At 43.0% G+C, this 288,358-nt stretch overlaps 17 protein-coding genes across 24 annotated transcripts; 7 read left to right on the forward strand and 10 right to left on the reverse strand.

Annotated features, from left to right (window-relative positions):
• Nucleotides 1-8,509: 8,509 nt before the first annotated feature.
• On the reverse strand, nucleotides 8,510-9,841 carry LOC310868543 (E3 ubiquitin-protein ligase TRIM39-like; the record flags this gene model as incomplete). Its single annotated transcript, XM_083779003.1, has 1 exon — nucleotides 8,510-9,841. One exon carries the CDS (start codon nucleotides 9,839-9,841, stop codon nucleotides 8,510-8,512), a length of 1,332 nt encoding a protein of 443 aa, XP_083635129.1.
• Nucleotides 9,842-18,452: 8,611 nt separating this feature from the next.
• On the forward strand, nucleotides 18,453-29,083 carry unm_sa1261 (un-named sa1261). Its single transcript, XM_083780063.1, has 4 exons — nucleotides 18,453-18,813; nucleotides 21,524-21,726; nucleotides 25,961-27,380; nucleotides 28,784-29,083. The coding sequence occupies exons 1-3, from the start codon at nucleotides 18,639-18,641 to the stop codon at nucleotides 26,777-26,779; spliced, it is 1,197 nt and encodes a 398-aa protein (XP_083636189.1). The 5' UTR covers nucleotides 18,453-18,638; the 3' UTR covers nucleotides 26,780-27,380; nucleotides 28,784-29,083.
• A 5,511-nt stretch (nucleotides 29,084-34,594) lies between these two features.
• Nucleotides 34,595-42,412, reverse strand: LOC310869360 (uncharacterized protein). 3 transcript variants are annotated; one of them, XM_083780061.1, is made up of 6 exons: nucleotides 42,095-42,412; nucleotides 37,057-39,233; nucleotides 36,840-36,933; nucleotides 36,550-36,599; nucleotides 34,863-34,943; nucleotides 34,595-34,733 (listed from the first exon to the last, which is right to left on the reverse strand). In XM_083780061.1, exons 2-5 carry the CDS (start codon nucleotides 39,229-39,231, stop codon nucleotides 34,899-34,901), a joined length of 2,364 nt encoding a protein of 787 aa, XP_083636187.1. In that variant the 5' UTR covers nucleotides 39,232-39,233; nucleotides 42,095-42,412; the 3' UTR covers nucleotides 34,595-34,733; nucleotides 34,863-34,898. The 3 variants fall into 3 exon arrangements, with proteins under 3 accessions (XP_083636187.1, XP_083636185.1, XP_083636186.1); XM_083780059.1 differs by having other exon boundaries at nucleotides 34,863-34,946; XM_083780060.1 differs by having other exon boundaries at nucleotides 34,863-34,946; nucleotides 42,091-42,412.
• Nucleotides 42,413-44,877: 2,465 nt separating this feature from the next.
• Nucleotides 44,878-67,715, reverse strand: LOC310869358 (uncharacterized protein). Of its 2 annotated transcripts, none has more exons than XM_083780055.1 (22): nucleotides 67,429-67,715; nucleotides 66,458-66,535; nucleotides 65,128-65,193; nucleotides 64,253-64,404; nucleotides 64,066-64,150; nucleotides 63,549-63,729; nucleotides 61,186-61,390; nucleotides 60,001-60,118; nucleotides 56,623-56,733; nucleotides 56,126-56,182; nucleotides 55,934-56,002; nucleotides 55,726-55,815; nucleotides 55,517-55,626; nucleotides 54,779-55,295; nucleotides 51,771-51,875; nucleotides 49,102-51,636; nucleotides 48,684-48,831; nucleotides 48,330-48,447; nucleotides 47,580-47,739; nucleotides 47,170-47,271; nucleotides 46,425-46,511; nucleotides 44,878-46,323 (listed from the first exon to the last, which is right to left on the reverse strand). In XM_083780055.1, the coding sequence occupies exons 1-22, from the start codon at nucleotides 67,558-67,560 to the stop codon at nucleotides 46,183-46,185; spliced, it is 5,367 nt and encodes a 1,788-aa protein (XP_083636181.1). In that variant the 5' UTR covers nucleotides 67,561-67,715; the 3' UTR covers nucleotides 44,878-46,182. The 2 variants fall into 2 exon arrangements, with proteins under 2 accessions (XP_083636181.1, XP_083636180.1); XM_083780054.1 differs by having other exon boundaries at nucleotides 54,779-55,325.
• Nucleotides 67,716-68,227: 512 nt separating this feature from the next.
• On the reverse strand, nucleotides 68,228-83,060 carry LOC310869366 (splicing factor U2AF 65 kDa subunit-like). The gene is given in 14 exon segments (XM_083780069.1): nucleotides 68,228-69,891; nucleotides 75,262-75,504; nucleotides 76,456-76,542; nucleotides 76,641-76,763; nucleotides 77,964-77,986; nucleotides 77,989-78,030; nucleotides 78,033-78,054; nucleotides 79,261-79,340; nucleotides 80,186-80,324; nucleotides 80,454-80,570; nucleotides 80,689-80,840; nucleotides 81,199-81,302; nucleotides 81,400-81,616; nucleotides 82,870-83,060. Coding segments are annotated over 14 exon segments (1,530 nt in total). The 5' UTR covers nucleotides 82,919-83,060; the 3' UTR covers nucleotides 68,228-69,759.
• A 1,107-nt stretch (nucleotides 83,061-84,167) lies between these two features.
• On the forward strand, nucleotides 84,168-88,033 carry dhrs7ca (dehydrogenase/reductase (SDR family) member 7Ca). Its single transcript, XM_083780067.1, has 7 exons — nucleotides 84,168-84,295; nucleotides 85,850-86,033; nucleotides 86,177-86,289; nucleotides 86,478-86,688; nucleotides 86,848-86,940; nucleotides 87,051-87,203; nucleotides 87,522-88,033. Exons 2-7 carry the CDS (start codon nucleotides 85,868-85,870, stop codon nucleotides 87,722-87,724), a joined length of 939 nt encoding a protein of 312 aa, XP_083636193.1. The 5' UTR covers nucleotides 84,168-84,295; nucleotides 85,850-85,867; the 3' UTR covers nucleotides 87,725-88,033.
• A 2,190-nt stretch (nucleotides 88,034-90,223) lies between these two features.
• LOC310869367 (protein NATD1-like) lies at nucleotides 90,224-92,121 on the forward strand. The gene is made up of 3 exons (XM_083780070.1): nucleotides 90,224-90,504; nucleotides 90,679-90,800; nucleotides 91,008-92,121. Exons 1-3 carry the CDS (start codon nucleotides 90,336-90,338, stop codon nucleotides 91,134-91,136), a joined length of 420 nt encoding a protein of 139 aa, XP_083636196.1. The 5' UTR covers nucleotides 90,224-90,335; the 3' UTR covers nucleotides 91,137-92,121.
• Nucleotides 92,122-93,412: 1,291 nt separating this feature from the next.
• LOC310868544 (germ cell-specific gene 1-like protein) lies at nucleotides 93,413-100,023 on the reverse strand (the record flags this gene model as incomplete). The annotated part of the gene is made up of 5 exons (XM_083779004.1): nucleotides 93,413-93,674; nucleotides 93,763-93,874; nucleotides 95,857-96,009; nucleotides 97,692-97,739; nucleotides 99,720-100,023. 5 exons carry the CDS (start codon nucleotides 100,021-100,023, stop codon nucleotides 93,413-93,415), a joined length of 879 nt encoding a protein of 292 aa, XP_083635130.1.
• Nucleotides 100,024-104,924: 4,901 nt separating this feature from the next.
• rcvrna (recoverin a) lies at nucleotides 104,925-108,932 on the forward strand (the record flags this gene model as incomplete). Its single annotated transcript, XM_083780068.1, has 3 exons — nucleotides 104,925-105,305; nucleotides 106,570-106,681; nucleotides 108,814-108,932. The coding sequence occupies 3 exons, from the start codon at nucleotides 104,925-104,927 to the stop codon at nucleotides 108,930-108,932; spliced, it is 612 nt and encodes a 203-aa protein (XP_083636194.1).
• Nucleotides 108,933-112,744: 3,812 nt separating this feature from the next.
• On the reverse strand, nucleotides 112,745-116,905 carry LOC310869361 (dynein regulatory complex protein 1-like). The gene is made up of 2 exons (XM_083780062.1): nucleotides 113,507-116,905; nucleotides 112,745-113,433 (listed from the first exon to the last, which is right to left on the reverse strand). Exon 1 carries the CDS (start codon nucleotides 116,479-116,481, stop codon nucleotides 114,430-114,432), a length of 2,052 nt encoding a protein of 683 aa, XP_083636188.1. The 5' UTR covers nucleotides 116,482-116,905; the 3' UTR covers nucleotides 112,745-113,433; nucleotides 113,507-114,429.
• Nucleotides 116,906-117,414: 509 nt separating this feature from the next.
• LOC310869363 (growth arrest-specific protein 7-like) lies at nucleotides 117,415-164,843 on the reverse strand. Of its 3 annotated transcripts, XM_083780064.1 has the most exons (13): nucleotides 164,798-164,843; nucleotides 160,849-160,926; nucleotides 149,445-149,488; nucleotides 147,260-147,322; nucleotides 140,426-140,515; nucleotides 136,575-136,690; nucleotides 135,047-135,121; nucleotides 134,291-134,369; nucleotides 132,999-133,130; nucleotides 131,098-131,221; nucleotides 126,309-126,388; nucleotides 126,124-126,222; nucleotides 117,415-118,318 (listed from the first exon to the last, which is right to left on the reverse strand). In XM_083780064.1, exons 2-13 carry the CDS (start codon nucleotides 160,892-160,894, stop codon nucleotides 118,205-118,207), a joined length of 1,062 nt encoding a protein of 353 aa, XP_083636190.1. In that variant the 5' UTR covers nucleotides 160,895-160,926; nucleotides 164,798-164,843; the 3' UTR covers nucleotides 117,415-118,204. The 3 variants fall into 3 exon arrangements, with proteins under 3 accessions (XP_083636190.1, XP_083636192.1, XP_083636191.1); XM_083780066.1 differs by lacking the exons at nucleotides 149,445-149,488; nucleotides 160,849-160,926; nucleotides 164,798-164,843 and adding an exon at nucleotides 148,862-149,088; XM_083780065.1 differs by lacking the exons at nucleotides 149,445-149,488; nucleotides 160,849-160,926; nucleotides 164,798-164,843 and having other exon boundaries at nucleotides 147,260-147,469.
• A 10,450-nt stretch (nucleotides 164,844-175,293) lies between these two features.
• LOC310868545 (myosin-4-like) lies at nucleotides 175,294-207,697 on the forward strand (the record flags this gene model as incomplete). The annotated part of the gene is made up of 39 exons (XM_083779005.1): nucleotides 175,294-175,497; nucleotides 175,897-176,040; nucleotides 176,990-177,146; nucleotides 177,227-177,254; nucleotides 178,391-178,502; nucleotides 178,627-178,719; nucleotides 179,217-179,280; nucleotides 179,389-179,487; nucleotides 186,637-186,740; nucleotides 186,829-186,967; nucleotides 187,721-187,839; nucleotides 188,533-188,682; nucleotides 188,778-188,948; nucleotides 189,510-189,816; nucleotides 191,441-191,514; nucleotides 191,656-191,743; nucleotides 191,836-191,953; nucleotides 193,069-193,192; nucleotides 193,527-193,663; nucleotides 193,944-194,199; nucleotides 195,788-196,030; nucleotides 196,168-196,344; nucleotides 196,640-196,785; nucleotides 196,945-197,035; nucleotides 197,155-197,544; nucleotides 197,678-197,804; nucleotides 198,404-198,522; nucleotides 198,627-198,823; nucleotides 199,790-199,973; nucleotides 200,134-200,299; nucleotides 200,391-200,515; nucleotides 200,607-200,915; nucleotides 201,350-201,553; nucleotides 202,992-203,117; nucleotides 203,248-203,418; nucleotides 203,900-204,004; nucleotides 204,139-204,234; nucleotides 207,013-207,144; nucleotides 207,683-207,697. 39 exons carry the CDS (start codon nucleotides 175,294-175,296, stop codon nucleotides 207,695-207,697), a joined length of 5,811 nt encoding a protein of 1,936 aa, XP_083635131.1.
• On the reverse strand, nucleotides 207,308-227,413 carry LOC310869357 (myosin-4-like; the record flags this gene model as incomplete). The annotated part of the gene is made up of 40 exons (XM_083780053.1): nucleotides 207,308-208,850; nucleotides 209,366-209,500; nucleotides 209,581-209,676; nucleotides 210,026-210,130; nucleotides 210,222-210,392; nucleotides 211,235-211,360; nucleotides 212,159-212,362; nucleotides 213,340-213,648; nucleotides 213,912-214,036; nucleotides 214,145-214,310; nucleotides 214,391-214,574; nucleotides 215,074-215,270; nucleotides 216,652-216,770; nucleotides 216,862-216,988; nucleotides 217,086-217,475; nucleotides 217,563-217,653; nucleotides 217,731-217,876; nucleotides 218,584-218,760; nucleotides 219,907-220,149; nucleotides 220,279-220,534; nucleotides 220,648-220,784; nucleotides 220,869-220,992; nucleotides 221,133-221,250; nucleotides 221,384-221,471; nucleotides 221,584-221,675; nucleotides 221,915-222,008; nucleotides 222,163-222,378; nucleotides 223,246-223,416; nucleotides 223,567-223,716; nucleotides 223,835-223,953; nucleotides 224,050-224,188; nucleotides 224,503-224,606; nucleotides 224,705-224,803; nucleotides 224,899-224,962; nucleotides 225,121-225,213; nucleotides 225,300-225,414; nucleotides 225,692-225,719; nucleotides 225,861-226,017; nucleotides 226,494-226,637; nucleotides 227,210-227,413. 40 exons carry the CDS (start codon nucleotides 227,411-227,413, stop codon nucleotides 208,827-208,829), a joined length of 5,847 nt encoding a protein of 1,948 aa, XP_083636179.1. The 3' UTR covers nucleotides 207,308-208,826.
• A 7,989-nt stretch (nucleotides 227,414-235,402) lies between these two features.
• Nucleotides 235,403-240,508, reverse strand: LOC310868546 (tripartite motif-containing protein 16-like; the record flags this gene model as incomplete). Its single annotated transcript, XM_083779006.1, has 7 exons — nucleotides 235,403-236,171; nucleotides 236,800-236,859; nucleotides 237,445-237,604; nucleotides 237,913-238,161; nucleotides 238,652-238,747; nucleotides 238,965-239,345; nucleotides 240,269-240,508. The coding sequence occupies 7 exons, from the start codon at nucleotides 240,506-240,508 to the stop codon at nucleotides 235,654-235,656; spliced, it is 1,704 nt and encodes a 567-aa protein (XP_083635132.1). The 3' UTR covers nucleotides 235,403-235,653.
• Nucleotides 240,509-244,666: 4,158 nt separating this feature from the next.
• On the reverse strand, nucleotides 244,667-259,126 carry LOC310869359 (myosin-1B-like; the record flags this gene model as incomplete). Of its 3 annotated transcripts, none has more annotated exons than XM_083780058.1 (39): nucleotides 244,667-244,813; nucleotides 244,907-245,002; nucleotides 245,113-245,217; nucleotides 245,632-245,802; nucleotides 245,975-246,100; nucleotides 246,322-246,525; nucleotides 246,616-246,924; nucleotides 247,059-247,183; nucleotides 247,273-247,438; nucleotides 247,535-247,718; nucleotides 247,861-248,057; nucleotides 248,157-248,275; nucleotides 248,365-248,491; nucleotides 248,974-249,363; nucleotides 249,504-249,594; nucleotides 249,738-249,883; nucleotides 249,997-250,173; nucleotides 250,438-250,680; nucleotides 250,901-251,156; nucleotides 251,271-251,407; nucleotides 251,532-251,655; nucleotides 251,848-251,965; nucleotides 252,240-252,327; nucleotides 252,583-252,647; nucleotides 252,915-253,027; nucleotides 253,517-253,710; nucleotides 253,876-254,046; nucleotides 254,146-254,295; nucleotides 254,398-254,516; nucleotides 256,080-256,218; nucleotides 256,558-256,661; nucleotides 256,802-256,900; nucleotides 256,992-257,055; nucleotides 257,161-257,253; nucleotides 257,393-257,498; nucleotides 257,943-257,970; nucleotides 258,123-258,279; nucleotides 258,516-258,659; nucleotides 258,926-259,126. In XM_083780058.1, 39 exons carry the CDS (start codon nucleotides 259,124-259,126, stop codon nucleotides 244,667-244,669), a joined length of 5,793 nt encoding a protein of 1,930 aa, XP_083636184.1. The 3 variants fall into 3 exon arrangements, with proteins under 3 accessions (XP_083636184.1, XP_083636182.1, XP_083636183.1); XM_083780056.1 differs by having other exon boundaries at nucleotides 257,387-257,498; XM_083780057.1 differs by having other exon boundaries at nucleotides 252,583-252,640; nucleotides 252,911-253,027; nucleotides 257,387-257,498.
• An 8,154-nt stretch (nucleotides 259,127-267,280) lies between these two features.
• On the forward strand, nucleotides 267,281-270,670 carry tmem205 (transmembrane protein 205). Its single transcript, XM_083779952.1, has 4 exons — nucleotides 267,281-267,404; nucleotides 267,908-268,019; nucleotides 268,146-268,309; nucleotides 268,951-270,670. Exons 2-4 carry the CDS (start codon nucleotides 267,920-267,922, stop codon nucleotides 269,251-269,253), a joined length of 567 nt encoding a protein of 188 aa, XP_083636078.1. The 5' UTR covers nucleotides 267,281-267,404; nucleotides 267,908-267,919; the 3' UTR covers nucleotides 269,254-270,670.
• A 4,798-nt stretch (nucleotides 270,671-275,468) lies between these two features.
• Nucleotides 275,469-284,814, forward strand: rab3db (RAB3D, member RAS oncogene family, b). The gene is made up of 5 exons (XM_083779991.1): nucleotides 275,469-275,477; nucleotides 276,711-276,947; nucleotides 283,202-283,320; nucleotides 283,729-283,853; nucleotides 284,095-284,814. The coding sequence occupies exons 2-5, from the start codon at nucleotides 276,711-276,713 to the stop codon at nucleotides 284,283-284,285; spliced, it is 672 nt and encodes a 223-aa protein (XP_083636117.1). The 5' UTR covers nucleotides 275,469-275,477; the 3' UTR covers nucleotides 284,286-284,814.
• Nucleotides 284,815-288,358: the final 3,544 nt, after the last annotated feature.

A 288,358-nucleotide genomic window follows, 5' to 3' on the forward strand; every position in this document is an offset into this window, starting at 1 on the left:
GAATTACTGAAATTTAAGTCAAATAATTTAGATAAGATGTAATTGTTGTACACTATGAAGCGATATTGTGTCATCACTGCAGGTTGTCTTCGTACCTGCAGCACCCAGGGATCTCATTATTCTCCTCTTTAGGGGAAATGATCAGACAATGCTGTCAAACACACCACTGTAAATTGTAAATTGGATGTATCATGTACCTATGATGGTTTATAGGATGTTGTGTACTGTTGTTTTGTCTGTTTTTGTCTGCCTTTTATTTTTCAACTTTTACTGATCCTGTATTTAAGGTTTGTTTGTCTTGTTTTTCTGTTGTCCTTTTTCTTTGGGGTGAAAATTCAATGTGTTTACTCTTTTATGTCATACTTGTGGGGTTTATTTAAGAGAAGCTGTTAATGCCACCATTTATTATTTTTCAAACTCAGTATTTAAATAATGCTTCTGTGAAAAAAACACCAATAAACAAAGTTATATATAAAAAATTAAAAAAACACACCACTGTAATAATCAACAGCTCACTAATGAACTACCCTCAAACCCCCATCAGGAAAACTGACATCTGATGCAGCCCTATAGACAAGGGGTTTAAAGCGGAGCGTCCTGTATGTGTTTACTGTATCATGTTCTGCTATCAAACAATTATGCATTTAATTGCTGCTTGCTTGAGTGGATGCTGTTCTGCTCACTCAAACCCCTTTAAAATTGGTGGCACACCTGCCTTTAGTGTCACAGAATTGCCACACGTCCCACTTTTGTGTTCCCTTCCCTAGCTTTGGTTGCATCACATTGGTTGGTCATGCCCACGAGGCACTCATGATCCACAGTGCACACACCCCTTATACTGCTCACTCAGACAGTGAACAGATCTGTCTGTTCATCCCTAGCAATAGCATAACACCCGTGGCAGTTCAGACGTAGAATCTTGTCCCTGTTGGGTAGCTGTGGAATGCATTCCACAGGTACCCCCCAAAAAAATGTGAAGTGAGTTTGCTCAGCAAATCAAATCATCACAAATGTCATTCCAACCAATCACTTTTGGCGTCTTCACTTTTATCCTCAATATGTAAGCCAATGTTTGTTTTTCAAACGGGTTCCCAGATTGCTACCATGCAAAACTTTGACAAATTAGGATTTAAATGACACACACACACACACACACACACACACACACACACACACACACACACACACACACACACACACACACACACACACACACACACACACACACACACACACACACACACACACACACACACACACACACACACACACACACACACACACACACACACACACACACACACACACAATCCCTAACCTGAACAAGGCTGTCCCCAAGGAATACACAGATGCACACTTCATCTGTCCCTCTCTGTCTCCTACAGGGATGGCCTCCAATCTCATTTCAAGTGTTGTCAGCTACTCCACTTTTAAATAACTGCTGTTGCCAGGTAGTGAGAGGACAGGGTTGGCGAACTGCCAGTTTCAGTCTATAATTAAATCTCTGGGTTGTTGCAATAATATTATGTTTATATGCAGAGATGTCATGGATGATGGCCCAGGCTCAAATATGTGCACGTGTGAATTAATTCTGCAGTAATTGCATTGACGAATCGATGTAATTCTCCCTCTGCTGTCCATTTCCCTAGCCTTGAATTTGGCCCTGAAGTCGTCTCCTCTGTGACAAACTCCTTTGCCTGCAGAATACCAATGCATTGTGGTGACGCAGGTCCTGTGCAGCCTGTGACTCAGGATCAGACGAATCAGAAGAAATACCATACACTGACATTGTATTGAAGCTTGGTTTACACTTATAGTTGTGCAGGTGTCGCGTGCCCAGAATAGCTGATCTACAAGCTTGTATAGTTCGGGACAGATTTGACCATGCATCAGACATTTGCCTGTCGCATGTGGCATGATGATTTACAATTCTCTGCCTATAGATCGGTGTGCAACTTGAATGCCGCTGAGTTGGCAGAAGTGGACTTTGCACAGCCTGCATGGCACATTGGCACAGCCATTCGCTCACCTAATGGAGTGCCTGCCTCACATCTGTTCAGGTCTGCTTCTGACGTCATGCCTGCCTTTTTTTTTTTTTTTTTTTTAAGATATTTTTTGCGGCTTACGCCTTTTATTGATTTTTTTGAAGGGACAGACAGTAGGCTGACAGGAAACGGGAGAGAGATGGGGGGATGACATGCAGTAAAGGCCGTGTCGGGTCCGGGAGTCGAACCCGCGGCACACTGCGACTGGATTACCAGTCCGGTGCCCAGACCGTTACGCTACGGCCTGGGCCCGTCATGCCTGCCTTGTTAAAGTGTTTCTATAGTGGACTCCAATTTACCTGTTGGGACTGGAGTGAGAATGGCACGTCCATATTCCAGTGTGGGCAGGACCATATAGACATAAAAAGGTAGACGCCTCCTTTGGCTCTGGGGCATGTCTCTCTTGCAGGCAACATGGCGGCAAGCTTTCCCGAGGTTCCTTGCAAAGCATAACGGAAGCATGAGCGGAAGCTTGCCAAGCTTCCACGTGCGTCACAGAAGCGGACCAATCAGAAGCAAGTTTGTTTTCTCCAACACTCCCTGCTGACAGGTGCCGCCCCAGCCTGTAGGATTACACGCAATGACAATTATCACCCTGCGAGGCCCGACTTCCCTCCTGCCATGGTGGATTCGAACCCACAACCTCTGTGGTGGTGAGCAAGCTAAAATGTCGCAATGGCCCATGGGAAATCATGTTGTGTCACTACAGTCAGACAAGTGACCCATGGTCAGATGTTGCCCCACTATATAGGACTTGAGTGTGAGAATGTGTAGAATATAAATAAACATCAGGACACTTTCAGAATGATCCAGTGATCAAAATCACTAACAACCTCTGCATCTCAACATACTGTGTGGCACATGCATGTTCCCATATGGAGAAGCTCTTTGGATAATCAGAGATAGGCATAAAATATATGTTTTATGTAATTTTATTCTCATATTGACACATTTTAAACATTTATACGTGGAATAAATAAATAACCCAAGATTATAAGAATGCCTCTCTTAGTTGGTCAACAAGAATGTACATGAAGAAAAGCAGATACGATATAATCTATCGAGATTCGCTCCATATCAGTCCATTAGGGGCGCCCAGCAGGCAGCCGCCCCTCGAAGCGCAGGTCAGCACTCAGATGTCTGTCCTGGTCCTGGAGAGCTCTCAGCTCTGACGACTCTCTACTTTTTCAGACACTATATAGAAGTCCCTGCCTGTTTGTGACCTTGATAGGCCGCACAACCTAATGGTTAATGCTCTTAAAGGTCTACTTTAGCCTATATCATCACATATAGCAATATATAATATCAAGAATATTATTTATTATATAATTTACTTGATAGCGCACATTCTGTTCTGTTTCTCTATTCTTAAACTCACACCAGCAATGTTAATTTACTTACAGTAGGCCTACCTGACTAAAACAGATCTTTTTTGGACTGTCATTCCAATTTTAATCATATGAGGGAGAGGGAAAATATACCTTTTTGTGACCCAATCAACATTGCACTTTCACACCTCAATTCACACCTTGGAAAGCCTGGTGACGCGAGGTTAATTCACACCTGCCTGGCAGAGTGCCTGCAGCATGCCATAAATCTACAACATTACATTACACGCTGTTTGATTAAAACACAGTGAAACAGCTGCGCGTTTCCTCCAGCATCATCTTTTGCTTTGTGTTTATCATTGAGCGCGCAGGATTGATCATGGATGGGATTGGGATGGGGAGGGATGGGAGGGACTCGGGAGTGAATTGTGTGCAGAGAGAGAGACCAGACCAAAGGAACACATACATAGGAGGGAGCAGGATGCTGCCTTTTCGTCGAAGCCTTCATCTATGCTCCGTCTCTCGGTGGTGTCGCGCGTCTAAATAAATAGCCGACCTACAAGCTCACAACGCGTCGCGCATGGAACGCGCTGTGAGTTTATACGCTGCTGCTGTTTTCAACGCGCGACGCCGTCGTGCGACGAAATCTAGACGGGGCTCCGTGTGTGCGTTCTGACTGGCCGCGACATACTCGGTGGGTGTGTCTTGTTGCAGCCTCGCTCGCTGCCTCTAGCAGCGGAGTGCGGAGACAATAGGAGGACAACACACTGTAGTGTAGTGTAGCAGCACCGACACACACAGGCAAGCATCACCTCTACAACACACAGCCGCCACCGCAGGAATTGAAGGTGCCGCCGTCTCTCCCAGGTATCCAGTCTGTGCCTCGGCTTTTGTTTTGTTTAAGTGCAGTAGTAGTTTCCAAAAACTAGAGCGAAAAAAAAAACAAAAAACTAGAATAAATGATAGGCTATCACCTTTGTGACGTTTTCTCCCCAGTTAAGATGGTAGTATAGTAGTGGCTCCTTAATGGATTGACACTTGCAAACCTTGTGTATCATAATTTCAAAGGTAAGCCCTCCAGTTTTTTCGTTTATTAAAAAAATGTGGCTGGACCACAATAGCTAAGGAAGATTCCATTGTATTTTAAATTGTTAAAATGTAGACATATTCTTTTGTGTTAAAATGTATAATTGTTTTTGTGTGTCCATGACCATTTTGTCTTTTGTGCTGGACTGTGTGGCTCCAGTGTTTTTGCAATGCACTTACATAGGCTACATGTCATGTGTTGGCCTTGATGCTATAACATTTCAAAGCATATTTTTAAATGTGCTAAATTGATTCTAATTAACCATATATAACCTTCACAATTAAAAGTTATACATCCACCATAGATATAGATAACAATAACCTGAACAATGGGGTCATAGCTATGTCTTCCCATGGTTTAGTTAGGTTGGTTACCGGTACACAATGTGCATTAATTGCCTATCACATTATCATGTTAGTTTTCTGTCTTGCATATATTTGTAAATTTACTAGTTCAAAATGCAATGTTTATTGAAGCACATCATGCGTACAGTATACACGCATGGCTTGCATGCGCACGCGCACCGCACACACACTCATAAAACATACACGCATGTACCCATGGTCCCGTGCACACACACACACACACACACACACTCAGCACATATATGCACAGACGCATACAGTACAGTATAGCCTACACGTGCAGTCACATGCGCACATATCACGTGCACAGATATTGAAACATCAATACTGCTTGATAAAATGCTGCGATAGATATAGCTAACTGAACCGCTTAGGTTCTTTATGTATATGACCACATCACATATACATATAGCATCCTCTGATGTACACTGCATATAATATTACAGGGCTTATGGCGTTGTCATCTGCCTATTTCTTTGAGTCTGTTTGAGGGGGGTGAGACTTGGCCTTTCATGTGACTTTTGAGTTTAACCAGAGAGAGGATCATAGTTGTCATGAGAATGCACACACATTTATAAAGAAAATGACTCAATATCATGGTGAAACAATAGGCTAATGGCCTGCCTATTAATAATAACCAAGTATAAAAACAGAGACTTTTGAATTATATATATACATTTTAACACAAAAGAATATATGTCTACATTTTGTAGTGTAGAGTGTAGATACAGGAGCAACATGCAGCTTTTTGTCTTTGACACCGAGCTGTCTGTGTGAGATGTCAAGATATCTCTCCCAGCCAGGCTGGATTTGTTGTTTTTGAAGCATATAATTTGCTGCATACTGTTACTCTACTTGTAGACCAGCTAGCTGACAGTGGATCTCACACTTGTACCACTGGATAGAGAGAGACAGAGGGAACATTACCGTGCTTTCACATACAGTAGTTGACAGCAATGTGGTACAAAACAGCAGCTCGTGGCCAGCCAGTGATGTGCCACTGACAGAGTGTACAGGCACAAAGGGACGTACTGTATTTACGCCAGTGCATGCTATGCAAACTACTTTGCCTTTTTGTTTATAGTTCAAATATCCAATCTACAAGCTCACAAGTCGCAACGTGTCGATGTAGATCGGCTTGTTGAACAATTTAGTAGTTTAATAGTTAAAAAAGGGGGGGGGGGGGGTCCAGGCGCATGCCACATTTGGCCTGACAGCTAGCGTGTCGTGTGTTCGAGTCCCATTCGAGTCAGATCACCTTTGCTGCATGCCTTCATTTGCTTCTCTCTCTCCCTCTTTCCTGTCTATCTTCACTTGATACTATCAATAAAGGCAGAAAAGCAGAAAAGGGAAGAAGTTTAGAGATAAGGATGAGATTTTTGCGTCCGGATACCCCGTCCAGGACAGACTTCAGACGTTCCTCCCCAGGAGACTTGGCTCAGATCTGAACCCATTAGACTTTTGCCGTTATAGGAACCCGTTGCGACCGCATGCCCTTGCTGACGTAACGTTGACCCCCAGGCAGGGTTCGAACCCACAACCTTCCGCATGAAAGGCATATGCTGTAACCACTACACTAGGGCGGCCCTAGGGATAAGGGATAAGGCCTTTGTGTTTGTAGCTTTGAAGTGCTTCACAGCTCCGTGAACAGTGTGAGGAGGAGTGGATCAGGGCACAAAGTGAACAGCGGGTCGGCGGCTAGCAGACTGGCACTAAAAATCTGCAGAGAAGGGTCTGGGTGGGCAGCCTCACGCCCTTTAAAGCACTGGTTTCCCAACACTGGGTCAGGACCCATTTGTGGGTTGCGGACACATTTTTATGGGTTCCTATATTTTTGGTTGTTTTTATTTATTTTTAATTTTTTTACATTTTCAAACAATATTCCATGTTTTCAGTAAGAAAAATCAAAGAAATTCTATAAATTAGAAAACAAATGTTTAAGAAGTATAGTTAAAATAGCCGATATACAAGCTCTCAACGCGGCGCAAACTCTGCGAAGCAACGCGTTGTAAGCATGTAGATTTGCTATATTTTCACTAGCTTGGGTCCCCCCCAGGCAAACGTTTTATTTCTTTTTTGGTTCCTGAGCTAAAAGGTTTGGGAACAACTGCTTTAAAAAGACTCGGTCCACACAGTGAAATCCTGAGTGTTCATTTAACTCAGAGTTATACACCCATAATGGTCCATTTGGTTCCTTTTGTGCACTCTGGGTTGGTTGTCACTCAGGCTCTACTTTCATAGATACATTAGACTTTGTTATTGAGTTTTGCTTGTGACTAAAGAAATAGACTAGAAATTGTATACATTTCTTTGATTACAACAAAATAATGTCATGACATGATGATGTATCCAAACAGGTTTTCTGAATTTCAGTTGTCAACGATTTCAGAAATAGACAATTTCTAATCAACGGTCTTTGTGCTGCTGGAGCCTCAATGTTGTTCCCCGGGAAGTGTTTCCAACAAATGTTCAGCTGTTAAAAATTTCAAGCAATCGATAACTAATTTGTCATTTGTGCTTCTGAAAAATGTACAGGTATATTGTAAATGAAATGACCCCTGCTCAACAGAAATGGAAGCACTATTGTTTGGTTGTTCTGTTTCTTTGAGCACAGAACGAGTTTCACTGACCCACACGGTCAATAGTCCAGGTGGACTACCTGCTGGACCAGTAAAACTCAAATTGCAATTCCATTGAACCAGTGGTCGGCAGCTGCCTCTATATTGAGTCAAACTCTGTAAATAATGCAGAAGCAGCATTTGCTGTCCTTCAATGAAAGACCATAGAATAGGGTTTTTCTGCTATAAACTAAAGGCTGCAGTGTTGCATTGGCATCAATTCAACCCATGGCACAATTCACCTTATGCTACCCAACACCATGCCACAATTCACCTTATGCTACCTATAACACCATGCCACAATTCACCTTATGATACCTATAACACCATGCCACAATTCACCTTATGATACCTATAACACCATGCCACAATTCACCTTATGATACCTATAACACCATGCCACAATTCAAAAACTAGTTACCAAGTGAATCATTTTTACACAATACATCCCAATATGCATGCCATTTAGTAGCTCCCGGCAGCCATCATGGACGCCATCTTGAAAATCATCCGTTTCCCCCTTCCACTAACACAATCGGTGCCGGGATTCCTTCAAAATAGGAGCTCTGGGGTGCCGGAAAGACATGGCCGCTTTTACTCTGAAACCCACGACCCGGAAACAATCCGCTAAATAAGTGTGCTTTACATTGCTAGCTTACATTGCTATCGTTTTAATTTATACGATATATAATCCAAAAAGCGTTCATATTTTGCGGGGGAGACGGATGAGGAGCAGAAATGAAGCGCTAGTATATCGATCAGTTCAAAACCACGGAGAGCGCCCTGGATTAGGAAAGACGAGTCATTCTTTCTGCCGCGCTAACAGCTAAGTCAACGGTAAGCTAACATGGGCTCAGAGCGTAGCATACGGTAGCCGAAAGGCGAACTGACATCCGGTATGATTGAGGATGCGCTAGGACGTGTACAGACGTCGTATGGACGCGTCGATTGGGACCCCTAGGACGTGTGGCGACAGAAACAGTTAAGCGGATTTTAATATTGGACGTGCATTTATTCATGAATAATTTACTGCAGGGACAACTTCATGTTTTTCTTCTTTTTGAAGTTAGAGGGACACGTTCCCTCCGTGCTCACCGAGAGCAGCGCCCATGTTGACAGGAGAGATAATCAGAGGAGCAGAGTTCATATCACCCTCATTACGACATGGACTGAAGAGTGGAAAGAGTTTCTCAGTGAAGGAGCAGCCAGTGAAAGAGTAGAGATTAACTCTGGTATCCACGTCATAAAAGGAGACCAGACCCTCCTCATAATCCACAAACACTCCCACTTTCTGGACCTTCTCTCTTACAGGGAGGAGGACAGCACGGCCACAATGAGCCTTGTACTTTCCATTCCTCAACCCTATAGTCCTGTAACCATTGTTGGGGGTCACTGTGATTTGTCCCTTCCTGTTGATGGACTCTCTGGCCACTCCTAGATCCCAGCCAGTCTTCCCTTTAACCTGAACCTCATAGTAAAACCTTCCTGAGGAGAAGCTTTGTTTTCCTAAGACATTAATACATGGAAAGAATCTATCTGTGTTGTCTGGGACATTCTTCTCTATGTCTTCATCATGACTCACTTGTTTTCCATCCTCAGACAGGATGAGGTTGGGATGTGCTGTATCAGGGTCCAGAGTGACATCCACTGCATATTTCTGGATCCTCCTCAGCTCAGCATCACCCATCTTCTCACCTATCTCTTCACTGAGTGCCTCCTCCAGCTGAGCCACAGCTGTCCTCACAGTCCTCACATATGAAGACTGAAGGACATTGACCGTTGTCCAGTCCTTGGTGGGTGGAGGGGTGTTGATGGATGTGACGTTCTGGAGGTGGTCTTCAGTGTGTGTGTTCTGCTTCAGCTCAGAGATTCTCTCCTCTAACTGAGTAATTTCCTTTTGCAGATCTTCGATGAAGCCTTCAGCCTGTTTCTCTGTTGTTTTCTTCTTATCTTCAATCGCATCAATGAGGTCAGCCTGGCTTCTCTGAATACAGCTAATCAGAGCAGTGAAGACCTGCACACTGTCTGCTAGGACTGCGTCTGCATCTTTCTTGCTGAGCACTTCCAAGCGTTTGACCTCCTGGATCTTCACTCGTCTCTCCCGGATCATCTGCTGGATTTCAGCCTCTGACTTTGATTCATATTCTTCTTTCCACTTGTGACTCCTGAATCGATGAACCATGTCAGAAACGAAGATATCGACGGATACTTCTGGCCTCTCGTCGAAGACCTTTGCACACAGCGGACACCTGCACACGTGGTTGGTGTCCCAGTAGCGTGTGATACAGGTTCTGCAGTAGTTGTGTCCACATGGAGTTCTGATTGGATCGGTGAACACACACAGACAGATAGCGCAACGTAAGTCCTCTTCAGTAAGGAGAATGCAGACAGAAGCCATCTCTACACACTCAGAATAAAAGTGTACAAACTAAATAACTTCCTTCATGAGAGAGAGAGAACCCAACCCGGTGATCACTATCGTTGACTCTTCCGGTGAATATGTTCGATGACGCTACAAATCCAACGTTAAGTTAAGATATTGTGAAGGTTGTATAGGATTCTTCTGGCAGGTGGTGAAGAGCCCAGCAGGAGGCGATGTCACGTAGGCAGGAGGTCTACTTTTCTACCAGGCGCTGTGACATCATCACTGTGATGTCACTATGACAAGCCTTGCCCAAATAAGGAGTCCCGTGATGTCACACTGGCCTCCTAAGCTCACTGATCGGTAACGCTAGGTAGCCAACGCAACCCCAAATCAACAAACTGATTTCTTAGGGGAAACTATAAGATGGAATCTCCATATATGGGCATACAGAGAACACATAGACACAGACACTGATATCTCCATATATGGGCTGCCATCAGGTACCCACACAGACACAGATGAGATAACTCCGTATATCCTAACACCATGCAAAATTCACCTTATGATACCTAACAGCATGCAAAATTCACCTTATGATACCTAACAGCATGCAAAATTCACCTTATGATACCTAACACCATGCAAAATTCACCTTATGATACCTAACAGCATGCAAAATTCACCTTATGATACCTAACAGCATGCAAAATTCACCTTATGATACCTAACACCATGCAAAATTCACCTTATGATACCTAACACCATGCAAAATTCACCTTATGATACCTAACACCATGCAAAATTCACCTTATGATACCTAACACCATGCAAAATTCACCTTATGATACCTAACACCATGCAAAATTCACCTTATGATACCTAACACCATGCAAAATTCACCTTATGATACCTAACACCATGCAAAATTCACCTTATGATACCTAACAGCATGCCAAAATTCACCTTATGATACCTAACAGCATGCCAAAATTCATCTTATATCCATACCTAACACCATGCCACAATTCATCTTATGTCCATACCTAACACCATGCCACAATTCACCTTATGTCCACACCTAACACCATGCCACAATCAGAAACAATCTATTTTCGCGCGAATTTGGAACAGACCAGCCCACCACAACCAGCACGCAGATAGCAGAAACTATACCGATCAAATTGCATTATAGGCTACTGTACTTGTATTTGTAAGGAGGTGCTTTTGAGATTCTCCTTGTGTCCTCTACACAAGCAAAGTACATCATAGTGCTGCCTTCATAAAGCGTTAGCTGGCTATTATCCATGTTGTAACCATAGGAGACACATACTGTCAGAAGTTGTCAATTATACTGTAAACCTGATTTATTTATGGTGTAAGGAAAGGACAGGCTGTGTCCCTTGGCACAATCAGAGTGATGAGAGAGAACGATACATAAGCAGTTTTAAGAAGCAAGTACATTAGTTCTCGATACCAAAACAGCTCTCAAGATATAGTTGAGAATTGCAGAAGATAAGATTTTGATGATTCTTTGTACTGTATAATGTACACTGGTACATCCAAATGTAGGCTACCGGTGCTACAGTAGCCTACCTGTTATACCGATTAATATGGTAAACATACTTCCCGCTATTTACTAGCATGGGTGATATATTGATTTGGCAAGTCCCAGATATTATTATTATTAATGCGCCCATTGCGCCGTCGGAATTACGAGCAGATCCCCCACTCGCTGCGCCAGTGCGTAACGTTCTCCCCTCTTGTTGAGGATCCAGACTACAGCCCCTAACATTTACAATTTACAATTTAGGCATTTGGCAGATGCTCCACAGCGATTTACAGTAAGCAAGAACAAAAACATGGTAATACATCATGAATCATAGTAAGCTAAGAACCTAACAGTGGAATATTATCTATATAATTAAACTATACGTATACAAGCCTATATGTCTACATAAAATGCAATCTAAGTTACTTAAGTTTCACCTTTGCATACGCCTGTAAGGTTGCTGAGGCTATAGGGCAAGTGCGACATTAAGTTAGGAAATAGTTAGGTGTTAGGCGTGTTTTGGGGTGACAGTTCCGAGGTAGCTGGATTTGTGGGAATTGAGAATTGGGAATTGGGGCGACCATTCTACCCAGCACCAGGGTTTATATTTCTCAGTGGAAGAGTAGAGAGACCACCTCCAGATGTCCTAGTATAGTTAATACTCTACCATGTGTATGGGTACATACTACCATAATGGCTTAACGACAACATTTAAAGGACCACTTCACCACTTTTCAACCTATCTTCATATAATAGGTCCTCACTAATAATCATGATAAAATGGCACGATTTTTTTCTACTCAGCCTGTGTCTCATAGGAGGGCTGTGGGCAGTTTAGAAACCGTCTTCCAGTGACATCATCATTAGGCAGATTTTTTTTTAAACAAGGTTACTTAAAAATGTTTCGATTTTCATTATTGTGAGAACGATGGCTTCCATTTTCGCATTGCAACTTTTCAGGACTAGAAAGCCTGCAGTTTCTATTAGCTTGGATTCCCCATCGATGATGTCACTGGAAGACGGTTTCTGAACTGCCCACAGCCCTCCTATGAGACAAAGACTGAGTAGATTTTAGTGAGCACTAACTATGAGACCCTGCAGCTCATGTCTGTCTGTCTGTGTGTGTGTCTGTCCCGCTGTGACACCACCCGCCCGCCACCAGAGGGCGCAGCTGTAGCACACACACACACACACACACACACACACACACACACACACACACACACACACACACACACACACACACACACACACACACACACACACACACACAGCTGCGTTCGCTTCCCGCGTTTGCGCGTCTTACTTGTTATTAGTGAGGACCTATTATCAGACCAGCCTCTCCTCTTTAGTGGAAATCTCACAAACGTTTGACCTACTCACCAATACAAACACGGGTTGTGTCAATAGAAAGCCTACTTTCCTTAGTGGACGCACTCTGAGCCCCCCACCACACGTATAAACTGTACTTTTTGGCCAAAAGGGGATTTTGTTTCCACCGAAAAAAAAAAAAATGTAGTTACTCCGCTGCGCCCTCTACTGATATTGCCCAGAGAACTGCCTCATAGAGAATATTTTTCCTCCGGTGGAAAAAAATCCCTTTCTGGCCAAAAAGTAGGCCTAACGTTTATACGTGTGGTGGGGGGCTCAGAGTGCTTCCACTAAGGAAAGTAGGCTTTCTATTGACACAACCCGTGTTTGTATTGGTGAGTAGGTCAAACGTTCGTGAGATTTCCACTAAAGAGGAGAGGCTGGTCTGATTTCGATTTGAGATTTAAACCGGTAAGTCGCATAGCCTTACTGCAGGGCAGAAATTTGCAGAATCGAAGCAGGAAGGCTATGGAACAGAGCTAGGGAGAGACATGCAGCAAAGGTCGTCATGAACGGGACTCGAACAAGTGACACGCTGTCAGACCAGAGCCTATATGTGGCATGCGCCTGAATCACTAGGCCAGCGGGCGCCCCCTGGAACATGTTTTTTTATTTGTATCTGCCTTTTGTTGTTATGCAAGCTAATGCTGTACGAGGTGAGTTTGGCAGGTAACGCAAGTTGACACTGACAGGATATGTGTTTTACTGTGCCTTACTGTGTGTGTGTGTGTGTGTGTGTGTGCGCATTATACATGCACACGCACACACGCACCCACGCATTATACTGTATACGAGTGTACAGTTATATACAGTGCCTGCAGGAAACAGGAGAAAAAAAGCATCTATTGCTCAGCACTTTTGGCAGTCATCACATTTACCTATTGTCACAAACTGACATTCCATCCTGTAGCCAACTATACATCGCTGCAGGGAAACAAGACAACAGTCCTCATTCCTGTCTCAGTGTTCCACTGCTCTGGCCATTTTTAAATAGCTAAAACACCAAAAGGGGTTCCCGTCCAGAATGGGCCCCTGCAGCGATCCCACCTAGGGTCCTTCCCAGTGCCAGATCTCAACACAGTCACCTCTTTTCCTGTGCAACCCTCATGCTGTGTTAGGTGGTCAGATGGTCGAGAAACATTTTGTACATAATATCTTTTCATTAAAATAGTGTTTTACGAATTTGAGTAAAACACTAATATTGAATCCTCACGGCCCACCAGTGGGTCCTGGCCCACAGGTTGGGAATCGCTGCATATCAGCCCAGAGGGGGATACGGACCGGGGGGGGGGGGGGGGGGGGCAAAGCAGCTATGATGACGCAAGGCAGATTGGCTGTTGAACACAGTTTCGTCTGTACTTTGAATACACATGAATTAAACCCCATTGAGAAGCAAAGAAAACCCATTGCATGGCAATCTCAGCCCCCTTTGCCTAGGAGGCAAAATAGGACTCGGTGATCCCAGCAGCCCCTCTCTCTCAGGAGTATAGCCATGGCAGGATTAGCCTACCCTAAAAAGGGTCTGGAGGAGGGGCAGGGGGGGGGTGGCGGGATTGCAGGGCTGCAGCAGAGGAGGAGAAGCTCTTAATTGGCAGCATTTGCTTCTTTCTTTTCCCAGTCTCTTTGATATTAAAGCGACCACTCTGGTAACTGTGTCAATGCGTCATGCATGTATGCTCACTGCACATGTTATATAGTGTTAGTTACACATCAGTTATGTGTATCGATACACGCCACAGGCACATTCAGCAGAGGTGTGTTTAACCCATTAGAAAATGTTTTCAGAAAAAGCTGTTTCTATGTCATTTAAAAAAAAATAGACCTACAAGCTCGTAGCGCGCACTATGAGCTTGTAGATCTGCTATTTTTCAATAGCTAAAGCATAACATAACACCAAAAGGTGTTGGGGGGTTCCCGCCCCCAAAATGGGTTAAATGCCAAGTAGATGATGCAATTTTTTTTTTTAAACCAATAGCAAAATAATACAAAGCTTTAATGTCTGTGTGTTGGATGCAGCACGTGTCACACATGTTTTTGTCTTCAACCGTGAGTATGCATTTCTCTGCTTGCAGTGTCAGCTGGTCTTGTTCCTATGTGCTGGTGTTGTCCACCATGGGGTTTATTGACCTTGTCACAGTGCTCTGCATGCATGCTGAGTAAACTGGAGCCATGTCTCACAGGCTGACAGCTAGCCAGTAACATTCTCATTGTTCATTTATCATTTCATTTCAGAGTTAAATTAGCACTGAGGAATGCATACATTGTGATATTTTCATGACATATTCATCTACAGGAAATGCATACATTTAAATGTATACTAACTAAACCATTTGAAGAAACAAGAAATTTGTTTGCTAGTTGTAGTACTTTGATTTATTAAAATCATTATGATTATCATCAGTATACCTATATCTTTGGCCATGTTATTATAGCTGAAAATGTCAAAACAACTTAAAATATTTTGAAAAACTATTTGTACAAAATTCACAAGGCTAAGTTGAGACCACAGGTCCGTCTGTCCATCATCCAGCCCATGCTATATGGTCATGCCTCGTGACATCACGTGACATCATGGATCTTGTGCATGTTTTGGTCAAAGACACTGACCTCATCTAACCCTGTGTAACCAAGTGTAGCAAAGGATTTACTTTTATAGTTATGACTACACCACCTTGAGATAGTTCAAGGAATTAGTTCAAGGAATTACATGAATAGACCAGTAAACTGGGTTCCCCAACAAATGCAAGTTAGGACTTGAGACAAAGTTCCAAAACGCAGGAATGTATTAACTTTTAAGAACAGTATGGAATAACAAATATTTATTAGACCAATGTCCAATTTCATATATATAATGCAGTAAAATGCGAATAATATCTTAAAAAAACTAAGAACAAAACTAAACACACGCACTGAACCACACAGCATGCAGGAAAACAACAAGAGGAAATGGCTCAATTAAATAAAACCAAACACTAAAATCAGTCTAAACAAACAAAACAGGTAGTATAGTAAAAAATAATTAAAATACTTATTTAGAAAACACTTATTTAGTACAATCTAAATAACATCTATCCATCATGTTACTCACCAAGGCAGGGACAGATAAACAAGTAAGACGCGCAAACGCGGGAAGCGAACGCAGCTCGTAAATTGCAATAACAATTAGAATAAATTACGTACTTTTTTTTCTTTTTAGTTAGTATTTTTTTTAAGTTTTCTACTGTGTGTGTGTGTGTGTGTGTGTGCTACAGCTGCGCCCTCTGGTGGCGGGCGGGTGGTGTCACAGCGGGACAGACAGACACACAGACAGACAGACATGATCTGCAGGGTCTCATAGTTAGTGCTCATTGCATTCGCAAACACAATTAAGACATGATCTCAGGACCCACAGGCTGCCAACACCAAGAAACCTGTGTTTGTTAAGACTGCAGGGCCTTTAAATAGTCAACACTGATTGACAAGGACGTGGCAGGGCAGCCAGTCTACGGTGGCCCCAAAGGCTCAATTCCAGCCGGCTACACCTGGATAACCATACATGGAGAAGTCTGTATCATCACCTACTGTAGATCTGCATATATATGGAGCCGGCCAGCAACTCGCTCCATATTATGGCCAATACAGAATTAATTCCATATGTTGATCTGACCTTATCTGACCTCATCAAACCCTGTACACTCAAGACACTGCCCCCGCTGCCACCCTTAGATATATACCCTATATATGCCATAATGCCACCCATATAGCTCCATATATGGATATACTGACATCATGATGCAGCCCATGATGCTGACATCATCACAGTATCGTGTGAGTATTCTAAGACAGGCACAGATGGACGTCATTCACAGGATGTAGCTATAGCGTTCTTCATCATACCATCAGGGCTGTGAAGTCTATTCAGTCATAGTTGATAACTTGGCCGCCGCGGGTGATGAAATACAGGATATTGCAAATGAGTGTTGCTTGACTTGTCTCGTGGCAGAAGGCAGGCTGAGAGGCATATTTACTGAGAATGAAGCTGAGCAGAGCGAGAATGATCAGATTAGAGGCAGGCATTCATTCATATTGGAAGCTCATTAATACGGTTTATCTTCCCGATCTGAATCTGCAAATAGCAATGTTTTGCTGTCAAGACAGTAATGCTTCTTTTGTTGAGCACACAGTAGATACAGGATTGCACTGGATAATAATACACGGAGTGTACTTTAGTTGCTAACATTTACATAAACATGACTACATGTTGAGTTAGTGACCTGACCTACATTGAGACTTGTAAGAACCTATTCAACTTCAGGAACTAGAACAAAAGAACAAAGGACTTGAATTGTGGATGTGTGTGTTCATGTTGTCTCTTCTGCTGTTTGAACTACTGGTTCAGTGTTCTCCTGTCAGGGGAAACGGCGGCTTGTGATCTTGGACACTTGAAAGTGGTTCCGCTGAACAGGGAGGGGATACATGTTGTTTACTGCATGATATTTGAAGATTACATAAGAGCTCATTTGGCCAGGATACAAAACACAGATGTCTCCACTTTGATGTTTGTAACAGAAAGAAAAAAAACGTGGTGTGTATATACAGTACTGTATATTGTACAGTATGTGCATTGTATACTGCACAATTGTGTGGGAATGAATGCATGGATGAATGCTGGTTCAAATTCCACCTTAAACACTTTCACCCAGGCATCCCAAAAACTTAAATCTTCTTTCTTTTTTTTAAAGCCGATCTACAAGCTCATAACCTGTTGTGGCACATTGTGAGCTTGTAGATCGGCAATTTTTCGAATAGAGGAAGTATGTTTTATTTAACCCATTTAGACATGAGGACGCATCAGTGTCACCTTATAGCTTTTAACCACTTTTTTTTTTTTTAAGATATTTTTTTGCGGCTTACGCCTTTTATTGATTTTTTGAAGGGACAGACAGTAGGCTGACAGGAAACGGGAGAGAGATGGGGGGATGACATGCAGTAAAGGCCGTGTCGGGTCCGGGAGTCGAACCCGCGGCACACTGCGACTGGATTACCAGTCCGGTGCCCAGACCGTTACGCTATACGGCCTGGGCCGCTTTTAACCACTTTAACCATTATTTTAACCTTTAGCTGTTGAAAAATAGCAGATCTACAAGCTTGTAGAGCTGATTTTCTTTTTTTTTCGTGAAAATGTGGCACAAATCTTGAACGTGAACATTTAACTTTATTTTTACTCAAAAGTTGCTCCTGGGGGGGTCCCTGACGCCCTGGAACAACATATTTTCAGATGGCGGTCTGCGGCCAAATACAGAAAATTCTGTGGGTCTTTGACATGAAAGGGTTTGAGCACCAGTGTACCACTGATACGTTTTTCAGAAAACTGTCAGGATTTGGAAGACATTTGTAGAATCTGGTCGCATCAATGGGTTATGTGGTTAACCTTCCTGCTCCTCCCATTCTCCCTTGCAGGAACAGAAGTCTCCAGAGCAGCCTTCCTCTGCCCCCGGCCTCTCCCTCGCAGGAACAGAAGTCTCCAGAACAGCCTTCCTCTGCCCCCGGCCTCTCCCTCGCAGGAACAGAAGTCTCCAGAACAGCCTTCCTCTGCCCCCGGCCTCTCCCTCGCAAGGACAGAAGTCTCCAGAACAGCCTTCCTCTGCCCCCGGCCTCTCCCTCGCAGGGACAGAAGTCTCCAGAGCAGCCTTCCTCTGCCCCCGGCCTCTCCAGAGCAGGAACAGAAGTCTCCAGAGCAGCCTTCCTCTGCCCCCGGCCTCTCCAGAGCAGGAACAGAAGTCTCCAGAGCAGCCTTCCTCTGCCCCCGGTCTCTCCAGAGCAGGAACAGAAGTCTCCAGAGCAGCCTTCCTCTGCCCCCGGCCTCTCCCTCGCAGGGACAGAAGTCTCCAGAGCAGCCTTCCTCTGCCCCCGGCCTCTCCCTCTGGAAGAATGAGCTCTTCACCCCATGGCTCCTCCCGTGCCTCCATGGACATCCTGGAGGAGCTCCAGGTCATCGCTGCCCAGAACCTCGAGAAGCTGGACATCAACAAGTACTATGAGGTCATCCGAGAACTGGGAAAGGGCACATATGGAAAAGTGGACCTGGTCGTCCACAAGATCAGAGGTAACTCTATGAAGGATGTTTGGTTACCCACTGCAAAAAGTCTGAAAGGCTTTAGCCTGATTGATGCTTAGTCGAAAATAGTTGACAAGCTCACTGAGCTGGTAAATTAGCTATTTTCAGTGCAGGAGTATTAATTAGGCATTTCTGCTAGTCATGCACTCATACATGTATCGCAGCAATGGTAGATGAGCATCCAAGGTGATTATCATATGCAAATGATACTCTCTTTTAGAGTTAGTAACATTCAGTTCATTATCTTATCATCCTGATTTTAAGATTTCAGAGAGTCTTGTTATTTGGCTTGCAAGTGTTCATTTCAGCTGAAAAAATATTTCTGCATCCTAAATCCTAAGAAATAGATCAGATTATTTCAGTAATTGAGCACAGATCAAAATTCTAAACTCAGAATTCACAATGAATAAATATCTTCTGAATTTAAATCTAAAGCATTCTGCACCTGCTCCATTAATCATAGCTTTTATAGAAACACAAAGAACCCATCTACAGTGTAGTACAGTGGTTTCTGTCACCAATTGAGGCACTGAACTGAATTGATCACTTAAATGGGTAGTGTGTTTCTTTTTTTACATAATAGTACTTTAATATAATAATACTTTTTTGTCAAAACATGGTTACATAACAAACAGCTGAAAATACATGGTACACAGCATTAAATTAGACAGTACAGTGTAGAGAATGGTATTACTTTAAGTATTCGCTTATGGAAATCGCCAGTGTGAATTCACAGGAGTCTATACAGGTTCATAGACTCCAGAGAGATAACCAGTATATATACTGTAGCTTTATTGTTGTACATTACAATTCCAATTTGGCAGTGAACATACTGTAACTGGGCAAAAGGTTTAGAATTTTAAGGGAATTTATGATCTCTGAATTTGAGATCTGTTAATTTTAGGGTGGTTGGATATTTAGATTAATCTACAATATTCATAGGAAAGAGCTATTCATAAAAAGCGAAGCATCAAATCTCTTTTTACTATTGTCAAGAAACGCCTCTGGGGCCATTGCATAAGTTCATCAAACGTTGGGGCCAGATAGATGGTTCATAAATATATAACATCATTATGTTGGTTGCTGCTGAACAGTTCTTTGAGAAGAAAACAACCATTGCAAGTAGGGATGCTCCGATCAGGTTTTTTGGGACCGATACGGATAGTTTTTCTCATGATCGGCCGATTCCGAAATGTTGCAAATTTAATTTCTATGTTTCCAAAATTATTATATGTCAAAACTGTTCCTGTGTGTGGGGGGGAGGAAGGGGATAATGTTTAGGCCGGTCACAAAATTGCAAAATGATATTATGCTCTATATCTGATTGACATTTATACCACTTAAATGGTGTAAAAGATCAGTTTCTCCAGATAAGGTAAATTGCTGATCACAGATCAGAGTGAATCGGTCGGTCCATATGACCGATCACCGATCGCTGGCTGATTATCGGAGCATCTCTAATTGCAAGGCTATTATTCAGTTCTCTGTTGAAATTTAGTTTCAACTTTCAACTCTGCTGCAATAGGGTTGTATTATTTATTTTACATTATGGAATTGATTTCAAGATTACTTCAGAGATGACGTTAATGGAAAACCGTCCTATGGCAAATGGATCTTTCATGCAAGTCTAGCTGTGCCTGCTCAATGCTTTCTTGGTGCAATAAGTAGAGCTGAGCCAGTGGTATTGGAGAAGCATCCCTCCTCACCTTCGCTGACACACCAGCCATTACAGTAGCTACAGTCAGACAACGTGGCATTTGAAGCTGGCATCTCTCCAACTTATTGTGTGGGTATTTCTCCTCCTCTCAAATTAGTGGTGGTAATGTGTCTGTTTCCACGCCTATACTCACTGCTGTGCTGTAGTTTTGGGGGAGTGTGTCGGATGAGTGGAGATGAAGTGAACCAAGGCTCTGGACTTATTGCTCTTCCCTCAAGACAGTGAAATGGATTTTAGGTTTCCAGTGGCTTCACATTACTGTGTACATGAGTGGTTTCCAAATGGTGTGTAGAGGCACACTGCATGCTGTAAGACAAGTCCAGATCGTGCCTTGGGATATTGGGACAACCTGTATGCAACTATACAAATAACATTTTAATTACTATATTAATACTTTGTGCACCATCATTTCCAAATACAAATTAAATAAATTATATATCCTAAACAAATATTTGTGCTAAAAATATTTGGGCACGACATTATAGGCAAATAAAAAAAGGAACTTTGAATTGTCCAAAATTCTAAGTTTGGTATTTTCTCATGGCCTGAGGCAAAATACACTTTTTTTGCCTAGTCTAATCTTCTAATTGTATTCCTGGCTGGATATGTTGACACCGCTGAATACATTCATAATTCCTGTTCAATTCCCTGCCAAATCCTGTACATCAAAGCAGATGAGGCCCTGCCTGCTACAGAGGCAACACTGTATGGAAACACAAATCCGACAGAGGATTTGGGATATTTACTAAATATACAAACCCAAAACCCAAATGGATTTAATTGAGTAATCCCACTCCCTTTAATTATTCATCACATTTTAAAATGAAAAAAGCATATTAATTGTGTTTCATTCCCACAATTAAGTAGCCATTAATTATAATCCCCCATGGCACTGAAATGGAGCTAAAAAATAGCATGAGAGGGGAACAGGTTTGTATACTGCATGCCAGTTATGTAAACTGGCTTGCTTTCCTGTTTCAGGCACAAAAATGGCCTTGAAGTTCTTGCGGAAGAAGACAACCAAGCTGAAGAGTTTTCTGAGGGAATACAGCATCTCTCTGTACCTGTCGCCCTGTCCCTTCATCATCAACATGTTTGGCATCGCCTTTGAGACCGACGACTTTTACATCTTCGCCCAAGAGTACGCCCTGGCTGGAGATCTCTTTGACATTATCCCCCCGCAGGTGAGAAAGAGCGGGGTACTGTACTAGGGCTGCCAGCCGCTGAACTATCGACTATTTTCTTACGACTATTTGGATTACTATATAGAGCGTTGCAGTCCCGCCCCCGACGAGGGGCCCGGAAGAGAATTTCCCATTCATTTTTGCTATAGACGTCTCAGAAGTTATTTATTTAAAGACCGTTAAGCCTCGGACAAGGCCAACTCGGCTCCTGACAAATCATGACAATAAACATTTGTTTTGGGCCAAACAAATAACTAGGAAGAAGAAAAAAGGGCAGGATACAACACCTTTTTTAGAGTTTTTCTTCATTATATATATTTGTTCGGCCCAACATTTTTTGTTTATTGTTGGCTTTGTCAGAGGCTTAAATGTATTTCAATAAATACTTCCTGATACTTTCAGCTTCCATTTGTTAGCTTCCAATATAGTGTTCAAGTTTCGATTTTGCCTGCTCATTTCTTTGTGTCATCACATACAGTTTCACTTGTTTATCCTGTACGAGTTCTCTTCTCTTTCCCGATTGGATCAAATTGGTATCCCGACCTGAAAATGCATTTTCTCTTCACTAAAAAGTTGGAGAGATGGGAGCCGGGAGACCCCCATTAAATAGAATTCTATTTATATTCTTATAAGAGTTAAATCACGGTATGTTTCATCACATGGATGTTACTGACTTGAAAGGAATGCAAAATGAATATGTGGTGCACCTGTGTAATAATGTGGTGGTTATGTGATCAAATGATCTGTAATATTAGTTTCCTCAGCCTAGGAAAGGTTGTAACATATATAACGGTTACAATAATAACAATTAAATAAACCTATTATAGCAAAAAATGAGGGAGGTGGTGGGTCAGTTCAGAATAAAAATCACTACAGAAATCAGTAAATAAGCTTAACAGTGATTTATTAAATCAAAAGAAAAATCAAGTTCTCGATCACAAAATGTTCACTTAACCAAATCAACATAAAATAAAACTCTCAAAAGGTAGGGGTGTGAAGTGTCCTAGCACTGTCCAAACTAAACTCAGTGGTCCTAATTCATTAAAAAGAAATACGCCACCGTTACACTGTGGCGGAAACAGATATCGTATTTATCCGTCCGATCAAGCTGCGTTGAGATGACGTGTTATTCAGAGAGTGGTGTGTACCACAGGTACGCAGGCGTATCGCAGGTGTATGTCATACTGAATTCAGCGGGTGCAAAGTGATCGGAAAAGCACCCGACAACCTCATCTGCATTGATCCACGCCCCATATCGCACCATAAAAGGCTTCAAGCATGACTCAGCAGACAGCAGTTTGTCTGAGATCCGTCTGTCAAAAAAAGATAAAAGGCTTTGCAGCCGCAGACTGCACCATTGTATATTACCACTTAGGCTACTATATATATGTACAAACTGACATCAATCCATCAAAGGACACCAAAGGAAATAAAAAGATTTCCAAGCTTACAACGGTGCGTGCTCCGCTGAAGCAATATAATAATTTATTTAATTAAGTTCGGACCAAGGCGGGTGCTCACTCACACCTTTGCAGAGGTAAAACATATCCGATATTTAAAATATCGGATATATGTCAATGCAAAAGTCGTCTTTTGAGAGAGAGCTAGAGAGAGAGAGAGAGAGGGAGGGGGGCATGGGCCCTCAACACTGTTTGCGCGATAAAGAACAGTAGCCTATACATTCATAAGTGAATAATTATAGGCCTATATAGGCCTGGGATCCTCTTGTCTGAAGAAATTATAATCCAGTGAGTTTATCCAGTGAGTTAAACTATTCTGTGTGTGGCATCCATGCATGTGATCAATATCAATATACATTATTATAAAGTCTGTCCGTCATGTTTGTGAACAAGAGCGAGTGGAGGTGAGCTGGCTTTCAAACACTCTGATGCCATTCATTAGGCTAATGTGGTCTTCTATTTTTTATATAGGGCTATATAGCCCTATTCATTTTCCAATGTGAATCGGATCGGCAGCACGCTGCACACACACACACCGACCGACAGTCAACTGACTCAAGGAGCTCCGTAACAAAACAATTTCAATAGGCCTGCCGCCTACTGCAGGCATTACTACACTAAACAATGTTGGATTCGTACAGTGCAGAATGCAGATAAGCCTATGTTCTTATTATAATTGTGAGTTTGTTTTTTAACATGCAGCGCGAGTCCGCGAGAGCCGATCTACAAGCTCACAACCGTTGCACTTCGAGTAGAATTCTGCCGAGTGAGCAGCCCCAATCGCGCATGATAGAAATATCCTAATGCATGCATTTAGGCATACAAGTGCACTCGGCTTTTTTATATATATATATATATATATGCTATCATTTTTTTATGTGCTGATCGACCAATATGTTGGGGACACATGCCTACATATTTTATCTGAGATTTGGGAACAATTTATTGATTCAGCATGAAGACTAAAGCCTATAAATCTATACGCAAGTGTATGCTTGCGTAGATTTCTCCGCCACCTAAAGAGGTCCCGTAGGATTTGACGGAGTTTCCGACAAACCTACGTGAGCGTCAAGTTCACGGTAATTTCCATGAATTCCAAATTAATGTGGGAAATCCACGTAAATGCCTTTCCACAATCGTCACGTCATTATATCAGCGGAAACGCGTTGAAGAATCAGGCCCAATGTGTCCAAAACTAAACTCAGGTGTCCAAAAAATAAAGCAAATCCAAACCAGTCTGTAGAGTGTGGCCAGTCTCCTCTGGCCGCCCTTAAACTCCTTTGTAAAAACTGGTCGAATATCCAAACTCCAGGAATGGGAAGAAGGTCTCTAAATCCAAAGGTATAATCCAATATTAAGGGAATGATCCAAAAAGGAAAGAATGGCAAGACTTGGGAAATATTCCTCTTGCTCACGTCAGTAGCCTGTTAGCCCCTTTCGGGACCCTACGTAAAACTTTTTTGATATTTTGTTGAGTTTTACGTTGGGTCCCTGCTCGCTACTGTACTTTCGTATGGAAATTCCTATATGCGGATATGGAGATTCTCTCTAAAATAGGACCCGCGGCATGTGACGCCATTATTTTCCTTGAGTTATTCTGAATTCGGTAACTTTAAGTAGCTATACATCCAGCTGCGAATATCTCCTGTGGCGCGGAAGCCGTTAAGTATTTTTAATCTTTGTTTGACCGATTTGGTCGCTTTATTTCTTCTTGTTTGTTTACCGTTTATTGTACCGCCTCCCGGTGTGCGGTTGGCTTGTGAGGCTACGTCCCTGCCTCTGATCTGCTGTGTCATAGCTATAGCGCCACTAGCTAGCCAGATAGGCGGTACAATGAGGTGTCAATAAACAAGGAAGGAAAAGAAGAATCCAAGCTTCCAAATCGGGCAAACATATATTAAAAATACTTAACGGCTTCCGCGCCACAGGAGATATTCGCAAAGGTATGTATGTGTACTTATACTTTACATATTCAGAAAGCCTCATACTGAAGAATATCGTCAAAGAGCGCGGGGAGGCGTTTTAACATGTAAACATGAGCCAGTAAATGTTTTAATCAGGTGGCATGGACGACGTGGAACAGGACCCAATGCACTGGGTCGAACAAATGTCAGAAACTTCAGTAGCATTTGGGTTCTGCTTGGAGGGCTAGTAGCCTGTCTGTCTCTCTGCACCTCCACTCTGGACTGACAGAGTCAATCTCTCCAGGTGGCTCAAACAATGTAATTGCCCCTCACTCCATCAGCCAGGTGAGCTGTGGGCGGGGCTTCCCAATCATGCCTGTTGCCATAGCAACACATGTATCCAACTGGATTCTCATGGCATATAGTCCAGCAGATAACTAGAAACATTTCATAGCGCAGCGGATTGGTAGAAAATAATAAAATACATGAAAAATGGTGCATAGCAAACAAAAAATGCATGGAACCAATGTGACTCTGGGCACAGATGTTACACATAATCCAGTTCTTTATTTCTCACCCCGCTCCCTGAAACAATTAGATCTAAGAATTAGAATTAGGCTCTCATTTCCAGCTCACTCACTGCTCACTCACTCACACTCATATCTATGTGAATTACAAGTTGATATCGTTGCTGTGTAAAGGTATTTCTGCAGTATGGAAGCATTCTTTGACATTCTCACCATTTCTAATGATATGGATCGAGGGGTTTGGAATTTGCCACAGATCTTAACTTGGTGTTGTCCTGCGTGTGTGACTTCATCATTCTTTTATCTGCCTTATTATTTTATTTTCTCCCTTTCCTTTGTCAAGGTGGGGCTCCCCGAGACGGTGGCCAAACGATGTATCCACCAGGTTGCGATCGCCCTGGACTACATGCACTGTAAAAAGCTGGTCCACCGAGACATCAAGCCAGAGAACATCCTCATCTTTGACAAAGAGTGCCGCAAAATCAAGCTGTCCGACTTCGGCATGACGCGCCGCGCCGGCTCACCGGTGAAACGCGTGAGTGGAACCATCCCGTACACTGCCCCAGAGCTCTGCGACCCCATGCGCCACGAGGGCTTCTGTGTGGACTACAGCACGGATGTGTGGGCATTCGGCGTGCTGCTCTTCTGCATGCTGACGGGGAACTTCCCTTGGGAGAAAGCTATGCAGTGCGACGGCTTCTACGATGAGTTTGTCCGCTGGCAGCGCCGCAGGACGGGCACGGTGCCGTCACAGTGGCGCCGCTTCACTGACGACGCACTGCGCATGTTTCGGAGGCTTCTCTCCGTCGAGCAGGAGCGCCGCTGCTCTGTCAAGGAGGTCTTCAGCTATTTCAATCACTGCTGGATGCTGGACACAGAAAATGGGAACGCCGTTGGCGGCGGGGGGCTCGGGGGCAGCGGGCCCACGGTGGACATCAGCTCGTCGTCATCGGAGGAGGACGTGCTAGTGGACAGACTGAAGCAGCAGTCCTTGTCGCCTGGCTGCACGGTGGCGAAGGGGAGCATTCTGATGGACAACCATTACTCGTCCATGTCCACCAATAGCTCCCCCTCGTCCACGGGAAGCTACGAGCGGGTCAACCGAGAAAACAACGGAGGTGGCCGCATCCTGCATCCCACAGCGATTGAGATCTGCGTGTAGAGGCCGGCTGTTCCATCCTGGGCTACATCAACGTGAGGGGGTGTTGCACCCGCACACCCAAGTAACACAAAGGTTGTCTGAGCTAAAGCGAGAGATCTTTCCAGGGAAGAGGAAGGAGAAATGAGAGAAAAGTGCGAAAAGACACAAGGCAGCTGCTACAGTACTTTGTATAGTGGCGTGTCCTAGCTGGTCTGAGATAGGATATAGCTTCACTGTGGATTTCTGAATAATTTCTAATGACGATGCACTCTGAGGGAATGACTAGCAAGTCCCAATGTGTAGCCTACTTAACATTCTTGTATGGCTGTACTTCAGTTGCTGAAATACACTGGAAATACTGACTTAAAAAATAAAAGAACTGAAGGAAGACAACTTTACAGATAAAAACAAAACACTATTTAGAAGCAATATGAAAACGAATAATTTAAAACAACCCAGTCATCGATTTGTGAAGCAAAAGTGCAAGAAATACTCTGCTTTAAGTGCATAAATTTGTGCATAAAAAGTCTGTAATATGATTGTGATGGAAGATACTTAATGGGCCTGTATTATATTGAACCATGTTTAATAGTTAACATTTTGGTATTTTTTTCTGTAAACTGTTTTTTTGTTATTTTGTTTTCGTTTCATTATTTATTACTAGTCCTTACCCGTTCTGAATATATGCAAACAGCAAATCATGTTCAGTGTGTGATGTAATAGATCACATTACTGATAGGGGGGGGAATTGTTTACAGATGGTCTTGGGAAGTTGGGTTGGGCACTAAAGTATAGGCTAATTAAATGCTGTAGTACAATCATAAGTACACCATTGATGTGTGATGTAAATATGGTGGTGATATTCTGCCTATAAATGGAAGTTATTGAATATTTTCAAGGTCGGTGTTGCACTTTGTAGACGGTCCCTAACCGCTCACCGTCTGCTGCCCGTGGAGATATAAGCTATTAAACGGTGAACGCGGAGGTTGGCTTTTTGGGCTTCAAAGCAAGTTGTAGTTTGTTCTTTATATAATCAGGATAAGAATTAGATGTTTTGTGTGATTTAGGAACGTGTCGTTGTCATTGCATCTGTCTGTATGTATTTTGTCATTGTGTTGTTCCGACGGCACGGGATCTGTCTTCTCCAAACGTCTCCATTTGGCCACCCCGAGACCCCGACAGATAAGCATTCCGTTGTGATCGTGCTGTTCAGTGTGTCACGCAGCCACGCTGGGTGCGCGCAGGGCTGTAAGCTGTCGTTGTCAGTGTCCAGGCTTTGAGCGTGCATGTAGCCCATGTGTAATGCACGGCGAAGGAGGTGGTTGAGGAGGGGGCGGACAGTGTAAATGGTGCATTTATATATAGCGGCGGAGCGGCTGCAGTTCTGGCTGTGTGTCGTTGATCATAAGCCCAGAAACAGTGTCCTCGGAGCGGCTGCAGTCCTGGCTGTGTGTCACTGATCATAAGCCCAGAAACAGTGTCCTCGGAGCGGCTGCAGTCCTGGCTGTGTGTCGCTGGTCATTCACATCCAACACGGACACAGAACAGATGCTCCGACGGGGCTGGGTTTCGCTTCCTACGTCACACTACAAACGGTGACCTATCGAATTATGCGTCCCACACCCCCTCCACAGGCACACAATTCTTCAAGTTACAATTCTCCATGATCGTGTGGTGATGTAAAAACAATATCTGTACAGTAAATATGACAGTTGCGTCGGTAAAAAAGTAGCCTAGCTGGATTGTGGGAGCGTGCAGATTTATTTTGGCATGGAGAGATGTGTGCTAATAGTGTGGCTCGGTCGGAGATAGAGCACGGACAAATAAACTGGTTTTTATTCACTAATAAATTCATTATTAATCTTATTGGAAAAATGGCTTCGTTAAGACCTCCATATTATTATGGTCAATGCCTGTGTGAAAAGTGGGAGCGATTGGTGCAGGCAATGAGGAGATAAGTGTTTGTTTCTGACAGACAGACAGACAGACAGACAGACATTCAGACATTCGCTCTATTATTATTAGGATGTCGTAATATTTGTACTATAAATTAGAACCTTGTTTTGATACATTTTCTCCCCAAGTTTAGGTGAACTGCTACGACATGCCATTTCGGCAGATGCTTAGAGCGCTTTACAATTCCCAGAAAATATACATTCTTTGCAGTGTTGGCTACAGTGAGAGACTCTGACAATGCTGTCCCTGTTAATGCCATAACTTGAACTTGACAGGATGACTACTATCATGCAGCTATGGAACATTTTACTCACCAAGCGTGAGTAAAAATGTTGTTGATGTACTGTAAGCCTCCCAAATATTTGTAGAGGTCAATGTTTTGTTTGTCAGAAATGTCTGTTCATCATGTCGGCGTGCAAGGTCTAAACCTACTGTAGTGTACAGTAGTATACAAGATCATTAATGCCAAGGAAAAGGCTGTATACTGGCATGTTGCTCAACATAGATTTAGGATTTTTCGTAACATAATTTAAGCTTAAGAACACCTAGCTCTTGGAATCTAGTTTCCAATTAAGAAGTTGGAATGGAAGTATACGGGGACCTCTACTCATCCATTGATTACAAGCTGCTATTATCATTTTGACAGCATTAGGAAGGATTAATGTAACTAAGCAAAGAATACCCTAATGTGTTTTTCAGTTTAGGGACGACCGTGCCACTCGTGCAATACATATTTCGCTATTTGGCAAGATGATTTATTTGCAAAGGAGGCATAGCATTCCTGTAGCTCGTCAACTATGGTTAAACATAATTTTGTAATTGCATGGTTAAAAAAAACGTAGAAGATTTTGAGAAATTGCAGAATTGGCATCTGATAATGAGTAAAAGAAAATATGTTTCGTATCCAGTGTGCTGCTGTTTGAGTAGTTTCAACATGGAGAAGATAAAACGCTTTTGGGGATATGTTCTACTTAACCTGACCAGGAAGTGACGTTAAGTCCTTTCTATTCAGTCATTTTACTCATGAATTTCTTTCTGTGAATAGAGGTAAACATTTTGGTTACTAAAGGATGGACAAACTTGAAAAACAGTACATTGTGAAATATTTTCTGTCTGTTGTGTTTTTCCAAAATAATTGCATGAATTCACAATGCTCTGGTGGAATATTGTTGAAATAAACAGTCCGCAGAGTCAAACATTGCTGTAGTTTCTTTTCTCTGAATTAAGAAAAGTAGTTGGACTGCTTCTTTTTTTTCTTTTCGTCTACACTAGTATAGGCTATAGCCTATCCTTGCCAAAAATAGCCAATCTACAAACTGACAACATGAGCTTGTAGTTGTGCTATTTTTGGCTAATGTTCCCAGCAGAATGTAGCCTGACGTCCATAAAAATTACAATAATGAAGTGAAACGAAAGGCTGTCAGGCTACCTGAATATTGATGCTGGGGTTCAATTTCTCCATACACTCACTCATTGGGCTTTATGTTAGTGTCCCCATTGCTGCCGGGTGGAAATTAAGTGGAAACCTTGTAAAAACTATATTACCTTTCTGAAAATAAAACAATTAAATAACCTGTTCCAATAGATTCCAATGTAGTTATTTCTTGGACACAAACTTGTACTCAATATTTATAAAACCCACAGAATGACAGAACACCTGTACCTGATCGAATGAATATCAAATATCTAAATAAATACTGAATCAAGCAACTTAAAAAGTAGGGTGCTCACAAAAGCCTGAGCTGACGTTACAATGACCCCAAACATGTTTTAAATTGAAATATCCCTTTACACTGTAAAATCCTCAGTGATTTATTTAACTCTGCAGAGTGTGCAAACCAAATGGACTGTCCATTTTGTTCCTTTGTACACCCCCATTTTAATCTATACATGGCCCCATGGGACAGTCCGATATTGTGAATTATTTTCTAAATAATTTGGCCGGCCACATACCACTAGAGCTGAGCTTGATCAACATGGACTGAATGTTCACAAGCCAATGCATGCTATGTGTCTGCTATCTTTTTGTGTGAGTCCTTTGAGAGGGACAGTGACTAACAGCGCCTGGCTGTCAGTCATGGAAGCACAGCTACAAGGCTTTGCTATTTTTTGTTGTTGCTATGGATGGAGCATGTTAAAAGAGACTAAACAAGACAGATTCAGACATGAGAACGAGGAAACGAGAGAGATGGAGAAAGGAACTCTCACAGAAATTAAGAGATTTTTCACCCCGTTTTGGAGAGAGAATACAGAGGGTATAATCAGCAAGCAAAAAACTAAACTAGACCAACACAGGAGATGAGGAATAGAGAACAAAAGAGAGGTGAGGGTATAGGGAAGGGTTTGGCTGAGGCTGCAGGCATCAACAACATAAAGGGACAATCTCACAGACACATGACAAAGCTGCTCATCTGAAAAACGGGGGAAATTATAAATCTGAACATCACAGCCAGTCAGTGTGGTGACCTGGAAAACAGTCTTTAATCACAGCCAACTGAGTAGCACAACCATAGTTTGCATTCTCACTACAAACTGGCCTGTGGGGAGGCAAATACGCAGCTGAGTGTCCTTATGTGACACAGGCATACAGCTCTCCCAAACAGCATTGCTCCCATATGCTCATTCTTTACTTGAATGTGGTATTTGATACTGCAATAATTCATTCCAGTTTGAGTTGTTTTCTTTTGATTAAGTGAATGTGCATGATGTGAATGACCTGAAAAACCTGAGGAATGAATTGCACTTTAGCGATCATTTTGAGGCCTTTCAGTGAGTCCTTTGAGAAAATCTACTTCCCAAATGCTCTTCTTCAAACGCCCGTGGATCTGATTGAGCCTTCATGTTTGTAACCTTGCAGTGAAATTCAATATAATTGGCTTCCTCTTAAAGCTTAAATTTGGAATTATATATCTGCAGTGGTTGGACTGGTGCAGGTCTCTGCCGGTCATCAAATTATTGCGACAAACAAAAAAATGTCCATGAATTCAAAACTTCATGGGGTGTAATTGATAGAAAATAAGTAATTATTTTGGGTGAACTACTCCTTTAAAGCGAGCATTAAAACCGGGAAAACATGTTTGTCAGTTTTTATTTTAATGTTAATGTTAATTCTAAAATAGCAGATGTACAAACTCGCAGCACGGCACGACGTGCTGGGTTTTTGATGAATCTGAAAAGTGTGAGAACTACTGATTTAGAAGGCATTTGTAAAAATCGGTCTCAGGTCTTCTGGTTTAACTGTGAGGAAATGCAACCGCTACCATGACTATGTTAAAACAACTGTGCTGGAAAGTGGGAAGATGATGCTTTGCCATAGTAAGAAAACATGCTCTCACGTATTTTGGCTGTAGTGGGTCTATTCTGAAATTGACAAGTGTAACAAGAATGTAAGAAAAGCTTACAGGTTATAGACAGGTTATGCTGACAGCCTGCTAATTGCCTGGTAGATAGACACTTCCAAAAGTAATCCGAGTAGAAATGAAACCGATACGATATGGTGTCGAGGGAACACCGCTAATCTGAGATTGTGCAAGTGTGCGTAATGTTAATAATTAAACTTCAATTGCTTTCTACACAAATGAGCTAGCATTGTGGGCAAGGATTTTTAAAGACAAGAATGGCATACATACTGTACTTGTGTACTGCATATGACATAGATATTCTCTAGCCTCAAAATCCCAGAAACAATTCATATAAAAAAATAGTACCTACCCTTATAACCTTAGTGCAAACAGAATTGTTGTTTAACTAGGGCAGGTTTGGTTGATATTTGAGAAACTGGAAATATTGGAAGAACATGATCGCATCTCAGCCTTGTTTATACTTTGTCGTGATGGTGCAACTCTTTGGCAATAACAGATTTTAAAGTGAAAAATATGTGATGTCACATTTCTCTCTCGGAAATTAGTTTACAAGTACAAATTACAATAATAAGCACAGTACAATAACTAACAAAGGGCATAATAACATTTTTTTTATTGATCGGACTTACTGCATAACTGTACAGTCAAAATATAGATAGATGCCAAAACACATAAATAGTAATTTATGTGATGCATTTTAGTAAACAGACATTAAACATCAATGCTGCATATTGATCAGAAAAAGGTAACCGAATCTATACAATACCTCAATGAAGCTCAATTTAACTTTAGTTCCAAAATGACGTCATAAAGTAAATGATGCTGTTATTGTAGTTAGTCCAAGAGTGTATCACACACACACACACACACACACTCACACACGCACGTATGCACGCAAGCACAAATATCCCATTATTTTTTTGTTTTTTAAATCTCCGAAAGATTTTCTTTTCTGCATTTTTCTAAAGGGTTTCATACATAAATATAATAAATTCCATAAATTAAAATAAATTAAAAAAAGAAGATAAAAAGAAAATAGCAGATCTACAAGCTTAAATTCATCGAGTCGAGCTTGTAGAGCAGCTACTTTGACTAGTTTGGAACCCCAGGGATTTTGTGAAGCCTGAAACTCCTGAAAGTTCATATAATGGCCTGTTGTGGCGCTGTCATTGGACCCAGAAAAACCCATAGCCCCATAGAAGTCCATGTATTTGGGCCCAACTTCACCTAGACTGTATTACCTTAATAAACATGGTCATGAATACTTTCTGCTTCCAGTCACTAGTTTAAAGTCTCATTTCTAATGTCATAATATTCTTTTTGGAAAATTATGGTCCCATTTATTAAAACAATGACCATAAAGTCGCGCATGTTCTGAGGGGCGTGGCTACCGTTACAGTCTATGATCGGGATTCCCCTCCCACTCGAGTCAAAATAAAAACCAACGGAGAAGAAGGGGGGAAGTCCCGCCTCGTGTCTGGGCCAGCCAATGGCCAGCTGGGCCAAAACGGAGCCAGCCAATGGCCAGCTGGGCCCAAACGGATCTAGAAAGATGGCGACTTACAGTGCAGGAATAACAGGCTTCATTTTACGTCCATGTTAGACCCGGGGAACGCTTTGTCCATATTTCTTTACAGTCTATGGTCTCAAGCTAAAAGGTTTGGGAACAGCTGCCTCAGTCTAACTGTAAACCGAACCATAACCACAGCCAGTCTAATCATAATCCTTACCCGAACAGACCAGGGACGGATTAACCCCCACGAGGGCCCCTGGGCCAGTATTATTTTGCATGCGGCCATGCATGTGAAATCTTGGTATTTAATTTTATTTTTATCATCTTTCTGACCTAAATTTAACACAATCAACAGCCAATGAAGGTCCCCATGAGCCCTTTTCAGGGCCGCAAACCCTGTTTGTTTCCCTGAAGGGTCCCAAAAATGGAAAACTTGGCCCTGGAACAGACACGTCCAACATAAACCCTTAACCTTATCATATCTATAACAGATAGATGTCTAACGTAAACCCTTAACCTTACCATGGCCTAACAGATAGATGCATAACCTAACCTGTTACCTAATGTAACTGCAGTCAAATCTAATTGGTAATACCAATTAGATATGCTGTCCAAAATCAGCTAGTCACAAATTTTCCCCAAAACATGGCCTGTGTCAAGAACAGACACACAGACGCCCACAAATACACCTATGTCTATATCTTGCGCCACCCCTTACCCCTAAGCTTATTTGCCATTCTTTACTTTTTTTAAACATTTTTAAATAGTTCAAATAGCTGATCTACAAGCTTTACAACTTTTAAAATGTTTTAAAATACAAAAAAATGGCAAATAAGTTTAGGGATAAGGGTTAAGGGGTGGTGCAAGATAGGGCCCCTAGTCCCACACATACAGTACGGTACATGCAGTTGTACATCCTGTGTCATTTTGGCAGTAAAATTGGTGTCGGCAAAACAGAAAAGTGAAAACTTAATGGACGTCTCACATTTCAAACTGACCCCTATATTGTTCTCACTTCTCTTCCATGAAGAGTGGATCCTTACCAGAAGCTTAGCTTTCTGCTTATTCAAACAAATACTGGACTAGTGTTAGTGAAGAAATAAGCAAATCAAATGTTGGACCCTGAGGACACCTGTGGACCATCCTGTAACAAACACAAAATAGAGGAGACACATGTGAAAACAGTATCATCCAGCATAGTGTGTGTTTCTATTTATAAGGCCTAGTCGTCCTGTACTGGTTCAAATGAAGTGAAGTGAGGGCTAGTACATACCTCCCGTGCATGGCCTCCAGTGTACTGCATTTCCTGTCATCTCTTGTGTTGTGTGCGCACACTGAGTGTAAGTGGTGCACTCTGCTGGACACAAACAAATGATTACAAATGTGAATTAAAATAATGTGCTTCTTAATTTCTTACTTTCAAAGACCCCCAGTTTGATATACATTAAGGCCACGGACCCCCATTTGACAGGACTTTTATATATGGGACCCCAAACGACATTATAATGGAATAAACTACCATGTATAGTGCCTAATAAAACATTAATCCAAGGTCGCGCTAAGAATAAACATCGTCCGCGCGTTAGTACACTAGACTAGACTACAGCAGAGTAATCTAGTAACTAGTAAGAAAGTGGCAACACTAGCGTTGACTCCCATTGTAACAATGGAATGTGGAAGTGCTCATTCTATCTCAATGGGATAGTTCCAATGTTTGAAACTATAGCCCATAGGCCACTGCTTTGTGTGTCGCCACTCTCTTACTAGATTAGTCTGGACTACAGATATGGAGGGCTATCACTTGTGGGTCGGGCGCAAGGAAGCTTACAGAAGGAAAGGAAATGTTCATAGACAGACATATAAAGGTCTTATATGACATATAAAGCCCTTTCCGGCTCTGGAGCGTACGTATGTGCTCAAGGGAGGGCAAAACTTTCCCGAGATTCCTTGCAAAGCACAGCGGAAGCATGAGCGTGCGTCACAGAGCGCATGTTCGGGTCTGATAAGTCCCAGAAAAGATGAAATGTGATTGGCCAGTAATCTCTTGAGTGGCAGTGTGACGTAACGTGCCTTCCACACTTCCGGTGTACTTCCTCCCCCAGTGTAAATTCTTCCGCCCCTTTTATATCTATGATGTGACTGGGCTGCGCCATGACACTGTCATGGACCCTTTCATGGGAGCCAAACTCACACCGGAAGTTCAATTAATACATGACAGTAAATGCAGCCGGCTGGGCCAGCTCATAACAAACATTATTTCTGAACAATTGAGACCTTTGTCATATAATTGGTTCAGGAATATAAATGAAGACATATCACAGGTTGTTTTCTAATCACTTGCTTTTCGATGTGCAAAACTGCAGCAGGTATCGTTTCTGGCTCGGAGGTATCGCAAGATTTGGCTGCCAGACAGGAAACGGTGGGAAGTCTCACGATACTTGGTACGTTCAGAAAGGTACTTTGTGCTCTTTAGATACCATACCTCTACAAAAATTACACAGTGTACACATCGAAAAGCAACATAGCAGACAATAATGCGTTATATGTCTTCTGTTGTTTTCCCTTTACAAAAGGTCTCAGTCATTCAGAAAAAGTGTTTGTTCATGAGCTGTTGAACTGAGCTCTCGACTCCAGTGCATTCTGCCGAACTTCCGGGTGTAGTTTGGCTCCCATGAAAGTGTCATGGTGCAGCCCAGTCACGTGACGATTTCCTTTCCTTCTCAAAGCTTCCTTGGTAAGGCGGATCTTCTTTGCTTATTTAGCACATTTCTCTGGCACTGGCCTCCCGATCCCGCCTAGAGGGCTGGACGGGATTGTGTTAACTCAGAGAGTGTATAAATGGTTCTTAACTATCAATAATTTACCACTGGAATCCCCTCCTTTATACATAATTATAAAGAGAAAGTTCAAGCACTGGATGAGATTCAAGCCAATGGAGATTTAGAATCAAATATGATTACCTTGTGCTTTGGACATCTCATTGAGAAGTTTTCTTCATTTAGCACACAACCTGCAAGACAGCAGCATAAAATAATAAATAATACAACAAATACATCTCTTGATAATTGATATTCATCGATTTGAAGAGGCTGATCATTTTAACCTTTTAAAATAGTGAAAATAGCCAATCTACACGGTGGGTTTGTAGATCTGCTATTTTCATATGAATTTATGAAAAAAACACAAGTATAGAGATACTGTACGAGGTTTCTGCCTGACAGCAGTGATAATGTTGTATGCTGTACAGTACCTGACTCAATGGCACATCTGTAGTGATAACTTTGGAGGCATCCCTTCTGGAAACAACCCATTACTGCACCTGTTTCATTGCATATGGAACAAACCTGAGAACAAGAATACAAACAAGCAGAATATGTAAAAGAGGACAATATGATTGTTATTGAGGACAGTTATGATTAAAGTAATGTGGGGGGGGGGGGGGGGGGGGGGGGAGTAGTGTCACTCACTGTTCTTTGTGCAAGACTAGAGGCCTCACATAAGCCATACAGCTTCCCTTTAACTAGGAAAATACCAGTAGACCAGATACCACAGTCTTCATGTATCCAGCACTCATCTGAATGAAATGCCACTGTTGTGACATTTTGACCGTCAAGAACCACAGAAGGCTTTCTATCAGAGGGCGCGATGGAGCACTCGCCATCACAGTCTTTGTCCACCATTTTCACAGCGTGGCCATTAGCAAGGTTGTGTAACCTTTCGTCCACTTCTCGCCGCCTACTCACGTCACCTAGACATGGCTCTGTGCCGCTCTGCTGGTGTCTCGGGCAACCTTGAGACGACCCAATGGGATAATAAGGCCCATGAAGATCCCCCAGGCCCCTGGCGTTGGCTGAGCGACCGCACAAGCAGCAGAACTGCGTGGGCTGACACCTGCTTTCTGCACCGAGTCGGCCGAGCTGGAAGCAAGACGTGTTGGGAACAAGTCCAGTCAGCCCAGTGTTGCCTGTGCGTTGCTGTCTTGTATTGCACTTCACCTTTGTTTCCTGCTCTTCATAGTTGACAACGGTGCATACCTTCTGTTCTACGTGAACAAAGGGGAAAAAGCCATCTGATTTGTTCTGCCGTTTCTCCTTTTTGTATTTGTTTGCATATTTAAGCTCAATTTCCAGCTCTCCAGGGGGGAAAAAGCAGGACGGCCCAGTTTCTGTGTGCCTTTTTCTCTTTTTTCGTCGCGTGGATGCAGTTTTTTTGACGGGTGCCGTGGATGCAGTTTTTTTGACGGGTGCTTTACTGTCTGTCGAGACCTTTATATGTTGCTTTTCAGGGGTACCATGGTGGGGTTCTGGTTTGGTACTGAACCTTTTGCACTCACGGATGGGAAGGGACCTTCTTTTGTTTTGTTTTGTTTTTGGCAAATGGTCAGAATGTTGAGTATCCCTGTCGGAGTCATCCCTGTCAGAGTCATCTGACTTTGTCTCTGCCCGGTCAGAGTCATCTGACTTTGCGTCTGCCCGGTCAGAGTCATTTGACTTTGCGGCTGCTCCAGGCTTCGGAGTGGACAGCACAGGCTCTTCCTCTGAACTCGATAACCTCTCCAGAGACTCAATCACATCATCTGAATCATAACATTCAGTATAAAAACCTCTTTTAGCGCTTTGGGTTCTTAAATTGTGACGTCGCTGAGGAGGAGGAGAGACACTGAAGTGTGTGAACTGAAGCGTTGTCGGCGGCGCGACCTTAATTCTGGCACTGCGGCGTAAACGTCTCGGCTCGCGTTCGGTCAGAGGTTTTAATGTTTCTTCTGCCGCACTACTGTGGCCACTAGGAACACCGTCTGGAAACACAATCACCTTTTTCCTTCCATTGGTGACCGAGACTTCGATGACATCGCTGTCGTCACTCGAAACGTCTACGGGAGAGTCGATAGGGTGCATCTTGGCGCAGACGGCTCTTATGTCCGGTAGGAGGACCACAGGCCTGGCATGGAATATGGGTATGTCTGTCGAGCTGTCTGAAGAGACTTGGGAGTACGTGCTGTCTGGACTGGGGGAGCTCAGAGGCTGCGGCAGGAGGTAACAGCCTCTCCCCTCGTCCATCGAGAGAGCTGCTGCTGGTGACAGCAGGGGTTCCGCAACAGGACTGACACTTTCTCTGCTCAAAGAGCTACACACGAGTGTGTCCTTAGTTGTGGAAACGAGGAAGATAACATCAGACCCGCTGTCGCTCTCCTCTCCACCACTGCTTTCAGGAACCGGGCTCTCCGCCGGATCGCACTCGTAAAATCTTTGATGCCACAGGTGGCCGTGGGCTCCGTTGTGATATAGACCCAGGCCCTGGGCTAATGTCGTGTCCATGTAGCTTCCTATGGCCTCAGGGCCCGGCTCCATCTCTCTGCGGCGAACACCTCCGCCCATGTCAGGATGCAACTGGATGACGCCAGTGTCTCCTATACCCCTGTCCATTATACGAGTGGAGTAGGAGGACGAAGGCCTCGATCCGTTCCAGTAAGCGGAGCCGACTTCTGTGCTGCAGCTGGGTGGAGGTCTGTGGTACCATTCTGGCTTCTTTGCTAGCAGGGGGTCCCTGGCCTCAGCGTGGCCATTGTAGTTCAGGGAGTTGACAGTGTATCCTTTAGACAGATCCATGGCTATGAGAGATGGATCCTTAGAAGAAACTTCCATCGCTGTCGGAAAAAAAAGGATGAAACTGTAACCCACTGCTTGGAAGATATGAAATCTGCCACATGCATGATGGCATATGCCTGGCCATCACAGCACATCATCAACATTATGTGTGTAACTAGCCCTCCAAGCAGAACCCAATGCTACTGAAGTTTCTGACATTTGTTCGACCCAGTGCATTGGGTCCTGTTGCATCACTATCATGCCACCTGGTACGCGGCCATTCATAAAACATAAACAATATGTTTAGCGCCTGTCTGCGCTCTTTGACGGCATTTTTTCGTGTGAGCGTTTCTGAATATGTGAAGTATAAGTACCCATACATGCCGCTGCGAATATCTCCTGTGGCGCGGAAGCCGTTAAGTATTTTGAATCTTTGTTTGACCGATTTGGTCGCTTTGATTCTTCCTTCCTTCCTTGTTTATTGACACCTCATTGTACCGCCTATCTGGCTAGCTAGTGGCGCTATAGCTATGACAGAGCAGATCAGAGGCAGGGACGTAGCCGCACAAGCCAACCGCACACCGGGAGGCGGTACAATAAACGGTAAACAAACAAGAAGAAATAAAGCGACCAAATCGGTCAAACAAAGATTAAAAATACTTAACGGCTTCCGTGCCACAGGAGATATTCGCAGCGGGATGTATAGGTACTTAAAGTTCCCGAATTCAGAATAACTCAAGCTAAAAAAGGCCGTCAAACGGCGCAGATTCAATCTTAGAGAGCATGTTTACTTCCGCGTTCCGGAATTCCCATACGAAAATATAGTCATGACCAGGGACCCAACATAAAACTCATCAAAATTTCAGATAAGCTTTATGTAGGGTCCCGAAAGGGGCTAGTGTGTAACCACTAGCCACTGCAGTAGTTCTCCTTCTCAACCAGTGGTCCTTGAAATGATGGAGTTGGTAACCAAAAGGACCCTTATAGATCTTTAGTGCAAAATTCAAGAGTTAAATCATTTTTCAAGATGTCGAGAGTCTACAATAATAGAGAATGTAGATAGAATAATTGTTATGTTGATCAACGTTTGCCTGTTATCTCTCCTATGGCATCACATCAATACTTGTGGACAAAATCTCATCCAACGACAACAAAATAAATTATAAGTCTTGGGTGTGAGAGGTAAATTCGCATCAAATGGTGGTCCGTGGCTCAAATGCTGAATAAATAATGGACCTTGATACAAGTGTTGAAAACCACTGCTACTATTAGCCGCAATTTGCAACTCTAGATTTTTTTACAATGGGTTGAATCTAGAGTTGCAACAAGCTCCATCCACTTCCTATTCATCTTTTTTGGTTTGTGATCTGCTTGTCTTAAATCACATTGCAGCTGCAGTCCAAGCTGCAGTCCAAGCTTGAATTATCCTCTTTCAATCTGCCGAGCTTGTTTTTCATAAAAATCCCCCGTAGACATGTTATGAGTTACTTTCTGTCCAAAATATTCCAAGAGTTCACATTCCGAGCTGCCATTTTGTATTTTTGCAACGTGCCGTAAAACAAGACGTGAGGGGGAGCGCTTGTTTAATAGAAGGCTGTGCCTGATGGGGCGTCACACTGCGTCGGCCTCTTCTTTGGGTGTCTTACCTGCGCAGGTAAGATTCTATTAAACAAGCGCTCCCCCTCACGTCTTGTTTTACGGCACGTTGCAAAAATACAAAATGGCAGCTCGGAATGTGAACTCTTGGAATATTTTGGACAGAAAGTAACTCATAACATGTGGGATTTTTATGAAAAACAAGCTCGGCAGATTGAAAGAGGATAATTCAAGCTTGGACTGCAGCTGCAATGTTGGTGAGTTTAACGTCATTTAAGACAAGCAGATCACAAACCAAAAAAGATGAATAGGAAGTGGATGGAGCTTGTTGCAACTCTAGATTCAACCTAGCCCCTCTCGGGACCCTACATAAAGCTTTTCTGAAATTTTGATGAGTTTTATGTTGGGTCCCTGGTCAGAACTATATTTTCGTATGGAAATTCCAGAACGCGGAAGTAATCATTCTCTCTAAAATAGAAGCTGCGCCATGTGACGGCATTTTTTTGCCTTTGTTATTCTGAATTTGGTAACTTTAAGTACCTATACATCCCGCTGCGAATATCTCCTGTGGCGCGGAAGCCGTTAAGTATTTTTAATCTTTGTTTGACCGATTTGGTCGCTTTATTTCTTCTTGTTTGTTTACCGTTTATTGTACCGCCTCCCGGTGTGCGGTTGGCTTGTGCGGCTATGTCCCTGCCTCTGATCTGCTGTGTCATAGCTATAGCGCCACTAGCTAGCCAGATAGGCGGTACAATGAGGTGTCAATAAACAAGGAAGGAAGAGAAGAATCCAAGCTTCCAAATCGGGCAAACATATATTAAAAATACTTAACGGCTTCCGCGCCACAGGAGATATTCGCAGCGGGATGTATGGGTACTTATACTTTACATATTCAGAAAGCCTCACACTGAAATATGTCGTCACCGAGCGCGGAGAGGCGCTAAACATGTTGTTTATGTTTAAGAATGGGTGTGTACCAGGTGGCATGGTAGTAGTGCAACAGGACCCAATGCTATCTGGGTCGTCAAAATGTCAGAAACTTCAGTAGCATTTGGGTTCTGCTTGGAGGGCTAGATTCAACCCATTGTAAAAAAAAATCTAGAGTTGCAAATTGCGGCTATGCTACTATATAGCAGGCACCTCTGGTCCATAGCTCTAATGCTTAATGCAGGAAGACTCATGGAAGCATTAGAGCTATAGTATGGACCAGAGCTACATTTCAGGTATTAATCAAAGTCGCATAATTATATGATATGGTATATAAACTTAAAATGTGACTACTATAAATTATATCACTGCTATATATTTAATGATAAGTACCTACACACAACAGCTGCTGTTGGTCTTTTCTCCGGTGCCGAGTGATTATGACACTTGAACTCCTGTATGGTAGCTGGTGTAGGTGAGCTACCTATAGGCTACTATTACCTATCCATCCAGGCCCATCAAGTCATGATGTAAACAAAAGCAGCAACACTCCCGACTTCATCGTAGCAAGCTAGCTAGGAAGCTAATACTCTTGCTTCTGCCGATGAACGGAACGTCCACGGCGGACATATTTATTTTCCCGACTGTACCTCAGATGTTAAATATTCGGTTAGCTGTCAAAGAGGCTCTTTCTTTTAATCGTTGTGGTTGACAAGCTGTGCCACTGTACCAAGCAGAGGGGAGGGCGGAACAGACCTGCAACTGAACACACTAGGGTTGCCAGAATATTTCCCAACCACCCATCAAGGACTCAACAAAAACAACTTGGATTATGGACGATCGATGCCGTTCATAACTTCTCATTGGATGTATTGACTACTACCCTAATGAGAGGTTAACATGGTTACTTTGTGGTATCTTTACAAGCTTTACAGGCTATCTTTCAGGCACCACACAATACGCTACATCATGGCGTGAATGGCTCCCCCCTCAAAACCCTTTTTTAATCAAACCTGGCAACACTTCAGATACGTACAATGCATTAAATACATGCTTTAAAGGAGAATTCCATACCAAAAGGCTTTCTTACCTTTCTTTATAGTTGTTACGTCCCCACCAAAGAGGTCCAGGTGTTATTTTGTGCAAAAGCTCCTTATTAGCTATTTCCCCTACCATAAGCCCTAAATTAATTGCATTGAATTGAATGGGAATTGAATGGGGCTATGGGGTGTTGTGCTAATTCGCTTATTTCCATTGCTCAAAATTATAATTTCTTTGTATATATCCTCTCTTCATAATGTAAATAATATCCCAAACGGCACACTTTACTACTTCTTTCGATGGAAATAAGCGAACTAGCATAACACCCCATAGCCCCATTCAATTCCCATTCAATGCAATGCAATTCATTGAGGGCTTATGGTAGGGGAAATAGCCAATAGAGCACCGAAGTCCTGACGTAACTCGCTCATCCCTTCGATTCCCCTGGTTCGCGGAAGTAATACATGAACCTGGGGACTGACGCCCTCTACTGAAAGTGACGTCAGACTTCGGTGCTCTATAAGGAGTTTTTGCACAAAAAAACACCTGGACCTCTTTGGTGGGGACGTAACAACTACAAAGAAAGGTAAGAAAGATAAGAAAGCATTCTAGCATGGAATTCTCCTTTAATATTAATAATAATAATAATAATAATATAATAATAATATTATTATATTTAATATTAAATAAAGGTTACTTGTCTGTGTCTCCCAATGTTACATTTGCTTTTACATATATATATATATATATATATATATAGTCTTGCAAGCTTCAGAAAACAAGTCAATAGCCTAATGAAAATTAGATAATCCAATGAACATGTTAGTTAAATGTCTAAACTAAAAGTTCATGATAAACAAAATTATGAATAAAATGATAAAGAAAATCCAGGACATTTGAATACTCACCACTGTCACCAGTCACCACTCAGTGTCTAATATTTAGTACAATATCTAAGTGTAGAAAAAGTACTAGTACTTACTAGTAGTAAATACTACTACTACTACTACTAATAATAATAATAATAAAGAATACTGAAAAAAGGAATTTGTGTTATAAAGCAATGTTTATTATAATATACATGAATAGCCTATAATTGAAAAGTACAGATAGAGCTGGCAAGGAAAGATTTATCTCATGTTTAAAACATGCTCATTAAACATGAATGATGCCATAAATATAAAATAAAAAAACAAATTACAGTGATAATTGCATGTGGAATATATATTCAAACTAATTTATTATTTGTTTTCTTAGAAAAATATATTGTCTTGCTTTCTCACAGTAGTCCATCCTACATGTAGATTATTTTGACCACTCAGTCACTATTAGCTGAAGTTTAGTAGTAGCCCTATTAGGTATTTTGAGGATCATTTTAGCAGTGGCAGTTAATCATTTCTTTTTTTGTTTTCCATCGAATACTACCAGTGAGACGCCTGAGGGCAACAACATATGGAATGTCATAACAGGTCAGCTTGGTCGGCTGCACAAGTAACTTTGGGGCAGGCCCATCTAGAGTTTAAAGATATATTAATTATTTAGTGATTTCACTTAATTCAAATATCACTTAATTTTTTGTTTTGTTGTGATAATCCTCCCTACTATAGAGTGTGCTGACCATAAGGAGTTCCTCCCTGTCCCCAGGTAACCCCTGGGGGTCAAAAAACCATAGGTTTTATTTTTGGCTAGGTGGCCCAGCCTTCACCCAGCCTTGGTGTGTGTGCTGTTGGCCTGTTGCACGTCCCCCCCACTGTCTGTAGTGCATGCATGTGCACATCTTGTTACCGGGGCGGAACGGGGGGGTTTCCAAATAAGCCAAATCACTGAATGCTCCTTTAAATGGACAGGTATCAGTCAAAAGGGAGAAATCGAAGAGGAAGGATGGATGGGGAAGGATCAACTAGGAATGTCAGCACAGGTTCTGACATATATCCATATACTAATATTGATGACATCAGGCTTAATTGTGACAGCAGGTCGCAGAAATGAATGAAAAGTCTGCACACCAATTTCAGCTCCCAATAATTCTTTACTTAAAGGTGGTACCCTTATAAAGGTTGTACCACGCTGAAATTGGTGTGCAGACTTTTCTATTCTTACTCTATATCTGTCTTTGATCCGGCACCCAGCCTAGTCTTTTCGGCTGTTTGTTCAGCCTCATTTGCTACGCATTTACTATGATTTACTATCATCCTGATGATGTCATAGTGATGTAAGTAGCATAGTAATTTTATCCACAAAACTGATTTTGTGCAATGACTGACGTCTGTATCCAGATTTTTCAATCCAACAGAAGGAAAAATCGGACATGAAATATATCTACCGGTATGTGAAACTGTTGGTTGATCTTGAGCATTGAGAGATCAAAACTAGGAACATGAAGAGAAATGTGGCATGGGATCACTGATCACATTTCTTGGATGTATTATATAGGCCAATGGCAGGTCACGGAAGGTTTATAATAAAATGTCTTGCTAACTGAATGCAATTGGGTTGACATTAAAGGAAACAGTGAGTAGAGGAGTTTGTCATGTAAGTGCAGGCCTCATTTAATTATGGAATTATTGGACTTTATGTCCGGATCCCCCATCCAGACCAGAACAGGCTTCAGACGTGCCTCCTCAGGAGACTTGGCTCAGATCTGAACCCATTTGAATTGGCGTTAGGAACCCGTTGCGACCGCATGCCCCTCTCTGACGTCGACCCCAGGCAGGTTTTGAACCCACAACCTTCCGCATGAAAGGCATACTCCAACTACTACACTAGGCCCTATTGCATAATAATTCTGCACAAACCAAGTTTATTACCAAAAATAAGACATTTGTAATTAAAAAAAAGTGCTGGAATGATAAATAAAGCAGCATAGTGATTCTCCTAATCAAATGTGAAATTGTGCTTTAACCCATTAAAACCGGGAAAGCATCTGTCATTTTAGATTTTAGGCCTATATCTTGTCCCTAAAATTAGTTGCCATTTTTTACTATTTTGAAAAAAAGGTATAAAAAATAGCCAATCTACTGTACATCGACACGTTGTGAGCTTGTAGATCGGCTATTTTTTAAATGTTTTTAAAAATAGTACACAATAAATAAACAAGATATAGCCCAAAAGCTATAGCACGCACGCACGCACAGCACATTGGTTGGCGATAAAAAAATAGCAGATATACAAACTCACAGCGTGTCAATTCATCTATTATAATTTTTTTATCGTGAAAATCTGTGCAAATCTTCAAATAGATTTTTTTAAGCGATCATTTCCAAATATTTGCTTCAGGGGGGTCCCTGTGGAACAAAACATTTTGAGATGGGGGTCCGCAGCCAAATACATAATTGAGAGGGTCCGCCTTGACATGAAATAGTTTGAAATTGAGAACCACTGATATAGAAAAGTTTTTCGGAAATTTGTTAGGATTTAGAAGACATTTTGTAGAGTCTTAATGGGTTAAGATAAGATATCCCCCAGGGCCCTGTGGGCAAGCTGCAGGTTCTCTCTGAGTTGTTCTATGTCTCTCTCTGCTTTGGCTCTTAGGATGCTCATCTCCGTGTAGATGTCCTTATACTTCTTTGTTGCAGTTCGTTTGTCCTGCGAGGTCACAGAAGGAGTTTGCTTATTGTTTTTGTTCAATGTGACAACATTGCTGCTTAACAGTCTATTATTATTATGGCTATGTATGTGTTCCTCACCCTCTGTGTAGACTGGAGCTCATCCTTGAGGGAGATAATCTCCTGCTTCAGACATTGAACCTCTGACTCCTTCACGCGCAAAGTAATCTGAAAATGTGATTATTTTCGTTTATTTGGAAGGCATAAAATCCACAAATCATGCAATATGTTGGTTAAAAACAATCCAGCATAAACATATCATGGACATATTTCCATTGTAGCATTAATTATAAAATGTGTCTTTTCTGGCTTATTTTAGTTAGTTTGTTTGTTTGTTTCTTTTACTTTTTTGAGGGCACAAAAAACCCACTTGCACAATCAATCTTCCAACCAAGGGCTCTTATTGTATTATACTCCACTTCCTCAACAAAACCAACAGTGATAATTAAAATCTAACTTACAAATTTAGCTTCTCATCTTTCTGTGTTCTATTTTTCAATTATATATTTGTATTGACAAGCTTGATGTTTAATCAAACATATTTACAGAACAAATAAATAATACAAGTAGCACAAGAGGAACGTACTGCAAGGTGGGACATTATTCTATACTGGCCTTGGATGACATCTAGTGGTCCAAAACAATATAAACACTTGTAATGTGTAATGTAATTAATTATATGAAGGTTCCCTTGACTGATTAATAATATGGACAGTGGACACACAACCGACCATAACACCCACCCATGTCCTCTCGCCACCTCCACACAACGTTAGTTATCAAGCTGTACTGTCCAGAGGAATAAGAGTGAAGAACAGAGACCCACCTCTAGTTCATAGGCATCCATTCCTTGGATAAGTGGGAGTGTGTCCTCCTTGGCCACAGAGCACAGTCTGGTGATTTCTGCTGCTAGATGACCACTCAGCTCCTAGATTATGTCAATGACAGTATATGATCAGTATATGAAATATGCTCGCATTTGAGTGTGGATCTTTGAATTAATTTCTTATTAAAACAAAGACAAAAGATTCCCTATCATTTCTTGTCTTTGGTTTCATATCAAACAAGCAAAAGAGTCTAGAGTAGAGCTGATTTGAAGATTGTGCATCTATGAACATGAATGCATCTACTCACTGTATGTGAATGAATTTGCACTACTGGATAAAAACATTCATAACAGAAAACCACTAGTGTATCGCATTCTCAACTGAACTTCAACGTTCTTGTCATTGTCACCTGGTTTCGAGTCCTCAGGTCTTGGTTTTCCTGCTGGCACTGACATAAGGCCTTCCTCTCTGCCTCCAACGCCTGGGAAAGGTGTCCATTCTCTAGATACTTCAGAGAGAACTGCTGGGATAGCACCTCCAGCTCTCGCTGACTAGAAGCCAATTCTTCACTGTGCACACAAATACAGCCACATACAGTCACACACAGAAACACAGCCACATACAGTACAGTCGCATACAGGCCCCCTTTTCACCAAAATAACTTTGGTTCTAGAACTGGTTCCATTCTAGATTCTCTGAACCTTGGTGCTTTTCACGGCCATCTTTTGGTTTCAGTTCCGAACAAACCTTTAGGGTTCTGAATATTGGTTCAGAACCAATGGAAACGCTCTGAACTGGTTCAATATTAGATGGGAAAAAAGAACCAAACTGGTTCAACACAGGTGGAAAAGGGGACACAGAAACACAGGATGTAAGCTATTTACTGTTTAACAACATACTGTGTTGCTCAGCTGGCATGACCAGGAAGACGTGGAGCCAAGTAAAACCACAAAATGTGCCACACAGTTTGTTCTTGCCAGCAATAATTCAATTATCTCCTACAAACTGCACCATACTGTACAAATGCCAGGCATCCAATTCCCATATCTGTACAATTAAGTGTCAACAACACACCATATGGTATGAAGCTGGCTACACTTTGCCTTGGACGGTGGAAGCCGGGAGCATTTAAAAAGCTGTAAAAGCTCAGATTACGCACCTGTATTGTCGACATAATTCCTCAACATCAATGTCTCCTGTGTCCTTTCCTAATTGGCGCATCCTCTGTACTTCCCTCTCCAGCTCCATACGATGGGCGTTCTTTATGGCTACAATTGCTGAGATTGGAGAAATGTGTGATACAGGCCCGGGTGAGATTAATGCAATATCATATTTACAGAATATGATATATTCCATTTCATGAGCATAAAAAACCTCACAATTTACTTGATCTGTCCATCTGAACTTGATGCCGCACGCACGCGCGCGCACACACACACACACACACACACACACACACACACACACACACACACACACACACACACACACACAGACACACACACTTCCTCACCAGTTGCTGTAGCAGCCGTCTCTTCGTCCAGCAGTCTGTCCTTGTCCTTCAGAAGACGTTCCACTTCCAGCTGGTGTCTGTGCTGCAGGTCCTCAAGGGCTCTCTGATGGGACGCCTCCATGGTGGTTAATCCATGATCACATGTGGCCTGAAGGAGCATACATGATGTGGCATTCATACATCGTTGCTGTCGGGCAGAAACTTATTATCTCCATATTCTAACTTTTGCGCTTTTTCGTAAATGAATGCCCCTACTTAATCATACTACAGCGTCACACAAAAGTATCAAAAGCAGAAGATCCACAAGTTCATAGATCTGCTATTTTTTGCAAATATCAAGGAATATAAATCATATTATGACAAAAGCAAATAAATAATGTACCACTGTGGAGTAAAATGGATGACAGAAGCCACCAACCTTAAGCTTTTCCATATCTTTCATATGTTGCGACTGGAGAGATGCCATTCTGCCTTGGAACTCTGTCTCCATCTCCTCTGTTATGACCAACAACTGTTCCTCCAGAGAGTCCACTCTTCTTCTCAGCAGTACAACTTCCTCCGATGCAGACCTCTTCGTTTCGTTAAGGGCTGCATCCACCGTCTCAGGTTCTTCGAGGGAGATCTCGTCCTGGATCCCACTCACGCTTAAATGAGTGATTCCCACGCCGTTCAGCAAGTCCTCTCCTTTAAGTATCTCTTCTGTTGTTAGACGTTTGCGCACATTCTCTTCTGTGATCTCACCATCCTCTGTGTCCTCCTCCTCCTCCTCCTGCTTTCCACTTACAACACTTAGATCTGTGGTTTCTGCTTCCAGTTCATCTGCACTGTTCTGCAGCTCTGTGTCTCTGTCTTGCGGGTCATTTGTCTCTACATGTTTAACTGTGGTCATTTCACCTCCCCCGGAGGGACTCTGACGGCTATCCAGGTTTGACAATCTGGCTCGCAGCTCCTCATTTTCCTTCATCAGCACAGCACAATTGCTGCACATGACAGAAGAGGTGAGTGGTCCATGTTTGGCTTCCACAAGCTGTTTGCGGCATGCTGAATAAAGTCTACTGATTTCACAGGAAAGAAATGCTTCTGTGGCTGCAGAGTGAATGCAATCTACCCATGGATGCTCTGAGTTGTGGAAGTCATAAAGCCTGTGTGCCAGCATCCGGAGTTTGTCGTTGGCCGGGATATTGACAGAGGTGGCAAGGTAGTTTAGCAAAGCAACTTTCATCTGTGTCATCTCCACAAAGTTCTCACTAATGTTCTTATTGATGTCATGGTGCTGGTAATTTAAGTCCACTATACCCCTGTTATCATCCTCCTCAGACACACTTACACTTACAATGTTCTCAACGATGTCTAGCTCTATCAAAGGCCTGCTCTCCAGACATCCCAGCTCAACATCTGTCTTTGAGAACAGATCTCGGGCTAGAAGGAGCATCTGCTTCTCCGCGACCATACACTCTACTGCTTCTCTGAGAAGCATGTCCATATCGCTCTCCTCACTCAGCTGGGAAGGTTTGGCTTTCAATCTGCTCAAGAGTGCTTCCCAAAACTCTTCTTCCCACATTAGCTGGTTAACCACCGGTGACTGCCTTTCACCCATATGCTTACCATCTACTGACATTTTTATCACATTCAAATTGGACCAGTCAATCACCTCCAGTAACTTCCCAAGGGCTTTCAGCCTCAGTACCATATTGGCTATCATTTTCTGGGTCCTTTCTTCACCGGACACTGCTGTGACTCGACCCACCAACGCCTTTGACTCTTTCACTTTCTCAGTTTCTAAGTCTTCATTCAGCCTCCTGATGTCAGCCTCTGCCTCTTTAGCTCTCTGGCTGTAAAGCCTCTCCGCCTCACTCAACTCAGCATTGCGGGCCTGAAGCTCCATACAAGTCAGCTCTGACTGCTCAAGCTGCCTCTCCAGCGCCATAAGCTTAGCCTCAGTGACCTCGAAACACCGGAGTAGATATCCGTCTGCCTCATTTTCACAGTGCAATGTGTATTTTCTTTCCTCACCGGTTTCCTCTGATTCGGCCGGGACCGCCAGGCCTTGGAGAGTGGCCTCCTTCAGCCGCTGCTGCTCCTCTGTGTCCCGCAAACTTGTCTCCAGGGTGTTGGCCAATGACTGTGCCTCCAAGAGTTCTTGGTTCCGCTTGCTGAGCTCCCTCTCCAGACACTCTACCCTGGTCTGACTGAGTTGCTCCGCTTCAGGAATGAGACAGGGCTCACTGTGGCTAGCGAGCTCCGCTTTTAGCCTATCGATTTCTCTGTCTGCCTCAGTCAACTGGTTCAGCATCTCCTGGTTGCGTTGGTTGAGTGCCTCGTTCTGTCCGGTGAGATATTCCACCTCTTGGGACAGCCTCCTCATCAAAACCTGATCTGGAACCATGTAGTCCTCTACACAGCTTGGTGTCTCACAGCAGTTCACTTCAGAATTAGCAGTGTTCTTCAGCACAGTCCCCTCCATGATCAGTGTATCTGTGCTCCATTCACTGCTATTTACTTGCGTTTCTGAGCTGGAGACCTGGCCATGGACGTGTCCTTCCAGCTGGGTCTGGTAAGGATTTGCTGTGCTATGGAAGCTCAACTCTCTGCTTTCCCCCTCCGTCTGAAGAGAGTGTTGACCGTCAGAGACAGGTGACAGTGAAGGTGTGCCTGTCGTCACGGGGCAGTCAGAGAGCGAGTCGCTGAGCTCTTGCAGGTTGCCGTCGGTATCATGAAGCCAGACGGTTGGTGTTTGAATCCCAGAGGTGGAGTCCTGATTAGGGGATGAGGTGGTAGACGGTCCTAGGCCAAGCTCTTCTTGCATGTTCTGTCTGATCATGTTCTGCTGGTGTAGGAGCTCTTGGGTCTCTCTGTACAGATCTCTCAAGCACTGAGTGTGACTGATGACTGAGTGTGCTTCACCCGGCCTCTGTGGTAAAGCATCCACTTCTGAACTTAATGCAGGTTCAAGCTGAGGAAAGGGAGAGGAGACAAGAGATGAGCACAGTCTATCACAGAATGACTTGTTGTTTATAGTAGTAGTAGTAGTAGTATTAGTTCTTAGACATTCTGTAACAAAAACTAAATATTGTTTCTTTGCTTTACCTGTGGGTGAACTTGTTGTTGAGAACGTTCTGCTGTCCTCAGCCGTGCTTCCAGCTCCTGTCTGTGTTGATCAGCTTCTGCCAATTGAGCTTTTAAATCATCAACCTTCAACCAAAACATAAATCCATGAAAGAAAAAAAATATATTAGTTATAACTAAAGCTTGTGTGACTATTTTGATTGAAGGGCTTTAGAATGAAAAGCAGTACACCAAAATGACATTCTTCTATCCAGAAATCGCACTTCAGTAGGCTTAGCTTATTTGCTTATTTGTCTGTACAGTATGTATACGTATGTTCGTACGTAGTAAGTACAGTATGTATAACTCAATATTATATACATATAATCAAATCCCAGCACAAGGCCATAAAACCTCATAATATCAATCTGACATAATAGGGCACAGTTTGGTGCTCAAGGTCCACCACGTGATTCAACTGTGCACTGCACACTTCTAGGTTGCTCTTGTTAGTTCTGAGGATAGGAATGGTTTTAAATGTTTTTTAACTCACACATAACGTATCTATACTTTTATTTTTGTCTTGTAAAGCGTCCTTGGGTTTCTTGAAAGGCGCTATATAAAAAAGTTATTATTTTTATTTATTATTATTATACTTGTATTTCACGATTGTTTTCAAAGTAAGAATACAAGTGTTCATTTATCAATTTGTAACTCTGACACAGTGACCCCTTTTCCACCGGTTGGGAACCGGTTCAGTTAAGTTGGAACGTTAATTATGAATTGAGTGGGCAAAACCATACCTATATTAAATTGTTTATAGGACCAATATAAGTAAATTTATATATGATAACCCTTCCACAGTATAGTAGCTTTTTCATATTTTCCTATATGATGCCTAATTTGCATATTTACATTTTTAAGATTTGTAATAGAATAAATCATTGTCTTTGTGTAAGTAATCAACTGGGGAAGTTTCATGGTGATAACAATTTAATATAGGTATGGTTTTGCACACTCAATTCATAATTAACATTCCAATTTTGAGCTCCACAGTCAATTACACACATTCTTAAGATTTTTGATCAGTTCAGTGCCATCTCAGGCTACAAAATCAATTGGACAAAGTCAGCCCTTTTGCCGCTAAATGAGGAGATGAGATCTGTTGTTCTGCCTCCCATAATCCCAGTAGTGAACAAATTTAAATATCTTGGCATAGATGTGTTCCCGTCTCTTCAAGCTACTGTTAAAAACAATTATAGTGACACTGAACAAAATTTGTCTTGATTTAGACAGATGGTCGTCATTGCCCAACTCTCTTCGAGCTCGAGTATCAATCATAAAGATGAATGTCCTCCCTAGGGTTAATTTTGTGAGTTCTATGCTTCCACTGCCACCGCCAGCACAGTATTGGACTAAGATTCATTCTGCTATATCTAAATTTGTGTGGAATAGGAAACGCCCACGTCTCAAACTTTCCTTGTTACAGCGGGCCAGAGCTGATGGCGGTCTCTCATTGCCTAACTTCAAATTATATTATTGGGCTTTCACTCTTCGCCCCCTTTTAAGATATTTCGACTCAACTATAAAGGTTTGTTGGCGAGAGCTTGAGGAGAGTTTGGTTCATCCTGTTGAATTGAGAGATCTGATCTATTCAAACATAACGAATAATCAATGCAAAGTTCGCTTTGGGCCAATCATTTCTCAGTTAGTAACAGTGTGGAGAGCGGCTGAAAATTGCGCAAGATTGATTTGAAATGGAATTCGTTTTCCCCAGTGTTCAACAATGATGGTTTGCTTTTGGACAATCGTCCTATTCGTTTTCCCAGATGGAGTTCCAAGGGGATTCATACTTTGGGTGATTTATTTGATGTTAATGGTTCTTTCCAGAATTTATGTGATATTTTTAACTTGCCTGGTAACTCTTTTTTTTTCTATTTACAATTGAGAACTGCCATGAGGACATATGGGGTGCCATGGCAGACCCCCCTTGCAATGCACCCTTTGCATAGACTTATCTGTGATGTTAGGTCAAGAGGTTTTGTTTCCGTATTGTATGATTATTTATTAGAATCTAGTTATGGGACCTTGCTTGTCGATACTGTATGGAGGAATGACATACCAAATCTAGATCCAGATTGGAGCTGGGATACAGTGTGGTCTAATGTTGTCCTGTCTTCTAGGAATCCTGATCATCAACAAATTCATCTAAATTTTGTTCATAGGACATACTTAACCCCCCGTAGATTGTGTGCTATGCGGATTTTAAATAATCACAACTGCACTTTCTGCACGTCAAACGCCATAGGTACATTCTTTCATATGGTGTGGGAGTGTCCGAGTGTCCTCACATTTTGGAATTTGGTTGCTAGTTGCTACTAACCTTTCGACTATTCTACAAGTTAACATCACACCCTCCCCATCTCTATTCTTATTAAATGATGTATCCCAGTTGCCATTAAATAACACCCGTATTCGTGTCTTCTTTGCTGGCGTAACGGCCGCAAAGAAGATGGTTGCTTCGCACTGGAAACCGCCTCATACATTGTCATTTCGCCAATGGGCTTTGACCTTTCTAGACATCATTTATCTAGAAATGTCTACAGCAAGATTGCATGGTGCAAAAGAGGAAAACATTGAGATTTGGTCTGGTATTGCAGATTTGGTTAAGGGCATGGTTTAATCATTATTATTATTATCATTATTTATTATTTTTTTGTCTCCATTGCACAGTAGTAGGAGTAATGACATCTTGTGGCATCTTTGGTCTCGGGGGGGAGGGGTGGGTGGGATTGTTTGTTTTTGTGTTCCTTGCTTTTGCTGTTATGTGTTGTTTTATATGTGTTTTGTTTTCTTTAAGTCATTCATGTTGTTAACGTGTATTATTGTGATTTTTGTCTTAAAATAAAAAACATTTGATAACAAAAAAACATTCCAATTTTGGAGGTCTGGCTCAAGAACTGAACCGGTTCCCAACCGGTGAAAAAAGGGGCCAGTGTGCACCCATAAGGTCAATTTAAATTAACACACCATATTGCTATTTTACTCACCCCCTTCCTGTAGCTGTCCAGCAGCTTCTCAATCTCCACGGGTTCATTGGCCGGGGCCTCGATATACAGCAGCACTGTTTTCTCAGGCCTGAACACACACCTCTCCACCTGCAGCCAGCACTGCTCAATCTCTTCCTGCATCTTCCGCTGTGACCGTGGGCTGAGCGCTCTGACACTGTCCTCCCCCAGCAGGTCGCCAGACGCTGCCCCCTGCACCACTTCCACACCCAGAGAGAATCCCAGCATGCTTTCGTAACGCTTCCGCCTCTCCTCTCGCCGCTTCTGTCTCTCCAGGTCGACCAGCTCAAATGAACAGGGGGGGCCATTGGTCCTCAGAGCGGCGCCTGGCTCCGCGGCGGGCTTGGTCGGTAGTCTAAACTCTGCCCAGTCGAAGGTCCTGTAGCGCCCTTCTCTCCGTCTGTTGAGCGCGCTCCTGGGTCTGGGCTCTCTTTCTGTGGGGACTTCACTGCAGGAGGAGTCCTGAGTCACGTCTGGCTTGGGGAGGGCTTCTGGCACGCTGCAGGCAATAATAAGCTGTCCTGGCAAGCTGCAGTATGTCACAGCAAAATAACGATACGTGACATAACACTGTATTGTAATGCTGTGCTACAGTAGCAGTTGTCAACTGCTTATTATCTATTCTATCCCTGGTATAAATTTGCCTTGAGTAGACAGATACAATAGAAAAACCAAGTAGTACTCCCCAGTCCCCAGTAATGTTGTAAAACAAAAGTGTACCTGGCTACATCAGGAGCATTAGAAGGATGCACATTTTTCATTAGGGCCTGGATCCAGTTTCGGCGTATTCCTGCAGTCATGGCCGACAATGTGAATACACCCCTCTGAGTCTGTTGAAAGACAAGAACATTACATGGACCGTAGACCAAAGACATGAAGAGACTACATGTATTTTGTGTATGATATTTTTGGTCAATTTGAACTCTTACGTGAATCTGAAAGCCATAGTTCCTCTGAACCTGACACTCGGAGACATTGTAACATGTGCTCAGGTCAATTTCCCCTTCCAGATCTGTAGCCTGGTAGCAAAAAGAATGTTGGGTATTCATTTGACAGCACAAAGGCATTAAATCAAAATGCTCTGTCAAAAGAAAATCATGTCCTGAGTGAGTTCACAGTACAGTGGAATCAAAGTACCTCCTCAGCCATTGAGTCCTTGTAATACCGCAGATTGTCAGTTGACAGCACAAACCAGTATTTCTTCCACTAGAGGGGGGCAAAATCATTTGGAAAGTAAATTAGAAGCAGTGTTCAAAGAAAGCAATGTATAGAGTTGTTTACGATAAATGACTAAGGTAATTTGCAATTGTGTTTAGATATATTCTTTACCCGATCCTCCTTCTCCAATTTGACCATCCATCCTTTCTTGAAGTTCAGTAAATCTGGCTGAAAGGAAGATTAAGTACATAACTACATATTTGTCACAAACACAGTGGTCAACTATGGTACAAGCCATCAGGAAGGGGTTAACGATTTTCAATGCAAACACATTTTCAATTAAATTGACAGGACTTTGTCAAGCAATGAATTTCCCTCGAGATTTCATTCAGTAGAACAGACATTCCGAAATAATGAGAAGTAAACATTTAAAGAAAACATGAATCACTTCGGCATTTATCTTTGATTATAGTGCACAAATAAAGGCTGAACAGGGGTGTGTTTAAATATGTTTCCATATTAAATGAAACTTGAGTCGCCAATGTTTCCTCATTCTTTTGTCAGATTACTTACTACTTATTATTATTATTAACTTTATTACTATATTACTTATTATTGGTGACAAGACATGATTTCAATGTTTTTTTATCATCTGTTCAGTCACTCACAGTCATGACAGAGTCTGAGGTTCTCCGGTCCAGAGACTTGGCTCTTCGTTGCGGAGGGGGTGCGGTGAGTTGGTCCTGTCCCAGCGGTATGTCCCCACATGACTGAAGTTTCTGTTCAAGACAACAGAAAGAAAATCATATAATTTGAAAACAGTTTGATTGATATTGTGATAATGCCTTTCATGGACATAATGTGTACATTAATAATACTGCAGCTTGGCCCAGGCCGTAGCGTAACGGTCTGGGCACCGGACTGGTGATCCAGTCGCGGTGTGCCGCGGGTTCGACTCCCGGACCCGACACGGCCTTTACCGCATGTCATCCCCCCATCTCTCTCCCGTTTCCTGTCAGCCTACTTTCTATCCCTTAAAAAATCAATAAAGGCGTAAGCCACAAAAAAATATCTTAAAAAAAAAAAAAGATAATACTGCAGCTCTTGTCCTGTTTCTTTTTTTCCTACTGGATCTACTGGACTCAAGATTCAAGATTCAAGATTATTTATTTTGCCATGTCAACAAGTTGATAGGAATTTGTCATTGTGTATACACTTATTGCAGTTACAACAATCAGAGTTACACAGCTAGTAATGTTGTCTGGGCAGTGGGCACTATGATGTCTCTGACATACAATATACAGTACGTACATAAACTACTGGTTGCGTCTAATACTACAGTTGTACTTGTTTTAAAGTATCATACCAGTAGTCTCAGTCTGTCATGTTTAGTTCAATGACTCACCCACAGCATACGTGACATTACCGCCCGGCACCTGCTTGTTTGATGTTCAAGGACGTGATTGGATTTTAATCCTGATTTAGATTTTGTTATGTTTTTGTCAAAGTTAGTTATAGGTGTTTTGATCCATTTTAAAACATAGATTGATCTGAAAAGTACTATACTAGCCAAAACCAGTCGCAGGACATGACATGGGACAATGATGATTACTAGCCAACACAACACAGGTATAGCATTGTATTGACTTTTGAGGAACAATCTTGGGATTAACGGTAATATCAACCAATGGCCTGCTAAAATATGAAAAGTAACCAAATCAAGACTATAGGCTAGTTTGCTTGTTATATTCCACTGAGTGTAGTAACCATGTAGTCACTAGTCATAATCCCTGGCAGACATGTCCACTGTAGGGTTTATAGGGCCTGGCTGCTGTAGAACCCCAGCGCCAGCGGGCATCTAATACAGTGTGTGTTAAACTCTCGCTCACATCAGCAGTGAGCAGTGAGTTACACATGGGTCACTGGATTTGGCCATCTATGGCATGCAATAGGCTTTGGAGGCGCAGCATAATCCCTGGTGTTCCTCATCTCACATTTCCCGAAAATGCTAGAAGTCTGAAATCTTTGTCTGAACATGATTCCTGTATCCTTCTTGGTTATTCAATCACCCTCTCACTTACCCATCTTTATAGGTATCTCCACCCCGGCTAGTATAGCATTACTTAACAGCACATTATGAAGGATTCGTCTTTCATGTCTAGATTACGCACAACTCATTGAAACCGTGAGTACTTTTTACTTTATTTATCTATTTACTTGAGCTACTTGCTCTGGTGTATTTTAAAAAGATTTATTCTTCCCTCTTATATAACTCCCTTAATGGAAAAATGAGGAGTTTAATGGATACAGAGCATTCTTTGTCTCCTCTCAGGCATTTACATTGAAAACCATCCAAGGACACAAAGCAACAGAGGGGGAACACTGTGCTGTGGCTCCAGTAAGAACTGCCCCGACCGTTTGTCATCCCAAACAAACGTTGCGACCGTTCCAGACAGTGGCTGTTTGGTGAAGGATCCTGCTGTCCTCGGGACATGACAGGGAGGAGGGAGAAGGGAAGTGGGACTGCTGGCTTATCTGGGGAATCTGAAGCCCAGGGGGGGCCGCGGGAACTCTGGAAAGAGCCTTTTGACCTTCTCCTCTCTATCAAAACAGACGAAACCCAAAAGACACACAGATCATCACATGGGATGGAAATGTGCTGTGGCAATATTTAAAAAAAGGCAAATCCTTTGAGAATGTGTGTTTTATGAAAGATTAACAGCTGACCTTTTTCCCCACAGTAATGGCCATCTGTGTTATATCCAAATTAAGCATTATTAGTAGACAGACAGCATGCCCTGGTACTGTATTGTACAGTAAAGTGCACATTTGTACTCATTGTATTCATTTATAGTTTAGGGCACGAGCCTTGCATATTGAACCATTTATGCTTCATGTACTTGTTTGTGTCATGGATGTCGTACAGACGTACACAGACGCTTGTTAAGTGTTAGTCACCTCTTTAATTGCTGAGGGCTTGCCTGACAACACAGTGTGACTATCATTCACAAACAGACTCTACTCCTGTATGATGAGGACCCCCATAGTTTACAGAGCTCCGTTTAATGTACAGTATATTATGTGCTCAGTGCTTACAGCCATCCTTTGATTCGAACCCGGAGAATTGAGATCCAAGTAATAATGAGATAGTCAAATGCTACAGTTGTTCCATCGTTGCCATTGCGTCCTTTGTGTAAGTCATGTGGAATCATTGGAAAATGTCTGTCAGAGGAATGCCCTTCCCAGATTACAACATGCGACAGGAGGCAGAATGAACAACCTTCGGGGCATTAAAACCAGTTTTGTTAGAGAGCTAAACACAGCGCCGGATGAATCACTGCTCTTTTCCCACCTGCTGGCACATGCACACACACACACACACACACACACACACACACACACACACACACGCACATTCAGGAATACAGTACATGCCTTGACAAGGCAGACCAACAGGAGGATTGACTTATCCACGCGTTTCATGCCAAACTCCAAACTGAACGCTGACTGAAGTCTTAACACTTAACACTGACACACACACAACGGCACCTGTTTAGTTTGGGGTACAAAGGAATTAAACTGTTCAATATATGCCCCCCTCTGCAGTCCGCACTGACAAACGCACACAGATTGACAGACGTATGCATGCATGTATGCAGGCAGGCACGCAAGCTTGCGTGCACATGCACGTGATCACTCCTGACGTCTGACGGTGAGGAATGTATACGACTAGCAAGTAACGTCCCTGGCTATTTGTGATCCTCATGCACTACTATGCAATCAGGGCTGAGCTGTATGATGGAGGTGACGTCTCTCTGTACAACACCTGGTCTTGTTCTGAGTCATGTTCAGACCAGTCCAGCTCAGAGGCAGGGGAACCAGCTGTGCAGTGAGACTGCTTTTAATAACGGCCAATCAATCTGCGGATTAAACAAATGCTCCATGCAAATCCAACTAATGGAAGCACTGCTTGTGTGTGCAGCACCACAGCTGGAAATATGTAACCCTTTTCAAATAAACTTGTGTGGTCAATTTGTGCATTTTACCTCTCGCGGGTTGGTGCGTGCTTCACTTCTTCCCTTCCTTGAAATGGCATGATCACCTTCCTGCCCCGTGTCAGGTGAACTGGAATCGTTGGTCACCAAACTTGTTTGGTTGTAATGGCTGTAAAGCAGGACAACAAATCATCGTGTCTGTCATTCAGCACCATAAACACCTCTTCCCCTCCTCCTTGACCCCCTCTCTCTCACAGCTGGGCCGTGACATCATTTCCGCCCCTGCAGAACATTGAAAACGACAGCCTAATAATGGATTGCCCCACACCACCTGTTTGGATTTGGTCACTCACGCTTGCTGTCCAAATCCTTCTCTGACTGTCAGTGAGCTATTGTTACTGTTGAAAGACAAAATAAGACGTGACATCCGTCCTACTGGTGACAGAGACGACTGGTTTGTTTTGTGTTGAAAGAGAGCAAGTATTGTGGAATGCTGCAAAAAGAATCTGGTATTATGTACACAAACTATACATACAGTACTGCAGCGGTAAAACGTTGCATGAAAAGTGCAGTGAACAAAGGTGGAGGGATACCTGTTGAGACGCGTTTACTAATACTACCGTATGTGTATGTGTAAGAACGTGATTGAAACACACTATCTCTTCAATGCCAAACTTTGAGATTGCTTGGGCTCACTTTCTCTACTTCAGGCAGGCAGACACTCAGCATTAATGTTCTGTGAAACAATGGTGCAGAAATATCTAATTACGACAGCCTTTAGGAATTCCTGTCCTTTTCCCCCGAAAAAGGCAGTGAGTGAAGATTATCACATGACCCAAATATTGTATTCACTTTTGAGGCACAAAATGGGAGTACTTGTTCAAGCTAAATTTAAAAGGCAGTAGTTACTGTTGATCTCTAATGGAGGGGTAGAGCACGGGCCTTTGATCCGCTGTTTAGCTGCATGATGACTGTACAACTTTATACCGAGGAGAATCAGGGAGGCTTCAGATGCCCTTAGCTTCTAATTGCTTACACATTGCTACTTTACTTTGCCCAGCCATTTAAAATGGCTGTTAGCGTTACCAACAGGTTACACACGCACGCACGTACACACACACACATACGCAAGGATAATGTGAGCACATCATTAGGCATGGTCTATAGCGAAGCCATTATAATACAATGTGTAACCAAATATGGCCTGGAAATTGCAATACATTCCACAACTCTAACCTTCTGTCTGCCCTCTGAGTCTTGTTGCTCGTTGATGTTTGGATGTCATTTGGCCGGGGCTCCGCAGGCTGTCCGTCGCCACCGGGGTGCAGAGTGTCACCACTGGCCACCGAATCCACTGACCTCACTGGGCAACTAATGCTGCTGGCGGGCCAGCTGCCGTTCAACGGCTCCCTGGAGACCGGGCACAGGTTTTTGGAAACATCTGCAAAATATGAAAGGGAATATAGAGAGGTTTGTGGAATTCCGGTAATGCTATACTACTGTACATCCGCCACTCTATAGTCACACTGTTGTTTGTTATGTATACCATTATCTGTCAACCTATAGTGACCGCTCATCTTTCTGGCGTGCTCAACAGAGATAGCCTACAAATACAAAATGTCTTTTTGTCCCATAAAAATTAATCTCAAGACAGTCACATACAGTAGCCAGCTTCTTCAATTCAACAGTAATATCAAGGATGGTAATAGGAAATACATGAGTAAAAACAAAAACAAAAAAAAACAATAATCAGTCTCATAGTCAGTTTCATCAATTCATTAATAATAACAGGGATGGTATCAGTCAGCTCCACCAATTGTATTGTATTGTATTGTATTGTATTGTATTGTATTGTATTGTATTGTATTGTATTGTATTGTATTGTATTGTATTGTATTGTATTGTATTGTATTGTATTGTATTGTATTGTACAAACTATAGTCCTGACTCCTGATTATATACATACATCCTGTTTGTTGTTCATTGCCTCATCAGGTCTCATCTCAGGGACCTGTGTCTGTAATCTCCATAGCTTTAATGAAACAGCCTATAGGCACAGTCAGCAGCGGTTAACCCATAAAGACCTGAGACCAGATTATACAAAATGTCTCCTAAATCCTGAGAGTTTTCTGAAAAACATCAATGGTACTCAAACTTTTTCAACTCAGACACTTCAATAAGACTGGCGCCAGATGCACGCTTGCGTCCATTTTTGTCACACGGCTCCAACATGGAGCAATATTGTAGGCCTGCGCTAATCCTCTGGCCTCTTGTTAAAGAGGTATTTTATAGCCTATTTGTCAGGTTTTGTTTTTTATGACGACTGAAGATTAGCAAAGCAGGCTGTCCAGAACCCACTAGGAAAAACAGAAGAAGTACTTCTTCCCTCCCCTCGCTGAATAACAACTGTTGAATTGCCCCCGAGCAAGGCTCTCACCCCCAACTGCTATGGTGGAGCTGCTTAGTGGTATAAATATGGGGTTGTACTGAGAACACGTGTGTGTGTGTGTGTGTGTGTGTGTGTGTGTGTGTGTGTGTGTGTGTGTGTGTGTGTGTGTGTGTGTGTGTGTGTGTGCGCGTGCGTGCGTGCATGTGTGCGTGCGTGCGTGCGTGCGTGCCACAACAAGTAAATAATCATGTATTCTTCTCTTAGTAAACATGGCTGGGTAAACAAGGGTTAAATTAAATGTATAAATACAAGTGATGTGCTGCTGAACATCTGCAGGAAGTCAGGGTGCAGTGTAAGGGGACAGGAAATGAGGCAGACGAACACGAAAACTTGATGTTCCGTGTGTGTGTGTGTGTGTGTGTGTGTGTGTGTGTGTGTGTGTGTGTGTGTGTGTGTGTGTGTGTGTGTGTGTGTGTGCGTGTGCGTGCGTGCGTGCTGCCTCTCTGTCACACCTGCATGGGGCCAGTGTTGGAAAGTAACTAAAGTAACTTATTACTTAAAGTAACATGATTACTTTTTTCTAGTAATATAACTAATAACTTTACAATATTAAGTAATATTACTAATATGTTACTAACTTTACAATTTAAGTAATATTACTAATATGTTACTATTTTCCAAAAGCAACTTGTTACTATTTTCACGAGCCTTGGTGGTACTGTGGGCTTGATTAATGGTAGACTGGGTTGGGATGGAGTTGCTTTAGACTAGAGGCTGCTGATCCGGTCTAGATCTAGACCCTAGAGTCGATACGGAAACGATGCGCACTCGTCTGTACGTGTGAATTATCGGATGCAGAAGGGCAGGCCTTAAACCCATTTTGGGCGGGAACCCCTTTTTATGATATAAATTAGCTATTGAAAAATCGAAGAACCACTGACATAGAAACAGCTTTTTCAGAAAACTGTCAGGATGCAGAAGACATTTTTAGAATCTGATCTCAGGTCAGAATGGGTTAAAGTTTAACCCATTCTAAACCATCCGGGAACAAACTGGGTATAGTGTGACACTTTTTGGGACAAAAGATGCAATTACTGGGGTCGAGAAGAAAAATAAAGTCAAGTAATAAGTAACTAAGTTAGTTTTGGCAGAGAGTAATATGTAAAGTAATAATACTTTTTTCTAGTAACTGTAATAGGTAATATATTACCGTTTTTGAGTAACTTTTCCAACACTGCATGGGTCTGCTCTGGGCCCAGGGGATGTGTGTCTGTGACAGTCCAGACAGAATCCGCTCCATCCGGTCCCCTGCCCTGTCCTTCCTGCCACAGACTGGATCCAGACCCTGGGGCACTCTCCTCAGTGGCAGCCATCTTTTCTGGACTGGGTTCCTGATGTATGAAAAATATATATTATATAATAATAATAATAGGCCTGACCTCGAAATTTAAAAAGAATCTTCTAAATCTTCCAGTTTTCTGAAATAAATATTTTCAAGATTTTTCAAAAATAGCAGACCTATACAAGCTCATAGCACGCCACTCGGTGGCGTGCTATGAGCTATTTTTCAATAGCTAAATTATAACATAATGTTTACACCAAAAGGGGTTCCCGCCCAAAATGGGTAAATAAAATCAATAAAGAAATGAAAACAACAACTTCATTTCATGATAAGAAAACAGTGATGCAAATGGTTAGTTCATAGATGAACCATTTCTTCGGTATACCTGGGAGGCAACTGGTTCTACTTCGCGCTTTTTCTTCGGATTTAGTTTTTTGGTCCTTGGGTAGACGGCAAGCTGTTCACTCCAACTGGTGAAGAAAACAACAGCAAACGACAACACGCACCATCATTTACCCTGACACCTTTATGTGTGTCAGATGTGAGAACTATACAAAACTATCACCACTGACCCATTGATGATCTCTTTGTTCTCCCCACGGATGAAGAGCGTGTGTGCGGCCGTGAAAATGCAGAGTGAGTTTCTCTGCCCGGTCCTGGGCTCTGCATCAACCACCTCTGTACATAGATTCATGTTCGCTGTTCCTTGTGGCAAAGTGCTTGACTGGAGGAGAATCAAGTCATCAGAAATGAGAAGTCGGCGATGCTAATTATAAAATTGGGGGAATTGTATGATTGAGATGTTTGGGACAGAATCTAGAGTGCGGATTAAAACATGACGAGAGAGAGAGAGAGAGAGAGCGAGAGAGAGAGCGAGAGAGAGAGAGAGAGAGAGAGAGAGAGAGAGAGAGAGAGAGTGGGATGACAGATCAGAGAGAGGGGGAAGTGCGCATTAGAAGAGATGCTAAGCTGAACTCATCTGCTGTGGTTCTACACACAACATCTGGCCCAAAGATGCCTGGTGAAGCCAAATGTACTGTAAACCAGGACACAGAATAGACCTTATGCCTGATTTATATTTGGTCACGCATCATGTCGCACACCTAAAATAGATGATCTACAAGCTCATAATGTGACACACCGTAATGTGTTGTGAGCTCATAGATCAGATATTTTAGATGTGCACGTAAACCAGACTTACACACTGCTTGCTGATGTTTTTTGTTGATGTTTGTGTGCGCGTGCGTGTGCGTGTGTGTGTGTGTGTGTGTGTGTGTGTGTGTGTGTGTGTGTGTGTGTGTGTGTGTGTGTGTGTGTGTGTGTGTGTGTGTGTGTGTGTGTGTGTGTGTGTGTGTGTGCGTGCATGCTTGAATTGCATGAATGTTTGTATGTTGACCTGGGTGGGAATACGCTAGTTTTAAACTGTTATAAAGAGCATTGTCCTTACCAGCTCATCCAGGGCAAAGCTCAGGCTTCCATCTTCATAAAGGATAAAGAACCGCCGTTGCCATTTCTGCAGTTTACAAACAGGAGAGCAATCACTACAAGTCTGCTTCTCTTGCAGACAAGAGTCACATTTGAGATATAGAATAAAGCTGTGGTTCTCAAAGTGGAGGTTCCAGTGGGTCACTTTACATTGGCTATTTGAAAATAGACGATCTACAAAATCACAGCACATGCATGGCATTGCGCTGTGCGCTTCTAGATCTGCTATTGTCAAACCATCTGAAAAATTTGAATATTTTTGAAAACATTTTTACATTTGGGGTCCCTGCCTGGCACAAAATATTTCAATCAATTAATGAATTAATTCATTTGGGGGTCCTTGACATGAAAAGGTTTGAGAACCATGCACTGGAGTCCTGTCTTCTAGGAATCCAACAAATTCATTTACATTTTGTTCAAAGGACATACTTAACCCCCCGTAGATTGTGTGCTATGCGGATTTTAAATAATCACAACTGCACTTTCTGCACTTCACCATAGGTACATTCTTTCATATGGTGTGGGAGTGTCCGAGTGTCCTCACATTTTGGAATTTGGTTGCTACTAACCTTTCGACTTCACACCCTCCCCATCTCTATTCTTATTAAATGATGTATCCCAGTTTCCATTAAATAACACCCGTATTCGTGTCTTCTTTGCTGGCGTAACGGCCGCAAAGAAGATGGTTGCTTCGCACTGGAAACCGCCTCATACATTGTCATTTCGCCAATGGGCTTTGACCTTTCTAGATATCATTTATCTAGAGATGTCTACAGCAAGATTGCATGGTGCAAAAGAGGAAAACATTGAGATTTGGTCTGGTATTGCAGATTTGGTTAAGGGCATGGTTTAATCATTATTATTATCATTATTTATTTATTTTTTGTCTCCATTGCACAGTAGTAGGAGTAATGACATTTTGTGGCATCTTTGGTCTCGGGGGGGGGGGGGAGGGGGGGGGGATTGTTTGTTTTTGTGTTCCTTGCTTTTGCTGTTATGTGTTGTTTTATATGTGTTTTCTTTTCTTTAAGTCATTCATGTTGTTAACGTGTCTTATTGTGATTTTTGTCTTAAAATAAAAAACATTTGATAACAAAAAAGAGAACCATGCACTGGAATAAATAATTGACAAATGTGATGGTAAACAATAGTGCTATATGCAAACACAGTTATAGCAAAGTCCTGAGTGATAATCTCAGTATAACTCTAACACTCTGGATCTTGCTGTGTAGTTCTAATAAAATGTTTTGTGTCGTGTGGAGGTGTACTGATGTTGTCTTGCATGTTCATACCCTCGACCTCTGGACAGGGTTGTCAAAATCTGTCCCCTCTGGAGCCAAGCACAGCCAGCCTCCATAGATAGGTTTAGCCTGGAAATCAGTCAATAATAGGGGACATCAGTTAATAATATTCACCTTCTGGTTGTGTTCAATGGACAGCACAAGTATAGACTGATCAAATGTGATCAAATAAGCTCAAGCATATAATATTGGCTCTACATGAGTGCATGGCACTATGTGGCATTTAGCCCAAATCTGCCCCCAAAAATACAATAACGCCTTGTTCATACACCCGAGGTAGACAGTTTCTTATGAGGTAGAGAAAAAGAATGAACTGCTCTTTGTCCACTGTGTGTTTGGGATGTCCCCAAAGAAACTGGAATGTGCTGATTCTCATGCCAATGCTGACATCGTACAGGACAAAATAGGCACAATAAAATAGTAACTCAATAAAATAAAATATAATACATTAACATTGAACATAAGCTAATCTGAAGCAAAGGCTTTAGTGTGAGACTTTAGACAATGTTTGTGCAGTAGAGACTATCCGAGACTAATGCTTTGCATATTAGTCAGCTTTAGTGTTTACTGGTTGTCTGGTTGAGCAACGCCATAAAGGTAAATTACAGGGCGCACTGAAGCAAGGCCGGGGGACGGAGGAGAGACCAGACACATTTCTGGCCAAAGTAATGGCATATTTGTACAATGAGCAGCCTGCATGCACAAAGCTGTCATGAGCTGTCTGTCATTGTTATCTGTCTGTCTACACACAAATCAAATCAGCACAAGTCTATAAGACAAATGATATGATGATGATGATAAATCGATATAGTGTCAGTGGCAGTGCCATTAGCCAAATTTCCCGTTTATATATATTTTAATAGTAGACATAGGCATAGTATAGGCTACTAATTAATACTATGCCAGCTGCTACTAGTACTAAATAATCAAAAAAGTTCCAAATCAAAAGAAACTTAACCTACCTGTGCCATGTCATGATCAGTCACGAGGTGCAGTTCCCGGGCCTTGAAGCAGTTTTGACATTTGCTTTTATTGAAAATGTTCGCTTGGAATTTATTGCACGGGCTTGCCGCCTTCTCCCCTGACATTTTCATTCAGTGTTGTTGAGTCCCTCTGCTCTGTCGTAGCCTAGTCTTAAATCCACAAAACAAACTGCTCCTCCACCTCACTCCGCTTTGAATGGAGCGGCTTATCCCGAACGAACATCTGTCAAATCTGGGTTGGGATCTCATGCTCATCTCACCCAACCGAAAACCCTCTGGAACTGGAAGGGAATTAAGGGATGTGTCCCACCGATGACAACACACAACTCCTCGGGTTATTTAACAAGCTAAATAAGCGTTTTGCTTCCCTCTACTGGTCAATAAGAGCAATTATAGCCTCATTGAACCTCATTTTATGGAAATAATTCAGCCTTAAACTTCTACTGTCTACTACCAAGTAGCCTATGCTATAACAATGTAGTATTTACATGCATGCATCAACATGTTTGTTTTCTTTGTCCTACATTGTATTGTATATTGATACTATCAATGTAGCCTACTTATATTGTATCGAGTTGATACAATAATACAATGGCCCCATCCTCCTTTTCTGTTCAGGATCAGGTTTTCCAAGACATTTATTTAATTTCGAATTTGGAAAATGTCCCATATTTCCCTTTTTCCTACATTTACAGTGACAGCAATTGTGTCTGAAAAAATAAATACATAGAATGACATTTGGAGGCAAGCATTTATTCAAGGCATGGCAGTGGCAGGGATTGTACAGGTAAAAATGTTTTAAATATTTAGCCATCCAAAATGTATAAAATACTGTAATTGATTAATATAATTAATTTGATATGTTGCACTTGTTACATTTAAAGCAAATTATTTGTTGTGACTGCAAACTTCGTAACAGGCTATCCAAATGCATGTGTACATCAATTGTTTTGGATATATTTATGGTCATGCCCGTACTGTTTAGAAAGCTTAAAATAAATGTAAAAAGAAAAAGAAAAGAAAAAAAGAAAAGCTTAATATCTACAGAACTAAAGGTGCAATTTTTTCAATGTGCATATCACATTTAACCTCTTCCATTATGATGCGAGGACAGATTTCTGTTTCTGAAAACTACAGTATAAATTTTGTAATTAAATATCTTATCTATTGCTGGTAGTTCCAGTGTCATGTCTTGTCACCTTCAACACTTCCTGCCCTTCTTTACCTTTACATGGTGGAAGCTCAACACCTTAAAGGGATAGTTCAGATTTTTTGAACTTAAGTTGTATGAAATACTTGCCATTAATATAGTGGTTGCAACTGTAATAATTTATTGCCCAAGTCCCATGGTGGGAGTTCTGCTCTGGTTTTGGTCAATATTAAGTAGTTCCGGTCATTTTGTGGGGGCACTGGGGCCACGCAGTAAAAGTAAATTAATCCACAAAACGAACGTAATTTGTATTGTTGACCTTTTTCTAAAATATTAGCGCGACTTTCGTTCAACTTTGACCCCTCTATCACATGGAACTATTTTTTGGGCGTAGTGATATGGACACAAAAAACATGGTTCCGTGTGATAGAGGGGTAAAAAAAGAACGAAAGTTGCACTAATATTTTAGAAATAGGTCAACAATACAAATAACGTTAGTTTTGTGGATTCATTTCCCTTTACTGCGTGGCCCCAGTGCCCCCCACAAAATGACCGGAACTACTTCATATTTCACCAAAACCTGAGCAGAACTCCCACCACGGGACTCTGGCAATCAATTAATACAGTTGCAACCACTATATTAATGGCAAGTATTTCATACAGCTTAAGTAAAAAAAAATCTGAACTATCCCTTTAAGGAGTTTATATGCCAATTGAAGGTAATTTTCAATAAGAGTACATGATCGTAATAATATTATTAATCTTCAGACATAACTTTCTATTTACAACTTTGCAAGAAGTACATTGGATGTCTTCTAATGAAATGTTTTGGGGTTAATTTGTATCCACAAAACAACTAGACATTTGCTATCCTATACAGTAAGCAGTACAACTTGTTTGACTTAATCATTGTTTTTAAGGTTAAGGAATAATTTGAACGTGTGACTGGAGGAAAGACTACTGGTAATACAGAATATAGTACACATAATATAGTACACACTCTTAAGAGTACAGCAGGTAAAACATGTGTATGTCTTCTTCAAACAAGTATTTTCCAGCTCTAGTTAATAGGGAACGGTTCACGGTTCACTTTGTGGGAACAAAAAGGTAGTGGACACAACCTTCCAAGATGTGCCCAGCCATGAGACCAGTCTGTCCACTCAGAACTCATGTCTATGGTACATATCAGGATCATAGTATTTGGTGACCACCACTCTGTTAGCAAACTTGCGGCCAGTGAGGGCCTGCATGGCTTTCTGACATTCTGCAGCGGACACGTACTCCACAAAGATCTGGAAAAAAATAGGAGGAGGAGGAGGGGAAGTGAAGTATGAAAATAAAAAGCAGTACAGTAGTAGGCTACTGTACCTACACCTATTTTGTATTATCCATTATTGAGATGCAAGAAAAGGTGCACGATTTACACACACACGCGCACGCGCACACGCACACACACACACACACACACACACACACACACACACACACACACACACATTTTTAATTAAGAAAAAGTTTGAGAACTAATGAGCATTTGCGCCTGTCGTAGACATGCGCAGAGCAAGTTCAGTCAGGGAACCTCAGTCAGCGCGCCGGCGCTCTCATCCACATGATTCACTCAGCCAATCACACGCTCACCCAATCTCTTATACCGGCTACTTTAACTGAAGGTTTTGCATTCATCCTCCTGCTTGCTTGCTTGCTGCTGCTTTTTGTATACTGTGCGCTGCTGTATACAAAGTGCTCAATTCTACGACTGCTGCTAATGTCACCAGTCTCGCCATTGCTGTGGCGTCTGGGCGATTAGGCTATGCACTAAACGTTGCTTTCATACAATTCTGGTAAGTCAGTGAGTTTAATTGGTTGGAAGAACGTGCACTGCTTTTGTTCACCGACGGAAATAACCTAGATTAAGTTGAAGCTGCTGCTTAAATGTCCTCCTCTGTTGCCATTTGTATCGTTGTGCCTCGATCACACCGAGATCGCTTTTTTTTGTTAGCCAATGAATTTCACGTCGGGTCCTGTCCTGCTCACAGCACTAGTCAAGGAAGCAGCTTACTTGCCGTCTGCTCTGCTTTCCGCCGTTCTTCACATGTAAATCCAGGCCAAAGTTTATAATCCGTTTTATGACTGGTCACGCTTGGTGCGCATTCTTGTCTTGGCTGCTACTAGTCAATATGTGGACGTAATATAGATTCAAGGCAACGGGATTAAAAGCATGCATTTGTCCACAGTGTAGAGTAGGAGAGTGGCAACACGCTTTGTATAGTTCCAACATTGTTCCTTGGCTGGAACTATCCCTTGAGATAGAACGAGCACTTCCGCATTCCATTGTTGCCAAGTGAGTCAACACTAATGTCGCCACTATTACTAGTTTACTCGGAGTATGTCCGCATCGCGTCTGTCAGGTATGTTGCCACGTCTGCACATTAAAAGCGTCTTGGGCTTGTTTTATTTAAGTCACTTGCCGGGTCTGTTGTTGTTTAAACCCGCGGTTCATTCAAGGCACCCTCAATTTTATATGATGATAAACTTATTTGACGTCGTTGGATTGTTTTCATAATGATTCAAGATAGTTTTGTGGCTTGTTTTCGTTGACCCAGCTGCTTGTCTCTTCCAATATGGCAACACAAGTTCTCTGATCAGAATGAAACGTCCAATGCAGCATCAGTTAGAAGTAAATGGAGTTGACCAGAGCAACTGAGAGAGCATTGAGGTTGCTCTTGGTTGCATAGGCCCACATGGCACTTGGGTCCCAAGGAATATTTCAGTGTGAATTGTACCGTATCATGCACCTAGTGTTGGGCAGAGCCATGCTGGATATTATTATTTTTATTTTTTGGCTGGAGGAATCAATATCATGCCATTGATTCATGCTAACTACCTATAAACTAATTGATCCTGCTGTTCAAATAAATGATTTACCTGGCTATAAGGTGGATGCTTGCACATTCAGGAATCTCAATTTTTTTTTTAGTAGGCCTATTATGAGGTATTTAGGATGCGAATTGATAGTGATAGTGGGTGCCCCCCCGCCCCACTGGCCCCAGTGCGGGAGCGCACTCGTCCATTTGTTTGCATTGCACAGTGCGCTATTTCCGAACGCGCCCATTGTGTCAGTGGGTGCTTCAGGCCTCAAGCACCCCGACTCGATGCCTATGCCTACTCTTGGAGAAATAGGCGGCAAGGGTTACAGCAGAGCCATCTAATAGAAGAGTTACGATGAGCGGGCAGAAACCGAGCACTGTTCATGCAGCCTGAAAGGCGGACAAGTGGAGTTTCAAATACATTGTTTTCAACGACGGCAGTGCAAATAAGAAGCTATTTAGGCATGTGTGCAACATGACATGTTTTAAAAGTATTATTCAGGACGACTAAAGTCTCTGTAATGTGTTTGTCATACGATTACTACAAACAATCTAAAATAATGGATTTAAGAATACTAAAGCTGGGCTGTTGCCTGGGTCAGGCATTTCTGCCTACTTCTGTCCTTCTACCCATTTGTAGAAGAAGAGCCGCGCCATTGAACTGGCCCCATGAAGTGAACTGAGTTTCGTAACTCCGTCTTACTCTATGGGTCTGTTTTACAGGTAAGTACTTATGGTGCTCCAGGGAAGTGTTTAACATTAAATAAAACGCACAGTCTGTCTTTAAAGACAGGAATTGGCTCATTGCTAACATTTCTGCTATGCTTAGCCCAGGAACAGAGGCGTCGTGTTTCCTATGCTCAGCCAGGAAAAGAGGTATGGCGTTACCACGCTGCTAACACTGCTGCTAAATGATTGATTTGAATTCTATCAGTGTTACGGCTTAGATGATACTACACTGTGACTGAAGCTAATTTGCCTTAACGTCAACTTTAGCTATATCCATGTCTTTTTAAAGCGATTCATAGCTGTTCTCATGCTGCTTCTGTCTCCATTTCCTGAGCGACAGCCTTTATACTGATGAGATGAACCTTGGATGCTGGGAAGGTCCTCCCTGTGGGTTGCCGCATACAGTCTTCATCGCAGCTGCAGCCATTATCGGATAGGCTCACATTGGTGGTATACGTGGTTCTGCTGCTACTGAAACCATGAGGCAGGTCATCAGTTAATCAATCCGCATCTTCACCTAGGCTGCTTTTGTTCTATTAATTCTATATTCACATGCAGTCGCTCAGCCACCTAAGTAGTGTTTCGGTTGAAACATCTGTATCCTTGATATGTTGACATGGGCGCAGCTCCTTCTACGGTCTTGGGGGAAGAGTATGAAGGGAGATGGGTTGCAGATAAATGGCTGAATTTAATACTTGCCGGCAGATGCAAGTCTTCCGTGTTATTTGAGCTACCTTATAAGCAGCGGTAGCATGCTTTGGTCGGATAAAAACCTGGGATGGGAAACGGATCAGTCATAATGAAGGGATCTGCATCACCCATCAATAAGGACGCTCCTCTGTTCCATCTATCGACACGTTACTCAGTGGTATAACTTGGATCTGTGTTATGGATTATTTCATTCTAAGAGCTGTCTAATTCCAGGTTCGTCAACGTAGAGATGCTTGTCCTGTTTAATTTCATGTTCTAGCTCAGAGGCCATGCTGATGGTTTCGAAGCTGCCTGGTAACCTTAAATCAAACCATGGTAAATTATTCCTGCCTTCTCTTAATTGCAGCTGCAAGCTCATGAGGTTACAGTATGTTGCAGGGTCCTATTCATCTTTCCAAGTTGCTTTCTGTGTATCCTATCATAGTAGTGCTTTTAGTTAATTGTTTTAAATCTCAAAGGCATTATAACTGGCGTTCAGCTTTACTCCAGATTTTCAGTGATTATTTGTTTAATACCTTCTATGTGGTGAATCCTATGCATGATATTTCCACTTCTGACTTTGCTTGGATGCCCACCATAAAATCACTCAAACAACTCATTTCATTTGTGACAGCAACTAACACTAGTCTTGTCCTCTCTCTTCCATGCCTCATTTTCTGCCATGCTGTCCATCCGCAATGTCATGAGCCCCTATTCATGATGGATTCCGGGAAGCCATGGCCGGTCCTGCAAAAGCTGCTTCTTCTGCGTCAAGGCTGTGGGCTGCCTCCTAATCGCTACACGTCACACTCTTTAGGATCGGCACAGCAGCACCAAAAGTTCCAAATGCTACACTCTACAAGCTTGGGCTGGTGGTCTTCTGCAGCTGATGAAAGCTATGCTCTGCTAAACTTGAATGCTTTTTTCAGGCTCAGAACTAATGAGCTCTGAATTATGTTGGTTACGTTGCTGCTGCTACATGTATTCATTATTTTGCTCCTTATGCTGCAGGATCTTATTAATACTCTTAAAACAGTTTTTCTGCATGATCTTTCTGTTTCTTAGGCCGGTGGTCTCTGCTGCTTACGAAAGCTATGTTAGACTAGTCTTGAAAGATATTTTACAGGCTAAAATACTAACTAGTCGCGAATAGTGTGTTATTTGCTACAGATTTTTTTCTTACTTACTACAGAAGTACAATTAATTCTTAAAACTGTATTTTGCATATTACTGTGGCAGAACTTGCAGCGTTGCCGCATCATGATCATGCATGCGATCATGTTGCACGCTAAAATTTGCAGCTCCAGGTGGTAGACTACTGGGTACTGATTTCAGATATTAATGATAACGATAGAATGTCCCTTTCGGTGATCCTGGTCGGGTTGGGTTATTTGCGCAGTGAACCAGGACACCGTTTAGGACTCCTGGATTTCAGGGATCAACAGGCGCTGTACTGTTGAACACATCGACCTAGTCATCACATAATGCTAGAACAGGCGCTGTACTGTTGAACAGGCGCTGTACTGTTGAACACATTGACTAGTCATCACATAATGCTAGCATGACCTATGCCTGATCTATGACCCATGTCTCTGCGTGGAATGGATATCGGTATGGTCTTCCTGTTTCAGGAAACAACAGGTGCTCTGTTGTACACATGTATAGCTTAGGGTTGGTGATGATCTGCTTTTTGGGGGTTTCGGATGTTTCGCGCTGTTGGGGGATTCAGAGTCCCTATGGTCGGGACTGATGCGCTTGACCTGAGTACCTAAAAAGCAGATCCAATACATCGCCAAACCATAATAAATATATTGCATTGACTATCCTATATCAATAAATATATATATTACATCCTCCTTGAGTTGTCTGACTGAAATGAGCATTTGCGCCTGTCGTAGACATGCGCAGAGCAAGTTCAGTCAGGGAACCTCAGTCAGCGCGCCGGCGCTCTCATCCACATGATTCACTCAGCCAATCACACGCTCACCCAATCTCTTATACCGGCTACTTTAACTGAAGGTTTTGCATTCATCCTCCTGCTTGCTTGCTTGCTGCTGCTTTTTGTATACTGTGCGCTGCTGTATACAAAGTGCTCACCCACCTCCACCCCAGCTACCACCTGTCGTTTTGGATCTACTGTTTAGGTACGGGGGATTCAGAGTCCCTATGGTCGGGACTGATGCGCTTGACCTGAGTACCTAAAAAGCAGATCCAATACATCGCCAAACCATAATAAATATATTGCATTGACTATCCTATATCAATAAATATATATATTACATCCTCCTTGAGTTGTCTGACTGAACTGATTTAGATAGCATTTTCACAATCTGCCTCCGGTCTTAATGTGTATTATTATGCAAACACAGGCTTCACCTTTCCACAGCCAGGGACCTCCACGCCATCAACAGGCCGAGGGATCTCAATGGAGCGCACACTCCCGTACTTGCAGCACTCCTCGCGGATGTCTTCCAGGATCTCCTCATAATCCTCATCATCCACCAGCTCCTCAGACATCACCATGTTGAGAAGACACAGCACCTCTGTGGGAATGCCAGAGTTCTGGAGCCTTTGTAAACCAGGAACCTGCAGTGTCACTGGAGTCTCAATGATGGAAGTCTGGTTGTAGAAAGTCAAATGAGTCAATACTATAGAATGAGTCAAATGAGTCAGTACTATAGAGCTTTACGGTCCCGCCCAGGAAATGATTCCCCATTCATTTTCCTCATAGACATTTCAAAAAGTATTTATTTAAAGACCTTTTAAGCCTCGTACAAAGCCAACTCGAGTTGTGACAAATGACAACAAACACAATTTTTTGGGCCGAACAAATAATTAGAAGGGAATTGTAAATTTCTGCAAACCATACATTGACAATTGTGAGGTGTTAGCTGACCGAGTGTTGGCGCCAAGCAGTGTGATGGCTATCCTGATGACAGTCAGCAGCACTGTTCAAGTTGCATACTGATAGGTGGAGAATTAGTCTTGCGTAGCCAGATATAGAGAACTACACAGAAAAGAACACAGAACTACACCTCCTGAAATCAGAGTTAGGAAGCTTGCATTTCCGCTCACAAATATATATTTCAAAATATCTTTACATTCAAAAATATATATACTATATCAATTTCTGCTAAGCAGCAAGCTATATTATATGCTTAGATGATTTCGATTTATAGGCCATTAGGATAAACGACTGTAAAGACGAAACTGACTTTACTTCCGCTTTATCGCTTGCTCGTGTCATGATCAGAGCTTATGTGCTCCAGACTGTATGTGGGAGGCAACAGTCTGTCCACACGAGACTAGGTGGGAATCAGTTATTATAATCTATTTTGAAATTGCACAATCTATGATTGAGTTAACATGGTCAGTCTAGAAACATTGAATAGGTTTGCTTCAGAAACGTCAACATTCAATGTACAGTATCTGTGGTTTGCAGTAACATACAATAACAATGTTTTTTCTTTGGTCACGAGGTTGCAAGTTTTACTATTACCTTGAAAAATAAGGTAGGACAAGTCTCCATAACAGACTCAATAGATTATAGTTTAAATAAATCCTACTCACTGGATTGGCATTTTTAGCTCCAACACTAGCCCTTTGGACGATGAGTTTTTTGTCACCCAGCTGCATTCCGTTGAGCCCTGCTACTGCCTGACAAAACACAACACAACAAAACCAAGAAGCCTCTAAAAACCAGTACATGCAGCACTGCACTTCTCTTGATAGAAACGGTAATAGCAGCTTCTTACCTGATCGGTTGCACTGATGTCTACATATTCACAAAATGCGTAACCTTTTGACAGTGATGTGGCACTGTCCTTGACTAGATTGAAAGCTTTGAGGGGCCCAAATGATGTCAAGAGCTCCTTTACCTGCACAAGAAATGAAAACCAGCATGGACATGAGAAACACCATACATCAGCCTCACAAAGCTTACACAGCAAAATCCTGAGTGTTTATTAACTCTGATGAGTTACATGAACACTCACTCTCAGAGTTAAATGAACAACATGATTTTGCCGTGTACCCCACCTGAATAAAATAAACCTCAATTTGATTGATTCACATGAGATAAATCATACCATGGGGTATGGACAAGAAAAGCATAAATGACATGATTAAACAAGAATTTGCTTAGGTCACTTGTAGAACATATTGTTTATATTCCAACGCATACCGTGGTTTGTTTGATTTTCGAGGAAGCCGCTGGATTAAACTCATTTCAGTGTGGTATGAAAGTGCAAAGAGAGAGAGTTGAAACTTGCTTGACTGAGTGAATTAGTACAGCAAACTTTATTGTTTCTTTATTTATTGTCAAAGTTATGTTATCATTGTGTTTAATACATTTAAAAGCATGGATTGATTTGAAAAGCCTAGCCAAGTCCCTTGTGAAAGGATTGATTTATGAATGAAATTCCCATGTCCATCACTTGTTAACTGCACAATGATGTTCAGCCATATTGATACATTTATTCAGGTAAGTTCAATAATGTTTTAAAGACTATGTAGAGGAAATTAAAAATAATAATAAAGCAATATACAGTATGCCCGAAGCCATGAATTGACAGTGACATGTATTGAAGGTGGTATGGTCCTGTAAGTGTTTAAGTATAAATAATTTGCTACAGGAGACTTTGATTTTATAGGACCAGAAAGACACAATATTAACTTTTAAGTTAGTCTTGAGTGGTCATTTGTTTAAATCAAAAGAGCAATATGATGTATTCCAAATTGCCTGTATTTTGACTACATAAGCTATACTCTAAATGGTGGAAGGCAAAAGACACAAGATGAAGTTGAATTGCTCTTATTCAAAAACTTTAGCCTGATTATATTTTGCTAATTGCAGGCAGAAAGGCATCAGATAGGTATCCAGACAGCATTATGTGTAGTCTTACCTGCCGAATTCAACCACCCTCCCCCACCCCCACCCAGCCAATACTAAGAAGCAATCCTTTACCCCAACTCGTGGGCCCTAAACGCGCTCCAAAAGAATGATGGGAGAAAGAAAGTAGCCAGTAAGGGAGCCTGCTGGCTAGCAGTGTATCCGAGTGAGGATCAGAATGTCTTACTTGCCTTGTGTTACATGTTGGCATGGCAGCAGTAGATCAGTACTACTGAACAAATTATGAGCGCAGACTTAACGATCTTACAGGCCCCTAGCTGGGGACAAAGTGGGGGAACAAAAATGAAAGAGCTGTGAGTATCAAAGCAGTGGCAGCGACTGCAATAATAAATAAATAAAATAAAATAAAATAAATAATAAACACAAGGGTACACTTTACTCTGTCACAGCTAATTAGGATGAATTAGAATCGAAAATTAGAATCGAATTCACTGCACAAGATTGAAAATTTACACCATCTCCCCTCTTATGTGCCAAGATGGATCTATTGAGTGCTATGGTTTGGTCTAAGGGAGCATTTATTTATATAAATAAGTTGAATTCCACAGATCTACTTATAAACATAATTTGTTTTACTCTATATACAGTATATATGTATATATAATACAGACACTTATTATTGGGGAACAGCATCCAGGTCTGCATACCATGCAGAAACAAAGGCATGAGACTTAACAGGCCTATTATGAATTGGACTTTGCTTACCTTTTTCTAGAGGTATGGTTAACATGAGTAATGAATAAGCAGTATGTGATAAACAAATGGCTTATAGGTAGCCAAGTCACAGAAAGCCTTACATAAAGCTGTGTGTAGTTATTAAATTGATAAAGGTTGGAGATATTTTCTAGAGCTAAGGTGGAATAATATTAGCTATCAAGTGTCCAATAGCCACTTATTATGATGACAGAGACAAACTCAGATATAAATAAACATGCTTCTAATCTGAAATTGCATGTTGCCGTTGCATCATTAAATTAAAGTCTAATCAAATAGCCCTTTTAAAATAAAAATTTATGTAAAGCTTTAAACACTGCTAGTGTTTTCGCCAGTAGTGCTAATTTCAGCTTTCTTCCTCTTTTCCCAGAAGCTTTGCCCTTGCTTACACTGCCATCAGTGCCATGGCCAGAATTCCAGAGTAGATGACACCATCAAATACTGTATGTACTGCACTCACTGCATTAGAACAACCTAGATAATATCTACTTTTGGACATGGTGCAATATGTATATTCATCAACTTTTCCGGCTACTCTTATAATTCTGTTCTTAGATCTAATAGGGCATATTTTTGCAATCTTCTTCCTTTTGTGTGGGAGATGTGTTCATCCCACAATGAAATAATAAAATAAATAATCTGTGCATGTGCAACTGTGATATTTAAAAACAAACAAATGAGAGAAGAATGAGAGAACGTGATTGCAGTTGCTTTATCTGTCAGCCTGATATAGCATTTTAGGTTAATACCTGATCATCATTAAGATAGTTGGGCAGTCCTCCTATGAACAGTTTATGAGGGGAATCTGGGACTACTGTGGAGACGACACCTAAATAGACAAAAGCAACAAGAAAGAAATAAGATCCCAATCCACCACCAAATCTCAGATTTTATGATGTCATCCATATCTCTGCTGTCGGGCAGAAACCAGCTAACTCCAAATTTCAAAGTAACATTTTCAGGAAATGAAAAATATATTAAGGTTTTCTACATTTCCTGAAAAATGTATAATTTTAAAACAAAGCAATACTCCCTAGTCCCTCATCAAAGTTGGAATTGTGACTTTATATAATAGTCAGAGGGGAGAGGGGGTGGAGTTGGATGCTTTAGCAGACGGTCCAATGGAGTTAGCTGGCTTTGTCAGAAGCACTGTTTTGGTTTGTGTTTTTTAACCAATACACAGACGTAAAGGGTGTTCAATAGCATTGATTTATGAAAGGAAAAAAAGGTTTCGGCCGGACATAACTGGATACATAACATCATCACAGTAAGGCAGAAACCCTGTACCCCCATATTTTACTTTTGACTTTTTTTCCCCCCATAAATGAATGTTCCATGTTATACTTTGTTGCAAAAGTAGTGCAAAAAGGTCACAGTGTGTGGCATCACGCCATGAACAAAAATAAATAATTGAATTGAACATTTTCACCTATAATGCATATTCCCAGATAGGGACGCAGGGTTAAAAGTGGTTCCTGTGTGTTTTATAAATATTCAACCAATGAAACATTTTAAAAGCTTATGACTAACTAAACTACATTGCATCCATTGGAACACAGGTTCGTTTTACCATTTCTTGAAATGGAATGGTTTTGGACAAAGTTTGCACCAGATAGCGACAATATGTTCATGTATATAATTAGTAGCCTAGAAAGAAAACAGACACCCACAAACCTGGTACGTGGAAGGCAGGTTGCTCTGAAATACCAGGTAAAGGTCGGTAGTCATGAGGTCGTCTGATCTTCAGTGACTGACCTTGGAAAATAATTCCATCGAAGGCCATGGCCTGTGTAGTCTCATCTACTGATCGAAACTATACATGGAAAAGATACATTAGAGACAAACCAGGAAGTATCTAATGCTAGTCCACAAAGACAACTTTGTTTACAATGGAGATCTAGTAACCGAAGGAATTGTAGAAATGACAGAAATCCTCTCTCACCTCTAAAAATGCAAAGTTCTTATCCTGATTAATTTGCACAGCAAGCACAGGGTTGCTAGGGGCTTGTGACAACCCTGCAAGTCGCATCTGGGCATTAAAGAATTCTGCCATGGACTCCTATGAAAAAGAGTTAAGAACATCACTTGAACTCGTCAGTGGGTGCCTAATATAAAAAATAAATATCAGGTACCAGAGTAGGACAAATGTGAGTAGAATAATTAAGAAGCTCAGTTACCTCAGTTACCCCAAATGGAATATTGCCAACATAAAGGCGTCTGGCTTGTCTTGTCATCTGACTGCCAACTATGGGCACTTGGGTTGGTGTCACGGCAACTCCACTCGCAGTGGATGTTGCCAGCAGAGCTATTGTTGGTATCTGTCCAGCGGCTGAGAGAAAAACAAAGTTGAAAAATCTCCCCATGACTCAGATGCATCATAAGCAATGAACATACATTTGAGCCTTCGAGTTCATACAAATGTCAACTAAGGAGGGCAGGACAGTCAAGCGACATAATCTGTGCTATGATCATACAGTGAAGATGGGAGGCTGTGTGAGATTACTAATGCATTGGCGACAGCAACATGTACTGAAGGTGAGGTGAAAATGAGCATGCATTTCAACCTCCATTAGAGACATCTTTATGAGTGCCTTGCCAAAAGAGTCACCATGCTACCAGATCTTTTTTGTGTTATTGCATAAGCATAACTGTACCTCTGTACTATTAGAAAAGCTGTTAACAAATACCTTGCATAGCTTTATATTGCATTGGTGTGATGTGTTCAAAGCCAGGGGGTGGCACGTCCCAATATTTGCAGGTCCTTTTCTTCCGTGTTCTCCTTGGAGAGTAGCTAAATGTAGAGTATAAACACAGGTCCAAAGTGGACAATACATTACAGGGCTCGATACATTTCTTCTAGTGGGCTGGTGTACTGCACACCCACCCACCTGTGTTTTTTGTGATCCCGTGAGGTGCTCCTTCGAGAGACGCTCCTTTGCGACGTGCTCCTTCGCGAGGCGCTCCTTCGGTCACGGCTCTTCCGGTCCCTGCTGCGAGTGCGCTTCTCTCGGCTGTGACTTCCCCGATCTTTGCTCCAGCTACGGTGCTTCTCACTTCGCTGGGATCCACTGCGGCTCCTCTTTTTGTGCATCTCTTTCTCTCTCTCTGTGCAGTTCGACAAGGAGAAGAGCAAAGGTGCATAAACACGTCGCTTTATAGCGACAACGGTCCTCAACCTGTCTGTTTAAAACTATAATCTATAACTTTCATGTCCTACCTGGAATTAAAACCAGTCTCCCATATGAGAGAAATTATCACCAGGAGATATTGGGGCAGTACTAGATGTTAACCAGTAGGTGTCCTACCCGACACAAGGGTCTTAATTTCTTAGATTTTTGGGGCTTTTTTGCCTTTATTGTTAGATACACAGTAAGAAACGGGGAGAGAGATGGGGGGGGGGGGGGAAGACACACAGCAAAGTTCATCGGGACTCGAACCCGCAACACACTGACATGCTGGATTACCAGCCAAGGTGCCTGGACCGCTAGGCAGGCCCAGGCCGGGTCTACCTTTCTCAATGGAAGAGACCAGCTCCAACTACTAGTCTGTAGATGTTATTATCATTACTCTACCATTGATTAAAATAACGTTTTATCCATTTAAAACAAAAGTTCCAGGTTGCAGATAGATGCTTAATGGTCACTGGATCTACAGTATGGCTTTGCTATTGGTAGGGATACAGGATAAGATAGGTGCACACTATAGGGACACGATGGGCACCTTGATGTAAAATTGGCTATTTTGTCCAAAATGTTAAAACATTTAATATTTGGAAAATGGGCTAAAGTAATGTAATTTTACATGAAGTGAACAAAAACTGAACATACACAGTACATTATTATTTATCAGACCAAGTTGTATCTTTCAACATCACCAAAATGACTGGATGGATATACAGGTTTTGTAGCAACTGTAGAAATATTATACATTAATTGTCGAATGTTTGAGCACGTTCTAAGTAGGTCTAGTTTACTTTACATGAAAACATTTTCCAAATATTATTATTATTTACATTTTGTTGGGGGGGGAATAGCCAATTTAACATCGAGGTGCCCACTCTTCCTCGGCCCACCTATCCTGTTACATTGGTACTACTATACCAAACCCTGTTCCCCTGTCGGTACGTCCAGAATTGCATTATTTAGGTTTTAGCAATGTTACAAGCTAATGTTGTGTCAACGTCTATAACCATCTGGGAGGGAGACACACGAATGCCAAATAAATACACGACATGCATGTGAAGTTCGAGGACATTAGTATGCATTGCACAGTCAGTGAAGCATGCATTGACAGATGATATTCATGCATACAGAATGTCAGCGACGTAATCGCTAGTCTGCAAACACAGATTAGCTCACCTTGTCGATTCTCACTGAGCTGTTTCTCAAATTCTTCGAAATCAGACATATTGACAGCTACTTTAATTTACACATCCAATGCACGCCTGGCTTTTATCGCAATAATAAACCCAGTCCGGCTTAATGTCAGTGCGATTTCCGAGCAGTTTTTCGCCACAGTTGTATTGCGCACACACACACACACACACACACACACACACACACACACACACACACACACACACACACACACACACACACACACACACACACACACACACACACACACACATACACATAGCACCGCCCCTTGCGCAGATAGATTAAACATACTTGTTCAAGTTCAACAGTAGTGTATGAGGATCGCTCTGGCCTAGGCTAGCCGAATATAGTTACAGATCAGCAATGTTTGGCCCACCATTTATCTGTGAGCTCATACAACTTCCTCCAATAAAATCTCAGTTTAATTCAAGAGAATCAACAATAAATAAGCATATACAGGAAGAGTATACCGGTAGCTACTGTCACCCTTATATATTATAACTCTATGGTGGCACATGGGTGGCACCTGCAATAGCCTTTATTCCCTTTCCAAAATGTGAGAAGATAAGAATAAAAGTATTCTTTGGAAAATGGTATGAAATAAAAGTAGGCCTACACGATTTGAACATAAATACATGGTATGAAATATGAATCATGATCAGACCTATAGGCCAAAATGTATTCAAGCATGTTCAAAAATATATAGGCTACCAGTATACACTTATACAATATATACACATTTATTTCAGACAATTTATCAATGCATGCATGCATGAATTCATTCATTCATTCATAGCCAATTTAACACTGAGGTGCCTAGAATTCTCAGGTTCCCACTCTTCGGTATGAGTCTTCAATATGTTGGGGGTCCTCTGGTCCGGTCAGTACAGTGGTGCTGCCAAATGCTTTTAAGGGCTTACAGGTCTTACAATAGTGGTATTTCTTGCCCTGACATTTATTACGTAGCCTATGTGTGTTGTGCATGTGTACATGCAATATTCTGCACGTCCTATCCGTCCGTCTGTGTGTGTGTGTGTGTGTGTGGGGGGGGGGGGGGGGAGTATAACCTAAATATAGCCTAGATGAAGCACATAGACCACTTAAGAGCCCCCCCCCCCCCTTGACCTGTCATTCTAAACATACCACATTGACCCCCACCCCACACCCCCATCCCACACCCATTGCCCTGTCATTCTAAACATACCACACTGACAACATGTGTAGGAAAATAACTGACTCAGCTGTGTTGCTATTAAAAGAGCTCAAATCCCCCAGTATTGCTGGAGAGGGAATGCTGGCTACCAGGGACCCTCATTGAATAAGCAGGGGTTTGGAGCTACACAGCTCCTCATGAGAGGACTTATCCAGAAACACACCCAGAGGCCTGCAATAGCAATTCCAAGCAGTAAGTGGTTGTTGCTATTCATTCTTCATTGTTTAGATCAGACACCAAATGTTTATTTTACTCTGCTGACTGCTGGTCAGTTGAGCACTGATGTTTTACAGCGGAGATACTGTGCAGCAAGTTTGGGATTATTATAGGTCAGTGATTGATTCCATGTAAGACATTGATACATCTTGACTCCTGAATAATGCCGATGTTATGACATGACATTGGGTTTTTGTGAGAGATACAGTATCTATTTCTAGGTCAGTTTATATTTAGTCTCTGCCTGGACAAGCACACTGTCCTCGGCACAGCAAACAGTTGCCCAAGGCTTTTCTTCCAACCCACAGTTGGCCAAAAATAGAGAACCTGGCTAACACTCGACACTTTGATAAATTAATGTTAGCCAGGAAAGAAAAGTTTGACTCTTAAAAGTGTTTATAAAAGTGGTGTTCTCTTCTGTCCACCACAACATGTCAACTGCATGTCGTGTTGAAAAAACCATGTGCCTCACCTTTTTCTAATGCCCAGATTTTTCAATGCCCCATTTTTAATGCCCAGAAAGTTAATGACCAAAATGTTTTGACCAAAATATTAATATTACAATCTGAGAGTAACTGAGTTAAATAGTCCATTCACAAAGTCATAGCAACAGTTTAGGTTTCTTAGTGCCTTAATTCTGTTATAAAGTAAATTAGTTATTTTGTCAAAATGTAGTAGGCTAGTATATGTACATACCCTATTTGTCAGGGACAATGCAAAAAGACATTGTGTCAGGTTACAAAACATGACTCCATTTTAGGTTTCTAGCCAAGACTCATTTGTGACACCTCCCTCTGGTCAGAGTAAAACATTTACTCCAGTTAAAATGAACACATGAAAGGAGCTCCAATTAAAACAAACAATGACATTCCCATAATTATCTCATAATAAGGTCATAAAATTAAGGTCATTCTTAACATTATAAAATAACTCAAGCAGGCATATGGCTGCTGAGCATGCATACATACTATGCACAAGTCTTCTTCTGGATAAAACATTGCCAAAGACTCCATTTTAAAGCAAAATATAGGTAAAGACACTCTTTTCATACAGTATATTTTTGAAAAGGTTGATGCCTTTGCTTTTTAGGCCCAATCCAGCTCCCTGCAATTCATTGAGTGTCTGTCTAAAACAGCCTATTATCTACATCTTCATTTGCAAGCTTATTCAGTGACCAAATATTTCATATACAAGACTTGTGTCTTAGATTGTGTAGTAGATTGAACTATGTTGTTTTTATTTTTCTATAATTGAGAAAGAACATTCCAAAAAACTGTCTTTTCTGTTTTCATTTCAGAATCATAAGCATAAACTAGATTTTAAAATAAATGGTTGTAAAAGGTACAAGAGGTACACATACTGTACATACCTTCAACATACTTCAACCGACTGCTGAGATTAAAAATGTTACAAAATGGTTTGCAGTGAATAACACTAAAAAAACTAGTACTTTTAATTAGTATTTTTTATTTAAGATTACGCTGACCTGGTTAAATCATAGACACTTACACTCACTGTGTTGTTTTTTAGGATTATATCTTCCCAGAGATGGACCAACAGTGGAACATCACTGTTCTATATTTGGTACCATGTGTGATTCTGGTCACAGCTGGGCTTTGCTACCTGTACAGTCTGGTTTCCAGTCTGTTGTTGAAAACATGTGTGCGCAACAAGGTGGTGGTAATAACTGATGCCACATCTGGACTTGGAAAAGGTAGGTTCTGTTTTAAATGATTATTTGAATTCCCCGCTTCAGCATTTGATATAGAAATCTCATTGATTGCTTTAATCTCCTGTAATCATTTTTGTATCCTCACTGTCTTTTTGTTCAAATCCCCCATTAATTCATCTTCGAAGAATGTGCCAGTGTGTTTCACAAGGATGGGGCTAGGCTGATCCTGTGTGGGAAACAATGGGAGAAACTTGAAGAACTTGATAGCGATTTGACAAGCGCTTCAGACCCTACTTTAGTAAGTATCGTACAGTAAACCAATTACATTAATCACCAAGTAGACTAGTCCTTTATAGAGAGTAGATAGAGTACTGTAGATATAATTGTATGTTTTAATGTTAGGGTAGGGTGAACTGAACATCAATCAGGTCTAATTAATCACACGCTAAATGCATCTCCAACCATATTTTCTTCCCTTGTCAACAGACTTTCCCCCCAAAGCTGGTGCTGGTAGATTTTGGTGACATGGACAGCATGCCTGAGGTAATTGAAGAGGTCCTGGAGTGTTATGGCTGCGTGGACATCCTCATCATCAACAGCAGTCTAAAGGTCAAGGCACCTGCCCAGAGTGTGACTCTGGAGATGGAGAAGTTAATAATGGACAACAACTACTTTGGACCCATCACATTGGCCAAAGGTAAACCAATTAAGGAATACATTGAAAAACTAATGGAAATGAGAGAGATATGATAGATAGCTGCAGGGTTGTTGTTGTTTTTATCACATTTTTGTTGTTGTTTCTTAGTTGTCAAAATACAATGTGCTTTATATTATATTATATTATATTATGTTTCAGGTGTTCTACCCTCCATGATCACCAGGAGAACGGGTCATTTGCTCCTGGTCAATAGTATCCAAGGAAAGCTGGCTGTGCCTTTTCGCACTACATGTAGGTCAAGATATTTTATGGTGGCAAGCAGCAATATTCTGAACACATGAATGAGGAATCAGATTTTCTTGGTAGGAAACATTGACATTGCAGTGTATTCTGTGTTCCAGATGCTGCTTCCAAGCATGCAGTGCAGGCTTTCTTTGATTCTCTGAGGGCAGAAGTCCAAGAGTACAGCATCTCTGTCAGCACCGTAAACCACACCTTCATTAGCTCCTCAGCAACCGCAGAGACAGCACCCAGCAAAACATCCTTCTGGTCATGTGAGTGAAGTCAGCTAAATCCAGACATAACATAATGATCTGTATTGTGTACTTAACTGCACATATGTAGTGAAATGATATAGAATGGTGAATAAACTAAGCTACGTGAGTTGAGGAGTTTCACATTAAATTGCATGTGCATTCTGTAGACCTGTGTGTAGGGCCTCAGTGATAAACTTTTTGTTTATGGATTTTCATGCTTGGCCTCTCGCACCTGTTTACAGCCCTATAGTAAACCTTATAGGTTAGCGCAAACATCCCTACATATTTTCCTAAATGTTATCCTCCTCTCCAATTTGTGCTTTTTTCATTTTCCAGATTTGTATAGCCAGAACTCCCTTGGCATTACCCCACATGAGGCGGCCACTGAGATCGTGAAGACTTTAAGCAATAAGAAAGAAGAGGTGGTAATTGCCCCTTCCCTCCCCAAGATGGCCATCTATACCAGATCTTTTTTCCCCAGTTTATTCTTTGCTGTGATGGCTGCAGGAGTGAAGAATGCTGATGCTGAGGAAATGTAGTCCTGCCATGAGCTAAATAGTTTTGTAATGAATACATATCTTGTAATGAGATTTGCTGGGTCTGTTGACATCAAATGTTTTTTAAAAGTATTTGGAATAAATGGATGAAAGTTAGAAAGTGATAATTAGCATGAAATGAAAGAAAGGCTTGCAAAGTAGAAATTAAAGATAGCTGCACGTGCAATGCAATTCAGTGGGGTGGGGGTGCTGCTGCTCAGCATGCTCGCAATTTGGAAGTGAAAATTAAGGGTTTGGTAGGTTAGAAAGTCAATATTGAAAGAATGAAGAGATTTAAAAAGTAAAACAAAACTATTGTGTCTTTCCTTTGTCCATGCATTCACAGAAACTGTAATGATTTTAAGTTTGTGCGTGTGTGCTTCAATTTAATGTCCTGCTTTGATTATGACTGGTGATGATTTGACGATTATGATGGTTTGTAAAGTATATTCAATAAATTAATTCAGTGAGAATTATCTGGGCCTATTAACTAATAACTGGTCAACTTAGGCCTAGAGAATAGAATGAGATAATATGGGAAATAAAACTAGGCTAGCTAACTTACATGCAGTGTTGGGGAGTATAAAGCTACATGTAGCTGAGCTACGTAGCTGAGCTACATTTTGCTGTAGCTTGTGGTATTTTAGCTACATTCATATTTGTGTACCTCGTCAAGTAGCTCAGCTACTTTTTGGGTCATTTTTGTAGCTTAGCTACTCAAGTTACAAGCTACAATTTTGGGCAATAACATGAAAGAAATATATTAATTTTGACCATTGGTTGCTGTGTTAATTCTTGTACTAGAACCCCCTTTGAAAAATCAAGGACTGTTCCTTTTTCTGATTGCTTTGAAGGCATATCCGCACTTGACAAGCCAACAGCTGCCTCTAATTGGCCTCTGATTGGCCCTGGTATCACAGGGTGGGAGGGGTCTCCCAGAGGGGAGCAGGGGTCTCCCAGAGGGGAGGAGGGGTCTCCCAGAGGGGAGCAGGGTGAGGAGGGGTCTCCCAGAGGGGAGCAGGGGTCTCCCAGAGGGGAGGAGGGGTCTCCCAGAGGGGAGCAGGGTGAGGAGGGGTCTCCCAGAGGGGAGCAGGGGTCTCCCAGAGGGGAGGAGGGGTCTCCCAGAGGGGAGCAGGGGGAGGAGGGGTCTCCCAGAGGGGAGCAGGGTGGGGGGGTCTCCCAGAGGGGAGCAGGGGGAGGAGGGGTCTCCCAGAGGGGAGCAGGGTGGGGGGGTCTCCCAGAGGGGAGCAGGGTGAGGAGGGGTCTCCCAGAGGGAAGCAGGGTGGGGGGGTCTCCCAGAGGGGAGCAGGGTGAGGAGGGGTCTCCCAGAGGGGAGCAGGGGGAGGAGGGGTCTCCCAGAGGGGAGCAGGGTGGGAGGGGTCTCCCAGAGGGGAGCAGGGTGGGGGGGTCTCCCAGAGGGGAGCAGGGTGGGAGGGGTCTCCCAGAGGGGAGCAGGGTGGGAGGGTTCTCCCAGAGGGGAGCAGGGTGGGAGGGGTCTCCCAGAGGGGAGCAGGGGGAGGAGGGGTCTCCCAGAGGGGAGCAGGGTGGGAGGGGTCTCCCAGAGGGGAGGAGGGGTCTTCCGCATGTACAGCTGCCTCTAATTGGCCTCTGATTGGCCCTGGTATCACAGGGTGGGAGGGGTCTCCCAGAGGGGAGCAGGGTGGGAGGGGTCTCCCAGAGGGGAGCAGGGGGAGGAGGGGTCTCCCAGAGGGGAGCAGGGTGGGAGGGGTCTCCCAGAGGGGAGGAGGGGTCTTCCGCATGTACAGCTGCCTCTAATTGGCCTCTGATTGGCCCTGGTATCACAGGGTGGGAGGGGTCTCCCAGAGGGGAGCAGGGGTCTCCCAGAGGGGAGGAGGGGTCTCCCAGAGGGGAGCAGGGGGAGGAGGGGTCTCCCAGAGGGGAGGAGGGGTCTCCCAGAGGGGAGCAGGGGGAGGAGGGGTCTCCCAGAGGGGAGCAGGGGGAGGAGGGGTCTCCCAGAGGGGAGCAGGGTGGGGGGGTCTCCCAGAGGGGAGCAGGGGGAGGAGGGGTCTCCCAGAGGGGAGCAGGGTGGAGGGGTCTCCCAGAGGGGAGCAGGGTGGGAGGGGTCTCCCAGAGGGGAGGAGGGGTCTCCCGCATGTACATTCTCAATTTAACGCTGAAAAATAAAAAGTAGCTGAGCTACTTTGAGCTACTTTTTCCATGTAGCTGTAGCTTTACAAGCTACATCTCTCCAGGGGTAGCTATGTAGCTTGATCAAGCTACTGCCATGGTGAGCTACTTGTAGCTTTACAAGCTACGCTTTCAAAGTAACTTCCCCAACACTGCTTACATGAAAGGAGATCCTTCTAGTATGACACCTAGTTTATGTATTTTGGTTAGTGATGGATTAATATCCAAGTAGGTTAAAATAATCAGTTATACAACGTTTGTACCATTTTTCTTTTGTACCTTTGGAGTTTGGACAGCTGAACAAAATCATTTTGATAAGAAAAGTAAGTGTAATACAATTACTCACCTGCAGGTGGTTACGAACACAGTAGGCTACTGTACGAGTACATGGTCTCATTGGTCTGACTGTCACGGTGAAGAGATTCATACCTCGCACTCGGCTTTCCACACGGCGGAGCTCATTTCAATGGCTTTTAAACTGTTTTCCCGTTTCACTGCACTGAACAGCACACGTCTGTTCGGTTCTTCTTATTCGTCTACATGTGGTAAATCCAACCCCTACCACAACAGCTGCGTAAGAGTGGAACATGACCGAGAGAACAAACGCTTTACCGTTAGCCTGGGCAGCGAGGCGGGTAAGAAGAGCCATTGCACAGCTCAGCTGAACCTATCATATCATTGGGTGAATGTGTAACTCTAGGCCGGCGTCCACTCCTGAGTCCTGACTCCTATTAATTTATATGGGCGATTTGATGTCTTAATACACAGGGAATGCATTGTTCTGGTTGTGTCTTCTCTTACTTGCACAGCAGGGAGCAGTGAATGTGCTGTTCTGCGTTACAACTTCACGGCCGAGAAAGAGGTGGATCTAATGTCAACCAACGTGCCCGAGTCATTCAGGGGGAAAGGCGTTGCTGCGCTGCTGTCAAAGGTTGGCTGGCCAGTGCTTATCTGAGGTGTATGTGTGTGAAACGGCCTTTACAAAACAGATGCAATATACAGTAGAGTACACTGATACGAAATAGGGAGCGAAACTTGTGATTCATGAAATAAATCAAGAATACAATTCCTCAGTAATGTTGATTTAAATATATATAGGCCTATATATTTAATTTATATTCTGTAATTTCCTTTATAGGCTGCAATGGACTTTCTTGTTGAAGAAAACCTCAAGGCCCATGTTTCTTGCTGGTACATTAACAAATACATTAAGGATAACCCGCTGCTTGGTTATGAACATCTTATCATCACAGCTGCTCACAGCTGATGCCACAAAGGACCAGTCTGTCTGTCACCTGTTACAGCCTCTTTCAGCGGTTCCAAACTTTATAGCTCAAGAGTGAAGACCCAAAAGCGAATGTTGATGTTTTCATGGGACAAAGGGGACATAAATAGCCAATCTTTATTACCAAGCTGCAGTAGGCTATACAGCAGCTACAATTACACATATTAAACAGATGATGACACAAAAGGCCATGTAATTGTGATTTGTCTCTATTGTGGTCCTAATTACAAGCTCACATCTGCTTATCTGTTATATTCATAGGCTACTTCTTAAAAGTTTATTTTGAACATGTGGGATTTCTGATTTCTGAAGAATCTTTGATTTGTTTTAATTATGAAAAACGTTGATTTTTATTTTATTTTGAAATATATATATTGTATAATGTAGGAAACACAAAAAGTAGCCTATTTGTTTGGGAAACAGTGCTGTGTATAGTCCTACTTTTCAATTCAAAGGAGCTTTATTGGCACGAGAAAACATACGCTACATTGCCAAAGCAAGTGTCCAAATATAAAAACTACCTCAATGCACTGTTGCCCCTCTTGAATTGATGGGTTATAGGTTATTAATTACTATATGATAATGACTCTAAGAAGAGACCAGATGGACAATCTATGTGAAGTATACACTAGTCGGCCCAGGCCGTAGCGTAACGGTCTGGGCACCGGACTGGTAATCCAGTCGCAGTGTGCCGCGGGTTCGACTCCCGGACCCGACACGGCCTTTACTGCATGTCATCCCCCCATCTCTCTCCCGTTTCCTGTCAGCCTACTGTCTGTCCCTTCAAAAAATCAATAAAAGGCGTAAGCCGCAAAAAAAAAAAAAAAAAAAGTATACACTAGTCCTATAAGATGTACAAATAATATTGTATTTTTGAATTGTCTGTTTGCAGATCTGAGTAAATTGTCTCATGATATCTGATAATTGAATGATTAATTGCAAAAAAAAAATATATCATCTCTTTCTAATCCATATACTGTATAATGCAGCTAATGCAAGCTATTTGATACATGTAAATGAATGTATATACATTGAATTAAAAGTTATATTTTTGATCAAAGTAGTTGTCTCATCTTGTTTTTCGCTAATAATAACGTAACTGCTTTATTCTTGTACAGTACATACATGGCATATGAGTTTAAGTGCTTAATTTTCTGACCTCCAAACCATCCTCTACAGTCTAGTCTACACAACTAAACTGATGGAACTGTTATGGATATCTTAGCTGAGTTAAATCGGGTAATAACAAAATGAGATCAGACACAGAACCTGGTGGGATTGTGTATTTATTAATTTCATAGGAAACTAGAAGATCAGACCTACAAAGCGATGAGGTATAACTTGCCCTGGAGAATAGCTGGAGCACAGAAGATGACAAAAAGGTCCCTACATTATACAGTATATACTTTTTCTGCAGTTCTGTAACTCTAATTTATAAACAAACTGCACAATCATTTTTGACACAACTTTTGTGTGACCAGTGATCACACAAAAGTTTGCCAGCATACCGGCAAACTGATTAGGACTGTTTACTGCAGTCTGTACCAATAAAAACAACGCTATCAGGAGGATGGCAGTGTAGAAAATAGATCAAAGAACAGGAAGAAAGGTGAAAAGACTTTGTTATTTCTTTTATTTTTTCTCTTATCTTACACAAGAACAAGAACTTAATTGACTGCAATGATGCTGGCTAAGCACCATGAAACTTTCCATGGGCGTGTGAAACTTTATTTCCCACTGGGTGTCACTGTTTCCCTAATACAGACCATAGATTAGACTGCTACAGAGTAATATACTGTATGTGGTTAGTGGTGTGTAGTCAGTGTTGGGTACATTTATTTGAGGACCTCCAAATGAGCTGTATGGTATAGGATTATAGGTGCAATTCCAACATACAGTCAGCAACAGAACAGGATTTTGGGAGGTGTAGTTCCAGATAGCATTCGGTGTAGTTAGCATTATGTATATGTAGATATATTATGTAGATTGGTGTAGATAGCATTAGGTGTATAGTTCCAGATAGCATTCGGAGATGTGGAATAGTTGTCTGGCTACACAAGACTTTGTATGGTAAAACAAGCATATAGACATCTTACAACATATCCCATCATCTGTTACTGAATTATAGTCGTGGTGTTGGCTGTATAGTGTATACTCATTGGCTGTGCTCTGATGGTGTAGCACAATAATGTTTTCAATAACATAAGTTGACCATAACTGTAACGTTCTGTATCATCCATTTGCAATATCATCATATTTTAGCAATATTCTTCTCCCTGTGGTTCAGGCAGATAGTCCATATCAACCAAGTATGGTGTTTCATCTGTGTCCAGTACGGCGTCTGGCCCAGTAGTGTTCCACATCTGATCTAGGAGCTCTAGCTCCATCAGCTTCTGCTTGAGTCTCAGGTTCTTCTCAATGTTCCGCCGTTTGTATTTGAACTCTACGATAGTCTTGGTATACCTGTTCAATGCAGTCACTGCAGAGCCCATACAGGTGCCGAAGGAACCCCACGCTAACCTATGGGGTAGGGGACAGATTTGACTGTTACATAAAACCCACGGGTTGAGAACCCCTGCTATAAATGATAGATGCACTAAGCACTTACGCATAAGACCAGCTGTAGTCCCAGGATGTAGGCCTCCAGTCTTCTGGGCCGATTGCTACAGCCAACTGGAAAATGGTGGAGAACATCATATGGGCCAACATCCCACAAAGGCCTGGGTGGGAATACGAACAAACAAATGTGTTGGCACATTCAAAATATACCGGTATGTGTACAATGTAAACCATTATCCAGCTATCATTAAATTATTAAATTATTAAAGTATTGCCATTTTTCTTTGCAAGCTCATTATATCATTGCACTTTAAAATGAAGGCACTGCATGGCAGAGTTTCGTAATTTACATATGACATACAATATGCTAAACTTAGTAAGTATAACTGTGAAAATGAGTAAAGAGTAAAGAGTAATTGGCACTTATACAGTCACGGGTATTTTGTTTTTGTGTCTGGCTACACATTTAATGGTTTTATTATTCTGACAAATTAATAAAAAGACAAATATCCAAGAAACAATCATTTACTCCTAATGGAATTTCATTACAAATATGTCAGAAGACAGAGTGTTCAAGGCTGAAACATGTTCTTGCTTAGTTGCTTTCATCTGCATGTTGCACTGGGACTTTGGGACACCCTGGCGAGGTGAGCAGGGTTGTGTCTGGATGTTGTACGTCCTCTCTGCCAAGCTCTTGGCCAACATGCTGCTTTGGCACCATTTCTTTTTTCTTGGAATTAGTGCATAAAAACATCAACAACAAAGGGATGGGGGTGAAGAGAAGGGGAGAGTGGAGGGGTAGGAAGGGTCTCCTCTGGGCCTGGCTTGTCACGGCCCCAAACCGCTGTCTCAGCCTCCAATCCGATTAGTCTGCAAACCACTTTTTAAATCCTCTGAAGCAGTGAGTGGGTGTTGCACTAGTCAGCATTATGGAGGTTCCCCCCCCCCCCCCCCCCCCTATGGTGCAACAGAATGGCATGGTGCAATAGAATGTTATATTATAGTTATATATTATATTATAGTTGTTATAGAACAGTATTTAGATACTTATATTATATCTAAGTATCTGTTTTTCTTATTTCCCATGTCACAGTAACAAATCAGATACTGGCATTATAGGGTGGCTGTATATAAATTGCAGGAGCTTGCAGGGAGCAAAAGCATAGCTCTCCATGCTAATGTGGCACAAAATAATTACTGTATAAACACATGAATGTGTTATTATCTTCACCAATAGAGATGGACAGGAAATATGTTTTTTCCACATAGTCTTTCTGTCTCTTTCAAGGATTTCTTCAATTCCAAAGGTTATACAGAAATGTGCATTCAACTTTGTGGAAAGGTTTATAATGGGCCAAGGAAGAACCGAATAACAATGATTTAACTAGTAGATAGCCATTTAGAAAAACTTATAAGGACAGGTACGTACTAGGAGAAAACCATGTAATGACATGTACTGTAATATAACAAATAAAATAACAATAATATTCATCATTGAGTGGTGGATATGCACACACAGGACAGTTGATAATGACATTTATAATTCACTGCGTTCTTGCCCATGTTTAATAATATGTTTGTTCCTCTTACCATAGGCAGTATTTTCCTTTACTGCAATGCATAGTGTGTTACCTTTAAGAGTGAAGCAACACACCTCAGAGGTGTTGACGTATTTACCTCTGCAACAAGTTTTCTCTCTGTCTGATTAAACGAAGTGCCACCATCGTTGACTTTTCCAAGAGGAATAAATCTCCTTATTTTCTCTGCCTACACGGCACTGGTGATTTTAAACCATGATCTCTTTTGATGTAGAAATGTTAAATTGTTATTTTTTCCCCAAAGGGGATCATAACAACATACTTCAATACTTTATTAGTCAGAAATGTAAACAGCCTGAGGTACAGTCAGTAATGACAACACCAATGAAGTAATGGATTTATTTCTTTATGATCCGTATATTGCTCTGTGAAGTTTTATTGCAAATGTGAGATTATGTTGAAAACCATTGACTGTAGCCTACTTTGTCAAACTCCCAAACCAAACCCTCCACAGAATGTTTGTTTTACAAGAGAGATCAACTGTGTGCCAATTTTGACAGAATAGAGTGTGTATGGCATCAGCTGTTTCCTGCTTCCTTCCCTACCTGACAAGGCAATGCACATAGCAGCGAAGGCATTGAGCTTCAGCTTGTCCATGACACTGAAGCACGGACACTGTTCCAGGATCAGCATGGCCCCGCCCGTAAACAACAGGGACAGGTACAGACTCTCAGCTACTATACACAACCACAAGACCCCTGAGAGAGAGAGAGAGAGAGAGAGAGAGAGAGAGAGAGAGAGAGAGAGAGAGAGAGAGAGAGAGAGAGAGAGAGAGAGAGAGAGAGAGAGAGAGAGAGACAGAGACAGAGACAGAGACAGAGACAGAGACAGAGACAGAGACAGAGACAGAGACAGAGACAGAGACAGAGACAGAGACAGAGACAGAGACAGAGAATTAGTTACTTTGGTCTTTTAATAGGCTGGAGAATAATTTCACCTCTATGATAGGTGGTAGGCCAGAGGGCATATATGTAAACTGGCTAGATTGAGTGCGGTTGCAAAAGGTTCCCTGTTATCTGTATATACTAAGTAGTCTCACCTCGAGACAGACTACGCTGTTCTTCCTTTGTCTTTGTTTTTGCCAATGGGTTCCCAGATTAATCTGTCTAATCACTGTAGGAATGACCAAAGGGGTTTGTGTAAACATGGCTGGTGCTTGTGATGAGATCAAAGCATAGAGTTATTACGATGAAAGCTGCTCATTATCTTTGAGATTAGCAGAGGTGAGACTATAACAGTAATTAATACTCTGTTCTATATTCCAATTTCAACAGGGCACCATGCCAAAGATCACTATTTTCAGCCCAGACCCAGACACAGTTGTACAACAGAGTGTTACTGCTGAATGCTGACACAGGACAAAGAATAGGATCTGTGTGTATTGGGGATAAAGTTAAAGGTAATGATAGTCACCAATGTTATGGTAGTATGACGGTATGGTCATCTTTTTCAAGATGACAAGATTTTGTATTGATCTTAGTTTAGCATGCTAGAAGTTTCATTTAATTTAATTTGTTATGTTTGTATTGTAGCCTATTAGTACTAGATTACCGCCCTATATCCCCGGCTGTCACAGAAACGCAGACCACGTGACCAAGTGGCTTTATTTCAGGCAAGTCTTATCAATGATTTCTTTCCCACTTTGCTGTGATGGATAAACAATTTCCTTCCGTATGATGACCGCTAAAAATGTTGACAAGATTATCTTATTTCTGATATATTTATATATAGAAGCATAATCTACACTGTAGATTATGCTTCTACACTGTAGATTCTACACTGTATATTATACAGTATATAGACAGAACATTGATGGCAGAGAGGGGAAAGGACAACATACTGTAGGTATCCATTGAGAAATAAACTGAATGAGTTGCAATGTTGTGGTCAACACACAATGTAGTACATGCCAAGTCCAGGGTGTATTCATTTTGGTTCTGTATCATGCCAGTGAATTTGACATCCAACTAGGACTGCAACTATTGATTATTTTCTTCGCGATTACTCTATCGATTATTTTAACAGCAAAAACAAAGCCGATTAAAAGAAAAAGAAACTCGACTATAATCGTTTATTCTGATTAAACACTTAAACACTTAAAAAAGAAATGCATACGAATAGCAGATCTACACACGACGGAATAGAGTGGGTTGTGAACTTGTAGAATTGATTGTTTCATAATCATTAAATCGGTTACTTTAGCTATTGCACCCCTACACCACAACCTCTAACAGTACAAGTGTGTAAACCTGAAATAATGAAACTGAAGGGAAGACATATAACCATGCTGCAAGAATGAGCAGTCCAGAGCTTTGCTTAGGGAGCATAAAGGACCAAAGTAGCTTACTGTACATTCAAAAGATTCTAGTATTTCACCAACCTCGTTCTTGTTCAGGTGCTATCTCTGAGAAGTATCTGCAAACAAAACCTGTAATAAGACAAAACAACAATGTTCATCAGATCTGAGATGCCTCCTAGCTTTTGCACTTTTATTTGTATTCTCATTTACATTAAAACTCAGCAAGAAACAATCTCATACTCAACTTTGTTTACTTTATTTATCAATGTATTTATTGTCCACAGTAATGCCAAATTAATCAATGAAACGATATGTATCTGGATTACATACACGATTACACAGCTCTTCCAAAGGTTTTGTGTTACTTAGATTGACTATAACTTATTAGGGAAAATGAAAGGCATGCAGGCAATAATATTGCCTGCACGCCTTTCATTTGCCCTAATAAGTTATATAAGGGATTCGTCTATTCATCTTAATATTATTAAGATGAATAGACAAATCCCTCTTGATTTGCATCAGTGTGGCTAATGTTAACAGGTCCAGGCCAAAGCAGGTTTTCTTAATGCTAATTTGCTTCTTTGGCAAACATTGTTTTTGAGTAGTTTTTGTTTCACTTAAGTGCTTTGCATGATGGCATGATGGCAATTATTTCAATAAAGGGAAGGAGCAACTTATCTCCTTCTCCATCATTTGTTGGTATGGAAACCTAAACATAAAGGACAAAAACCACCTTGGTATAGGATTGTGAGAACGGCCTCAAAGATTGCCGGAGTTAATTTCAGTAGTCTAGACTACTGAAGTAAGTATTTAAAAATCAGGTGCTTAAGAAAGCCAAGTCCATTTGTACGGACAACTCCCATCCGCTCAGCTCTGAGTTCAAGCTGCTTCCTTCTGGCCTTCACCTAAAAGTTCCAGGGGCCAAAGGCAATAGGTATAAGTTATCCTTCGTGCCTGTAGATATCCAGGCTCTAAATGCCGATATAGGAGGTAACTTATCACCTGACTCGCTTGCATGAATTATTTATACAACTGTTCTGAAAATTTTATGAATTTCAATGTTACACTGATACCTTGAACTGCCATCCTGTTTTATTGTTCTATGTGTACTATGTGCCTTTTTACTGTGTTTTTTTGTTTCATGTTACCTGCCTGTGTTATGCCTTGTTGTAAACCAAATCGCCCCACGGGGACAAACAAATAAATGAACCTGAACCTGAACCTGAATTGAAATAATAATACATAATAATAAACATGACACTGCATGGTATTTCCAAATCTCAATTCCAAATATTACATTTCAAAGCCAATTAAAGTTTAATCACCTATCAAAGATCACAAATAATAGCAATACAATTAAGGTAATAAAACACTGTTGGACAGCGAGCCAGCTGTCCAACAGAAGAATTGCATTCTTCATCCAAAACTTCTGCATAATTTGAAACATACTGTTTGCCCTGATGGTCATGGTCAATGATCATGGAACCATTCTTCTCACCTGGGGTAATGCAGTAGATAATAGGTTCCATAAGAACAAATGAGCATTTGTGCCTGTCGTAGACATGTGCAGAGCAAGTTCAGTCAGGGAACCTCAGTTGAGTCGCGCTGGCTGTTAATTGGGCCGCCTCAGCATCATGCTCTCATCCACATGATTCACTCAGCCAATCACACACTCACTCCATCTCATACCGGCTACTTTAACCGGAGGTTTGCATTCCTCTGCCTGCTTGCTTGCTTGCTGCTGCTGCTGTATCAGCGTTCCGCTGTATACAAACCTGCTGCGCACCCACTTCCACCCCAGCTACCACCTGTCGTTTTGGATCTACTGTTTAGGTACGGGGGATTTCGGAGTCCCTATGGCCGGGACTGATGCGCTTGATCTGAGTACCTAAAAAGCAGATCCAATACATTGCCAAACCATAATAAATATACTGCATTGCTCATCTATATTCAATAAATATATATTACAATCTTCTTGAGTTGTCTGACTGAACCTTTCTATATACTGTGGATCTTAGATGAGTACAAAAACCTCGTACTGCTGGACTCATCACTTCGAATCTACAGTGCATCTTGTTCCCGAGGAGGCAGGAGTCCAACCCATTTCACCTTTGAAATCTGCAGCCTGCTCACAGGAGAAGAATATGCCTGTGTGGAACTTCCTCATGAGAAACTTGTCGTCTCCCGTCTCCCAGATGTACTGGACCAGTCGGCTGTCGTTGATGTCGGAGCTGTTGAAGCGGATGCAGAACGATTGTTTGGCCGCCACCGGGGGTCCCGTGCAGAAGGGCTTGACCACCTTCCTCGTCCCCTCGCACCAGAAGTTGGTGGTCACAGCTGACAAGGCAAAGGCAAACGCCACAAAGTTGAGGGTGATCGCCAAAGAAGCCCGCCGACCACGCTCCTCCAGCATCATGGTCAAGACCATGCAGGCTAGATGAAATGATCAGGCAACTAATCCTGGCTGATGTGTAGCCACCGTGGTTTCCGCCCCCCCACCCCCCCGATACTGTAACTCAAATCAAATCATAATCCTCTTGAGTTTGAGGTTTGTTGGGCGGAGGGCGCATGCTACACATCCTGACACTGCCTAAAAGGATGTGCAGCTACCTTGATTGAACTATCTCATTACTCCAGGCAAGTCTGTCCCTTTTTGTTGCTCTGCTTCCAGTGAACTCTTTCGTGCCTCATTCTCCACTCTGTTAATCTTGAACAGGGTTCTTCTAGTTGCCATCTATAGAATATATTCTATTCTATACCTTTACATGGATTACTAGGCTACTGTATGTCCAATTGTGAGCTTAAAGTTAAAATACATAACCACAGCAACAATACACTTCATATTTCTGGAGAGAGGTGACTGTATTCCCAAGTTTTATACTGTACCTACTTTCTCATATAGTACAACACAACTGTTTCAAAGATTCTCTATAATATAATATTCTCTCTCAATAATAATAGTCATGTTTTATTTTTCAGCCAAGCCATAGTGTAGTGCAAAGTGCATTGTAGGCTATACATTGTATTGAATGTTCAATTACATATCCAGGAGAGACCCCAAGTAGAGCCGCTGCTCCTTTACGTGGAAGGAGCCAGTTGAGGCGCTTCGGGCATCTAACACGGAATTACGGATGCCTTCGGGCGCCTCTCTAGGGAGGTTTCGGCACACGCCCAGCTGGAAATAGACAACGGGCAGGCCGGACCACATGGGAGGATGCTACTGTACCTCCACACTGGCCTAGGAACACCTAGGGATCGCGCTGTGGCAATGTGGACCAGGAAAGGTACATCTGGAATTGAATTCTGTACTTGAACTATTAATAGGATAAGTGATAGACGATGGAAGGATGGATAGAATATAGTGTGTACCGGTATATGGGTTTTGACAGCACCTTAATTAGAGTGCAATGGGGCTGCCGCTTTTCGACTGCATGGTACCAGTTCAGCAGGACTCTACTCATCTAGCAGTTCTAACTTCTGCACTTTTAGGTTTGTTTCCCCCCCTAAAAACAGGCAGACACCACACTTTGGCAGAAAAATGGTAAATGGTGCATTTATATAGCGCCTTTATCCAAGGCGCTTTACATAGATTTTGCATTACATTCACCCATTCACACACACATACATACGACCGGAGCCAGGATTTGAACCGCCGACCCACGGATCATTGGACGACCTGCTCTACCTCCTGAGCCACAGTCGCCCAAGTAACTGTATAGTGCCCATAGGTAAAGAGAAGTCACCCCTGCAAAAAAGATCTTCTCTCGTCTCTCCTGAAGTACCCAGGCATTATATCCTTCCTATATAGTGCCTGTGTTCTCTCCATTAACATTTGCTGTTGCGTGTAATTTGCATTGAACAGAAAAATGTCCAACAATAAACTTGATGAAATATTAAGCCTTTGTTGTAGTATGGTAATTTTCCCTGACCATGATCCCTTTGCATAATACTGTATAATACCTGCTAGGGATGAGCTCCTTTTGATAGAATGAACAATGTATTATCTGTGTATTCAGCTGGCAGATGTGAGATTTGCATGTGTGTTTGTGTATGTTCTTATAAATGCTTACAGTTGATCACAAATTGTTACTATCACATACTTCCACTGTAGCCTACTGTACACTGTACTTTCATTTGATTATTTAAAATCACACTGTTTGAATTTAATTGTTTGGTTGCCTGTTTCTTAATCTGATTTTGTAAATATAACTACGTGGTGCAATGTGAATTTAGGAGTCAGGACCAGGGGGGCAGTCAGCCAGATATTTCGTGAAGCCTCATTTGAAATCGGTAGTTCATTATAATGGCCTGTTGTGGCGCTGGACTGGACCCAAAAAGCCCCATAGCTCCATAGAGGCCCATGTATTTTGGCCCAACTTCACCTAGACTGTATTACCTTAATAAACATGGTCATGAATACTTTCTTCTTCCAGTCACTAGTTTAAAGTCTCATTTCTAATGTCATAATATTCTTTTTGGAAAATTATGGTCCCATTAATTAAAAAAATTACCATAAAGAAAAAAAACCATCGCGTATGTTCTGAGGGGCGTGGCTACCGTTACAGTCTATGATCGGGATTCCCCTCCCACTCGAGTCAAAATAAAAACCAACGGAGAAGAAGGGGGGAAGTCCCGCCTCGTTGTCTGGGCAGCCAATGGCCAGCTGGTCCAAAACGGAGCCAGCTAATGGCCAGCTGGTACCAAACGGATCTAGAAAGATGGCGACTTACAGTGCAGGAATAACAGGCTTCATTTTACGTCCATGTTAGACCCGGCGAACGCTTTGTCCATATTTTTTACAGTCTATGGTCAGGACTGATACTTGAGGATTAACTGTCACGGTGCGACTCAGGATATGTAGAACCCAATTGCAGAAACAGAGCAGGAGCAGAGCAGGTCAAATGTAGGTGATTTATTCTCCAAAACACAGGAACACAAGAGAATGCAGGAGAATACAAAGAACACCACAAGAACATAACTAGGACTGAACAGTAACACTGTAACAACATCTATAATCAAGCAGGGAACATAAGGGACTGAGGGTTTAAGTAGACACAGGGATCACAAAACACAGGTGAACAGAACAAACAATCAACACTGGGATTGGCTGGGAGACTAACAGGACACAGGTGGAGAAAACTAGTAATCACAGGAAGGTGAGACAAGACAGGCAAACACAACTAGGCAGAACAGGAAACACTAGGGCAACACTACATAATAAAAGTGTACAACAGACTGATATCGTGACATTAACCTCTTAAGAATGGGCTTTTTACATACGGTATTTAACTTTTTAAGGAATTTAGGAACACCAAAGAATTTGTCTTCTCGGTTTTAAGCCTGCATGTATCAACGGGGTCTGCCCATAATTCTGACATCCCATTACTCCAACTACGTGGCTTCGCGTGCTGTTGGGGTTAGGCTAGGTTAATGTGCCCGCTGTCGGACTAATGCCACAGCACCGTGTCAACTATCCTCCATTTAAACACCCATACAAATGAACAGTGTACTGCAGCCAGCGTCGTAACCTGCACATGATCATGTTACTGTGGCTTCTGCCAGTCCCTGCATGGAAGGCACAGATTATGTTAACAGGGTGCCCAAAATTCAATCATGTTTGCTGCACCAAGCACAGAGATGGACAAAATCACACATTCAGAGGAGATCAATGCAATAACAAGAGATTAATGCCATGCAATAACAAGAACAGAAATGCTCCATAAGTATTGGACCACACAGAAGTGGATTAAAACAGCATCCTATATTTGTCAGGTTGATACTTTCAAAGCAGCTTCTGCATGGGCCTCCTGCTGAAGAAAAAAAAACAATCCCGATCATGCTGACCTACAGTAGCTGCTTTGGGTTAAAGGTTCAAGAGTTCAAGGTGTTCTTTATTGTTACTGCTCATCTTATATAGGCTACAGGTACATAAGACAAGAGTAAAAGTATTTTGTTCTGGTTGTTCTGCAAACATTGTAGCAGCATTAATACTACTAATTATACTATTACTTATAATTCATAATAATAAGTAATAAAGAAAGAGAATAGTTGACCATTATGAAAGTGTCCTAGGTTCTTAACCATGCAAACTGTGTGTGTGTGTGTGTGTGTGTGTGTGTGTGTGTGTGTGTGTGTGTGTGTGTGTGTGTGTGTGTGTGTGTGTGTGTGTGTGTGTGTGTGTGTGTGTGTGTGTGTGTGTGTGTGTGTGTGTGTGTGTGTGTGTGTGTGTGTGTGTGTGTGTGTGTGGTGGCAACCCAGGGGAGAATAGGCACAGATTCACAATAAAATAAGTGGCTCAGAGTCAGATTCAACATAAACTTAAATTGTCTTTTATTAAAGTGTTAAGGAAAGGGGAAAACGGGGCAAAAGAACAGGAAGAACTTTGGTTCTGGTACAATATGTATTGACAAAATCTTCTGTATTTCCTGCCCGACCTTCCCCCAAAATTCCATCAACTTTGGACAGGACCATAGACAGTGGAACAATGTGCCTCTTTCTTCACAGCATCTGGTGCATCTGATTGCGGATGAGCAGTTATTTTATTTATTTTATATTTTTTATAGAGAGACAGACAGTAGGCTGACAGGAAATGGGGGAGAGAGATGGGGGAGTGACATGCAGTAACGGCCGTCAGGATTGGGAGTTGAACCCGCGGCACTGCCAGACTACCGGCCAAGGTGCCTGGACCGCTGAGCCACGGCACAGGCAATCATTGGATGAGCAGTTCTTAAAAATGCTGCAAGCAGCCACACCGTGGTTCTTGACAACACCACAAGCAGCACTTCTGGGGGGTATGGCTGTGCTCTAGTCTAGTCTTGTGTATTTCTATGTTGTTGTGTTTGACAGTGTTTCCCAAAAAAGGACATAGTGTTTGATTGGCAATCAATGCACACAGGCTTCATGTATGGCCTAGAGGGCAACTGAACATGTGCAACAACGTACCTCTTACGTGTCCTTTGGGAAACCGGGCCATTGTCTGGTAACCAAGATGCTGATTTTGTGGAGTTCTGAGCCAAGTAATTTCTCTATTGGCTACAGGTACCCATGGGTCCATTTGGTTCCATTTGTACATTAAATGTACACTCAGGATTTTACAGTGTATCTATATGTAGTAGTGTGATGTGGATCATCCCCTTAATCTTCCAGACAGCCATTGTAGATTAAGGGTAGTGATGGCCATAATCCCATCCAACACTTTGAGGAGTGCTCAGGGTGCATGAGAGGACAGACTAAAGAAGCAAGAGGTTTTCTCAGACCCCGAGACACTGACAAGAAGAAGAAAATCACAAGCGCTATTGAGACCGTCTTTGGAGCATGGGGAACAGTAAGAGCGGGGCCCTGTCAAGGGAACTTCTGCAAGACCTGACATCCAACACCAAGTACGCAGAGGCTGAGCTTTGCACCTGGTACCAGACCTTTCTCAAGGAATGTCCCAGTGGTAAAATCACCAAGAAGCAGTTTGAAGGCATCTACGCCAGCTTCTTCCCCAACGCAGACCCCACCGCGTACGCGCGACACGTGTTCAGGAGCTTCGACACCAACGCAGACGGCACGCTGGACTTCAAGGAGTACATTGTGGCTCTGCACCTCACCTCTGGTAGCAAAACACTGCAGAAGCTGGAGTGGGCCTTCGCCCTCTACGACGTGGATGGGAATGGAACCATCAGCAAAAATGAAATCCACGAGATCGTAAAGGTACTTTTCTGACTATTTCTTCTACCTCCTGACAGTTTTCCATTCTGACCTGAGATCAGATTCTAAAAATGTCTTCTATGTCAGTCGCTCTTCGATTTTTCAAAAATAGCAGACCTACAAGCTCATAGCGCGCCACTCGGTGGCGCGCTATGTGCTTGTAGATCTGCTATTTTTAAATAGCTAAAGCATAACGTAATGCTAGCACCAAAAGGGGTTCCCGTCTAAAATGGGTTAAGACCTGAGGATGATTCTAATTATTTATTTATTTTTTCTGAAAACCCTATGTTGCTATATCATTGGTTCTCAAACTGTTTCATAGCAAGGATACACCCAAAATGAATGTATTTAGCCACAGACCCCCTCATCTAAAAATATGTGTGACCCCCAGAAGCAAAGATTTGAGTTAAAATTTCTTTAAAAGAATATATAGTGTTAAAATAATACTTTTTAGCTCAAATCTAAAATGACATACAGTAAATGCATTCCCGGTTTTAATGGGTTAAAGCTGCAATCCATAACTTTTATGTTCTACCTGGGGTTCAAATCCCGGTCTCAGGCATGAGAGATTTGAGAATGAGAAATGTCTACCGCTCATCCAAGATGCAATTTCCTCTTGGACAGGGGAGATATTGCGCTTATGAGGTTCAGACAGTACTACTTGTCAACCAGTAGGCATTCTACTCAACAGTCAACACCAGTGTCTCCAATTCTCAATGGAAGAGTAGGGAGACCATCTCCAGCCCCTGAAGATGTACTTTAATATTGTATTTATTGTATTTACTAAAATAGGCCCCCGAATTGGAGCTTTAATTACTCTTCTCCATCCAGCAAGTGTAATTGGAGGCACAGAGAGCACAGCAGACTTCAATGCTACCTAAATGTCTTGAAATGTGAACCTAGAAATAAACATTATATACTGTATGTTCGGTAATGAACAATGAAATGTACACATAATGATTTGGCTATAATGCCCACATCACATTTAAAGACCCAAAGTGGTGCAGTATGGAAACAGTGGGTCCAGGGACAAAATAAATGCATAAACAATAATAATAATAAGAAGAAGAAACGTTTAGAGAAAATACATTTATTTATACACTATTTACCAACAGCTTAGTGAATTAGGCCCATTGATTTATGTCAGTTATCCTGTATAAACATATAGCTTTAATGCTCAGCAATAAGCATAGACTCTTTGCAAGTGTGCTGCATGTAGAGATAATTGGTATCACCTAAGATGGTTCTAATCATTATTGTCATGTAGGCAATATTCAGCATGATCCCTGCTGGTGACCAGAAGAATCTCCCTGAGGATGAGAACACACCAGAAAAGAGAGCTGAAAAAATCTGGGACTTCTTTGGAAAGAAAGAACATGGCAAGTTAGAAACGCACGCACGCACGCACGCACTCACGCACACGACACACGCATATTAAAATACAAAGCACACAAGAGTTGAGCATGGACCACTCACAAAGAATTGTGATATACTTATCAAAAATGAATAAAACCTACTTAACATACTGTATATTGGCCCAGGCCGTAGCGTAACGGTCTGGGCACCGGACTGGTAATCCAGTCGCAGTGTGCCGCGGGTTCGACTCCCGGACCCGACACGGCCTTTACTGCATGTCATCCCCCCATCTCTCTCCCGTTTCCTGTCAGCCTACTGTCTGTCCCTTCAAAAATCAATAAAAGGCGTAAGCCGCAAAAAAAAATCTTAAAAAAAAAAAAACATACTGTATATTATAAACATAACTCAAAAACAGGATCGAAACAGATTCTGAGCAGATTTATGTTATTCAAATTTCTCTGTAATCTTCAAAGTCTGCTTGTTCATTTCTTGTGGTACTGTAGCTTTGTTTGTAGTATCACCAGTCAAAGGTTAATTGCAGTGTGGGTTTTTGCAGCCAAGCTCTCAGTTTGCGATTCCTTTGCTAGAAGAAAGCCCCAGCATTCACACCAAGAAAAGCAAATAAGTTAATTCGCATTTTATTTCAATGTAATCTCTTCCTGGACGGAATCTCGCTCTGTGATTATAATGGCATGCACAAATCTCCATCAGGAGGCATGCCCAACAATAGTATTTCCATGAAATGGAAATGACTGCAGCATGTGATTACCAGTTGTACATTACTGTATCTCCACTGTCTGTCTCCCTGTCACTCATACAGTATATACACATCCATTATATTCTTACATCTTTCTCTCATATTTCTGTCAGACAGCTTGCTCTGTAAATCCATACATTCTTATTCTTAACCACTTGGACATTTCATAATAGCGGAACGTTTGGTAAAAATCGCACCTGTGTTAAGTGAGCGGTGCAGTGTGTGTGTGTGTGTGTGTGTGTGTGTGTGTGCGCGCATGTGTGTGCGTGTGGGCACAAACATGCGTAGAGCAACCAAATGGTCAGCGACGTGACGACGTCCCTGCTTTTAGTACTTCAATGAATGAAAGGCAACAGCCCAGCTTTAATAATCTTCAATCACTTTATTTTAGATCGTATTAGATTGTATATAATAAACATTACAGAGACTTTTGTTGTCACTGTACAATACTTTAAAACAGTTGACATGTATCCACAGTTTCCACACCTACAATTGCTGATATTTGCGTCCCTCTCATTGAAAACAATGTGTAGCTTGTTACTCTTGAGCGCTGCATTGGTCAACGTGACTGCCGTTGTTTTCTGCCCCCTCTCATTGGCAGGACTCTCCTTTCAATGGCTCTGGTAGAGGGCAAACAGGAGGGACCAATTACAGAACACGAATTGAAGATGAATTGAATAGCCTATGCCTGATTGGCTAGCTGATTGGCTAGCTCCAGTCTATGGGTCGTGTATCCCTCTGGTGGGATGATTGCTTCAATTATAATTCACAAAAATGACATAGTTGTTGTTGAAAACATATTTGGGAAATGACGTCCTCGGCCTGCTGGACAAGAAATATGACACATACTGTATACTACTACTACTAGTAGTAGTATGCAAAATGAGCTGTGGACAGACACACAGAAACACTCACAGACAGACACAGAAACAGGGCTGAATGCAAGGAATACAAGAACAACAACCTGGTCGGACCGGGTCAAATCCGGCAACCTCAGAACGGTTGGACCCGATTCTGTCCGTGTCGGCACGCAACTCGAACGGCGCTGAGTCGGCTGAAGGAGACTTTGCAGTGTTCGGCACGGCAAATCACTCGGCTGAGCTCGCTCTGCGGTACCTCTCGTGGTGGCTCAAGTCCGCTTTTCTTACGTGAAAAAAGGGTCCCACTATAGGTTGTTGTACTGACCGTTCCAGTTACCAAGTTAGGCAAGACCTCCTTCTGGAGATTCTGCCAAAAATGACTCTGAAATAGAATTGTTTCCATAATTCCAGGGTAAAAAATAAATTTCCAAATACAGTTCAATTAATGACCAATTTTGTGTATTTTATTTGGTGTGGTATGGTTTCTTGATGGGTTCATCATAAGTCAATAACATGATCTTTTTCTCTATTGCCACAGATAACATATCTGAAGGAGAGTTCATTCAAGGTGTGATGGATAACAAAGACATTCTGAGGCTGATACAGTATGATGAGCCCCAGAAGATCAAAGACAAACTGAAGGAAAAGAAGCATTAGCCTTTGGATGGAAGAAAAGTCCCTGCTTTTCTATGACTGTTCAAATCTTTACTGTTTACATGCTGTTCACCTGACTCCTGACAGTACACTGTTGGTTTTATACATGGCAAGAAATGACTACTTTCCTGGACGTGTGTTAGGTAGAAAATAGCCGTCTCCTATACAAGCCAGTCTAGATACCTCTCAGGAATAGTACTATAGAGTCTAGCCCATATTTTGAGAAACTGTGCACAGCTTTTTAAACAGAAAATACATTTTCAGGTAGGTGACAAAATTGCAGCCAATCAGTAGAAATCTACTAATTATTTTGTGTCATCACTTAGAATTCCACTTATTTAATCTGTATCCTGACTAGTTCTCTATCCTGATTGGATAAAATTCGTATCACAACCTGAAAATGCTTTTTCTGTTTAATAAAAAGATGGAGAGACAAGGAGGCTCCTGTTACTGATCAAACACTTTATATAGCAATGAGTACTATCACAATATAGAGGTTTTTAACACTTATTTTAACCAAAGAAAATCACTTTCCCTACCTTTAACCTATTAGCATGTTTGACATAGTTTATTCCTGGTAAGCATTTGTCTATTGAGAACATGAATCTAGCACCAGTACTGTATACACTATCATGTTTTATTACACTGTGTCATTCATTAAATTAATTGCTAGAACACCAGGACAAGAGCTCCCTGAGAGAGGAATTAGGCTCAGGTTAACAATCCCTCTGTTCGAACCAATCCTATTAGGAGCTGAAGGTCAACTGAGACAAACAAACTCCTTGAGTCCTTACTGGTTGAGGAAATACATATTTATTTTTATTGACCTTTATTTAATCAGGGGAGACCCTTGAGAGCATGCTTTCTTTTACAAGGACGGATATAGATGAGCAATATTATCATCATAATGCTAATGCTATGGGGCTACAAAAAACAGATAGGCCTATAGCTATTAGCTAGTCGCTATACAGTATGTATTGCATCCTTGAGTAGTGTTTTAAATGACTGAAGAGACCAGATTGTCCAGCTTAATATCAATATTCTTAATATATCAATGTTAATAACAATAATTGTCCAGCTTCATATGGGCTTGGAACTCAAGGGGTAAACATTTACTTTGTACTGATTTCTCTTCCTTCGCGTGAGATTCTAGCTCCCCAGGCCCCCCTCATGGTTCTGTCACACTACTCTAAATTTAAATCTTTTACATTACTATGTTTTGTGAATAGAATGCAAGCTTAATGCAATCAGATAGGACTTTTCTGTTTAGATGTATGGGCTGTCAAGACCAGAAAGCAGTTTTTTGCCACTCAGTAGGCGTTCCCACATAACTTCCGGATATGATGATGCCACGTGCATATACCCTCTCACCCATTTGGTGATGGTGGTACGTGCTCTAACCACTCATTACCGGGTGACCCATTTATGCCTATGCCTAATGCATTTATAATTGTGTTTGTGTAGAAATAACTTGCTTTGTCTTATCTAAAGTTTATGCCTTCCACATTCTGACCTTACTCAACATTATAAAACAGCCGAGCCGAGTAGGAAAGTCCAAGAGTCACCTTCTGAACTGACTTTCTTGAAGATTAGAAAATTGTCTGACATTGAAAATCACAAAAAAACAGTATATGGTATATTTACATAGCAAAAGCCATGTTTCATATTCAAGGAAGAGATTTATTTGGACGGCGCATTCCACAGTACACTGTCTTGACACATGGTCACCTACACTACAGTATGATAAAACATTTTTTAAACATCATGGATTTGATGTGCATGAAAATAATTTGTCACAACTTGGGGCAACTCAACAATTACATAATGAAGCAATTGATTCTGTCAAGAACATTGAATGTAATAACTTTGCCACATTTAGTGCACAACATTGACACAAACGGGTTAAATTACTACAACAGATATGACATTGAAACGTGTAGCAGTTTGGTATAGCCTTAAATACAGTTTAAATAAAGTGAATCAGGTTATAAAAATAGCTGATCTATTGCGACACGTTGTGAGCTTGTATACCAGATAAGAGATTTGGTTTAGTGTAGAGCCTGAGGGACCCTGGTCAAATTAGTGGCTATATAGGAGTTAAGTGATTAATTAACAATCAGTATTTGTGCTATTATTTTACCCACCAATATGCATTGGTGCCAGGCAAACAAATACCATACAAGTTCTCTTCCAAATAAGGTGAATGCATTGTTTTATAAATCAAATTAGTCTTGCTGCCCAATAATTATTGTAAACAATTAAAACAGTTAAAACATTAAACCCAGAAACAAAAATCCCATTATACCTCAGAACATCCAAACCACATCAGAATGTAGAGACAAAGACACAAACATGTATACACAGAGACCTACTGTACATGCAGTCCATATGTTATAATCGATATTATCAGCATTTGTGCAAGTGGGTTATGTCTCCCATCTTTTGCTTCACTCAACCTCCTTGTTACTGTACTGTCAATCCATACAAGCGGTGTATTTGCTGTCCCAACTTCACTTCGCAAAATTATATTGTTGGAAATAATATGTGAACTACAGCTCCAGTATCAAGGATGAATTGAATTCTGTTCAGAAATTCTAACTGTTGAATTCTGCCCTTTTTATCAAACACCATCATAGACGTTCTCTGTACAGTTACCAAAAATAAAACAAGCAACAATGTACAAACACTTCATTGGCCCAAAGAGTTATAAGGCCTGTTAAAACATCTGACGGCAAAATACATCTACGTTGTGTATATACAAATATACATTGATGCAGAATAGAATTGATCAAGGACATTCCAGGTATATAACCATTTAGGCACTAAAAGGTGTTCATTGTAACATGGATCATCTTTCTCTTCAGCCCTGACCCACAGTATACCCTGGCCTAAATTCGGATCTGCCGCATGGTGTGATTTGTGGCAAATGTACCAAATTTACATTCCAAAAACACCTGTGTGTGTATTGTTTATACAGTATACGTATGTTTTATCAACAGAGGTTATTATTCAACAACATGTACATTTACATGAACGCTCATTTCATACCAGAAAGATGGTAATAATTATGTGCTGAGAAACTCCTGGCCATTTACAGTTACATTATATTTAAGACACACACACCTTTGTAAACATAAACCATCTGTCTTGTACCGTACTGTGCCAACATAACCATCACATTTTTTGCAAATTGTGCACAACAAATATAAGTTGTTCAAAACATGCATACAGTATATGCCAAAATGAACCAGCAAAATATGAAAATATATAATATTCATTCAAAGATATCTCAATACCTTTCAGTGTCTAAAATCAAGGTAATATTAATAATTTGTCCACATTACTCAAATGGGAAAAGTTTAAACAGGAACTACTAATTAAACTAAACTAAGCAATTCAAAGTTGTACATCATTTTCGAATAGTCTTAACTTTACAACATGTAAACAAAATGATGTTAAGTGGCATTCGTTTAAGCTATGGCAGATTATAATACTGTACAATTTAGATGGAACATGCTGGTATTTTGACTGTTGATCCATCGCTGTTTACCGGACATGAGACTCAAGCTGTGTTTAAAAAAAAAAAAAAGTTTCTCAGAGAGTAAAAGACTACAATCAACTTTGGAATGTGGGTGTGTCACTTTGAGTGATAGGTAAAACCGGAAGTGACATCACTCCGGAATGTGGGGGCGTGTCATTGGATATGAAGTCACCGGAAGGGGCGTGTCACTTTGAGTGGCATGTCAAACCGGAAGTGACATCACTCAGGGAATTTGAGGTCCGGGATGACACACGTTACGCACATGACGTCACTGAACCTCCGTCCACCTCAAGGGGCCAGCTAGGCACTCCAATGTTGAAGAGCTGGGCCCTAGTGCTAAGAGGAAGGACTGCAGGCGGACCCGTGTATACTTGACGAGGAAACCCCGTGCAACCGAGCACTCAATGTTAAAGCCCAGCTGCACTTCTGCATGCCCAAATGCTGAATCAGCGAAATAGACGGTACTTCCGGCAGCCTTCCGGGTGCTTCAAAACGCCACTGAGCAACTTCCACTGACATGAATAGCGAAGGGGGCGGAGCTTCGCGCCAGTTCAGTCTCTGCAGTTCCACTTTTCGCCACTAGGTAGTGGGTAGCTGTTTTTCCAACGTTTTTCAACGTTGGACAGTCTTACTGGTGGTACCAGAGAATAGGTTGCCATGGTTACTAAGGGTGGGAGTGGTTTACACCCATACACCACTCACAGCCAAACCCAACCATGTGCCAGGGACCCCTGAGGACCCCTAGGGACTACCTAGAGACCCAACCCCCAACACATGATATCTCAAGCATTTCTTATCCGTTTTGTACATTATGATGGTTCATATGATTCATATTGACCACACAAATATAAATATAGGTCTGGATCTTCCGAGGACCAACAGTGACTATAGGGACCCGTTACATGGTAAATAGCTTTTTTCTTGACTGTTTCAGACATGGATTGTCTGAATGAACAGGGTATGCTATCTTTTTTTGGTTACCAGGATCACAGGTTCCTGGTACCAAAAGTTCAAACAATAGTTGACAGTAATCTACAGTATTAAACTATATGTAATTATTACTTACAATGAAGTCCACACCCACAACAGAAATGACAATATTTCGAATGTACACTAGATGTTACCAAAGCATCTACTTCATTATATAATGAATAATGTGAGTAATAAACTTATTTTTTATTGAAAACAAATGTTCTCCTATCATTGTATTTATGTAAGTATGTAGGGGTATACATTGTGTGTTTGATGTTTCATTATAAAACTTTTTATTTATTTATATTTCCACATTTTAGGCATATAATTATACAAATTGATTTTAACAAAGGGCGTAGCCTTTTCAAAAGAAAAGTTAACATGCCCCTACCACCAGCACAAAAATGAATTTCACCCACTTTTTACACCTGTAAATCTCTAAAACCTGTGATATGACAATAAAGTTGGTTCTGAGCTTCCCTTGTCCATACTTTAAGTACACAGCCTAAAGACGTGACAAACAGGTAGCAGAGGCAAAAAGAGCTCGAGTGAAGCTTATTCTCCCAGGCTTAGATGCAGACTGCTGGTTGATTGGCAATGACATCCCATGTGCTGTCACTCTACCTTCAATCACTATTCGGAAAAAACAGAAAGACACACAACATCGCAAACCTAATTCATATAGGGCCATAACAGGGTCTATTATGGTCTAACAGACTTAATGTGGGCAGTCTATTATGTCAGTCATCTATACAACTATAAAACGTGACAAAAAGTGGAGGAACTTCCTTGGCCTACTGGTAGTGTGCACAAGGAATTTGGTACTTGCGGTTTGCAAGTTAAGGCCCAGGCAAACAAACACTGTTGACATCTTGCCTATTACAGGGCCATGCTGTAAAGAAAAGGCTACATCCTGAGAGCAACTTTCTATTGCTCTCAGCTGTGGTTTACAAAAAAATACAATAAATTCAAGTAAATGAATTGTTTTCACTTAGGTGCAGGTGTCAGCTTTACCACCTGGGGGATAGGGGAGGTTTGCGCTGCCAGACGCTGGTTCAGGTGCATGCGGAGCTTAGCATTATTGTGCTTCAGATTTTGTGTGCTAGTGAGGAGCTTGGCCCGCTCTCTCAGGGCCTCATAGTACTTGTTCAGTCCATTTTCCAGCGCATCCCACACCTTTAGTTTGGACTCGGGAATGACATTTGCCAAGCTGTTCCAATAGGCTGCGTCGTCGAAATCATCCCAGTCAATCATAGACTGGAACCGCTGAGGCGCCCGGGCTTCTTCATATTGAGCAGTGAAGGCTTTCAGAACAGCCAGGACCTCATTGGGATGGATGGTCAGGATACTGTCGGCCTCTGCTGTTGATTCACTTGCACCCTCAGCCTGTCCTTGCTGCTGCTGTATGTAGTCGACGAATAATTCAGCCAGTCTGTAGACATCATCCTCGTTGTCAATGAACATGGTGTTGAAGTTGGTGTCCACCTCGTCACACAGAACCTCCAACAGTCTCTTTACCATCAGTGTCGACACTTTGCCTTTTTCTTCCCCCTCACTCTCCTGCACCTCTACCTGGCTCTCCCTCCTCACCACCGCCTCCTCCTCCACTGAGGTGTTCCTCTGCACCCAGTTCCGTTCCCGTGTACCGGCGGGGTCAGGGCGCTCCACAATGGCCCCAGGAGGGCGCTCCCAGGACAAGTCTAAGACCTGCTCGTAGATTTGCTGGTCAATATCCAGAGCCTGCTCCACCAATTGCTTCACCTCAGCCTCGCTGAACATCCACATGTCTTCAAACCTGATGGCACTGATGTTTGCAAAGTGCTTCTTTCTCTTCTGTATTTCTTTATACTCCCTCATGCTGCGTTCGTAGCGTCTAGTCAAACGCTCAATTTCAGCTTTAGAATTTCTCTCCTGCATCATCAACTTGTTCAGCTCATCCCTCAGTTTAGTGATCTTCTGCTTCTGCATGATCTTGGTGATGGTGTTCTCCTCAGCTTGCTTCTTCAGCACCTTGCGTTGCATCTCTAGTTCCTCTTGGTTCATCTGGTATTGATTGTCCATCTGCTTTTGCCGCTCCTCCAGGGCCTGAACATGTGTGTCCAATTTGAGCTTGAGGGTGATGTTCTCCTCAGCACTGTGCTCCCTCAGCTTCTTAAGCAAGCTCTCAAATTCCTCCAGCTTCTCCATCCTCTCCTTCAGGTCACTCTGCTCCTTTAACTGTCTTTGTGTCATAGACTCTTCCCATTCCATTTTGTTTCCAGTCAGCAGGATCTGCCGTTCTTCCTCGTAGGTGTTCTCCATCTGGTCGAGTTCCTCCCTGTATGTCTTCATCATAGTCTTGACCTGCTCCTCCATCTTCACTAACAACAGGTCCACCTCGTCTGCCTGCTGTTTCAAGTCCTTTTCAAAGCGGTCATCATTGGCCTCAAGCTCCTCTTGCAGGTCATTGATGAGTTTTTTCTTGTCCTCGAGGAGCTGAGCACAGAGGTTCCTCTGGCTCTTCAGGATCTGTTCCACATCCTGAGGAATCGTCATATGCTGATGGTCCAACCACTTTGCATTGATCTCGTCAAACTTTTCTAGGCTGGAGTTGGCCTCGCTGTCTATCCTCTCCACTCTTATTCGTTGACTCTCCCTCAGTTCTGTCCTCCGACGGGACTCATTGTCACGGACAGTTGTTTGGATGTTGGTAATGACTCCTGTCCCATCATTTAACATGCTGATGACTCTCCATCTACTTTGCTCCACTTGCTGTTTGCTTATCCTCTCCTCCTTGGTCTTGTTATCACCCATGTCATCTCCCTGTGCTCGTCTTTTCCTGGCTTCCTTTTGTGTTGATTGCTGTGGGTTTTCGGACGCCAAAGGTCCAGCCTCTTCTACTGCATCTTCACCACCCATGTCAGACGTTTCATTCATACTTCCACTCATACGTTCTCTTGTGAAATCTGCTGCTTCATGTGTATTATCAGATTCCAGAGTTGCAGCTTCTTCCGGTTCACAAACTTCGGGTTCAGGACCAATGTCATGAGTTTCACTCATAGGTGAGTGGCTATACGTTTAAACAATAAAGTGCCTGAGTAAGAAATGGAATGAGGAAAGACAGTGAGCACTACTTTATATAATCCATAAATGGAATTGTGAAATGTCATCATTCTGACTAAAGTGTTGTGGAATGGTATAGATCTTAGAATAGATTACGTAAGAGGGTGGGGTTTACATCATTTCTATCAGGGACAGAGGTTCTGAATCTATCTGAATTTGTCATCGTCTAGGTTTCTGCCCCCCAGGTTTTGCCTAGGGAATTGGGAGGCGAACTGGACCCAGATGTTTGATGGAATGTATTGAAGTTAATGAAACCAGGTGGACGAATAAATAAACACTGAATTATTGTGACATTTGTCAGATCATCGGATCAGGAATGTAAAGATATCACACGTTGTTTTCTCAGTTATCAATAAACTCTATGGAGCAAAGCAAGCCTACAGCCCCCCTCCCTGCTAATGAGCCTACAGCCCCCCTCCCTGCATATCAATAAATTAACCTTATTTAATAATGAATTACTTGTGTCTTCTGTCTTTTTACCTCTATGATTTCCTGTTTTTTGGCTATATATTGTTTTTGTTTTGATGAATTGAAAACGGTGGGCCCTATAATTGTAAACAAGTGTAATGCTTGAGTTGTGCTTGAAATGTACTGTAATTCTGCAAACTGTTAATAAATACTTCAATCAATCAATCTGTTCTCAAATAATAACCTCTTTGCATGTATTACTTGCGCAAGCAGAGCGCGCAAGTAATAATTTCGCCCGGTCTTCGTTCACCGTGACAGCCAACCCGCCATTTGATGTGTATGCAAAAAAAACAGCAAATCCGTGCCTGGTTTGCTGGGACCAGATTACATAAATGACCATATGTCTTACGTCATCATTTAGAGCTAGTCATACGTATACTATATACATAATATATATTGCCAGAATTTAATTTATTATGTAAGTAATAATTACATAGTTTGAATAGTTTAATAGATTACTGTCAACTATTGTTTGAACCTTTGTTCTGGTCCCATGTGATCCCGACAACCAAAAAAGAAGGGGGGTGAGTGAGAGGTGAGGGGGTTAGGTGGAGGTCAAAAGTGACTGTGGGAACCTATATGGACTTCCGGTTTCGGTAGGCGTAACTCGGAGTAATCTAGTAAGAGAGCTGCGTTGAGAGAGTAGCGTTGACTCCCATTGTAACAATGGAATGCAGAAGTGCTCTTTCTATTTCAATGGGATAGTTCCAATGTTTGGAACTATAGCCCATAGGCACCTGCTTAGCAGCGAGATCAAAGCGTGTCACCACTCTCTTACTATTCCACTTGGGTGTAACTTCTGGTTTAGAGCCCTCCCCACATTCCTGAGTGATATCACTTTCACTGTGACCTGTCACTCAAGATGACACGCCCCTTCCGGTGACGTCATATCCAATGTCAACCCCCCCGCACATTCCTGAGTGATGTCACTTCCGGTTTGACCTGTCACTCAAAGTGACACGCCCACATTCCAAAGTTTGATTGATCCAGAGAGACAATAAGGGGATTTCAAGGTAGCTTGAACATGCACTGCCCTTTGTAACTGTAATATGGACCCTTACGAGTCCATTTGGTTCTATTCCTAAACTCTTTCCTAAACACCGATGATGATTTTACTGTGTAGAAGGTAGTGTCCCTGAACTCTGACAGTATGGAGGTGTTGGTGTTGACAGTCGGGAGACACTTGGTGGCGCTATATGTTCATGTCCACAGGGCGGACCTCACCGGTCTTGTGCTCCTTCACCCACAGCTCTCTGTCTTTGGCTGGGTCCACGCTCTGGAGCAGTTGGTCTACCGGCTCAGCTGTCTACAAACACAATACACACACATACATTACATACTGTATACCAGTGATTCTCAAAGTGGGGTCCGGAGACACCCAGGGGTCCTTGAGGGAGTTTGAAGGGGTTCCCAGACCCCAGCTAAATGATAGTTAGGAACCAAATGAACCCTTATGGGTCCGTAACTCAGAGAGTGTACAAATGGAACAATTTGGTTCCATTTGTACACTGTTGACATGAAACAGTTTGAGAAGCACTGCTCTACTACACACATACTGTATAATTATGCATATGAGATACAGATACGATCTGGATTAAATAGTCGCTCGCTACCCATAGCATGAATCTCATTTTTTACCGGGCCCTTTCCCGTCACAGTCAGTAATGTTTTCATGAAGTTATCATCATACTTGACACAGTTAGGAGTCCTAACTTATAGGACTGGAGTCAAACATATCATCCACACCTTTGGAGCGACTGAAAGAAGTGGAAGCATGCAGGAAAACCTGTGATTGGGTCATTGACATAAAATCATGTAATGTTATGAGAGATATTGATTACGCCGGTGGACTGTGACTATAATCTACTGAGTATAAAAGGGAACAAACAACACAACAGCACGCACACGCACACGCACACACACACACACACACACACACACACACACACACACACACACACACACACACACACACACACACACACACAGTAATATAACTATACATGCTCTATCTATCCAATTACCTGCCTGACTGCTTGCAGGTACTGTATACTGTATGTTATTTTGCATTGCCATGAACTGTTGGATATTTCCTGGGCCATTTCCCTGCACATGTCTTTGTAATGTTTCCGTGCAGTTATCAATATGACACAGACACACCCAGGAGTCAAATAAATCACTACAACCATTGGAGCGATGGAAAACATTTTCATGGCGTGCATAGAGCCAGTTCCATGAAAAGATCACGTCATAATTAGGTATTAGGCAATCAGACAGTCATCTCCATGAGGCTTGTCAGTCAGCCAGAAGGAAAGCTTGTTGCGGTACAACCCTGTGATCTTATGTACCACATAGGCTTTGACGCCTAACATTGTGTCCCGGGTTCAATTCCCGAGCCTGGTGGTCGGATTTGCTGCATGTCACTCTCCTGTGTCTCTTCACTGTCCTATCAATAGAGGGTATGCGCGTGAAATCACCATCATACCCAGAAGTTATGCAGGAATGCCTACTGAGTGGCAAAAAACTACTTTCTGGCCATCCAAACAGAAAATCGGATTGCATTAAATGACTGCCACTCACTTTATGCATTCATATACCTCTATAAAGGTGAAAAAGCCCACTGTCCTTGCCAGAAGTTGCCACTGTTGCCAAATACTTTGCTCTGGGGGAAATGTCTAGCCTGATTGTCAGAATCTGAGCCTCCAGCTCTTGAAAGAATCAGTGCGCTCAGTGGAGTGGGCGGGGTCTATGGGTTGGAAACGAAGAGGTTTCTTTAGAAACCAAGGTTTTGTAAGTAGAGTGAGCGAAATACTTCACTCTATGGGATGTTTCCCTTTGCGGAGCAAAAGGGCAGAAACTTCATTCATGAACTCCCACAGCGCATATGCTCCTAAAATATGCCCTGTGGGTTTAAGAGCGATGACGTAGATGCCCTGCTTCTCGAAGCATCTAGGCTGCGTCTACGTCACAGCGCGCTCATTCGAACACTTTTCCTTCTGCCGGGCCAAGACAGAAGGGTGTTTCGAGTGAAGTATTTCGCTCACTCTACTTACAAAACCTTGGTTTCTAAAGAAACCTCTTCGTTTTGTTAAGTATTCGTTCACGAAATACTTCACTCTATGGGACCTTATGAACTCCCGTGTCTTGAAATAGTCAAGTGTGTTCAGGGCTATATAAAGTAACCTAATGAGGGCTGGGCAACCTCTGGTTGATAGCCCGGTCCCGGTGGAGAATGGTAGTAGCCTCGGGCTGATATACATTCTCAGTGTAGATGCTTCATGTAGGCCTGGTATATCCAGGGCATCTAGACTTATGTGATTACACATGGTTTAATGGCCTAACAGGTCCATTGTGGTGCGGCAGCCCCCAACACTGCGTGCGCCACAGAGGGCGCTGCCACGTCTAGGTTATAGTATGTGGCAAATGTTGAGGGAGAGGACCAGCTCGCTGCGGTACAGACCTCTTGGATTGGGACACCCTTACAGAGTGCCCAGGATGCTGCCATGCCTCTTGTGGAGTGAGCCCTCAGCGCCTGTGGGGGCTCCACTCCCTGACTAGTATAAGCCAGGCGGATGGTCTGCACTATCCAATTGGAGATGCTGACCGTTGTGACAGGCTTTCCTTTGGTCCTGGTACCCCAGGATACGAATAGTTGATTCCCTATCCTGAAGGGGGCCGTCCTGTCCACGTATGCTCGTAAAGCTCTCACTGGACAGAGACAGTTTAACCTCCTGTCTTCATTAGAAGCAAAAGGAGGGGGGTGGAAAGCCTGTAGGTCCACTGGAACGCGCACGGAGAGAGCGTTCTTGGGGATGAAGGCTGGGTTGGGCTTGATAGTGACCTTGGTTGACCTGTCATCGAACCTCATGCACTCTGGCGAGGTCGAGAGGGCGTGTAGGTCGCTGACCCTTTTAGCAGTTGTCAAGGCAACTAGGAGGGCTACCTTCAGTGTCAGGTTCTTCAAACTAACTGTCGTCAGTGGTTCGAAGGGATCCTTGGTTAAGGCCTCCAGGACTAGGGTTAGATCCCAGGAGGGGACCAGGGATCTGTTGATCCTGTGTTCCCTTCGTACGCCCTTAACGAACTGCCTAACTAGGGGGTGTTTCCATACCGTCTCGTTTTCAAACCCCACATGGCAGACTGAGATTGCTGCCAAGTTGTTTTTGACCGAGGAGAGACCTAGTCCCCTGTCTAGGAACTCTTGTAGGAAAGTCAAAATGTCCACTACTGACGCTCGGTAGGGGACCACTTGAGTAGGCCGTGTTGAGCACCACTGCTCAAAGACGTGCCATGCCGTATCATAGCGGGCCCTTGTTGATGGAGCCCTTGCCCTCTGAATTGTGGCTATGACATTCGGAGGGAGGCCTACGTCGGACAACATCACCCTCTCACGGGCCAAACCCATAGGTCTAGGTCCTGGGGGCGAGGGTGAAAAATCTCCCGACCTGCTTGAGTGAGGAGATCCACTCGTAGAGGGAGTTGCCAAGGTTGGTCGTAGAGGAGGTGAGTTATCTCCGACCTCCAGACCCCCCAGGCTGGGGCTACTAGTAGCATTGTCAGACCCTGAGTCCTCACTCTGTCCAGAGTGGGGGGAATGAGGGTCAGTGGGGGAAATGCGTAGAGTAGGCCTTTGGGCCATCGGTGTGACAGGGCGTCTAGTCCCAGCGTCGATGGCCCCTCTATCGAGAAGAAGAGGGGGCACGTCGTGTTCCCTTCTGTGGCGAATAGGTCCACTTCGGGTGTCCCGTACTTGCTCCAGATCTGTGTGACCACCTGTGGGTGTAGAGACCAGTCTGAGTAGCGGAGAGGTCCTCTGGACAGCAGGTCTGCTCCTGTGTTCAGAATACCGGGGACGTGACATGCTGTGATGGACAGAAGCCGAGAGTCGCTCCATAGAATGAGCTCTCGAGCTAACTGATGAAGACGGGGGGACCTGAGACCGCCTTGTTTGTTTATGTAACACATCGTCGTTGTGTTGTCTGTTCTCACCAGCACGTGACAACCCTGTATGAGCGGTTCGAATTGCCTCAGAGCGAGGAAAACCGCCATCAGTTCCAAATAGTTGATGTGGGAGGAGCGTAGGTGCTCTGACCACACCCCCCTGGTTGTGGCACCCTCCAGCGTGGCTCCCCAGCCTGTCATGCTTGCGTCTGTGGTGACCACTTTCCTGATCAGAGGTCTCCCCATGGGGACTCCTTCTGAAAGGATCCGTCTGTTTTCGTATACTTTCCCCTCGAACCCGAAGCGCAGAAATTTTCTGTGCGGTGGGTATATTGGAACGTGAAAGTATGCGTCCTGTAAGTCTATTGACGTGAACCAGTCCCCTCTGCGGATTGATCGCAGTAGGACTGGTGGCGTCAACATTTTGAAGCGGAAGGTTTTCAGATAGCGGTTGAGAGCTCTGAGATCCAATATGGGTCGGAGCCCCCCCCCCTTCTTTTTCACCAGGAAGTAACGGGAGTAAAACCCGTTCATTGCCTGGTTGTGAGAAACCTCTGTGATGGCACCTTTTTGCAGGAGGGATCTGATTTCCTCTTGTAAAATGCCTGCTTCCTGTCCCCTCGCTTGAGAGAATAAGATCCTCTCGAAGGTGGGCGGTTTCGACACGAACTGGAGCCTGTATCCGGTCGCTATAGTGCGCATGATCCATGATGATGCTCCGCACTCTCGCCACTTTGACAGATGACGTGACAGGGGGTTCCCCGTGTGTGGGGGGAAACCCGCCTGTATAGTGGTGTCTCTCTGTGGCCTGTGGGTACCTTGAGACGGTTTGCCTAGGGGAAAACTCACCTTGTGTGGAGTGTCTCCCTCTAGTGGATTCTTCGGGTAGTGAAGAAATATTTTGGCGTGGTGGTCCCTGCCTGTAACAGCTTGTGCTGTTACAGTATGGGTTATCTCTCCCATGGCTGGGCTTGTGCCCTTCAGAGTTCGTTGTGTTGTTTTTTGTGTTTTTTTTGTTTTTTGACACTTTATTAAAGCAAAAACATTGACACTTTGTGAATTGCACATAACAACATTTTGGTACGTGTGTACACTGCTGCCCGTGGCAGTCTGCACACTCGTCCTCAAGCGCTTTGACGCCGGCTCGGAGGCGAGGTCCGTGACCACTGCCTCCGGCCTCGAACTCTGTGGGAGAAATCGGGGGGGTGAGGCTAGGACCCCCCTCTGGGACCTGCCATGCGGGTCACTTCCGCTTCCCAGCGCCTCGGCCCCTGGACGCTCCTCCTCTGGGCTTGTAGGGCGGGGGGGAGCGGCGACGGTCGGTGCGTGGACCCTGCGGTTGACGCTGTCTGTCTCCGGAGTAGTCCCTCGGGGGCCCGGGTGGGTCCTTGCTGGACGTCCTGGGCTTCCATGGGGCACGCTTGCCCCTGCCGCGGCCCGGTGGAGCCTTGGCAGCCAGTGGCTGGAGAGCCTTCATCGTCTTGGTGGAGGTCTCTGCCTGCTGGATGGAGACCGACATGTCTTCGAGAACCCCATGGAAGAGGCTCTCGTGTGATATGTCCCTCCCCACCATGTCCCTCTTCACAGAATCGGGGAGAGGGGCGAGGTTCACCCACCTCATCCGCTCCTGGAGGATGGAGGACACCAGAGCTGCTCCAGTGTGCTTGGTGACATCATATTGGAGCTGGGCCAGCTCGTGTACCAGGCGGCGCATCTCAGCCAGGTTTTCTGGGGTGGATATGTTGCCCATTTTCAGCAGGAGAGCCTTCATGGATCCTGCGTTGAGTCCCCTGGCGACGAAGGTCATGTGGTCATACAGCCACCTGTTGATCTTAGACCCTTCTTTGTCGGCCACACTGGAGAAGACTGGTTCTTTGTCCTGTGGGATCACAGTTGGGGCTTGGGGGTTAGCCAGGTACGAGGCCATGGCTCTGTCCATGGAGGGCATCTTGAGAAGGTTCAGCTTCTCCATGTCCTTCATTTCAGTGGCCGCCCTTTTGCCACGGCGGTGGATGGCCTCTACCTTGACTATAGGGTTGGTCCAGGCTTTGCTGAGCAAGGTCTCAAGGCCTGAGGCCTGAGGAATGGCCTGCTTCTTTGGTACAGGAGGGGGGACGTACTCATCGCTGCGTCCATCCCACTTCACCTTCTCGCTGGGGATCTCCTCCCAGGCGTGGTCACAGCGGATAGCAGCCCTTTTGTAGATCTCCATCAAGGTTGAATTATCCTTGGGGAGAGCAGCGCGAGGCTGAGGTGGGGGTGTTACCTGTCTGTCGACGGGGGGAGGAAATTCCTCTACCTCGTCGTCTTCACTGTCCTGGAAAGGGAGGCGAGTGTACTCGTCTGCCTCTGACGAGTCGTTCTGGTAGTTGCCCTCGTCTACGACTTCATAGCGCTCGCAGTCTCTCTCCTGGAAGGAGGGGAGTTCGTCGTAGTCGATTTCCCCCTCTTCAGCGTCAGCCCAGTCCTTAGTGGGGGCCTTGCTGCGTGGTGGAGAGGCTTCTAGGCGGGCTGCCATGGTAGTAGAGACCGCAGTGCGAAGACGAGGCTTTGCTATCGGTCTGGCGGAGCGCTCCTCCATGGTAGCCGGGATCTCGCGGCCGCGAGGCCCGGTTGCTGGTGTACTCACTTGACGAGGTATCAGAGGGCGAGAGCCGCTCTTAGGTCTAGCTCCGTCAGCTTCGTAGCGGGCTGCGGTGGCCCTGTCTGCCGCTGCCTGGGAGGAGACCGTAGCTGTAGCACGGCTACGAGGGGCCGGTATAGGCCGCTCTCGCTCTTGAGTGGAGCCTCTGGCTGTGCGAGGCGAAGCTGGGGTATAGTCCAACTTCTGCCTCGGTCCATAGTGCTCGTGCTCGTCGAGTGTGTACTTTTTGTAGAACTCATCGACGCGCCTCAGCCTACCTCGTAGGTGGGTGAAGTCCATCCTTCTGCATTTTTCGCAACCAAATAGGTCGTCGAGATCGAGAAGGGCGTTGCGTGCATGATCCACGCCGAGGCAGTACAGACATACTTCGTGTCTGTCGGTGCCGGACATCTTGTTGCCGCATCCCGCCACAGTGCACCTCTTCTGTGGCTCGGGAGTGATGCCTCTTCGGCGGCGTCTAGCTGCGGCGGGGGTCTCTCTCACCGGGGAATACATGCTTGTAGCTCGTAGTTTTCCGTCGAGAGGGGGACCAGGAATTAGCTAACTTTGTGAAAGGGCTTCGTGGCCACGAACGTGAAGAAAGCTAATTTGCTACGGGCTTCCAGGCCGTGTAGCTTAGGTGAAAGCTAGGCTAGCGAAAAACGGGCTTACCGGCCTCGTAAAGCACCAGGTAGCTTATCGTATAGTCTCTAGGTGAAAAACTAGACTAGCGAAAACTGGCTTACAGGCCCAGTAAAACACCAGCTAGTTTAACGTTGAAGGTGCTATGCTAGCGCTAAGCTAGTGAGTAACACTACGAGAGCGAGCTAGCTCGCTAGAAAAGGTAGCACCTTCGTGAGACTGAAACTATGTTAACCGTAGCGGGCTTCTAGCCTCGAACGAGAAAGATAGCAAAATAGAAGGTAGCGCCTTGCTAAGCTAACCGCTAAGCGGCGCCAGCTGTAAGCTAGTTGTTACCCCTCTATATCTGAATTGGCGGTCTTTTCGAAATGTTCTGGTAATAGAACTTACGAACCGTCTAGGAGCTTTGTTTCTGCAGAGTTTTTGAAAAAGATTCTGTCGGAAGAAAAGTCCAAGTATCAGGGAACCTCACGGTACTCGAGTTGCACTCTTGTCCGATTTTTAAGGTATAAATTGCCCTAAACACTTGACTCAGTAACAGAAGTCTGTCCTTTCAGCTCGGCAGAGGAAAAGCGAATGAGCGCGCTGTGACGTAGACGCAGCCTAGATGCTTCGAGAAGCAGGGCATCTACGTCATCGCTCTTAAACCCACAGGGCATATTTTAGGAGCATATGCGCTGTGGGAGTTCATGAATGAAGTTTCTGCCCTTTTGATCCGCAAAGGGAAACATCCCATAGAGTGAAGTATTTCGTGAACGAATACTTAACAAAACCAGGCTAGGAAATGTCTGCATTCTTGGTCTACATGTAAAGTGTCTTGAGACAACTTGATTGATTTTGAACTATAATAAACGTTAATTGAATTGAATACGAAGCAAAATACACAAAAGCAACATAATACTCACACTTTGGTTGAACATGTCGGTTTCGTGCCTCAGAGTTGTATACTGCCGTAGATGTTGCTGAATCCACTCGATCCGGTCCACCTCCAGTTTCTCTAGCTCCTGAAGGACAGAGGGACGAAAGTCAGAAGTTGTGTAGACATTATCGGCACTTATTTAGTTTGTAGTCTCAAGTGAATCCAGCTTACCATGTTAGTAGTCACCATTTCCTCAAACCACTTGGATTGGGTTTGGTTATACAGATCCACACAGCGCATCAGGTCATCACCTGGAGAAATACAGAGACCAACAACGAATGACGGAATGGCAAACACACGGTCAACATTCGAGAGGAATCCGTCCAGTACAATGATCAATATTGGTCATATTTAGCAAAAAAGCAACTACGGTAAAAAATGGACTTCATACAGTTCATAATCATCATGTTTAAAGTTCTCTTTCCAGAGACCACTGGGTTGGACTGGATCCGATTTTACTGGTAGACATGCCCAACCAAGGTCTAAATAGGTCTAAATAAAATTCTGTAAGTGAAGACAATGTGCGGGATTTCAGTTTTTTACAGTTTCCCTACACTTGTAGACATGCAAAATAAAAGCAACTGTAAGTACAGTCAGATGTTTTTACGTTTTACTATCAGCTGTGCCACACATGACCCACCCGTCGGAAATTCTACGTGCAGCAAGCAGGCAGTAACAATCATCACTGACATTTTTATAGCTTCCCCTTCAGAGAAATATTGTCCAATTTAACCCATTCAGGGTTTAACCTCAAATTAAAAAAGAAAAATCTTCTAAATCCTCCAGTTTTCTGAAATAAATATTTTCACGATTAAAAAAAAATAGCAGACCTACAAGCTCGTAGCGCGCCACTCGGTGGCGCGCTATGAGCTTGTAGATCTGCTATTTTTCAATGGCTAAATTATAACATAATGTTTAAAACACCAAAAGGGTTTCCCGCCCCACCAGGGCCACAAGTCACATGGACGGATTCCTCCACCAAGCAATGGCCCTGATCAACAACAGCAGTGCACATGAATGCACCGCTACACTGTACACACTGTACACACAATGGATAATGAACCACAATATGGATCAGGTTATGGCTGCTAGTACTCTGCTCGCACAGCAGTTTCTCCAGTCAATACTATACAGTCAAAAAGAAAACACTCCTCCACAACTAGTGTGATATATTATCTCAATCTGTACATTTCTCAGTCTTGTTCAAATTACATTAATCCATACGATGAATTCTAGCATTAGTCTCTCAAGTAATCATCAGATTATTGTATAGTAACAGTAAGTTACTGTAAGTAATCTCCACCTCCCAAAATATTTAAATCTCCATTTGTAAATCCTTGCTGAGAAACTACCAACTAATCAATCTCGTGTGGCTATATGTGGGTTGATAATGGTGACTCAATCCTGGCCAGCAGAGGGCACTAAAATACAGACACTCATCTCCTTAGTCTTAGACTGGTATTTGGCCTTATCCATCTGCAGTCCTCAGTTAACCAATAACAAAGTCTCATTGGGATACAATAAATAAATAAATAGATAAATAAATAAATAACAGGTCTAATTTTTCAAGGTTGTCCTGGATATATTATAGTGTGACATAGTAAAACATAAAATAAATGTATTAGGGTTTGGAAGCTGTGCACCTCAAGCCCCTGTTTGCTTCAGCCAGGAAGAAGGTGAATGTGATCATTGACAGAACATCACTTGACTGTGTCCAATGAGATATTGACCACTGCTGTGAACTGTGACTAATCTACTGAGTGGAAACATCACACAGTGTTTACTGTACGCCCACCAATAGAAGAGGGAAACTATACCCTTGTCCATAGTGTTACACAGTCTTAATAAGTAATAACCAGTAAGGGCGAGAAGCGACCTCACCCTTTATCCGCCTGGGTGACAGAAGACTGCTGGGAGAGCGCTTTTGGTATATGGGGGGGAGGGGAAGATCAACATATGGAATGACTTATGTACCGGTTCATATATGGAGCACGTCTTGAGTGTACAGGGTTTGATAAGGTCAGATCAACAAAAGGAATGTCAGAACAGGTCAGTTCCATATATAATAATAATAATAAAACTTTATTTGTATAGCACCTTTCATGACATGAAATGCAGCTCAAAGTGCTTTACAGAACAATGGCGAATAAAAGAAAAGCAAGGCAACGACATTAAAAAAACAAGCAGTAATGCAATACAGTGAGGACATGAATAACAAAAAAATAAAAAATAAATGATCAATTAAAAGCAATGTTGTAGAAGTGGGTCTTGAGCTGAGCTTTAAAAATGTCTACAGAGGCTGCCTGACGAAGGTACAGTGGAGATGGAGATCTAAGGGTGGCAGCGGGGGAAGTGTCTTGAGTGTACAAGGTTTGATGAGGTCTGGCCATATATGTAGCGTGTCTTGAGTATACAGGCATTGATGAGGTCAGATCAACATATGGAATGTCAGAACAGGTCAGCTCCATATATGGAGATCTAAGGGTGGCAGCGGGGGCAGTGTCTTGAGTGTCCAGGGTGACGGATCGACAGGTTTTGCAGGTGTTCATAGTAATATGCGACCTATGGTCTTATGTGTCAAGGTGTTTCCTACATTCCCTCTAAGGTGCTCAAGACAAGATTGGTTTCAAACTTAATTTTGATACTGTCAGAGAATTGTGAAATGTTGTTGCTATCCAACCATTGAGCTCTTCAGCATGCCCATGTCTGCATGGATGTCTTAACAGTGAAGTCCTTTTAAACCCTCAGTCAGTGTCAGAAGCTATACCGCCTGCTGGTGCTCTCTCTGCTTTCGGCTCTGCTCCGTCTACAGCCTCGTTCCTTTCTGTCATTCTATGGGAGAGGAAGTAACGCAAGCTGGCAAGTTTCTGAGAATGAATGGCTGATGAATAGAATAGTCTCCCATTGATAGCACCGCTATTATTCACCTAAACCAAAAGATTGGCTCCAAGGAATGTGGGGTAGGGGTCCTTTTCATCGCCAGAGTTGAAAACAGATGATTGCGTGTTGAAAATGCTGGCTGGAGCCAGGACCACTGGAGAGCTCCGTTGAACTGTCTGTGTGCTGCCAAGGAGAGATTCCCTCTTCGCTGTGCACTCTGCTTCCTGGCTCTGCCTCAAAACACCACCCCAACTTTACACAACAGTAGCACAGCACAACAATAGCTGGCAATTTGGAGCAATAAAAAAAAAGAAGAGCCCCCTGAGGTGGCTTATGCTAAATGAAAGCTAGCCGCTCAACAATACAGGATTTATTTATTGAGAGACCCAGCAGCATGCGGAGAGAATGGACAGCGTTTGAAAGGAAAAGGTAATGTGTTGCCTCCATCCATAAACCCCATTTTAGGGTTAATAATGCACACCTAAAAATGCACACGGCTCCAAGTGCACTTATGATGTCTAATCATCACCACTAGGCTAGCCTAGGATTATACATTAGTTGGACGGCTTTAAAGCTTTTTATAAGCTCTAATATAAATCTATAGTCTATCTATTGACCTCCTTGGTGGATACGGGGCCTTTTCTTCACAGTGATCCATCATTAATGGCACAGTTATATTCATGTTTTATTTTGGTTACAGGCATTGCAGTTTCTTTATTGTAATATAAAGGCAAAGGGCAAGAAAAAAGTCCTAAAATGTATTTTCAATTTTAGTTTACGTTATTTAACTTATTTCGTTAGTTACTAGAGCAGTGCCTGTTGGGCACTGGCCTACTTGGAACGATGCAAGTTGGAAATGCTTGCCACACCCAGTTATTATGTCTGTGTTCCTTTTATGCCCATATATTATTATTATTATTTATTATTGTGATGTCAGAACAGGCCAGCTCCATATATGGAGATATAGGGGTGCTCAAGTCCAGAGTCCGGGCAGAGGCTTTTGTGCTGGTTCTGGACAACCGGCTATCCGTCGGACTCGACACCGGACACCGCACTCCCTATGCTCCCTACTCCCTCCCTACAACTTGTCCAAAATGCAGCAGCCAGAGTTTTAACTAGAACTAAGATGAGAGAACATATTACTCCAGTTTTGGCATCACTGCACTGGCTTCCGGTTGTTTTTAGGATTGATTTTAAAATAATTTTACTTGTCTATAAAGCTCTCAATGGTCTCGCACCTTCCTACCTACATGACTGCCTGCCTAAATATGTCCCAAACCGCCCCCTAAGGTCTTCCACTGCTGGCCTGCTCGCTTTGCCTTAGATAGCATTTGATACAGACTTATAGCATGTTATGTAGACAGCACTATAATTGCATTGTATATAGTCATAGCACGCCATAGTACATATGTATAGCATAGTAGTATATATATATAGTTTATATGTATAGTCTCATAATATAGATATTCCACTGTTACTTTCTTAGCTTACGCATGTTTCATGATAAATGCTTTTTTGTGATGTATTCCCATGCTTTTTGTTCTTGCTTAATGTAAGTCGCTCTGGATTAAGAGCGTCTGCTAAATGCCTAAATTGTAAATTGTAAATTGTTTGCCTAAAAAAATGGCAACAAAAAAATACGGGGAAGCAGCTTTTTGCTTCTACGGGCCGTCGGCATGGAACAAGCTCCCACTGTACCTTCGTCAGGCAGCCTCTGTAGACATTTTTAAAGCTCAGCTCAAGACCCACTTCTACAACATTTCTTTTAATTGATCTTTTATTTTTTATATTTTGTTTTATATTTTGTATTGCATTACTGCCGTTGTCGTTGCCTTGCTTTTCTTTTATTCTCCATTGTTCTGTAAAGCACTTTGAGCTGCATTTCATGTCATGAAAGGTGCTATACAAATAAAGTTGTATTATTATTATGCCGGCGTGGAACGCGTGTGTCGAATTTGAAGTCGGCTTTCGAGTTGCGTGGATTACAGACGCACGTATATACACACACACACACACACGTACAGAGACGTGGAGCATTTATAGTTATAAGATGAAGTCATATAACCCGGTATACTCTGACCTGCTTGTGTAGATTTCCGTCGCGCCTTCTTTATGTCCTCTTCTGTCTTGTTGCTGAGTTTGATCTCCAACTGCTGGGTCTTCACCTCCAGATCCTTCTGTCTATCTGCCAGGGCTTTGCGACTCTATGCACGCACGCGCACGCACACGCACACGCACACACGCACACACACACACACACACACACACACACACACACACACACACACACACACACACACACACACACACACACACACACACACACACACACACAGAGACAATGAGCATAATCCACAGATTTACTGTTCCCACATCAAACTACAGTCATTACAGCCCTTTACATTGACTAGCTATATCCACTCTTCAAACCCAGTCTAATGTTTTAATCTCTCTTGCGATGCTCGCGGGATGCTTCTACATCCTGCGGTGAACGAACTCACCAAGGTCATATAGTGTGTTAACAATGTTTGAAAGGCAAACTTAGCAATTATCTATAAACCCACCAAATCTCTTCTTCAACAGATGCCAACTTAAATAAAACAGTGGGATGTGGAGTCTCGCTATAAGCTCCGCGTTGGGGTCACTTACTGTAATCCTTCCTAGAATAGCAGAAATTTGGAGCAACAAACTTTTAATTAGGAGAATATTAGGAGATATTACAGTACACAATGGAGGAAGAATAAGTAGTAAGTAGTGATTCATAACATGGGTGTCACAAAAAGGTGGTCCCACCATTGAAAAATGCCGATAGGCTAAAGGCTCATACATAGTCTGGATTTACAGGTGGTGGGTTGACCACCGAACTACAACATGACGTCACGAGCCGCGGTGAAGAGCAAACCACCGCCACCGCTCCAGCCCTTCTCTCTGTTTTTACTCACCACCGCTCAACGTTATTTCAGCTCCGGTGGTCAGCTCACCACCGGAGCGGTGGTCACCTTACCACCGAAAATCCAGACTATGAATAGGCCTTAATGATGCAGCATGAATAATGTGTAAATGAAGCATGATTAACCTTATTTTTAATTGGATAACTCGACATACAATTGTTCAAATCATTCTCTTGTGCCATCTGGCTCCTTGCAAATGAGTGTGTGCAAGATTTAGAGGTAATCAAACTGTGGGAGGAGGAAACATCTGTTAATGCCCTCACTATTAATATTTTAAACAGCATTTTAACTAGGCTTCAGTTAATTATGTATCCAGGTACCTCTGCTAACGGAGGAAGAGTAAGATGCGCACGCACGCACAGACAGACAGACAGACAGACAGACAGACAGACAGACAGACAGACAGACAGACAGACAGACAGACAGACAGACAGACAGACAGACAGACAGTACCAACATCAACCCCGTTTTCTTTTTTGCACCAAATCACAGTTGACATAACAAACAAGCAAATGTGTGCAGAAGGGAGTTCCAACCGCGCCTCTAGCCTATGGCAGGCCAGTCTGGTGCATCTCAGAGGCAGCCTCTAGCCTATGGCAGGCCAGTCTGGTGCATCTCAGAGGCAGCCTCTAGCCTATGGCAGGCCAGTCTGGTGCATCTCAGAAGCAGGACATGTATCATAAGAGATGGAGGCACTGGAGCAGCTCAGACAATTCAGGCCCTTACTTTATTAACAGGGTGCAGGTAAAAAGCGACAACGTTTCGGTTACATCTTCGTCAGGTCATGAAAGCAATTGTGTGCATAATGTGTGTTCTGCATACATGGCTGCTGGGTCGCAAGATAAATTGTCATATCATCCCATCAATACAGATTCTATTTAACGGTTTTAAATAGCTAAATAATAAAACATGAATTAATAAATATAAAATAATGATGATAATAATAATAATAATAATACTGAATTAAGTAATAGTGTTGAGCTGATAAAATCCTTCCAGAACACTCTTGTGAACATTCAAAGTTAGGTACCTTCTCCACGCTTGCATAACGACTCGCCAGCTGCTTCCTGAGGTCTGCCATGTGATGGTCGTACTTCTTCAGGTCCTTCTTGAAGTTGTCTGCCCTGAATGTCAGCAAGGGCTTCTCTACCTCGGAGTGGAGCTAGAGAGAGACAAGACAGAGCAGACAATTCATATACATGTCCTTAATCATGCCTACGGTACAACTTACTAAATAAAAACGTCTGGGTTTCCGAGGCTACAACTTACTCTACAGAGACATTATGTCACTGCATGGTAATTGGGGTGATTGGAGCTGGACTAATGCAGGATAGATAGATGCCACCATAAAAGCTAACTTGGTTGCCACCTGCCAAACGTTCAACAAGGACTTCTCTCTGTTCTCTCTGACCACACTTTAACACTGTCCTCTCATAATGAGCGGGGCGGAGATTCAGCCTATACAGTATGTTCCCCTTGCTGGGGGCCTCGTCACAACACACAGCTAATTAGTTAGAGTTAGACAATGGAGGGCTATGCAAAGCTCTGAGGCTTCCTCAGCTTTGTGTAAGGCTGCATTTGAAGCCAGTATCTAGTTTCTGCTGTAGCCTACTTGCTAATTGAATTGCAGGGCAGAGGGTCGTTTTTCTCTGTGAGACAAGGCCAAGGTTGAACTAAATAAGCCCTTTGACCCAAGGATGTTGTCTACTATAGTCTACCCAAGCATGTGGGAAACTATTTCATTTCTTCCAGTTGATTGAAAACTCAAATTGTTTGACCTGAATGTGGGCAGATCTATAACAAAGGCATTGAGAGTGCTCAAAACCCTTTTATTTTATTAATTACAGATTTGAGCAGATTTGAGCAGATTTGAGCTTTTTGAGCTGTTTGTTAATTGTTCTTCCTGAGTCGCTGGTCAATGTAATGCATTGTAAAGGTTGACATGTTATTGTGTAAATAATATTGTGTAAAACGTTGTGGAAAGTATCTATCTGTACAGAATTTGACCCTAATGACTTGTCAAAGGACTTTAGTCATTATTCTGTGAGGTATGAATGTTTCCTGATAAATAGTTAACACACACCCCATATTTGCCTTCACTGGCAGATTTGTCTCCAGATTTGTTTCCAGGCTATGATAACATTACTTTTGGGTATAACGTTATCTCCAATTAAAACCTATAAGAACAACAAAAAGAAAGGTAATTTGTTTTTTATTATAGACCTCTGTAGATGGTACAGTACCTTGTTGTTTTTATTATTGACCTCTATAGATGGTACAGTACCTTGTTTTTATTATAGACCTCTGTAGATGGTACAGCACCTTGTTGGAGAATTTGAGGTGGACCTCAGCTTCATCATGAAGACTCTTCTTCAGCTGGGTCCAGGCTTCTCCTAGAGTTCTGGAATTCCAATAGAATTCCAAGTACTTTAGTAGTGTTAGATGCAGGTTTCATAATCACCACAGGATTTAAGAAAGATTCATTGCAATGAGCCATCTCTCTCTCCCTCTCCCCCCCCCCCCCCACCCCCCCTCTCTCTCTCAAATTATACCACCCATACTGTTGTCAATACATCCATCTGTAGTACTATACACACACCCTTGTAGTTCTTGTTCTTCCTTAAGTTTCATAAATACATTTTTTTCTTTTCTTTTTTTCCCCCCAGGGAAGTAGCTGAGCACAGGTGCTCATTTTCAGCAACGCCCTGCACATAGAAACACACTCACACTCACACACACACACACACACACACACACACACACACACACACACACACACACACACACACACACACACACACACACACACACACACACACACACACACACACACACACACACACACACACACACAAAAACCTGGGAGCTGACCAGTAGCCACAGTCTTATACTGTTGGCCACTAAGCAGCTCCAGGGGGAGCAGTTGGGGGTTCAGTGCCTTGCTCAAGGGCCACTTGTAGTTGTAGTAGTTGTTTGCATTTACTGTGTAAACCTCCCATTTCTGTATGACTTTGCAAGCTGGCATAACAAGAGAGTGCAAGTCAATGATGAACACATTATTATGGACGGTACACTCACCCTTCTTCCTGCACAGCTAGAGGGCTCAGAGACAGCTTGGAGAGGTTTTTGGCATATTCCTCTTCAATCTTTATTCTAAAACAGACAGAGACAGATATAGAATATAGAAAGTTGCTGCGGGCCCAAGGGACAAAACTTTAGTGAAAGAGATTTTTAAACCCTCCAGTCCACACCTGCATAAATATGTCATCTATAGAAGGTCACAGGGCCCATTCTTGAAAGCCCATGCCCGCAATATGACGGCATTAAAACAAGTTACAGAACCTCAAAGTAAAGGTCACCACTGAGTAGTGGTCATGGATTTGGTAGACAGAGATTTCCTACCTTCAAATGTGCAAGATTAATTTAATCTTAAAATTGATTTAGGATCAAGGGAGAATGCTCATTAAATGCATGAAGAGGTGCACGTACACATCATCCACCTGCAGGTGTCTGCAGGTGCAGGACAAACAACGGTGCAACAACAAGAAAAAAACAAGTCTGCATGAATCTGCATAAATAAGCTCCACTGTTTTAATGCGCTCTCAACGCTTGACTCGCGTGACTCAAGACATTGAGAGCACAATAAAACCAGTGTGTTCTACTGTGTGATGCTCATTAAAGGCCGACTTATGCTTCAGCGCACTGTATGACAGTGTATAAATGAAGCATAACTTCCCAAATAGGCCTATGCTTTCTGTGTGCTAAGTGGAGCTACCACGTACCATGTGTGTCCTGAAGGTCAGTTGTAACACTTAAAATTAAATTATTCATCACTCAGATGCAATTGATTCTTTTGACTTTATATGACAAAACAAAATGTTTATGTGTAGCAGCATTCATACGTTTGTAGCGCATCATACATTTATGTTACCTTAAAGGAATAATGTAAAAGCTTTCATATGAACATGGAGGAAGTATTAAACTTTATTCAGAATGTAATTCTGCCACTGTACAAATGTAATCAAGTTAAATATAATACTCTGGATGTTACAGTGTACAGCGGTATAGACTGGCTGTCATCTGTGATTAAAGTCTCCACAAATCAAGTGACACAGCTGACCCTGACAGATTCTAATGAGAAAAATGACAGTGTTGCCAGACCTGTAGAAAGATCCCAACAAAATGAAAACTGAAGTCAACAGATACATTTTATATAGAACCCGACACCCCCCCCCCCCCCCCCCCCTTTCACACGCACACAGCTACGCACGCACGCACACGCACACACACAAATATGTAGGCTATCACAAAACTCAAGGGTAAAAAGCAAGACAGGAACACATTATTAAAGCCTTGATAACATGCTGTTAACAACCTCTGTTGTGGGCTGATATAAGGCACATTGTTACACACAGATCCAAAAAACAAAATAAGACACGATTAGACAAGATCACCCGAGTCTATCTCTAATAATAGCATGTTCAACACACATGCAGATGTCTAATTCAATCTGAAATCAGTTTTGGGTGACTTCAAGTCAACACGCACACACAATGGATGGCACAAGCCTTCTCTGTCAGGATGTGTGCACGCATACTGTACGTACCTCTCATGAATGAATTCTGCCATCTCTTTCTGCATCTGTTTGCCCTTCAGCTGTTTCTGCAGTAGAACCTCGAAGCCTGGAACACAGGCGCCCCCCTGGGGGTCTTTCCTGTCAGTCTGAGAGGGAAAGGAGACGTCACTCAATTACACAAACATAATCATTATCCACACTGCCACGTGCAGAAAAAAACCCCTGAGTGTTCATTTATCCATCTGTAACATTTTGTACAAATGGAACCAAATGTCCATCTTTACACTCAGGCCCCTTTTCCATGCACCGAGGTTGAACCGGTTCCGTTATTTTGAGTGTTGAATGAATTGGTTCAGAATCTTAAGCTGGTTCGGAACTGGAACCAAAAAAATGGCCGCCGGTTCCGTGAAAAGCACCACGGTTCCAAGAATCTAGAACGGAACCAGTTCTAGAACCAAAGGAAATGGGCCTGCAGAGTTACAGATGTGTCCAGGATTTTACATTTTAACCTTTGGGCATTGTTTACATTCTGAGTGCGCGTATGGGGGATTTGTGTGTAGCGTGGGTGAGTCATGATGAGCTACGAGCCTGAATCACTGAGTCACAGTGACATCGCTGCACATTTGCACGTCAAGGAGAGGACATGCGTCAATGTGCGTTAATGAAATTCTGAGAGTGTATACGGGGGCATTTGGTTACATTTGTTGAATGAACACCGTCAGGGAGCTCAGGTGACACAGGGGTAAAATACCTGTCCACCCCCATACAGTGCATGCTGCGGCTTGGCCAAACTCTATTTAACCCATTCTGACCTGAGATCAGATTCTAACGCACAGATGAATGGTGGTTCTTTAATGCATTTTGACCTGAGATCAGATTCTAAAAATGTCTTAAATCCTGACAGTTGAAAAAAAAAATAGCAGATCTCCAAGCTCGTAGCGCGCCACTCGGTGGCACGCTATGAGCTTGTAGATCTGCTATTTTTAAATAGCGATCTTAGCAACACCTAAGGGCCGGGGGAGAGCCTGTCAGCAGGGGGGGGGGGGGTGTTGAACGGAAGATGTATAGGACGGATGCGCTACTTCCTCCCGGTGGGGGCTCCTCCTCACTGGCAGGTGACAACACTGTTAAAGTTTGACTGCTAAACACGACTTTCCTGAGTTAATTGATAGTGTCTTTCCCTGCTATACACAAGAGTTTCCCCGAGTTATGTTTTGTTTGTTTTTATTGGGCGATTTTGATAACTTCATGAGATAAATGTGTTAAATTAACACTGAGGAACATCTAACGTTATACTGTTATGGTGTGTATGTGAATGTGAGCATGTGTCTGTGAGTGGGTGTATTTGCCTATCTGCGCGTAAATGTTTCTGTATATGCATCAGTACATGTGCATGTGTTTGTAGTATGTGCGTTCGTTCATGTGCATTTCCATTTATATATTATGTGTGCAGACCGGTATAGAGCATCGCAGTCCCACCCCCTACCAGGGCCCAGGAAATGATTCTCTGTTCATTTTCCTCATAGACATTTCAAAATGTATTTATTTAAAGACGTTTACGCCGCGGACAAAGCCAACGCGAGTCGTGACAACTCATGACAACAAACACAATATTTTGGATCAAACAAATAATTGCAAAAAAACGGCAGGTTACAACACCTTTTTGGTTGTTTTTCTTCTTTGTAATTATTTGTTTGGTCCAAAATATTGTGTTTGTTGTCATGAGCTGTCACGACTCGAGTTGGCCTTGTCCGCGGCGTAACCGCCTTTAAATAAATACTTTTTGAAATGCCTATGGGAAAAATGCATTGGGAATAATTTCCTGGGCCTGGCGTCGTCAAAGAAAGGGGGCGGGACTACGACGCTCTATAGCCAGCCAATTAAGAGCAGCATTCTCTGTGGTTTAGTGACAAGTGGGGACTGATGGATTACACCAAGAGGAACAGAGGTGATGGCTTGTACTATGGCTTCCATGAAGCAGGTCACGGGGATGTATACACGGGAGTACAGTCAATCACAAGCAAACATGACACAATGGGCGATAAATTAAAACAGCCATTGTAGACGAGGAAAGAGTGTGGTTTTCTTTCTTTTTGAAGGAGAGCGAGCGGAAAGTATTTGTCTTTTTCTTATTTAAAAAAAATAAATGAAGCAGTTGGCAAGCTGAAAGGCACTAGATGAGCAGAGTCATGGGAACAGGAAGGAGACTTCCGATCCAAGGCCAGCAGGAGTGCATGTTGTAGCTGCAGGTACGGTGGGCAAAATGGAAAGTGTCTTGCTAAAAATAGCCTTTCGGCATGGACATTCATGAAAACGGAAGATTGTGGGGCCAGCATGTAGTGTGGCTGAGGGCTTGTCTTGTCAGTGATAAAATGGGAATATACCATGTATAATGTAAACGCAGTGTGTGTGTAACACACCCACACACGCACAAATGCGCACACACACACACACATACACACAGCCTACTACTTTATATATATAACGCATACAGAAAATCAACCTCACTACTCATGAGGCCCTTCATATCATTGCAGTGCGCTGCATTGTATTCCATCATCTGCCGGCGAAACGCATAATGAGTACCATCTATCAGTGTAGGATCTCATTCATGTAGTGAGAGAAAGCATTGCCCAGCATGATGCCTGCAACACTCCAGATTAAACAAAAGTCTCCTCGAGAGCTGCATGATAAATGTCCTTTTCCAATGGGTCTTCCTCAGCTTCATGACGCTGAGGAACAGCTTCATTGAGCATTTTATTTTTGCCGGTTTCAAGGCGAGTTCATATTGGTTACTGCTGGGATAATGATTGATATAAATGACTCATAGTGGTTACAGCTGGGATAATGATTGTGATGGTGCTTGCTCGTTATTGAGCCACGCCTAATGACAATAGACGAGGGTCCTATTCATAGATATAAAAAATATCACACCAGTCGTGAACTGAGCGGTGCAACTACCGGTATACATTTATTGTTATAGTTACTGTATTGTACTGTGCTCTGTACTCTTATTGTAGTGTACTGTGCTCTGTACTGTACTTTGATTATTTTTGGAAAAAATAAATGACAGTTACCGCGTTGCAGCTTTCCGTGCTCGAACACGTACGCAGACACAGGGACAGACACAGGGACAAACATAGGGACACACATAGCTGCGTAATGGAGCGGAGGCACTGCTCCAAAATATAGATGCCTCATTGGTCGCTGCAGTTGGTTGGAGCGACCTGTCACCAGCGAGAGGAGGAAGTCAAGCAGGAAGTGCTGGAGGCACGCTGCGTCGCTGCCACTCAAGTGCCCACTGGGAAAGAGTGAGTCGTGCCTCTAATAGAGGGTATGCGCGTGACATCATCGTACCTGGAAGTTATGCGGGAACGCCCACTGAGTGGCAAAAAAATAATTTCTGGCCTCGACAGCCCATTCATCCAAACACAAAAGTCCTGTCTGATTGCATTAAACAATCTTAAGTTTTTGTTTCATAGAAATCCACCATAGAAACGTTATGAGCTACTTTCTGTGTGTCAGAGTTTGGAAGTGCTTGTTTTCAATAACACAACATTTTGCTGCCTCCTGCATTATGTGACATTTAGAAACAGGACGGTTGAGTGATTTCCAACGAGCGCTTCCGAACTCCAACGCTCCATGCTGCTCAATGTTTTGCCACTCAGTCTAGATGAGGGGGGCGTGTCCTGATGGGAAAATCATGCATGTGCATACTCTCCGAGCGTCCCCTTCCGTTACGTACCCGGAAGCTCGGCAAAGCTTAACGCTACGCTTCGCAAGGAATCTCGGGAAAGCTTGCCTCCATTGTTGCCTTCCCTCGAGATAACGGCAACCCCAGAGCCGGAAGAGGCCTTTATGTGTCCATGTGGTTCTCTTACCCAGAAGTAGTCACAGTAACTCCATTCACCCGGCTTAAGGAGCTGCTGCTCTGGTCCCTCCCCAGGTAGTGGGAATGTGACGCCATTGATCTGGAAACACGGACGATAAAATGTCAATTCAAAACATAGAGCAACGAGAACATACAGTAGGTGACGGTGCCCCTGATATCATTTAAGTATAAAACATCTGTGACAAAAAATATATATATTGAGGTACTTCTGTGGCATACTGGCATCATACAAGATCGGCACTGATCGGTCCAGCGGTTTGAAAGATAGTCACACACACACACACACACACACACTTATAGACAGCTAGGATGTAGGCTGTCATCTAAACACCTGTACTGCAGCAGTTACGTTACATGAATTCAGAATTTCAGAGAGCATATTTCATGCATATTGCGTAATGTTCTCTTTTCATGGACATTTCTACAATACAGCTAGTCACTCAACAAGATAGGATCTAATAATGACATGGCTCCTATGTGGGTCTAAGGACTTGTGGCCAGTCTATGACTTCTATTATGAAGTGAATGGTTTTATATTATTACAAAAACAAACAAGTGTGTGTGTGTGTGTGTGTCATCCCGACAGGCTGCACAAGAAATTTGTCCCCTTATCGGTCCAGTGCTTATGAGGAGATTAGCCCCGGACGGACAAACACACGCACGCACGCACGCACGCACGCACGCACACGCACACGCGCGCACACACACACACACACACACACACACACACACACACACACACACACACACACACACAGCGAGACCCTCTTCTAGCCTACCTCCAGTATAGGCACCATAAAAAGATTGGCATGGAATGCATGCTAACATCGTTGCAATGCAGTGAAAGAAAGATAAACGTGACCACAACTCCATACAATGCACACATTGTTATCATCCATGTACTCTAGCCAGTATCTAATCGGAAGCAGCATGATTTACTCTGTGTAGAACATGTCACTTTGTTCATTTTCCGCATCAGAGATCATACTGATTGTCATGGGCTCCAGATCTTCCATTACGCCTGGCCCACATCTATCACGGCCGTTGTTTATCTGCTTCCTCACATCCAGCAGAAAATAAGACCATTTATCTAAAGCAGGGCTCATGTCTCCCTAACTCACTTGTCTTTTTTCTTTTATGGGTGCTTAGTGAGGAGCTCCGGAGTTAGGAGTAAAATATGAATACAGATTACCTTTATGACACGGGGGCAGTCACAGCACGATAAATCCTCATTGAGGATCTATAGTGTTCCCGACGTCTTTGACATTTCTTTTCTTTTCTTCTTAAGATAGCTAGGAACTAGAGAGGGTTTAGCCCTTCCGACTGTGGCCCGAGTGATTAATGGTGTTTATCATGTGGGTATAGGTTACATTCATATACAGTATTAGATACAAATACTGTATACTGTATATCCTACATTAGGACAGAGCAGTGCCTGTCTCAACTTCTTGTTGCATAATCATCATCATCATCATCATCATCATATTATTATGTTATGTATCAGTTTGTGGAATTAGGGGCCTTTTTTCTTCATACATAAACAAACTTGAGTGTGCTCATGTGTGCTGGGAACAGGGGGGGGGGGGGGGGGGAGGCTTCTTCATCGCATAATGCAGCAGTTTTTTGTTTTGCTGAATAGACACAAATTCTACTGACAGAGTAGAAAATTAATGGCCCATAAGGCACACGTAAAAATAAGCGTCTGTCAGGCAAACAAATGGCTCTCTAACTGGCCATTCCAACACCATCATGACTGTAGACTAACCTCCTAACCCCCCAAATTACCTCACTCTTTTGCTTATCTATCTACTATAACTCACATTATACACCCCGGCACATCAGTTCTAGGCATACTGTAGCACTGACTGAACATCACAGCAACGCTCTGTGGAAATGTGGAGAGGCTCGGCAGCTGTTGCTAAGCGACAAATTACTTTTGCTGTATAAAGGCAGCCCCTCCGTAACAAAACAACGTGAGACTTCCCCACTGTTGTTAGCATGCTTTCCTTACATTCCGTCCCATTCCACTGTTCTTCTCTCTTCGTTATTATTATTTTACTTATAATATTGCAAGAGCTGACCGCTTTGGGAGAGGCCAATACAAAGAAGCCAGGTGCGGGCATGGCACAGTGTGCGTGGCCACACACCTAACAGCACCTGTGACCGAGACCTAAACATAGGCCGTGTCTGGTCCGTGGGGATGCCGAAGAGAACAGCACTCGTAACAGCACCCGAGCTAGTGTTTAATCACTTACACCCTATACAGCAGACATTCCCAACCTGTGGGACCCACTGGTGGGCTATGAGGATATTGCAAGATGGCCCCCAAATAATTGGCAAAGCACTAATATATATAAAAATCACACCCGTGTGAACTGAGTGGTGCAATTCCCCCCCACCCCCCACCTCTCTCTCTCTCTCTCTCTCTCTCATTAGCAGGCAACAGAGCATGCACTATGCCTCTCTGTTTCTGGCGCCCCCCTACTGGTACTAATAAGTCATATACTCGTGCTCATGACCAATGATACATAGGTACGCACAATGATACATACATAGGTACGCACGGACATTGATGGTTGTAGGAGTGGTTGCACCACTCAAAAACTGTATGCAAAATATATATATATGTAATGTTTTTTTTCTTTTCTTTTTTTCTTAAACGCTTTGTGACCTACCCAGCCTAACATGGATGCTGCTATGGCTGATTGACAGAGTTGGATCGTCAGGGAGATTGGACCACACCTGAGTGTGTCCCACTCCCATGCCTATAAATGTCTACTTGCCTTCATTCATACCCTTCTCCACTCTCCCTAGGTTGTTTGTTTAACACCCTGCAACATTCACACTGCACATACACTCGCACCCATACACTGCATACTGATGGTCCATATATTTACTGACATGTTAGGTTTGCAGTTGTTTACTTACATGTAGTTTATCTTTAAAAAATATATACATTTTATATACTTTTAACACTCCGATTGCCCAGGGTTATTTAATCCATTAAATCATAGCGCCCAGTGATTTATTGCAGTGGAGCACTTTTACCGACGGATCGTATGTTATCCCGGATGTGGATGTAGCAGCTAAATGTAGCCAAAACACTCTAGAGATGATCGACAACAACGTGAGGTATGATTAATTCTATCACGACTAGCGACGGGACCACGGTGGGCCGTCTAACACAGAATTGGACGGGATGATTTCGATCGTGAGTTATTAACGTTTTAAGATTTTTGGTCTCGTCGGCTAAAACAGCGGGGGAACATTTTCGACGACGTCCCACTGTTACGCAACATCAAGTATTGCGCAACAGGCGCTCCCAGGCTGTGTAGCAATGTGATCGGTTGTGATATCAATAATCTTCGTCTTTTGGATAAAACTTTGTCCTGGGTGTTACTAATTGAAAGGACAGTGAACTTCGTCCTGGGCGATTGGAGTGCTATAGTGCCTGATGTGTCTCCCTTTTGTTGTGACCCTGAGTCAGGTTGTAACGATAGCCTGGGAAACATTCCTTTTCAGGTTTAGGATCCGGTTGGAACTTGATGGTAACTTACATCATGTTGTAGTCTGGTTGTCTGGCAGGAAACAACAAACCATCAGAAGTACCCCAAATTCCCTGTGATCAAGGACATCGTAATTTTAGGGCCTACCCAATAAATACAGCTTGATACAGCGTATGAATCTGACACGTTTCTTCAAATACGTCTTGGAATAATTTGTTTGGTATGTCCATATATTTTATTCCAACTCATGGCAACTGGCGAGACTTAAAACAAACAGGGGGGACCGGATCACATGCCAATTTAGAAACGCAGACCTTTCCTCCGAAGTGGAAAGCCAGGTGACACGAGGTTTGGTTGCAACGGCTTTCATTGCAATACTGATCGACGCAAGAGATTGATCATTAAAATAAACATGCTCTGAAAATGCACACAGCCCATATACATCCATCTGACCATAATAGAGCTAAGTGGTCCAATGGGTGGGCCAGATGAATGCTTTCAAGGTTTTCAAGTGGGCCCTGTCTGATCCAGAAAAGGTTGGGAACCACAGACAGTACTTTGTTTACCCGGCCGTGGCCCACCATGCGCGCTGGCCCCTTCCATCAGTCACTCTACACCAAATCTCTTCCCTGAAAATATATAGCTGATCTAGAAACCAATTGCGATATTGTGGATCGGAATATTCTTTTCTTTTTTTGCCAAAATGTTCGTCAAAATGTTCGCCTATTAGGACATGCCCAGGTTTCACAATGTGAAGTCATAACCGACATAATATTATTATTGGTCACACTTGGCTATGATGGAGGAGACAAGGTGAACGCAAGGTTATAGCTCTGCTCTGCTCTACTGTCTGATGCACAACAACATGACCGACATGGGGTCCACAGACACGGAGGAAACATCCCCAGTGATCATTTAACTCAGCGTACAAATGTCACGTACACGAGGGTCTATTTGAGTCCATTCTTACACGCCGTGTTAAATTAACACGAGGATTTGGACTGTAGGCAGGGAGACGTACACTACCATGATGCACTCTAGCGTGGATGTGCACGTCTCCATGACAACTGGAGGGTTGTGTAATCCGAGATGCACCGTGCCACAACAATAAACACACCTCTCTCTCTCTCTCTCTATCTCACTCTCTCTCTCTCCCCTGACGTCACCCCCACCCCGTGCACCAACAGTTTTTGGTTCAGCTGTTATCACACACACACACACACCATCAGGAAACACCTTTTTCGGAAATTATGTGCGAACGTCTTGTCAGAGCTATAATTTTGAATGAAGAAATCATATTTTGAGTGAACATTGCATTGTACTTTCAGTAGCAACTAGCATGCGGGATCAAATGGGATTATTATTAAGTCAAAATATTAAAATAAACGGCGATAATGAATGTTATCATGGCTTAGCAATACAGAGATATTTAGTGAGTACTCTTAATCAAAAGCATAGATCTGTGATCAAAGAAATATATATTTTTTAAATTATTAAAAAAACATTAACATTTTGCATAGTGTATATTCAGGAAAAATCTGACCCCCCCCCCCCCCCCCAATTCTCTCCTATAGCAGTGTTTTCCGTTCCACCAGCCATTAATCAGTGCTATAGCTTTTGTCACCATGGCAACTGGACTCTCAGAATCCCTCGCGGGTCTGTGTGGTGCTTCAACATCACAATAGCCAGACTTGACGGCTCCCGTGGCCCGTGGCAGGTCAGCCAGCCCACCGAGGGTATACGACCAGCCCCAAACCAAACACAAGACCCTCCTGTGTGTCCATCTGCCCTCAGCCACCCCCGCACCACACTACCAGCACCATCCGTTCCCTGGCATCCACCCCTCTCACTTCTGCCATCAATCATCATCAACCATCAGCTTACATAGACATCAGCAGTGTCACACACTGGAGCGACTTTGGGATGAATCAGTGATTTCACATCAAATCTGCACTCCTTCAGAGACGAACGGTTTCTTTTCCTTTTTATTTGTTTGACAACCTGCTACTCAGCACAATGGTATACCGATAAGTGATCGTTATGATTGTGTGTATGTGTGTACTGTATGTGTGTGCGTGCGTCAGTGCGTGCACCATTGCAAGACCATTCATTTACCTCAGAGACAGTACAGATGTAACCAAAATGTGTTACGAAATTTGGTTAGATTTGTACTCTCTCAGAGGATTCATTTGTGTGTGGTCTGACATATGCCGGCTGAATGGTTGCCATTGTAGTGGACTTGGTGGAGGACTGGAGGAGTATGCACTCCGTCCTAACAATGCAGTGTACAAAGTGCTTACTTTCCAAATCCTGAAGACATTGCCAGTAATGACAGCTGCAGTGCTGCTGTCTGTCTGTGTGACCTGCAATGCCTTGCAGAGTAGTGTGTTTGTGGTCCCTCTAGGGGATGGGATTTAAGGCATCATGCCAAAAAGCGACTAAACTCAAATTTATACATTGTCATACAGAAAGAAATGACTGATTGTTAGCTGGAAAACGCATCACATTATTTTCACTTGAAAAGGAGTCATTAGTGTATAAAGCTTGAGAGAACAAACACTTGGAGATCCAAGTGAGATCCTTATCAGACAGACAAGACTGCGCAGTCCCAAAAAGATACCCATAGCTTGCCGCAGCAATTCTACAAAAGCTTTACGCTTTTCTGTCATTGCAAAGACAGCGCACCGTACCGAAAACAGACGTGCTACCTGGAATGGAGCTATAGGCTACGTACGCTCCTGCTCCAAGTCTGTGAGGCAGACAGGAATAGGGGGTAGGGGGGGGGGTGCAAGTTTGGCGTCTTGAGGATGCATCTTGTGTGAGTAAAACCTCTCTCTGCCAGGGGTCTGTCAAGCTACCAGGGAGTCGTGAAATTCAATACGGCAGAGTAAAGGACTGTTAGTCCACGAATGCGCTCGGGATTAACGGGAGACACCAGGGATGCTCCTTCATTGAGAATAATGTTCTGTCCTGTAGACTATCAATGGAGGATTCCCTATGTGACTCCATATAGCCACAATCCACATCATGCATTATGATTTCTGGAGACATGTGAGCAGATTAAATGCACTATTCTATCAGTTGACATCTTTCTATAGCCATGACATAATAAAAGGATGTTTACTTACTTTATTTTTTGTTTTGCGTTTTTTGCAGAGAGGATCAGAATCCTGGATACAGAACATCAGCTTACCTGACATTTTCTAGCCCTTCAGAAACTGAGATCTGAGACCAACAGAACTAGGAAAGAGAGGAACAGAGATAAAAGGGGATGGAGATTGACTGACAGATGAAGTTGGGAGCTGTGAGGTACTCACCGTTATCTTGGTCTCCTTGACCTCTCTGATCTGCCTCTTGGCCGGAGAGATGGAGCCGGGCGGCTGTGGAACAAGACAGGAGGGATCGTCAAAGCTCTCCTCTGTGTCAAAGCTGGCTTCCATCATCGTCTCCTCTCCTCCTCTCTCTCCTGCTCCTTCTGTTCGGGAGGGAAAGCCTTCTCTCCACGTGCACACGCACAAACGCAACCCTGAAGCTGCCTCTCAGTGTCACAACCCAAGCGCCGAGCTGCGCTGACTGGAGAGGAGAGGTGGTGACGTGTTGCAGGGGGGGGTGAGGAGGTGGGGAGCAGGGGGGGGGGAGGTGGCGCAAGGGGGTGGTCGGTCACGGTCCTGTGAACGTAACGCCTCGAGTTGCTGCCTCACACACACACACACACGGGTTGCACGTTTCAGCGAGGAGATACCGCTCGTGGATCCAGTCCATGCAGCGACCGATCACTGAGGATGGACGAGACTGGAGATGCGTGAGCCGACAAAGAGAGAGAGCATGTGTGAATCTGTGAGGAAATTACCCGGGGAGAGAAAGAGAGAGAGAGAGAGAGAGAGAGAGAGAGTGTAAGAGGAGGGGTATTTACATAGTCCTTGCCAGGAGAACAGAGGAGGTGGTGTGAGGAGGGACGGCTTGAGGAAGGGAAGGAGGGAGGGAGGGCAGGGTGAGATGTAAATGGGTGAATGATGATCTCCAAAAGGCTAATTATGATTGTGAGGCAAGCTGGTGGAGAGAGAGAGAGAGAGAGAGAGAGAGAGAGAGAGAGAGAGAGAGCATCCTCTCATGTGAGATGAAGAAGAGGGGAAAAAAAGCAGCCAATCAAGTGCCTCCATGGTTTTGTTTATAAACATATTAGATTAGGAAAGATGTGATTTAAGGACATCTGTGAGAGTGCATGCGTAATCACTTTCTGTGTGTGTGATATGCATGCAGATCGAATGAGAGTGAGATCAAACGTTAGGTAAAAGGACTTTAAAAGGTTTGCGGCTGCTTAGTAGGGAAGCACTCATATTCATCGATATTTATGTTTATGATGTGTGCGTGTGTGTGTGTGTGTGTGTGTGTGCGGCTGTGCACTCACGCGTGCGTGCGTGTGTGGTACGGCTCCAACAACAGCATCATTATCATCTCTCTCTTATGACAGTGTTCCACCGGAGGCGTGAAACACACAGTAGAGCAGATACTGCGCACGTGATCGCTCCAGGTGCAGGAGCTCTTGCGACGACATCCACCTACAACTGATCGGCAACACCAACACAGCCGGCCCACTGGCCTGGCTCGTTGTGAGCTTGGAGATCTGCCATTTTCGGTGTGAGTCACCGCCACATTTAACTAAACAAAGCTTTAGAAGTACAAGCAAAATGGCCACCGTGTGAACATATAGTCAATGGAGGAAACGATCCACAACAATACTGCGGCGGGCTCACAACCCCACCTTCCTTCCTTCCTTCCGCACAAAATTTGTTTTCTCCACCATATTTAATATGGTGGAGAAAACACAGCCAGAATACAACAACCTACAGTATACGTATACAGTAGGTGGAATTTAACACGTATCGACCACCACAGACTCGGTCTCGGGTCTCTCTCACCTTCGTGGCACAGAACATGGTGGCGGGCAGTGCAGAGCAGAGCAGCGCCCACGGACACCGCCTATACCCAGGCTGCTGGGAGAAGGACAGCGATGCGATGGAGCCAGCTTAATATCGGTCCACTCCGGGGGCCCCCAGGTTCCCCCACTTCTCTCAGTGTGAGCTAAAGATCTGTGGCTGGCCTCCGTTCAGAAGCTGACAGACCCTGGTAGTTTTCTAATTCTCGCTTTGCCCATATGGCCCTAATATCTTTCCATCTACGGTACCACTCCGGTGCGATGATGATGATGACACGGTATGCCCTCATCTGACTCAAAGTTGGTCACGTGTCTTTTCTTGGCGTGTATATCACTGTTGTTGGCACAGATTAATCTGTGATATGGGGAGTGCAGGCACTGATGGTTACATTGCACTCTGAATGATATCACAAAACATGATAAACTAAACAAATAAACAAATAGACAAAACGAGACTGTAAAGTGGGAAGATACAGTATTCACAGTATTACGAAGGTGTGAAAATAATGACGTCGGTGTACAGTACAATGAGTACAATTCTATGATGGTTTTAGACCATACGGTACCTGTTTGTCCATGGTGGCCTTCTGTTCAGCGACATCAGACATTTCTATGGGTGGGTAGAGAGACAAGCAGATTATAATCTGTTATTCGGAACAATCAACAGAAGAAGTCTTGTGATCATGAGATATCTTGACAATAGTGAGTAGGTGTGTATAGATCACGAGCGATCCACACTGTGAGATTTCATGTATGGCTCAATTATTGTGAAAAGGTCATTCAAATTATGCTGAGGATGTAATCTGCCATTTTTGGAGTGGGCAAGCCACTGTTTGCATGAGAATGGCAAGTCTCCTATAGCTCACAGGAGTCAATGTGTCCTCCCTCACATCAAAGCCACGAATCCCACATGCTTACACTTTAGGAATTCTCTTCTTCTGCACAGACTGTTATACTTATTTCAGGTAGGAAGTAACTGCATGGTTCCTCCTCTCGTCCACAAACAGATAGCGCTGCACAATTAATCAAAAAGAGATCGAGATCTGGATTCAGACACCATATGCAATCAAATTTCTAAATTTGAGCCAGAATCGTGCAGCACTTGTTGGCTGTCCAATTCATTTTAGTTAATCTTGTGTTTTTGCTACAAGTGAGACTTTAAGAGAGGTTTAAGTCAAGCACTTTGATGTTGTCCGTTTAAAGCCACACTAGTCGGCTTCAGGTGCCACATTTTGAATAATGTTCAGCAAATACAGAATAGATTTTTAATCGTGTGAGAATCGTGATCATCAGTTCTTGTGGAGGAAATCGAGATTCACATTTGAGCAAGTATCGTCCAGCACTACAAACAGAACACATGGGGAAGGACAAGGACTCAGATGATCACTACAAACAGAACACATGGGGAAGGACAAGGACTCAGATGCTGCACATCACTGTGTGTCTCTGTACAGTAGTAAAAAGAAAGCAGGGGCTCACAACTCACGTAAAGATGTTCCAAACTTTATTTAACGACAGGCAGGCAGAAAATATGACGTCTTTGTCAAGTATATGACAATACACATACTGTATATAACTATATATATACTTGCCAAAGTCTGTGGGGTCGAAACGTTGTATTTTCTGCCTGCCTGTCGTTAAATAAAGTTTGGAGCATCTTAAAGTGAGTTGCGAGCCCCTGCTTTCCCTTTATCGTTTACTGCTTCTACAGTTTTGGCTCAGCACCAATGGAGGATGTGCGTTACTTTTCTTACTCTGCCACTGATGGTTCCTCGTCACCAGTAACCCACCCTATGGGCCACTGATGGTTCCTCCTCACCAGTAACCCACCCTATGGGCCACTAATGGTTCCTCCTCACCAGTAACTCACCCTATGGGCCACTAATGGTTCCTCCTCACCAGTAACCCACCCTATGGGCCACTGATGGTTCCTCGTCACCAGTAACCCACCCTATGGACCACTGATGGTTCCTCCTCACCAGTAACTCACCCTATGGGCCACTAATGGTTCCTCCTCACCAGTAACCCACCCTATGGGCCACTAATGGTTCCTCATCACCAGTAACCCACCCTATGGGCCACTGATGGTTCCTCCTCACCAGTAACCCACCCTATGGGCCACTAATGGTTCCTCCTCACCAGTAACTCACCCTATGGGCCACTGATGGTTCCTCCTCACCAGTAACCCACCCTATGGGCCACTAATGGTTCCTCATCACCAGTAACACACCCTATGGGCCACTGATGGTTCCTCCTCACCAGTAACCCACCCTATGGGCCACTGATGGTTCCTCCTCACCAGTAACCCACCCTATGGGCCACTGATGGTTCCTCGTCACCAGTAACCCACCCTATGGGCCACTGATGGTTCCTCCTCACCAGTAACCCACCCTATGGGCCACTGATGGTTCCTCCTCACCAGTAACCCACCCTATGGGCCACTGATGGTTCCTCCTCACCAGTAACCCACCCTATGGGCCACTGATGGTTCCTCGTCACCAGTAACTCACCCTATGGGCCACTGATGGTTCCTCCTCACCAGTAACTCACCCTATGGACCACTGATGGTTCCTCCTCACCAGTAATCCACCCTATGGACCACTGATGGTTCCTCGTCACCAGTAACTCACCCTATGGGCCACTGATGGTTCCTCCTCACCAGTAACCCACCCTATGGGCCACTAATGGTTCCTCCTCACCAGTAACCCACCCTATGGGCCACTGATGGTTCCTCCTCACCAGTAACTCACCCTATGGACCACTGATGGTTCCTCCTCACCAGTAACCCACCCTATGGGCCACTGATGGTTCCTCCTCACCAGTAACTCACCCTATGGACCACTGATGGTTCCTCCTCACCAGTAACTCACCCTATGGGCCACTGATGGTTCCTCCTCACCAGTAACCCACCCTATGGGCCACTGATGGTTCCTCCTCACCAGTAACCCACCCTATGGGCCACTGATGGTTCCTCCTCACCAGTAACTCACCCTATGGACCACTGATGGTTCCTCCTCACCAGTAACCCACCCTATGGGCCACTGATGGTTCCTCCTCACCAGTAACTCACCCTATGGACCACTGATGGTTCCTCCTCACCAGTAACTCACCCTATGGACCACTGATGGTTCCTCCTCACCAGTAACTCACCCTATGGGCCACTGATGGTTCCTCCTCACCAGTAACTCACCCTATGGACCACTGATGGTTCCTCGTCACCAGTAACCCACCCTATGGGCCACTGATGGTTCCTCCTCACCAGTAACTCACCCTATGGGCCACTGATGGTTCCTCATCACCAGTAACTCACCCTATGGACCACTGATGGTTCCTCCTCACCAGTAACTCACCCTATGGGCCACTGATGGTTCCTCCTCACCAGTAACTCACCCTATGGACCACTGATGGTTCCTCGTCACCAGTAACCCACCCTATGGGCCACTGATGGTTCCTCCTCACCAGTAACTCACCCTATGGGCCACTGATGGTTCCTCATCACCAGTAACTCACCCTATGGACCACTGATGGTTCCTCCTCACCAGTAACTCACCCTATGGGCCACTGATGGTTCCTCCTCACCAGTAACTCACCCTATGGGCCACTGATGGTTCCTCCTCACCAGTAACTCACCCTATGGGCCACTGATGGTTCCTCATCACCAGTAACCCACCCTATGGGCCACTAATGGTTCCTCATCACCAGTAACCCACCCTATGGGCCACTGATGGTTCCTCCTCACCAGTAACCCACCCTATGGGCCACTGATGGTTCCTCCTCACCAGTAACTCACCCTATGGACCACTGATGGTTCCTCCTCACCAGTAACCCACCCTATGGGCCACTGATGGTTCCTCCTCACCAGTAACTCACCCTATGGACCACTGATGGTTCCTCCTCACCAGTAACTCACCCTATGGGCCACTGATGGTTCCTCCTCACCAGTAACCCACCCTATGGGCCACTGATGGTTCCTCCTCACCAGTAACCCACCCTATGGGCCACTGATGGTTCCTCCTCACCAGTAACTCACCCTATGGACCACTGATGGTTCCTCCTCACCAGTAACCCACCCTATGGGCCACTGATGGTTCCTCCTCACCAGTAACTCACCCTATGGACCACTGATGGTTCCTCCTCACCAGTAACTCACCCTATGGGCCACTGATGGTTCCTCCTCACCAGTAACTCACCCTATGGACCACTGATGGTTCCTCCTCACCAGTAACACACCCTATGGGCCACTGATGGTTCCTCCTCACCAGTAACCCACCCTATGGGCCACTGATGGTTCCTCCTCACCAGTAACCCACCCTATGGGCCACTGATGGTTCCTCCTCACCAGTAACTCACCCTATGGGCCACTGATGGTTCCTCCTCACCAGTAACTCACCCTATGGGCCACTAATGGTTCCTCCTCACCAGTAACTCACCCTATGGGCCACTGATGGTTCCTCGTCACCAGTAACCCACCCTATGGGCCACTAATGGTTCCTCCTCACCAGTAACCCACCCTATGGGCCACTAATGGTTCCTCATCACCAGTAACCCACCCTATGGGCCACTGATGGTTCCTCCTCACCAGTAACTCACCCTATGGGCCACTAATGGTTCCTCCTCACCAGTAACCCACCCTATGGGCCACTAATGGTTCCTCATCACCAGTAACCCACCCTATGGGCCACTAATGGTTCCTCCTCACCAGTAACCCACCCTATGGGCCACTGATGGTTCCTCCTCACCAGTAACTCACCCTATGGACCACTGATGGTTCCTCCTCACCAGTAACCCACCCTATGGGCCACTGATGGTTCCTCCTCACCAGTAACTCACCCTATGGACCACTGATGGTTCCTCCTCACCAGTAACTCACCCTATGGGCCACTGATGGTTCCTCCTCACCAGTAACCCACCCTATGGGCCACTGATGGTTCCTCCTCACCAGTAACCCACCCTATGGGCCACTGATGGTTCCTCCTCACCAGTAACTCACCCTATGGACCACTGATGGTTCCTCCTCACCAGTAACCCACCCTATGGGCCACTGATGGTTCCTCCTCACCAGTAACTCACCCTATGGACCACTGATGGTTCCTCCTCACCAGTAACTCACCCTATGGGCCACTGATGGTTCCTCCTCACCAGTAACTCACCCTATGGACCACTGATGGTTCCTCCTCACCAGTAACACACCCTATGGGCCACTGATGGTTCCTCCTCACCAGTAACCCACCCTATGGGCCACTGATGGTTCCTCCTCACCAGTAACCCACCCTATGGGCCACTAATGGTTCCTCCTCACCAGTAACTCACCCTATGGGCCACTGATGGTTCCTCCTCACCAGTAACCCACCCTATGGGCCACTAATGGTTCCTCATCACCAGTAACCCACCCTATGGGCCACTGATGGTTCCTCCTCACCAGTAACCCACCCTATGGGCCACTGATGGTTCCTCCTCACCAGTAACCCACCCTATGGGCCACTGATGGTTCCTCGTCACCAGTAACCCACCCTATGGGCCACTGATGGTTCCTCCTCACCAGTAACCCACCCTATGGGCCACTGATGGTTCCTCCTCACCAGTAACCCACCCTATGGACCACTGATGGTTCCTCCTCACCAGTAACCCACCCTATGGGCCACTGATGGTTCCTCCTCACCAGTAACCCACCCTATGGGCCACTGATGGTTCCTCCTCACCAGTAACTCACCCTATGGGCCACTGATGGTTCCTCCTCACCAGTAACCCACCCTATGGGCCACTGATGGTTCCTCGTCACCAGTAACTCACCCTATGGGCCACTAATGGTTCCTCCTCACCAGTAACCCACCCTATGGGCCACTGATGGTTCCTCGTCACCAGTAACTCACCCTATGGGCCACTAATGGTTCCTCCTCACCAGTAACTCACCCTATGGACCACTGATGGTTCCTCCTCACCAGTAACCCACCCTATGGGCCACTGATGGTTCCTCGTCACCAGTAACTCACCCTATGGGCCACTGATGGTTCCTCCTCACCAGTAACCCACCCTATGGGCCACTAATGGTTCCTCCTCACCAGTAACCCACCCTATGGGCCACTGATGGTTCCTCCTCACCAGTAACTCACCCTATGGACCACTGATGGTTCCTCCTCACCAGTAACCCACCCTATGGGCCACTGATGGTTCCTCCTCACCAGTAACTCACCCTATGGACCACTGATGGTTCCTCCTCACCAGTAACTCACCCTATGGGCCACTGATGGTTCCTCCTCACCAGTAACCCACCCTATGGGCCACTGATGGTTCCTCCTCACCAGTAACCCACCCTATGGGCCACTGATGGTTCCTCCTCACCAGTAACTCACCCTATGGACCACTGATGGTTCCTCCTCACCAGTAACCCACCCTATGGGCCACTGATGGTTCCTCCTCACCAGTAACTCACCCTATGGACCACTGATGGTTCCTCCTCACCAGTAACTCACCCTATGGACCACTGATGGTTCCTCCTCACCAGTAACTCACCCTATGGGCCACTGATGGTTCCTCCTCACCAGTAACTCACCCTATGGACCACTGATGGTTCCTCGTCACCAGTAACCCACCCTATGGGCCACTGATGGTTCCTCCTCACCAGTAACTCACCCTATGGGCCACTGATGGTTCCTCATCACCAGTAACTCACCCTATGGACCACTGATGGTTCCTCCTCACCAGTAACTCACCCTATGGGCCACTGATGGTTCCTCCTCACCAGTAACTCACCCTATGGACCACTGATGGTTCCTCGTCACCAGTAACCCACCCTATGGGCCACTGATGGTTCCTCCTCACCAGTAACTCACCCTATGGACCACTGATGGTTCCTCCTCACCAGTAACCCACCCTATGGGCCACTGATGGTTCCTCATCACCAGTAACCCACCCTATGGGCCACTAATGGTTCCTCATCACCAGTAACCCACCCTATGGGCCACTGATGGTTCCTCCTCACCAGTAACCCACCCTATGGGCCACTGATGGTTCCTCCTCACCAGTAACTCACCCTATGGACCACTGATGGTTCCTCCTCACCAGTAACCCACCCTATGGGCCACTGATGGTTCCTCCTCACCAGTAACTCACCCTATGGACCACTGATGGTTCCTCCTCACCAGTAACTCACCCTATGGGCCACTGATGGTTCCTCCTCACCAGTAACCCACCCTATGGGCCACTGATGGTTCCTCCTCACCAGTAACCCACCCTATGGGCCACTGATGGTTCCTCCTCACCAGTAACTCACCCTATGGACCACTGATGGTTCCTCCTCACCAGTAACCCACCCTATGGGCCACTGATGGTTCCTCCTCACCAGTAACTCACCCTATGGACCACTGATGGTTCCTCCTCACCAGTAACTCACCCTATGGGCCACTGATGGTTCCTCCTCACCAGTAACTCACCCTATGGACCACTGATGGTTCCTCCTCACCAGTAACACACCCTATGGGCCACTGATGGTTCCTCCTCACCAGTAACCCACCCTATGGGCCACTGATGGTTCCTCCTCACCAGTAACCCACCCTATGGGCCACTGATGGTTCCTCCTCACCAGTAACTCACCCTATGGGCCACTGATGGTTCCTCCTCACCAGTAACTCACCCTATGGGCCACTAATGGTTCCTCCTCACCAGTAACTCACCCTATGGGCCACTGATGGTTCCTCGTCACCAGTAACCCACCCTATGGGCCACTAATGGTTCCTCCTCACCAGTAACCCACCCTATGGGCCACTAATGGTTCCTCATCACCAGTAACCCACCCTATGGGCCACTGATGGTTCCTCCTCACCAGTAACTCACCCTATGGGCCACTAATGGTTCCTCCTCACCAGTAACCCACCCTATGGGCCACTAATGGTTCCTCCTCACCAGTAACTCACCCTATGGGCCACTAATGGTTCCTCCTCACCAGTAACCCACCCTATGGGCCACTAATGGTTCCTCATCACCAGTAACCCACCCTATGGGCCACTAATGGTTCCTCCTCACCAGTAACCCACCCTATGGGCCACTGATGGTTCCTCCTCACCAGTAACTCACCCTATGGACCACTGATGGTTCCTCCTCACCAGTAACCCACCCTATGGGCCACTGATGGTTCCTCCTCACCAGTAACTCACCCTATGGACCACTGATGGTTCCTCCTCACCAGTAACTCACCCTATGGGCCACTGATGGTTCCTCCTCACCAGTAACCCACCCTATGGGCCACTGATGGTTCCTCCTCACCAGTAACCCACCCTATGGGCCACTGATGGTTCCTCCTCACCAGTAACTCACCCTATGGACCACTGATGGTTCCTCCTCACCAGTAACCCACCCTATGGGCCACTGATGGTTCCTCCTCACCAGTAACTCACCCTATGGACCACTGATGGTTCCTCCTCACCAGTAACTCACCCTATGGGCCACTGATGGTTCCTCCTCACCAGTAACTCACCCTATGGACCACTGATGGTTCCTCCTCACCAGTAACACACCCTATGGGCCACTGATGGTTCCTCCTCACCAGTAACCCACCCTATGGGCCACTGATGGTTCCTCCTCACCAGTAACCCACCCTATGGGCCACTGATGGTTCCTCCTCACCAGTAACTCACCCTATGGGCCACTGATGGTTCCTCCTCACCAGTAACTCACCCTATGGGCCACTAATGGTTCCTCCTCACCAGTAACTCACCCTATGGGCCACTGATGGTTCCTCGTCACCAGTAACCCACCCTATGGGCCACTAATGGTTCCTCCTCACCAGTAACCCACCCTATGGGCCACTGATGGTTCCTCCTCACCAGTAACTCACCCTATGGACCACTGATGGTTCCTCCTCACCAGTAACCCACCCTATGGGCCACTGATGGTTCCTCCTCACCAGTAACTCACCCTATGGACCACTGATGGTTCCTCCTCACCAGTAACACACCCTATGGGCCACTAATGGTTCCTCCTCACCAGTAACACACCCTATGGGCCACTGATGGTTCCTCCTCACCAGTAACCCACCCTATGGGCCACTAATGGTTCCTCATCACCAGTAACCCACCCTATGGGCCACTAATGGTTCCTCATCACCAGTAATCCACCCCATGGGCCACTAATGGTTCCTCGTCACCAGTAATCCACCCCATGGGCCACTAATGGTTCCTCGTCACCAGTAATCCACCCTATGGGCCACTAATGGTTCCTCCTCACCAGTAACTCACCCTATGGACCACTAATGGTTCCTCGTCACCTATGATTCATGGACTGTCCACTCAAATCAAGTGGATCATCATCTCCAGCTCAAGGTAAACATGTGGGTTCGGTAGTGTGACCCCAGACGCAACACATCACAGGCTCAGACACTAGCTATAGACACTATAGTAGCTATAGACACTATAGTAGCTATAGACACTAGCTATAGACACTATAGACACTATAGTAGCTATAGACACTAGCTATAGACACTATAGTAGCTATAGACACTAGCTATAGACACTATAGTAGCTATACACTAGCTATAGACACTATAGTAGCTAGCTATAGACACTATAGTAATCGACATCCATTAATTTGTGAAATGTACATTTTGATTAACAGTAACATAGTACTTTAATAATTACGTTTTTTTTTCAACATGCAGACATACAGTCCGATGTTATTGTTAAAAGATTATAAGTAGTCTAGGCTATATTTTCTGATTCCGGTTCTTACTAAATGAGATCTTATATTATATTATGAAAGGACTCGACTGCAAAATGTACGATAAACTAAACATTTTCATTATAATTATTTCATTATGTCAAGTTGTCAACTGTAATCATGGTAAAGGGTCCGGTGTGACATCTTATCTCTGCACACTTCCTATGCAATGCTACATCAGTCTTTCTTTCTGTCTTGTCCATTATGTCAAATCACTGGTTTATCAGAGACAGAGAGACTCGTACAGTATCGTACACTGTCCTTGTTTCATCCTTTCATCATCACAGCTTGTTCAAATCCATACTGTACAATTCTCCCTGCATCTAACTGTTTCCCCCATGCATCCTGAAAAACCCTGAGACACCTGTAATGGGAATTTTAGAATGCCAACTACAGTGCCAGATAATTATGCATTATTGTGCATTTATCTTCCTTCCATTAAGTCTCTTTGTTGTCTCCACCAGGCCGAAGGCATGTGGGGAGAGTATGTTTTGCACTCCGTCCGTCCGTTTGTGTGTCCGTCCGTGTGTCCGTGAACAGCTAAACTCGGCCACCGTTAACCCGGTCGATGGCAAATTTTGCACACACACTCCCTGGATGCCAACGATGAATCTCTGCCCCAAATTTTCCAGAACGGCCTGTTATAGCGCCACCAGGAGGCCGCTTTGTGCAAAACAAGTTTTTGCACAGTACACCTACAGATTTTGTCCAAACATCACGCAAATTGGTACACACACTCCCTGGATGCCAACAATGAACCTCTGCCCCAAACTTTCCAGAACGGCCTGTTATAGCGCCACCAGGAGGCCGCTTTGTGCAAAACAAGTTTTTGCACAGTACACCTACAGATTTTGTCCAAACATCACGCAAATTGGTACACAGTCTCTCTAGAGCCATTCAACCAAACCGGTCTTTCAGATTTCTCAGACTCCATCCTGATTGGTTAAGATTGGCTTCCCAAGTTCACAGGAGTGCTCAGTTTCAAACAAAATGCTGCAAATCATGAACACATCGCGTGATTTCCGTGAAATTGTGCACCCACATTCCCACTAGGCCCAGGACAAAATGCCACATGAACAATTTCAACTCAGCCTCAAGGTGGCGCTATAACTGGCCCAAAAGTGTTTTTACCTCTAACTGCACGGATCTGTGGATAACCTGGTGGAGACCTGTGCCCAGAAGGGCACTTTTTCTAGTTCACCAATGTGCTCAGTCTAATTCATGCATCAATCTAACAGCTGACTTGACTCCTCCACGTTGTCAGCAAAGGTATACTTATTTGTGTGTCGCAGATCCGTATATGGACATGATAAGACTATAAGGACTGTCTGAGAATGGGGTTGAGGAGGCTTGCGCCCGGAGGGGCTGCTGGAACAGGCAAGGAGGCCTGTTCCTCACTCTCTGTATGTTGTTTCTCTGCTGAATCTTCTTAATACATTCTCAATACTTCACCCTGAAGAACTTTGTCATTCCTTCATCTTTGGAAGATTATGTAATCGACAACACACCCCAGGGCTCTATTCTTGGTCCGCTCCTTTTCCCACCCTCAGATACTCAAAATAGCCGATTTACAAGTTCACAACTTGTTGCGTTGCTACACGTTGTCAGCTTGTAGATCTGATATTTTCATCAAATGGTACAGAATGGGGATGCTATAGGGTTCATGTGGTTATACCTCCAAGTGTGGCTCAGATCACAATGTCAATGGAATGATACCATGTGTTCTCTGCTCAGATGCTGGGCATGTCATTACTCATTAGCAGGATTTCATCTAGTGCAGAAGGTTTTCAAATGTAAAGGTTTCCAGTCATGGGACTCCTTTTCCTGATATGAAAAGATACTTTAGTTTGAATGAATTTAAAATTGGCTAAATGTCATAATTGTACATAAATATGTCATATTGATATTCTAGTGAATATTCATAATTTGCGCCTTGGATAAAAGGGCTATATAGATAGATAGATAGATTTTATTTCGGTCCATAAAAGGAAAAAGATCACATGTACATACAAATGTACATACAGATTAAAATCCCCTAATACTATATAAATGCACCATTACATATCCATTTACCATTTCATAATAATAGGACTGGAGACTTAAGGCCTATTCATACTCCATTTTTAGGTGATAAGGTGACCACATAATGTGGTCACTATATGATGTGTTGATTATCATGTGTTGATTATGCACCTACACCCACAGTGTAGGTGCATAGTGTTGAAAAAGATGGTAAATTAAAAATATAGTGCTCAATATCACCATATGGTGAGGAGTTATCTTGTGTCAGAGATGACTGTAGACACATGGCAGCGATGGAAGGCCGTTCCCATGTTGTTTCTGGAATGACACAAGGAGCAGTAAAGATATTGTTAAAAGAGACAGTGTTTCTATTCATGGCTCCTTTCATCCAGTCTGTAATGGCTTTACAACTCAAAGATTACATAAAGAAGCAGAAGTCAAATAGGCCTGCCCAGCACTCCAACTACAGAATTTCACAGATGCCCGAAGAGGTACCACCTCTTCGGGCACCCAAGGTAAGAGGTCGTGGTTGGCTGTGTAAAAGCTTTATTGAGTGGTGCAAACACTCCAAGGAACAGCAATGTCCGTGTTCACCTATGTGTCCGTCTATGTGTTGGTTCACCTATGTCACTACCTATGTGTTGGTTAATGAGCACCAGTATAATGAGCACCAGTAGGGGCGCTGTTGTGCCAGAAACAGAGAGAGTGCTGCACTGTTTCCTGCTAATGAGGGGGGGGGTTGCACCACTCAGTTCACACGGGTGTGATTCTTTTTTTTAAAGAGAAGCAAAAAGGACTATTCACCGTTCCACGTATAGAGCACCGAAGTCCTGACGTCACTGTCGGTAGAGGGCGTCAGTCCCCAGGTTCATGAATTTTTTATTTGCATTATAATCCCCATAGGGGGATTTTAGATCTCTTCATATAAGAACTGCATTTGAAAAATAAACCGATCACCCTGGCCTTTTCACTCATATGGATATGAAGCATCGACTGAAGGTTTAAATGTACAAATATACCCAAAGAGTAACAAAGTAAGCGTTAGAAACGAGTCAAATAACCCAGAGACTACATTTCCGGGTAGGCGGTGGCTGCATATGCCTGTCGCACAACATAAACTGAATGTTAATTACGTTTATTTTCATTTTTATTTTATTGATATTTAATGTTTCGTGGTTAGTACGAGTTGAGTCACCACCAGCTGAGCTTATGTCAACGAGGAATCTCAGGAACGCAATGTGTTGACTGCTGGGCGTGACGTATATTAGCAGCGACATTGCCTTCATATGTAGTTTCAAGGCTTTTGCGGCCACATAAATTCCATTTTCTCCAGAAACTGGCTGTATCAAATATTAATGAACATCATTAACGACACACAGCCACCCCCCTGACAGAAAGTCCGGGGTGGTCGGTTCATTTTTCAAACATAGTTCTTATATGAAGCGATCTAAAATCCCCCTATGGGGATTATAATGCAACTAAAAAAAATACATGAACCTGTGTACTGGCGCCCTCTACTGAAAGTGACGTCAGACTTCGGTTCTCTATTGTTTCTCTTGAAATGATAATTTATTTTGCAGTAACAAAAAGTGGACTCAACGGCCCGGATGGCTGGCATAGCCGTCTGGGCACACAGCGTGCGTCTGGGCCGACAACGTGTCGCGGGTTCGACTCCCGATCCCCGACGACCTTTGCTGCGTGTCACTGCCCATCTCTCTCTCTCCCCATTTCCTGTCTACTGTATCTACAGTATCAATAAAGGCGTGTGCGTGCATGCATACGTGCAAGTCATAGGTGCCATGCATGGTCTCTCTGTGTTTCTCTGTGTTTCTTTCTCTGTCTGTACAGCACTGTACTGTATGTGGTGTGTGGTAGAGCCTTGTATGGGCACAAACCAGCCCTAGCCTGGCACAAACCCAACAAGTGTCTGAAGCTGAAGCCCGAACCCTATCTGAGCCCCATCGCCTAATCAATTCAATCTCTCTCTCTGACGTGCGCTAGCTATCTCTGATGCCTGCAGCCACGCAACTCTGTGATTCTCAACTCTCTGATTCACAGTTGAACTCCTTGAACACTGTGCGGAATCCTCTTCCCCCCGCCCCCGCCCCTCCTTTCTCTGAAAATATAGCTTATGATTCTACGGAGCGTTATACCAATATGTATTGCATTGTAATATATTACTGATGAATGTTAAAAAATCGTTTTGATAAAGTATTATATCAATCAATCAATTCACACGCAATTGTGCTCTCTGATACACGCAAACACAGAACACACAAAGCATACACACTACCAAGAGGTACACATGGCTATTATTAAACATAATAACTAGAAGTGCCGCCAACAAAAATGCGTATTAATAGACTTAAACTGTCCATATGCCATGCGGCAGAGAAAAAGAAAAGGAAACAGCATATGGTTGTGTATGTGTAAAAATAGCCTTTGGGTATTTGTTCTACTCCAGTGAGAGGTTTGCCAAGGTGCAATCCCCTGCCAGAGTGCCAGTGGTGGAAAGTAACAAAGTACATAATTACTGTAGCCTACTTGAGTACAATTTTGAGGTATTTGTACTTTCCTTGAGTATTTCCAATTTATAATACTTTTACTTCTACTCCATTACATCTCGGATCCAAATATTGTACTTTTACTCCACTACACTTACTTTGTAGACTTTGATTATTAATACAAAACATTAATCACTACAGTCCTACTTCTACACTGCAGTATTGATACTTTTACTTAAGTAAAAGATGTGGGTACTTTTTCCACCACTGCAGACTGAGTGCTGGGGTTGTTGATGCAGCGTTGCTCTGTCTTATGGGAGCCTGTCTTCCCCATGGAATCCTTTCCAAATGAGGCATACATTCTCAGATAAAACTTTGTGCATGAATGAGGCTAGTTGATTACAGAAGAATTTATCATTTAAACCGCAGCTTGCAGTGTAACTTATACACTAACACTAGTATCCACTATCCACACAATCCTCACATAATCCTATTAGATTCCTTATAGCCTACACCTATCCATTTGGGTAAGACAGTAATGTACTGTAAGCATGCAGGTAAGCATACATGTATGAATGCGTGCGTGCGTGCATGTATGCAGATGGGCACAGAAATGATGCAAAAAGGATTTTCACGTGTACACTCATGCAGTTTAGCTTCACACTGCACTTGCTTGAGCACATACTAATTATTATTATTATATTACACACACACACACACACACACACACACACACACACACACACACACACACACACACACACACAGACACACACACACACACACGTCTTGGTGAAGCAAAACCATTTTCAGTAATTAAATGAAGCTGGGCATCTTTGTGAAAGGTCAGATGCCTATTAGCCCCTGGCATTAAATGCAATCGGGTTTTTCCCATATGGTGGTTACAAAAGTCAATTTACAGATACATCACTCAAGCACTGAAGGCACGAACCATGCTGCTGAGAAACTGGCAGGGCCACTTGGCCACAGAGTGTCACACGTTTAAGATAACCTGATTTAGCAGATATAGAACCCGCAGGCCCCTCTTTTCATGAATGGACTGTGGAGATGATCATGATGAAGAGGAATGCTAATGAGTCTTCAGAGTTTAGAGTTTAGTGAGGGAGAAACTGGATGCTATGGTAACAAAAACAAAACACAGGAAAGTGGTAATACTCTAGTTCCCTATTCATCATCAGAAGTTGAACACTTCAGTGGCTCAGCCTCCTCCTGTGCATACTTTACATTGGTAAATGCATCATATACATAACTAGAGCCCATTGGGCACTGGCCTACTTGGAACGATGCAAGTTGGAAATTAATTCCCCACCCAGTTATTATGCCTGTGTCCCTTTTATGCCCATATATGGAGTTCTTTGTCAGGCATGCCCAAATATGGAGTCTATGCAGCTGTCAGAATGATGTTGGAACATGCAGCTCCATATATGGAGATATAGGGGCGATCAGGTGCAGAGCCCGGGCAAATGACTTTTGTGGAGGTTCTAGACAACCGTGGGTCCGACTGACTCGACAGCGGGGACTGCACTCCCTGTGGGGGTGTGGAACGCGTGTGTTAAAGTTATCCTATGCATTATTAATGCTTAAAGCTTGGTGTGTGTGTGTTAGGAGGAACAACGCACAAACTTTGACATCTTTGACAAACTGTTTTTCTATTGACGTAATACCTCAGTCCCTCAGGTGACATGTAACATCTCCAGCCTGGGGGTAGAGGGCCGCTGTCAGCCACCTCCCTCCATGCAAGGCTCATGGCCACTGGCTCCTGTCACAAACAAACAAACGTCAACTCATTTCACCACCATGCCACTAAGCATTACAGGCAGGTCACCTTGCAGGAAGAAGTGATCTGGTTTCCATGACCCTGGAGTGTTTTCCTTTCAGGATTGTACCATATTTACTGTATATAAGAGGCAGTACTTCAACGGCAACATCTCCCATGAAACAACCCCCCCCCCCCCCCCTGTGTTGCTTGGGCCGAGGGCCTGAGGCTAATTTTAGGATAATGATCTTATGTTGGCTAATACAAGTACTGTAGTAAACACATCGATCTGATCAATACGTTCACATTTTCAGCACTTTTCTACATTTTACCCCTTGCTTAATCATGTTATTTCAAATGTGAAATCAGACACTGTTTCCTGTGTGTTATCAGCCTTAAAGAGGAGTCTGCACGCATAGCCATTAGACGGACTTCAGTATAATGGTTTTCTGGCTACACTGGGCCAAAACTTACTGCGGTTCATTTACTAAGTAAACTTTACTTTACATGGGAAAAGTCATCTTCAATCTCCAGAGATGGCATGGCAGGTTCGACTGTTCATTTTCAGTAACAGTGCATGGCCTCTTCACAGCTGTCTGCTGTTATTTGAGGGGCTGCCGAAGTCAGTCCGTGCTCCGGGACAGTGCATGTCACGTCAGCATATGAACTGAGACATCTGGGGATAGCTGCTGAGTGGGTGGAGTGTGGATGGATGGATTAATGGCGGAGCATTAATGAAATGACAAAACAAAACAGAGACAGAGATCTGTGTGTGCCATACTGCCAGGCCGACAGGATACAGTAGGCGGACACGGTCGTTTGATGTTTAACTTAAAAGGGATTTCTCTCTTAGTCTCGCTCACTATCTTTCTTGCTGATGTAGGGTGCTGGCCTTAAGAGTTTACTGTGAGCAGAAAGTTTCCTTGCCTCCATCGCAGAGCTGTGCTTTGCTGCAATATGTCAGCCATTGGCTTCATACGGACAGGTAATTTACTGCAAAGACTCGTAATTTGGCTCCCTTGACATAAGCTCTATTATCAGCAACCTCTGTGAGGTCCTCCCTTTGTATTCCTACTCCTGCCCCTGCAGTATGCTGCATGTGAATACGATGAAGACATAATGTTCCGATGTGCCAGAGCCGTGCCACAAAACATGCCAAAATGACACTAAACCGAAAACGTTGGATTCGGAAACAGGACATGTATAACTTTGAAAGTGCCCTAAAGGTGCGCCTTTTATCTGAATCACGAATCATTAGCTAAAAGATCCCCTTGTAGATATGCAAATTATAGGTTCTCATGAGGAAATGTTTTATCATCAGCCGTTGATCTCGTTCACCAAAGGATTTCACACTACCGCTAGCAATAAGCTGTGTGCCGAAATTGGCACACAGCTTTCACAGTCTTAAAATCAAACACGTTTGTTAAGAGTATAGGTAGTACAGTCAAAGGTGATGCTAAAAGGATAACACAAAAAGCAACGGGGCTTGTTGTTTCCATCTTCAGTTCTCAAGAAACAAACAAGACAAGCTCTTTCAAACTCTGTCAGAGGACAGCTCACCTAATACAGCTTTTCTCGGCTTGAACTGGTTCAAAGGATTGACTAAATTGAAAAAAGGACTACTCTGCACCTGGAAAGAGGATTAATGAATAAGATTAGTAGGAAGAGTTCCAGTCAAATGACAAAAGCCTGACTGATTTCTGTATATTTGTGTTGTCTCACTGTTTCTCAAGTGGCCCATATCTGTGGCCCCTCTAAAAAGATTGAAAGAGTTCAAGTGAGTAGCAGCTAGGCATAGCTGGACAAGAAAAAGGTGTATCGCTCTGAAAGAGACAAGACCATTGTTGAGGAAGTTGCCTAATGACAATGGTCAAGGTCATATGGCCTACTGGCAACATGCACAAGCGGAAATACAGTGCTGGTCGGTCCAGTAGTTTGCGAGATTAGTCGACAACACACAATTACAATAACAGACCATCTTCTACACGGCTAGCTCCATATATGTGCCATGACATAAAAATGCATGTAACTTATTTAGATAGCTCGGATAGCACTTTTTTTCCCCATTTGGTTTTTCTCTGCCCCCAGGGCACAGTAGAGTATACAGGGGATTTTCAGTAAAGCAATTATAAAATGGAGCAGCCTTCTAGATGAATCTATAGCTACACAGGATGTTGATGGAATATAGAGGCCAGGGTAAAAACAACTGGTCTTCCTCGCCCACCCTAATGAGCATGCAACCTCAACTTCTGTTGACAGGTTGTCTAGACTTTTTCCAACAAAAAAAAACCCAACAACAGAGCTTAAGAGAATACCACACAAAGGAACAGACTATAATGAAGTGCTGGACTGCTAACAACAGAAACACATTGACATTTGGCATCTTAATACCAGCAGTGATCAGAGTATATGTGACATATGAAGGCAACACGTGTACAGCTGCACACTCTTTCAGAGTTAAACACTCATTTTTTTACACTCACATTTTACAGTGTGGGTGTGATCAGGTCAGGGTGACACTGATGGATTGATGCAAACTGGGCTGAATACGGACAGTATTGAGTGTACTTCTCTGTATCTCTACATACAGTACATTACTGTACTGTACAGTTCTTCCTATTGTTAGACAGATGCTAGGTTCTTAGATTCCTTATGATTCTTGATGACTATTTTATGTATTTGATGTGTTGTTCTTGCTTACTGTAAATCGCTCTGGATTAAGCGTCTGCTAAATGCCTAAATTGTAAATGATAGAACAGCATACAATTATTATATTGCATACACACTATATTCATAATAATTACACCATCAAATGACATTTTGTGATTTGTGATATGATTTTCATGTCAGATTGTTGCCAGTTCATTTTAGAACTCAATGATGCCTTTTATAATTCATTTGTTTTTAATATGTATTTATTTTTTGGGGCGCAGGGGTGGGGGTAGTTTTAGCTTTATTTAGATATATAAGGCAGGAAACTGAAGGCAGTGAGGGACCGTGAAGTTCATGCAACACAGGTCTAACCTTCAGGTCATCAACTGGTGTGCATCAATGCCTTACAAACATGGGTGATTTTCACCCAGACAATTATATTTTTGGAATTTTCATAATGTTGCTGATGTCTGCAGGTGGGTGGGTCTTTCTGTACCTTCATGATGCTCAGTGACATCATAGAAGGTAGGTTTGTTTCGCAGCCTACATCCCTGTTTTTTACTACAGGCAGGTGTTTGGGTGAATTTCACAGATTCTTCACTGGACCATTCTCACATGTCCCAGGAATGGGTGGACCAAAGGAGAAGCTCCCAGCTCCATTAGACCATTATCTGTTTTGGGGGAATATTTAAAAGAATACCCACATTTTTCACCGATTTCATTTTTGGCGAAAAGTCATGATGAAATATTAAAGAAGAGTAGGCTTCCTCAATTTGCCATGTATTGGCAAATTGACAAAATGGATGTTTAGTGTTATAGCCAGGGTTAAAAGGAATTTATAAAGACGGACTGGAAGGCTTGCCAATGCAGTCTGAATCCAATACAGACAGTGATGAGCACTTCACTACAAAACCCCATACCACATAAGGGCCATCCAAGGTACATTATCAGGTCATTAAAATGAAATCCTTACCATGTGCCACAATGTTGTCGTCTAACTTGGTCAGAAGAACTCCAAGAGCCAGAGGTGTCCGTTAACAAGCCACTGGAAAAGTGGATAGAGATAAAGATACTTTAGAATGGAAAATGGAACGGAAACCTTTAGACTTACAGGATCACAAACTACTGTACAAAAGTATTCAAAGACTGGGGTCATACCTAAGGACATAGAATAAAGAGACACTGAATAGTTTATAAGTTATTCAGTATAGCTTTCAAGACAACTTCTTTCTTCATTTATGGGGGGGGGGGATCTGGAAGGGAGACACGCCTTGGTTTAATCAGTGCAAAACCATTTCTATGAGTCTTTGTTGAGTGTAAAGACCAGATGTAAGGGTCCAAGAATTGGCCTCATTGCCCATGCCCGAGCGGAGCTTCGCTCAGTGTTGGGCAGCACAAAAGCTGATACTGTCAGACAGAACTGTGATTTAGTCCCACACAACAGGGACTGTTCTGTGTTCCCAGCTTGTACTTTTATGCTAAATCAAATTGACCCTACATTATAGAGTGTCCCTTTTGTAGCACTCCTCGCTGATTCAAACAGATGAGAGCTATATCAAGAATGCAGACCCCACTGTCTGGCAACTAGCTAAACAGACTGTCAAAGACACTGAGCTAAATGAAAGAAATCAGAACAACGCGTGCAAATCCTTCATTCTTAATTTCAACAAAGCAATTTGTGTTCAACTTCTGTGGTTCTCGGCATGAGTGGGACACAGACCATATCCTGAGTGATATCCAAGAGGCTGAAGTGAAATGTTGTCCAGCAGCCGGGGAAGTGGTTTCACCAGGCTATCTCATGGTTCCAAAGTAAACGTGAGAAACTGACACACCCCTTCGATGCATAGCCTACGTGATGCATTGATAATCACAATCATGACGACATGCCCAGAAGAAGACCAGTTGACCAAGTTGTAATTTACAACAAAGGTAACTTTTAATTGCTCCTCGTGGCTTGCCAAACGTCTTTAGAGATGACCCAATTAATGCGATTATTTGGGTTTTTTATATCAGTTTATATTTTTTCCATATTATTTATGATGGAATGCATATTAGGTTCTGATGCTAATGTAGCTAGCTTATCACATTCACATCTAAGAGCAAAACATTTATCATTATTCGTGGGCCAATTATTTCCAAAGACAATTAAGGCTAAGTTATCATTGACAAATGATCAGTTTACCTGTCTGAGTCTGACCAGTGAGTGCATGCGGTCATTAACGTTAAAGGTATATTCAGTGATTTCACTCAAAAAACCTTAGGTTTCGTTTTTGGCTGTGGGACCCAGCCTTTCGTCCAATCAGGATAGAGAGTCAAAAACGAAACCTAAGGTTTTTTGACCCCCAGGGGTTAACTGGGGACAGGGAGGAACTCCTTATATGGCCAGCACACTCTATAGTAGGGAGGATTATCACAACAAAACAAAAAAATAAGTGATATTTGAATTAAGTGAAATCACTGAATATACCTTTAAAGCTGCTCCTCTGTTGCTCTTATTTGGCTTGTAAAATAATTATTAAGAATGAATACAATAGCAAGTTGTTGCTGGATCATGTTGCTGTTCTCTTCTCTCTCTGTGTGACTGAACTACTGAAGGTTAATTGTGCCCAACAATTATTGTAGACAGTGGTTTCCCCGCATGTTCTTTTTCCCTCGTAAAATGACTCTTTTCACCATTGCATGGTTCGCTTAACATGTCCACGTGTCATTTGTTTGGTTCGCTTTACAAAGTCCTGTGTGAACGCCGGTGTCATGCTCGTAGAACGCAGATATATATTATGGTACCACGCGTAGGGTGCATGTGCGTGCACGCTAGAACGCGGTCCCCCGGCCTAATGGGGCCTATAGATTCAAGAGAAGACGCACAACCGATCGCGTCACCAGACTTCCCAAGACGCACCAACTATACCCAGTGCCAGTGGTCTAGGTTGGTAACAAGACAACTCACCCCGTTTCTGTTTTCCTCCCAGAATTTTCCCCAGTGAGGGATGGGAAAGGAAAGGTACTATGTTTACCCAGGGTAACTGGACTAAGCTCAAGAACTTGTTGTCTTGTTTACAGCCAGGCTCTAGGTTTACTGGCGCCCCCTCCACCTATCTTCACGCCGTCAAGTACCGTGCCGAATCAAATGGATACTACTTTGCATAACAACAGGACAGCTTTAACTGTTTTTACCTGAGCGCACGTAGCCTATACGGTAAGCATATGCACACAGCAGTATAGGCTATGGCTCCAGTAGGCTATACTGCGTCTGTGTTCTGTACACAAGAAGATGCCTCCTCCTCCATCAAAGAACAGATTAATTCGTCCAAAGCAAACTTTTAGTTTCGCTAGTGGGCAAGTACTAAATTATTTTCGCTCTATATGCCACCAAAATGTGGAACGCCCTACCAACAGTCATTAAGACATATGCGAATCCCTTGACTACTTCAAAACCGCTCTCAAAGGGCACCTACGGACGGAGGGACGGCTGCAATTCGAAACTGGCCCCCATTCTGAATCCCCTCTCCCACCCCTTTTCCCCTCACAGGGATATATCAGCTGTTCTGTGTGCATGCCGCGATGCGCACATGCACACGCGTGCACATGCGCGTGACGTCATTAAAACGCTGTGGTACCAGTAAAAAAAAAAAAAAACATGACACCACTGCCAGTGTAGCCTGGCTAATAAGCCAGACTGATTCGGTCATGCCCAAAACAGGGATTCCAGATTTAAAGTGGTTGAAATATGTTTTGGGTGGACCACTGGGGTATAGAATTGGGGGACTCATAGGAACAGACTGACAACCAGGTATAGTCTGGTGACCACCCGAGAGACAGCCGGAATGTTGACGGCACCCGGGTGAGCAGTATGGGCTAGCGCCCCAGCCTGTGTCCTCTGTGAGGAGGAAGCAATTAAGCCCAACAGCCAACAGCCCTTGGTGAGGCCCTTAGGAGGGCCATGCAAGCAGCAAGCGGAGCCGCAGCACCATTTCCCTGCGGAACCATTGCCCACCACTCCTGAATGAAGTGTCTGGTGCTGGGACTCTGGTGCAACCCACAGGTCCCTGGTGAGAGCAGGAGTGGACCTGGTGAGACGTAGGAGGGGCCCGGACAAGAGACAACCCACAGAGCCTAGTCCTTCCATGCGCCAGAAGTGTACCTCCCAGCCCTGGCAGCGTAGTTCTGGAGTAGTTCCAACGGATTGTGTGGCCCTGGTTTTGCCCTAGTGGGACTGATTGAGGGTAGCTACTGGGACGTAAGTCGGGACTTGATCACCCCGGCTGGGTCACCTGAGTGAGGGGTATGATGTTGGAAGACCCGAAACCCCGTTGACCACAGGATACATAATACTTCCCAGGTGCATCCATGCGATGTATTTTTTTAGTTTTTTAGGTATAGGGGGAGCTCTTGAGAATAATCGCAAATATTACATTTTCTCAAGTACAGTATGTGTATCTTAATTCTTAAAATACTTGCATGATTTGGGCTTGTGAATGAAGTGTTTGAGCAAGCAGCAAGTTGGTTTGAGTATATCAGTAGTTTATTAAAAATGGAAAAAAAAAATTGCCATGATAATTGGATAGAATGTAACATACACTTTGTACTCCTAATTTTAGATAATGGTGATAAACCGTGGCAGTTCTTGCAACTTCCTAATACAACCTAACTTTAGTAATACCAGTATTCTTGTTGTAGTTATAGGCTACTGCAGTGCACTCTAGTGGAAGTTGTGAAAGGCATCATTTGCAGTAATGTAACAGAAAATATAAAATCTGCTTGCCTGACAGATACTGTAATGTATCTTTGTCTGCAAACGTGCAGGCTAACATGCAGTTTTTAATACAAAATAATTATACCACACACTTGGACAATGCTATGCTGAACATAGCATTTAATTTGTTTCAAAATTGAAAATTGAACTGAACTGAACTGAACACTAAAGGTGAAGGCGATATAACAGATGTTTTATGAGTCTCCATTTAGATTTGTATTGCTAGGGTGTGGCCTTTATGTTCATTTAATTTGACACCTACCGCAGTGAACCGTTACTGTACTGTACATACTGTAAATTAAAATGGCTTCTCAATAGAAATGTTGATTCCAGAGAACATTGCCGCCTAGCTTCAGGTTCAGGGACCACTTATAGCATTCACTTATTGCCATCAGACTATGTAGGAGAGCTACCAATTGTAGTTAGAAGACCTGAAAACTCTTAGTAACATAGTGAGGAAGAAATCATATGGTTGATTATATCTGACCTTTGTATTTTGCCATCACTTATGATACTTGTAGGCTATAATACATCATATTTGGTAGCTGTATGGGCCTAGCCTAGATGTCTCCACTGAGCCTAATTAATAGTTTATGTTACAGCCTATCTTGTTGGCAGCTAGAGTATAACTATGATTTCTGCCCTGTGCTGATTGGCTGATTGATCCAGAATTCCACGACAATAGTTGAGAGAGAGAGTGTTGTTTTTTTAGCCAATGGGTTCCCAGATTGGTAGTACTATAGTAACATAAGAGGCAGTATCTTGAACTTCTGTGTTTGACTTCTCGATCTGGCCACAGCACATGGTCAACTGACAGACTATCTGTACACCACAGGGAATGGGCACTACAAAACTCAATCAAAAACAAACGTGCATGGTTCTATGTTGGAATACGGTATTCATTCCATTGTTCCAATATGCATGTTCCCAGCAGCTAAACATTTGCAAAATGTTTTGAACATGCATCATTATTATCCATCCATTACTTTACAACTTATTTTGATTTATTTTCCCTTGGGTTGTCTGTTGTTTTTCCTGTATTTGTGTTGTATTGTATATAGTAGACAGTTGCAGTACATATACTTGTAATTAAAATGACTACCGGTAAAAAACATCTACGTGAAATATTTTGTCAGCTATACATAGATGTATTGACTTCATAAATGGATGTTAGCATTTTACATCCAGACTCCCCAATATTCTTACAGCATTGCTGTAAGTGAAGACATAATTCCCACCTGTCGACCTGGTGGAGATGATTAAATGTATATTGAATTGATGATATACACAAGTATCCCTGTATTCCTGAGTGCCGGTGCAGTCAATTATCAGCAAGATAATACTACTTACATTCCTGACATCAGACCAGCCTTGAGTATGGGAAATGTTGGGTGTCGGGAGGATTTAGCTGTGAATTTCTTTATATCTCTATCTCCATCTACCTCATTTGAAATACAAACATTTTTGCAAGGATATACAATTACAATTAATTTCAAAGAGACATCTTTTATAGGACAAGCTGTCAAAGTTAAATCAAAACCCTTTCATCCCTCACCTTGTTATGACGTTGCACTCAGTACTGTCAAAGGATATGAAATTCATCCAAAGTATTTACCAAAATGATGACTAAACAACAGACACAAATTGCTCAGTTTATTCTTTTAACGTATTTGATGTGGGGTCCATTTGAAGTTGGGGATTACAGGACTTTCTCGTAGATGACCACAACGGAGTGCAGTATATCATATTATAAGTACTGTTTGGATTGGACTGACGCCATGTTCTCATTGTTAAAACAACTCTATCCCACTCAGGCTTTGATGGCCGGTATTTCCGTCCCAGCTGGTCGCAATAATCCCTTAAAAAGAATATAATCAATCCTCTTCAAATCCCCTTCTAAAGGTTGTCAGGCCGTTCGTGTCCGGACACTAATCATGTTAGTTTTCTTTATCTACCGAAATAGCTGTTGCAAAGGCTTTCACAACAAGTTCCATCAAGGGGAATATTTAGCCAGCTTAGTTTGGAGATGCACAGCTCTACATACGGACTACTGAATTGTCTCTGATGAGATTGTATAGATCTTGTTTGAATAAACTACTGCATCTAGTATGTTCTGCTAAGTTTGAATTTGCAGGATTTTAAATCAAACTGTATGGTTAGCTAACTTGCATACTGTATATGGCTAACATTCCTCCATTTATAATAGTTTGCATAAGTATATTACATATTTAATTGTTGTAAAAAATGTGGAAGTGGCTTTTGATATACAATATTTCACTGGTATCAGTGGAAAATATGGCATTTTTGGGGGGTGAATAATTCAAACGGTTTATATTGCAAATCTGCCTTTACCGTGCCTCAGAAAAAAAGTATTTAAGAAAACTGTTCATTGTGAAAAAAGATTGAGCCTTTTCATACACGCTTGTGTTGAGTTCAGTTTGCTCGGCTTGAATATGAAAATGCATGGCAGCCTTGGCAGCATTCCTGGCATGGACTTTACTGAGTCAAAACATGACATTTTACGGTGTTGGATGCTAAATATAGTTCTGTACGGCACCTTGTACTAATGAACTTATCCATGATGTGCAATAGGTTCACATATAGCAGCTTAACCACTACGTGCCCATGTAAAGGGAGAGGGATTTGCACCTAGGACAATGATACGATATAAAAAGGGCCTCTACAACAAGCCCAGCCAAATCAACTACTGTAGGTAAGTCTGCACAGCACTCACAACATATGGTGACAGTGTCTATCACGATGCGATGTATTTTATGTCATGGTTAGGATTAAGTGCATGTGTATTTGTAAATGTTTTGTTGTTGTAACACAAATTACCCAGACAGGTTTGGACGATTTGGTGATATTGATATTTTGTCTGGTGCACTAAGTAGGTGAGTTCACTCATGCCAGATGTCCACTATATATGAGTGAAGTAATACAAAAAGAAGAAGATGATGATGATGATGATGATTCCATCTTTGACACAGGAATAGAAAATGAGCACAGACGGGGAAATGGCCATCTTCGGGCCAGCCGCCCAATACCTGCGTAAGTCAGAGAAGGAGAGGATTGAGGCTCAGTCTCGTCCCTTTGACAGCAAAGCGGCATGCTTCATCAGCGATGAAAAAGAGCTGTATGTGAAGGCAGAGGTCCTGAGCCAGGAGGACGGAAAAGTCACTGTCAAGACTCAGGATGACAGGGTAGGCCTGCAGTCTGTAGTGGATGCAGAATGTTGGTTATTCTATATGTGAACGTTCATGATGTGTCACACCATACAGTATGTGCCCCCCAGGGATTCCTCAAGAATCCCCCAAAAGGGTTCCCCAGCTAAATTTATTTTGCTATTTTTTACTTCATGGCTATTAAAAAAAAATAGGATGATTTCGAAAATGTCATCACAACACAAATTATTTTTAGATTGGGGCCCACGGCCTAGCAGGCTACATATCAACTTGACGTGAAAACATTTGAGAATTAACCGCTGCTGCTGTGCACATGATCATTTTTACACATTGTGTGCAGTGATAATTATTGCTTCATCTTATATAATATATATATATATATCATAAAAGACTATCATGTTTTTGTTTCCCTCCTAGACGGTAACGGTGAAGGAGGACCAAGTCCTCCCCTTGAACCCACCCAAGTATGATAAAATTGAGGATATGGCTATGATGACCCACCTCCATGAGCCAGCGGTCCTGTTCAACCTCAAAGAGCGCTATTCAGCATGGATGATCTATGTAAGTCATTCAGGGAGCACCGGGACAGTTGTACAGTTGGTGGTTTTACTTCCATGACGGTCTGACATTACGGCTTTTGTAAGGGAAAAGTTGAATTGTTCCCGTACACTTGGGCGGGTGAAGTCAGTGATTTGCAATTGCATTTCTTATAACTGAGAAATGCACCTGCCTTTCCTGTCTACATGCATCTATAGCTAACTAGGGCTGTCCCGATCACGTTGTTTTGCTGCCGATCCGATTCCGATCATTTGATTTTGAGTATCAGCCGATCCCGAGTTTTCCCGATCCGATATTTATATTTTTCTATAACACTATGCCATATCATAATAGTACAATATCCCAAATCACAGACAATATCCAGTCTAATATCATGATATGGATATAATATTGATACTAGGGATGTCCCAATCATGTATTTTTGCTCCCGATCCGATCATTTGAAAATGACGTGATAGGCCCCGATTTCCGGTCACGTGATTGGATTGGGACAACCCTACTCACAATAATAATAATAATAATATACGATTTATATAGCGCTTTTCTAGGTACCCAAAGTCGCTTTACAGAACAGAAGTAAAAACAATTTTATTAGAAAAACTAGTTAAAAGGTTAAAGAAAAGTCAAAAGTGGACAAACAAGAAGGGTGTGAGTGTGTGTGTGTGTGGGGGGGGTTAATGTAGGGAAAGCCAGTCTGAAAAGGTGGGTTTTGAGTGTGCTTTTGAACATTTCGAAGGTGGGGGCAGCTCTGATGTGAGTTGGGACTTGGGAGTGAGTTCCACAGAGAAGGGGTGGCCACTGCGAAGGCCCTGTCTCCCCAAGTTCGTTTGTTGGATTAGTGGAGTTCCAGTTACAACATTTACATTTACATTCACACTTTTGCTCATATTATTATTGACATGGCCACATGTGATGCCAGGCTTTAAGAGGTTATAACTTGCCTTCCCTATAGACCTATTCTGGGCTGTTCTGTGTGACTGTGAACCCCTACAAGTGGCTCCCAGTCTACAACCCAGAGGTGGTCCAGGCCTACCGAGGGAAGAAGAGGATGGAGGTTCCTCCTCACATCTTTGCTCTGTCTGATAATGCATATCAGTTCATGCTTACTGGTACGTCCATATCCACCAATGTCCAGTATAGGTATTTTGGTTTTATAGTCAATAAATATGCCTAATCTTTCTTTTGACAGATCGTGAAAATCAGTCTATACTTATCACGTAAGTACAGTTATTATGTTCCCAATAAATAATTTCAACAACATATATGGTCCCTGTCAGGCAGAAACCTTGTATCTCCATATTTCATATAAATTGAAGCACTATTTTTAATTCTTTGTCATGACAATGTTGTGCAAATGTAGCAAGAATAGGCAATCCACAACGCATTGTGATGCGACATGTTGTGAGCTTGCATATCTGCTATTTTCACTATTTTCTGAAAACTTTGATTAAAAAATAAATCTTCACCCATAATGACTCAAAATAGGGATGCCGGCCGGGTTGAAAGTGGTCTGTGGCTTTTATAGATATTTAACAAGAGCTTGTGACTAAATGATACACTACACTGGATCCATTGGAATACATATACATTAACAGGTTATTTTCCCTATTTCCTGAAAAGTAACTATGGGACATAAAGGTTTTCAGCCTGACAGTGTCTCTGTAACAGTATTATAATATTATAATTTATTTAATTAGATTCTCTGTTATGTAACAACAGCCAAAGGTTAAAGGGTTAGTTCAGATTTTTTGAACTTAAGTTGTATGAAATACTTGCCATTAATATAGTGGTTGCAACTGTATTAATTGATTGCCCGAGTCCCGTGGTGGGAGTTGTGCTGTGGTTTTGGTCAATATTAAGTAGTTCCGGTCATTTTGTGGGGGGCACTGGGGCCACGCAGTAAAAGTAAATTAATCCACAAAACTAACGTAATTTGTATTGTTGACCTATTTCTAAAACAGTAGCGCGACTTTCGTTCAACTTTGACCCCTCTATCACATGGAACTATTTTTTGGGCGTAGTGATATGGACACAAAAAACATAGTTCCGTGTGATAGAGGGGTTAAAAAATAACGAAAGTTGAACTAATATTTTAGAAATAGGTCAACAATACAAATAACGTTAGTTTTGTGGATTCATTTACCTTTACTGCGTGGCCCCCAGTGCCACCCACAAAATGACCGGAACTACTTGATGTTTCACCAAAACCAGAGCAGAACTCTTACCACAGAACTCTGGCAATCAATTAATACAGTTGCAACCACTATATTAATGGCAAGTATTTCATACAGCTTAAGTTAAAAAAAATCTGAACTATCCCTTTAAGTTGAAATGTATAATTTCATGCTTATAGTGGGGAATCTGGAGCGGGGAAGACTGTGAACACCAAACGGGTCATTCAGTACTTCGCGACAATCGCGACAGTGTCTGGAGACAAGAAAAAAGAGACGGCAAGCAAAATGAAGGTGGGCTCACTTCGGCTGACGTCTGAATGAGTACAGTTTATGTCCATGCAGACATACAGAGTGTTATTTAAGTCTGGATACATCAGTTTGCACCCAAGATTTTACTGTGTTGTTCTTGAACCAGGGGACCCTGGAGGATCAAATCATCCAGGCCAACCCTCTGCTGGAGGCTTTTGGGAATGCCAAGACTGCGAGGAATGACAACTCTTCTCGCTTTGTAAGTCTGCATAAAATGTTAAGATCCATCCATCTTCAACCACTTATCCGTAGTCGGGTCGCGGGGGCAACAGCTCCACCAGAGTGTTCCAGACTTCCCTCTTCAGATCAATTAGTGACTTCCTCCTGGGGGATCCCAAAACGTGCCTCAAGGACCTCCCACCAGATGCCCGAACCACCTAAGCTGGCTCCTTTCCAGGCGAAGAAGCAGTGACTATACTCTGAGTCTCTCTTGTGTGACTGAACTTCTCACCCTATCTCTAAGGGAGATGCCAGCCACCCGTCGAAGAAAACTCATTTTGGCCCCTTTTATTCGCAACCTTATTCATTCGGTCATGACCCACACTTCTTGACCATAGGTGGGACCTAGGACGTAGGTAGGACCAAAGATTGCTTGGTAGACAGAGAGCATTGCCTCTCTCTTGTTACGATTGTACACTAAAATGTTTTTTTTTGTTTTTTATAACATGGTCAGTAAGATGTGCTTCTGTTGAATAGGGCAAATTCATCCGAATACACTTTGGTGCAACTGGCAAACTGGCATCTTCAGATATTGAAACATGTAAGTTTTGCTTTCACGTAAATTGATCATCTCCATGCTAATTGAAATAATACTCAATGCTGGCATGTTCTTATAATTTGTTGATATACTTTCTTGTATCTTTGAAAGATCTGTTGGAGAAGTCCAGAGTGACATTTCAGTTGGGAGCTGAGAGGAGCTATCATATCTTTTATCAACTTACTTGCAACAAGAAGCCTGAACTTATTGGTAATTTATCTCTCTCTCTCTCTCTCTCTCTCTCTCTCTCTCTCTCTCTCTCTACATTGCCTCCAGTGAGTCGGTCGGTGTGAGCTTGCCACCATTGGTGTGTGAATGTGGGAAGTGAGGACGATGGCGTCAACTGTTCGCCGCTTCACCTCCCAATGTATGAATGAATGAACCATTGTAAAGCGCTTTGAGCACTTGGAAAAGCGCTATAAAAATGAAATTCATTATGTGTCATAGAGACTAAATACTCATTGCTGGCTGTTTGAATACAAAAAAGGTCCCCCGGAGACGGCCGGTGGTCCGTGGCCAGGCGGGATATTATTGCTTATAGCAGCTTTAATGACCATAGGTGAGAGTATAGAACGAAGATTGCTCGGTAGACAGAGAGCTTTGCCTTCTGGCTCAGCTCTCTTTTCAGTGCAGTACAGTGACTGCATTGCAATACCGCCCCTGCTGCTGCCGTTCTCTGGCTGATCTCCTCTACGCCGTCCTCCCCTCACTCAGGAACAAGACCCAGATATTCTTAAACTCCTTATTCACCTGGGACTGCCCAATCTATCGGTTTCCTGCTGAGAACCATGGCCTCAGATTTGGAGATTTTGAATATCAGGTTTTTCTTTTATTGTTTTAATTTTTTATATAACCATCTCTTCTCTACAGTACATGTGAGGTTGTTCCTCCTTAAATGCACATCACATCATCAAAACATTATTTATACAGTGAGTGCCTTTCAGGTCACCCACTGACACAGATCACCCAAGGACACCTAAAGGGATATTTCACTTGAAAAAAACGTCATTATCATTCTGGGTGTGCTGGGTCTGGGTTTCCGAGGCTATTTTATCATCTACTCAGGGTTATGTGAACACCACAGACAGTTTTTATGTTGCTCCATTCAGTATTTAGATATTTGATATTCTTTTTTGCTGCCCCCTACCTATACAACGACGAGGTTTCTTTAGAAAACCAAGGTTTTGTCAGGTGAAAAGAAGCAGCTTGGACTCCTCATGCATAGAAGGAGGCATGAGGTCAGTCCGCTGCCCCCCCAGGTTGGCAACCTAATAAGGGCTGGGCAACCTCAGGTTGAAAGCCCGGTCCCAGTGGAGAATGGTAGCAGCCTCGGGCTGATATACGCTATCGGGGTAGATGCTTAGGGCAGGCCTGGTATGTCCAGGGCATCTAGACTCAGATGATTACACATGGTTTAATGGCCTACGTCTAGGTTATAGTATGTGGCAAATGTTGAGGGAGAGGACCAGCTCGCTGCGGTGCAGACGTCTTGGATTGGGACACCCTTACAGAGTGCCCAGGATTCTGCCATGCCTCTTGTGGAGTTAGGTTTGATGGTGACCTTGGTTGACCTGTCATCGAACCTCATGCACTCTGGCGAGGTCGAGAGGGGCGTGTAAGTCACTGACCCTTTTAGCAGTTGTCAAGGCAACTAGGAGAGCTACCTTCAGTGTCAGGTTCTTCAAACTAACTGTTGACAGTGGTTCGAAGGGGTCCATGGTTAAGGCCTTCAAGACCAGGGTTAGATCCCAGGAGGGGACCAAGGATCTGTTTACCCTGTGTTCCCTTCGTACGCCTTTAACGAACTGTTTAACCAGAGGGTGTTTCCATTCCGTCTGGTTATCAAACCCCACATGGCAGACTGAGATTGCTGCCAGGTTGTTTTTGACTGAGGAGAGACCCAGACCCCTGTCTAGGAACTCCTGTAGGAAAGTCAAAATGTCCACTACTGACCACTTGGGTAGGCCGTGTTGCGCACCACTGCTCGAAGACACGCCATGCCGTATCGTAGCGGGCCCTTGTTGACTGAGCCCTTGCCCTCTGGATTGTGGCTATGACATTCGGAGGGAGGCCTACGTCGGACAACATCACCCTCTCACGGGCCAGACACATAAGTCTAGGTCCTCGGGGCGAGGGTGGAAGATCTCCCGACCTGCTTGAGTGAGGAGATCCGCTTGAGAGGGAGTTGCCACGGTTGGTCGTAGAGGATGTGAGTTATTTCCGACCTCCAGACCCCCCAGGCTGGGGCTACTAGGAGCATTGTCAGGCCCTGAATCCTCACTCTGTCCAGAGTGGGGGGGGGGTGAGGGTCAGTGGGGGAAATGCGTAGAGTAGGCCTCTGGGCCATCGGTGTGACAGGGCGTCCAGTCCCAGCGTCGATGGCCCCTCTATCGAGAAGAAGAGAGGGCACTTCGTGTTCCCATCTGTGGCGAACAGATCCACGTCGGGTGTCCCGTACTTGCTCCAGATCTGTGTGACTACCTGTGGGTGTAGAGACCAGTCTGAGTAGCGGAGGGGTCCTCTGGACAACAGGTCTGCTCCTGTGTTCAGAATACCGGGGACATGACATCCTGTGATGGACAGAAGCCGAGAGTCGCTCCATAGAATGAGCTCTCGAGCTAACTGATGAAGACCTGAGACCGCCTTGTTTGTTTATGTAACACATCGTCGTTGTGTTGTCTGTTCTCACCAGCAAGTGGCAGCCCTGTATGAGTGGTTCGAATTGCCTCAGTGCGAGGAAAACCGCCATCAGTTCCAAATAGTTGATGTGGGAGGAGCGTAGGTCGTGGCACCCTCTAGCGTGGCTCCCCAGCCGGTCATGCTCGCGTCTTCTGAAATGATTGTCCACCATTGTAGGGCTAGTATTCAGTGTGACGTCACTTTTACCCGTTGGTGGCGACGGTACATAGGTACACCTTAGAGTATATATGAATAGAGAAGGCACCCAGAGGAAACCCTGAGGTGAAATGGACATAGTGGCCGAATGAAGGTATTGCAGCCTGGCCCCAAACACATGAACGCGCTGGTCCGTTGACTATCATTGTGCACGTTCACAACGGCAGCACGCTCGTTCGCGTTCGCGCGCGTTCGCGCACGTACAACGGCAGCGCGTTCATCCATCCCAAAATGCACTCTGTTCCTACACGAAAGGAGGAGTGAAATCGCCTCATGCGCTTTTGAACAACTTAATGCAAGTGGATGGGAGGAGAACTCGGGTGTCTTCTCTATTCATATATACTCTATGAGGTATGACATCGTATTCATCGTAGTTTCTCTCCTGGAAAGAAGGGAGCTCGTCATAGTCGACTTCCCCCTCTTCAATACCAGCCCAGTCCCTAATGGGAGCTGTGCTGCGTGGTGGGGAGGGGTCTAGGCGGGCTGCCATGGTAGTAGAGACCGCGGTGCGAAGACGAGGCTTCGCTATTGGCCTGGCGGAGCGCTCCTCCACAATAGCTGGGATCTCATGGCGAGCCAGCCACTGGGTGTAGAGCCTCGGGGTTCACCTGACGGGGTATCAGAGGACGAGTGCTGCTAGGTGTTCTTGGCACCGCTTTTGGTCTGGCTCCATAGGCTTCGGTGGCCCTGTCTGCGGCTGCCTGGGAGGAGACTGTGGCTGTAGCGTGGCTACGAGGAGCTGGTATAGGCCGCTCCTGAGTGGGGCCTCTGGCTGTGCGAGGCAAAGCTGGAGTGCTACGTGCCAACGGACTGTAGTCCAGCTTCTGCCTCGGTCTGGCCCGTGGGGGTTCCTCGGTGGGACTGGGAGCCTCATAGGGCCAGGGGTCCACGTAGGGTGGGTCATCTTTGAACTTATTTTCTGTAGAATTCTACGACGCGCCTCAGCCTTCCTTGCAGGTGGTTGAGGTCCATTCTTCTACATTTAGGACACAGGGAAATGATGGAACCAGAGAGGGTGTCACGGGCATGCTGCACGCCGAGGCAGTACAGACATACCTGATGTTTGTCGGTGCCTGATTGTGTTGCCGCATACCGGCACAGCGCATTTCTTCTGGGGCAGTAGAGGAATGTCTCTGCGGCGGCGTCTAGCTGCGGCGGCGGTCAACTTTGACGGGGAATACATGCTGTCGCTGGTAGTCTTCCGTCGAGAAGGGGGCCAGGAATTAGCTAACTTTGTGAAAGGGCTTCGGTGGCCGCGAACGTGAAGAAAGCTAATTTGCTAAGGGCTTCTAGGCCACGTAGCTAAACTAGACCGGAAACGGGCTTCGGTGGCCCAGTAAAACAGCAGCTAGCTAATGTCGAAGGAGGAACCCTCGCTAGTTAACCACGGCTGCGGTGCTATGCTAAAGCTATGCTAGCGAGTAACAGGCTTCGGTAGCCCCGGAACGAGCTAGCTAGCTAATAAAGGGTAGAACCTTCGTTGAGGCTGGAGCTATGCTAAAAGTAGCGGGCTTAGGTGGCCCCGAAACAGTGTAGCTAGCAAAAAATAAAAGGTAGAGCCTTGCTAAGCTAACTGCTTGCGCAGTGCTAAGCTATAGCTAGCGCTAGCCTTTACTCTGAATTGGCGGTCTTTCGGAATGTTCTGATATTAGAACTTACGTAAACCGTGGAGCTTTGCGAAAAGTTTCTGTCGGAAGAAAGTCTAAGTCAGGGAACCTTACGGTACTCGAGTGTGTATCTTGTCCGGTTTCCAAGGTATAAATCGCCCAAAACACTTGACTCGTAAAACAGAAGCCTGTCCTTTCAGCTCAGCAGAAAGAAAGCGAATGAAGACGCTATGACGTAGGCGCTCACTAGATGCTTCGAGAAGCAGGGCGTCTGACGTCATCGCTTAACTAAACCCCAGGGGCGTCCGGGAGGGGGAAAAAATATATCGGAGTTGGAACTAACGAATTAATAAGTACTGTGGGAGTTCATTAATGAAGTTTTCTGCCCTTTTGCTCCGCAAGGGAAACGTCCCATAGAGTGAAGTATTTTGTGAACGAATACTTAACAAAACCCATTGTAAGTTCTTGCTCCATTGTAACCATGATACATTCATTGAAAAAAAACTTCCTTTTTTCTATTGACTGAAATTGTCCTAATAGCAACCAACAGTTTTACCCTATAGCAACAGCATAGTATATCCTAGCAACTGCCTATTTACCCTAGCAACCACCTGTTTTACCCTACCAACCAACTAATTAGACCATAGTGACTCCTGCTTTACCCTAGCAGCCACCTGTTTTACTGATTTGATTATTAATAGGCCTACAACATTAACTACCCCAAAGGTTCTTAACCTTTTTAGGCCGCAACTCCCCAAAATAATCATATTTGAACTGACTAGCTTTTGGAGTTGTAGGAGATGAGGCATTACATCTGGTTTGTCTCGGTTCCACTGTCTGTTCTTAAAGGGATAGTTCAGAATTTTTGAGGGGCGCCAGCCCCTCCTGTATACTTACTTTACTTTCAAGTTTCAACCACTGGCTATTGCCTAATCTGTGTTGTCATTGCAAAGGTTTGTTTGTGTGTGACATCACACCACAGCTGTGCTCAGCCTATGAAAAGGTCAGGGCAACAGGTCAGTAATTCGTTTTCATCATTGAAGTCGGAGACAGTAGTTTAAATGCCATAGGTGTATAGACGACATTTGATGGACGACAGCACGGACGACAGCATGGACGACAACATGGACGACAACATTAAGAACAAAGTTAAAAGAGAGGTGTATGCCCAGGTGGTCAAGATGTTGGGCGACTGCTATCTGGAGGCGGCATGCTCCGACGGGGAAACGCGCCGGTGCCACATCAATAATCAGCTGCGCAAGAAGGTGTGCCTCGACGACCAGCTGCACTTGAAGGTGTGCATCGACGCCACGGATATAATCCTGGTGAGGCTGTGGCCAGATGGGCTGAGGAAGGGCGAGGGCTCGGTCCACTGCAAGTACAACTTGGAGGAGGCGAGGAGATTGAAGAAGGACGGACGGCTGCCCAGGAACTTCCGCATCAATGAGTCCATGTCCACGTATAACAGGAACATCAGGTTATTCTGTCATGCAGAGGTGCGTGACTGCTTTAAATCAGATTCCTCTGACTCACGTAAAGGTTCGATACAGTTTAACAACGATGTGAAACATCGACGGCGACATGGACGAGGACAAGACAAGACTAATGGGTAATATAAAGCTGAGGAGTTAAAGACCCTTAGGTCACATTCTCACCTAATACTTCGGTAGACTCAGATCCGTATGGGCGGGGAATTGGGATTATTGCATTTTTAATTGGCTGGGGTTTGCCTTCACACTGTCATTCGCAGCAATTGGAAACGCAGCAGAGGGGACCTTTATCAATGTGTTCCATTCATAAACTATAGCCTACACAGTGAAATCTATGGTGATAAAATTACACTCATAACGTGCATGTGTCGTGCCGTCTGGGACCCCCCCCCCCCCCCCTCTCTCTCTCTCTCTCTCTCTCTCTACGCACGCAGCCGCCACACACTGTTCTTTTGGGCATGGAGGCACAGCGCTGCATGAGCGCACTGATATAACTCCCCAGTCCCACACAGTGACAGCACTCCATGTTTACGGCACGCACAGACAGACTGAATAGACTGAATAACTGAATATTATGTAGGCTATAATACACTGCAGTGTTTTTATGTGTTTTCTTAAGCAATTGATTAATGTACACGTCCTCATTTCGATCAGGGCTTCAGTCTCCTTATTCGACCACGTCTATCCACAGTAACGGGACATCTTTGCGCTTCGTAAAATATGCCTTAACCGTCTCCAACTGTGTTCAGCTCCTCACCCGCCACATTATGTTTGCTTCATTTCCTTTATTTACTGCGGATGGCATTCACACCTGCACCGAATCGTAGTCAAGTGCGATTCGAAGCGAAGCAAAACCCACGTTTTTGGGCGGAGTAAAATGCGGTTATTTGCTGCGCATTAGGATTCGAATGAGCCTTCACACCTGCCAAACGAAGCGCACTTTCTGACAATGCGCAGCAGGATTCGTTTTAATCGCAGCAAAGCTCTCTGGTATGAATGCGACCTTAGTGAGTGTGGCTGCTGGGAGCGTCTGGGCGAAGCGGCCCTACTCCAGGGATAGTAGCAGGTAGTGGAAATGTGCTACAAAGAAGACCAAGAACTACAACAAGCTCACCCTACTCTACCTCATCACCGGCAACCTGGCCAAATTGCACAAGATTATGGATTACTTCCGTCTGTCCTTTTTTCTCTCTACACCTGTGGTTTTCAACCAGTGGTCTGGGGGGACCACCAGTGGTCCTTGAGGAGGTTCCAGGTAATCACTCTTGAGAGTGTAACATGAAACCCGAATGGACCCTGAAGTCTCAAGCCTGCCTCTTTCACTCACATGAATGAAGATTCAATTAACTTGATTGTGTTGATTTCAGATATGCTTCTCATCACCACCAACCCCTATGACTTTGCCTTTATCAGTCACGGGGAAATCGCTGTGAAGAGTATAAATGATGCGGAGGAGTTGATGGACACTGATGTGAGTTTGACTCAGCGAAATGTGCTGGCGTTGTGTGTCTGATCTAAAGCACATAATTCAGCATTAATTTATCTACTTAACGAAACAGGAAGCCATTGATATTCTGGGCTTCACTGCTGATGAGAAAATGGGCATTTACAAGATGACCGGTGCAGTGATGCATTATGGGAACATGAAGTTCAAACAGAAGCAGAGAGAGGAGCAGGCGGAGCCTGACGGCACAGAGGGTGAGTTGTCTCTTAAACTTTGTATTTAATTGAATTGTCTATTAGCCTTTTAATTGTGGCTCCACTTCATTTACATCACTGATTTCACCCATTTCCTGTCAGCCTATCAATAGTGTCGCAGTGTCGCCCCCTTTCATGACGACGCCAGGCCCAGGAAATGATTCCAAATGCATGTTTCTCATAGACATTTCAAAGAGTATTGATTTAAAGACGGTTACGCCGCGAACAAAGCCAACTCGAATTGTGACAAATGACAACAAACACAATATTTTGGACCAAACACAATACCAAACAAATAATTACAAAGAAGAAAAACAACAAAAAAACCTGCCGTTTTTTTTGGGCCCTGGTAGGTGGGTGGGACTGCAACGCTCTATAAAGGTAGAAAACGCCAAAAAATATATCTTAAATTAAAATAAGTAGTGAAAATATAGCCTGGCTTGGCCAGCCTTATAGCGGGGATTCACTGAAGAGGAAGCGTCAGTGAATCCTTGCTATAGTCGCCAGGCTAGTAGACAATATATATGCTCTCAATGCAGCGCGATGTGATGTGCACTTGTAGATCTGCTTTTTTCACTAGTTTGGGTCCCAGGCAAATGTCTAGTCTCTCTTTTGAGAAAGTTTTGGGAACCACTGATTTGCATCATAAATACAACCACCTGACAAAAGCACAAACCTACAGTGCTGTACTATTCCAAAGAATCAAGTGCTTTGATATTAAGGATTACACTTTCTTTCTTTTTTTTTGTCCAGAAGCTGATAAGGCAGCATATCTGATGGGTCTGAACTCTGCAGACCTGCTTAAAAATCTCTGTTGTCCCAGAGTTAAAGTTGGAAACGAGTACGTCACAAAAGGACAGAATGTTCAGCAGGTAAGATTACTCAGAATGCAATGATCATCATTGCATTAGCTAAAATTATTATTATTATTATTTATTTTTTTCTCCCTTTTTATCACTTTCTTATTGCCTTTGCTGCTTATCGTTTTGATCAGTAACATATCATTGGTCAAATGTTCCGCAGTGGTCTCTGTGCCTTTATGAGCCTCGTGGGACAGGTTAATTATTAAATACTTAGTTTCGTACTTAGGTACCTACCCTAGGGGACACGGGGAGAACATGAGTTTGCATGTTCTCCCCGTGTCCCCTACGGTAGGTACCCTCACAAAAAACATGCAGTGATCCTGGTCTCTAAACTGCCTCCCCCTGGCCAGCCGGGGAGCGTGATGGACGGGAAAGGAACTGGTCGGAATAACGTGTTCCTTCCATGTCAGGTGTAAAGGAGCGACTTGGACACTCATGCATGAAGGAAGTATGAGTTCAAGTCTGTTACTCTCCCCAGGTTGGCGGAGGGTGTGTAGAGCCCAGGATCACATTAGATAATTGACACAGGTGAAAAATGGGTTCCAAAATCGTGGGATAAAAATTATAAGAGAAAAAATATATAAGCTACTTAGTTTTCAAGTAATTGTGCAACCCTAATGGCCAAAATTGTTTCATGTTTCTAGGCCTTTGTTTATAAGTGATTTAAAGTGAAGACCTCCTTTCATTCTCTTCTCTTTCTAGGTGTATAACTCTGTTGGAGCCCTCGGTAAATCAGTCTACGAGAAGATGTTCTTGTGGATGGTTGTGAGAATCAACCAGCAGCTAGACACAAAACAGTCTAGACAGCACTTCATTGGTGTTCTGGATATCGCTGGCTTTGAAATATTTGATGTACGTGCTGAAAACTGTGTGCACAGCTCATAATGCACCTGATGGCTTGATGAATAATGTTAATGAATACTGTATTATGATGCATGCTTCCTCAGTTCAACACGCTGGAGCAGCTGTGTATTAACTTCACGAATGAGAAGCTGCAACAGTTTTTCAACCACCATATGTTTGTGTTGGAACAAGAAGAATACAAGAAAGAGGGGATCGAATGGGAGTTCATTGACTTCGGCATGGACTTGGCTGCCTGCATTGAGCTTATTGAGAAGGTATGTACTGTAGGTTAACGATCACGGACGTTACAAGTGGCAATATCTTACAGAGTAAGTCAAATTAAAACGGAAGGAACATTAAGCCTTGTACCGTTTTCTGATCATTAATGATAAACTCTTGTTCAAATAGCCGATGGGCATCTTCTCCATCCTCTATCCCAGGGTTCCCCAATTCATTTTCCTCAAGGGCCATATTTTGACTAGGGTACCAGGCTGGGGGCCGAGTCGGCACGCGCGAGTTCGAGGTCTTGCCCTGAAAATACATTTTCAAGGCAAGACCCCATTTGAAAAGGACCCCCAGTTTGACATGCAGAGCCTACTGACCCCCATTTAATGCCATTTATATCTGGGACCCCCCCCCCCCCCCCCCCCCCCCCTTTAAAAAATAAATCTTCCAGGGGCCACAAGGGGGCGCTCCGCGGGCCGCAGATGGCCCGCAGGCCACTAATTGGGGAACCCTGCTCTATCCCAATATGTTACAGTCGCTTTATCTCAGAGATGACTTTATCTCAGAGATTACTATATCTCACTTTTATACCTACGGTTATGTCCAACAAGCCGATGGGCATCTTCGCCATCCTCGAGGAGGAGTGCATGTTCCCCAAGGCGTCGGACGTTTCCTTCAAGAACAAACTGTACGACCAGCACCTCGGCAAGAACGACTGCTTCATGAAGCCCAAGCCTGTGAAGGGCCGGGCGGAGGCCCACTTCACCCTGGTGCACTACGCTGGCACCGTGGACTACAACATCGGCGGCTGGCTCGACAAGAACAAAGACCCGCTGAACGAGTCCGTCGTGCAGCTGTACCAGAAGTCCTCGGTCAGAATACTGGTCATGCTGTACGCTAGCTTCTCTGGAACAGATGGTAATGATGAGGTTTTTCAATTATGAAAAATAAATCACATTTATAATTCTGAAATGTATCACTACGCTAATACTTTGTCATGTGTTGATGCGATGCGAAAGTGTGGTCTATCGTCTCTATAGCCAACACCAACTCGGGTCGCTGCCCTCCACACTCTCCTATCTAACATCAGGTTCTTGAACTCTACAGTGTTCTTAGTTAAGCTGTCGCGCCGCAGTGCGTCTACGTAGGTGGTGTGCTTCTTGCCCCTCGTGGCTCTGCCCTGGGTTGGCTCCCATAGAGTCAATAGTTAGTTCTGGCACTTCTGGGTGCCTGACACAGTGCCCTGCCGGCCTCATCCTTCTCTCTCTGACTTTGTCAGTGACCCGTGGTAGGTCTAACCTGACTTTGCCAGATGGGGGCGGTATTGGGTGAAACAATTTTGTGTAGCAAGCTTCTTGGATCTGGCAGCGTCAGGTTATGGTAGGTCCCCATGTACAGGTAGGTCCACATTTCTGATGCGGTCCGTCCATGTGACACCTATGGTGCCAATTATAGCATTGTTGTGTAGACTCCATCCAGGGCTGTTTCCTGTTGTGCTGTAAGGGCCCATGTCTCTCAGCCCCATACAGAGTACTCATGTGACAATTTGCAAATGTCGCAAGAATAGCCGATCCACAACACATTATGATGCAACATGTTGTGAGATTGTAGATCTGCTTTTTTCACAATTTTCGGAACATTTAGAAAAAATCACACCCGTGTGAACTGAGTGGTGCAACTCCCGCGCCCCCCCCCCCTCTCTCTCTCTCTCTCTCATTAGCAGGCAACAGTGCAACACTATATATCTCTCTCTCTCTCTCTCTCTCTGTTTCTGGCACAACAGCGCCACTTTTGCCCCTACTGGTACTCATAGTATAGTATAGTATAGTCCCATAGGGACATTGCTGTGTGGTTGCACCATTCAAAAAATCAGACCAGTCTGAAGTGAGTGGTGCAACAGCACCCCCTATTGGTACTCTAAACATAGGGACATAGGGACATAGGTTGGGACATAGGGACATTGCTGTTCTTTGGAGTGGTTGCATCACTCAAAAAAAGAAAAGAAAAAGAAGACGGGAAAATAATGTTTAAAATGTTCACCCATAATGACATGCCCAAAACACAGGTTGAAAGTCTGAGTTTTTTTGTTGTTGATATTTAACCAATTGAAAATATTAAGAGCTTGAGACTACACTGGATCCATTGTATGTACTTCTGCTGTACCAGAAGTCATCAGTCAAAAAAACTGGCCATGCTGTACACTAGCTTCTTTGTAACAGATTGTAATTATTTTCAATTATCACATTTATAATTCTGAATTGTATCACTACACCAAGTGAATATTAATGGATAACATGGGGAAATGAAATGAGCTTGAAAGTAGGATACTGTATGTAAATTAAAGCATATTAAATAATGAAATATACAGTCAAACATTTTTTGCAGTACTTAAAATCAAATCAATCAGTTCAAACGGTTAAGGTCACTCCTTGAGTATGATCGTTACAAGTTCATGGACTCAAAAAGGAACATTGGACATAGTTTTCATTAGCATAAATAATGCACATCAATACAAATTAATGTGTTAATTGTTTTTCTGCAGAAGCACCTGCAGGAAGCAAGAAAGGCGCAAAGAAGAAGGGATCATCTTTCCAGACAGTGTCAGCTCTGTTCAGGGTAAACCACGTTGACACAGTACATATTATGAACATTGCACATGCACTACATTGAAATAAATACGAAAGTAAGTTTAGAAAATAAGGAAAAGCTAACTGAAATGACTGTTAAATGAGTCTTTTTTCCCCCCTATTTTCCCAGGAGAACCTTGGCAAGCTCATGACCAATCTGAGAACCACTCATCCTCACTTTGTACGGTGTTTGATTCCAAATGAGTCAAAGACGCCAGGTCGGTTTGATAATCACCTCAGTCGGATAAAATCCATCCCGTGAAAGAACATGCAGATCAGTGTATGTTTTTAACTTCATGAATCATTGCAGGAATTATGGAAAACCATCTGGTTATCCACCAGCTGCGCTGCAACGGCGTGCTGGAGGGCATCAGGATATGTAGAAAGGGATTTCCCAGCCGAATAGCCTACGGGGACTTCAAGCAGAGGTACTTTGGCATCTATCTATATAAATTGCACGTCTGCCTTGTCTGTCGTTCAAATATCTTGAGAACTGTTAATCCGATCTACTTCATGCTTGGTGGGTGTCATAATCATCATCATCATCATCACCTTTATTCATACTCGGAAGTATTGAAAATGTAGCCGAGGTTTTAGCTACTGCTGTGGGCCCAACGTGATTTCACTCTCTGGTGTGAAGTCAATTGGATGAGCAGTTCATGTGTTCTGGAAGCAGGGCCATACCACAGTTCATGTGTTCCGAACCGACACGCTGTCCAAATGGCCATGCCCTGAACATGCAGTGCATGCTTTACATTTCACTGTCTTATTATGCACTATACTGTATACATTATCTATATCAATATTATCTATCATTCATTCATAGGGTCTTGTAAAAGTTGTTAAAAACAATTATGTATTTTTGGCATTGACAATATATCCCTCAGAAAAGGGATTAATGTGGAAGGGCATCTCATTCCAAGTTGCTTTTAAGTCAATCTTTGGCATTTAAAATTGTTTAAAAAATCTTTAATACATTTTTCATGGGTTATTTTTGCCAAATCCTGTAATATTAGTCTAATTACTATAAATGTAAAGGGTATACTTGGCACAATCAGTCAAGATTTCAGAATTATATCACCTTTAGGAATAATAGGTCATTTCTGGTGGCCATTTTGGATTTTTCCTTTAAAAAAGCCTTTAATGTGTCCACATTTTTGGGCACCCCTTCTGAGATGGTGAGATACACCGGCACCCTAAAGAGTATGTGTACCGCGTAATGATTTGAGCCATTTCATGCAGTATTACCCCCTACTACATGTGCAGGGGCCCTGTCCAGAGGCCTTTTGTGGCAGTTCTGGACAACCGTACACGGGTCTGACCGACTTGATGACACCTGGCACTGCACTCCCTGTGGGGGTGTGGAACGTGTGTGTCGAATTTGAAGTCGGTGGGGCGAACGGTTCTCAAGTTGCGTGGATTACCCCCCCTCCCCCCTTCTGATGTATAGTCTTTTTAACCTTATTGTATGCCCGTATGAGCTATAGGATCATCTGAATTTCCCGTGGGGGATCAATAAAGTATCTATCTATCTCCCACACAGGTACAGGATCCTCAATGCCAGTGTTGTTCCAGAGGGACAGTTCATGGACAACAAGAAGGCGGCTGAGAGAGTCCTGGGATCCATCGATGTGGATCACACACAGTACAAGTTTGGACACAACAAGGTGACTGTTGGTCTGTGTTATAATGTCGTCGACTAAAAACTGTGGCGAAAAATGTCCCGTCGACTGCCTTTTTCACTGACAAAAGCGAAATAAACTAAATAAAAACTTGAGCTACGACGACTAATACTAAATATACTGACAATTTCGGCAACAAATAAAAACTGGACTAAATGTTAGGGAGGGACTATAGTGGAGAAGAGTTCCAGTAGAACTAAAAGACAAGTCATTATGTTTCGTTGCACTCAAAGTGTTGCGCTCTGAAAATAGCCATTCTACAAGCTCACAGTTATACTGTATTTCAAATAAACAAGCAATCTATCGGATGTTCTTCCAGGTCTTTTTTAAAGCTGGTCTCCTTGGAACGTTGGAGGAGATGAGAGACGCGCGCCTGGCCCAGGTGGTGACGTCCACTCAGGCACTGTGCCGTGGCTACGTGGTCAGACTGGACTACCAGACCATGATGCTCAGAAAGTAAAGATAACTTACTGTTTTGAAATCACTGTATAGTACTGTACTGCAGGTTGAACTCGGAGCAGAAAACCCTTCTGGTCTTGCTTTGTTCACTAGGGAGGCCATCTACACCATCCAGTACAACTTCTGCTTTGTTCACTAGGGAGGCCATCTACACCATCCAGTACAACTTCTGCTTTGTTCACTAGGGAGGCCATCTACACCATCCAGTACAACTTCTGCTTTGTTCACTAGGGAGGCCATCTACACCATCCAGTACAACTTCTGCTTTGTTCACTAGGGAGGCCATCTACACCATCCAGTACAACTTCCGTTCGTTCATGAACGTCAAGCACTGGCCATGGATGAAGCTGTACTTCAAACTCAAGCCCCTCCTGAAGAGTGCGGAAGCGGAGAAGGAGATGGCCCAGATGAAGGTGGACTTCACCAAGCTCACGGACGACGTTGTCAAATCGGACAGCAGACGCAAAGAGCTCGAGGAAAAGATGGTCTCCATTGTACAAGAGAAGAACGATCTTCTTCTTCAATTCCAGGCTGTAAGTTCACCCAAACACACAGCCGCACATCCACTTTTAAAGCAAACACGGGTAGATTCTCCTTCTATAGCACTGCCACCCAAGTGTGGAATGGGCTTCTGTGCTTACCTGAAATATCGCTGCGCTGGATTTATAGTGTGGTTAAAGTTTTTATTAAATTGTGATATACCAAACTTGTCAGAATCTACATTTCCCCAGAAGGAACTGCGTTTATTTAATTAAGTCTTACCAAAGCAGGCATACAACATCTCCCCACTGGTGACAACCAGTGTTGGTCGTTAGGTTACTGGATTACTGCCCATGAAAATAATCCCTTACCGTTACAGATTACCTTCTGAGAAAAGTAACAAATTAGATTATTTTCCGTTATTTTCCGTTACCCGACAATTAAAACCCATTTTTAATGCTTGCGCAGGTTGTTTACATTGTAGGCTATTAGGCTACTGCCTACCGTCATTGCGCCGCATTATTACGGCCCTAATTAACTCTATGGTTAAAAACGAGAATGATACACACCATGAACTGACCATAGAGTAGACAATATCCCCTTTACAGCTCTCTCTTTATTAACGACTATAATTCGCCACAATCGCCAGTCTATACACGTAGGACTGGACAGAAAGGCTGTTGCGCTGCGCTCCAACCAGCCAACAGCGCACATGATGCCCTCTCCACGGCGCGCACCGCGGCGCATGAACAACACCACCACCGTGGACCCATGTATGAACAAGATAGTTTATAAGAAATGGCACGGCGGCCATCCTTGCAGGCAGTGACAGACAGTAACGGAATGAGAATCCTGTAACCTGTTATTTTGGGGGGGCATTGATGATGAATGTTACTATGAAACTTAAACAATTCATTAAACTAGTACTCACCTAATGACGCAGCCACGGAGGATCTACCATGTATAACGTAATTCCAAAGTGTTTAGCCTACATTGTTTAAGTCAAAGACGCATGCGGTTTTAACTTTGGCTTAAAGCATGTTGTTATTATTATTCCGCATAGAGTATATTCCACCACCACCACCGGCACTGTCATAGTAGCTGGCTACAACCGAAACAACTTCCTCTTCCTCTTCAAAATAAAAGCTACTTGTAACAATACTTTTATTTCTTAAGTGAACTTACAGGATGTAGTAGACGCAGGATGTATAGTAGGCTATACTGCTGCGCATTGGGGCTTGGGAAGATAAATCACACAGATATGAAGGCAGGAGAAATAGACTCCGGGCAGTCGGGGCTTTATTATTTTTAAATCTTGCACACAAAATGAACAGGGACACATTATAGTAACGGGACTACTGTTTTGGAAAAGTAACTAAGTAACTAACTACTAAATTGCAAAACTAACTAGTTAGTTTATTCCGTTACCAATACAAGTAGTCCCTTACATAACGCCGTTATTAATAGCGCCGTTACACCCAACACTGGTGACAACAATGAATGACAAGATGGGGGGGTGCGGAGATATCATCAAACACAGGGGCATGAACTTTCCCTCCCATGACCCCAGCAAATCGAAACCCTGAATCTCTCTCCAATAAGAGCTATGTAATATCAGCACTTTCTCCTATATAATGTCAGGAGTGTGACAACCTGCTGGATGCGGAGGAGAGGTGTGAGGGGCTCATCAAGAGGCAGATCCAGCAGGAGGCCAAGCTGAAGGAGGTGATGGAGAGGATGGAGGACGAGGAGGAGGTGAACGCCGAGCTCACCGCCAAGAAGAGGAAGCTGGAGGACGAGTGCTCCGAGCTGAAGAAGGACATGGACGACCTGGAGCTCACCCTGACCAAGGTGGAGAAGGAGAAACATGCAGTGGAGAACAAGGTAACTGAAGTGCTTCAGTGATTCTCAACCGTTTCCATGCACAACATACAAACATTTGAGGGTCCTGGTCCTGGACATGACATTGTTTGAGAACCACTGCGCTAAGCCACAGCGACTGTGTCTTTCTATCTCTTCAGGTGAAGAATCTCACAGAAGAGATCCTGAGCCAAGAGGACAACATCAGCAAACTGAGCCGAGAGAAGAAGGCTCTGCAGGAAGCTCACCAGCAGACACTGGATGACCTTCAGTCAGAGGAGGACAAGGTCAACTCACTGACCAAAGCCAAGGTCAAGTTGGAACAACATGTGGACGATGTGAGTTACATTTCATGAAAGAGATTTGAACAGAATTATGATTTACTAGGGCTAGGCTATAAAAAATGTTTAACAAAATCATTGCATTCCTTGGGCATCTATTACTTTTATAATTATAAATCCCATGTATGGAAGGTGCAATTACTAAACTAATAATAACATGTGAATTTGTTTTCAGGAAATTATCTTTTATGATTTTGTATCTTGTCATTGGTCTCTAAAGCTTTGACTCCGGAATGCTCCATCTTTTTCAAACATTTACTCAGAAAGTGGAAAAATATGGCCTTTTTAATAGGTGGAGGGTTCACTGGAGCAAGAAAAGAAGATCCGCATGGACCTTGAACGGGTGAAGAGAAAGCTTGAGGCTGATGTGAAACTTGCACATGAGTCTCTCATGGACCTGGAAAATGAAAAGCTTCAGCTGGATGAGAAGCTGAAAAAGTAACATGTCTTCTTATTCACAATGTTGTGACGAACCTAGTATCGTAATAAATAGTCAAGTTATTTAGGCTCATAGTATGTAAGGTTTCATTATTGGTATTTCTTTTGTTTTGTCTGTCCCTTTTATTCTACCTCATCATGCTTGACTTCATTTTACAGAAAAGACTTAGAGTTGTCACAGCTGCAGAGTAAGGTTGAAGATGAGCAAGTCCTTGATGCACAGCTTCAGAAGAAGATAAAAGAGCTTCAGGTGATTTACCGTTCTGGATTTCACAAGTTAATAACTTACTGTTGTTCTGATTGTTTAGTTATTATCATGGGGATGTTCATTATAAAATGACAGTACTTCAAAACTCACGTTGCACACAGGCTCGAATTGAAGAGCTAGAAGAGGAAATTGAGTCTGAGCGTTCTGCTCGGGCCAGAGTGGAGAAGCAGAGGTCTGATGTCTCCAGGGAACTGGAGGAGATCAGCGAGAGGTTGGAGGAGGCCGGAGGAGCGACTGCTGCTCAGATCGAGATGAACAAGAAGCGCGAAGCAGAGTTCCAGAGGCTGCGGCGAGACCTTGAAGAGGCCACGCTGCAGAATGAGGCCATCACTGCCGCTCTACGCAAGAAACACGCAGACAGCATGGCTGAGCTGGGAGAGCAAATTGATAACCTCCAACGGGTCAAACAGAAACTGGAGAAAGACAAGACTGAGTTAAAACTGGAAGTGGATGACTTGTCGAGTAACACGGAAGCCATTGCTAAATCAAAGGTCTGTCATTAAGCATCATTACAGATCATGATTCATCATCAATGCACTAGATTATGTGCTAAACTGAGTTTATATTTACACTAAACTGTAAAATCCTCCTGTTAACGTATCCAAATGGACCTGGATATTGTAGGTTAATTTGGAGAAAATGTGCCGTTCACTTGAAGACCATCTGAATGAGGTGAAAACCAAAGAAGAGGACCATCAGAGACTGATAAACGACCTTTCAAGTCAGAGAGCTCGTCTACAGACAGAACATGGTGAGAGATTATTGAAAATAAATATAATCTAGTAATTAAACACACACACACACACACACACAGAAGAAGAAGAAGAAGAAGAAGAACGTATTTGCACCTACTGTGATATAAATGATATTGAGAATGAGTTCCATTTTCTTTTCTATTGCCCGTTGTATCATGAGCTACGTCAAAAGTTATTTAACAGATGTAAAAATATAGATCTGATGTGGTTAAGTGATGCAGAGCGACTGAGATGGATTTTCGAACAAAAGATATTTGCATTAGCAGAATATATAGAGAAAGCTTGGGACATACGGACAAAGAAAACGTATATGTGATGTATTTTATTTTATTTTATTTTATGATAATGCTTATTTCTGTTTTGATCAAATACTTTGTGTAAATTCTGTGTGGGAAGTGAAACGTGATATTGTTTATTTATGTTGTTGGTGTCTTATAATCCCGTAAGGGATGGGTCTTAATGACAAGACACGAAAATAAAAATTCATTCATTCAGTCATTCACAGCTACAGACAGAAAATGGTGAGAGCTTATTGAAAAAACAACAAAGCAATTAGATGCAATACATTTGTAATTCTTTCTCATGTTTTCTCAAGGTGAAATGTCTCGCCAGATGGAAGAAAAAGAATCTCTGATGTCACAGCTGACTCGTGGCAAACAAGCTTTCCTTCAACAGATTGAGGAACTAAAAAGACTTCTTGAGGAGGAGGTCAAGGTAAAAGAAGGAGAGAAGACACAAAAGGATAAGCAATCCCAATTAGGATTCTGATTTAAATCTACGAGTGTGTTTTAACACTTTCATCTGTCGTTCTTTCAAAGGCAAAGAATGCCCTGGCTCACGGTTTGCAGTCGGCGCGTCATGACTGTGAGCTCTTAAGAGAACAGTACGAGGAGGAACAGGAGACGAAAGCAGAGCTGCAGCGCTGCATGTCCAAGGCCAACGCTGAGGTGGCTCAGTGGAGAACCAAGTATGAGACTGATGCCATTCAGCGCACCGAGGACCTGGAGGAGGCCAAGTAAGAATTGTGTACAATATATAACTTGATAAAGTGGCAAAAATAGCTCGTGGAATTCCAGCAGGACATACTGTACGGTACGGGTCTTCAACAGGGGGTTCGACCCGACCGGGGGGGGTCCTCAGAGTTGGCCTACAGGTGGCCCACCAAATCTTTGTGTAATTGGTACCTTTTTTCTTTCTTTTTTTTTTTTACACTTAACCACTTGAACCCTAGCATCCCTACTGCGAGGGTAATATTAGCCGAAAATAGCACACTCACCAAGGCCTCACTGTGAGCTATAGCTAATACCACGCTCACAACGCCTCACTGTGAGCTATAGCTAATAGCTATAGCTAATAGCACGCTCACAACGCCTCACTGTGAGCTTTAATAGCACGCTCACAACGCCTCACTGTGAGCTTTAATAGCACGCTCACAACGCCTCACTGTGAGCTTTTAGATCGGCTGTTTTCAGCAAAGAGTTTTGGTGTAGGGTGAAAAAGCAGAGCAAGAGCAGGTTTTGAGGATTTAAGTTAGGCTTAAGTGGTTACAGTAAATGTCTGAAACGCTACATGATGATGAAGCCATCTATTAAATGAAAAATCACACCTGTGTGAACCGAGTGGTGCAACTCCCCTCTCTCCCCCTCCTCTCTCTCTCTCTCTCTCTCTCTCTCTGCTCTGTCAGATTAGCTTTATTATGGATATCAATGAACCTAGACAGTCAGTAGTTGGATTTGCGTCCAGCAGGTGGCAGCCATGTCACATACTTCTCTCTTTCCAATTTCACGCATGCGCACACCACCCACGGACATTCCTGATTGTAGGAGTGGTTGCACCACTCAAAAAAGGTTAATCTGCAACATTTTATAAAATACGATATGTAGTGGGGGGGTCCCTGCTTCATCTCTCTCTCAGCTAGGGGGTCCTTGGTCTGAAAAACATTGAAGACCCCTGCTGTATACTGTATTCTCTCGCACCACAGGAAGAAGCTTGCGCTGCGTCTTCAGGAAGCGGAGGAGGCCGTGGAGGCTGTAAACAGCAAGTGTTCTTCTCTGGAGAAGACTAAACAGCGGCTGCAGGGAGAGGTGGAGGACATGATGATGGACGTTGAAAGGTCAAATGCTACTGCTGCTGCCTTGGACAAGAAGCAAAGACATTTTGATAAGGTTTGTTTTATGTATATACGAGGTCAAATGCCAATGCAGCAAGGTGTGCGAATTGTGAAATGGTTACGATGATGTGCATTCTCCAAGGAAGTTATTTTTGGAATCCATGAGATGTTTCCATGGGTGTTTTGCAGTTATTCCACTACACATGTACCTCTAGGTGTTGGTTGAGTGGAAGCAGAAGCATGAGGAGACTCAAGCAGAGCTGGAGTCATCTCTGAAGGAGGTGCGTTCTGTCGGCACTGAGAACTTCAAGATGAAGAATTCCTATGAGGAATCCCTGGAACATCTGGAGACGCTCAAACGTGAAAACAAAAACCTGCAACGTATGTCTTTGGCCTTTTCTATATTCAAATCAATACATGCCAAACATTACTATTACAAGAAAACCATTGGGAACATTTCTTGTGCTTTCAGAGGAAATTATGGATCTCACTAAACAGCTTGGAGAGACGAGCAAAACCGCCCACGAGCTTGAGAAATCAAAGAAACAGGCTGATCAGGAGAGACTGGAGGCCCAGGCTGCGCTGGACGAAGCGGAGGTAATGGCATTACACATTTGAAGAGGTCTAGTAGTCCATTGTGTTGAAAATAAGTTAGGTTTTAACGATGCCTCTCCGGCTGAAATCCTAGGCCTCCTTGGAGCATGAGGAGTCTAAGATCCTTCGCGTCCAGCTCGAGCTGAACCAAGTGAAGTCTGAGGTTGACAAGAAGATAGCTGAGAAGGACGAGGAAATTGAGCAGCTGAAGAGAAACGGCCAGAGAATCATCGACTCCATGCAAAGCAACTTGGATGCTGAGGTCAGGAGCAGGAACGATGCCCTGAGGGTGAAGAAGAAGATGGAGGGAGACCTGAATGAGATGGAGATCCAGCTGAGCCATGCTAATAGGCAGGCTGCCGAGGCCCAGAAACAACTGAGAATCATACAGGTTCAGTTCAAGGTAAACTACAGCAAACGCGTAGTATGTCCATTTTAATACCTGGAAAAACGGAAAGAAAAGGAAAAAAAGACCAAAGATAATCAACCAAACTATACTATACTAAATACTGGTGAAATATTGGACAGAATTATTGTCAAATAACATAAGAAAGAGGCAAACATTGTGAAAATAGCTGATCTACAACGTGTTGTGAGCTTGTATATCTGATATGTTCACAATATTTATCGTGTGTGTGTGTGTGTGTGTGTGTGTGTCCAGTTCAAATTTTGCTGACGTCTTCTTCAGGGCGTGAAGAAGACTTGTCGGCATTTGGTGGCTTTTAAGTGTTTTTAAATGTCTAGTAATAAAGGTTGAGAACCACTGCTGTATGATAATAATAATAATAATAATATGAACTCACAGAAACTCGCCTATATGGATTTAAATTTCTCTAGGATGCACAGCTTCACCTGGACGATGCCCTGAGAACCAACGATGACATGAAGGAGCAGGTTTCCATGGCCGAGCGCAGGAGCACCCTGATGCAGGCTGAGATGGAGGAGCTCAGAGGAGCCCTGGAGCAGACGGAGAAGGGCCGCAAAGTGGCCGAGCAGGAGCTGTTGGAGGCCAGCGAGAGAGTGCAGCTTCTTCACTCACAGGTTCCAATGAGCTCTATATGCACACACAGCCATTCCCTACTTCTTTCACGGGTGTTACCGGCGCCGATACTAATGCAGGCTATATGTTCCATTCTGGTCTCAAAGAAGTGTCCTTGAGTGGGTTCCATTCATTCCTGATGAAGGCCCGATTGGGGTCGAAACGTTGAATCCTAATAAAATACTACTGTGAGCTTAAGAACGGTGTGCGGACATCCTACCTTCTTTCTGTCATGTATATTTTTTGTTCAGCACCCGTCAACTTTTTTGAGATGTGCGTGTTTCCATTTTGGATCTTCTTATCTCATGGGTTCCAAATCCAAATGGCCCCATATGGGTGTGTAACTCTGTACAAATGGAACCAAATGGACCCGTCAGAGTTATGTGGGTCCTTGAAATTAAAAGGTTTGAGAACCACTGCACACTGCCACACTGAATAGAACAGAGCCTTAATTAGTATTGTTGGTAACACCTGTGAAGGAAGTATAGGAAAGCGGCCAAGTAGGAAGAGTTATGCTCACTGTTTAGATGCGACTGTGGCTCAGGAGGTAGAGCAGGTCGTCCAATGATCCGTGGGTCGGCGGTTCGAATCCCGGCTCCTCCTGTCTACATGTCGAAGTGTCCTTGGGCAAGACACTGAACTCCAAATTGCTCCCGATGTGCTGGTTGGTGCCTTGCATGGCTTCCGCTGCAATCGGTGTATGAATGTGTGTGTGAATGGGGGAATGTATTGCACAATCTCTGTAAAGCGCCTTGGATAAAGGTGCTATATAAATGCACCATTTAGTTATTCTGTGTGCATATACTGTAGGCCTATAGGGCATTGACCTTAAATTTAGAGACACAAAGGGTGCGTGCGGAAATGCGCACCGGGAATGTGGTCAGTTTGTTGAGTGTGTTGGGCGGTGACGTCACAGTGTGCCTTATTTACGAACGACCACAGCTGTAGGGGTAGGCACTCGGCACACCCGGTGCGCAGCGCACTGGATTTTCGAACGACAACGCACCGAGTGCACTGAATAAACGAACGACAAGAGAGCACACCAATGCGTTCAGGGCACATTTCCGAACGCACCCATAATGTAATCGCCTTACTCACACCACGACTGGTTTGACTGTGTCCACTCTGGAGTAATTCTTTGGTTTTGTTTAGACTGAAGGCAAATCCGATTTGTTTTCTCAAATCTGTTTTTTGCAAGTGATCATGGATCTGCATTGGTTGCTGCGGTAAGGATGGTAACGATGTAACTACCTAGGGGTGAGTATAATGCTCTGTCAAGTGACACTGGCTGAAAATAGCCGATCTACAAGCTCACAACATAGCTTATGTGTATGAATCAGATTTTGTCCAGTCTGAGACATTTGTGCTTCCAGTCTGAACATAGCCTTTGACCTCCAGGCGCTCTTATCTCTGCCACCTCTAATTTTATATCTCTTCTAGAATACCAGCCTGATAAACAGCCGGAAGAAGTTGGAGACCGACTTGACCCAGGTTCAGAGTGAGATGGAGGACAGCGTCCAAGAGGCCAGAAATGCTGAAGAGAAAGCTAAAAAAGCGATCACAGATGTAAGCATGTTTATTATTGTCTCTCTCCCACTGTCACTATCAAATAAATGCAAGCAGAAATTCCAAACAATATAGTTTATCATGAATGTTGTATTTGTATATTTTACTAAACCCTGTTTGCATGAATTAGGCTGCCATGATGGCTGAGGAGCTGAAGAAAGAACAAGACACTAGCACTCACTTGGAGAGAATGAAGAAGAACTTGGAGGTCTCGGTGAAGGACTTGCAGCAGCGTCTCGATGAAGCTGAGAGCCTTGCCATGAAAGGTGGAAAGAAGCAACTCCAAAAACTGGAATCAAGGGTATGAAACAATAAATCAAAAATTCAATCTGTTTCATGTTGTAAACATAGTTGGTTTTCCCCCATAAACGTCACTAGCAGGGATAACAGCATGACTAGATCTATATTTGAGCCTGATTCATAGCCTGGCTCCAGCCCTGAATCGCTAACATTAAAAAAACATTTCCAGAAATGAAAATTCAGACTGAGTGTCAGGCTACCTGATTCATACTTAGTTGCACACTGGTGTCGCGTGCCAAAAAAAGCTGATCTACAAGCTCACGGTGCATCGATACGTTGTGTGAGCATGTATATCTGCCAGGGTTTTTTCTGTGTGCGCAACACCAGTGAATTAAGCACTAACCACCACCATACTATTTGCCATCTTCTGGAATATGATTATTAATTAGACAAAATATATGTGACAGGTATCATTAGAGCGAGTTACTGTAAGTCAACATGTCAAACTGTGTTGCAACAACGGTATCATGAATGTGTTCCAGGTGCGGGAACTGGAGAATGAGCTCGAAGCAGAGCAGAGACATGGATCTGATGCTGTGAAAGGGCTGCGCAAGTTTGAGCGCAGGATCAAAGAGCTCACATATCAGGTATCTCACACTACGCCAAACCGTGTGAACAGCGTGAACATTAGTGGTCCTTAATTACATAATTTTGGAAACACATACGAGTTCTTTTCTGTTTTGTTTTTCAAATATTTGCTCCTGGAATAATTGAAAACCAGTCTGAGGAAGATAAGAAGAACCTCACAAGACTTCAAGAGTTGGTGGACAAGCTGCAGTCGAAGATCAAAGTGTTAAAGAGACAGGCTGAGGAGGCTGTGAGTAGTTTTGCCACTAACCCTCAGCTTAGAATATTAAAAAAGTATGCGGATGTATTGATCATGTGGGGAGAATTCAGTCATTACAGCAGCCAATATTAATAAAGATGGATTCAAACGTCTATAAAAGGACATTTAATGAGCAAGCATGATCAGTATACTGTAGCTAGGTACAGTCTGTGTGCTTAGAGATGACTTAACTACTTCACATATACAGCATAATCAGTCATACAGTATAGCAATAGTAGTATTAGTGAGTTTATACAATAGATTCAAGATTCAAGATTCAAGAGTTTTATTGTCACACAGATGTACAAGTACAGCATTGTGAAAAACTTAGGTTGGGGTGCTCCACAATACACAATAAAATATAAATAACAGTGCAACCCCATTTAAAAGGTTATTTAAAAGGTTAAAACAACTCAGATAAAACCCATGTAAAAGGTTTTAAAAGGTTTTTAAAGGAACACAGACAACACACAAGTCCTTAATACATAAATAAAGTGCATTGTTCATTTGTTAAGCAGTCTTACAGCCTGGGGAAGAAAACTGCTCTTGAGCCTGATTGTGCTGGCTTTGATGCTTCGGTACCGCTTTCCTGAGGGCAGCAACACGAAGAGTCTGTTATGGGGGTGTGTGGGGTCTTTGATGATTCTCCGCGACTTGCTGAGACAGCGCTGGTTGTACAGCTCCTCCAGACTGGGCAGCCGACATCCAGTGATGCGCTCGGCCGAGCGCACCACCCTCCTGAGAGCCTTGTGGTCTCTGTCTGTGCAGCTCCCATACCAGCTGGTGAAGCTGCTTGTCAGCAGGCTCTCAATAGTCCCTCTGTAGAAGTTCCTGATGATGTTCTGACTCAGGCCGAACTTCTTGAGGCGCCGGAGTCCATATAGGCGCTGTTGCGCTTTTGCAACCACCACCTTTGTGTGTGTCTCCCATTTGAGTTGCTCGTGGATGTTCACCCCCAAGTATTTAAAGGTTTCCACCCTCTCCACCACAGCGCCGTTGATGGTGACGGGGAGTTGTGGGTCCCTCCCCCGCCTGTAGTCCACGATGACCTCTTTGGTCTTGGAGACGTTCATCAGGAGATGATTCTCTTTGCACCACTGTTCAAGGTTGTTCACTTCCTCTCTGTACGCTGCCTCGTCATCTCCGGTGATCAGCCCCACCACCACCGTATCATCTGCAAATTTCACAATGGTGTTTGAAGCATGTGTGGCCACACAGTCGTGGGTGTAGAGAGAGTACAGGAGTGGACTGAGAACACAGCCCTGTGGTGCTCCTGTACTGAGAGTCAGTGGGGAGGAGGTGCAGTCGCCGACTCTCACCACCTGGGGGCGGCCCGTCAGAAAGTCCAGGATCCAGTCGCACAGAGCTGTGTGCAGACCCAGATCCTGAAGCTTACTGACGAGCCTAGATGGTACTATCGTGTTGAACGCTGAGCTGTAATCCACAAAGAGCATTCTCACGTATGTTCCTCCCCTCCAGGTGGGAGAGGGCAGTGTGAAGGACATGAGAGATCGCGTCCTCCGTGCTCCTGTTGGTGCGATAGGCAAACTGCAAGGGGTCCAAGGTGGGGGGGAGCATAGGACATATTTGTGCTTTGACCAGTTGCTCAAAGCACTTGCTGGCTATAGGTGTGAGGGCTATGGGGCGCCAGTCATTGAGACTGGTCACTTTCTGCTGTTTGGGGATGGGAATGATGGTGCTGGACTTAAAGCAGGTGGGAACAGTTCTGAGGGAGAGAGACTTGTTAAATATCCCCGTAAACACCCCTGCCAGCTGGTGGGCACAGGCCTTCAGGACACGTCCCGGGATGCCGTCTGGACCGGCTGCCTTCCGTGGATTAATCCGACTGAAGGAGCGGCGGACGTCGGCCTCACTGATGGAAAAGGGACAGTCAGAGGGGGGTTGCGGGGGGGTCTGTTCTCCCACAGGGGTGGGGGTGAGGGAGGGGGCAGTCGTGCTGACAGAGGGTTCAAACCTGGCATAGAATGAGTTAAGTTCATCTGGGAGAGTAGATGTAATTTGAGGGGTTTGGTTCGTTTTTCCCCTGTAATCACTTATAGCCTGGAGTCCACACTATAGGTGCCTCGGGTTGTTAGTGTCGAGCTTGGACTCCATTTTCTTGCTATAATCCCTCTTTGCCAGTTTGATGGTTGCCCTAAGTGAATAGTTTGCCTTTTTGTACTCCTCCTGAGACCCAGACCGATGAGCTATGAGCCGAGTATGGAGAGCTGTCCGTACTTCAGCGTTCAGCCATGGTTTCTGGTTGGGCATGATTTAATTTTTTTTCATAGGGACAACATCCTCCGTGCATTTTCTGATATAGCTGGTGACAGTGTCTGTAAAATCGTTCAGATTTCCTGCAGCCTTGAACGCATCCCAGTCTGTCTGATCAAAACAATCCTGAAGGATGCCTTCTGATTGGTCTGACCAGCGGTGCACCGTCCTATAGACCGGGGCTTCCCGTTTCAGTCTCTGCCTATAGGCGGGGAGGAGCAGGATGGAGCAGTGGTCGGATTTGCCAAATGCCGGACGGGGGAGGGCTCTGTAACCATTGCGGAAGGGAGAGTAGCAGTGGTCCAGCGTGTTTGCCCCTCGGGTTCCGAAGTGGATATGCTGCTGGAGTTTGGGCATAATCTTTTTAAGATTTGCCTGGTTAAAATCACCAGCCACGACAAGCGCTGTATCACTAATATAATATCTAGTAGTGTAATATCAAGGCGTAAAGCCTTGATATTACGTCTTTTAATGCAGTTGTATGTGATCTAATAGGAGGAACAAGCAAACACCCATCTAACTAAGTTGAGGAGGGTTCAGCATGAGCTGGAGGAGGCAGAAGAGCGTGCTGACATTGCAGAGTCCCAGGTCAATAAGATGCGGGTCAAGAGTCGTGACATGGGCAAGGTGAGTCATCCACCCCCCTCCCCTGGAGCGGGGGCCCCCGGACCCCCACTTTGAGAGCAGGACCGTGTCAATTGATTGTAAAAAAAAAACTCAAAGATTTTCATGAGGTTTGCTATAAATTTTTAATGGCAAAACAAATCTTATAATGTTCAAAGCAGGAGTCAATATGTTTTGTTTACAGTATAAAATGGCATCAATTTAAGCAGTGACGTAGAGTCTGTGGGGTCCCCATGAGGATTGTCGGGGAATTGCACCCAACCGCACTGAAGACAGTCAAGACACTGTCCAACACCGCCCTCCCCTGGCTAAACCAGGCATGGGCCCCCATGAGGATAATGAAAACTATTCGTTTCTGAATTTAAGTGATTTATCTTTAAAGTTTGGATTTCAGTGTTTTTATTTTCATTTTATTTCTCAACAGGGAAAGGACAGTGGCGGAGGACAATAGTGGTGCCTGGCTGGAATAATGAAGATGAGGTGTGCTGTGATTATCTAGTGTGCAACATACTCTTAACCAAATATCTCTTCTTTTCTTCAGCCAAGTAAAAAGTGAGGATAAGTCATTACAAAGTGGTATTCTGAAATGTATTTATTATGTGGTAGTGGATGTATGTTGCCATGATTTAAATAAAACTAAAAAAAGACAACCCTTTCCCTGCTTGATTAAATGCATTGTTTGGAAGGAAAAAAAACATATTTATTGCATTGCTGGGATGCAAGAAGCATTCTACTTCTACGTATGCAAGATTTAAATAATTTGCAATGACACTGAATTACTCCAGAAAAAAAGCAATATTGTTCTTCTCTTATTGATATTCTCAATACACATCATGCATAATCCACTTTGTATCAATGGATGGAGTTAATTGGTATCATTTAATTATTTGAAGACATAATCATAAGGGACCATTCTCACACTATGTTCATGTTGTTGTTGAACAAACACTGTTCTTTGGTAGCCATCATTAACCCTTTAAGACCTGTGGCAGATTCTACAAATGCCTTCTAAATCACTAGGTTTTTCAAAAATGTGTGTACAGTACAAGCTCACAGCTATATCTGCTATTTTTGAACAGCCAGTGCAAAAGATTAAAATAAATACTGGGTTTATATTACACTTAAGTTTAGTACATCATTTTAGAATTTCTCATTTCTGCACAAGTTACAGTGCTATGTACTGTCTGTAGGTAACATGCTCAGGTGAATTCTTTTGAATAGAGGTGTTTCTATGGTCATGGACAGTGATGCTAACCACTTTCAACCCGATGTGTCTACTTTGGGGCATGTTATAGGTCAAAGGTTTTCAAAATATTTTATGAAATGTCTAAATAGTGGAAATAAATGCTTTGTTGTACTATTTACCAAGGTGATTATACAATAATGTTAGCTATAGTTTAACCAAAAGTTGAATGAATTCATAGCGGTGACAGATCATGCATATTTTGGGAAGCTTTACGTACATTGTGTAATATTATGGTGATCACTGTGAGATGCAATTGGTTTCCAAACACATTCAGTAGCATTCACATCATGCACATGTAACATTAAAGGGACACTTCACCCTTTTTTGAAAAAAATAATAATATATATATATATATAATTTTGCAAAAAGGGTGAAGTTTCCCTTTAAAACACTGTCCACTGCTACTCAAACAGGGGCCATCTTCATCATCTTCTTTCTGCTACTCTCCTTGTCCGTCTTGTGCCTTCATAAGACATTTAGAGAAATACACAATTATCAGCATTATCCTAAAAGTGTCTCGGTTTCACACACCTTCAAGCCTGGAGTTTTATTTTAACAATAACTTATACAATTTCAGACTTAAATGCCCAGTTGCCCACTCTGTATTTCACTGTGAAGTAATGTTCTGCTATTGGCGGCGGTGGATCAGGGGTAGAGTGGCTGGATGGTAAGGTTGCCAGTTCGATCCCAGGCTCCCCCAGAGTTACTGTCGAAGTGTCCTTGAGCAAGATGCTGAACCCCTAATTGCTCCCGATGTGCTGGTTGGTGCCTTGCATGGTTTCTGCTGCCATCGGTGTATGGATGTGTGTCTAAATGGGTGAATGTAATGCACAATCTCTGTAAAGCGCCTTGGATAAAGGCGCTATATAAATGCACCATTTACCTTAGCATTAATTAAAGTCCTGGCAGGTCATTATTCATTTCAAGACAGATACTCGAAAAGTATTATATATGGTATGCAATATATGGAACCTGTACCTTAGATCCTATTTCCCGGCTCTTGGCTCGCATCTTGTTGGCCTGGGATTCAGCTATATCAGCTCTCTCCTCAGCTTCTTCCAACTCATGCTGGACCTTCCTGAACCTGGCTAGGTGGATATTACATTGCTCCCCCTGTAAATAAATAAACACTGAATGTATGGATGGTCCGATTGTCTGAAACATTTAAATGCTTTCTTTTATGTTTCACTCACAGCTTCTTCAGCTTGTCTTTTGTAGGCTTTCACTTTATTCTGAAGCTTGTCCACCAAATCCTGGAGTCTGACATTGTTCTTCTTGTCCTCTTCAGCCTGCAGTAAATCAGTACATTTCGCTCACTTTAGTTTACTGCTGAACTGACTGAGCAAGTGATTCTTGTTATCTTAAGTTGACCAGGGTATACTCTAGGGCTCTATACTAGGCCTGCTCCATTGCTCCCTCTACAACAAATCTCTTTGATGAAAATAACACATCTGCAAGCTGTTTGAGCTTGTAGATCTGCCATTTACGTGTAATGTTCAGCCAGAATAGTGACGCTGGCGATGGGTGCATGTGGTTAATCTGTCAATGCACATTGACACTAAAAATATTGTATATGTATGGCATAATATACTGTAATAGGATTACATTGAAAATTTCAATACAGTTTTTAGGATTTACCTGATAAGTGCACTCTTTGATTTTCCTCTCATATTTACGGACTCCTTTGATGGCATCAGCACCGCACCTTTGCTCAGCGTCAAGCTCATTTTCCAGTTCACGGACCTTGGTAAAAGATAATCATTAAGATAACTTTCTCCTTCCATACCAACATAGAGGATTACGTAAAACGTGCAACTTGTTACAGTATGCATACCCTAGTTTCCAGCTTCTGAAGTTGTTTCTTTCCACCTTTCATTGCCAGGTTTTCAGCCTCATCTAAGCGATGCTGAAGGTCCTTGACAGTCACCTCCACGTTCTTTCTCATCCTCTCTAAGTGAGCACAGGTGTCTTGTTCTTTCTTCAGCTCCTCAGCCATCATGGCAGCCTAAAAGAGCAACATAGATCATGTTTTTCCCCCCACTTAATTTCACTAAAATAAAAGCCCAGACAGGAACACCACAGAGGGTAATTTCAGGTACTGTAGATGCATGCAGGGACTTAAGGACATGTTTTTGTGCTGAAAAAGCCCTCCTTCTTCCCCCATTCTAATTCCCAGATCTTGTAATGAGCCATTTATAATGCTCAGAAAGCTAATGCTGCTTCTTTGACAACATGAATGGTTCCAATCAGAGTTTTTTAAGCCTAATAGCCCATTCAGAGACTTGGAGCAAGTCATTCACCAATCATTATGGTTCGCTTGCAGAACCTTCTGGTGTATCATATGAGTACATACATGTTCTCTTTAATTCATCAACTTTATTAAAAGCTCAATCTTAACCCATTAAAACCGGGAAAGCCTCTGTGTTATTTTAGAGTTTAACCACTTTAACCATTATTTTATACTATAGCTATCACAAATAGCTTATAGATCTGATATATGTGTAAGTCCTGAACAAATCGTAAGCAAATCTTTAAACATATTATATTTTAAAGCGTAAAGTCTTTGCTTCTCCCTTGGAACAAAATATTTTGAGATGCGGGTCTGCAGTCAAATACATGTCATTTTTGGGGGTCCTTGACATGAAAAGGTTTGAGCACCAAGCTGATACTGTAGCACTAGCAACATACGTTTTTCAGAAAACTAAGGATGTCGAATAACTTTTGTAGAATCGGCCTCAGGTCTTAAAGAGGTGGTGTGTGTGTGCGCGAGCACACGCAAAAGAAAAAAAACGCATGCGTGCATGCAATGCTTTTCACCCCTTAATGAGGACGGGGACGAGGACTCACATCGGTTATGGCTTTCTTGGCTTTGTCCTCTGCGTTCCTTGCCTCTTGGGCGGAATCCTCCATTTCACCTTGAAGGTGACTGATGTCTGCCTCCAGCTTCTTTCTGCTGTTCAAGAGACTGGTGTTCTGTGGGAAACCAGCCATATGATGTGAGCAGTGATTCTCAACCTGTGGGTTAGGGTTAGAGACTGGTGCTCTGTGGGAAACCAGCCATATGATGTGAGCAGTGATTCTCAACCTGTGGGTTAGGGTTAGAGACTGGTGCTCTGTGGGAAACCAGCCATATGATGTGAGCAGTGATTCTCAACCTGTGGGTTAGGGTTAGAGACTGGTGCTCTGCGGGAAACCAGCCATATGATGTGAGCAGTGATTCTCAACCTGTGGGTTAGGGTTAGAGACTGGTGCTCTGTGGGAAACCAGCCATATGATGTGAGCAGTGATTCTCAACCTGTGGGTTAGGGTTAGAGACTGGTGCTCTGTGGGAAACCAGCCATATGATGTGAGCAGTGATTCTCAACCTGTGGGCCGGGGACCACTGCTGGGCCGGTAGGATATTGCAATTGGGCAAAACACTAAAGATTGTAATGGTAAATGTGACAGGTAAAATAAAAGGTTTTCATGGTATTTTGTCATTAAAATATTGAAAGAAATGTGTTTTCATTCAGATACTGATAAATGGGAGCTTGTAGTATACTATTATTACTATGTTAGTTAGTAGTACTTTAAGCTAGAACGCAATCGATTGATTGATCATTAAAATAGACATGCTCTGAAAGTGCATGCGACCCATATGGCTGCCGTGTGAAGACTCAGGTGTGAAGAGAGATTCTCAAAATCAAGATGCCCTGATCCAGAACATTGAGAATCACTCGGCTAAAGAAGTGCAATTTCTATAAACAACCACACCCTGGAAAACAAACTGACCTGTGAGTGTAGAAGCGCTGCTCGTTCACTGGCATCAATCAGCTCCTGCTCGGCTGTCTTGCGGCCACGTTCGGCCTGCTCAAGGGCTGCCCGAAGTTCTTCGATTTCGGCCTGCATCAGGGTTGTTCTGCGCTCCATCATGGCTACTTGCTCCTTTATGTCATCCTGCCCTCTGATAGAGTCGTCGAGGTGAATTTGAGCATCCTGAAATCCCATTAAGGTTTTATCAGAGTCACGTATTATTAGTGTTTTTACAGCATGCTACCTAGGGGGTGGGCTGTCTAGATTAAGATGGTCTGTCTGTGTGGGTGTGTTTGATAATCTCTCAAAACACTGGACTGTTCTTGTGCACGCTGCCAGTAGTCCAAGGAAGTAAACCCTGAATATTGTTTTCACATATTGTGAATATTTGTCACATTTTCTGAATTCATAATCTCAGATTCACCATCCGTCTATCCCTCCATATTTGGGTAAGACTAGCCTTGGGGTTTTGTTTTCAAAAGAAAAAAATGCAAGGAAATCTGGTCTAGGAGTGGCAGTGAACCTTGAATTTTGCTAACGAATAACATTGCAGAGGCCGGGGCGTCGCTCCAAATTTGTTGACGTCAGATCTGTAAATGGTAAATGGTGCATTTATATAGCGCCTTTATCCAAGGCGCTCTACATAGATTGTGCATTACATTCACCCATTCACACACACATTCATACACCGATTGCGGCGGAAGCCATGCAAGGTACCAACCAGCACATCGGGAGCAATTTGGGGTTCAGTGTCTTGCCCAAGGACACTTCGACATGTCCTTGGGCAGGAGCCAGGAGGAGCCGGGATTCGAACCGCCGACCCTTGGATCATTGGACGACCTGCTCTACCTCTTGAGCAACAGTCGATCTGTGAACCAATGGGATCGACCAGCTGTTTTTGCCGGCAAATTTGAATCCGCCCCTCTAGACCAGAAATCACACTGGCTGGGACCATAGAGTAGTGGCTGACGATATAGCATCCAAAGAGAGGTCACACCGTAATTGGACCCGTCTTGTTTTAAATACATTCATTACGGTTGTGGGTGGTTTCCTTCTGTATAGATTCATTTTTAAAGAGATTTCTATCGATTAAAACACATTATTAATGTGAGTAAAATGATGTTATATTAAAACATAAGGAACTATATATAAACACTTGCCTTAAGTTGCCCCTGGACATTTCTCAGTTGTTTCTGGGCCTCGGCAGCCTGCCTGTTAGCATGGCTCAGCTGGATCTCCATCTCGTTCAGGTCTCCCTCCATCTTCTTCTTCACCCTCAGGGCGTCGTTCCTGCTCCTGACCTCAGCGTCCAGAGTGGTCTGCATTGACTCCATTATTCTCTGGCTGTTTTTCTTCAGCTGGTCAATCTCCTCGTCCTTCTCAGACACCTTCCGGTCTACTTCAGCCTTGATCTGGTTCAGCTCCATCTGAACACGAAGGAGCTTCGACTCCTCATTCTCCAGAGAGGCCTGTAGAAAGATGCTATTTATCACTGTACGGTAAACGTTATGTTATCTGCAGCACAGTGGTAGACACCACAGATGTCCACCATACATCTAGCCTTCATCTACTACAGTACCTTTTATCTTTCACAATGTTGCAAGCAACAAAAATGTGTCTGTCAAATAAATGTTGGGACAACAGCGTGCTTTACTGGCAGTCTGCATCCACATACAGTGAATCCACTTAGCTAAAGGAAAGCTATTCCTGCTTCCATATTATCATATTTTACCTCAGCTTCGTCCAGTGCTGTTTGCATATCACTTTTCTCTGTCTCGACCAGCTTTTTGAATTTCTCCAGTTCATGGATGGTCTTTCCGCTCTCTCCGAGATGCTCTGTCAGGTCTGAGATCTCCTCTGCATTTTGAAAGATGAAACGCACATTGATAATGTTTCCTTTTTTATATATTTTTATCATTACGGCGGTTTCATTTAATAACGAATAAAAAGACTGACTTCACTCACGCTGTAGGTTTTTATTTTCTCGTTTCAGAGTTTCCAGATGATCCAGGGCTTCCTCGTGCGAGTTTTTCAATTTGAAAAGCTCGTTGCTCAGAGAACGACATTCCTTCATAGCCCCCTCAAGCTCCGTCTGAGACTCTTCATACTTCTGCTTCCAGTCAGCTAGAATCTGAACCAGACGATTATATTATAGCTACTAAAACCCTGACAATGTGATGTATATCAATACAAGACGAATGTATCGAGTACCTTGTCAAAGTTCCTCTGTTTCTTATCGAGGCTAGCCGCTAAGGAGTTGGACCTCTCCACATCCACCATTAAATCCTCCATCTCATTATGAAGCCTCTGCTTGGTTTTCTCCAGGGAGGCACATTTTGAGTTTCCCGCTTCGATTTGTTCCTCAGCCTCTTGGAGGCGTTGTGTAAGCCTTTTTCTGGAGGAAAGCGAAAACAACAGTATTGACTCATTAAAACTGGGAAAGCATCCGTGTCGATTTAGATTTTAACCACTTTAACCATTCTTTTATACTTTGGCTATTAAAAAAAAGCATATATTAAAGCTCACAGCGCATCACTTCTTGTCGCACTATGAGCTTGTAGATCTGCTATTTCTTTTTAAATCCTGAAATTACATAGGCCTATATTTGGGGGTCGACGGCCAAATATATAACATTTTGTCTCATTCCTAAGCCAATAATTTGATGACCAACAGTCACTCCTATTGAGTCTCCTACTGACCGATGACCCAGTCAAATTATTGGCTCAGAAATGTGACAAAAACAACAACAAAGTCTCCATCAATTCAAGGCTTCATGGGGTGTGTAAATTATTGATAAATAAAATAAGTAATTATTTGGGTGAACTTCTCCTTTTAATGGGTTAAGATTTTCAAGAGGCTGACAAGTGAATATACATTATATGGTCAACATTTACTTTGTCTCCTCCAGTTCGTCAGTGCGCTGGATGGCATCAGTCTCATATTTGCTCCTCCAAAGGGCCACCTCACTGTTGCTTTTTGATAAGCCACGCTGGAGCTCAGATTTGGCCTCCTGCTCCTCTTCAAATTGCTCCCGAAGGAGGTCACAGTCATGGCGAGCTGACTGTAAACTGTGAGCCAAGGCGTTCTTAGCCTAAAGAGGAAATCATAGGAACATGATCTGAGTACAATCAACCTCTGGACCGGGGAAGTCCCATAAAAAATAGGTCATTAAGGCATCAAAATCAAATGCCAATCAAACTATACTATAAAAACTAGTCAAGCATTGACCAAATTGTCAAATAATATAAGAAGGGGGCAAAAATGGTGAGCTTGTAGATCTGCTATTTTCACAATATTTATCTGTGGAACCGAGTCAAATGAAATTGAATGCCTCAACTCCTGCATTCCAAGTGCTTGTCAGGTCACGTTCAAATATTTTGGGTGGTCAAGTCGCGCCCCGAAAAGGTTGAGAACCACTATAATAAAGTATCCTGTGGTCAAGATTATGACAGCAATCTGTGACACTGCCACATAAAATGTGTGAAATAATGTATTTCCTGTCCTGGTATGAGTATTGAAAGAAAATTAAACATACTCGGGAATATGTTGGTTAAACTATGGTTGCATATTTAACACTGAAATGTAGTGTACGAAGAATATAATATAATGTGTGTTTGTGTAGTTTTTCTGTTGACAAAATGACAAGGTTTGATCACAGGGGGAGCTGTGGGGAAATGTATGTGTGCAATAGTTCCAGGAATAGTTCCAATTCCAGGAAGTCAATTGCCAGGAAGCTATAAAAGGAGGTGCCGAGCCTGGGTTCCATTTTGGGCATGTGAGAAGAGGGTTTGGTGTGGTTATTATTCTTGGCCAAACACAGTCTTTTAAAAACCAATACTAAGCCAAATCAGAACTGAACTGAACCACACAGTTTGACCGAAGAACTTTGTAGGGAAGGAGACAAAGTTTGGTCGGACTTTCTGAGGCTGTGAGCTCTGAACAAACGATCAGAGCTGGTGAACAGAGGACCCAGCGGAGCACTCCCGACTTAAAGGTTGGGTGAGCAGCATATACCTTTTCTTTTTTTCCGTAAGCAATGCATTGCCTTTTGTTTTCAGAGCTTTTTTGGACTACCTAATTGAATAAAAGAGGATCTACAACGTTCGGGACACTTTGATACTTGGATTACCTTTTTCGGGATTACTTTTGGAATACTTTGGGGCACATTTAAAGGGACATTTCAGGGGAGAATTTAAAGGGAGATAAACATTTTCATTTACATTTTGAAGGGACATTGATTGTCCAATTGTACATTATTTTGTTTGACCTACCTTTTAACAATATAAAGATATCTCAATTTAAGTTAAAAATAAATGGTACTGTATTGAACTGTATTGCTCTGCAATACAGTTCATTTCCAGTGTTAAGACTTACTGTCGCAGGTACAGGACCTTTATTTTTTTATTTTATTTAATACTTCAAGGTTCTGATTGTTATAAATCTACACAGCATATGACGTCCCGAGGTGTTACCTTTGTTTCTTCCTCGATCTGCCTCTTCAGTTCATCAATTTGGGTTGTGAATCCCTGTTTTCCTCGTGTCAGTTGAGAAACTAGACTTTCTCTCTCTTCAATTTGTCGAGAAAATTCAGCTAAAACGCAATAGAAGATCAATGTTTTTTTCCCCCGTTACGTCTGTAATCATATAACGGGTGAGATAATTAGACATTTTCAAAAGATTACCGTTCTCAGTTTGAAGACGGGCCCTCTGAGTACTAAGATCAGTCATTTGACGGATGTTTTCTTCATTCTTGGTTTTCAGCTCTATAAGTTGATCTTCAAGTGAGCGACACATTTTCTCCATGTTGACCTTAACATTTTTCATAAAAGGTTAGACATAAACGGTCTAAATGAGAGATTCTGCTTTGTCACGCATACAGGCATTTAGGCATTGCGGTGTAATATACCTTGGCTTTTGCCACGGTTTCCATATTGCCAGTCAAATCGTCAATTTCCATCTTCAGTTCACTCTTTTCTTTTTCAAGTTTCTGCTTTATTCTTTGGAGGTTGTCGATCTGCTCTCCCAGCTCAGCCATGCTGTCTGCCTGCTTCTTGCGCAGCGCAGCAGCCGTGGACTCGTGGTGCAGCGTGGCTTCTTCCAGATCACGTCGCATTTTGAGGAACTCGGCTTCGCGCTTCTTGTTCATCTCGACCTGAGCAGCAGTGGCTCCCCCGGCCTCCTCCAACCTCTCGCTGATCTCCTCCAGTTCCCTGGAGAGATCAGACCTCTGCTTCTCCACTTTGGCCCGGGCGGCACGCTCAGCCTCAGCCTCTTCTTCAAGTTCTTCGATACGAGCCTTATTGGGATGGAAAATGTGTTTTTTACAATAATATCAGTTAAAAGCATTAATGGATATGTCATGTATAAATCAGGGCTGCATTACATGTAGTTCCTTCATCTTCTTTTGAAACTGGATATTTATTGCTTGCTCATCTGCAATTTTGCTGAATAGTTGGTTGTTTTCAAATTCTGTCCTGGGAAGACAACATAATGTGTCAGTTTGAATCCAACAGCTTTTCCCCATGTACAAGGGCCACAGGTCATCACTTACTTCTTTATTTTTTCCTCGGATTGCTGTGTGTCATTCTCTAGATCCATTATGGACTCATGCACACGTTTTAGATCACCCTCAATCTTCCTCTTGGTTCTCTCAAGGTCCATACGGATCTTCTTCTCTTGCTCCAGTGACCCCTCAAGCTTGAAATTAAGCAATTGTCACTTAACTTATATACAAAAATATTTACTTTAATGTGTAGAGCAGTGATTCTCAACCAGTGGGCCGGGGACCACCTGTGGTCTTTGAGGTTCCAGGTGGTCCCCAGTTATATGATGGAAAGTTGGCAACCAAATGGGCCCTTATAGATCTTTAACTTTACGTCTCCAATTGGTTTCATTTTACGCTCTCATCAGTAACATTTTTGTTAAACATCAGCATTATTTAATTTAGTATCTTGTACAAGTACACAGCATGTTGTATACTACAACATTAGAGAATTTAAAATAATTGTTATTTAGATCAATGTTTGCCTGTTATATCCTACCACATAAATACAGCATGGAAATGTGGGCAAAATCTTATCCAACTATACCAAAATATTCTTTAGTTTTGACATTGTTGATCCCTCCCCACCCGTCCTTCCCGTTCTGATATTCCATAGGTTGGTCTGACCTCATCAAACCCTGTACACTCAAGACACGCTCCATATATGGCCAGTACAGAACTCATTCCATATGTTGATTTGACCCCCCCCCCCCCCCCCCCCCCACACACACACACCAAAGCGCCAGCACTCGCCCCAGCAGTCTGCCATCCGCCATCACCCAGGCGGATGCATGCACGCGACCTTGAGGTCGCTTCTCGTCCTCTGGGTATGAAAAATGTTGAACACCACCAAGTAACTCACATCGTCCACTTGTTGTTCAAGCTTAGCTTTAGCTTTGGTCAAAGAGTTGACTTTGTCTTCCTCTGCTTGAAGGTCGTCGAGGGTCTGTTGGTGGGCCTCTTGGAGGGCTCTCTTCTCCTTAGTTAGTTTGCCGATGCTCTCATCCTGGGCAGTCATCTCCTCCGTTAGATTCTTCACCTGCAATAGGTTTACAAATCAATACAAACAGCCATTTCCTCATTCACTACTTAAATGCTATACACATGCTTCGTTGTCCCCCATGTTTGCCTATTATGACAGGCCCTGCAGAATGGAGATGCTATAGGTTTGTGGCAGTTCACCCTGCCACTGAGACTGAAGTTAACAATCAGGGTTTTATATTATTATTTGTTGCAGAGAATGACTCCATTGAAGGGAGCAACTTGGGGAACATGCCAACAGTGGGAGGGTTTGTTTAAAGAACTCTTAACTTTAATTATATTATGTGGATCATTTATAAAGTAGTATGTGACTGTTGTCGCCTCACAGCTAGAAGGTCCTGGGTTCGATTCCCACTGGGGACGCTGTGGGCACTGGCGGCGTGTTCCCTCCTCCGCGTCATCAGTGCCCATACCCGAGGCGGGGGTTGGCGAAAGGGCCTTTCTGTGTGGAGTTTGCATGTTCTCCCCGTGTCCCCTAGGGTAGATACCCTCACAAAAACATGCAGTAATCCTGGTCTCTAAAACTACCTCCCCCTGGCCAGCCGGGGCGCCTGATGGAGGGGAAAGGAACTCGTCGGAATAACGTGTCCCTTCCACGCGCTACGTCCGGCCGGGGAAATCCCCCTCTGTCAGGTGAAAAGAAGCAGCTTGGACTCCTCATGCATAGAAGGAGGCATGAGGTCAGTCCGCTGCCCCCCCCAGGTTGGCAGAGGAAGTGTAGCGCCCAGGATTACATTAGATAATTGGCACTGGGTGAAAAGAAAACTGGGTTACAAAATCGTGGCATAAAAAAAAAAAAAAGTAGTATGTGACACTTTTTAAATGATGGTTATGAATGAATTGTGATGTCTCTGGACATTGATGCACTGGTTCGCTTGTGGAATCAGCCCGGGGTTGGTTGGCCTAGCCTTTCTAAGGAGCACCTGCCACTGCATGCCCAGCAATCGATGTAGGGTTGTAGGGAGCAGAGCAGACCTTGAAAGAGCCAACGTGGCCAGTGGGCTGTAAATACCTATTCTGTGTTTGTTTGAATGACCATTTCATGTGGACTCTGCAAAGGTGAGCTGGTTCAGTGCCATTTTTGGCCTACACTACCTTCACTCAGACCAGAGTGTGACAAGGTTCATGGGCTTAAATTACAAACCTTGTTTTCAGTGGCATGCTTTTCCTTCTCCACTTTGGCCAAGGTCATCTCGAGGTCATCGATGTCCTTCTTGAGCTCAGAGCACTCGTCCTCTAGCTTCCTCTTCTTGGTGGTCAGCTCAGAGTTGATTTCCTCTTCGTCGTCCAGTCTTTCAGTCACCTCTTTGAGTTTGGCCTCGAGTTGGATTTTGCTTTTGATCAGACTCTCACATCTCTCCTCTGCATCACAAAGGTTTTCTGCATCCTATGAAATGGGGGGGGGGGGGGAAACATGTTGAGCTACTGTGAAAAGGCAGCCGAAATCTGACATACATGACAAATAACATTGAAAGGTTAACGCAATAAAAGTACAGATTACATGTATAATACTCACAGCTTGCACTTGCAAAAGGAGGTCATTTTTCTCCTGCACCAGAGAAACCATTTTCTCTTCCAGATCCTTCCTCTTCGACTCTGCTTTTGTCAGATCCTCCTTACATTGGACGAAGTCCTCCTTCATGGTTACCATCTCCTTTTCAGTTTCTGCACTCCTCAGCAGGGGCTTTATTTTGAAAAACAGCTTCATCCATGGCCAGTGTTTCACATTCATGAATGAGCGCAAGTTGTATTGCAGAATCCACACACAATCCCTGGAACATGCAACAATGTTTAGTTCACAGTTTCACACTAGTTCAAAAGTATATCTTTTATAAAAAACTTGTTTGAAAAGAGACAGGTACTTCTAGTTTAAGTGTAATCTTACTTCTTAATCGTTAACTTGAAGAATTCTTGTCTCATGACGTAACCACGACAAGCTGCTTGGGTCTGTGTCACCAAAGAGACTAGTTTGTCATCCCGCAGCTCCTCCAGAGTGCCGAGCAAACCAGCTTTGAAGAAGACCTGCAATCACATTGTGTGACATTTACTGCTATTGACAATCTACTGTGTGCCTATAACTATATTCGTAGAGCTTTCGGCGCATACCTTTGTAGTCCCAAATCTGTACTGTGTATGGTCAACATCAATCGAACCAAGAAGCTTCTCACAAGCTTTCTTTCCATCGATAAATTGTCCCTCTGGGATTGCACTGGCATTCAATATTCTATATCTAAAAAACAAACGGAAGCCCAGATGAACAACCCAGATGAAAACAGATGTTTTACTCTGTATGCTGGTGTAGGATTCAGTACTAGCCTAGTCTGTATTATGCTGCCTAGTCTGTATGCTGGTGTAGGATTCAGTACTAGCCTCTGCTTGAAGTCAGCATAGAGAATCCTGCTAGGGAATCCCTTGGTGCAGATCCGGATTCCTTCCAGCACACCGTTGCAGCGCAGCTGGTGGATGACCAAGTGGTTGTCCATGATACCTACAGTACAGTATGTTCAACACAACAGAGATCAGTTCATAAAAAACTGAAGCTATGCAATTATTCCACTTTTCTTCTTTCTAAGGTTACATGAGAAGGATATAGATGTTTGTTCATTAAAGCCATACAGCACCTGGTGTTTTCACCTCATTTGGAATGAGGCAACGGACAAAGTGAGGATGGGTGCACCTCAGGTTGGTCATTAGCTTTCCAAGATTCTCCTGCAAAGGAAAACAGTTAGTATTATAGTATAGTAGAATAGTCGCTATTATAAAAATTTTGTATAATACTGGATCCTGTAATACTGGAACAATTCATAATTTATTTTCCTACCCTGAAAACAGCAGACACAGTTTGGAAAGAGCCCCCCTTCTTCTTGGCCCCTTTCTTTGCAGTCTTACCGCCACCAGCATCACCACCTGATTCTTTTTTATATTGTATAAAACAATATCAGAACTCTGATTACATTAATACCTGCTCTGAATATCTATGTCGGGCAGAAACCTTGCATCTCCATGTTGCAGGTTTTCATGTTTTTTCATAAAGGAATGCCAAATAGCCAATCTAGTGTTCGGGTAGCTCAGGGTAGAGCAAATGTGAGTACTTCTTTCTACCACTGACCATAATTATGCTTGTATTACTGTGTGGACGGACGGTACAGTACCTGCTTCAGCTCCAGAGAATGAGGCGTACAGGAAACACAGCAGTTTAACCGATGACTTCTGGTACAGCTGCACAACGGACTCATTCAACGGGTCCTTAATAACATTTATAATAATAATAATAATAATACATCAGACTTGCTTTTCTTGGTACCCAAACAAATGAAAAAAAAACTTTATTAGAAGAGAAATAGTTAAAAAGGCTAAAATATTTAGCAAAGAAAAACAAAACATATTAAAGCTATAAGACCTTGTTCTTGTCGAGCCAGCCACTGATGTTGTAGTCCACGTTGCCAGCGTAGTGCATCAGGGTGAAGTGGGCCTCAGGCTTGCCTTTGACAGGCTTGGGCTTCTGGAATGCATTGTTCTTGCCGAGGTGCTGGTCGTACAGTTTGTTCTTGAAGGAAACGTCCGACGCCTTGGGGAACATGCACTCCTCCTCGAGGATGGAGAAGATGCCCATCGGCTGTTGGACATAATGATATATCTCTGAGATAAAGCGACTAACGTTTTTGTCACTGTCGAAACCTTAACTGTAACTTTTCAGGAAATGGGGGGGAGAAAAGAGCATACATGTGTTCCAATGGCTCCGACTCCGAGAGGCAGTTATAATTTGGAGTTCAGCCAGGACAACTCATGAATGCATCAAATATTTTAATTTAATATAAAATGAGCAATATATTTATTATGGTTCGGCAATTAAATGGATCTGCTTTTAGGTACTCTGATAAAACGCATCTCCCAACCATAGGGACTCTGAAAGTCTGAATCCCCCTACATAAACAGCAGATCCAAAACGAAAGGTGGTAGTGAGTGAGCAGCAGCAAAAGCAAGCAGGGATGAGTAGTGCAAACTTCCAGCTAAAATAAAGCAGTCTGAGAATGAAATGAGTGTGTGATTGGATGAGTTACCAAAAGTGGAGCTGAGGTGGCCCAATGAACGGCCGCCAACAACTGCACTGAGTTTCCTGACAGAACTTGCCCTGCACGGGAGGCATACTTTGGTTCGACACATATCATTGGTTCGAAGGAGCATTTGTCCGAGGTGCGTTAAGGGTTGGGAGATGGTTAGGTGTGCTCCCCTGTGGGAGGTTAAGGTTAGGGTAAGGGTTTGAGGTAGGTTGTCGTTCAGACCAATGGTATGTCGGACCAAACGCATGCACCCGCTCTGCACACGCCCGTTTCTTGTTACTACTTTTAGTTGGCTAAATATTTATAAAAGCCCACAAAGTTAATTTGTAGATTTTTGATATTTTCACTACTTTTGCATGACATTGTTATACAACAAAGTATAGCAAGTATAACAATGGTGTATTCATTCTCGTTTGTCTTACCTTCTCAATAAGCTCAATGCAGGCAGCCAAATCCATACCAAAGTCAATGAACGCCCAGACAATTCCCTCTTTCTTGTATTCTTCTTGCTCCAGCACAAACATATGGTGGTTGAAAAACTGTTGCAGCTTCTCATTGGTGAAGTTGATGCAGAGCTGCTCCATGCTGTTGTACTAAGTGAGAAGAGCAAATCATTCATCTCTTTCTCTGGCAATTTTAGTGAAGAGCAATGATACACCAAACCCATTTAATGTACTGTATTTGATGTATGCATTTTATTTGTATTTATGTTTTGAATAGTATGCAGTAGAGTTCATGCTCACATCAAAGATTTCAAATCCAGCGATGTCCAGCACTCCGATATAGAATTGCCTGGCCTGCTTGGTATCCAGCATTTCATTGATTCGGATAACCATCCAGAAGAACATCTTCTCATAGACTGACTTGGCCAAGGCACCAACTGCATTGCTGACCTAATCGTGGGGATTATGCAGAATACACTTTAAGGATTTGTGTTTCTCTGTTTCTGACAATAAATCACTCAAATAATAGTAATACATATTATTTATTAACATTGAGCTGTGTCAGTACCTGTGGGACTGTCTGCCCTTTGGTGACATACTCATTCCCTACTTTGACCCTAGGGTAGCAGAGGCCTTTCACCAGGTCAGCAGAGTTTAAACCCATGAGGAATGCCACTTTGTCTGCCACTGATGGATACCAAGGAAATATATCAACTTATTAGCATAATGATGAATCAATGTGTTGAATATAACTTTGGTCACAACAGTGCAGATATTCTTCACCCTCTGTGCCGTCAGACTCCGCCTGTTCCTCTCGTTGCTTCTGCTTGAACTTCATGTTCCCATAATGCAGCACTGCACCAGTCAGCTTGTAGATGGCCATTTTCTCATCACTGTTGAACCCCAGGATATCAATGGCCGTCTGAAGTTTAGGAAACAACATTGACATTGTAATGAATTAACAGGAGACTGCTTATGTAGCAAAGTAGCTCCGACTTGAAGCCCAAATGCACAATATGATTAATATCTGACTGAGCAAGACTAGTGGTAGATGTTTGCTTTCCCACGTGGATACTGGAGTTGGAATCTTGGTTGTGCTGGAGGTTTAGTGTAGCAGAGTAGCTTAACCTGAAGGCTAATATCTCCCCTGCCAAGGGGATTTCCTCTTCCCTAGCAGTAGATGCTTGGTTCTTCCATGCAGAAGACCTTGGTTTGAATCTCGGGTGTTACACTTACATCTGTGGCCACCAGCTCTTCTTTGTCATCGATGCTGGCCACAGTGATCTGCCCATGACTTACCATGGGGAAGTCATATGGGTTTGTTGATATGAGCAGTATCTCTGTAGAGGGGGAAAAGAGCATTAAATGGCTGTATTATGATGTGATACTGTACTTATTGAAAAAATACTTTTTGCATGCTATTGTGTTTTTACCACACCTATAAGGTCTGCTTTGTGGCCTGTCATTATCTGATAAAAGATGTGATAGCTTCTCTCTTCAGATAACTGGTATGTCACTCTTGACTTTTCCAGAAGATCTGCACAGAATACCATGTTTAATGACAAGGATTATCATTGCAAGTATCCTACCTATATGAAACAAAGGTCACATGTTCAGGCAAGACATACTTACAGGTTTCAATATCGGCGGAAGCCAGTTTTCCTGTGGTTCCGAAGTGAATTCTGATAAATTTACCCTAAGAGATATTAATGTACCGTCAACAATTTGGGAAATATCTTCATTGTTCTCATTTTCAAGATGATCTATAGAAACTGTCTAGTAGTAAGTAATTAAATTAGATCAGAATTTCTTGTTTTAAATTCGGGAACAATTAATTTGGGAGATCATACTTACAAAGCGGGAGGAGTTGTCATTCCTCACAGTCTTGGCATTCCCAAAGGCCTCGAGCAAAGGGTTTGCTGACATGATTTGATCTTCTAGTGTCCCCTGGAAAGGATACCAAGCTCCTTCAGTACCTCATAATGTAGATATATGTTTATTTCTTACATTGATTAGTGAAATGTTTGTCATACCTGTATTTTTCCAGACGTTTGTTCTTTCTTGTCAGCACCACCTGCAACTGCGATTGTCGCAAAATACTGGATGACACGCTTGGTGTTGACAGTCTTCCCTGCACCAGATTCTCCACTGTGAATAGGGACATCAATATACATACACATTTCTGACCGTTTCAAAAACATATATACTTAATTATCATTAGTTGTTTTTTACATTTTTGGGAGAAAAAAATGCAACATTGAACATTGAGGTGCCCACAAGGTTAGATGTCCACTAACCTATGTTAGCTAGGTTAGTGCCCACTAAGTTAGGTTAGGTGCCCACTGCCACTGGACCTGTATATAGATAGATAAGATTATACCTCTCTTTGTTAGTGTCAGAGATTCTGAAAATGCAACAGACTCACGTAATCAGGACAGACTGGTTCTCGCGATCTGTATAGGTTGGAGGACGATATAGAAACAAAGTTTCAGTGGCAATTCTATCTAAGCAGCATGCTTAGATGATCTGACTGCATGTGTTTACAATTAAATGAAAGTGCATGTATCTAGTCCTGTAAGGTCCTGTAAGAATACCTGTAAGCATATTTTGATATGCATTGTCAGAAACAGAGAAGATATGGGGTGGGGCCTCCATGCGCTTCTTGCCTCTGTAGGCAGACACCACCTTGGCGTCGTACACTGGGAGCCACTTGTAGGGGTTCACGGTAGCACAGAAGAGCCCAGAGTAGGTCTGCAACAAAGTCAAAACCATTCATTTCACTTAGAAAAGGACCCAAATTCAGTGGTGTAAAAAGCACTCAAATGTTTTACTTAAGTAAAAGTATATCAATAGGCCTACTGCAATATAGAAATACTCTGTCCGGAAATCAAAATTTACTTGAGTAAAAGTACAAAATTATTGGTATCAAAATGTACTTAAAAGTACCAAAAGTAGAACGTAAGTAAGTGTACTTATAGTTACCCAAATTGACCCTTACAGGGTGATTTCTACATGGTTGCAGTGCCACGCACTGAAAATAGCAAATCGACATTATAAACTCACAATATGTTGCACACCGTGCCAATTGGTTGTGTGCTTGTAGATCTGCTATTTTCAGTGTTTGCAACACCAGCATGTACAGTAACCAAGTATAAATTGGGTAGGATTTCAAGATGGAAGATAACACAGATTGGAAGATGAATGGAGTGCTTATTTGAAAACCTTACGTAAATCATCCATGCTGCGTAGCGATCTTTGAGGTTGTACAGCACAGAGGGCTCGTTGAGGTGGGACATCATCGCCATGTCCTCCATCTTGTCATATTTTGGGGGGTTCATTGGATGGCAGTCCTCTTCCTTAACGGTTACCGTCTGATGAAAACAATGACAGACTATTCAGAGTGAAGCATGCTGCGTCCACATTATAGTAATGTCATGTGACCCATTAGTCATTCATTCTTATACTATCAACTTAAATGTTATTGTCACATCACAAGTTTACATGCGCATTTTCTCCCAAGCTCCCAATGTTTGGCAGTTACAAAATATAGTCAAGAATAGATCAAAGGAAAAAAGTCAGATAACACGACAATAGTATCCATAAATATACATAAGATGCATGCTCACGTGTGTGTGTGTGTGTGTGTGTGTGTGTGTGTGTGTGTGTGTGTGTGTGTGTGTGTGCATATATACACATGTATATATGCCAGCAGATACAGTGCTAGCGCAGCAGGAATGGAGCGTATTCATAGTCATAAAGTGATAATGCCTGTGTGACGGCACGTGTCACCAACTGTTGGTTGACAGGTGAAAACTGTTCCATAGCAGTGGTATGGCTTTTGATACATACTGTTAGGCATCGCTTGCCTAGCTTGCCTGACATCAGTGAGTGGTGGCGTGAACATTTTAATTAACGCCCAGGAATTTTGCTACATGACTCTCACCTCCCCATCTTGCGTCTGCACTGTGGCTTGGCCACCTTCCTTTGACTGAATCACACCTTTGACATACAGCTCCTTGGCATCAGGAACAAAGCAGGCCGTTTTGGCGTCAAAGGGTCGGTTCTGCGCCTCAATCCTCTCCTTCTCGGGTTTTCGGAGGTAGATGGCCGCAGGCCCATACTGGGCCATCTCCGCGTCAGAGCTCATTGTGATTAGCTCACTAATTTACCCAGAGAAAAACAACACAAACACATTCACAACTTGAGTTCAGTCTGTTATCAATCCTTCATCATGCTTTAATAAAAAGTACTGTATGATCTATCATGCTAACCGCATTTTTTTATTTGCCTTACCGTGTTCAGCTGCTGACCCAATAGAATCGACTTGGTTGAATGTTCCTCAGATACTGCAAAGGAAGCACATACAGTCCCATGAAGTTTATATAGAGCACATCAGATGCCCAGCAGCTGTATTTAATGGATGCTTGCTTCAGTTGGAAGATCTTACCACTGCTGTAGTCAATGACCGGCCTCCTGAGTCTCCTCCTTAACCCTGACTATGAGAGATCGAGCTCCTTTTATCAAGATGAAGGTGCTGGTCAAGAAAAAGCCCACGGTCCATATTTGGAAATGTAATTCTATTCAAGTCCCAATCAAGTCACATTAGCAATGTCTGCACGGCACTTTTGGCAGAGGATCTTCAAGTGGTAATAAGAATATGTCACCAGCATCAAACAGGTGATTATCCCCATTCCCCAAGCACTATTTTTACATGCCTTCCGTCCTGTGTAGTGCTGTTGTTAGCCAACTCATGGATGGTAATCCATGGTCCGATTACACATTTAAGGCACTTTCACTTTTAGTAAACTATATACTATAACACCACATTCTGTAACAATGTATGTAAATAAAAAATAAGACTAACAATCACATCCAACTTCATTTTACTTGTAGGCTGAGTTTCACATATTGTTTATGTATACTGTATTATACTATATATATTTTTTGTTTTTAACTTTAGTTTGTGTGTGTGTGTGTGTGTGTGTGTGTGTGTGTGTGTGTGTGTGTGTGTGTGTGTGTGTGTGTGTGTACACATTTATTTGAACTAATTTACAGGGTGTAACTACTGTCTTTGTGCATATTTATGGATGGAAACAAATATGAAACCTCATTCACCCTTGATGGCTCTATAAGATCCTTATTGACCTACACAGCTCATCCTGTACTAGTAGGAGCACCTGCTCATCCTCTCCAAGGCATCTTGTGCAAGATTTACTGACTTAGCCAAGAAGGATGTTAGAGCTGGCAACCAAAGTAGGGATGTCCCGATCACGTTTTTTACAACCGATCCTTTGATTTTGAGTATCTGCTAATATGGATTTTTCCAAATCTGTATTCGCAAGCTCCGAGCTTGTAGATCTGCTATTTTTCAACAGCCAAAGTATAAAATAATGGTTAAATTCAATGCAATATCCTCCAACCTCAACTGTCAACCTAGTGGTGTTGTTGTATCCCGGTGCTAGGGGTGACATCCTAGAAATCCATCTCTGCCTGTTGCTTCCGCCAGTGGCCGGGCAGCAGATGTCCAGTGGGTCTTAGGGGGACTATGCTTCTAGGTCTAAATGTCACTGTCAAGGTTCTTCTGGCATAATGTACAACTATTCAATGGCGTTGATCTGGAACAGACACAGAGAAGCCTCTGTGTGTCATTTATAGTTACACCGTCCTGTGCCCAGCCAACTGTTCATTGCAAAGATAGAATGCTCCAGAGGTTTGGTATTACTGCTGCTTCTTTGACAGATTAACACCTAAATTATACAAATGATTTACAGTCTGAAATGAAATAAATCAGATATCTAGTTAAAATACCAATGTAGCATCAGATCAATGAGTTAAAAATTTGTTTCATTTTTGTGGATAGAGGTTAATAGTGTAAGCAGGGTAGTGTGAAAAATGAGCTGTAAAAATGTTCAGTATATTTGTGTTATTTACTTTCTCATTTTCTTTTCTCAAGTATATTAGTATTCTCTTACTGTGTTCTCTGGTGAGCCGCTGCACATGCACCCCATCTTGTGTTATTTCACCACAACTTCACTTTTAGAATAGGCACATAAGGCTGTTAGAAATCTCATCTGTCATTGCATGTAGGCCAAGTAGAGCATGTGGAGCACAGTGTGACTGAACTAACGTGTGAACAGCTTGAAAACATATCACACCATAACTTCATCTTCAGCACCAAGGTGTAATATGTTTTACACTCAATTACAAGGAAATGTAGACAACACAACTTTCAACTCTGATGACCTTTTACTATAGTTGCTGTCTGGCTAGTGACAGCTGACTATATACTAAGGTCATGCACAGGACCCTCTGCTCAGACAGCAGAGGTTTCAAAGTCGATATGAGACGTACATATCAGTGATATTGATACATGTAGATACATTATGCTCTGAGCTGTGAATATGTAGGATAACTGAGTGGTGCATTCTGGGCCAGCGACTGCAGTTAGGATTGATTGCCAATGAACTGGGAGAAAGTTTTATAAATTCTTATTAGAGCCCTGGACAGACAGGAGCCCTCAGATTTATCATCGTTTTTAGACATCACGTGACGTCAGTGTACATTTTTTAATCTCGCCCCTGACCTAGCTATCACAATAAAAAAAAAACTTGTTTCAAATGAATTGAAAACATGAAGTCAAAAATTAATTCTAAACTAAAATAATAACCTTGCTCAGAATGCTGTTAAGTCCAGAAGCCTTGGAGCTGGAAACACTTGTTCCCAGCTCCAATGTGACCTCCTACACTGAAAGTCACACATGTGCACACGTGCAGGAGATAATTATCCCTACTTTACAGGGATTTCTGGAAATGTCATGTACATACCAGCTGCTGCCGTTCAGTACATCCCAACGGAAAAGGTGGACTTTGATAGGGTCTATTATAAATCGTAGGCTTTCCTTTTTGCAATCCAAATGCAAAGCTAGTCTTTAGATTAGACCATATGGCATGATATGGTCATGTTTTTATTTTTGGCGTTTTGAATGAATGGCGACTGTTAATGTATTTGAATATATATATATGTATGTATGTATACTCCTATTTTACCGCTGTAGTGCCGAAATGATTTTGGCTCGTCAGAAATTTTCAGTAGCACCGAACCTCAAATGACGTCACATTGTAGGCTCTACAGAGCCAAACCGACTTTTATTCGGCTCTGACTAAAATAGAGTATGAATCGCGCCTAAATCTGGTGTCAGTGAGGTCAGATGTAGAGTTGCTGGCCGGCTCCATATATTCAGATCTAGTATGTCAAACCATGTACAGTATATGGCTATCCAGGGTTTGATGAGGTCAGTGTCGTGATCTTCATGGAGATCCAGGTGATGATAGTCAGCTCCACATAGGGCATTCACTTACAGTCATTTTGACTAGTTGCCTAGTTTACTAGTGGACTAGTTGTTTTAACTGTACCTATTACTGTATGTAAAAATAAAATAAAAGGTACATATATATATATATATAATATTTGTACATTTAAAAACTCTTATCAACTAGTCAACTAGTCTAGTACCAACAAGGTCGACTAGTGGATTTACTAGTCGACTAGTTGCGTAATGCCCTAGCTCCACATATGGAGATCAATGTGTTGTACCGACTTGGTTCATTTTGCAAGTTCGAGTCGCGGCAACCACAGTGGTTGCACTGACAACCATATATGGAGATCTAAGGGTCGCCATGATGTCACGTGATGTCACAAGGCGTGACCATATATGGGGGCGTGACACAACGAACAAACCAGAAATGCAAGGTTTCATAGTAAATGTGACATATGGTCGCAAAAAGGCTGGATCCTCCTCAGCTCAACATCACACAGCTTCTTCTTCATCTCTTGACCAAATAAAAATCACACCCGTGTGAAGTGAGGGGCGCTCTTATCATTGTACATCATCATGCATCATCTCATACTGGCCAATCAGAATTCCTGTTGCCACAAATTTACGTTATTTGGACAATTGACCTAATTTCTCCTTTCATTGTCAATGGCAAATATGAGACGTGTGGTGACAAGATTTGCATCATATTTGGCAGACATTTGACCTAATTTCTCCTTTCATTGTCAATGAAATATAGGAGGGGCAGAGTACTTGCGCGCTCTGCTTGCGCAAGTAACTAGAAAAAGTGCCCTTCTGGGCACAGGTCTCCACCAGGAGGATAGGAGTGTGTGTGATGTTTGGCAAAATGTTTAGGAGTAATGTGTGTGTGACTGTGTGTGTGTGTGTGTGTGAGACGCAACTTGGCCTGTAGCGCCACCATGAGGCTGATTTGAAAAACTGTCAAGTGGCATTTCTTCCTCAGCCTATAGTGGGAATAGGCATGCACGGCTTGGGAAGCTGGATATGCCATGTGGATATGCCATGTGGATTCCAAGGGATTCGATTTCCCAAAAGTTGCGTAACTGATCTGACAGTGCCTGTTCCTCTCCGACATGTGCATCACTTCAATGTCCACAACTTCAGTTATGATATTTAGCGTGGTGACTTCTCCTTGCACCAGCCATCCAAATACACTTTCCAGTGCAACTAGTCCTTCATTCAGTTTCTCCATTTTTCCTGTGACCATTTTCCAATATTGGTCTCCGCCAATTAGGACTCCTATATCCACTGCATCCATCCCTATGATGGGTACATCTGCTATGGGCATTCCTTTTGCTTCCAAGTCCCTCTCCTTTCCGTTTGGCGCTTTAATCATAGAAGAGCTCAACTTGGGTGTTTCCAATATGAATGCTTTGATTGTTCTTAATATTTCTCAAACGAGCCTTCACTTTCCTGCAGGTAATTATCTGGGGTGTTTTGGAACCAAACACATATTCAACGTTTCTTTACCTATATAACTGGCAGGTTAAGTGCTCTGGAAATATCCTCTTTAATGAAACTGCGGGTGCTACCCCAATAGCACCTGGCTGGCTTTGCGTTGGTGCATCTATCCAAATGGTAGCTGTCTGCAGTAGTACTGTAGTATGGGAAGCCGTTTAGGCCATAAATGCATAGTCAACTCGCATCTCAATGGCTGCTTAATGCAAAATGAATTTCTGCAAGCCATGGACAAATGAAGCATTACATACAGTTACACCATGCATGCATTTCAAGTTATATCCACCTACTGAATTTAATTCAGATTAAAAACAAGTTTATTTAATTATACACTGCTAATTGGTCATTCAGTGGAATTGGCCCAAAGAGATGCTGCTCTTAGTTTGAACTGGCCTAGAATGTCACACTGTCAACACGTTTTGCTTCTCTTTGCAGAACTTTAGCTCCACACCCCCTGACCACCCCTATGGACACGTTCTGGTTGTGGGTATCGACCGCTATCCTCGCAAGGTGACCACATCCATGAGCAAGAAGATGGTTGCCAAGAGGTCCAAGATCAAGTCCTTTGTGAAGGTGTTCAACCACAGTCACATTATGCCCACCAGGTCAGTACCAGCTTGGATGTGGATAATAGTTCCATCTAATAAGGTGTTTTCTATAACAAATCACACCTGTGTGAAGTGAGGGGCGCTAATATATTAAAGTCTAACTCATGTTGCTATGATTAGGTGATTTATTGTTAATGGCATTTAATTGGGGACATGATGACATACATTTTCTCTTAAACAAACTGAACTAAAAACAAACTTTAAATGGTGCCCATCAAAAAGAGGGGCACTATAGACCATGGGCGGGAAGGGAACCCCTTTTGGTGTGTTACCCCCTCAGGCTGGGAACCCATTTTTGGGTTCTGTACAGTATGTACAGTATTCAAAAAATACAAAAAGTTGATGCTGCTATATAAATATTTGAAGTTTTGCAGAAAACAGGTCAGGCTTTAGAAGGCGTTTTTAGAATCGGCCTTAGGCCTAAATGGGTTAAAACACAAAGGTTTCCCCGTCCTGAATGGGTTAGCCCTTGATTCGGCCCTAAGAGTTTAACTCCTCAACTATTATAAGAATATATTAAGAATCTGTTTCAGCGCGACTTAGGTCGCTTCTCGCCCTCAGGGCGAGGTTATGGTAAACAACTGAATGTTTTCAAATATCTTTATTTTTTAATGCAGTGTATATATAGTATGTGCTGCTTAACATGTACATCAGAGAGAAACAAATACTTTCCCCAAGGCTTTGTAATCCAGTTTAATGGTGTACATCTGCTCTTTGTTTAAAGATGATTGGTCTCCATCCTGTGGACTTTCAATGCTACTGCAGGAACTGAGATATAGGCTACCGGTGTACTTTCTTGCCCTTTTCATTATTGACAAGCTCCAAAAGTGGTACAGTATGTGTATACCACTCTTTTCTAAATGGTATACCGTTTTGAAAACGAGGTTTATACCACCCCTGGGTGCCACAAGCACACCGTTGCTCCCATCCGCACCAAACTTGGCAGTAATACTGTTCAGGGGTCTACCAGGGGGCCCATTTGACCCGCATTCTGAAAGCCGGTATAACCATTTAAGCCCCAGCCCCAGACAGTGGTTATGGAGCAATAGGTAGAGAGGTTTCCCTTAATTGTTTATTTCATGGTATATATGTACAATCTGATGTGGCTAATGTGATGGTAGACCACTGAACAGTTATTGCCAAGTTTGGTGTGGATCAGAGCAACTGTGTCTGTGCAACCTTGTGTTCGGGAGGTAGGGTCAAATTACACTATACACTATTACATTACACTATTACAGTTATTGGCATTGCACTATTGCACCATTACACTTATTACACTATTAGTTATTGCACTATGACACTTATTACACCATTACACTATTACAGTTATTGCACTATTACACAATTACAGATATTACACTTATACAGATATTACACTACCAGTAAGACGCCTGAGGGCGAGAAGCGCATCCGCCTGGGTGGGGTGGGGGGTCAGATCAACAATGGAATGAATTCTTTACTGGCCATACATGGAGTGTGTCTTGAGTGTACAGGGTTTGATGAGGTGAGATCAACATATGGAATGTCGGAACAGGTCAGCTCCATATATGGAGATCTAAGGGTGGCAGCGGGGGTAGTGTCTTGAGTGTACAGGGTTTGATGAGGGCCCAGGTATGGCCGGGCCTTAATTTTCAGCCTGTTGAGAACTCTCAATGGACAGGCATCAGGTCAGCTCCATATATGGAGATCTAAGAGTTTGAGGTCAGATGTAGAGTTGCTGGCCAATATTGATGACATTAGGGATCTCCATATATGGGTTTAATATTGATGACATCACGATATTTGATAAATTCCCCCTAAATAATCCCAAAATATAAATTGAACTGAGGACCCCCTAAAATAATCAAATTGAACTGGGGACTGCCCAAAATCTAATTTGAACTGGGACCCCCCCAAAATAATCAAATTGAACTGGGGACCCCCCAATATAATCACATTTAAAATGAGAACCCCGCAAAATAATCATATTTGAACTGGGGACGTGACAAGCACTTGGCATTGAGGCTTAGGTGCTATTTACACGAGGATGGTGTTCATATAAAACGTCAAAATAAAGTATCGTTTGCTGCTGTCATTTAGACGAGAACCGTGTTCTCAGGAGGTGAAAACGCAACGAAGTGAAACCGCCTCCCAGAGTGAAAATCTTTGAGAATGCCGTTTCCTATGGTCTCCATATAAACAGGCAAAACGGTGAATCCGCAAAACTTATGACATCATGGCTCACGTTGGCTCACAGCGCATATGTTTATTACATAAATATTGCAGAGCAATATCATTATGATATAATGGAGTTCCTGAACAAGCCTCCCTCCTCGCCTACAAAGTGATGCTCATCAGCGATGTTGAATGTAAAACCATGATGTAAATAAAAAGCCTTGTGATAGACGGCAGCAGCGTTTATTTAATAAATATATATCATCCCGTGGCGCGCCCAGAGCAGTGTTGTGCCGCTTGCGTCTTCTTCTTGTATGTGGGTGTCTATTTGGCAGCCCGTTATCGCCACCTAGCGACAGTATAGCATAATAGCACATTATATCATAACGTGTGCGTTCTCGTGTTAAGGGTAAGAAAAAATTAGAACGCAACGGGACTTTGACGTGTTATATGGAGATGGTCGCCGTCTAAAAGAGGCCTTAGTTTGAATCAAAAATAGGTTTGTTTACTGTTGAGATGAGAACACAATGTTCCACCCCCGGAGTCCTGCCCCACAGTTTAGGAACCACTGCATTACAGTACATAAGTAAGTGTAACCAATCTCCACAGACTGACAGAGGACTGTTGTAATAACAAGATAACGGGGCATACTGTATAATGTTTGTCTGCAAAGAAATGCATTGAGTGGAACACAATCAATTGATTGATTGATCATGATTGGCACACATCATTCTTAATCTTAATCTAGAAGGGAGAATCAAATTAAGAATCACAAAGTTTTCAACAGAATATCGTCATCAGTATTCAGTTTGTCTACCATGTCTTACACAGCTCTGCTGTATCTCCATAGTGCCATGGGTTTATCCCTGGATAGAGAGGTTCTGTGAACGTGGTTTGAACTGTGTGGAGGAGGGTCATTGTGTCAGAAACACTGTAGAAGGACAGACTACCTGCCTTGTGATCCAGGTACACACCCACTCTGGAGGAGGAGAGAGGCCCTGACACTTTAGTCTGAACACTGTTGTGTCTGAACATGTAGCCTTTACCAGAGCACTGTAAACACCACGATTTATCATTGTATCCAAACCAGATGTGTCTGTTGATGTCTTTATAACAGACTGCTATATCAACCCCGTAACCACTCCTCTCTACTTCCCAGTAACGACGTTCAGACAGACCCTCTGTACACAACACCTGAGCGGACACAGCAAATCTCTCTGCATGATCAGGGTAAGGTTGTTGTTGTCGCGTTAGAGTCATCTTCCTCTTCTCCTCTGACAGGGAGAGATGTTTGTGTATTGTGTTCATGTCCAGAGACAGAGGATAGGAATCTGTGAGAACACACAACAAAAGAAAATCCAAACCTCATGAACCTCATTGTGTTGAGAGTTAGGGCTCCATTTGTCACCGCGAAACCCCTTATCCCTAAACTTCTTTGCCTTTTTTTTACTATTTTGCAAAACATTTTTGAATAGTTAAAATGGCCAGTCTACAAGCTCACAACGTCAATGTAGAGTTGAACTATTCAAAAATGTTTTTAAAAATAGTAAAAAAAGGGATAAGGGGGATAAGTTTAGGGATAAGGGGTTTAGCGTTGACGAAAATGGAGCCCTTAGTCTCTCAGATCAAACTCATTAGTAGGGATGCACCGATATGGAAATTCTTGGCCGATACCGATGTTTTTCAATTTAGCCGAAATAATTTATAACAAATCTTAAAATGTTCATAATCTACAGCTTGGTAGGCTGCAGATAACAAACACGCCAACATAGCCAACGCAAAATGTATGCTTATCAACAACGGATAAATATCAGCTACTGCCATCGGTTAATGTCAGTTTTCTTTCGCAATACCGATATGTGGCCGATAGATGGGTGCATCCCTACTCATTAGAGCATTAAATTACAACATATCAGAGTGAAACTTCAACGTTCAGAAACAGCATCAACATGGACTCACATTGTAAAAAGTCCTCCCTGATCCGAGGCTCCGTCGGATGTGAAACATCAACTGCACACACTGGAGACACAAGAAAACAGTAAACGTCATCATGGTGACATACTGAACGAAAGTTCCAAGGGTTTTGTCAAAATGTTAAAGCTATTATAGCTCGATAGTAATCATTGCTATAGTGTTTGTTCAGTAACAGCTGTCTCCCCATCTCTAGCTAGCTCTTTAGTGAAACGGAAAATAAATGTTCAGGCTGGTTACAAATCCAATAAGGAGAGAGAACTCCTCAAGATTATCCAATAAGAACAAAAATATAATGATGATGATGATGATGATAATAATAAATAGTTCATTACTGTACTGGGTGATATAAGACACAGGTCCTACTACTTCCCAGACATACTTCCACCTGTTACACTTAGAAATGTACTGTACAGTAGGGCTGGCAGCTGCTTAGAAAAACTATAGACACATTGAAATCTCGCCTCTCCTTTGAGTAATATTCTTACTTAATTCTTACATTTTACTGTCCAATCTGACAGACAGCCAACCTGTGTACCATCAGTCTGTTCTAGTTCAAATATCTCCAGTTGCCTTCCTTCTGGCTTCATCCATCCATGTTTACCATGAAAAACAAACCCATTTAAATCTCACCTCTCTTTGATATCTCTGGCCAAGTTGTCTTCAGGATGTTGTCTAGTTGGTCTCTCAGACCAGACACGACATCAGTCACGTCTGTGAAGGACCTCAGAGGGCAGATGACCACACTGGGTGAGACTGGAGAGCCACTGGAACTGGAGAGAGACTGGGAACTCTGGAGAGAGACAAGTACACCAGTTTAGACAGGGATGGAAGATCACTAGATTAGTACATTGATCACAATTGGTGGCGTTGAGCTGATGTCCTTGTTCAAATGGTAAATACTCGCGCATGTACACACACACACACACACACACACTCACACAGACACACACACACACTTTGTTCAATGAACAAAAATTGCACATACAATAATGCAACGTAATGTAGTTAGTATAAAATAATATGATGGAGTGGAATGAAATACTGTATGAAGCCCATTGGTCCTATTAACGAGTCAAAACCAAAGTGTAAAAAAGCCACGTGTGGAACCTGAATGAAAGTGAACATGTCATCAGTGTTGGACTTGGACAGCTCCTCCAGCTCAGCATGTCTCCTCTCCAGCTGCTTCAGGGTCTCCTCCAGCTGACTCAGGAGAGCCTCAGTCTGAGCCACTGCAGTCTGCTGCTGATCTCTGATCAGTTCTTTGAGCTCACTGCGTCTTCTCTCAATGGAGACCATCATCTCACTGAAGATCCTGTCACTGGCCTCCACTGCTGCTTCTGCAGAGCTCTGCTTAACGCACACACACACACACACACACACACACACACACACACACACCCACACTTTGACACATTTGTCAAAATGTTGGACAAGGGTCCTCCAGGGCAGTAGTTCTCAAACTTTTTCATGTCAAGGACTCTCAAATGAATATGCCTTTGTCCCCGGACCCCCCATCTGAAAATATTTTGTGCCATACAAGATTTATGTTGCTAAAATGTTTCAAAAAGATATTGCATATCACGTTGAGATGCATTGTGAGCTTGTAGATCGTCAATTTTCAAATGGGCCATTTATATTTATTAACACATTTTTGGGGACCCCCTGGAACCGCCTCATGGACCCCCTGGGGGTCCCCAGACCCCACTTTGGGCACCACTTCTCCAGGGGGTCCCCAGAAAAATGAGCTCTAACGCTTTATCCACATCCACATGTAGCATCACCATCTTTCCTCTCTCCACAGTAAACACAAGAACAACTATTATCATAATCAGCTCACATTCAGGGCCTCCATGGCTTGTCTCAGGTCTTTCAGCTCCTTCTTTTTCTCCTGGATCTTCTGCTTTACGTCCTCTTGACTTGTCACCAACTGTTTCTGCATGAAAAGTTATCAACCCCTCTGTTTTTTAATTGGGTCCAACATGTGTGTACTTCATCCTTTAACGTTTAATACTTTTTTTTATTGTACAACACGCTGGTGTATGCTTTTAATGTCTCTGACATGGTTATTTAGTCTAGCTTACATCTTTAAAACATGATCCATGATCCGTCTTATGATATGTCTAATTGTCTTTAAGTGATCGTGGTGCTACCTGTTTCTCTGCCTTCTCTGCAGCAGCTGACACCGTGTCATGGCCCTTGTGTTCATCCATGGTACACAGATAGCAGATACACTGGCCGTCTGTGCGACAGAACACCTCCATCAGCTTGCCATGAGTGGAGCACATCTGCTCCTGCAGTTTGTTGGTGGCTGGGACCAGCTGGTGCTTCTGCAGCACAGGAGCATTGTAGTGAGGCTGGAGGTGAGTCTCACAGTAAGAGGCCAGACACACCAGACAAGACATGAGAGCTTTGCGACGTCTGGCTCCGGCGCAGAGATCACAGGCCACGTCTGCAGGACCGGCGTACAGCGGAGCAGCGGAGGAGGCAACAGGAGACTGCTGAGCTCCTGTACTGCTCAGCTTCATCACCACCTGGAAGTAAAGAGAGAAGAGGAGGGGAGGTCACTCACGGAGGACAAATACAACATCATGGTGATATTAAACACAGTGAGAAATTACAGGTAATTTTACCGTAGTAACAATATCTGAACACTGTGGTTCTGAACTTTGCATTCAATAAAATTGATTGCTTTATGTTTTAAGAAAAAGTGCAATGTTAAGCATTTAGCAGACACTCTTAACCACTAGAACCCTATGCATCTGCTGTGATATTTGCCTAAAATGAATGATATGGTAAGAATAGGCACGCTAGGATGTAATGTTTAACCACAAAATGACACCATAAGGTAAGTAGCCTGCAAATAAACTAAGATACCAGGTAAACCTCAAACTTAGTATCCATCTTTAAACCAGTGGTTCTCAAACTTTTTCATGTGAAGGACCCCTAAATGAATAATTTCCCCAGACCCCCCCAATCTGAAAATATTTTGTGCCAGGGACCCCCATACAAGATAGGTATAGGCCTATATTGTTAAAATGTTTCGAAACTATATTGCATATCGCGTTGAGATGCATTGTGAGCTTGTAGTTTGGCAATTTTCAAATATCTGATGTAGCCTATAGGTTTACTGTTTACACTTTACAGTGGTTAAACAGACTGTAATGCTACATTTTTGGGGACCCCTGGAACCGCGTCATGGACCCCTGGGGGTCCCCCGATCCCACTTTTGGAACCACTGGTCGAACACATATCTAAATAGCATTCTTAGTATTTATGGACAAACAATATAGCCTATATTATTATCAACATACAATGTGGACAAGTAAAGTAACCATTATATGTGCATAGTAGTACTACAATCTATCAAAACAAATGGGCAACAAGGAGTTTGCTAGCCTGCCCTGTAGCAGAGAATGTAGTTTAATATGTAGTTGTAATTTCTAAGGTCATATACCTCAGCCAGCAATGTGTTTTTCCTCAGAACCGGTCTGGGACTGAAGCTCTCTCTGCACTGGGGACAGCTGTAGACTCCAGTCTCCTCATACTGGTCCCAGTAACCCTCGATACAGCTGCTACAGTAACTGTGTCCACAGTTTAGACTCACTGGTTCCTTCAGAAGGTCCAGACAGACAGGACAGCAGAACTGCTCCTGGTCCAGCTCACATCCCTGGTGATGTTGTTGTTGTTCTGCCATTTGACAGACAACCAACCAGTCACACTGACTGAGAGAAAACACACTCTGAAGAGAGACTCATTGATTGATTGATTAAATGGATGAAACCAGAAAAAGCACTAAGCCTTGTTTACATCAGGGTCCTCCATTTTCAGAATTCTTCTCCCTTTTGTGTTTTACGGCAGATGGAAACCAGTTTTTGGTGCATTACCGCCACCTTGTGACCCAAAACTGGAACCTTATTACGAAAATGTAATGGGTACAAAACCATACATATACCGGTATTAAATTGTTTATAAGGGTCAATATAAGTAATTAAATATATGATAATTGATAACCCTTCCACAGTAGTAGCTTTTTCATATTTATCATTATCACACATTTTGTTATTTTCACTGATGGGTGAATAGAATGGAGGAAAGAAATCAAGAAAAAAATAAGCTAGTTATCACCATGAAACTTATCCACACTTGGTTTCTTACATGAAGACAATGATATCTGCATATCTGCACACTTTCACCCAATATAATTTTGCTTGGTGACGTAAATATTCATTTGGACAATAACAATCTTGCTTTCACTAAGGACTTCATCTCATGCCTGGACAGTTTTGGTCTCAATCAATTTATCAATTTCCCCACACACTGTAAAGGTCATACATTGGACATAGTTTGCTGCTCTGGTATCACTCCTCTCAATTTATCTGCTTCCGACCTCCCTTTCACTGACCACAAACTCATTTCATTTAACCTCAGTCTCACCTTGTCCAAAACCAAACAATCACGTACCATAACCCTCCGTAACATCAAAAACATAAACCCAGACGACCTCATAACAGGCATTGAAAATCTCCCCACCATCACCCCCCCATGCACCCCAGATCAGTTAGTCAATATTTACAATGATGGCCTCCAATCCCTGCTAAATACACTTGCCCCCCTCAATTCCGGAACACCTCATTTCGCCACTCTGCCCCCTGGTTCTCCCCCCACCTGCGCCAGCTGAAGGCCAAAGGCCGTCAGCTAGAGCGACTGCACACCAAAACCGGCCTCACTGTTCATAAACAAATGCATCATGCCCACGTCCTCCATTATAAAAATGCCATCTCCTCAGCCAAAACCCAATATTTTACAGACAAAATTACTGCCGGTGCCGGGAACACCCGGGCTCTGTTTTCGGTGGTTAACAACTCCCTCCGCCCCCCTGATTCCCTCCCCCCACACTTCTACTCCACAGACCACTGCAACGCCATAATGTCATTCTTCAACGCCAAAATATCCACCATTCACCATCAACTAGCCCCCCTCACGTCCGGCTGTCCTCCTCCCTCTGTTCCTAATCCCCCAGTCTCTGCACCTCTCTCCTGTTTCCAACTCCCCTCTCCCTCAGACCTATCCAAACTCATCCGGACTTCCAAACCTACGACCTGCCAACTTGACCCCCTGCCATCCCCCCTCGTTATAGCCTCCCTTCCCTCTTTACTCCCTCTGATAACAGCCATTATTCACTCCTCTCTCACATCTGGTTCCATCCCATCTCCACTGAAAACTGCCTCTGTTACACCCCTATTAAAGAAACCTGGTTTAGACCCCAACAATTTCAGTAATCTCCGCCCCATCTCCAACTTACCATTTTTAGCAAAAATCCTGGAAAAGGTTGTTGCAACTCAGTTACAGGCCCACCTCTCCAACAACAACCTTTATGAACAGTTTCAGTCCGGTTTCCGCCCCCAACACAGTACAGAAACAGCACTAATAAAAATCACCAACGACCTCCTGTTGGCAGCCGACTCTGGGCAGTTATCCATTCTCATCCTTCTCGACATGACCGCAGCCTTTGACACCATCTCACACTCCATCCTCCTCGACCGTCTAGCCTCCATTGGCATATCTGACACACCCCTACACTGGTTCCATTCCTATCTCTCCGACCGTACTCAGTTCATTCAGCTAAAATCTTTCAGATCCCACTCCTCTCCCCTCTCCTCTGGTGTTCCCCAGGGCTCTGTCCTTGGCCCCATACTGTTCATTATATACCTCCTCCCACTTGGCTCAATATTCCGCAAACATAACATAAATTTCCACTGTTACGCGGACGACACCCAGCTCTATGTCTCCTCCACACCTACCTCCACCCTCCCACCACCCTCCCTCTGCGCCTGCCTTCACGAAATCAAAGACTGGTTCACCTCATCCCTCCTCAAACTAAATGGCAATAAAACAGAGTTAACCCTCATTGGCACCAAATCCTCACTCACCAAGCAGCCCAGTTTTACACTCACCATAGATAACTCCTCGGTTTCCCCTTCCCCCCAGGTCAAGAGTCTGGGTGTCGTCCTCGACAGCACCCTATCTTTTCATACCCACATCAATAACACCATCCGGTCAGCCTACTTTCACCTCCGCAACATCAACCGCCTCCGCCCTTCACTCACCCCCAACAACACTGCCATCCTAGTCCTTTCTCTGGTCATCTCCCGCCTCGATTACTGCAACTCCCTTCTCTTCGGTCTCCCCCACAAACTCCTCCATAAAATCCAACTGGTCCAGAACGCTGCAGCCCGCATCATCACCAAAACCCCTGCCATCTCCCACATCACCCCCGTTCTTCACCAACTCCACTGGCTACCCATCAAATACCGCATAGACTACAAGATCCTCCTCAACACATTCAATGCCATCCATAACCTCTCCCCCCCTTACCTGTCTGATCTCATCCATATCAACACTCCCACCCGGTCACTCAGGTCTGCCTCCTCCACCAACCTCACTGTTCCCCCAGCTCGTTTGTCCACCATGGGGGGTAGAGCTTTCAGCCGCTCTGCCCCTCGCCTCTGGAACAGCCTTCCCCCCGACATCCGAAACATGGACTCACTCCCCACCTTCAAATCCCACCTCAAAACTCACCTTTTCAGACAAGCCTACTCCCACCTTGAGTAGAAGTCTGCTGCAGGCCTTTTGTGTGTTTTTTAAACTTGCTGTATTTTTAAACTTGCTTTATTGTTTTGTATTTTTCTGTTTTGTTAGGCGACCTTGAGTGACCTGAAAGGCGCCATATAAATAAAATTTATTATTATTATTATTATGATGTATTAATTTGTAGTACAAGTTTTCTGAAATTGTACAGTTACTGTAAATGCCCTAATTTGCTTTCCAGAATCAAAATCAGAAAATTGGATGCAGCCAGAGAGACTTATTTCATTTTTAAACAAGGGAATATTCAATATCTATCCATCTCCACTCCATCTGACTTCTGGGTCCCCACGTTGACTTTCCATAGGACTATACATTTCCACATCATCATCTGGTCCTTCAAACTCATGTCACATGAAACAAACTCATTAGTTAATTTTGACTTGATGTGTACAAAAAGGTAAAACACAAAAAGAAAACTAGAATTTATACTTAGGCCTAACGGTATTTATGGAGTGATACAGATATTGAATATTCCCACAATTAAAACCTTAATTGACTCAAACATGTAAACAAAATGAAATAAGAATGTTGACTCTGTGGCTTTATCCAATTTTCCGATTAAAAAAGTTAAGAAAGTTATGTAAATGCTATAATTCCTAATTTGCATATTAAAAATTACAATTTCAGAAAACTTGTAATACAAATCATTGTCTGTCAGTAATTAACTGGGGTCTGTCTGTCTGTGGCAGACAGACACAGTGGCACTGTTGAGCAGCCTAAATAAGGGCCATTCACACTGAGCACTATAACTACATTATATAACTGCAGCCAGCACCGCTCAGTTCACAACTTCACCTGGGTGTGATTTTTCTTATTGCTTGGCCCAGTCTTATCGGTTATATTTTTAATTGATTTACTATTCATATTTGATGATTGATTGATTGATTGATTTCATTTGTAATACTGTATATATACAGTAGCCACTTTCTGAAATATACAGAAACATACAAAGAATGCTTCATCAACAAAACCATGACACAACATAGTTTTTACTATATCTTTATTTTTCTACTAAGTTACTATAAGCTAATGTACATCCCAACTTCTAGTGTAGCAATGTCTCTGTTTGTATATTTACTCTTGCACCATCCCATAAACTTGCAATAACTGACTTTTTATTTGTATTTATTATAAATCCTATAGCTGATGACTTAATATATGTTTCCTAATAAGGGGTGATTTCACCCAACAACAATGCAGATCTCTACTCCTCTCCTTTACCACCAATATCACGACTTTTTGCTCGGAATTTATTGACTTGAGATTCGGCGATGTCGGCTCGTTCTTCAGCCTCCTCAAGCTCATGTTGCACCTTCCGGAATTTAGCCAAATGGGTGCTGGTTTGCTCCTCCTGTGTGTCACAGAATGCAGTGAGTTCAGGGGGAAAAAAATATGACTACTGAATGTCTATATCTATAACAAGCCAACAAGGCATATTACTCACCGCCTCATCACACTGTCGCTTAAATGCTTTCACTTTCAACTGAAGTTTGTTGACCAAGTCTTGGAGTCTTGCCACATTCTTCTTTTCTTCTTCATTCTTGAACAGTGAACACAGACTCATAACTCATAACTCATTCCCTTTCATTACTCACACTTCTGTCATATATTGTATATGCTCGGCATCAAGCAACCACCTTTCTGACATACCTGATAAGTGAGCTCTTTAATTTTCCTTTCATATTTTCGTACACCTTTCATGGCCTCCCCACTTCGTTTTTGTTCTGCCTCCATTTCACTTTCCATCTCACGGATCTGAAATGCACTCAGTTTAAAATGTGTTTTTATGTTAAATAAAAAACATTTCAGCAACTGTTTATTCTTTTTTTTCATTTTCACCAAATCTCTCTGTCATTGCGTCACATTTTTTCCCCATTATGAATTCCCATAGACGCATAGAGCACGGTTTGACTCATATGGATATGAAGCCTCAACACAAATATGACTATCGTAAACAATACAGAGCCACCTCCCTGACAATATTGCCTGGACAATTAGTTTATGGACCACAATTCTTATATGAGACGATTCTAAGATGACCCAATGTTATTCTCCATAGAGAAATGACTTCCGTGACCCAGGGGATGAACGAGGACCAAAGATATGCACCTGCCTCACAGGTGCCCATATTAAAGTATAAATGTGTTATTTTCTCCTAATGATTCATACCCTGGCTTCCATTTTCTGCAGTTCCTTCCTTCCCCCCTTCAGAGCGATTTGCTCTGCTTCGTCGAGCCGTTGCTGCAGGTCCTTCACGGTGGCCTCCAGGTTCTTCTTCATCCTCTCCACGTGAGCACTGGTGTCCTGCTCTTTCTTCAGCTCCTCGGCCATCATGGCAGCCTGCAGAGAGAAACAATGTTTAAAACATTTGGTTAGGGAGTATGTATGTGTAAGTGTTGGACCAACCAACACACATTGGCATCCTTTAGAGTAACTGTTATTCGGGAAAGATTAGTCTAAAAAGATCTGAATGAATACATTCGGAAGAACTTTTTTGTTGGTCGAGATTTACATCCATGATAGATTTTTTGGCCTTCTCATCTGCATTTCTTGCTTCTTGAATAGTGTCCTCCATCTCAGATTGTAGTTGGGCTATGTCAGAATCCATCTTCTTCTTAGCGCTGAGGAGGCTGGAATTCTGTTCAGTTGAGAGGGATAAGTAAATGTAACAATTAATTAAAGGTTCAAGTGACTGCTCTGAAAGCATGCAAAATCAATGCTTGTTCAAGGTTCAAGGTTCTTTATTATTTGTCTCCCGAGGAAGAAATTTGTCTTAGACAAAGGGCCTGCATGCAAGCGTAGCCCTTATGTCTATGTCGCCGCAGTGCAGCGCCAAATGTCATGTCATTTGCTCCTTACCTGAGAGTGCAACAGCTGAACTCTCTCACTGACATCCACCAATTCTTGTTCGGCCAGCTTGCGGCACCTCTCCGCCTGCTCCAGTGCAGACCTCATCTCATCAATCTCAGACAACAGCAGAGTATTGCGGCGCTCTACGATGGCCAGTTGTTCCTTTAGATCCTCCTGACTATGCAGGGCTTCATCGAAATGGACCTGCATATCCTGAGAAACAAAACAAAAAACCGTTAACGAATGTCAAGCCTGCAGACATACTTCATAATGGACTGGTAAATTATCCACTTCCCCACAAACCTTGTAGGATCCCTGGAGGATTCTGAGCTGCTTGGTTGCGTCGGCTGCCTGGCGGTTAGCATGTCCCAGCTGGATCTCCATCTCGTTCAGGTCACCCTCCATCTTTTTCTTGACACGAACGGCGTCGTTTCTACTGCGTGTCTCGGCCTCCAGGGTGCTCTGCAACGTGTCCACGGTTCTCTGGTGGTTCCGCTTGAGCTGATCGATTTCCTCGTCCCTTTCTGCGACCTTTCGGTCCACTTCATTCTTGATCTGGCTCAGCTCCAGTTGAAGGTGCAGCAGTTTGGCCTCCTCGTGTTCCAGGGAGGACTATAGAAAGACATGGTCAGTCCTTTAAATTAAAAAAATTGACCCATAATGGACCCACATGTCTCAGTTCTTATAGTGTTAAATTAAAGTGTAGTGCAGTGTTTGCTGTTTACATTGGCAAAAAATATATATACCTCCACTTCCTCAAGAGCTAACTGTGTGTCCCTCTTGTCCTGTTCAGCTTGTTTTGCAGATTTCTCCAGTTCATGGATGGCTTTAGCAGATAGCCCTACTTGATCGGTGATGTCTGTTATCTCCTCTGAAAATTAACCAAAGTTATTTTTAGATTAAACATAGTCAAATGTGCTTTGTGACACCAAACCAACTATTTGTTTCCAGAAAACCCACGTTGAAGATTCTTGTTCTCTCTTTTCATGGTCTCGAGGTGGTCCAGACACTCTTCATATGAATTCTTCAGCTTGAAGAGTTCAGTGCTCAGTGCCCTGGACTCTCTCTGAGAGACTTCCAGATCAGATTGACCCTCCTCATACTTTTGCTTCCATTCAGCAAGCACCTTATTGTGGGAATTGCCAACACATGTTATAAAATGTAGGAAAAAGTGTGACACTGTAGGAAATCAAGTTAGTGCTAGAGTGAAAATAAAAACAACCTTGTCAAAGTTCCTCTGTTTCTTGTCCAAGGTGGCGGTGGCTGCATTTGACCTCTCTAACTCAACCATGAGATCCTCCACTTCAGACTGCAGCCTCTGCTTGGTCTTTTCCAGTGACGCACATTTGGCGCTTCCTGCCTCGGTCATCTCCTCAGAGTCTTGCAGTCGCTGCACCAACTTCTTCCTTTTGAAATGACGGCAATTCATGATGGAATAGCATGTCCAATCCCCACAAAGACCACAGAGGTCAAAACGTACATACAAATAAGATTCACTGTGGGAGCAGCGAACAGTACGGGTGAATATTCTATTCCTTTCATTCTTACTTGGCCTCCTCCAGCTCCTCGGTGCGCTGAATGGCATCAGTCTCATACTTGGTTCTCCACTGAGCCACCTCAGCGTTGGCCTTGGACATGCAGCGCTGCAGCTCTGCTTTCGCCTCCTGTTCCTCCTCGTACTGTTCTCTTAAGAGCTCACAGTCATGACGCGCCGACTGCAAACCGTGAGCCAGGGCATTCTTTGCCTGAAATGATTCAACGTAGTAACAAAGTAGTAACAAAGTAGTAAAGTAAAAAGGTCTACTTTTTTCATATCTTGTCAAAGTATTTTGTATTTGTCACACCTTAATCTCCTCGTCCAAAAGTCTCTTCAACTCTTCAATTTGCTGACTGCTGGCCGACTTCACTCTGTTCATCTGGGAAAGAGTGATCTCCTTCTCCTCTAGTTGTCGTGAGAGTTCAGCTGTTGAGGAAGCAGAAGTGACACACTGAATCCAAAGCAAGTCGGTTTATTTGGCTTTCATCTTCTTAAATCAGGGACTCTAAACTTACCATTTTCTGCCTGTAGACGAGCATTGAGTGCAGTAAAATCACTCAAAGACTTCTGGGCCTCGTCTGACTTGGCCTTATATTCACTGCTTTGGTCTTCCAGGCTTCTGCACAGTTTCTCCAGGTTAGCCTAAAATATTTAATATGGATTGTAAGCCAGGTGATCTACTGTACTGGTATAACTGCCATTTGAAACATTTGGAAAATATGTAATTTGTGAGGAAGAAAGGACAATTAAAGCAGCACTATGTAACTACCATATTATGTCCCACAAAATTATAAAGTTACATGTTTAAGCAATAACAATCATCCTTCTATAAATATAGAGACTCAGGGTGGTCCCTGCTAGAGGCTTATTACTTTATAGGGGAGAGGATGCGTTTCATCCTGGCATTTGCCAATGCACCAAGGCAGAACTGCCTGTCAAAGCAAAGACTGGCCAATCACAGCTCGTCCTCACCAAACATGCTTGCAGAGACTCTTGGGTAATGAAGTCAAAGACGTTGGCTGCCATGTTATTTGTGTCCAAAGTGGCCACTGATACCCCAAACCGACATAGTGCTGCTTTAAGTATTGCCATGATACAAGGCATATTTTCTAGAGCTCCTGTACCTTGCCTTTCAGAACACTCTCTACATTAATGGCCATGTCGTCAACCTCCATCTTTAATTCACTTTTATCTTTATCAATTCTCTGCTTGACTCTTTGAAGGTTGTCGATTTGTTCACCCAGCTCTGCAACACTGTCTGCCTGTTTCTTGCGTAGAGCGGCAGTGATGGCCTCATTCTGCAGCGTGGCCTCTTCAAGGTCTCGCCGCAGCCTCTGGAACTCTGCTTCGCGCTTCTTGTTCATCTCGATCTGAGCAGCAGTCGCTCCTCCGGCCTCCTCCAACCTCTCGCTGATCTCCTCCAGTTCCCTGGAGACATCAGACCTCTGCTTCTCCACTCTGGCCCGAGCAGAACGCTCAGACTCAATTTCCTCCTCTAGCTCCTCAATGCGTGCCTACCACAAATTGTATTCTGTATTATTCATCTATTTATTCTATTACATTAGATATTATGAAGAATGTATAATGTGTACAAAATTGCATAATACTGCAAGTACTGTTGATCTAGGAGGCATACAATGAAATCAAATTATACCTGAAGTTCTTTCATTTTCTTTTGGAGTTGAATGCTCAGTGCTTGCTCATCCTCAATCTTACTTTGCAGGTTGCAGAGCTCAAAGTCCTTTCTGAAAGGATATTTTAAGTAATAAGTATTTTAGAAGTGAAATGCAATGATATATTGATATAAAGATTACCTGTATCGCCACTGTCTACATTTGTAACTGTATGACTTCAGTCAGTGGTGTTGATTTAGAATTTAAAGATTTACTTTTTCAATCTCTCTTCCATTTGGACCCTTTCATTTTCCAGGTCCATGATGGTTTCCTGGGACATCTTGAGATCCCCCTCAAGTTTTCTTTTGGATCTCTCTAAGTCTGCACGTATCTTCTTCTCATGTTCCAGGGACCCTTCAAGCTGTACGAAGATGTTCATATAAGCCAGTAATTGCATACATTATTTACAATGTATGGATATATCTGAACACAAGAGATTTGAGGACTTGGTACATTTTGAGTTGTGATACTTACATCATCAACCTGTTGCTCTAGCTTTATTTTAGTCTTGGTTAGAGTATTGGCTTTATCTTCTTCAGCCTGAAGGTCATCCAAGGTCTGCTGATGAACCTCTTGCAAAGCTTTTGTCTCCTTTGATGACTTCATCAGGCTCTCCTCAAGAGTCATTAACTCCTCTACCAAGTTCTTTACCTATACAAAAAATATATACATATATCAAACGAGATAATTATGATTTGTTTTTCCATTCTGTGCCCAAACATACATGGGGGGTGGTTTTGTGGAAATTCGATTTTTAACTGAACCATAATTCGTAATTCAAGATTTTGCATACGACCCCTTTGTGCTAATCAGACCTTAGGGAAAGCTATGCTGTTTCAGTTAGATTTCACCAGTCTTAGTAATATAGATTTGCCTCTTGGTACATAGAATAGTATACCTTTACCTCCATATTACCTTATTTTCTGTGGCATATTTCTCCTTCTCCACCTTGGCAATGGTAAGCTCCAGGTCGTCTATATCCTTTTTGAGCTCTGAACACTCATCCTCCAACTTTCTCTTCTTGGCAGTGATTTCGGCGTTGATCTCTTCCTCCTCCTCGATTCTCTCAGAGAACTCTTTTGCTTTGGCCTCAAGGTGTATCTTGCTCTTTATCAAGCCGTCACACCTCTCCTCAGCATCACAGAGGTTCTCTCGCTCCTTTTGAAGGATATATATTTATATATATATATATATATATACACACACAAATATTTGTGAAAATGTTGTACATTTAATATTATCTCATTGTAATTTTAATTATAATTATTAGTAATAATTGTAGTAGTAGTGGTGGTTGAGTAATTACATGCCCCTCTTTTCCTTTAACATATTATCTGATATACAATCAATATAAGCAGAACAATAACAAACTACCTACTGCTTGAATTTGAAGACAGAGGTCATTTTTCTCTTGAACAAGAGCCACCATCTTCTCCTCCAATTCCTTCCTCCTGGCTTCAGACTTTAGGAAGTCCTCTTTCATTCGTGAGAAGTCCTCTTTCATGTTCTGCATCTCTTTTTCAGCCTCTGCACATCGCAACAGCGGCTTTATCTTGAAGAAAAGCCGCATCCAAGGCCAGTTCTTCACATTCATGAATGAACGGATGTTGTATTGAATGATGAAAATAGATTCCCTATGTGAAATAACGACGGAATGTGAACTTCAATAAATATGTCATAATATATATATATATTTCAGAAATGTATTATTTGACAGTGGTATGGTGTGCAGACGAGTTTTCAGAGACCTTTTCTTTGACATCTCCTTGAACCTCTGCCTGGCGACATAACCCCTGGATACGGCCTGGATTCGAGTCATCAGAACTGCCAGGCGTTCATCTCTCATCTCCTCCAGAAGACCCAGCAGGCCAGCTTTGAAGAACACCTACAGATTGCAAAGACGCTGATCCTCAGCGGTTAATTGAAAAAGCGGCCCAGATTGAATGCTTCCATTTCATTCACAACTTGATACATAACACGAACATATGTCTCCAGTTTAGTAAAATGACCTTTGTGTATCCAAATTTATACTGGGCGTGATCCACGTCGATTGAGGAGAGCAGTTTCTCTGACGCCTTTTTGCTATCAATGAACTGCCCTTCGGGAATTGCACTGGCATTCAGAATCCTGTATCTGTCAGGGAGGATATTATTATGACAAAGATACCGGGACACACGCAATTAACCTCCTACCAGAACTGCCAGGGGTTTGCAAATAACAGAGTTGAAAACCACTAGTTAAGAAAGTACAGTAATGCGGTTTGAATTTGTGTTACATTCTACATTTGTCAAGAATTTGTGTCCGTTCTTTTTTTCTTTTGTTTACCTCTGCTTAAAATCCCCATAGAGAATCCTGCTGGGAAATCCTTTCCTGCATATCCTGATGCCCTCCAGCACACCGTTGCAGCGTAGCTGGTGTAAAACGAGCTGGTGATCCATGGACCCTATATGTGAACGGTCAAAGTTTTGGTCAGGTAAACCATTTACAATTTAGGCATCTAGCGGACTTAATCCAGAGCGATTTACAGTAAGCAAGGAAAACACAGGTAATGCATCAAATGCATAGAAATAGTCATCTAGGATCATAAGTAAACCAATAACCTATCAGTAGAATATCCAACGAAAATCTATAATCTGTACTTTAAAACTACAATATTATACACCGCTTAAACTTTACAATGTACTAGCAAAAGTATCAATGTCACATTTTTATTTTACCTGGTATTTTGGTCTCATTTGGAATGAGACATCTTACAAAGTGTGGATGTGTGGACCTGAGGTTAGACATTAGCTTGTTGAGGTTTTCCTGGAAGAGGTGAATGGACATGGTTAACAGCACTCAAACATAATATTAATATTCAGTATTCACCAATACTAATTATTTTCTTACCTATATCCAATCCTGAACTCACTTATTTCTTAACTGAATCCTATATCATTCTATTTTGGCTGAGGTTGTGAAAACCTGACATAACCGTTCCTATATTCCTATAGTTCTGTAAACTTTACACCAATTTTACATTTTACACCTGTGATCCAAAGCCTGTAAAATGTTCATTACCCTGAAAAGTGCGGAAACCGTCTGGAAAGAGGAACCCTTTTTCTTGGCACCTTTCTTGCTTGCATCTGATAATGCAAGAGAAAATAAGCTTTAACGGACAGATATGATTGTGCAGGGTCATTTATTATACCAAATATTAACTGAATATGATTTCTTTAAATGTATCTTCAGTGGTTCTCAACCTTTTCAGTTCATTCATTCATTCATTTTTGGTATTAGAAAGGTCTTAAAAGTCCTTAAATTGTCACTTTATTTTATTGTCACCCACAGGTTGAGAAGCACTGATCCGCAATAAGAACCAACAGAGAGTTGTTGTTGTTGTGTGAACCGACCGTCGGTAGCAGCGTAGGTGGCAAACAGCTGACCCAGCAGCTTCACGGCAGCTTTCTGGTAGAGCTGGACCACAGTGTCGTTCAGCGGGTCTTTGTTCTTCTCCAGCCAGCCGCTGATGTACAGTACAAGGACGTGCAGAGTGTTAACAGAGGGCAGGGGCGGAAATTCCGTAAAAAGGGCACTTTTGGACTAAAATGTACAGATCTACAAGCTCTCAACGGGTCGCAGCACGACGACACGTTGTGAGCTTCTAGATCCGCTATTTTTGCAGTCAGGGGCTGAAATTCTGTATAAGAGGGCACTTTTGGCTTGTAGATCTGCTATTGTCCGGCTGTGACCCCGCACTCGTTGGCTACTGGAGATGTGGCGATGACATGGATTTCTAAACAAATTCTTTCAATGCAAAATGCTGCGTTCAAGTTCAAGACATTTCTGAAAAAAGCTATTCTCGTCTCGGGTATGGCTTGGAAAGGAGAGGAGAGGGGAGGGCATTTGCATTTCTTTCACCATAGTAAATGCTGCATTCATGGTCTGGAGAGGGCAGTTGTTTTACAGACGGGTAAAAGGGCAGCCCCCCTTTTATGTCTATGTGTGCACGTGCCTGATGTTGTAGTCCACGGTGCCGGCGTAGTGCACCAGGGAGAAGTGAGCCTCCGCCCGGCATTTGGAGGGCTTGGGCTTCTGGAAGTTGCTGTTCTTGCCGAGGTGCTGGTCGTACAGTTTGTTCTTGAAGGAGCCGTCGGTCGCCTTGGGGAACATGCACTCCTCCTCGAGGATGGAGAAGATGCCCATTGGCTGTACACAAGTAGAAATAATTCTTGTGATTTCTCGATTTTGACTTTTTTTAAAGTAAAAAACAACACACTGTGAGCTTGTTGAGCTACAGTAGCCTATACAGTATATCATACAATATTGTATGTAGGCCAGGGCTCACATGTAAGTGGTTAAGAGGTGATGTACCTTCTCAATAAGCTCAATGCAGGCAGCCAAGTCCATGCCAAAGTCAATGAACTCCCATTCGATCCCCTCTTTCTTGTATTCTTCTTGTTCCAACACAAACATATGGTGGTTGAAAAACTGTTGCAGTTTCTCATTGGTGAAGTTGATGCACAGCTGTTCCAGGCTGTTCATCTGAATTAGAGAGCATTATTTCATTCATTAGTTTATAACGGCAATAAATATTTGGAAATGTTTATTTATTATAAAGTTAGAAAAACAAGCTATACTCGCCTCAAAAATCTCAAACCCTGCAATATCCAGGACACCGATAAAATGCTGCCTTGGTAGTTTGGTATCCAGCTGCTTGTTGATCCGAGTCACCATCCACAGGAATAGTTTCTCATACACTGCCTTTGACAGTGCACCCATCGAATTGTTCACCTGCAAATGAGCCAAGAGATAGTTTTGGATGTTGATTTATTGTAGTGTTGCAGCAGGGTGACTGTGATGAGCTTGTAGTATACGTTTGGAGATCAAACGTACCTGCTGGACAGTCTGGCCCTTGGTCACATACTCATTGCCCACCTTCACTCTGGGGTAGCACAGGGCTTTCAGCAAATCGGAAGAGTTCAGACCCATGAGATAAGCCACTTTGTCTGCCACTGTTGGATATAGGACACAGTGAAACGTCATATCATACTAATCTATTTCAATGCCATTACGCCTGTTTTAACTCAGAAATATTAAAATACTTAACGTAAAATATGGACCATGGATATTAAAAAGGAAGAGATAGGAATAGGGAATGATCAATGAGCTAGGTAGAGTAGAGGCAGGTAGCCACCAAACAATTCAATTAGATGTGGTTTTGAATTCTTAACAGGGACCGGACCACTCACCCTCAGTGAATTCTCTAACGGGGACGACTCACCTTCAGTGAATTCTCTAACAGGGACCACTCACCCTCAGTGAATTCTCTAACGGGGACGACTCACCCTCAGCTCAGTGAATTCTCTAACAGGGACGACTCACCCTCAGTGAATTCTTAACAGGGACCACTCACCTTCAGTGAATTCTCTAACAGGGACCACTCACCTTCAGTGAATTCTCTAACAGGGACCACTCACCTTCAGTGAATTCTTAACAGGGACCACTCACCTTCAGTGAATTCTTAACAGGGACCACTCACCTTCAGTGAATTCTCTAACAGGGACCACTCACCTTCAGTGAATTCTCTAACAGGGACCACTCACCTTCAGTGAATTATCTAACAGGGACCACTCACCCTCAGTGAATTCTCTAACAGGGACCACTCACCTTCAGTGAATTCTCTAACAGGGGCCACTCACCCTCAGTGAATTCTCTAACAGGGACCACTCACCTTCAGTGAATTCTCTAACAGGGACCACTCACCCTTAGTGAATTCTTAACAGGGACCACTCACCTTCAGTGAATTCTCTAACAGGGACCACTCACCTTCAGTGAATTCTCTAACAGGGACCACTCACCCTCAGTGAATTCTCTAACAGGGACCACTCACCTTCAGTGAATTCTCTAACAGGGACCACTCACCCTCAGTGAATTCTCTAACAGGGACCACTCACCTTCAGTGAATTCTCTAACAGGGGCCACTCACCCTCAGTGAATTCTCTAATAGGGACCACTCACCCTTAGTGAATTCTTAACAGGGACCACTCACCCTCAGTGAATTCTAACAGGGACCACTCACCTTCAGTATATTCTCTAACAGGCACCACTCACCTTCAGTGAATTCTCTAACAGGGGCCACTCACCCTCAGTGAATTCTCTAACAGGGACCACTCACCTTCAGTGAATTCCCTACTAACAGGGACCACTCACCCTTAGTGAATTCTTAACAGGGACCACTCACTGAGGGTGAGTGGTCACCTTCAGTAAATTCTCTAACAGGGACCACTCACCCTTAGTGAATTCTAACAGGGACCACTCACCTTCAGTGAATTCTTAAGGCCTATTCATAGTCTGGATTTTCGGTGGTGAGGTGACCACCGCTCCGGTGGTGAGCTGACCACCGGAGCTGAAATAACGTTGAGCGGTGGTGTCATGGTGAGTAAAAACAGAGAAGGGCTGGAGCGGTGGCGGTGGTTTGGTCTTCACCGCGGCTCGTGACGTCATGTTGTAGTTCGGTGGTCACCTAACCACCGAAAATCCAGACTATGTATGAGCCTTTAACAGGGACCACTCACCCTCAGTGCCGTCAGGCTCCGCCTGCTCCTCTCTCTGTTTCTGTTTGAACTTCATGTTTCCGTTGTGCATCACTGCACCGGTCAACTTGTAGATGCCAAGCTTCTCCTCCGTGTTGAAACCAAGGATATCAATGGCACTCTACAGAATAAAAGATAGAGGTTGAACCATTGGATTAGTATTTATCTAAATCAGTGGTTCCCAAACCTTTTAGCCCAGGACCCAAAGAGACATTTGATGTCTCCCCGGGACCCAAACAAGTGAAAATAGCAGATCTACAAGCTCACAACGCATCGGAAACAGTGGTCTAAATAATTTTGCGTGATATTTGTGTTTAGGTGATATTACAAAACCCAAAAGATTCACATTAAATTACATTCAATACAAATTAACCTTAATGCTCTAGTCTAAATGACCGATGCATCAAAAGCCTTCAATGTCTCGTCATAAGCCTATCATTATCGAGTGTATTGAACTCACATCTGTGGCCATTAGTTCTTCTTCGTCATTGATGCTCAGCACAGTTATTTCTCCCTGGCTGATGAATGGGTAGTCATACGGATTAGTTGTTATCAGAAGCATCTCTGTAAAAGTTCAAATAAATAAATAAAAAATTACCGTTAAAAGATGATTATTATTTTTTTACTTAGGCCTACTATAATGTAGGCTACATACAGCTTACATGTTTCTTCTCTACATTTCCACATTGTTGAGATATAATTACCAATTAAATCAGGCTTCTTGTTTGACATGATCTGATAGAAGATGTGATAGCTTCTCTCGGCTGGGAGTTGAAAGGTCACCCTGGATTTTTCCAGAAGGTCTAAACATGGAAAGAAAAGAGGTGTATTTGCAACATTTGAAAAATCAAAAGCAGAAAAGGTCAAAATGTAACTTTACTTAAGCTAACTTACAAGTTTCAATATCAGCTGATGCCAGCTTTCCCTTTGTTCCAAAGTGGATGCGAATGAATTTACCCTGGGGATGTATTAGTATTATTATTAGATAGTAAGATTCTGCTAGTAGATCAAATGCCATAATAAAATGTAACATCATTATATCTCGTGTATTGTATGAACTTACAAAGCGAGAAGAGTTGTCATTCCTCACTGTCTTGGCATTCCCAAAAGCCTCCAGCAGAGGGTTGGCCTGGATGATTTGATCCTCCAGGGTGCCCTTTAGGAAGAGAAATTAACTAAAATGATTGAAACAATGTTTTCTCTTTTTACTCGGTCTGAGCTAATTATAAAAAATCTCGCTAATGTTTATTCCTGATAGTCTGGTCGTAGATAGTGTATCAGTCTTGAACCTGCATTTTTCCACTTGGTTGCTCCTTCTTGCTGGAGTCTCCAGTCGCAATTGTTGCAAAATACTGGATGACACGCTTTGTGTTCACAGTCTTCCCTGCACCAGATTCCCCACTGTTAAATAGAGACATCATATGACAGGTGACCATTGTTTGATTGTACATTTGCAATCTTTGCTGAGTAGCAATATTTGAAGTAGACTCGTAGAGGGAAAAAAGGAGGGGGCCTATACAGTAGACACCTATATAGACCATTGGTTCCCAAACAGTGGGTCGGGGCCCATATGTGGGTCGAGGACCCATTTGTATGGGTTGTGAGTAAATACTGCTTCATTTTTTGTTTCCAGATATTGTTTTTAATATTTTTTTTCCGTGCTTGTAGATTTGCTATTTTCACTAGTTTGGGTCTTGGGCAAACGTCTAATTTCTCTTTCAGGTCTTGAGCTAAAAGGTTTGGGAACCACTGGTATACAGTAGACACATTGCAGGCTCTGGTTAACTGATTATATAGGGTTTCAGTAAACTCTTTGTTAAACAGCAAATGAAACCGGATACATACGTGATCAGGATGGACTGGTTCTCACGATCTGTTGAAATTGTGTAATTGTACATATTTTATTTACTTTCATGCAGTTAAAAGGCATTAAACAATATTCACATGGCAGTCATTTTGCAATAGCATTGAATACTGAGGAGGGGTATGTGAGTATGGGTCACTTGGGTCATTCAGTAGGCCTACCTGTGAGCATATACTGGTAACCATTGTCAGAGATGGAGAAGATGTGGGGTGGGACCTCCTGACGCTTCTTGCCCCGATACCCAGCCACCACCTCTGGGTTGTAGACTGGGAGCCACTTGTACGGATTCACGGTCACACAGAACAGCCCAGAGTAGGTCTGCAAAGGTTTGACAAAAATGCAACGGCATAATAAAACAGGCTTGTATGCAGTGCTATATGAAGATAGGCTTCTGTGCGTATTATTACTATGCAAGCATAGGATGGTGAGTATTTTTTTTTAATAATTTGAATAATTTGTTGGATATCGTGACGTGACGTGACGTGGTGATGTGACATGACGTGAGGTGACGACGGGGCAACGCAACGTGACGTGCGCTGGTGCCTGGTGCTCACATAGATCATCCAAGCAGCATAGCGTTCCTTCAGGTTGAACAGCACAGCGGGCTCATGGAGATGGGTCAGCATGGCCATGTCCTCGATCTTGTCAAACTTCGGAGGGTTCATTGGGCGGATATCATCCTGGTTCACTGTAACAACCTGAAACATTATACAATAAGGTGATTGTATCATGAGATGATACTGAAAATATCATGAGCTGATAGTGGGAAAAAAGACAGCAAATGCTAAAATATGGAACTTATTAGACAAAAAAAACGATTTTGATATTGAAATGGGTGAACATTATCACTTCACTGATCTACAATCAACTGTGTTGTTGATGAATTGATCAATTGATCAATTGCCACACAGCATCTAAATGGGAGCTGATGGTCTGCAGAAAAACGATTAGTGTATACGCTCACCTTCCCATCCTCAGTCTCAACTGTAATGCTGGAGCCATCTAGGCTCCTAATTTTTCCTTTCACATACTCCTGTTTGGGATCAGCCACAAAGACGGCAGTTTTTGCATCAAATTGCTTGTTTTGTGCCGCAATCCTCTCCCTCTCTGACTTGCGGAGGTATGGGGCAGCCACCCCAAATAGTTCCATCTCAGCATCACTCATTTTCTATAGCTGTAGGAATGACACAATTTCATGACATACACATTTCGACTACTGGACTAATGATGATAATCATCATAATCGCTCTTAACAGAAAAGATAGAAGAGAAGCTGGAATAATGTTGTGATGCTTACCGTGAGTGCTGCTGCTCTGCAGAACAAGAAGTTTGATCACTGATGTTAATTTTGGTCTCACACTCAAGACTATGCCAAAGACATATCAGTCCAACAAGACTTGGACAGCTTTTATAAGGGATGGCTGGGCGCGCTTTATTCACTGTTGCTGGATAGCTTCCCCTATATTTGGACAGAGATCAATTCTGGCCTATACAGCACCTTGGGAAAGACAAGTATGTCCATTTTATGTGTCGAACCAGCTATGTATAGCTATATTGTGTCACTTTTAAACGGTTTCAATTGCGATCCTCAGGCCATGTCCATTAAAAAGCAATGACGGCTGTAGGGACGGCAGCTTAGACAGCTTTGGGTCCCGACATGGCAGGCCTCATTTTCTGGGATCAGGAAAGATTAGGTATGTTAGGGGCATTGATGAAATTCTGCCATTGGGTGTCTGGGGATCAGTTGATTAGAGATCACTGTTGGGGTGAGTGTGTGGACAGCAGCCTGGGGTTGACAGGCAACCGTTAACACATTCCATGCAGTAAAGACCTGTGTCCACTAAAATTGTCATGATCTCCCTCCTGGCATATTTGAACTTTTTTGGTTTATATTCGCCACCACTGTATTCGTTACACAAAAGTAATGTCAAAAATGTATACAAATTGACAAATGTCAAAAATGTATACAAATTGACAAATGTCAAAAGTGTATACAAATTGAAAGGTCTTATTTGTCTAGAGCTGAATATGTGGACATGCTATAGTCATACTGTCTTCAATATGTTAATTGTTAATCACCATCAACCATATAATTATATACTATATTTGTTGATTAAGAGAATCAATACACTGTAATATGAATATGAGCCTGAATACAGTGCAGGTTTACTGAAGTGTTAAATGCAAGTTCACTGAAGCGATTCCTATCGATGTTCAAAAATGACTGTTGACAGACTACATACAGTACACCATAAACATGCAGACTAAACAGACCATTTCAAATCACAGGGTTAACAATGAATCCAGAAAGCCCTCCAGACCCTGTCAAATCCTTTGAGCAGGTTTCTATTAATGCGTCTCAATTGGCCGTGTCAATATAGCACAAGTATGTGCTTCATGTGATCTATATGTCTCTAGTATGACGCCTATAGGCTCATCGGGAGCTCATGCATTAACTTGTTCTTCTCTCCTAGAATGAAATGCCTATTTTTAAACCATTTAACATGCTTTGCATACTTGGACAGTTGACCATTTTGATGTAACTAATGGGGGGGGGGGGGGGGACTCAGATAAAAGCTTGAGTTTGCAGTCACTGTAATGTAATGTAACTGCCTTGTTTGGCCATAACTCTGATTGTGGCAGTATTGTCTTTATTAGCAGATCTGTCGGGTGCATCGACAGGACAAGAATTGAGATAGTGTTTGGGTTTGAAAGTCACTATTTAGTCTGTTATTTACTCTACATTTCTCAACACGTGTAGGCAGATTATGAGACAATGGACACCTGGGTACGAATACGTAAAATCCACCGTATCACCCCCCGCTAACAGTGGCCTCAGTTGTATGTATACTATAGCATCACCCACCAGCAGTAGCCACGGTGGTGCATCATTAGCAGGGTTCCCAGCAGTGGTACTCCCCTTATTTGTGACATTCCACTACAATTGATCTTCGTGACCTCACCTGTGGCCTTTCTCCATTTAAAAAACTTGAACAGTGGCCTAAATCGGCCAGTTCGACCAATCTAATACGAATGTACATTTGTGGCCCATTGACATTTTCTTTCTTTCTTTCTTCAACTCATCTCTTGATATTTGCAAAAGGTAGTTTTATTTTTATATTTATGAAAGTAATCTCACCCAGCTAAGGTCTAACACATCACCAATATTTTGCTACTTTTGTGAAAAATGAATTAATAAGAGCAACTTCATGCAGAGGCTCGGGTTTAGGGGCCCCCTGATCTCTTAATTGGGCCCCTGTGTTTGAACCTGGTAGGAACGTTCGGTATTCCACCCCTGCATCTGGGATGTCTATACAAAGAGGACGGACTATGGAGTTGATCAGCTGTGAATGGGCAGCGGTGGCCGAACGGTTTGCGGCGCGGTCTTGATATCGGAAGGTCGCTAGTTCGTATCCCCGGACCGGCACGTTAAAATTACCACCGCTGAAGTGCCCTTGGACAAGGCATTGAACCCCTACCATGAAATGTTCTATGAGCAGGGCCTGGCTGTAAACAAGTTCTTGAGCTTAGTCCAGTTACCCTGGGTAAACATAGTACCTTTCCTTTCCTGTTGAATAGGTCAATAACAAAACAGCCAACCAGAGAGCATTACTTACTTACTAAATTCATTAATCCTTATTTACTAAAGATTGATAATCTAGCAGGCTGATTTTCATAAACCTATAGCATTGCATCACAGACGCCCTAATTAGTTTATTATACTTGAAGGTCTGGCAACAGCTGTGGTTAATGTTGGTTATGTTGGGATAAGCACGCTCCTATTGGCTAAACCAGTGCAGGATTTTAAAGTGACCCTCTAGCACGTCTTGACATATCAACAAGCTTGTGTGTGTGGAAGTTATATGTCAAGGACATTATGAGACCATTTGAGCGAATTTAAGGTCATCAGACAAGAAAGAAAGGTTGCGAGGTGAAAATCCCTCTCAGCTGGTGGTGTCTGGGAGGGGCAGATGCCTGCCCCTTGTGGAAAATAGATCTGTGGACGGGTGCATCTGCCTAGGATTAATGGGTCAAAAGACAGGCCTGCCTTCAGAGTAAAGCTACTGCAGAGGTACAGCATATGGCAGGCAGGGCATGAATACATGTGTAAAATAAGGGAGACAATCTCATTCTGATGTATTTGTTGCACTGGGTGGAACCAGTAGGTCATTTGTTAATTTTTAACAGGGGGGGGGGGTTCTCACAGGTGCTGTTGATGATGGGTGGGACTTGACGCTTTGGCAATGCACTTATTTTGTCATTTTTTAATCATTTCTTTACATTATTTCATAAATTGTATTTTTTGTATTGGTCTTTCAAAAATGACAAGGTAAGTCCTAAAAATAAATATTTTAGCTAAATATCATATCCATTCCAGTAGGTTTGCTAATCACAGAGCAATTTTGGAGTTTTGAGACCTTCGTATTTCTATATTTAGAGAGTGAGCATTGTATGAATGTTGTCTTGTAATATTATAAGAATTTCTTCTGTTGATTAAAAATAACCACCCCTGCTCTCTCTGCTAGGTAACAGAGAAGGATCTGCATGGCAGATTTGATCCAATTTAAAAGTAAAACTAAAACAAATGTAAAAAGAAATCCCAGAGGAGAGCTGTTAAAAAGAGTTATTGAAAACAGTTCCCCTTTGCAGATGGTTAACCGTAAAGGTTAACCATCAAGAATCTCCACAAAGCCTCCTAACTTGCGTTCAAAAACAGCCTTTGTTTGCTATGCAGGGTTGTTACATACTGTAAGTAGAGAAACCTTTAACAGGAGGAGCACTTGCATGTCATAATGCTTCCTCTTGTGTTGCAAGGTCTGCCTCATCCCCCCCTAAAACAAAACGCCTGTGGCCTCCGAGGCTACCCCTAATAACCCGCAACAAAATAACCCGAGAACAAAGATGCAAAATTTAAGATTCTCTGAGAAGATCATTGAGGGATACCCTCATTTTGCAATGATGCTGAGATTACAAATCATTTAAGGATTCTGGGGCAAACATTCATTAGAAATAGCAGATCTACAAGCTCACAACATGTCATGTCACATGATGTGAGCTTGTAGATTGGCTATTATCGGCAAACATTTAATGTGGAAAAAGGAAAAAGGAGTGTACAAAGTATAGAGCTCCTGGGTAGTAGGGTTTATTAAGAAGTTCCTGCTTGCAGTTCAAAAGGCTGTTGCCTCTATTATATTTATCAGTACATAGATACATGTCTAAAATATCAACGGCATGGAGATAGTTTGGCATATGTTGGTAGATTGAGACAACTGAATCTAAGGCTGATAGCAAATAATGATTATTCGTAGACATGACTTCTGTCTTTAAAGGATAACTTTAGATTTTTTCAACCAAGGTTCATGTTTTAGGTTGTTAGAGAAAGTGCAAACTGCACAGACTTTGCACAGATTTATGGTAAAACAGTAAAAGCACAACAATCCCATGATATTTGCATAATTCCTATAAAAATATTATTCCCCAAATCTTTCGAAGATCATCATTGCCTGGACTGATGTTGAATTTGAATTTTCACACGTAAAATTAAAATGTGGTTAATTAAGATGGATAATTGAAAATGCATGGTCAAGAAATTGACTCAAAGGTAAGTAATGATTGAACATATATTGAACCCGCTTATTTACTTGGCACATACATTGACCCTTTCTTTGGTTTCAGGAATATTTTCTTTGGTCTGAGTGCCACTCTGTGTCTGTTTATATGGTGTTGCTTTTACACCTGGGGCCCGTTCCACGAAACTTGGATTAGAGATTAAGCCGGGCTTTAACACATATCCTGGCTTAATATATCCTGGATCAGTGATTAACCGGTTTCATGAAAGCTTGTTGATCTTGCCAGATTAACTTAACCAGTTAACCTGGATATGTTGAGGCTTGATTCGGTTTCATGAAAGTGATGCTACATTAGTTACCATGGAAACTAATGCTTTGGACTTAGCCTGCTCCGGACCAGGCTAACAGCCAGGTTTAACCTAATCCTGATGTCTTTACTGTTCATTAAGCAGTCAAACTGATCACAAACCAATGATGTTTTCCAGATTTATTCAATTATTATGGGTTTATGTTGCCTTATTTGTATCGGTCTGCATTAAAGGACTAATTTAAGCACTATATAAAATCAAATAATCAAAATATATAGGCTGCACAACATCATGACAGCTTGTGAGCTTGTAGATCAGCTGCTTTTGGTGAATGTTCCCCATGAATAGGTTTGCTGTCGTGCAAGTGCAGTGCACGGTTAAGAAGAATTATTATATTCAATTATTATTATTATTCTTTGTAAAAGTGAAAACCACTAAATATCACCATTACTCATTGTTTTACAACATATTACCATTGTAATGTTTCACCCACTACTAGTCCTACAAACTTACACCTAGAAACCCCATTCAAACCTATTTAGGTTCATCCTACGGTGGACATGTGTGCCTGAAAAGGAATCTTTGAAATGTTTCATAGTTTTAGAAATATAGTGCTTTCAAATTTGAGACATTTATAGGCAGATAGTGGCACTTCAAAAAATCACTTTCACCTAGAAACTCCATTCACACTTTGTCAAATTCAGCTTACTGTGGAGACACATGCTGGAACTTTTTACTTTGAAATGTTTTGTAGTTTCTGAGTTATTTAACTTAAACGCCCAATGCATTCTCAATGGCAATAGCACAAACTTTGGCATGCTACATGAACCCATGACCCTCACCAGTCTGGCCCCTGTGTGGACAACAACCCCCTTCCCCAAAGGTAGCTCCCTCAGAGGAGGGAGTTATGGCCAAATATCACAATGCGACAATATCATTATGCTTACAATATTAAGAATTCTGTTTTAAGTTAATAGTAGTGGTAAAATGTAAACTATATTTTTGGGGTAGTTAATCATTCAGTCTATCCACTATTGAGAGTATGTTCTCTCTTTAATTACAGCAGCAGTATTTATTTTAGAAGCTTAAGTCCTTGTATCAGTAAGTCTTGAATAGATTAGTAAAGATAATGAGATATATAGAAGGGGGCTGTAATGCAACTATTAAGGATGCAAACTGCCTTAATACCCCATGAAGAAGAAGGATCAGTAAATCTGTGTTCTACAGAATGGGTCTAGAGACAAAAAGCCAGACTGTCTATTAAGCCAGGCTTGCTGATCCCGGCTCGCCAAATCCACCAATTCTGAGCCTCGCTTGGCTTTAGTGGAACGGAATAAACCAGGCTGTAAAGATCAGGATTTAAAAAGGCTGGCTTTGGCCTAAATCCTGGATTAGTTAATCCAAGTTTCGTGAAACAGGCCCCTGGTGGTGTCCCAGTGCAACCTAAAAGCAGGATAACAAAATATTTCTAATATCGGTTAGAGACCAAGCAGGAACGAGTTGATTATTATTGTGTTACCTGTTTTTGACAGTCCTTCTTTTTGGATATTCGGACTGCCTCAAGCTTAGTCTGTATTTCAGAGATATCCAAACTGTGGAGACGACAAACAAACAGTAGTATGTTGTTGTTGTTATACATGACAACATCAATGCCATATTCACACAACAGATGTTTTGCTGTTATGTATGTCACATCCAACCCTGAATATGACGGGAGAGTAAAATAACAGCCGTGTGAATATGGTCAATACTAATAGCACATACTTTTTATCCCAAAGGTTTCACCTTAGCCTGAGTCCTTTCTAGAGCTGTTACCTGAGCAGCTGCTCCTGTGCTTGGCATGTGTCCATAAGCTTCTCCAAATGCTGGAACAGGAGACAAAAATTAGCACTTTATACACAGACACCTTAGTGGTAATTATTTCTCCTCAAAAGTACAGTATGTATTGGTGACTTTGCATAGTCTTTTGCTCTATTATCGTATCTTGCAATGGGATAATTTCTGCTACATGTGCTTATGTGCCTTCTTTTGAACTTCAGTCCGGTGATGCGTTCAAATCTACCTCCGCTATCACCAAAACAAATGAATGTGCATTTATTATCCATAGTCATCACTGCTTATATTACAGGCAAGTCGTTGGCCTTATATTCTTTCCCCCTAAATCTGACACTGACAAACATTTTTTTTTGTGATGTTTTGCTAAATGTTCAGAAACTTTGAAGAGCAAAAGTGGACTGTTTAGTACCATATCTTTATTTAGACCTTCTGATAACTTGCGTTGCATTTCAGTTCTCTGATTCCCTAAGGAGAGATAGGAGAATCATACCTTCAGCTTTGTATTCCTTCGTTGACTCCACCACTAACAAAATAAATACATAAATAAACTAAATTAATATTTGATGGGCTAATTGGAAAGCAACAGTGTCATAAAAAATACGATGTATCGAGATAAGGAATTTGTGAGATGAAGTGGTTAAATACTCATAACTAGAAGGGTACATTTATTTAGCTGTGTGAGCAAAAACATCCACCTAATCTCACACTTAAGTACCTTACCTTCAACAGCAGGGGGCAGCAGATCGCAATTCTGAAATAAGAAATACATAATACTGTGAACAGGGGGGAAAAACTGATAGGCTATGAACCCTATTGATTGATTGATTGATTGAAATATTTATTAACAGTTTGCAGAATTACAGTACATTTCAAGTACAAACTCAATACAAAGACTGTTAACTGTGAGTGGACGATCCAATTAAGCATTACACTTGTTTACAACAGGGTCCACCCACCTTGTTCAATTCATCAAAACATTTAGAGACGTACAAATAGACACTTCTATATAGTTAAGAACAGAACAGGAATTCATCATAAAGGAAGCAAAAAGGGAAAAGAAACATATACAGTGAGGGGAAAGGTGGCGGGGGGATTCAGATTTTACGGGGGCTGCAGTTTCGAATTGCAGCCGTCCGTAGGTGCCCTTTGAGAGCTATGCTATGAACTCTGCACATTTTGTAGTTCATAATCTATTGCAAAGAAATTTACCTTATTTTAATCATCCATGTTTTGTAAAGAGGAACGGAACGGGCAGGAACAGCTTAGGTTTCAACGGAACGAACCACACAAGTAAACATTGGCCATGATTGGTTGGAAACGTCTGTGTCCAGAGCATAGACTGGTCCAGACTCCAGAGTAATCTAGTAGAGTGGTGACACGCTTTGATCTCACCGCAACGCTGGTACCTATGGGCGATAGTTCCAAACATTGCTCCTATGGCTGGAACTATTTCATTGAGATAGAATGAGCACTTCCGCATTCCATTGTTACAATGAGAGTCAACGGGAGCGTCATTACTCTCTTACTAGATTACTCTGTGTGTCTGTGTGTCATACAATATCAAATTCATTTGTAGCTTTTGTCATGGGGGCGTGGTTAATGGGCATTCGGTGCGTCATATAGGAAGTGCACGGTTCAAATAAACGTAGATTATAATATAGCCTATAAATTATCTTATTTTGAAAGAGTTTTGATATAATTTAAGTAACGTAAAGGGGAGGAAACATAGGTAAGTGTATCATGTAATGTGTATTAATTAGCCTATGCTTTCTCGACTAAACGTAAAATTCAGTAAGAGCCAAAAACTATGCCTTGTAGTGTAGTGTGTACTCTCTCTTAGCCAAGTGGCTAATGCTAAATTCATAAAAAAAAGTTATGCAAATTATGTTAACCTACATAGAGGCATGCAGCTCTTGGGACTTCTCGTTTTGAGCTTGTGTTACTGCAACTTGCAGACTCACCAGGGAAAAGGAACGTATATTATGTTCCTTTTCCCTGGTGAGTCTGCAACTTGCAGTCCTTATCTCTGATGTCATGGTCTTATCAGTTCTGCAGCATATGTTCAGCTGAAATTGTGTGAATTCTGGTTTGCCTCTCTCGGTGGCAATTGTTTCAGACTTATACTGTCTGCATACAGTATACACTAGTACCGGTAACCACAATGACAGCCACATTGTAGTCTGTTTTAAAATAGGTTAAACCTAACTTTGTTTCCTGACATTTCATGCACAGTTGCCCGTTACCATGGTGACAGAAGGGGAACCCACAGACTTGGCCAAAGTGTTGCACCTATTAGTGCTCTCTTTTTCCTGGGGAATGCAGGTCTGGGTCTCCTTTATAGCAGGTGAGAGAGAGAGAGAGCCCAAAATATAAACTGTTAATTATTTCCAGAAAGAAAAACACTTTCTGTGGCAACACACTTCACCGTTTTCCTGTTTTCCTAATGTTCTCTCTTTTATTGCTTTAACAGGTGTCGTGTTGAGACGGCGGGTAACATTGCACACCTTTGGTCTAGTGCAGAGCAAGCTTTTCCCTGTTTATTTCCACTGTCTGCTGGGCAGTAACTTTGTCATCCTGGCGCTCTATGCAGTGTACCACCCCAGAGAGCTGCTGGACTGGCATCAAAGTGTTCAGGTCAGACATCATTCACAACTAGGGGTGCAGCACTTAATCAAAGTAATCGATTTAGTTCAAGTTGATAATGAAAAACCATCAATAATTTCATAAAATAAACCTTATCCTTATTTTTGGAAATGTTCATTAGCCTATAGGCGAATATTTTCAAAACATTTCCAAAATGTTGAAAATAGCTTTTTTTGGACAACACTGTTAAAATAATGCTTAAGTGGTTAATTGATTAGATTAACTCAATTCAATAATCACAGTTAAACAATGCAGTAAATGCTGCATGAACGTAAACCAGAATGCTCTGTTAAAAAGATGCTAATTGAATCTTACACATTTGTTTATTCATTAAAAATGGTTATTGAGGCCTGGGCCGTGGCTCAGCGGTCCAGGCACCTTGGCCGGTAGTCTGGCAGTGTGCCGCGGGTTCGACTCCCGATCCCTACGGCCCTTACTGCATGTCACTCCCCCATCTCTCTCCCCCATTTCCTGTCAGCCTACTGTCTGTCCCTCTATAAAATAGGCGAAAGCCGCAAAAACATCATAAAAAAAAAGAAAAAGTTATTGAACCTTACACATTTGTTTATTACATCTTATTACATTTGTTACACAAGATGATTGTTTTTTGTATCTTTGTCGGGTTGTTGCAGATGAGTCTGTACTTTGTGGCAGTGATCACGGCGGGCCTGAACGCCCAGTGGTTTGGCCCGTCGACCACCGAGGTGACGGTCCAACTGAGGGAGGTGGAGGAGGAACACGGCCTGGGGAACCAGATCGGTCAGGGCAGCCAGAAGGACGCCTACGCCAAGCTCAAACAGCAGGACCCCAAGTACAGAGCACTGAAGGGCACATTCGGACGTTACCACGGACTCTCCGCACTGTGCAACCTGACAGGGTTCATCTGCACCACCACTAACCTGGTCTATACGGCTCTAAATCTAGCCACTATTTAGACCTTAAGGTTTCAGTTATAGGTGCTCCTTCTTTATAGCACTATGTTATTAATTTAATTAAAGTAAAACCTTTTTTTTTAACGTTAAAGCTCTATTATATTCAGATCATTGACATGTAACATTGCTCTCCCCATCTCCATCTCCTTGATAAACAGAACATACATTTTCAAATGGGTTGTCAATTTCATCCAATCATTTATCAGCTTCAATTTGATAGTTTTCCAGTTTCAAAATATTCTGCTATTAGTGTGTGTGTGTGTGTGTGTGTGTGTGTGTGTGTGTGTGTGTGTGTGTGTGTGTGTGTGTGTGTGTGTGTGTGTGTGTGTGTGTGTGTGTGTGTGTGTGTGTGTGTGTGTGTGTGTGTGTGTGTGTTCCAATTTAATTAGCTTATTGTGTTATTCCTGTATGCGTTCTCCCTCATCTTGACCTGACAATTCATTATCTGTATACGATAGACAGGGAGACCTGTTACTGAACAAACATTCTATAGCAATGATTGCAATCATAATATAGAGCTGAAAACATATTTTAATTAAGGAAAGAAAACCACTCAGATGGCACTTCAACAACTCTCACTTTTATATAGCATACTATCAATTATATAGACAATGTATATAACCTATTGGCCTGAATATAAGACTAAGTTTTTTCATCATCATTCCATTATCGTCTTGGACTATTTGACATTCAGAGTCGTCTTATATTAGGGACAATACGGGTAATTGTATTATTCCCACCGTTTTTAATGAATGTCTCTAATGTCTGACTGTTATGTTTGACTATGTGAATAGTAATTTATAATTTTAGCACAGACTGTTGCAAATAGTACCAGCTGCAGCCTGCATGGGAGGCAGAATTAGATGTTCCAGCCCCAATCACAAGTTCACAACCATGTCACTGAAACAGTGTAGCTTCTATTTCAATGTATTTGAAATGCCTTACTTCACTTGAAAACAAGTGCATGCACCGGCGAGCGGTGCGATGGCCATGCCACCGACTGTCCAAGTTGCATATAGATGTGGTGGGAATCGGTTATAATCACTTTAATTTTTAAATGAAACATGGTACTTGACAATGAAAGTAAATTAGACTACATTAAATCAGCAACATCTGCATGTAGAATTTATGATCCTGAATATTGTCAACAAACAAATTAATTGAAAATGTGAAATTAATCAGTTCTATTATGTGACATTGAGATTGAAAGAGAACTGATGGTCCTTGGTGCGGGTTGCTGGATCTTCAAGGCGTAGCTGGACACCCAACTCTGCCTGCCAAATTACTAAATGTCTTATACTTCCATTACTTGAAGTTCCAACCATGAGGTAATGTTTGGTTTGTTGGAGTCATCTGCCATAGTCTGCAAAAGTGCATTTGTGGTGGTCATCCATAGTCTATAGCTCAGTAGATTGTGGTAGCTTAAAGGTATATTCAGTGATTTCACTCAAAAAACCTTAGGTTTCGTTTTTGGCTGTGGGACCCAGCCTTTCGTCCAATCAGGATAGAGAGTCAAAAACGAAACCTAAGGTTTTTTGACCCCCATGGGTTAACTGGGGACAGGGAGGAACTCCTTATATGGCCAGCACACTCTATAGTAGGGAGGATTATCACAACAAAACAAAAAAATAAGTGATATTTGAATTAAGTGAAATCACTGAATATACCTTTAAGCTTACTAGCTTCTGCTACTGTATGCTTAATATACTCTTTCTTTCAATTGTGGATTAAAAAACGATTAATAAACACACCAGTTGTGAACACTTGCTGATGTGTGAGGTCAGTATCACAGTTCACTTAATAACCAGTTTATTGTCTTCTGAGTTTATTTTACATTTTGTGCCTTGTACAAATGGTTTGAAAATCTTTATTGATTTGCTAGTGTTGACTGAATCCAGACCCAGCAGCCACTGCCAGTGCCTGGATTTGGAATAGGCAGGTTTTGTTACTGACGCATATATCTGATTTTGTTAAGGCCACCTCTGAAAGAAGACAATGGTGATTTGTTGAGGAGAGTGGTGCAGCTGCCCCTTTACAGCTACAATATCATCTAATGGAAACCTGGATGACCAACCACACTAGTGTAATTCTACATATTGTGATCAACAAGGTGCCATGTTAAAATTATGTTTCTTTCAAAAAGAGATTGTTTGGCCGATTGTGAAAAGTACTATACTTCAAAGGCAAATGTATACTCTTTTATTTTTAAACTCCACAATTACTATGCAAGATACATCACTTACATACTTTTTTTCTAGGTAACAGTTTGAATACAGGACATTTACATGTGACAGAGTTGGTAGGCTATAAATTGTGCTTACTTAAAAGACCTGGACCTGGATGTACAAAGTGGTATTATTATTGTCTAGTATAATTTGTTTATAGGCTCATGCTTTAGCATTCAGTGGCCTGCCTCCCTGAGAACATAATGCTTAATTTAAATGGTTTTGTTTAGCAGGCTTCACTGGCATCAGGAAATAAACCCTTTTTAAAAACCTTGAACAAGTTTAGCCACTCAGTACACAATCTGAGCAATATCTAGTTCCACATAGTCTCTCAATATTTGACGATGGGATTCTCAGATTGAGTTCCACCATACATACTTGAGTGCTCATTTAATTCTGAGTGTAATTATGTATCTGTAAGGACTTAATTAACACTATTTTGCTGTGTTGAGGAGAATTCGCTAGCTGGGCAAGAAAACAAAGTTGACAGGAATAAATAATGTAATAATTAAACATATTTCAATATTGTCCCTGGTTGGATAGAGAAGAGTAGGCTACACAGCCCATCTATTTAACTCTGGTGAGTGTGCAAATTAAACCAAATGGTGCCTTTGCTCTATGTGGTTAATACATTGTCCCTTTCTTTGCATTCCAGTTCTGTGGCATTCAAAAACATGAGGAAGTGCTGATGGGTTTTCCTGCATGAGTTCCCCCCCTCCTTCATTCCTATCTTCACAGTTCACACAAGGAAATGAATCCGATTTGTGTGGGGGAGAGCTAGCCTGGCTAATAAGCCAGACCGAATCAGCCGTTGGCAAACAAAAATTGCCACACGACAGTGTGATTTGAGTCTGGCTTATTAGCCAGGCTAGGGGAGAGCAACTATACACTTTTCTCAATATAAACCTCAGCTAGTTCACTCCTGAAACCCTAAAGTCAAAGGAATGATTTATGATGCTATAAATGCAACTGGGGAATAGAATGCACAATGATCACAAAATAGATTTTTCTAATAACCCTGCAGTTGGATTATGTTAATACATGATCTGGGAGACTGCAGTTTTCTGCTTATGCAGTATGATCCAGTCATCCCTTGTGGAGTAAGCTACTACTAATTTCCAACTGTCTGATCAATAGATAGGCCTATACGAACTGTCAAATACTTAAATGAAAATAGCTATAGCATAGTGTCTCTCAAACATCTTTGGTGCAGGGAACGCACTGGAAATATTGTTTTCATCCATGGCACCCCTGAATTATTTATTGAATTGTTATTTAATAGCACCTTTATGTCATATTATGGTACTTACGGTATAGAGATACAGTGTGTGTGTGTGTGTGTGTGTGTGTGTGTGTGTGTGTGTGTGTGTGTGTGTGTGCGACTGTGCGTGCGCGTTTGTGTGTGTGTGTGTGTGTGAGTGACGTGAGTGTGTGAGAGAGAGAGAGAGAAAGAGAACGACTCGGTCTTTCTTGAGTCGAGGCCCACGGCCGCCCGGGATACCTATATGTTATTACTGTGCGTGCGTCGGTGCGTATCCATTTGGGGCGGTGTGTGTGCGCTGTGGAGCGTGTATTATGGCCAGGCTGCGCGTACATGCACGTGTACGCTTTGTTTTGTAGATCCCCCTCCCTCTCCACTCCAGTTGGTTGACTGGATCATATAGCCCGGGGAGGCCACTCCACTGACTCACACACAGACTCACAGAGCCGCTATACTGCACTCAGCACTGCACTGCTGTCTCACAGTGGGCGACGCTCTGTACACAACTCAGATCCGGGAGCATATTAATTTATCCACTCCAGACCTCGGCTGACTGTGTGTGTGTGTAGGGGTGCGTCGGTGCGACGAGGAAGAGAGAAGGACATTTCAGGTGGTCGTTTCTACAACCACGGACGGCAGATCTGGGAACAGAAACACATTGCCACATAATTGTCAGAGAGGCAAGTGTACTGGGAACAGAATAACAGATCAAGATTAGGACATTTCCTTCTCGTGCAGGAAGGTAAGTTTGACCGAAGTTTCACTGTTTGCTTTTTCTTCTCCCCTCAGACAGCTTCCGACTTCCTCTCCGTGAAGTTTGAACAAGTGATCAAATGCGATCAAGTTGGATAATGTAGAGCTGCATTTAGACGCTTTATAAAATACCCACCACGATCCGTTTCACATTTGTTGCAGGTCAATCAAGTTTTTGTTTACAAAATTATTGTTCACTTTAGATAGAATAAATAATAATAAAAAGTCTGTCTGTAAATTCTGTTGTGGCTAAACATTACCGTAGCATTTAATTTAGTTTGTCAACAAGGAGACGGTCTGGCATTGTTATTTGTCATGTAAAACTAAATCCCCAACAATTCCAGTTTATCTTTAGTGTGTCGACTCGATAATGAACAGAAGCGACAGCTGCGAACTAATCAATAGAGTAATAATATCCAGGCAGGCTGGCTGCTGGGCTCAGCAAACAGTACCAGTAGACAGTACCCAACCTCCAGGCCCTATTCATTAAATTACATTTCCATTATTTATTTTACTGAAGATAGTAGGCCCTGCTGCTGCTGTTCCAGGTGGTCTACTGTAGAAAGAAATTGGTAGCTTCCCCGTGGACTCAATTCAATTCAAAGGGCTTTATTGGCATGAGAAAACATACGTTTACATTGCCAAAGCAGAAAGAACAGTACAACAATACAGCAATACAATCAAAACAAAAATTCACTCAGGATCATTTGGAATGACAATGGGAGTGAACTCTATTCTCTGTTCCCTCAGAGATGTGGTGTGGTGGCACTGGCAGATGTTTGGGGTTTGCCCCAATATCACTATCAAATGAATCACCTCTCTGCTCATTGAATTCTGCTCAAAACAGTCTTGTTACTTTCAGAATATCATTATACATCTTTTTTTTTAATGGCAGTGTGTGTGTGTGTGTGTGTGTGTGTGTGTGTGTGTGTGTGTGTGTGTGTGTGTGTGTGTGTGTGTGTGTGTGTGAGATAGATAATAATACATCACATTAACATCCATTCATTAGACACAATTCCGCAAAGTTATTTAGATAGATGACCATGAGGTCAAGTAGAACTAAAGTGATTGTTGGGGAAAATGTGTGTGTACATAAGACTAATTAGGCCTTTAAATATAAAGTCCCTGAACAGCTCAGTAAATGCAAAAGACATGTGACTGGAGTTACGTTGTGTTTAAGTTATGCAGAGAGAGAGGGGCTTTGAGCTTTGACTGCAGCACTCATAGATGGTTCCATTGTTTGAAACATGTGAATATCCCTGGGTTGTCATGTGATATGAGATCATACAGAGAGGATTGTGTTTTAAAGATAACACCAGATCAACATTGGTGCCTTGCCCTTTTATGTTGTTTATTTCTTTTCGAAGGCAGCCTGTGCTATATAGTGTTATTGTTGAGCGGAGTCCCTAGTGTCATTAGCTGATATAGCCTGCATTGCAAGTTTTGCAACACGACACATTGTAAGCTTATAGATCATACATTATATTGTCCCTAAACATGCATGCTAATTAGTTACTGTGAGAATAAGCATGAACGCACGCACACACACACGCGCAGAGAGTTTAAAGTGGCTCCTCTCCACTCCTTCCTCCATAGCCCTGGAGGGTGTGGTGTAGATCTCCATCTGCCCAGTTAGAACCTGAGTGAGCCCACTCTGGCCTGACACTAATGGGCTCTGGTTAGCAGCTGAGTAGACCTGTCTCCACGGAGACGAGCTGCATCAGAGAGCTAGTGGTGGAAGAAGTTGATAAAAGTACAAAACTACTGGCTTCAAAACATTCAAGTAAAATTACTCAAATTTGCAGAATGACCCGATTCACAAGGGTCTGCAAAGATGTGACACGTTGTGAGCTTGTAGAACAGCTCATTTTGAATAGTCGAAGTATGTTGTAAAAAAGTTGTTTTGTACACTGCAGTCAATGTTTGAGCAGGAAAAAGTAATCCCACACTGTCTTCACTTACAGCTAAACAAACACGGTTTATTGCAGGTACAATGTTTTGGTCTCTCAATCCTTCATCAGGCAGAAGACTCAATATGCTGTCAGATACACATAATGGAGTAGAAATGTATTGAAAAATGGTTTATATTTATTATTTATACTAAAGTAAAAGTATACCTCTTAATAGTATTGGAGGCACAGTGGGCCTAAATGTACTTGGATACTTTCCTTCAGAGAAAGAGAGAGGCAGGGCTTTTGCTACTCTGAATGATCAACTGTATCTGATCAATCATCCTCCCAGCACAGCTGTAGGGAGGATGGACAATGGGAGGAGATGCTCCACAGTCCACACCCAAGCTGTTGGTTGTTTTCTCTCCTCTCACTGTTCAGATGACTGATAAAAGGCCTAATAGCATGTCATCGTATACTGGCCCTGGGGAGAGATGAGGCTTAAAAGAATGGTTCTCATTAAGTGGCAAGACAGGTGGTCATTGGTGAAGCTTCCCTTTCAGTTAGAATATAAATTCATACAGAAGTTTTGCCTTTAGGCTAGCTAGTGGCTGGGATGAGTGGGATCTAAGTGTGTGTGTGTGTGTGTGTGTGTGTGTGTGTGTGTGTGTGTGTGTGTGTGTGTGTGTGTGTGTGTGTGTGTGTGTGTGTGTGTGTGTGTGTGTGTGTGTGTGTGTGTGTGTGTGTGTGTGTGTGTGTGTGTGTGTGTGTGTGTGTGTGTGTGTGTGTGTGTGTGTGTGTGTGTGTGTGTGTGTGTGTGTGTGTGTGTGTGTGTGTGTGTGTGTGTGTGTGTGTGTGTGTGTGTGTGTGTGTGGGGCGGGGCTGACATTTTGTTCCAGATCAAGATATCTCAAACTACTGGCTGGATCAGTAGGGTTCATCCCCGGGGAACGAACCCTACTGATTTTGGTGACCTCATGGCCTTTCACACTTGTTTCGCTGTTATGCACAGTAGTAGTTATTTAGCATTTAACGAATGAGTATAATTTCCTCCTGGAAGGACGGGTTGACTTGGACCACACATTCCAATTCAATGTATTCAACATGGAACTGTATTGTGTAAACAGGTGGTCTACTGTAGATAAAATATTAAGCCATCAAATATTAAGCCCGTGTTACGACTGTTAAGTAGGTGGGAGAAAAGAAAATCTCCCAATTTATTGCTTTAAAATAGTTAAATTACATACATAAAAGCAATTTCAGTTTTTCTGGCAAGCGATGCAGCCAACCAATTTAGGCTTTAATCCTATATTGCTCTCTCTGCCTTTATAGATGGCATCAAATGACTCGCGACTCCAGCAGCAGCCGTCACAGAAGGACGCAGCCGACCAGAACTTCGACTACATGTTCAAGCTGCTGATAATTGGCAACAGCAGTGTGGGCAAAACGTCTTTCCTTTTCCGCTACGCAGACGACTCCTTCACCTCGGCCTTCGTCAGCACGGTGGGCATTGACTTCAAGGTCAAGACGGTCTTCCGCAATGACAAGAGGATCAAGCTGCAGATTTGGGTGAGTGAGATGATACAATTTGTAGGATGGAATTTTGATAAGATCAGGTCACCACATGTCACGATAAGATCGTCCATCGCATACAAAACTGTCACGGTGAGTCAAAGGGTAGGACCCAAATGCAGAAGTATGTTCTGAGAGTGGAAAGAGTCCAGTCTTATGGGGAGCAGGGTAATTGCTGAAGTGTTCACAGGTGTGGAAGAGACATGTCACTGTTGGGCTGAAGAGGGAGTGGGAACAGGTGTGTGACAAGGACTGAGTAGGAATGGAGAGTGGGAGTGGCTGACGTGGAAATGCAGACAGGGGGAGAGTCAAACCATGACACAAAACATGGCAGACGAACAGGAAGTATGGGCCACGTGGCACTGCAGTGGAGGTAGGTTCCTGGTTTTGTTTCCTTGAGCAAGACACTGAACGTGTGTGTGTGCGCGGCCGCGCGCGCGAAAGCACTTTGAATAAAGTTGCTAATAGAAAAGTCTGACATTTATAGAAATTGGCAGATCATTTGAGAGTTTTGTCATTAAAACGGGTGTTAGCTATCAGCTATCACAGCGGTGATCAACCCTGTTCAACCCTCTTGAATCTCTTGATCAGTATTAATTGCAACACACTGTACATATTATAGGTCAATATGTACTACTGACATCAAATCACTTAATAACTAGAAAGGGGAGCTCAGTGGAGAGGCACGCTCCTCCACCCCTCCATCATTGTGTCGGTGTGGTGCAATGACAATTCTTTGGCATTGTGCATGTGTACTGTGAAAATGCACAGGTCAACGGGGGAAAGGCTATGATTAAGATCTGTATGTACAGCGCCAGTGACGAGTGGGAACACAATTGTGAGGCTACGACCTACTGTTCAAGACTTGTACGCCAAAATGTACTGTGCAAGTGTGGGCTGTTTATAACACCACCATAAGGCAGATTCGAAACATATTCACTGATTGAGTTCCGTGGACTACTGGCAGTAATACATGTGATGCTGATCAGTACAGTAGTGTCCGAGAGGAGCTGTACAGACAGTGCAGGAACACCGACACATACAGGGGCGAAAACATACTCTGGGCCGGGCTTTGACCTGATGAAGATTATTAAAACAGCAAAACTGTAGATTTGTGTAACCTTGATCTGCGATCTTCTGACATTTCTTTGGGGGGGGGGGGGGGGAGCTTTTGTGCCTTTTTTTTGTTTAATGATAGCACACAGTAAAGAAACTGGGAGAGAGAGAGATGGGGAGCGGCACGCAGCAAAGGCCATCGGGCTCAGGAGTCAGGACTCAAACCCGCGACGCATTGTCAGGCTGCAATAGAGCCTATGGACCCTATTTTAGCCAGTGCCTTATCACCCCTTCTTTGCCTTTTTTTTTTTTTACTATTTTGAAAAACTGGATTAAGAGTCCAGCTTTTTCAAATTGATTTGTCAGAATGTCCCAGTCATTCAATTGCCAAATCGATATGGAATATAGACTAAGACCAAGAAGGCTCCTCCTAGCATCAGACTTGGGAGAAAACTGATGAGATGGTAACCGACTTTCTCATGGTTTCAAAGGAGCCCTCTCTTCATCTACCATCTCCTCCGGGTCCACATTCATGCATAAAGGAGATTGATTAGCCATACCAAATGAAGGGAGGTTTCTACTCTCTGGTCTTGTAATCATGCAGACAAGTCCAAGCCGTTGTTTCTTCTCTCTCTTTAGGGTTCATCCAGCATTGATTCAAGGTTGTAATGTTAATTCAGTGAGAGATGGCCACCATGTGCACAGTATGTTCAGTACTTCAAATTACCATTTAATTCGGCAATGAGTCACTCTTTCAGTTTCATCAATGGGGATTTCAGCTTGCGTATATAAATCCTCCTTTAGCTCATAAGCTGCCTGGTGTAATAAATGTGTTGCCAAAGTTTGCCTTTTTATTTTAGTTGTAAGTTGTTAAACATCCCTGTGCCTGTGGCAATGGATATACTTGCTCAATACTTTCAGTGTAACGTACATTTGTTTTACTGACGTGGCAAATCCTAATTATGTATAAACATACTGTATGATTCATTGATCTAACATTCTGTAAGTGGCCATATTATTTAGTGTTTGGGATGAATCAACTATGGAGCCACCCACACCAAAACACACACACACACACACATTTATACTCTGGCACACGATGGTGTCGCTCGCCAACGACAATTTATCTTCAAGCTAGCGACGCATCACTTTGAGCTTTCATTTCATGCTATAAGCTGAGGAAGTGTGAATAATGCGGCAGCACAAAACAGGATGGTTGCGGAACTGTATGTGCCCATGATAATTAGGCTATCATGAGCTTTTATCTGGAGACACAATGCTGAGCTCCATGCTTAGATGTATATGGAATAGACGTCACCACAGGCTGGTTCTAGGGCTTGATGATACAAGACCCTGGTATTTCCTAAGTCCAGCGACCATAGGAAGTTCCCTATCAGTGTCTGGCGGGGACGTGTTGAGGATATGATGGCAAGTTTATTTAGAGGGTGTGGGAGCAGCAAACATGTCTTAATGTGCCCTACCTTACAGGTATGTTTATAAATGTCAAGCTGCATAGTGTTAATGATCAACTATACTGATTACTGAATGCCCAAGGGAGGTCAGCCCAAAGCCCTCACTCCTGTTGAAACACCTTTTTCTGTCTTCTGGACATTTCTCCTGGCCTTTTAGGAAATGTAATGTTGTTGATGGGGTGACGGGTCCGACTGCCAGCCTCCCTTTGTGTGTGTCAGGGAAACTGTGCTTTGGTCTGATAGCACACCGCTTCGCCCTTAAACATACAAAAGCACACCGCTGTTGTTGACACGGGAGCATGTTTCTGTAATGTTGGCAAATACAATATGGCTCACAGACACAGACACACACTGATCCCACACACATGGTTTGCGCTAGGGCAGGATCTTTAGACACGGTGTGTGTCACTGCTTTGTGTAGGCAGCTGACATGAAAGCAAGTGATGCATAAATAAATATTACGGTCCATGTGACGTCAATGACCCCGTTTAAACTCCCACTGTCATGAATATGCCGTCAGGACCTACCTTTGTTTACTTGCTTTAGCTGCCTCTTATTGCCCTGGAGACCAGTCTATTTGGTTAGAAGTTCCATTACGCTGCCAAATATTTGATCATGTCTTCTGTATAGGAGAAGGCACATGTCGTACTTGTGTGAAACAGAAATGGCTGCTGACAGGCAACCCAGCAGGTAGACAGTCGAAGAGTATTAGATTGGGGGGAATAAATTGGCTTACTTCCGGAGGAAGCACTCTTCGTGCACTCTCTTGGATGTCGGTGTGGCTTGGCTTTTACAAAGTGCAAGTGCTCTGAATCTTGTCCCTCGGAAAGGAGAGATGGATAATTTTTTGGGCTGACCACTCGAAACACTCCTGGCTATTATGGAACATTCATAAACCTCAATGGTTGGTTACCTGGACAACCCCCCCCCCCCCCCCCTCCCCTCTTTCCCCCTCCTCACTGCGAGGGCGAGAATAGTAAAGGAAACACACACTCACACACGCTGATGCAAATGGGGGCCGAGCCAGGTTACCAAGTAACCATGAGCGAGGGGCTTGGCCTGGAGAGTTGCCCTGCCAACTCTCACCCTTCACCTGCAGGCCTGTTTGCTTTGTGTGTTTGACTGTAAAAAAAAAAGTGTGTGTGTGTGTGTGTGTGTGTGTGTGTGTGTGTGTTGCTGTGTTCACATTAGCATCCATTATTCCCTTTTTGAACAGTCCTCTCTGACATCAAACACAATATCCACTTGAGATTTCCTGTGATATCCTAACCGGGTCATTGTGGTTCTGAGGCAGCACAGATATAGCCCCACCCTTATTGGCGCTGTAATACCTGTAAAACCCATTCCCTGTGTATTTATCCTCGTCTGGGTACTGATGCAAGCAGAAGATCATTCATTCAAACCTTCATTTATTCTCTAAAGACATTGAGGTTGCCCTCATTTGCAATGTCGTTAAGATGCATCACAGTACAATTTTCATTTTCACATCAATGATTACAACAAAACAGAACAAAAACGTTTCCCTATCGTGTGATACAACACACGTTTAAAAGCAGTTGCAGACACAAGTAGTTAAGTTGTGACATTAAAACAAAATGCTGTTTTCCCCAGTTCGGTGTTTACTTTGGGGACCTTCAGTGTGAGCCAGTCACTGAGCGTGTCCTATGCTATATGTTACAGATTTAATATACAATGGTAAACTAAAGTCCCATCCATTGCCCAGTGTTTGTTTTGCCTGTCGGCCAAGGAAGGCCAAGCCACTCTATCACATGGGATACAGTGATGAGTCCTATAATGGTCACAGAGCAGAATGATAAACTGTATCCAAGGGCTTGAGGACAGAAGGAGCAGCATCTCCACAGTCCAGCACAGAAAGAAAGACTGCTTCAATAACCCCTACATGCCATTGGGAAACTAGCTCTGTTCCGGTAAAAGAAAATTACAGGCAAGATTGTCTATTTAAATGTGAATTTGTCATAGGTAGCTTGTTGTTTGGTTAGACATTACCGTGGTGTACGCTGTAATAGCATATATTGGAGACGGTGGCATTTTGATATGGAAATTAGCTTGAACCTTTGGTGGGACATGTTTTTTGTAGACTCTATAGAGCAGACTTGGGCATTACACGGCCCAGGGACCAAATACGGCTCTTTGGCTGACTCTGACCGGCCTGTGAAAGGTTACTTGGAAATGAGAAAATCACACAAAGAAAGTTAGAAAGAAAGGTACTATGTTATGTTTACCCAGGGTAACTGGACTATGCTCAAGAACTTGTTTACAGCCAGGCCCTGCTCATAGAACATTTCATGGTAGGGGTTCAATGCCTTGTTCAAGGGCACTTCAGCGGTGGTCATTTTAACGTGCCGGTCCGGGGATACGAAGTACGAACTAGCACCCTTCCGTTATCAAGACCGCTCCGCAAACCGTTTGGCCGAAGTGAGGGATTCTCCTATCATCGTAGTACATCATCATACATTATCTCATTCCGGCCAATCAGAATTTGCGTCCTCACCTTCGTCTTCAATGTTTGTGACACTCAAAGCTGGCCATTCATTATCAATGGCATTCAATGTTTGTGTTAGGACAATGTTTGTGTTAGGACAATGTTTGTGTTTACACACGCCCTCAAAACTGGACATAGGAGGGCCCTCAAAAATAAAACGTACTTTCTAATTTTACCTTATGAGTTGACTAAAACGGCATTGCTTTTATTTTGAATCCTGTTAATTCAAGTATTAATTCAATCTGTTTCCTGCCGTGAACTGCGTGTGATTGACAACCTGTCAGCTTCTATTCCTTGTCACCCTTCAAAAATGTCCACTCATCGGCTCATGCCAAAAAAAGAAAGGTAGATGCCGAATGCAGAGGTTTAAAAAAATATGGACTACTAAGTATTTATTGCCAATTACTGCTTATATAGAAATAAAATGAATATGCAGAATCAGCCTTTTTTCCCACAATATTGTCCGTTTCTCATTTGGAACCTTGGGGGGAAAAAAATATTTCCCAACCCTGCTATAGAGGTTTCAGTGGGAGAGAGCACAACGACTAATTCATGATGAAGTACTTATCCTTGTAGAGGAGTCTTGGTTAATCCCATGGGGGATATTCAGTTTTTAGCTTCAACCAGCTGATGGATCCTCAGGTAGCTCCGATGAGCAACGCCGGGTCGGAAATCGGACCTGGGACCTTCGGTTTCCTGGGAAGCATTGCACATCTCTTGTGTTTGTCTACTGTATCCGTGGTAAATATGGTGCACAATCAACCATCTGTACCACAAATACATAAATTATAATTTAATTTGTGTGTACACAAAGGCCACGTTCATATTATTGAAGCCTTATCAGTAGATAAGGTGGACCAGGACCTTAGAACAGGAGGAGTTCGGGTGGCACAGGGTAAAGTTCTTAACGGTGCAACTGGCTTGGCCAGGCAGAGGCGTACGCTGCACTAGTGACTAGCAGATTGTGCCCGTCAGTGTTGAGCTATGACTATATCTTTAATCTGTGGTAAAAGTTCAAACTCAGGCCATAGTGTGGTGACTGTCGCCCTCCTGTGGCTCAAAATAGAAATGACACTGCCACCATACAGAATGAGTGTTTTGTGCTCATTTATTTGCTTCGCCACTTCCAATTTCACTTTGTTTATCCTGTGTTCTGTCTCCTGAAATTGGTATCCTGACATGAAAATGGTGTGTGTGTGTGTGTGTGTGTGTGTGTACAGGACACGGCAGGGCAGGAGCGGTACCGTACCATCACCACAGCCTACTACAGGGGAGCTATGGGCTTCCTGCTCATGTATGACATCACCAACCAGGACTCCTTCAGTGCAGTCCAAGACTGGTAGGTGAACACTGAGCATGAAGAATCAAATACAAGTGGTTGTTTTAACCACTTGAACCCCCAACCATGCCACTTAGATTAGACAGTGAAACGTCGTTTCAACGTCTATATATAGACATTTAAAAAACCTGCTAATCAAAATCTAATCTGCCTTGACCGCAAAAAAACTTTCTTTTAGCTTTAGTCTAATAACCGACTATTGCTCAGTGGGATGAGCAGACACTATTCTGGCGGGAACATTTCGGCAGAACTGGCTGATCTACAAGCTCACAACGTGTCACGTTTGCAACGCGTTGGTGAGCTTGTATACATATTTGTGTAAGATATTTCCATGTCCCCCCCCCCCCCATAATGGACTCTTCAGACTGTGCTCTCTTGACTCACTTTCTTTCTTTCTTCATGCTGCAGGGCGACACAGATTAAGACGTACTCTTGGGACAATGCTCAGGTGATCATGGTGGGCAACAAGTGTGACATGGAGGATGAGAGACTTGTGCCTACAGAGGACAGCCAGAGGCTGGCAGAAGAGCTAGGTGAGGAAGGATATGTCACTGTGAAAATTGTAATCTACTTGAAAGCTACATGAAGGGTGTCAAGTGCACTGCTTAGTCTTCTTGAATGCAGTAATTGGTTTATGTACAGTGTTAGTTTCCAATATATATATATATACTGGGGATAAATATTTGTAATAATTTCGTACAAGGTCATTGTACCATGACCATGTACACGGTACAGTACATTTCATTTCATCCTTCTTTCTACAATCGCCCTCAGGTTTTCAATTCTTCGAGGCCAGTGCCAAGGACAACATCAACGTGAAGCAGGTGTTTGAAAGCTTAGTAGACGTCATCTGTGAGAAGATGAACGATACCATGGATGGAGATGGAAACAACCTCATGTCAAACCACAGGGGCCAAGGCCTACACGAGTTACCTCCAGAAAACCAGGGTGGCTGTTCATGTTAAACCCTAGTACCCTACCCTATCTTTCCAATTGCCCCCCCCCCAACACATACACACACACACACACACACACACACACACAGGCCAGCCCTTTTATTGTGCCTCAAACATGAATGAGTCAGCAGACCTCTCTCTGGACATTGATCCTGGAAAGTCATCAGCTGTTTCTATTTTATCCCCAATTTAGTGGGTACTGTGTACTTTAGTCAACTGTCAACCACCACTGTTCTGGAGAGTGTGTAGACGACCACATCTCCTCTGATGAACCCCAGCAGTTTATTTTCACCTGACAGTGAGGAGTTTCACCAGGAGAGAGTAACGTGCAGAGGTTCACGCCATCTCTCCCAGATCCCCCAAACAGGCACGTGGCACCGGTAGGAGTTGCTTGTGCAGCGCCAAGGACTGAACACCAACAATGGTGTTCGTTGGAGTGCAGGGCCATGCTGGTGGCACCGTAGGATCTGTCTCCATCTCTCTCTTGTCTCTTGTTTCTCTAAATGGTAAATGGTGCATTTATATAGCGCCTTTATCCAAGGCGCTTTACATGGCGGAAGCCATGCAAGGTACCAACCAGCACATCGGGAGCAATTTGGGGTTCAGTGTCTTGCTCAAGGACACTTCGACATGTAGACAGGAGGAGCCGGGATTCGAACCACTGACCCATGGATCATTGGACGACCTGCTCTACCTCCTGAGCCACAGTCTCTCGCTCCTTCCTTCTCTCATGTGAACGCACAAACATGCACTCACAAGTTCACAAGTAACAACACCTCTGTCAGATGTTGCACACTGTAGCCTTGACACAACCCCCTACCCACAATTTGACTCCCTTACCTCCTAAGTCAGTTGCCTTGACCACATGACACCTGTTCAGCCCTATCTGTTGCATTTTAAACTATTTATTGTTAGAAACCTTTCCAGGCTTTACTTTTGAAGAAAAATTTGTTTTTGTTTAGTTAGAAGCTAGAGATGCCAAATGTTGTACTGTAGTTGCAATGATTATAATTATACATATACTGTATGCTTTGTCTGTACACTGGAAAACTTTAGAATTCATAGTGTAACTGCCTGGTCTTCTTGGTTTGGGCCGTGGATTCCTAAATGGACTTTCTGCCTTCCATTTTTGTAGTATAATAAGATTTTATAAATGGTGAATGGAATTAGAGTTCCTGTCAGAATTCATTCATATTTCCAACTGAAAGTTCCTTAAACATAATCGGCACAACAAGAGCTAAATTCAGCAATCAGCGTTTCACTGAATGTATCTTTCTTGGTTCCAAATATTTTTAGAATGTAGTGCTGCCTTTGCCCACTGTATTATTTTCCCATTATTAGATTTTAGTGTGTTCAATATCTATAATTGTATACTGTAGGTTCTAAATCATTTATAGGATAATCCGTACTGTGTACAAACCATACTCACCCACTCCCTCAAATGTCATTGTAGTAGTAGCTCTTACGGCCCTCTGTTTCTCAAAGTCAGATGAAAGTAGTACATGGGGAACAAAAGAAGACATTGGGCTGGTGTCCCTAATGCCTAAATTACTGTATACTTTGCCATAGGATGGTGTCCCATGCCGAAAATGGCAAGCTCGCTACCCGTGGAGAGCTTGTGGATCAGGTTTACTTTTGTCACAGGACATCGCTGTATAATCAGGCATAACGATGCGAGGACAATATTGTACTAGACTTCATTTGTTTTGTGAATAATAATTTAGTCCCCAGACTGTTGGCTCACACATTTTTCAAATCCTTCCACCTAAGTCTACTTTGGAAATGCTGACGAATACAAAGAGATGAAATGGGATGTCCTGCTTCCCCGACACTTCCATTTCACCTTTGCAGTCCCGTAAATAAGTGGTAGCGTAAATCAAAGTAGTCGAAGGCTAAGCCCCTCCGGCTTGCTGCGTAGCAGAAATGGAGATTCAATATGATTTTAAAGTTATTTTAGAATCTATGTTCGTGAACAGACATGACAAACGTGATGGCTTCCTGCAGCAAATTTCACAAGTTGTCTGGCTTCAAGTTCAGACTAGAGTAGAGACTTCATGAAATTTGTCCTCTGCATTTATCCATCCCAACTGGATTGTTTTCAGTTAAACCTTTGTGACACTGATACAGGTCACTTGACCTGGCGAGAGCCATGTTCATTGTTTGTCCTTGTACCAAACTCTCCACAATGCTGCTTCCTTCACAATGCACACAACAAACAATGCTGTACCTACTACAGCCTGGCTAAATGGTATAATTGAGCATTTACAACTGGGTCATTTATAAATGTTATAAAGTGCCCATTGTAGTCTGCCAATATCTTGATATACTCGGAAAGGCAGAAAGGGAAGAATGCTTGTGTCTGAGAAATATCAATGTAAACTACAGAACTGCAGTGCCATTAATTTGAGCAACAAATTGCTCTGATGTAAAAATGTCATTGGATATGTTTCAATGCCTGTGTTACTTTTTATCATAATACTGTAAAAATGTTTTGTTATACTGCTGGGATTAAGACAATGCTTTTCACTGTCTGTAACTTGGCTAATTAATCAATGTTAATTGTAGAAGACACTGCACAGTAAAATCCTCTTAATCCTGATTTCAGTTAAGAAGTTCTGTTGGTAACTACAAACTAACATCCTCAGTAAGAATGTATGTACTCTGAGTGTACAAATCTCAGAGCTAAATGAAACACTGAGTATTTGTCGATTTGACCGTGTAGAAAAGTTGTCAGTAGAGATGCTGTTATGAAGATGCGTGAATAATATCCCCACTTCTCTCTTCTCGTATACAGTGCCATTTCACGTTGCTACTACTGTACTGACTGTCAGTAGGCTACCAAGTCCCGACTGTCAGTTTGGGTTGTCATGTGGCCTTTGAGAGCCATAATGGCAGCCGAACGTTGCCATCCCCAACGTCCCTTCTGCAGAACCTTGGGGCTGGGTCAAACCTGCCAAATACCGGTCACCCTCCAGTGGCCAAGGCCACTTATCTCTCCTGCCTGAGTGTTCTGCTGACCACTGATATTCTGTTTCAAGTAGAAGATGGAGATATGATCATGTTATCTGCACTGGCCATCACTCCACAATGAGCCACACAGGGGGTTTGTTCTGTTGTCTTGAAGGACAGATTTTACCATATGAAGGAGCAATGGTGGGCTAGTAACACACAGTCTCTGTATTACTGCATGTAGTTGTAGATGCAACAACATTGCTGATATACTGTACCCAATTGGGAAGAGCTGAAGATTACTGACTCACTCACTATACCAAAACAACTCAGCATATCACAACTGGGAATGTTAATCAAGAGACGCATGTTATCATTTGTGATTTTGATCTGTCTGGTTGTGGTTGCATTCAAGATTAGTGCCGTTGCTACCAAAAGAGGGTGTAATCTGCTTGTTTTTATGTCATACAGGTGTTTATTTTCTGTTTTAGGCATTGACATTGTTAGAAAGTTAATATATAATTATATTATAAATTGAATATGTTGAAATATGTTTATGAAAATAAAATACAATCATTATAAAAGGGAAATTAAAGAGACTATACCTATTTATTGCAATCCCATTGGAGATATTGCAAAACTTGCCACTCACACAGTGCCTGGTTATTTGACATGCTGATATGATGTATGGCCTAGCTTGCATCCTTCCTTCCTCACAACTTTACCATTATGCCAGACCTTTTGTTATGATATTATCGGAGAAACCACACTGCCATTGTCCACCGCGACTATTTCCTGCAGCCCCTCTTTTCCTGCTGTTAGGCCTACGCCTACCTACAGCAACAGCACCTAAAACTACAAGTCAGTTGGCCTGAATTTCAAAATGATGGCCCCGGCCCGGCGGCCCCCATGCAATCTAAAACGAAACTTTCACCAAGCAGCTCATCTTTTTCAATCTCACCAGTGTTTCATCAATCATCAGCATTATGTGGTTTTAATGAGAATTCAGACGTGTCCTTCAAGAGATATGATGATGAAGCATTGGACTTTAATTCAAACAGTGAATTAAGTCTATGGCTCTAATGCGTATTTGGGGATGGGTCTCAACGCCCCCTTGCTTATCACGGACAGGC

Source organism: Protomyctophum parallelum (assembly GCF_964188405.1).
Source record: "Protomyctophum parallelum genome assembly, chromosome: 13".
Taxonomy (NCBI): Eukaryota; Metazoa; Chordata; class Actinopteri; order Myctophiformes; family Myctophidae; genus Protomyctophum; species Protomyctophum parallelum.

Coding starts and splice junctions, on each gene's coding strand:
- unm_sa1261 (XM_083780063.1), top strand. CDS start 18,639: ATGAGCTCTTCACCCCATGGCTCCTCCCGTGCCTCCATGGACATCCTG. Junction 18,814..21,523: donor GGTCGTCCACAAGATCAGAG/GTAACTCTATGA, acceptor TTCCTGTTTCAG/GCACAAAAATGGCCTTGAAG. Junction 21,727..25,960: donor TTGACATTATCCCCCCGCAG/GTGAGAAAGAGC, acceptor TCCTTTGTCAAG/GTGGGGCTCCCCGAGACGGT.
- LOC310869360 (XM_083780059.1), bottom strand. CDS start 39,231: ATGGAAGTTTCTTCTAAGGATCCATCTCTCATAGCCATGGATCTGTCT. Junction 36,934..37,056: donor CTAGTCTTGCACAAAGAACA/GTGAGTGACACT, acceptor TCTTGTTCTCAG/GTTTGTTCCATATGCAATGA. Junction 36,600..36,839: donor CAGATGTGCCATTGAGTCAG/GTACTGTACAGC, acceptor GCTGTCTTGCAG/GTTGTGTGCTAAATGAAGAA.
- LOC310869358 (XM_083780054.1), bottom strand. CDS start 67,560: ATGAAAATGTCAGGGGAGAAGGCGGCAAGCCCGTGCAATAAATTCCAA. Junction 66,536..67,428: donor CTGATCATGACATGGCACAG/GTAGGTTAAGTT, acceptor ACTGATTTCCAG/GCTAAACCTATCTATGGAGG. Junction 46,324..46,424: donor AGCTCCAGTCTACACAGAGG/GTGAGGAACACA, acceptor GTGACCTCGCAG/GACAAACGAACTGCAACAAA.
- dhrs7ca (XM_083780067.1), top strand. CDS start 85,868: ATGGACCAACAGTGGAACATCACTGTTCTATATTTGGTACCATGTGTG. Junction 86,941..87,050: donor TGTGCCTTTTCGCACTACAT/GTAGGTCAAGAT, acceptor TCTGTGTTCCAG/ATGCTGCTTCCAAGCATGCA. Junction 87,204..87,521: donor CAAAACATCCTTCTGGTCAT/GTGAGTGAAGTC, acceptor TTCATTTTCCAG/ATTTGTATAGCCAGAACTCC.
- LOC310869367 (XM_083780070.1), top strand. CDS start 90,336: ATGGCTTTTAAACTGTTTTCCCGTTTCACTGCACTGAACAGCACACGT. Junction 90,505..90,678: donor TAGCCTGGGCAGCGAGGCGG/GTAAGAAGAGCC, acceptor TTACTTGCACAG/CAGGGAGCAGTGAATGTGCT. Junction 90,801..91,007: donor TTGCTGCGCTGCTGTCAAAG/GTTGGCTGGCCA, acceptor TTTCCTTTATAG/GCTGCAATGGACTTTCTTGT.
- LOC310869361 (XM_083780062.1), bottom strand. CDS start 116,481: ATGAGTGAAACTCATGACATTGGTCCTGAACCCGAAGTTTGTGAACCG.
- LOC310869363 (XM_083780064.1), bottom strand. CDS start 160,894: ATGTGTCTACAGTCATCTCTGACACAAGATAACTCCTCACCATATG. Junction 147,323..149,444: donor AGGCCACCATGGACAAACAG/GTACCGTATGGT, acceptor CTTGTTCCACAG/CCGCCCGGCTCCATCTCTCC. Junction 118,319..126,123: donor CCGACATGTTCAACCAAAGT/GTGAGTATTATG, acceptor TTGTGTTTGTAG/ACAGCTGAGCCGGTAGACCA.
- tmem205 (XM_083779952.1), top strand. CDS start 267,920: ATGGTGACAGAAGGGGAACCCACAGACTTGGCCAAAGTGTTGCACCTA. Junction 268,020..268,145: donor CTGGGTCTCCTTTATAGCAG/GTGAGAGAGAGA, acceptor TTGCTTTAACAG/GTGTCGTGTTGAGACGGCGG. Junction 268,310..268,950: donor ACTGGCATCAAAGTGTTCAG/GTCAGACATCAT, acceptor GGGTTGTTGCAG/ATGAGTCTGTACTTTGTGGC.
- rab3db (XM_083779991.1), top strand. CDS start 276,711: ATGGCATCAAATGACTCGCGACTCCAGCAGCAGCCGTCACAGAAGGAC. Junction 276,948..283,201: donor GGATCAAGCTGCAGATTTGG/GTGAGTGAGATG, acceptor GTGTGTGTACAG/GACACGGCAGGGCAGGAGCG. Junction 283,854..284,094: donor GAGGCTGGCAGAAGAGCTAG/GTGAGGAAGGAT, acceptor AATCGCCCTCAG/GTTTTCAATTCTTCGAGGCC.